Here is a 288,358-nt window from a genome sequence, read left to right as displayed (position 1 = left end):
TTTTTTTAGTTTTTTACCTTTTTTCTTTTTTCAGTTTTCTTTTTCTTCTTTATTTTTCAGCGTCACTATGAAGTACATATCGACGAACCTTTTTTTTTTTAACTTAAATCTGGTAGGCATTGATGACCTTATCCAAGTCAAAATCCCAAACCCAATCATCATCGCTATCATTTTCAGTTTTGATATGTTTTGACTCTCGCTGTCCAGGTGGATTTTCATCTAACTGCGCGGTTTTGCGTTCTTTAGTCGCAAGCCTGTTTTCTTGTTGTTCTTGTGATTCCCCGGCACGCTTTCTTTTCTTACTTTCTCTATCAGCTGCAAGCCTGTTTTCTTGCTGTTCTTGTGATTCCTCGGAACGCTTTCTTTTCTTACTTTCTCTATCAGCAGCAAGTTTTTTGGCATAAATTCTTTGAGCAGCTTCCTCGGCTGTTGCCATTGTAGGTTCTTCAGTCATTTTACAATTAAACATTTTTCCGTGAACAAATGTCTTAAATACCGTTAATGACGTCACCGTCAAAGCAAAAATGAAGACAACTAATTTCATGACGTCAGTCAACACAGAAACATGACGTCACCTGATCCACAGACAGACAGACAACTTATTTATATATATATACTAGCTGTTGGGGTGGCGCTTCGCGCCCCCCCCCAAGCCCCCCCGCGCGCGTAAGTCGTTACGCGCCATAATAGCTACGCGCCATTGTAGTTGTGTCCCTATGTCCCACCTGTGAATATAGATAGATATATATATATATATATATATATATATATATATATATATATATATATATATATATATATATGGTTTTAACTACGTAAAACTTGCGAATATACAACATTCTTTGCTGTCCCATTGTCTTTGCATATAAATAGATTGTCAGGTTTACCGACTCTTGAACATGCAACATATAATGGTCCATGGGAAAACAATCTGTATTCAGATCTATACCTCATGATTCTAATGATTGCCCTTGAGCTTTGTTGATGGTGATTGCTAATCGACCATTCCCTGTCCCGGTGTCCCGGTCGTCATTTATATCCCCCTGTTTCCCCCGGTGTCCCCGTTGTAGTTGTGTCCCTGTGTCCCGGTCGTCATTTATATTCCCTGTGTCCCGGTCGTCATTTGTATCCCGGTGTCCCGGTCTGTATATACATTCGTTTTTTAGTTTTGTTTTTCTCCTTTATTTTTTTCCTTTTTTTTCTTTTTTAGCTTATTTAGATTTTTGGATTTTTTAGTTTTTTTATTAGTTTTTAGTTTTTTTTTCTTTTTAGTTTTTTTGTCCCGGTCGTCATTTATATCCCCCTGTTTCCCCCGGTGTCCCCGTTGTAGTTGTGTCCCTGTGTCCCGGTCGTCATTTATATTCCCTGTGTCCCGGTCGTCATTTGTATCCCGGTGTACCGGTCTGTATATACATTCGTTTTTTAGTTTTGTTTTTCTCCTTTATTTTTTTCCTTTTTTTTTCTTTTTTAGTTTATTTAGATTTTTAGATTTTTTAGTTTTTTTATAAGTTTTTAGTTTTTTTTTCTTTTTAGTTTTTTTGTAGTTTTTACCTTCTTTTTAGTTTTGTTAATTTTTTTTTTTACTTATGTCCTGGTCGTCATTTATACTCCCTGTGTCCCGGTGCTTTGTTGATTGCTAATCGAACATTCCTTTTGTCCTGGTCGCTTTCTCTTTGAGTGTCGTCATTTATTTTTTTCTTTTTTAGTTCTTTTAGTTTTTACCTTTTTTAGTTTTTTTTAGTTTTTTAGATGAAAATTTTTTTTAGTTTTTTCCTTTTTTTCTTTTTAGTTTTTTATTGGTTTTTACCTTTATTTTAGCTTATTTTTCAGTTTTTTCCTTTTTTTTAGTTTTTTTTTATTTTTTAGTTTTTTTAGTTTTTTACCTTTTTTTAGTTTTTTTAGTCTTTTTAGTTTTTTAGCTTTTTTACTTTTTTTATTAGTTTTTAGGTTTTTTTTGTAGTTTTTGCCTTTTTTTAGTTTTTTCAGTTTTTTTTTTAGTTTTTTATTGGTTTTTACCTTTATTTTAGCTTATTTTTCAGTTTTTTCCTTTTTTTAGGTTTTTTTTTAGTTTTTAGTTTTTTTAGTTTTTTACCTTTTTTTAGTTTTTTTAGTTTTTTTTAGTTTTTTAGCTTTTTTATTTTTTTATTAGTTTTTAGTTTTTTTTGTAGTTTTTGCCTTTTTTTAGTTTTTTTAGTTTTTTAGCTTTTTTATTAGTTTTTAGTTTTTTTTGTAGTTTTTGCCTTTTTTTAGTTTTTTTAGTTTTTTAGCTTTTTTATTTTTTTTATTAGTTTTTAGTTTTTTTTGTAGTTTTTGCCTTTTTTTAGTTTTTTCAGTTTTGACGTCACCTGATCCAGTTTTTTCAGGTGACGTCACCTGATCCATCCACAGACAGACAGACAACTTAATTTTATATATATAGATAGATATATATATATATATATATATATATATATATATATATATATATAAGCTATGTCAAAATACATAAAGTAAGTACTTGAAGTAGTACTTGAAGTACTACTTAAGTATAATTTTGGCATGTTCTTGATACTTGATACTTAAGTAAGATTAGGGAGAGTACTTATTACTTGATACTTAAGTAAAAAAAAAAACAATGAGTACTTTATACTTGATACTTAAGTAAAAATTTGGAGTACTTGTTGCAGCACTGACTATAACTAAGTCTATACATGGGAAATATTAAAAAAAAATTATCTTTGGATTACCAAAGGAATTTTAATTTCAATTAAGAATAAGAATATAAATTTAAGAGGTATTTAAAAATTCCAAGTTATACCTCTTTTGAAGAATATAAAACATGTAGGAATAAGTTAAATTCGATTGTTAGATATGTAAAGAGAACATATTATAAAGATAAGTTTATTCCGTATATGTCAGAAATGAAAAAAAAATTGGCAGTTGATTAATAAAAGTATTCGACCTAGCCATAAATATAAATCTAGTGTTGATTGCCTAGAAGTTAATGGAAGGAAGGTAGCTGACCGTAAAGAAATCTTGAATATATTGGGAGACTATTCTAGTTCAGTAGGAAAAAAGCTTACATCGTATTTTTTTTTCTCCATTGTTAAATGACCTTACCATTTCTTTTGATAACGATCCTCAAACTAAAAACCCTTTTGATTTTTCTGAAATGACGCCCCAACATGTGAAAAAACTTATCATGAAGCTTAAAAATAGTTCTTCGTCTGATGAATTTGGTTTTTCTACTCGAACAGTAAAGCAGGTAGCTACTGATGTTGCCCCATTACTTGCATACATATATAATTTGTCATTTGTACAGGGAGTTTTTCCTGATTTGTTGAAGAAAGCTAATGTTATTGCACTACATAAAGGCGGAATTACTAGTGATCCTTCAAATTATAGAGGTATATCACTTTTATCAGTGTTTACTAAACTTTTCGAAAAATAGCGAACCATCCGCTCCATAATTATTTAATTGGTAAAAACAGGTTTCATCCTTCTCAGTTTGGTTTCATTAAAGGAAAATCAACGGAGTTGGTGATTCATCAACTTTTGCTAGAGATAAATGATGCAATTGACAGTGATCAGTATGCGTTGGCGGTATTTCTTGATGTCGCCACGACCTTTGACACAGTCGACCATCGTCTGTTATTAATGAAACTCCAAAAGTATGGTTTTGCTTCTACAGCTTTTGAATTTTTTTAAAACTTATATCACGGATAGAAAACTTGAATGTCATGATAGAATTAATGGTATCCGTTCGGAAAGTTTTTTGACAAGTTGTGGGGTCCCTCAGGGGTTTGTCCTTTGACCGACCTTATTCCTTCTATTTATAAATGATTTGCCCGAGGTATTACCACTTTGTAAAATTGTAATATTTGCAGAGTGTGTTGTTGCTTTTGCATCCTATGCTGATATATCCATACTTTTTTATAATCTTAATAACACACTTTTATCTGCAGGCGATTGGCACGCCAGAAATTTACTTTCGTTAAATGAAAAGAAATGTTAATATATGCTGTTTTCTCGATCTAGGTCTCAGAAAACAGAACAGTTTTATCTTTATCTAAATGATAGGGTACTAAAACGTGTTGATCAAATTAAACATCTTCGAATTATTTTGGGTGAAAATCTGTCTTTCCATGAACACGTGAAAACAGTGTCTCTAAAAATCCCGCGAAATATCAGCATTCTTTCTCGTTTACGCCATTCTTCCCAAGGGATATTTTAAATACAATATATTTTTCTTTTGTTAATCCATATTTTCTTTATTGTGTTTCTGTTTGGGCATCAGCTTTTCCTTCAACGTCTAAACCTCTTCAAACTTTACAAAATAAAGCCATCAGATTACTTTTTAACGCTAATAATAGATCCTCAGTTAGCCATCTTTATGGATCTTCTGGGTTCTTCTCTGTTCATCAACATCATTTTATAGCTATTTCTAATATTTGCCACAATTATGTTTTTGGACAACTTTTCCTAAATTTCCAAAGATTATTCCCAACAAATTCACAATTCCCCAACATCTCACAGTTCTTATTTCTCTTTTGAGAAATATTTGGCCAATGGTGCGAGCGGGATTTAGTTTGCGTCATATTGATCCAAAAGTTTGGAATTTAATCCCAATAGCTGTGAGAAATTGTAATCATAGAAACAAATTTCTGAAGTTATTAAGAAATCATGTTGCTAGTCTCACATAATATTTTCTGTTGTGAGCGTTGAATTTTGATTTCCGTAAGAAGCAAATTAGTTTAAGCTAAAGTAATGACGGTTATTTCTTTTGTTTGCGCTTTTTTTTTGGGGGGGGGGGGATATACCACGCGCTAAAGTATGTCATTAGGCATTCGCGCTGTTTGTTTATATGGTTTAATCTTGTTGTAAATAAACATGTATCTATCAACCTATATATCGATCAGGCTGGGAGATACATAAGCATTAATAAAGTTGTGTGGCGAATTCTTTCTTTTCCTATACATGAACGAAATCCAGCTATTGTTCACTTAGCGGTATATTTACAGAATGGTCAACGTGTTTATTTTTCTGAATCCAACGTGCAACAAAGAGCCCTGAATCTACCAGATACAACGTTAACTACTTTCTTCGCGTTATGTCAAAATGATTTTTTTTCAAAAAAATGCTGTATTCTGAAGTGTCTACGTATTACACGTGGAATGCTAAAAATAAAGTATTTGAACGTCAAAACAGGGTAAGTCAGTCGAAAATCAAAAATAATTTGAACGTCAAAAACGGAGTGAGTCAGTCGAAGGCCAATTTAACATCTTCAAAGAAACCACGATAGGAAGAATCTACACCATTCACCCCAATCAAGATGAATGCTTGTTTCTCCGCCTGCTTTTGTTAATTTACCCGGCCCGACGTTCTTTAAGCATTAGAGAACTGTAAACAGGACTATACATGACACTTATTGTAGTGCATGCCAAGCTCTGAATTTATTGGAGAACGACCAACACTGGGATAATTGCATCAATGACGCATGCGAAATGTCAACTCCAAGTCAACTTAGTGCATTGTTTGGAATCATATTGACAACTTGCTCTCCTTCATCTCCTACAGAGTTATGGGAGGAATACAAATCGCAAATGGCTTAGGATATACTCCACTGAGTACGGCTAGAGAGGTCAGATATGACCTTGGACATTAGAACAGAAATTCATAACTGCACTTTTGTTATGATTGAAGATTTGTGCTTATCTATTGCAAACAAACTTTTCAAGCATTTGGGAACGCCTTCAACTAACCGTACTGCTACTATTTCTACATGTGTAGAATTGGATCGTGAACAAAGTTACAACACGATTGATCTGTTGTCGTATGTACAGACAAATATTTCTAAGTTAATGTCCGAACAAAAAGACATTTATGATCAGATAATGCATTGTGTTGATAACCAAGTTGGAGAAATCTTCTTCTTGGATACGCCAGGAGGTAGTGGTAAAACGTTTCTAAATAGATTGTTTCTGGCATCAATTCGATCCAAAAATAACATAGAGTTGGCCCGTGCGTCGTCCGGAATAGCCGCAACGTTGCTGCCTGGTGGGAGAACTGTTCATTCCGCTTTGAAATTGCCTATGAATATGCAATCTACAGAAACTCCCACGTGCAACATTTCCAAATCGTCTGGGATGGGTAAAGTATTGAAGCAATTCAAACTTATTGTTTGGGACGAGTGCACAATGGCGCACAGAAAATCGTTTGAGGCTCTCAAGCGATCATTGCAAGATTTGCGAGGAAATTCTAAACCCTTTGGCAGCACATTAATATTGCTTGTGGGAAATTTCAGGCAAACATTATCAATTATTCCTAAATCGACATCTGCAGATGAAATAAATGCTTGCCTGAAAAACTTTTATTTATGGGCACACGTATATACATTAAAATTAACTCTAAATATGTGTGTCCGATTGTGAAATGATCACTCTGGTGAAACATTTTCAAATCAATTGCTGATAATCGGACAAAGAATGTTCCCGGTTGACTCAATTTCAGGACGTATACAACTGCCTCCTGAATTCTGTAAATTAGTGACGTCAAAAAAAGATTTGGTTGAAAAGGTATTTCTGAATATTCTAACCAATTATAAAAATCATAAATGGCTAAGTGAACGAGCGATTCTGGCAGCCAAGAACAAAGACGTCCATGAAATCAACAATATTATTCTGACCAAGATTCGAAACCAGGCAGTCATTTACAAGTCAGTTGACACAGTTCTGGAATCAAATGAAGTGGTCAACTATCCATCAGAATTTTTAATTTCCCTGGATCTCCCAGGGTTTCCACCACACGTGCTACAAAAAAAAGCGTACCAATAATACTGTTGCGAAATATTAACCCACCAAAGCTTTGCAATGGCACTTAACTTACAATAAAAAAAAATTAAAAACATAATAAAGGCAACAATCTTGACAGGGGCTTCTGAGGGCGAGGCTGTTCTTATTCCTTGCATTCCCATGATTCCAACGGATCTGCCTTTTCAATTTAAAAGATTGCAATTCCCAATTCAATTAGCATTTGCAATCAATATCACATTCTTCCAAATTTGTATAGGGAATTGGCAAAGATGACCTCAAGACTTGGATTTGGACTTAAATTTGGCAATTGCATCCTCTTGGATGCTGACTTTGCCAATAACCTGGAGCTCATGGTGGAATCCATGGACCAACTAGTGGAAGCACTTCAAATCCTACAAGAAGAAGCTGCAAAAGTAGGACTAAAGGTCCACTGGGACAAAACCAGGATTATGGTCATTCATCCATCCTCTAGCATTGCCAACCCTCTTGTGACCCTGGACCAAACAACTACTGTTGACAAGGTTCAGCAGTTCATGTACCTGGGCTGTGTCATTGCTGCTGATGGCTTGCTTCTGCCTGAATTATAAGCCCAAATCTGTTTTTAAAATATTGTATTTTCATCATGTTTTGGAATTTTTCATTGGAATTATTTTAACTTTACTTCTTGAGTTTTGGTTGTATAATACATAATTGGCAATTAAAGGAATTGATCTGTTTGCCTAGAATCTTCACCATTTGAAAATTTTGCTTAATTTGACATGTAAAATTAAGAGCTGTTCTTTTTTTCCTTGAGAATTTTATTTATCATATAACCTTTTATCTATAAACATATTTCCCTCCTTCCCCTCCCCTCACCATTGCTTTTCTGGCGCCCATCCCCCTGAAATATTTTTGGTGGGAGTACATGCTTGACTGAGTGGTTCAACAGCAGTCTGAAATCTTTTTACAGTCTAGAAAAGTTGTTAACTAAGTAAATGAAATTTTACAGAAAAAACATTTTGCTCAAATTATGGCATTTAATTTTTTTTTTTCAATGCCTAGGCCTACCTCCACTACTTCTAATGCTTGAGAAATTATTAACCCTCTGTGAAGGCTAATTCTGAGATAAAAACATTAGAATTAGAAAAAAAAGTGGTAGAATTAGGTTTGCCATTCAAAACTTTTCCAAAATATAATCTTCTTACCATAAAAATTGCAGTCCTTTCCCTTTGTTGCTCATAATGAGACAAATTTAAGCTATATTATGTTCAAATTTGGGGAAAAGTTGATTAAGACAGAAGCAATCCCAGAACACAACTCAGTTCCTCTAAAATAGGAATTAAACCAAAAAGTGACAGCAGGAGAATCAGGTTGGAAAACTAGAGAAGGAAAGGGTGGTCTAGAACTTGTAAAGATAAACTCTTTTCGAGGTTAAAACAGCATGCAAATCCCTAGGGAAGCAGTTATGGAACAATAATTTACTTGTGCTCTACACCAATACAGATACTTTATCAAATAAAATTGAAGAATTACAGTCATTCATGTCAGTGCATAAGCCTCATGTTGTTGTTGTTACTGAATCTTTGCCTAAGAATTGTGCACATCCAGAAGCATATTTTCAACAGGTTGAAGGTTATACTTTATTAGTGAATACTAACTATAAACAGGAAATTTTTGTTTATGTTCATCTGTTGCTTTAGTGGTTGATGTAAAATTTTCCTAGGTCTAAAAATAGTATTAGAATTGTTGCAGTGTATAGAAATCCTAGTGTTAATGAGTTATCTCCAAATAATAATGCAAATTTATTACAGTATCTTCACAATGTTTGAACAGTTAGCGCAAGGGTATTAGTGGTGGGTGATTCTAACCTACCTTCCATTGATTGGAAAAATCAAATAACCTCGCTTTCTGATCAATCATTTGAGCATCATTTCCTTCAAAAATTGCAGGAAACGTACCTATGCCAACACATTCAGGAGCCTACACAATTCCAGGAATGATTCGACTCCTTCTGTCCTTGACTTGGTAATAACAAATCTCCTGACGATGTTAGAAATATTGAAATCCTACCTCCATTAAGAAAAAGTGATCACACCATTCTTAAACTGTTGTTAAAATCTTCAGCTGATGATTCTACTCCTCAAAAACAGATCCTTAAGTATTTTTTAAACCATATGATCCGAGAAATTGCAATAGTACTCACTGAACCAAGAACGTATTTGTATAATCTGTGTCTGGCGTCTGGTACTTGCCCTTTGGCATGGAAAAAGCAATAGTTAAACCCCTGTACAAAAGCGGTACAAAAACACAATTTAAAAACTATAGATCAATATAAAACACTTCAATTTTTCCAGAATTATGGAAAAACTAATTGTCAAGAGAATACAAAATTATTTTGAACCAAATCTTCTTTGGCATCCATCTCAACGCGGTTTCCATAAAAAAAGTTCATGTAATACACAGATTTTGGAGGCAATTACTGACTTCCATAGTATGGCAGATGAAGGTCTCATGTTTGATTGCATTTATATAGATTTTTCTAAGGCGTTTGATAAAATTTCCATTCCACTTTTACTTTGAAAGTGTGAAGTATATCACCTTGGTGCCAGAACGTAGAATTGGATTGGTGATTATCTAACAGGCAGGATGCAGCAAGTGATTGTATATGATGCTTTGTCCTCTGCTGAGAAGGTTTCAAGTTGCATTCCACAAGGTAGTTGCCTTGGTCTGGTACTTTTCTGCCTTTTCATCAATGACTTGCCTCTTGCTGTCCACCATTCCACAGTTAAAATGTTCGCAGATGATGTAAAGCTTTACTGATCCTTGACAAATTCAGATGAAGCTTCATTGCTTCCAAAAGACTTGGATGCAGTGCACAATTGGTGTAATTTTAACTCTATGTTTGTCAACAAAAATAAATGCAGGGTCATCCAGGCATGTCTCTGAAGTAACTTGTAAGGCAAACTATCAGTTATTATGTTTCAGACGCAATTTCTGTAAGTTTAATCTCTGTTCATTAATTGTCATTTATAAATCAACGGTTTGACCTATACTTGAATATATCCATTGAGTAAAAAAGACAGAGCAAGGGTTGAAAAAATACAGCAAAGAGCAACTGAACTTGTACCTTATTTGAAATATATGCCATATGAAAATAGAGTGCACAGGCTAGGATTGTCCAGTTTTCAATTCTGAAGGGATAGGGCAGACATTATTAACACATTCCATATAATCAAAGGCATTGATAATATAAGTACATCACGGTTCTTAACATTTAATGACACTAACAGGACCCATTATCACCCACATAAATTGTACCCCTCACTTTCAAAAAGGAGAATAGGTCAACATTCATTTTTACAGCAGAGTGTGGAAGCCATGGAATGACCTTCCACTTGAAATATTTCTAACAGATTCAAAACAAAACTAGCAGAAACACATTTTCCCAGTAAATCATTTATAGTATTATTTGCCAGTGTTTGTTGTAGTTGTTATTTTCACAGATTTGTAAATGTGTATTATGTTGTCAGCATTGTCATAAATTCTTTTCATTATGTTTAGTGCAACAAGATTGAAAGCTTACTGTATTTAGTATTAATAAATAAATAAATAAATAATTAAAAATAGCCAAAGTAAAAATTTTGTTATTATTTCCAAATTGTTTTCTTGTAAAGTTTTATATTATTTTCAGATTCTAAACTCTAAAAAAGAGCAACTACAATACAAAAAGAGATTTTTCTTTGTTTTGGTATTCTTTGTTTTACTTTGTTTCAGTGCATCTCTTCTGAAATATCTCTTCTCACAAGATGTATGTATCTCTCCTTTTCTACAAGAAAAGATGTATCTCTTCTGATGCTTCTTTTTTATAAACTTTTTCAAACTAAAAGCTCATTGAGTTGTCCAAATCTTGTAAAAATAGTCAAAATTTTACAAAACTATTTATTTGTCAGCTGATAGACTTTTTAAAGATCTGGTAGCTATCAGGTTCTACATACAGTTAAAGCAGGCAATGGGAAAGCTAAAACATGGAAGATTAGTAGCCTAAAACGACCACAATACATGTAGCAGCAATTCATTGTTTATTTTGGATATTAGACTAGGGCAATACAAATATCAGAACTTCATAATGCATATGACTGCCAGACTGCCATTTAGACTTTGAATACTGTGGTCTACTAGCAATATTAGAGTAAATATGATACAGTACTTTTGATGAAATGGCACATATAAAATAATAGAGTATGGAATTTATGACTAGTAAATGACTTGCCACTGAATTATATTAAATTGTTAATTGTGACTCAAAAACTGTTGATATTTCTAGCTACAAGGTATTAAGCTACATTTGTTACTTTTCTGCTGATTTTATGTATAAAATAATTTTTGCTCAAATCAATGGTGTAAAAACACAAGTTGTGCTGCTAAAATGTTGGCAGCTTTTGAAATTCTGCAACTGGCCTCTTTGAAACTTTGTGCACACTGAAGTGCTACCTTTTGAAAAGCAACTCTTATTCATTGGTATCATCAAAAAAATAATACTAATCAATTCCCTAGTCAATGCTCTTTGTAGAAATAGGTTAATGGTTACAACCATGACAAAAGTATAACCTTGTACAGTTTTAGATTGGGGGCTCCCCAGAAGGACAAATTTTGAGACTGAAAGTAGGCTAGTACCACCAGATTCCTTATTTCCTAAATCTATGCTCTTTTGCCTGAAATATGCCCTGAAATTCGCCTGCATGACAGGTCTATAGGCCTACCTATTGAAATTTTGACAAAACAACATTTTACCTTAATTTTCAGTTACTAGCTGCTTTTTCTCTGCCTTTAGTTCTGAAAATTCAATTCCTGTCATTTGAGTAGAATTTTGAGCCACATCAATGTTTTTTTTTCAAAATTTAGGAAATATGTTTGTATATCTTTAAAACCTTATATATTGGGATTGAGCAAAGTTGTGAAGCTGAAAACAATTTTGTTGTACTTCACTCAAGTAGAAGATCTATTTTGCAAGGTTTCACTTTTATAACACACATATTTTAAAGGTCATCAAAGGTCAGTACCCTCTAGAGGGAGAGGAAGTAAAGCTAGGTGCTTCAAAGTACCTTTCCATGACATACTTTAGCCTTTAGACACATCCCGGAAAGTTTCTTTCCCAGTAAAATTCTAGTTAATTGACTTCTTGCTATCTTGAAAAGAGTTAAGGTTAGAAAGATGAAACTTTCAGGGATGGGTCTACAGGCTAAAGTATGTCCCAGGAAGGTATTTTGAAGCACCTACCTCCACTCCTTCTCCCTCTAGAGGGCCCTGGCCTTTGATGACCTTTAAAATGTGTGTGTTATAAAAGTGAAACCTTGCAAAATAGATCTTCTGCTTAATTGAAGTATAACAAAATTGATCTCAGCTTCATAAGTTTGCTCAATCACATTTTATAAGGTTTTAAAGAAATACAAATACATTTCCTAAATTTTGAAAAAAAAAAAACCATTGATATGGCTCAAAATTCTACTCAAATAACAGGAATTGCATTTTCAGAACTAAAGGCAGAGAAAAAGCACCTAGTAACCGAAAATTAAGGTAAAACTAGACCTATGTTGCCTGAGCAACATGAAGTGTTGCAGCAACCTTTGTCCAGCTTCACCAAATAAAGTGTTGCAAGAGCAACACTTTGGTTTTGTTTCTTTGCTGTTGGTTAAATGGTGAAGTTGTCAGCTTATTGAAGCTTTTAAAATGTTATGTTCAAAGAAGAACGCAATCAGTAATCACATGATCAAAGGCTATTTGTCAGCATTGAAAAAACAACAATAACAAAAGAATATCAAAGGGACTAAATTGACTTTGCAGCCAGTTGAACTTTATCCTTTTCAATCATAGACATCATGATGGATCAAGACTTGGAGCAATATCTTACATAATCTAGTTGGAATTATAAAGCTATCTGTAACTTTTCAGGATCAAAATACCATAGATGACACTCTATTAATTATTACAAAACTCCCTTGTTGTTTTGTTATTGTTTGTACCCATTGTGTAAACAGTTAATTCTATGTTATACTGAGTATGGGTAGGCTACACCAACTAGCAAAAATTACAAACCCCTCTTCACTAGTTTGTAGCCTAACAGACGATTATTACTTACGGGTCCCCTACATGTCTTACCACTGGAACCAACTTGGTTTTATCATCAAATACACTGAAAACAAATAATAGGTACACCAAATAGCAAAATTTGCAAACCCCTCACTGTTAAAGATGATTATGAGCTAACAGCTGACCTTTCCTTACAAGTCCCCTGCATGTCTCACAATTGGTATTGGCTTATTTTTGGTTTCAGGGTGTACCCTACTACTGAAGTTGTCAACCCCTTGAAACTTTCAAACTAGTATATCTCATGAAGGAATTTTTCCATCAAAAAATGGATGAAATATACTTTGATCAGCTCATCAAGAGCTATTGATTTCTATAAAAAAAAAAATTCTATCTGTCTTAGTTCAAAAGTTGAAAATTTTTTTGCCATAGGCCAACTTTATAATGTCACCACTTAGAAAGGAGCAAAGCATAAGCTCCAATTTATTTAGCAATGACAGAACTTTTAAAGTTTAGGAGGTACATCTGATAACTTTTCTCTACCTCAATCCGAAGTCCAAAAAAACAAATGATAAACCCAGCAAAAATCACGGCAGCACTTTCAGACCCATGATAAATTGCTGCTTTTTTGCTTCTGTAAATTTTTCTATTTATCACTCAAAGAAGATATATTGGCTGTGGGGCTAGGTAACTGCCACATATATTTAATACATATAGATTTTAGTCCAACTTCAATTTGAAAGTGGTGCCTGCCTGCTTGCCTACTAGAACAGAGCTTTCCACTTGAAAGCAGAAACATGGTTTGATGAAACAAAAGCTTGGCTGTACAACTTCAGATACTCCTCTCTGACATAGGCTACATAACTCCACTTCACTTTACACACCATAGGCTCTGGCTTGTGGACAGGCAAAAACCATCCTTTTTAGCCCCAGGCAAGAGTTCTGCAGAGCTTTCCAAAATGTAATGCCATATTCATCAATCCAGCCTGAGGTCCACACTTTCCATAAAAACTGCACAGGTTAGACCCTTACCAGTTTCCAGGAGTAAGCCAACATTGGCAGCATAGGGAAAAAAAGAAAATGGGACAAAACCAAAGTGTTGCTCTTGCAACACAATGATGTTTTGTCAAAATTTCAATAGGTATAGACCTGTCATGTAGGCAAATTCCAAGGCCCTCTAGAGAGAGAAGGAGTGGAAGTAGGTACTTTAAATTCCTTTCTGAGACATATGTTAGCCTGTAGACCCATCCCTGTAAGTTTCATGTTCTATACCTAAACCTTTTCCAAGATAGCCAGAAGTCAATTAACTATAATTTTAACCATTTTCCTAACCTAGCCCCTTTCCAAGACACCCAAAAGTCACTAAAGTAGAATTTTACCCCTAAAGTTTATCAATATTCACAAGAGGCTAGTGCCTTTTAATGGGGGTGGAACTGTACTTTAGAGCCTTGCCCAGGACATAATTTAGCTTTGGATCCATTTTTTGTATGTTAATTATCCCTTAATTGAAATATTCTGAGATAAAAAAAAAAGCCAATCATCCAGAATTTTACCTAGATGTCAGAGTAGGTGTAATGGCTAAGAAATTGGTAAGAACACTATATGAAGAACCAATTGATATTCAAAAAATAGTAGACTATCTATAATTTTATCAATCAAGGTGAAATACCTTGCTAACGAATGCAGCAAGTCTTTGGGGAAACTCTTCTTGAAAACTTAAAAGTTGCTCCATATTTGAGATTTTTGAAGTTTTCGCTCTTTTGACAGATTAGAGTTGTCTGTGAATTAACGGCGCTATTTAGGATCCGTTAAATATGCTTTCCCGACATAAAAAGTACCACTCCTAAGAAAATCTGCTGTGTTCACGGGCAATACACGGAACATATTTTAAGAAGCACATCTTATTTGAGCAAAATAATTTTTCTTTGTCTTATCATTTAAGCAAGAACTAATTTTTATTTCTCAATAGCTATTTCTCCTCAACTGACTTCTGATATGACCGAGCAGGGCTACTTGTGAGGGACGTAACTACAAGCAAAATCTGATTATATTTTGATGTTCATGTTCTACGGTCTATGATTGCTCACTGTGGTAGCAATACGTTTAGACTATCAATTTTCAACGAAAATGGGATAGAAAATTTAAAGCAGCAAAAGCAGCCTGGATTTGCAACTTTTTAAATACAAATTTACGAAGTTATCGATAAACCTTGTCAAAGGTGTTTCATTTTTAGAACAAAACCTTCGGAAAGACTTTTTAAGCTTATATCGTTTAAGCAGTTTACCATTTTGTAGTGAACTGATTAATCAAGCCAGAAATCGCTATACAATAATAAGATGCGAAAAAAAAATACGAAGTTTTGAAATTACCCCCTTTTACTGAGATAAGAGTTTGGAGAAAAATTGTAAAAGAACCACATATCGTGTATTACAGTATAAGTGTGGGTTTTGGGTGCAAATTTATAAATACCTAAATTTTCGTAAAGCTCTAATGTAGTTTGATAAATGTAAGGCTTAACTATATAAATATATTTTGACATCACATCTGATGCTTTTTGTCTCCTCGAAACACGTTTCGCCGCTGGTTTTTTACCAAACTGTAGGATTATTTGATCATTTTAATTGTCCACAATATCTTATAGTTTTAAGTTATAATTTGTGTTCTTTTAAATCTTTGGAACAAGAATTTCAGCATATGTATGTACATAGTGTGTATTGATTTAGTACAGCTTTTCCCTCAATATTCACTGAAATTTTCACCTTTGTACCCTTAGCCTTTGTTATAGTAATAACAATCTAGCCAGAGTAGTAGTAGCAGAAGCAGTTTAGTACCAATTGTAGTATCTGTAGTAGTTGGACTAGTAGTAGTGGTGACGGTAACATAAGCAGTAATAGCAACAGTAGAAGAATGTACATATTGCCTTTTGGTCAGTCAAATATCTCCCCTCCTCCTACTCTGGAACTTTCAACTTAATGCTATAACTAGTTCCTTAAACATTGCTGGTACGTTCCTTAGGTAATTTGTATGGAAATTATGTGTTTTCATTTATTGCAACATCTCCATCAATATTTCCTGAAAAATTCATCAGAATACTCCCAGCCTAAGTAATAGTCACAATAGAAGTATTAGCTATAGCAGGAACAGCACATTTGGTCGTATGATGACCCTCTAGTCAACCTGTGTTTCTTAGATGATAACCCTGTGTTAAGAACGTTGAAAAAAATTTCAAGTTTCCCCTCCCCCAAAATTCAAACTGACAATTATAATGCAATTGTTATATTATAATGCAAGTATATTATAATGCAAAATTCGCCTTTTAAACTAAATTTACGCATATATTTTTCTTTAATCTGGAATTATCAGAGAAACTTTATTTAAATGTTTTTATATTTGGTTTTTGACTAATTGAATCTCAACCCCTTTCCCTAATATGGCTGAAAATTATCCCTGGCTAAATACCAAGATTGCATTCCTTTTTTGGCAATAATTGAATGTATTTTCGGATCTAAATATCGGATCTAATAGGATCTAAATAGGCTTACTCCCCTTCTGAACAAAATACACATACTGCATTACGAAGCAATTGCCGATAAAAGATAATCACAAGAAACTAAGCAATCATAATAAAATGAAGATTAACGCAAAAAATAATGGCTATATACTTCATTTGTTTCTTACTAAAAACAAAATATATTAAAAATATTTTCTTTTATGCATATGACATTTAAAATCAGACTAAAATAACACTGAAATTATTTTTGGGATGTTGAACTTTAAGCAATTAATATTAATAAATCAAATATTCATTATATTTTTATTAATTCTTTCCAAGGACTATTCAAGATAAAAATAGTTTTTGATAATACACAAATGACGCCTCAGGCCTTAAACTTTTAAGGTTAAGGAACGGGAAAAGGGACAGCAGTCAAATTCCTGTTTGCAGCACTTTTTGTTTGTTCTATTTTGATTCGAATATTACATTTAAATCTTGGCTATTTTAAGGTTCATTTATTCTTTAATATTAGTACTTTCTACATATATTTTAGTTTTAATTGTTTATTTAATTTCTATTAGCTTTAAGTTTCATTTGTTCTGTAGTATTTTTTGATTCTTTTGAGTTCGAATTGGTTTTTGAACTTATTTTTCTTGGTCTTAAGTTTAATATGGCTCATTTCTTTTCTTTGAAAAACTTCTTTGACAAGAATTTTTTTTATTAATTATAGCACTACATTGGAGTCTTGTGGAACATAAATACATAGATGTATAGATGAGCTTCTTTCATTTAAAGTATTGTTGTATTAAAATAAAATTTTGATTTAGAGTGTTAGGCTTCAAGGAGTGGCTGCTCTCACCGCATTTATGACCACGCTCTGTACGGTATTTAAAACTAACAAAAATTAAGTAAAAATAGTATATTTTCTAATGAAATTAAATAACGATCTTAACTCTTAAAACAAATAGATATTGCTCTGTTTTTTAAGAAAGAAAGGCTGGCCTCTCCTTAACTCCCATTTTTCTATTTTGTTTCCCCCCAATCCTTCATAAAATACAACTCTAGTAAAAGCACTCAGTTAAAATGGAAGAAAAAGTAATTTATATCCCCCCCCCCCCTCTGAAATTCCAAAACCACGTCAAAACTATAATAAGCCTGCGTAATTCAAGCATCCACAGATATAGGTTAATTTTCTGAAGTATATCTTCGCCTTTATGGTACTATATGGCTCATTTTTCAGTTCTCACTGCAATTTCCGCTTGATTTGAGAAAATTGGCTCCATTTTTACTCCCTCACCCACCCCATGATTTTGACGAAATTCCGTCGCTGCTAGTACATGAACCCTTTTATCTTACATTACACAACTTTTCTTTTTTGACTATTCCTGCCGAGTCACAACTCTGGTGTGACACCACTGGTCTTCATTTCAAAAATAGTATAATTTTATACAGACTAAAATAGCCTATAAATTTTGTTCAAAATTATATTTTGAACGATTTTTGAAATTTTCACTAGTGGAAAATGAGTCTCAAATCAATAAAATTTGGATTTATTGGTGCTGGAAATATGGCTCAAGCCCTAGGGAAAGGGCTTCTTGCAAAAGGTTTTCAGCTAGGTCTAGGCCTATCCTGTTTTTGTTTATTTAGAATTTCAGAGATATCACAGACCTACCCTTTGATACAGTAGACTAAGCAGTAAAATTTTATTTTATCGACTTTTGGCTATCTAAAAAAGGGTTTAGGTTGGTAAAATGAAACTTTTGGTGATGGGTCTATGCTAAATAATAGGCTATCCCAGGAAGGTATTTTAAGTACCCACCTCCATTCCTTCTCCCTCTAAAAGGCCCTAGAGTTTGCCTACATGGCATGTCTATACCTATTGAAATTTTGACAAAACAACATTTTACCTTAATTCTCAGTTACCAGTTGCTTTTTGTCTGCCTTTAGTTCTCAATTCCACTTCTACTTCTCCCTCTAGAGGGCCTTGAAATTTGCATACATGACAGGTCTATACCCATTGAAATTCTGACAGAACAATATTTTATCTTAATTTTCAGTTACCAGTTGCTTTTTCTCTGCCTTTAGTTCTGAAAATGTAATTGATGTTATTTGAGTAGAATTCTGAGCCATATCAATGTTTATTTTAGAATTTAGGAAATGTATTTGCATATCTTTAAAACCTTATAAATTGGGATTCAGCAAAGTTGTGAAGCTGAAAACAATTTTGTTGTACTTCATTCAAGCAGAAGATCTATTTTGCAATGTTTCACTTTTATAACACACATATTTTTAAAGGTCATCAAAGGTTTGGACCCTCTAGAGGGAGAGGGAGTAGAGGTAGGTATTTCAAAATAACTTCCTGGGACATACTTAAGCCTTTAGACCCATCCCTGAATGTTTCATTTTCCTAACTAAACTCCTTTCTGAGATAGCAAGAAGTCACTAAGCTAGGATTTTACTGGCTAAGATATATCAATTTACTTCAATTGCTACCCTTGCATTTATATCCCATCTGCCTGTTAATGCTGCAATATAGGCCAGCCTTAGGCTATAACAGAAATTGCTTTTGAATTTATGCAACATGGCATGGTTTGAACTACACATCTTAAAATCTTGATAGGATTTGTTTAGGGAAATGATGGGTATGGGGGGATGAGTGCCCTCCAATCTATTTTGGCTCTTAAGAAGGACACTAGAACTTTCAATTTGCAATCAAACAAGCCCCTTTTGTAGTTTCTATGACAACTCCTTTGATACAAAGTATCTTGGTCAGAAAAAAAATACTCTGTATCAGCTTCACTCTTTATTTAAGCAGCACAATTGCACTGCTTTTGCCAAGATTTTTTTTTACTTACAAATGTTTTCTAACATTGTTATCCACATTCATAATTGATGGTCAATTTCCAACAGATTTTAATTTTTTTTGCAATCAAAATATGTTTGCTATTGCTATTGACTGGTCAGGAATCCTGTTTTCAATGAAATTCAAAGCATCCATTGATACAAAATGAAATACAAACATATATATGAAATGTGAAGATTTGTCCCTTTTTATTCTGACCTACACAATGGCACTATGGTATGTTAAGAATGAATCATATTCACATTGCTTTGGTTATTAAAAGTTGACCTGAGACCAAAAAGCAAGAAATTTAGGTCTTTATTTTATTAACAGGAACATTTCAATGGGAGGTTTGAATACTTCTGGTAAATGTAGAAAACAGCTACAGTGATATACCTGTAATTTATTTTGGCAGCAGAATGAACTCTGGACCATGATATTTTTGGAAGATCAACAGCAATCAAAAACATATAAAATTAGGATAATGTCTTTAAAACAATGTTTGCAGTGTTTCTTCTCTGATAAGAATTAATTCTGTCTTGATTAATTTGCTTTGTGTTTCCTTTGTGTTGTTGCTAATTTTCATGCTTTTTTGAGTAACTAGCCATTGAATATGTTTCATGGGTTATTTCTTTAGGCAATTACAGTCCTATTATGTAAGCCTTACAAGTTTACAGGGGGGGGGGGAACAATCTTCAAAACTTTTTCCTGAATCTGATTTAGTCTGTAGATCCCCTTCTGAAAGTTGTAATTTCACTGTACAGTAGCTTTATGGATTATTGACAAGCTTGACCAATCCAGATTCTAGTTTAGGTTAAAAACTTGCATTAGCAAACTTTTGTGATAAACTAAATTTTTCTGAAAACATTTTAGAACTTCCAGTTTTTATCCACAACAAAACTTTTGTGCAGAAATGATTGGTAATGGTAGAGTTCTGATCAGTTTTTGCTTAAAAGTTGCAATAGGAGAATGAAACACTCCTTGTTCAAATCTGTGTTTGTCAGTATAGTGAATTGTTTTTTGTTTTTTTTTTATGTTTGTGGTTGTGTTTGGTTTTGGCAGCTAGATAAGTAATTCATTTTTGCATTTGTTTTACCTTTTTATATACCCTGGGATCTGTCGTCCCAGGGTATGGGACAACAGATAGTGTGTTTATTTTAAAGGCATTAATAGATAAATATGGAAAGGGTAAAACTTGTCTTTATGTGGGATTTCTGGATCTCCATAAGGCTTTTGATAGTGTCAACAGAGAGTTATTGAAGGATGCCATGCTAAATATTGGCCTTCCTCATTCATTTGTTAGATTGATAGTGAGCATGTATACTTGTGTGAGTGGAATCATTCAAGTTGGTAATAGGTTTTCGAAGCTTTTTGATATTAAGCGGGGAGTAAAACAGGGCAGCACCCTTTCACCTAAGTTGTTTAATATTTTTATTAATGATGTTGCTAATTTTCTAGAGAATAGATGGGCTCCGAAAGTTAGCCTAGGGACTCAAAAACTATCTCTCCTATTATTTGCAGATGATATTGCTTTGGTGGCTAATAAACTGCAAGATCTACAGACTCTTTTGAATCTCATAGAAGAATATTTGCATATACAAAAGTTAAGGCTGAATACTGAAAAGAGCGAAGTTGTTATTTTAAAAAAAAGGAAGGTTGGGGATGATGAAAAGTATACATTTAAATTTAATAATAAGGAACTATTTATAAGTAAAAGAATAAAATATTTAGGCTTTATCTTATTGAAAAATTGAAGCCTAAGGAGTCATGTTGATGAAATAATTAAGAGAGGTAGGGTGGCCATGTCAGCTATATTTAGAAACCCGACAATAATGGGGATCAAAAACCTAAAAACGCATAAAAGAATATTTAACACAAAAAGCTCCAGTATTATAAAAGAGTGTTTGGTCTACATCAGATAACTCATTCACAGATTCTGAAAGGTGATATGGGCCTGTTTTCTTTAAAGCTATGTAGGTATATTTTAATGCTTAGATTCTGGTTGAAGTTAACTAAGAGTAATGAATATAGACTAGTAAGAGTGGCATATGAAGAGATGTTGAAATGTGGTTTAAAAACCTCGTGGCCATCCCAAATTAAATCATTACTAGAAAAAGTAGGAATGCCTTATTTGTGGAATAATGGTCTTTGCTCTCGTGATGTACCAACAAATTTAGAAAGCCAGGTATGATTTATATTAGAGAGTCAGGAAATTCAGCATTGGCAAGGGCTGGTTTTTGATTCTACAACCCTGCAACATTATAATCAGGCAAAACCTAGTTTTGGGGGGGAAGTTTATTTTAAATTTAACTTACCGGCTATGATTCTATGTTGTTGGATTCAGCTTAGGGCAAATTGTCTTCCAATCCAGAACAGGCAAAAAACGTTCGACAAAAATAAAATGATAGTTGATCCTGATAGGTGGTATGTTTGTCCCCTTTGTAATGATGATGATGAAGACTTGGATCATTTTCTCTGGAAATGCCCGGTGCTCTTGGATTTACGGGAAATTTATTTGCATGGGGTTAATTTGATGCTTCCAGGTATTCTATAAAATAGTAACCCAACCACAATATTTCGAGTGGGAGTATATATAGATAAATCTTTAATAAGAAGAAAAAGTTTTATATGATTAATTTCTTTTGTAGTTAGATTAGGTACTTTTTGCGTAGAATTCTGTTTTTTGTGTGTGTTCGTACTGTTGTTAATTTCCTTGCTTGTTTGTTATTTATTTATATTTTTGTGTATATGGCCCATGGTTTTTTAAAATACACTTATCTATCTATCTATCTATATGTTTGATCTCTCTTTTGTTCTTTCTCCTTGTGTAAACTCTGCTGGTTTATATGTATGAAAAAACTGGCCCTTTAAGGATTTGCAAACATCTTTATGACTTAATTTGAAACATCTTCTTTTATGGTTCCAGTAAAGCCTTTTGATTTGTTGCTGTTTTGATTTAGTTACTATTTCAAACCATTCATTCATGGCTTTTACTAATAATAATTTATAAAACAGATTATTTTTTTTATAATGAATGAAAATTTAAACCCAAAAATTAACCCTTTTATCTTTTTCAATACCATCCCTCCCATGCAGAAAACATTTTTGTTAGTGTCTTAAAAAAGTTCAACTCATGTTAACTCCTAAGATCCTAAAACCAGCTTTGAAAGCATGAACTTGTGTGGGAGATTTATTTGTCTTTTTTCCTTCCTATTCAGTTTTTATAAATGGAGTTGTGGTAAGACCAACTACGTTACAACTAACTTGGAGATAAAATAAGAACTTTTGGTACAACCTGACTAATCCCACTTTTAATGTTTTGAGTTTTGCATAAAAGTATTTGATTAACTTAATTAGCAATGAAATTCCTTAAAAAACATGTTTTACACAAATAAACTTTTTAACTCTAAATATTCTAACCCTAATCTGACTAAGTAAATACTAAAATGGTTTTTAAGAATATGCATTCCTTTTTAGCACATGATTTTTGGTCTTAAAACCAATTCCAGTGATAAACACTATTTTGAATTATGTAGATTGTTTTTACATTGACTCAATCAGTCTAAAGATACTTCCCATCTAACATAATGTAAGATCTAGGTATTGAGTTGTCCCCTTTCACTTTTACTATATAAATTCTAAATCCTAGCATTATCTCCAATAAATTTTCCAAATTGATAATGTGGATTTGATTTATCAGTAGGTTTGATTTCATGCAAATCTGACAACTCTGTTCAGTCAAGACCTAGTGAAAGCTTACCACCAGGTGAGGAACCCTTAAAGACATTCATTTTTATAATGACATGGTGATTGGATTCTAGAAAACACTGATCATTTCTGGTATGAGTTTCTACAAATCCTTCTGGTTTGGATCTATTAGATAATGCTTTCATGGTTTTGGCCTTTCAAGCAAAAACTGCCATTAATTTAGTTACTTTTTTTAGAATACAGTTCTGTATTTATTAAGCTTGCACTGAGCCAGTACTAATTCTCTCTTTTATGTAGATAAGACATTCCTGTGGGCAAGCACTACATTGGGGTTTTATCACCATTTTTGCTGCCACACTTACATTAAGGGCCTAGGAACTCTCCCAAGACTGGTCCAAATGTCCTTTTAATATTTAGGCCAAAACTGCACTTCTAGAGACCTATTGGTTGAAACATCTTTTGGTTCCATGTAAAGGCTCAATTTGTTTCCACCTATCTTACTGCCAATTGGGCGTTCCCTTTGTACATATTTTTCAGCTGAAATTCCTGCTAATTGTGCTAGTCTTACTAAGTTTTAATTTGCTCAAACAGTTGTTTTTGGGACTACACAAAATAGCTTTGTTGGGACCCTAATGAAAGATTCTTCCATATTTCAACATATGCCTGATTAGGTGCTTCAATAAATTCTCCTGCATAAAAGTTTTCTTATGGACATGAATAGTAAACCTAAGGTGTAAATAAACCATCCTTCTTAATCTTAATTCAATGTCTTCAACATGAAAATTTGCTGATGTTAACAAGTCAGATTGTATGACTCTAAACCATAATGAATTTTATAAAAAGAAGTTAGTTGCTATATCAAACTTTGAATAATTATTATTTTTTTTTTTTACAAGTGGAATATTTAACTGTAACTACATCTATTTGTAAAAACAAGAATAATTTGGGCAGTTGGGTCCCTCTGTTGCTGGGTATTACTTTAGAGTCCTGGTGTTTAAACAACTATAGTACAATCAAGTTTTTTATGTTAATAAAGTGTAATTGAACAGGAATTTAAACTTTAATATCTGTAACAACAGTGTCAGTTGGGTTTTTACTTCATTTTAAAGATTTTACTGGGTTTGCATGCACTTTTTTTTACAAAATTATATTTAATGCAGTTGCCAATAGGAAATAGAAAATGTATTGAAATCTCACTAGTAACCTCAAAAGTGGAAGCAGAATAAACAAGCAGTAATTTGTAATTTCAGAAACTGGAAACACCTTGCTTTTTACAGCCCAAAGTACAACAAGATTTATAAAAAAAGCTTTGAAGCTTGAAATTTATATGTCTTAAGTGCTACAGACATTATCTCAGAAGTCAGACATTACTTAATAACTTCTCTAACTGAGGAAACAAGAAAAGAGTTACGTAGTTTAGCTGTAGTAGCCTGTTAAATCCAAAAATAAAGAAGATCAAACCACCATATATTCTCAAAATTTTAGTTCCTCACACTTTTTTTATTTTCATTATAATTCCTTTAAATTTGTGTTTAATTTTCTTATATAGTTTTAAGAACCTCATATTTTTGTAACATAATATTGAACAAAATGTGTATTTTAGTTAATTGGATTTGTAACATCATACAAAGCTGTTTTTGATAAATAAAGGGAATGGTAAAGGAAGAGAAGATGATCAGGGGATTCAGCGATGGAGACAAAGGTTTCAACTTCACTAATATTAAGAAAATAAAAAACTCAGCAAAATTGCCCCACCCCTAGATTTTAAAAAATATGTTTAGCCCCCCTCCCCATGCATTTTCATGAATTGATGCCCCTGGAGATGACATTTATCTTTTCTTTTTTTATTTTTAATATTTCGCTTAGGTCTTGTTGCACCAGAACAACTATTGGCTGCTGCACCAGAACGTCTTTTGGCTGCTGATCCAGAAAATGGAACTCTTGAAATCTGGAGAAAATGGGGTGCAAATACTACTAATTCTAACAGTAATATAGTTTTTTATTTTATTCTCATGCTTCTGCTCCTTTAAATTTGACCTGAAATTGATTGATATGGCTAACTGTAGTAATTTAAATGTTAATAGGCTCTGTTGATAAATTTAGTTAATATCATAAGAATTATTAATAAGATTTGTACTGTTTGATATTTTTTTTTGTCTTCTAAGACATAATCTCTTTAATATGGTGGGAGTGAAGAGGAGTGTTCGCCAGTATATGAGTTCCAGGTGGTTTAGAGCTTTGAGAAGTCTATATTAGTGTTGATTATCAGGACTTGTTAAATTAAGTGTGTAATTTGGCTGAAGTATTACAGAAATTTCTCTGGGAATTTTGTATAATGAATTTTATAATCAGATAACCAAATTGAAACTGAAAAATCAGTTAATTCTTATGTCTGGCCGATTCAAAATTGTACAACTTAGTTTCATCTTCAGATTTATTTTGGTTCAAATTTACTGTCACTGCAAGTTATTTGTCAATTAGCTTATATGCTTATAATGCTGCTCCATGAAAACATAATTTTGTTTTGTCTAAGAGTAGCTTGCATGTTAGTATTAGGTAAAATTTTGTGTCTCTCTTCTTTTTGGAGTATCTTATCATATTTTTAACTATGTCCTTTAATTTACTTTTTGTTTTGTCTATTTTGCATTTTGTTTCAACATCGGATTCAGTTTTTTATTTTATTATTTAATTGAAAATTTTTAGTTTTTCAATTTCTGGATTACTTTTTTTTTAAATCTCTTCAACTGCTTGATTTTAATTCAGGTTAATTTTTCTAACACCTTTGATTTTCAGACGTTTCAATGACTAGAATTTATATTTGGTGGCCGGTTGTGTAACATTCTGTTCTAACAAGGGCTAATACCGTTTCTTGGAGACCAAATTAATTATATTGATCTCACAAATTTAATTGCAAATAGTCTCCATTTTCATATTATTTATTTTTTTAATTCAGAAACTAGTGTTTCTCCATACCATATGTTCAGTTTTAGCATAGTAAAAACGATTAATATGTATTCTTCTTTACTTTTGTAAGGCCTTATCAAAATGAAAATAAGACGGCTCAATTCAGTACCATCAAAACACCATTGAATTCAATTTGCTAAAAAAGAAGGTATTAGATTCCGTGCATTCATAACAAAGGTTTATTACGGTTTTTCTTCCCTATTTTCAAACATAAGAAACTATCAAGCTATATAAAATATATGCTTTTATGCAATATGGAAAACCCTTGTTTAAAATATAATATTCTTCTGTTAGCAGTAATATTTGTAAAAAAAAAATTTGAGAAAAAGGGGAAATTTAGGAACAGTTTTTAAGATTCTAGAGGGATTTCTGTGCCCTGTGTGTACCAGCGTGTCTGAGAGGGACTTCATCTTCCTAAGCCCTCTCCTCGTTTTGCATGTGCTCCTACTCACAATAATTAACCTTTTTAATACATTTTTTTCTTAGTTGACGTGTTGGAAAGCTGTGACGTTGTCATTTTAGCTGTGAAACCTGGTCTTTTCCCTGCGGCTGTATCTTATGAAGGCATCAAAGTGAAATGCAAGCTAATTATATCTGTCATGAGTGGAGTTACTATTGAAGCCTTAGAGAAGGTAACTTAAAAAATCTATGCTAACATTAAAAGTTGGAAGTTACTGTTCTTTACAATTCAACATAAAAATTGGAATAAACTACTATAGATTTTTATCCATCGTTAATAGCCAACGTGGCTACAGCAGCAAATGCAACCTGATAAAGAACATACTTGGCCCATAATAAGCAAAAATTCAAAAACATGTTTTGAAAAAAAAAACTCAACTGAAGAAGAATAGCTATTTGAAACTGATGTAGGAATGATAACACCACATGAATACACTGTCGGATCGAAATGAATCTAATGGGAGATCCTTTGCTTATGATCCTCGCCTTAGGTATCAATAGCCGAACTGATTCTTTAGGGAAAGATTGATAACACAACAACCAAAGATAATAGGAGGCTATGTTCAAACACAATCACATCAAATGCAACTGAGCAACTGAAGTAACTGATAAAAAATAGTGGTTGTATAAAGGATATTTAAATCCTCTAAATGTGACATTTCTTCTTTTTTATGGGATGCCCAACGGGAGTAAATTTCTTGGATATTTGGAAATTATTCTGAGTAATTTTTGCTTTCTTATTTTTTTTTTTGCTGCTGTATATTGTTTAAAACATCTGAAAACATATGATTTGTAATAATAATTTGATTTAATATTATTGTATTTATACGTATGATTTATAGAGTAGGATTATTGTTGATTGCTGTCCTTTTAGCTATGATTTTTTTTTCCCAATGAACAAATTTAGAAAACAAATTTAGTGAAAAAGATTGTTGGTCCCTAATTATGATAAGCAACTTTATATTGGAAACACTCGGAATTGGAACATGAAAGAACAAAATGATTCCAAGAGTTGGGGTATTTTCCAATTGAGACAAATAGCAGGGGGCGGCAAATTGAAAAAAAACATGGGTAAAAATTAGCAAAAATAATCTTAAAAACCTAAACAGAATAAGAAGATGTAGCTTTCCTTTGAAGGCATAGCAGTCTTTGGTAATCAACAGTTTAATGTTGTAATATTTAGAGACAAAGGGAGCCGCCAATTTAATTCCAGATCAATGTTAAAAAGATAGCCAATAGGGAATTGTTCTGATGACGTCATGAGGTCACGTGACTTTCCAGACACTGACGTCACGTCGCGTTTTCAAGTTGACGTTTCATTTTGATTTTGCGTCGCTTGAGGTTTGTGTGTTTTTCGTGTGCGTGGCTCAGAAATTATTAAGAAGATTCAGGGATCTAAAGCAACTCTTACTTTAAGTCTCATATTCGAATTAATTCATTTATAATATTAAATTACTGTATATTGTGTCTGCATGAAAACAAAAAGAGCTGTGGGTGCTTTTTTTTGTCACCCTGTGAAAGGAATATAAAAATAAGCTTATATATTTATATATTTAAGTGAAGCTAAATTTTTAATACCAATTTAACGACAGGCTAGTCAATATATTGTGTTTCGAGTGTATAAGTAATAGCAGCTCTCAGGGAAAGAACAAAAAGTAGGTAACCATAAAAGATGAAGCAATAAACGAAAATGGAAAAAAAAGGAATTGGAAAAATTGGAAACACTCAGTATTTTCTAACTGAGACAGTGACAGACTAGTTAACGTATTGAGTTTCGAGTGTATAAGTAATAGCAGCTCTCAGGGAAAAATCAAAAAGTAGGTAATCATAAAAGATGAGGCAATAAAACGAAAATGAAATAAAAGGAATTGGAAATATTGGAAACACTCAGAATTGAAGCATGAAAGAACAAAATGATTCCAAGAGTTGGGGTATTTTCCAACTGAGACAATGACAGGCTCGTTAATGTATCGCGTCTCGAGTTTGTAAGTAATAGCAGCTCTCAGGGAAATAACAAAAAAGTAGGTAATCATAAAAGATGAAGCAATTAAACGAAAATGAAAAAAAGGAACTAGGAATATTGGAAACACACAGAATTGAAACACGAAAGAACAAAATGACTCCAAGAGCTGGGGTATTTCCCAACTGGACAGTGACAAGCTAGTTAATGTATTGTGTTTCGAGTGTATAGGTAATAACAGCTCTCAGGGAAAGGAGAAAAAAGTAGGTAACCATGGAAGATGAAGCAATAAAACGAAAAGGAAAAAAAAAAGCGAAATAAAACGGTTCAGTATTAGCTAATCACTTAGAAGTATTAACAATAACCAATTTTTAGCTGCAGTTTCAGCTACTTGTCTTTTTTTATTTATTCTACAGGGACAAGTAGCAAGCATATCGCCTACCCTTGCTGCAGCGGGAATCGACCTCTTTTGCCCCATATTGCCAGGCTGAGAATCAATCCACTGTGCTACTGCATACATTTTTTTTTTACCTGCTTTTGTAATCCCCCTTTTCTGTTTTTATGTGTTTTTTTCATTTTATCCAGGGTTAATTCGTCCTTATGTCCAATTCGTATAAAAAACAAACTTTTTCTGATGAAAGTTAAGAGCGAAGCTGAAACTCTAACCGAACAAAGATTACTGCTCTGCATTAACTGCAACATATTTTTGAAAAAAAAACTGTTTCAAGTAATATTTCTTGTGATATCTCCCTATATTTGTAGAATTCTGAAAAAGTAGCAATGACTTTGCTGAAAACAGAAAACCAAAGCAACAAAACAAGGTTAGGAGCAGTAGATCCTTAAGTAGCCCGTTGAAAGTAAAAGAATAATTTACAAAACTGTCATTAGTGTTCTACCAGCCATGAAATGCATAAAGTTTACCATACAATTTTAGTTCTCGGGAAACGAGCAAGCTTAGTCTTCAGTAAAGCGGAAATTGTTCAGAATTGTGGACATATAGGGAAATATCACGAGGTAGTTTAATTGAAACAGGTTTCCAAAAAATCTGTTATGTAAACTGCGAAGTAGTAATTTTTGTTTGTTTCAAGTGTCAATTTTGCTCTTTACTTTCATCAGGAAAATATTTTTTTTTATAAAATTAGTTTTGTTCATTTTTTTTTTTAGGTTTTAAGAATATCTGTCATAAACCCTATGAGAAGATCTCTTTTGATCTTAGGCGAGTTTTGCTCAAATAGGCCACTTAATGTAGGTTTCACTTCACATCTCTCTTAAACTTAAAAATCTTAAATCTTTAAAATCTTTAAGAATCTTAAAAAAATCCGCTATTTTGTCGCATGAAGAGACCATGGCGTAAATTATCCTTGATATTTAGATGAGATACTGATTAAAATTGGATTACTTATCAAATACTATCTTATGTGAAATTTATTGATATGTTAGAGACCCGAAGGACATTAAAGGAATTTAAGATGTGTGGTCAATATAATTTACGAAGGTCACGTTACTAGTGTTGCAATTTTTCTGCTGCAATGATGAGAGAGAGACAGATAGGTTTATTTAAACAACAATCGTAGCTCAAATCAGTCTCTGACCTGTCTCTCTTCAGTCTCTGACCTGTTAAGACATACTAAGACCTTTCAATTAAGTAAGGCTTAAAACTGTGTTGCAAGACTAAATGACGAAATCAAAATAGTTTTGTCCTGAATGCAGATTACGGGTTACTTCAAACGCAGTCAAATGTGTTAATTGCAGTTCTTGGTTCCATGCAGGGACTGAAAAGTGTGCTAGGATAGAAATCACTAGTTGGAATAACTCCTGGATGTGCCTAGATTGCTCTACTAAGTCTAAGGTAAATTGTACTTCTTCTCCAGTGCTTTCTATCCCTCCATCCGAAACTTCTCGGACACCCCGTACCCATGTTGAAAGAAGAAGGATTCTTAGCATTCTAAGTGATCTCAGCAGCCCTAAACATTTTCCAGACACTCCGCTCAGCCAGTTTCCTCTATTGACTGAAGAACCAACCGTTTCTAACGAGGCTGGCACTAGTTTGTGTGATCCTACAATTTCCCTTGTCCCTCCCCAGCGCCGAGGCTGTTCTGAAGGGAAAACAAATGCATCTTGTCAAACAATTTACTGTAGCATTGATAAATCAGTTCAAACGGACACTGTCCTTACACCCCCCATCTTACAACCAGATATTACCAAAATCTTGGTTTTACAAGAAAAGTTAACGGATGCATTAACTTTCATCTCCAATTTCTTGACAATTCACCAAAGCGATCTAGCAAATCAACCTGCATATAATTCCATTTCGAATGAGGTTAATAACACTTTCATATCTGACCATAAAAAAAGTGCAATGTCCATAAACCAAATGAATATTGATGAAGGACTTAGAGGATTAAATCCAGTGATACCTGTCACAACAAGTGACACAAATCCGGAAATTTTCTTTGACCTCAATCCACCCTTGATACAGACTAATTATAATGGTAACCTTGATTACCACATTACAGATGCTCAAAAACGTGTGGACATTAGCAAGGTGAATAGCCTGCATAATAAGACTGTCTCTTCTGATAATAAACTAAAATGTGCTAATATAATATTGGCAGGTTCTTGCCAATTAGGAGACAATTGTGTATTTAAACACGTTTTTTCTTCAACCAAGCTCCAGCCAAAAAGTGTTTTCGAAAATAGAGTTAAGGCACTAAAAAAATGAGCTCAGTGATTTTCAGCCAAGTGCATCAACAAAGTACCAACAAAAAAAATGTGATATGCAAACATTTTAATCATAATCGTTGTAAATTTAGTAAGCAGTGCAAATTTTTACATATATGTCGTAATTTTATTTCAGGTAGTTGTGGTTTCGTTAAGTGCAGTTTTTTGTCCAGTTTTAGCTTGTAATAACAAATATTGTAGTTTTGCCCATGCACCAAAAGTAAATGATGTTAATTCTCCTCCCTGGGGCCCTGTTCCAGTGTCCCTGTCCAAAGATAAAAATTGTAAGAGCCACTCATCTCCCTTCCGCCGTCCTTTTTTAGTGCACCGCACTCAAGCAAAAATTTCTCATCAAAGTTCATCAGGCACAGCTCAAAAATTGACATACCCTTCCCGATCCCGAACTCTCCTCCCTTATCCTTTGCTACCTCCTCCCCCTCCCCGCATACAGAAGTCCTATTTCCTCCCCCCTCACAGTATGCTGCCCTGTACCCTCCCTACTCTGCCACAAACCAGCAATTTCTTGACGGACATGAATCACTATTCCCAACCAGGCCCCCTTTCCCAGCACTTTGCGAAACCCCACCCCCAGTCCATTCGTTTTATCCCTCGTGCCTACCCTGTCAACGTGACTCAGGTCTGAGACTTTTTAATTATCTTATAATGAATCCTAATTGTTCTCCTCGTGCTTCATCCATATCATTGCCCGTCCCCCCATTCCAAAATCCCCAAGATAAATCCTTTTCTTACTCTAATAATTCATCTTTCGATGTTGACCCTAATAGTCATCCCATAAAAGTCAAATGTGCTCCCTTGGTCCCCTGTTCTGACTACATTAATCTGGCCCCCGCTAAGAATCCCACCACGCCCCCTCTACCCATTTGTAATTTAAATAAAGTTAAGTGTAAAAATGGTACCTTTGCAGGTCGTTTTAAATTTCCCACACTTTTGTTAAGCAACGCTGAAAGTCTTAATTTTGACAAACTTAATGAATTAGACTCCTTTTCTAAAATATATAGATCAGACATAATTGCTATTACTGAAGTACACGCTCAAAATACACACATGTTAAAAATGAATAATTTCACCCAGTTTATTAAACTCAGACCCGAAACCCACCCTCTGGGTAAGAAAGGGGGTGGAATTCTTTTCTTTGTCTTTTAATGATTTTTATCCTTCAGAAATATTAGTTCCTTGTCTTACTCCCTTTGATGAAATTTTGTGGGTTTGTGTTCGACCTAAAGTCTTACCACGTCCTTTCAATTTGATTGTCCTGTGTTGTTTTTACTACTCTCCTGGGCAGAGAGCGGCTGAAAAAATTAATTTTATTGAAAAATTGCATGGCAGTGCCGACTATGTACTATCTAAATACCCAAATGCTGGAATTTTCCTCTTAGGTGATGCAAATGAATTAAAACTTGAGTCTACATGTAATACTTTTAGTCTAAAACAAATTGTAAAAGTACCTACTACCAAAGGCAATTCTACTCTTGATTTAATATGTACCAATATGTCAAATTTCTACAGACCCGTCACCATTCTTCCCCCTCTCGGAGGTAGTTACCACTTCAGCCTACTCCATCTCCACTAGCTACAGTTAAACATTCCTTTACTATTACTGAAACCGTCTTTAGACCTCTAATTGACTCAGGACTCTACAATTTTGGCTCTTGGATCACTAGTGAAAATTGGTCCCCTGTGTACCAAACAAATGATGTCGACTTCAAGGCTTTGTCCCTCCAAAATTTATTGAGGAATAATTATGAAGCCCATTTTCCGGTGAAAAAAATTAAAATATGCTCTACCGATAAACCTTACATTACTGCGACTTTTAAAAAGCTAATAAGGAAAAAAATCAATTTGTTCAAGCAAGGATATATCACACAGGCTAATTATCTAAGAAAGTTCCTGAAGAGAAAATTGAGAAAGGCAGCTTCTGGGTATTACAATAGTAAGGTTAAGGATTTGTATTCTAACAAACCCAAACAATGGTACAGGAAAATTAAAGAGATTTGCGGAAAAAACCCTGTTGAAGTTAATTTTCATCTCCCTGAGCCCCCTTACAAGATAGCCAACGATTTGAACCTGCATCTTACGTCCATAGTACAAAGTCTCCCCCCTTTCACTGGCTCAGGTCAAACTATTCCTCCCTCCACCCCTTTCCCCCAAATTTCTCCCTCTGATATTATAAATAAAATCCAAAAGCTCAAAAAATCAAGTACTTGCCCATTAGACATCCCAATTGACTTGATTAAAGCCTTTTCAGACACAATTGCTGGACCTTTATCTGATATTTTTAACCAAATTACAAAATCTGGTAAATTCCCAAGCTGCTGGAAACTAGGTTTTATAACACCCATCCCAAAGAAATCTTCCAGTCTGACTATAACCAACATGCGTCCTATTACACTCACTCCAGTTTTTTCTAAGCTTTACGAAGGGTTCCTTTGTGACTGGCTTAAAATTAAAATTATACCACGCATTGACATCCGACAGTTTGGTAATTTAAGAAAAACCTCCACCACCCATTACCTTGTACACTTGATTCACACGATCCTAAGTGAACTAGAGAAACCAAATGTTTGGCTAAACCTGGTTCTAGTCGATTTCCAAAAAGCGTTTGACTTAGTTGACCACACTATCCTAATTTGTTTACTACATGATAACTTTGAAATTGACCCACTCTTAGTAAATATTGTTATATCGTTCCTTTCAGACAGATCACAAGTTGTAAAATACAAAAATACCTTCTCTAACCCCCTCCCTAGGTACTGTGGAATACCTCAAGGAACCTTATTGGGACCACTATTATTTCTTGTCATGATTAACAAAAATGGCAAGGAATTCCCCCAAAGATGGAAATATGTTGATGACTTGTCGATCCTTGAAGTATGTCATAGGAATATTAAAAGTGACCCCGTTGAAATCCTAACCCAATGTTCGGATGAATCCAAGAATCTAAATATGACAGTAAATCCCACTAAATCACGGATAATGACAATCAACTTCTTGAAATCTACTCCTGCTTTTTGCGATCCGATCCCAAGCGAAATGCTAGTGAAACATGTTAAGCTTCTTGGTGGCACAATTTCTAATGATCTTAAGTGGGAAACACATGTATCCAACATTGTTAAACAAGCAAATGTTTCACTATCCATTTTTAAGCTACTAAACAAATTTAATTGTCCTAAGATACATTCCCTCCGTGTTTACTTATTCTTTATCAGGCAGTTATTGGAATATGCATGTCCGGTCTGGCATTCGCAACTTTCAAATGAACTTAGTGACAAAATCGAGTCGGTCTAAAAGCGTTCGCTCAGGATCATTTACAAAGAAGGCAAAATTCCATACTCCTTCCTCCTTAAAGCTGCGCGCATTACCACCTTAAAAGAAAGGAGGGAAAAAATTTGCCTGCTTTTCGCTAAATCAGTCATTTCCAATCCCCGTACTGAGGACTTACTCCCTGATTTTTACAATCCCATTAGACTCCGACTCCCCCGGTCAGCCTCCTTAGCAATCCCAACTTACTCTCCGATCCATGCTGTTACAGAAAGGTTTCGCAAAAGTTTTATACCCTTTATTCTGGAACACCTTAATAATAATTCGTGATTATGTAATTGCCAAATTCCCCTTTTCCTCTATTGCCGTTTTTATTCTTTTTTTTTATTTACTGCAATGTTTTTGTAATTTAATTGTTAAATTTACTGATTTGCCCTTTATCTTTGATGATTTTGCATTTTTAATCCCTTTTAATTTTAAGTGTTTGACTTAATGTACTATTTTGATATATTTTTTTTCCTAGCTTTTAGTGACATATAAAGCGAATTCGGCTCTTTAGAGCTTGTGATAGTCTTTTGCAAATAAATATTATCTTATCTCAAATGGCTAATATAGAGTTCTGGTAGTGGTTTGACCGAGCACGCATAGGCACAAGTTTTAGCTTTTCTCTCGTACGGCTGACTGTCGGGGCTTTTGGGGGTAAAACGTCACGGTGAGCAGGGTTAGACAGCAGCATTTTGCCAAATTTCAAAATAAGGTCACCCAAACCGAGTTCCAAACTTTGGAGTTCAAGGGTTGTTAGCGGGTTAGGAAATGTCTCTATCATGGTAGGAAATGTCTTTATTACTCAGATGATCCTGGTTGCCCGTTTTTGGACTGACTCCAGTTCCTGCATTAGATAGGTGGTTCTTAATACTGACGGGCCCTAGACGGGACAGGCGTATTCAAGTATGGGGCGTACGTAGCACAGGTATGCTAAAAAAGACTGTGCGTTGCACCCAAAGCGACGCATTTTTGAAAGGATTTGCAGAGATGCGTTAGCTTTACGCGTCACACTATTAATATGGGTAGTAAAGATGCAATCATTTGAGAAAATGACGCCTAGTATTTTCACCTCACTCACAACAGGGAAAGGAAATTCAGGGGGACAAAGTTTCTCTTTAGCGGGTTCAGTCTAAGTATTTTTGACGTAACAGAGTTAATAGTCAATCTCGTATCAGAGCACTGTGAACTTAGTAGATCGAAAGTGATTTCGGGGAATTGTTAGTTGGGGACATTGCCACGAAGAAGATAGGCGAGTAAGAGCGATAAATCGTTCACAAATTTGATTTGTCGTTATGTTCTACCAGCAAATAGTTGATGATGGCAAGAAACGTTATTCCTGCCAGTTTTGTCCCTTGCGAGGCACCGCAGGTTATTTTACTCCACGAAACAACCGCCGATTATTCTATTTAAGCTTTAAACTGTTGGTAAAACTAACAATAGTGAAATTAAACCAACCTAAGCAGATACCGTCGGAGCGTTCTGTTGTTTTGGGATGAAAATATCTTTAAAAGTTATCGAACATTCTTTCTCTATAGTAGAAAAGACAATTATTAAGAATTACTAAGGTACAAGTTGTATTAATTGCAACCCAGAATAATTCCCCATCCTAATAATTTTGATAGCAGTAAATCAATGACCTAAAATAAAAGACAAAGAAAAAACTTAAATGTGGCGAATCACGAGCTTTTCATAATTCTCAAAAAGGTAAGGTAGATCCACAACCCAGCGTGAGCCTTTTAGAAGGTCTGACCCCAAATTTATTCCAGAAGTGATAACTTTCACCGCAAAGGGGGAATTTGTTCCAATTTCTTCGGAACTTGATTCGTTGTGAACCGAAGCATCCGTTAAGCCTTCTAACAAATATTTTGGTAAACGCGGTCTGCCTCTAGCCCGATAATTTAATTTCAACTTTTCACGATGGGCCTGCACATTTGGCAAATTGAGCCCTCGCATATTTCTTTTTTTTTCCAATGTTACTGTGGTCAATAACAAGAACTATATAAGAATTTTATTAGGGTTGTGACCATTTTTATCGGGGTTTACTTACTAAGGGGTTGAATTGTTTCTTGGAAAGGCCTTGAACATGAGACTGGTCATTGACTGCTTTAGTATGGGTAATTTTTATTGAGGTTTATTTACCAAGGGGTTGGATTGTTTCTTGGAGAGGCCTTGGACTTGAAACTGGTCATTGACTGCTTTTGTAGTTTGCTTTGGTAGTTCTACAGCAAGAATCGGGTCTTGCTCTAACAAATTTAAATATTCTGGGGACATTTTGTTTCGTTCACATTAGTTATTAATTAGCTTGTTTTATGTATCTTTAATTCTTATTTCAGTACGAAGGTTATGCAAAATTGTACTTATACTACAATACATGAATTTGTCCTGAATTTATTTTAATGGTACAATAATAACTAAAACGACAGATCATTCTTTTTAAAATAAAACCTTTGCTTCTTATTCGGCCCTTGTGCTGTGTTCAATTTATCTCTAGGATTAGACACAGCTAATCCTTAATTATTTATACAATACAATTTTCTTATATATTTATTAACCGGCAGTTTGTTGTCTGCACTCTACTTCTTCTCTAGACTCTGTTTACACAGGCTACAACTAATTAATGCTTGACTGAATCGCTCCTGGACAATCCGAGTGGTTAGTCCCTTGGTGTAATTTATGCATTCTTAGATGCTCCGATTAAAGCTAAATCTAACCTTTTGAAGGGAATTTTTGATTTCGGAATACAAATATGTAAAGTATTTGAAGGGACTGCAGCCAGGAGGTATATATTATAGAAATGTTTCTGATTGTTAAATAGAAAATTTTTTGCTCTATTTTTTGATACCCCACAACAACAATGTCAAGCATAACAATCTAGAATGCAAACCCGAAACAGGTTTTATAATTATTTTGGAATTATAAAAAAAAATAATTGTCGGCTTTAAGATTTGATTAGGCCAAAATATTCACCATATTTTTTTACTTCTATTGACATAAAAACCGCCAAAATCACTAATTCAGGAACGTCAGGCAAACTCCAAATGTTTAACATGGGAGGTATAGGAAGATTCTTTGCGAGTCCGTCCTGCCTTAGCATTGTTTTAACATCAATGTATCGTAGTACAACAGATATTTCGAATTCAAATGCCCATTGCTTACATGGGCACCCAATTTCATATAGAGATATAACTTTCTTAGATGCGTATTTTCGTTGCACATAACTATGGTTATGGGATCACGAAATTGGCAGAGCATTAATAGTTTTCATCGAAGGGCCTAGATTCAGATATTATCTGGTACATGGCCACTAAAGTTATTATTCCTTATAGCCCGTATTAGGGTGGTAGCTCTCTAAGGAGAGTTTTCTTATCCTTACCAGGCAAGTATCAATACCCATTACTTACCCGGACATTCTTAAAACCCAGAATATGCATATATTGCTTAAAGGACAGCTTCACAAACACACATCACTTTAAGGAAGTTTCTTTATCAGGTATTCCACTGCAAGGTTTGGATATTTACATCCGTCTAAATACCTGCGGTTTATTTTTGACATAATACCTTAAATTAGGTATTGTTTCCAAGATCATCCTACCTTTCTATAACGAACGAATGAACGTTCAAATGGGGATAAGTCCATTTATTAAACAGCAAAAACAGATACAAATGTCTCGATATTTTGATATTACGTTGTATCTATGGGGATATAGATACAACGAATTTATAGTTAATTCAGTATATAACTATAAATTCAAAAACATTCCTTTTACAATTAGAAAACAAAGAAGATTTTGCCACCTCAGAAATTCAGCTTGCATTCAGGCGAGATTAAAGAAGAGAATTTACAACTCAAGACTGGAGGATGAACACAGCTATTAAACTCTCTCAGACAAATATAGTGAATGTATCGGAAGTTATTATTTTGTTCTGTATAAACATATTAGTGTTAATGTAAATCCTTTGGCATTTCTGCTGATAACGATCACTGTGTATGTGGCCGAAACGTCCAGACTTTTAAATCTGTTTTCGCTGTCTAATAAATGCACTTATCCCCGTTTGAACGTTTATTGGTTAACTACGTTTTGAAGTAATATGTGTTTTAGGCTTTTATATAATATGTTTTATTGATTGGGTATGTATCCCAAAACTATTCTTTCAGGCTAAATATTTGTTTTACAGGAGTTTTGTTTGCATGCTCAAGTTCCAGTAGTTCGTGTTATGCCTAATACTTGTGCAACTGTAGGTGCTGGCTGTGCCGTTTTTTCAAGAGGAAAGAATGTAACAAATGAACAATGTGATATTGTCAAAGCCCTCTTTGAGTCAGTTGGTATTTGTAAAGAAGTACCCGAATCACAAATCAACGCATACTGTGGTTTGACAGGATCGGGTCCTGCTTATGTAAGTTGGTTTATGAATTTTTGATGTATTGAAGTGATGATTTATATATGATTTGATTTATTTTGCTGCTGGGATTGGTTTTGGTCGGATATATTAGAATGACGACCTTGACAGGACAGTTTAGGGATGGTAGAGAGTACAATGAACCGACTTAAGGTCAGGTATGCGCAGTTAGCCATCCACGTGATTGTCTTTCAACCACATTAGAATGACAACCTAGGCAGGATAGCTTAGGAGTGGTAGAGAGTACAACGAACCGACTTAAGGTCAGGTATGCTCAGTAAACCAACCACGTGATTGTCATTCAACCATATTAGAATGATAACCTTGGCTGGACAGTTTGGGGTGGTAGAGAGTACAATGAACCGACTTAAGGTCAGGCATTCTGAGTAAGCCAACCATGGGATTGTCATTCAACCACATTAGAATGACAACCTTGGCAGGACATTTTAGGGGTGGTAGAGAGTACAATGAAGCGACTTAAGGTCATGTATGCTCATTAAGCCAACCACGTGATTGTCATTCAACCACATTAGAATGACAATCTTGGCAGGACAGTTTAGGGGTGGTAGAGAGTACAATGAACCGACTTAAGGTCAGGCATTCTCAGTGAGCCAACCACGTGATTGTCATTCAACCACATTAGACTGACAACTTTGGCAGGACAGTTTAGGAGTGGTAGAGAATACAATGAACCGACTTAAGGTCAGGTATGCTCAGTAAGCCAACCACGTTATTGTCATTCAACCACATTAGAATAACAACCTTGGTAGGACAGTTTAGGGGTGTTAGAGAGTACAATAACCGACTTAAGGTCAGGTAAGCTCAGTAAACCAACCACGTGATTGTCATTCAACCACATTAGAATGACAACTTTGGCAGGACAGTTTAGGAGTGGTAGAGAATACAATGAACCGACTTAAGGTCAGGTATTCTCAGTAAGCCAACCACGTGATTGTCATTCAACCACATTAGAATGACAACTTTGGCAGGACAGTTTAGGAGTGGTAGAGAATACAATGAACCGACTTAAGGTCAGGTATTCTCAGTAAGCCAACCATGTGTTTGAAAAGTAAATGCCCATGTTTAACAAAATGCAAACTTTTCAGACTTAGTGTTGAAAGATTGGTTAAAAGATTGAACAAATATAAACTTTACTATACAAAACTGGTTTGGCACAACATTAAGTCTTAATCTGAGCGTAGCCTATGCCTCTGTCAAACAGTTCGTGGTAACGAACTGTAGTAAGGAGCGACCCGGCTCAATAGTAACCAAAACTCTAAAAAATGGAATTTTGATACCAATACCTACATCAAAAGAATCGCATTTTAATGCTGATTTTAAATATATAAGTTTCATCAAGTTTAGTCTTACTTATCAAAAGTTACGAGCCTGAGAGAATTTGCGTTATTTTAGAAAATAGGGGGAAACGCCCCCTAGAAGTCATAGAATCTTAACGAAAATCACACCATCAAATTCAGCGTATCAGAGAACCCTACTGTAGAAGTTTCAAGCTCCTATCTACAAAAATGTGGAATTTTGTATTTTTTGCCAGAAGGCAGATCACGGATGCGTGTTTATTTGTTTTTTTGTTTTTTTTTCCAGGGGTGATCGTATCGACCCAGTTGTCCTAGAATGTTGCAAGAGGGCTCATTCTAACGGAAATGAAAAGTTCTAGTGCCCTTTTTAAGTGACCAAAAAAATTGGAGGGCACCTAGGCCCCCTCCCACGCTAATTATTTTACCAAAGTCAACGGATCAAAATTCTGAGATGGCCATTTTATTCAGCGTAGTCGAAAAACCTTATAACTATGTCTTTGGGGACGACTTACTCCGCCACAGTCCCCATGGGAGGGGCAACAAGTTACAAACTTTGACCAATGCTTACATATAGTAATGGTTATTGGGAAGTATACTGGCGTTTTCAGGAGGATTTTTTTGGTTGGGGGAGGGGTTGAAAAGAGGGGGATATGCTGGGGGAACTTTCCATCGATAATTTGTCATGGGGGAAGAAAATCTCCATGAAGGGAGCGCAGGATTTACTAGCATTATTTAAAAACACAATGAAAAAATAAATATGAAAAAATCTTTCAGCTGGAAGTAAGGAACAGCATTAAAACTTAAAACAAACAGAAATTATTACCCATTTGAGGGGCTCACCTCCTCCTAATACCTCGCTCTTTACGTTAAAGTATTTTTAGTAATTTCAACTATTTATTCTACGGCTTTTGTGATTCTGGGGTCATTCTTAATGAATTGGGACAACATTTAAGCTTTAGTGTAAAGAGCGAGGATCTGACAAGGGGGCGAACCCCCTCATATATGTAATAAAAATATGAGAACACAAAAGTTCTTTACGTAAGCTAATTTATAAGTTACGTAAATCTTTTACTTATAAAAATATTCGTAAAAAATTAAAAGTTCTAGTTGCCTTTTTAATTAACCAAAAAATCGGAGGGCAACTAGGCTTCCTCCCCCGCTCTTTTTTTCTCAAAATCATTCGATCAAAATTATGAGAAAGCCATTTAGCCAAAAAAAAAATGCAAATTTCGTTTTAATTATTCCTCTGGGGATAGCCAAAATCAAAACATGCATTGATTCAAAAACGTTCAGAAATTAAATAAAAAAAAACAAGTCTTTTTAACTGAAAGTAAGGAGCGACATTAAAACTTAAAACGAACAGAAATTACTTCATATATGAAAGAGGCTGCTTCCTCATCAACGCCCCACTCTTTACGCTAAAGTTTTTTACTGTTTTGAAAAGAAGAATTGAGAGACAGAGTCAAACTTTAGCGTAAAGAGCGGGGCGTTGATGAGGAAGCAGCCTCTTTCATATACGAAGTAATTTCTGTTCGTTTTAAGTTTTAATGTCGCTCCTTACTTTCAGTTAAAAAAACTTGTTTTTTTTTATTTAATATCTTAACCCTTTCAGACCTGAACCAAGAAGGAGTTGCGTAAAAATTCTGAAAATAGCAGAGAGTGATCCTGGAGGTTCAACTAGAACAGGTTTATTTGTTTTAAATTTTTATTTCATTCCATATCCAAAATGTGAATGGTTACCATATGGTCACGTCAGGTATATACAGATACTATTTTAGGTGAAAATTAGTGAAAAAGCTGCGATCTGAGTTCAAACACAGTCGAACTTTGCACTTCGAACAAATGATTCGACTGGTTCCACCCCTAACGCACTTCTCATAGCGACACCTTCCCTTTTCAGTCGTATCCGGAAAATGCGAGGTCTGGTCAAACCTCACTGATTCCGAAGGCATCCCGTCTCGCGAGGTAGTCGTATTGCGCTTGGTCACTGATAAGAATGGTCTTCCAACTCGAGGACTTTGAGATACGCCAGTAAGAACCAACCCACGAGCAATGTCCATTTTGAAGTACAGCAGAGACATGTGCTGAACATTGATCTGCTTACACTGTCGGCGGTGTATCAGCCAGGCGTTGTTCACAGCCATGTCAAAGAAGTAGTAAACAATCCTCATATACCATTTCTTAGAGCGAACGTCAGTCCTGTAAAGCTCCAGGAACATGTCAGCAAGATCTACGCCCCCCATTGATTTGTTGTAGTCACGGACGATTCGGGGGCGATCAACTTCGACGTATTTCCGTGTTGTGCCATCCCATCTCTGACACTTATCAATTGGGGTGACTGCACAGTATGAAGAAGCCAAATGGACTGGTTTGTTGTCATACCATTTTACTACCGATACTTCTGAATGTCTTTCAAAACGGAAGTCCACTCACCCTCGTCCTTTCTTCTTCATGTTGGCGTCGGTATCTAGAACAGCGCCCCTCATTCTGTTGCTGCGTATCGTACCACATGAATCGATGCCATATTCAACCCGGAGCTTGTGAATGAGATCGATGCCAGTATAGAAGTTATCAAAGAACAACTTGAAGTTCATGAACCTTGGCAGATTTTCTACAAGCCGAAGGACAACGTCAGTACCTTGGCCAAGTTCAGAAATTTCAACAGCTCCTTTTCCTGTATATATCTCTATGTCATACACTATTCCGCTGATGCCGGCTCTCGTGAAAACCTTTACACCCCACGAGTGGGGCTTGTCCTTCAAGTACTGTCGAAATCCAATTCTCCCTTTGAATGGGATCATCTGTTCGTCAATACTTTGGATCTCTTCAGGGTATATTTTTTTTCAGATTCTCCCTGAATGCGTCGTATAGTCTTCTGATCTTGAACAGTTTATCATGACCAACCTCCCCTTTCGGTATCATTAAGGTGTCATCGCAAATGTGGAAAAAAGACCTCAAGCTGATGAACCTATCTCTGCTCATGGTATCAGCCACCGGGGAATATCGTATTCCATTCTCCCAGTACATTCTAATAGCCGGAAGTTTGAGAATGCTCATAAGCATTTGAACTCCAAGAAATCTGCGCAGCTCTTCAAGGGAAAGTTTCAGAGCAAGATTCTTCTTTCTCATGGCATTCAGATTCGTTTGGTCCACAATGTTTGTAAGAATGTCTTCTGTGATAAACATTCAGAAGAGATCAAGGGGCGTTTGTACCTCGTCACAGTGTGGCATAGAACCCTTCCATGTAATATTTCGAGGTTCGGGCTCCGTTTTTATCCACTTGTATTGCTTTGCCTCCTTCGCTACCTTCTTTTTTGCTACTGGTTTTGCCGTGACCTGAGGAGCATCAGTTGGAGTTACTAGACCAGCCACTGCTTGGGAAGGAGCATTTTTTTGAGCTCTTGTAAGGACAAAGGGTTCAGCAGGTGCAGTAACTGTTGCTGACTGTATTGCAGAAGAAGCTCACACTGGTGCTGATGATGTGCTTGAAGAACTGTCTGACGCTGTTGTATCATTCAAGCCCGGGAGAGGCAAATCGAATTGATCCGTGTCATCGCCATTGTCTAACTCGAACCCGCCAAACATTGCTAAAGGGATGTCGTCTGTGTGGTCGATATCCTCTTCATCTCTTCCGTCTTCATTGCCATAACAGTTGAGAGAACGTAAAGGCTGAAATTCTTGATCTGGATTGTCTGGTGCCCAGTTTGGGTCGTCGTCGTCGGAAGAGATATCGAGATCTGAATCACAATCAGGTATGAATAAAAGCCTTGCTGCTTCTTATGCAGTCATTTTCTTGGTAACTCTTCTACTTCTTTCCTTGGTCAGTCTCTCTTCCAAGGGCTTGGGACCATGACCTCTCATGGAGTCAGAGCTCGTGCTTGGATCAGCTGAAAAGAAATTCAAGGTAAGTGCATCACTTAATAATAACAATAATAATAGTATATTGCAATAAAATAGGCCATTGGCCTCAACACTTGCCTGAGGCATCCCACAAAATAGCTTTTTTACCCTTGTTTCAGTAAAAAGGAGGAACAGAAAGAAAATGTGCCTATTCCCGATCATAAAAAGGACTTGCTGCCTCGTTTGCTGTACAAATCTGCCTAGGTATGGTTTGGCACTGAATGCCTGACGTGACCATTTGGTAACCGATCGTTAGCAACCTTGTTTGCGGCTAAACTACAGCTCAGAATTAGACTAGTGATATCTCATTCGAAAAAACGCATTCTTAGCTACAAAATAAGATCATAATCAGGCTCTGAACTTACCAGAAACGTCCAGGTCATCGAGGTCGAAATCTGCACCTTTCCTCTTTTTCGACATTTTATGTTTTGTCTAAACTTGGACGCTCGCTCGACCACTCGGGTAAAGCCTTGAGGGACAATAAATTCAAAAGCGACAGAGTCAAGCAAGCGCTATCTAGTGGAAAAGAAATCACGGTTGTGACTTTGTCGAGTCGAGAGAAAAAAAATAGGAGGCGAGCGGTATCCGTATGGTGACCACAGGCATGAAAGGGTTAAAAGGTCAACTGACCAACTCGTCCTTGTCCTATTTTTACTTTAGCCCTCAATTTGCCGCTTTCGCCTGTGCTTTTGCAGCTTAAAAGCCTCAATTGACCCCTTTGCCCTTAATTGCAGAGGAGCGGTTAAATGCGTCGTTACACAGGAGTAGTTATGCAAAGCATTGTACATGGTCTAAAGGCCCTTTTTGTAGCTTAAAGGTTTCATTTCGGGCCTTTGTCTGGAAGCCTCATCTGATCATATCAGATGACCTCATCTGAGAGTAATATTTTGAGAGATTATGCATCACAAAAGGGATTTGTGTAGGAATTCTAAAGTTTTTATTACATTCAGCACCAGTAAATCCAGGTATATTACCCGTGACATAGTTCTGATCTAAATGGAAATTATTATCTACTATTTTCTTTTCATAGATATGACAGCTTTTATTAATTGTATTATTCTATTTTTCCTCTACTTGTTCTTGTGTATAACCATGATATCTCTGTCTTTTTCATAATCATTGTCTATTGGTTTACACACTTCGTTCGTGGTAGTTACAAAATGCCCGCTAGTATATTCACCATAGCATTCATAATATTTACTTGACGTTGTGTCAAAAGAACAACACACTTGGAATCCATAAGCAAATGACTTTTGCTCTCACTTTATTCACTTTAATTTAAGTTCATCACTTTACGATTCAAAATTGGCTTTCATTTATATAAGTTACTTTCTTTTGTTTAACTATATTTTTAAACTCAATTTTAGATCCTCGTTTTGGTATAATGATGTCAGGATCTTCAGAATTTTCTTTTTTATTATGATTTTCAAATTTGATCGACGAATTGTATGCCCATTCTTAAGTATTTGAGATGCAAGTTATCTGCTTAAATCTTTAATTAAAATATAATGATTAGCAAAATAGAGCAAATTAAACCACATTTTTATTAATTTTTCCATGTATCTTAGTTTTACGAATATGAGCTGTAACCACTTTATTTTTACTTATTTTAAATAAACAAATTTTGATATTATGTTTGTTTTCAAATTTTTGAAAACCTTGAATATCTTTAGGAAAATTAGCTATTCCTTTAAAGTTTAATTCATTTTCATATTTTTTATATTTCGATAGTCTATCAACATTTCTGTCACTCACTGGGTGAAGATAAGCGCGTATTGACCACATTTTTGTGGTCCACAATGATTTAATATCATTATTTTTCATATTAATGCAAGCTTTTTTATTTTTTTGAAATTCATGTGGTTTTTTATGAATACCCCCCACATAATTTGGTGATTTTGTCATTCGATAACCAATTCCATCGACTCTTTCAAATTGTAAATCTGATCTGGGTGTATTCTTCATGACTAATTTGTGTATATTCATGTGATTACTATTTAGATGGCTTATATTTTGATAAACATCCTTTTTATTGATTTCTATTTGGCTATTAAAGTAACTTTTTACTTTGTTCTTCACTTCATTATAATTTCTATCAGCTGAAATCTATTATGGTTAAAAAAAAGTTAAGTTCAGTAATCCTTTTATTTTGTACACTATTAAATTGAAGTTTCAAATCTGAAATAATTTATTGTTTCCTTTTATTTTATTCAAAAAATTACTTTTAATTCAGGTTCAATATTGGATTGATACTGCTTTTGTCTTTTTCTCTTTTTAGACAGTTGAATATAATGATTGCACATTGGTATTTTAGATGGTATTGAATATTTTAAGTTTTTGCGCCTATAATCTTTAACTTATTTATTTTAAAGGTGAAATGGTTGATCTGTTTGGACCTAAGGGCTTTAATAATAAAGCAGTCGACTTTGAAAAGAAATATAAAAAATTAGATAAAGCTATGATTTTAAAGGTTATTGAAAGAAAAAATAAAGATAATAAAATTATTCAGCTATTGATATCGAACAATCCACTAAATATTTAATCATATTAAGTTATTACATTTTATCAGTAGTATAGGTAAAATAGGTAAAATGGAATATAATTAAACTGATATTTAAAAAATTCCTCAAATTCTTATTTCACAAGACCTGATTTGATCTTAAAGCTCAGGGTGGGAGATTATAAAAATGTTGAAAAAATGTCTAACTTGGTGTAAACTCAATTAAAACTGGGGTAAGCTGGTGGGTTATCTAGGTGAGACCTAGAACCCGTGTTCACATTGTGAAAAAGTCTAAAAATTAGACCAAATTAGATTTCCAATGACCTGTTTTCATTTTGAATGTGGGGATGTTCAAAATATGCAATATTTGATACTAAAATAATGTAAAATGAACTGAAAATGATGTAAATTGAATGGGGTGATCTAGGTGAGGCAGAATCGGCTACTTTCAACCCCTGTCCAAAACACATAAGCGTTCCCTACCAGTACCACTGTCTTTTAGCCATAATACATATGTCTAAGTATGGCTAATCATTTAAATTCATATGACTAATACATACAGGATAGAATATTTTTAGCTATAGTGGATTCTAATGTATCGCCACGCATGTCTGAAATGCGGTCGCATCTGACATGGGACTTTTTGTCTTAGTGTATACAAAAACCATGATTAGTGTTTGTTGAGATAGAGGTACTGAAACATCTCCTGTCATTGGAGCGTAATTTTTGCCTCTTTTTGGCTTCGTCCTTGAACTAGATAAGTCTTTGTCGAACAAATAACAAATCTAGATCTGCTATAGCAGTGGTTCTCAACCTTTCTTTTTCCCCATGGACCCCTTTTCCCTTCTTTTTATCTTGGTGGACCCCTTCATAGCTATTGGACATAAGAACAATTTTTTATTCTTCACTAATATAAATTTTAAGGTTTTAATTATCAAAAAAATAGCATATGATTAAGCTTTATTTTGAAATGAAAACTAATTTAATACAAATAAAATATTCTAATATAATAATAATAATAATTATTATTATTATTACTATTATTGTGATAATAACTACAAAATTACAAGTTTCTACAAGTTTCTTCGATTGGCAAGCAGCTAAAGCTCATGGAGAGTAGAGCTCCTCAGGCTGTTTAATTCACTCCAACATTATTAATGTAAAATGGATAAAAAAAAGCAGTTGAAATTAAATGTGTGCTTAAGAAAAAAGGAAAAGGCATGTTTATTAAATGAGATCCCTGTGGCTGATGCTTCTCAACAAGTTTCTTTATATTTGGTTCTATCGATGTTAATGATAGTCGAAGATAACCCCTTCACAATGTCAAGTCTATTGCGAGCTTTTGATAAAATTTGAGAAATACGACTAAATCCCAACAAGATAAGATGTAGGAAAAGCAATAACGTAGAACTGCGCTTTATCCCAGAGCAAAGGGTACTTTGTAGCAACATCATTTGTTTTCCATATATTGTACTTTCCATCTTTGAATTTTGCACGCATTATTTCATTACTTTGTAATTCGATGAGGGGCTCTTGCAAAGATAATTCTATTTCGGCAACATTAACTTTGAAAGGAATTGAAACCCAAATTGGTATATCCATTCCGAGTAGGTCACTAAACCGATTCAAAATAATGTAAATTACAGTAGAAATAAAATTCTTAAAAATAAAGAGCGTTCTGAGTTGGTTTTATCATGGACCCCCAAAATATCATTGTGGACCCCCAATTTGTTGTGCTTTGCCTGTGGACCCCCGAAATATTACAAGGACCCTGTAGCAATCTGTCTCAAAAGTGTCAGATACGCTCATTCATTTTGGACCCAACGAAACTGTCAGGTTCCTTTTGTGGCCATTTGAGCCATGTTTTAATTAACAAGTCTGTTGTCCTGTTAATAATTTATATTTTGTTCTACCTTTCAGATATACACTATAATTGAAGCATTGTCTGATGGTGGAGTAAAGATGGGGATAGATAGAGGGTCTGCTACAAGATTCGCAGCACAACTAGTAAGTGGTGCAGCAAAGATGGTTCTTGACACGGGGCGACACCCAGCCTCCTTAAGAGATGACGTTTGTTCCCCAGGGGGTACAACAATAACAGCTGTGCACGAACTCGAAAAGGGAAATTTGAGGTATGGATTTTTCTATTATAGTGGCAAATTATCCTTATTTTGGCGTCATCAGGCTAAGAGATGCTAATTTTTATGTAATAAGAATGGAATAGATTATGTTTAAGGTGCTAATTTTTTGTAAAAAGAATGGAATAAATTATAATAACGGGTAAGAGATTTAGTTAAGACATTGAACATATTTTTAAAATTCTAAAAAACAGAACTCGTGCGAAAAACAGCGTCACGGAATATCTCAAAAGTAGCCAAAATTATAAAAAACAGAATTTTAGTATCAGTAGACAAATCAAAAGAATTGGCTTTTTATGCTGATTCCAAATATACAAGATTAATTCATTTATTAATAATAATAATTTATTGCTACCCTCTATACACAACAAAAAAGCACCAAAGAGGAGTATAAGAAAATGAAAAGAAAAACAAAAAGGGCAGAGAAAAAAAAAACACGCACAATCCTTGACAGCTTTAGCTTTCAAACACTGTTCAGCATCCAGTTCTAGTTCCAAAATTTTGTGTAAGGGTATATGACTACCTAATTAGTCCATTCACCTCATTAACTCCACAAAATATCTTCAGATAAAAAAAAAATATATACTCCGATCAGCTAACAATGGATTCTGCTTATGAAATTATCAATTCTAATGACGTGTTGTGGGAATTGCGGATACTTGAGCTGCCTGTCCCCAGCAACTTAAGAGCTATTGACCGACTGGTACCTATGCGGCTTTTCCCACTCACTCCCGCTCTTTTTTGCACATTTCATAAACATTACTGAATGAATCCTTTTTCCATTGTCTTCTTCATGCTCTAGTACATGGGTCAAACATTATAAGATTCCACAACTAGTGACGCTAGGCTCTTGATAGAAGGCAAGTCAGCGGAAAATAGATAAATCTTTTGCAGCGACCAGCAAATCTGCGTGACACTTCGTCCATTTTTGACAAATTTTGAAAACACCATACCTTCTTGAAATGTAACTATTACGAGTCCAAATGGGGATACTAAGAAAATACTTGCAGAACCTAAAAAACAGCGATCGAATTTGCTTTTTATCAGATGCAGAGAAAAATTTCCAAAAAAATGTCAAAAACTGCATGCGATGCAAAAAACGCATTATATAGCCAGCCAATGGTTCTCTTATCAAACTGGCCCTTTACCCTGGCGAGAAGACCATAAGATTTTCTTAGTTTCTCCTACAAAGAAACTATTATAAACTGCCTAGTGGATCTAAATGAAGTTCCAAATGGAAGGCCTAAATACCTAAGTGAACTGTAAGATGAGATTGTATGGTGGGGCTAACTTGGATTGTATCATTGGAGGCGATCCCCAGTCCAAAGATAAGAAACTCTGTTTTGGAAGTAGCAACTGAAAGACTGATTTCTTTCAGCCCGTAGCAAACAACATCATCAGCGTTCTGGAGTGCAGTGCAATCTTGGCCCAAGATTGTCAGCCAAGAGAAGAATGTGATAAGACAAGTGACTTGCGCCGATATATGGCTTAATTAAATATAGCAGAATCTGTCAAGTGACTTCTCTAATGGGGTTATTAAATATTGCCGAACTAAGAACATAACCTTGTTTAACACCACGGCGCACACGAATATGGTTACTAACAGTACCTTGCCAAGGTATCTGGATTGAGGAGTTCTGATACCACTGCCACAGGCAAGTGCAAACGAATGGGTTAACTCCACTTTACGCCATCAATGGCACAAACGCAAGAGGTTACTTTTTGCCTTTTTCTGCCTTTCAAGAATCACTAGAAGAGTTGCATGGGTGTTCTGCACGCCAAGACCTTCCCGAAAACCAAATTGGTTGTCGTTATGATGACATTTCGTGCTAATTTCATTATAGACAAGCTTCTCAAGAAGCTTGCCAATCGTTGAACATACAATAATGGGTCTATATGCGTCAGAGGATTTCGGGTCTTTATTTTTCTTAAAAATGCACGTTACTAGACGTTCACATAGCGCATCACAATTTTACTGTCCCGTATATCAGATGTTCGGGTTGCAGGGCTGTGAACCCGATGCTTTACATGGTTTAAGACGGCGTATATGTGCCTGAATAGATGCTGGCGTGATAGTGATGTAGTTTTTAGCATGATCTAACTTTGTAAAATGACCCAAAAGTATAAAACTAAATGTTTTGTCAAGAGGAGGTGGATCGTCAGGAAATAATAAGGAAAAATGACTTCCCCAAGAGCCTAAGTCAATCGGATTGTCCTCTGATGAAAAAGTCGAGGCAAGTTTTGACACGTGATGCCACAATGGCTTGGGTTATTTTTAATATTGCGCTAAAGATTGCAGATTTGACGCTGTTTCCATTGCCATACAGGATTTCTATATACATGCTTCGTATGTTTGACGATTTGAGAAAAACTACCTGATCTTGGATAACCGCAGTCGGCCTAAATACGAAACCAGAACTTGTGTCGATGTTTAGCACTCTGAAGTGTAACGTCTTCACTCCACCCTTTTTTACGTTTCCCAACTGGAACTTTGCTTAAAGGAAGAGAGACGTAAGCAGCGACCTTGATTGAATGAACTAATTCCGCCAAGTAAATATCCAAATCGCGAGTGTTCCCGTGTATGGACGTACATAAAAGTTGAAATGGAATCCGGATTGTCGACAACATAGAATTGGGTGTTCTCTGATACAGAAAGAGATCAAGACGATTACAGTAAGGTTTAAAAAGCCACTTAGGCTTTTGCACATGAAGAGGCAGAGAATAGGTAAGTCGCCCCGCTCTTTACACTAAGGTTTTTTACTGTTTTAAAAAGCAGAGTTAAGAGAAAGAGTCAAACTTTAGCGTAAAGAGCGAGGCATTGAGGAGGAAGCAGCCCCTTTCATATACGAAGTAATTTCTGTTCGTTTTAAGTTTTAATATCGCTCCTTACTTTCAGCTAAAAAAACTTGTTTTTTTTGGTTTAATTTCTCTGTGTTGTTCTGATAGCTCGCTGGCCCTGGTGAAAAAAAGAAAACACATCAGCGCTGCAGATGGAAAAGTGATTTTCCTTTTTGGTCAAGGTAGGGGACTGTAATTCCCCACAATTAGGTTCTTGATCGTGCTGATTTCAATGCTGCACTTTTAAATTGTGACTTTGAGAGGCTTCAGGCCTTTTTTTGAAAACACCATAAATTACTTTTTGTTTTAATCTTTTGCTTTTAAGATGAACGGAAAAATGTAGTTACCATTCCTGAATCAGTGTCAGATAGCAATTTTTTTTTCAAAACTCGTTTTTCTGCTTTTGGTTTCTATGAGCTGTGGTTCGCCTTTTAATAGGTTGCAGCTACAGCTGCTACTATCATATCTGCATAAAAAGGGAATACATGTCTCGGTTCTTCTCCAATTCGTCTACCGATCCATATTAATCGCATGCTAAATAAAACTTTTCAGAATAACAGACACTGCAGCCCAGTGGCTGTGAACCTGTCTAGAGAAATTTGAAGGGCGTGACTTCAAGCCACTTTATGGTAACGATTTATTCATTTGTGTTTGAGAAGCCAATCTAATAGAAGCGCTAATAAAAATCTAAAGATAATCATAATAATTTTGGGAATATAAAACATTTTAATGGGGAATATAAACACTTACAAGCGTGCATTACGCGTTCTAAAAATTACTGTTTCACAGCATTTTTTCAAGACTAATTATTCACAGTTTTGAAAGTTTCATCAGAAGCAGTTCCATATCCAAATTTTGTGCTGTCATTCAAAAGGTGTTTCATTTTAAATTTAAATATTTTAAATCTAAAAGCACGTCAGTGCTTAGAAATATCACTTCAATGATTTTTTTTTACCAATGACATAACACAGGCAAGCAAAATGCCACCAGATATCGAAAATCATAGATCTAATCATGTAGATTGGAACTCTGGACCATCATTGGTCGTCTATGGAGTTGAACCCATCGTGAAGACACTCTTTAACATAAAAGTATCTTAATCCACATCTTCATTAAAAGAATTACTCAATTTTGCTTTATTATAACTGTTAGTCCTTTCTCGAAATTGTAAATACTAGATTCATTATTTGTTCGTTACTAGATTTGTTGTTTGATTTTCACTAGATTTCAAAAAAATTATTTATTTTACCAACTTTTTATTTAGGATAATAGAAACATTAATAATCTAAGTCTGGGATATTTGTACCTCTCCGTTTATTTCCATGTTATCCCATCGCCACTTCTATCAAAACTACTACTACTACTACTGCTGCTACTACTACTACTAATAACTCATTGCACTCCAAGCCGCCTGAGGCCAATACTGCTACACACGCTCCTCCTCCAACCTATTCATGGCCTCCCTCTATAAACCCTCCCAGAAAGTTCCCATTTCCTTTAAATCTTTATTTATGACATCCTCCCAACCCAGACAAGGACGACCTGCTTTCCGTGTAGCCCCAGACGGTTGGCCAAAAAGGACAATCTTCGGCAATCTGTCATCCTTCATCCGCAGAACGTGGCCTAGCCATCTCAACCTTTCTTTCATTATAGCTCTAGAAAGCGGGATTGAGCCACATTTTTTGTACAACCTACTGTTTGAAATACACAATGGCATTTACCACTATGACTGATTACACACAGGAAAGAGCCTGTGGCTTTTTCTTAGTTACTACTACTACTACTACTACTACTACTACTACTACTACTACTAACTCACTGCAGCACCAAGCCGCCTGAGGCCAACACAGCTACGCACGCTCCTCCTCCAATCTAATCTATTTAAAGCCTCCCTCTTTACACCCTCCCAGGAAGTTCCCATTTCCTTTAAATCTTTTAAGAAAAAGACGACCCACAGTTAAATATGTTAAATGTTGTTTATATGGAATCATATAAAATTTAAGTTGAATATTTAACCCTACCCCAGAAAAGCAATTTTTCAAAAGATGATCGGGTTCTATAATCTTGTCAAAAAATAAATGGTATTAGTATAAAGATTAAGAGTATTGTAATTAGAAACCTGTGCTAGTTTTTCGAAATAATGCACTACGAGTAATCGGTAAGTATCAGAGCGATGTAAATGATTTATGCCTATGTTATAAGTCTTTAAGTTTGTGATGATGTTTTTCCGATAAGAAAGGTGACACTTTAGTACTTTTTTTTAGATGCTATAAGACAAAAATATGTAAGAAAACGTTTTATCTATAACCTCTCAGGTTTTATTCATTGCTCCACATGACTTTAACAGGTACCTTCAGTAGGTGTTACCAAATGTTATCTGGGGCTGTGTTAGCCCCATTAAGGGATGCATATGGTGCAATTACCAAAGCTAATTTTGACATTATCTGACTCAAGTATTGTAAAAAAGACTGCCTTTATTGAAACCTGTTTATTAATTTATAGGTTTGAACTTAGGGATGGAAATAACTTGACTGTATCTATTCAGTGCAAGATTTGGAATCATGTGTAAGGGACCGCTGTTCTTACTGGATAGCTAAAATTTTTGCGTTTCATATACTTCTTGTGTTCACAGGTTATTTTATTTAGTGTTGGTGAATGCATTCAATGTATAATTTTCATAATAAATATCTTTCCTGCGTAAATCCTTGGAGAATTCGTTCAGAAAATATGGCTGAGTTTAATTTGAAAAGTTGTGGATTTTATTAGCCCATTTTGGATTTATTCTTTCTGGAAAGTTTACAGACAACCTCTCCCTGAAAAAAAAGGCTGTGGTTTTCTCATTTTTATTTAATATTCGAGCAAGTTTCATAGCTCAAAAGTTTTTTCATAACTTTGAAGTATATTGTACTACTTCTAGTATTCCATAAAACATTTGTAAAACTGCTTAGCTTTTTTATGCTAAAAATGTTCTTGGAGATGAATTGTTTGGTTTATTTATCAGTATAAACTTAAAAGAATCTTGTTTTTTATTCTTGCAGAAATACCCAGACTGATTTGGCTTTATTATTATTATAAAAATTCGTTAAAAGTAAAAGACGTATCCCAATGTAGTCTAGTTTTGTTTTTGTTTCAGATCGGCACGGCTATATCGAAATTTTGATGTTAAGTATTTGGATGATGGGCGTTGGGGGGGGGGCATTTGCCCCAGATCACCTTTGACTACAAAAAAAATCACTAGCCCTTTCAATTTTGAATCGAATGAACCCTTTTCGAATAGCGCTTTCTGTAAAAAAAAAATCTTATATGCCCCCAGGGCATAACTTACAACCATTGTCCTGAGGGCTGTCGGAGGGGGTGGTGGTGGTGTCATCCTTAAAAACATAATTTCCGAACCTTTCAACTACATTGAACAAAATGGCTATCTCAAGACATTAATCGGATGTGTTTGGCAAAATAATCGGTGTGGTGGTGGGGGGGGGGCATTTATCCTCCTACCCCTTTCGAGTGTTTAAAAGGGCACTAGTCCTCTCAATTTTGAATCGAAAGAGCCCTTTTTGAAGTTTTTTACGATAACTCCTCATCTCAATGTAGTCTAGTTTTGTTTTTGTTTCAGATCGACATTGATGTCAGCAGTTGAAGCTGCAGCTAACAAAGCCAACCAACAAGGAAAATGAGACGGCTTATGTATTAATATAATTTTTTAATTTTATTTGATTCTTTTTTAAATTTGTTTTTGTTTTTTTTTTCATCTTTTTGTTTATGAATGTGGTGTGGTTAAGTATATACGGAGCTGTTGTTTTTGTTACTTTTTTATTTCATAAATAAAAAGGTTTTTATGGCATAATTTATGCTACTCAATTATAGGCTTCTCATATTTAAGTGATATATTAGACGAATAAAGTATTCAATTGAAAATTTACGGTGCATAAAGCTATGTTTGAGGGGGGGGGGCTTTACAATTATATATATATATATATATATATATATATATATATATATATATATATATATATATATATATATATATATATATCACGAATATTAACATTTAAATCTAAGAAATGATCTTCATGACCAGCGCCATGACTAGGTTCAAGAGTAAGCTCTGATGGATATATATCTTTAGAAATATCAATGAAATCCTTACAATTTAAGACCAAAATATCATCTAAATATCTTTTATTATTTGACAAAACATGTTTTAAACTATTTGGATTATTCTTATCCATCATATATTTATATTCTAGTTGACTTAAAAACAAGTCAGCTATAAATGGGCTGGCATTCCCCCCCATGGGAATTCCCACGATTTGCTTGTACAAATCACCACCAAATCTTATATAAGTATTGTATAAAACAAATTCCAATAACTCAAAAATCATATCCAAGCTGTAACATCTCAAGTTAACTGTGGTATTAAAGCAATTTGTCCATATAGCTTTTTTATTATAAGTGTCTATTTTTAAGAACCTTTTACTAGATAAGAGGAAAGATTTCTTGATAACAGTTTTTAAATTATCTAACACTACATTAAGTGATAAATTAGTATACATTGTCGCAAAATCGAAAGACTCAATTCTTTTAGCTGAAACCATTGTTAAAGACTCTATCACCTGCAGTGAATTATTAACACTCCAATATGGATTAAAATTCGAAAACTTTTTAATACCAGAACAATAGGTTTTAAGTTTATTTACAATTTCCTTTAAAATTAAAGAGAAGTCAGTAGCAGCAATGCGGGTTGGACATTTAGCTGCTCCAGCAATAAACCGTGGTTTAGGGGGATTCTTATGAAATTTTACAGTCCAATATAGGAAAGGGAACTTTTTATCATTGTCATTTATTTTAATATTAAAATTTTTAAAAAGTATTTCTTCAGTCTTTTCAATTAAATTCTCATCCTCTAAATTTACCTTTTCGTAAACATTAGTTGTGCATAACTCCCTTTTTAAGATATCACAATACAGCTTCTGACAAATTATGGCAAAATTATTATTAGCTTTATCCACTGGCACAATTACAAATTCATTCTGTAGATTAGCAATTGCTTGTTTTATCTTCGCATTATAAAATAATGATTTAGTGTTACTATTTTTTAAATTAGAATATATTTTATTTCTTATTCTACTAATAATTAAATTCTTCCAACTTTGAAAACTCTCTTTACTTTTATTCTCTTTCTTACACCACTTATCAATAAATAAATCAAAATCATTTTCCAAGCCATCAAGAACACTCGATGGTTTCAGATGATGAGAAAGACGGAAATTAGCCCCTTTATTTATTATAATTTGAAGATCATCTTGCTTTATTATTGACAAGTCCCCTGTTATAACATGTTTGTAAGTAGGATTTACAAATGGGCCAAGTTGCTTACAATTACAAACCGGTTTTCAATTTATATCACTATCTAATCTTTTAAGTATTAAATTATAATTAAAAATAATTTGCCCAATAGTTTTTGAAAATTTATAAGTTAAAACTGGACTATCATTATAATTCAAATGACTAGGAAGGGCCTGTTTCACATGCCGCTGATTTAAAATTTCTGGTAAATTAATATCTTCAATCTGCTTACAAGTAAAATTAATAGGTAAATATAATCTGTTATCCTTATTTCCAATCTTATCAAACTTTTTCTTTTTTGAAATAAATTTCGTTTTAGTTAGAATGCAAATTGTATCACATATTACTTTAAAATTATATTCAAGAGCTGTATTATTCTTAACAATCCAGAAAAGTTTGATTAAATTCCTCTTGGATAAATTATTTAGACATTTTATTACAGAAATCATACCCCTAGATTCAAGTAGCTGGCGTAGATCTATAGAAAGCATATGTAAATCTAATTCATTTTTTCTATTATTTTTCCTATGTCCTCTCGATCGTTTTTTACGTTTAGTAGGACAAGTAAAAGAAGTATGGTCCATAAAACCATCAATACATTTAACAACAACCTGAGACATGTCACCATATTTTGCTACACGATCATTTAGCCCAAAAGGATAAGCTGTACCAAGAGTATGGATCCAGAAATCCTCCTGTTTACGTAGTCTATTAAAACTCAGCCTCTTCCGCTGCGCTGTCACAGTGTATCATGACCTATGATTTTTCTAGTATTATGTACATATTTAAAAAAAAAAAAAAATAGTACAATGGATCCAATTGAGAGAGAAACTAAGGCGTAGATCGTTGAAAGAAAAACATTACGTGGTCATAGCTAACTAACTGTTAATTAAATAGCTAACTAACTCGAAACTTCGCTCTTTAGGCCAATGCTAAAGTTTGAATTTTGTTCCAATTCTTTAAGAACGACTCCTGAAACACAAGGTTCGTTTAATTAGAACAATAAGAAGCTTTTTTAAAACAATAAAAAAATTTAGCGTAAGGAGTGAGGTGTCGAGGAGGGACAACCCCCCTCATGTACGTTACAATGTCTGTTCTTTTTAAGTTTTAATGTTGCTCCTTTCTTTCAGTTGAAAAAACTTGTTTTTTGATTAATTTTAGTTTCAAAAAGTCTCTCAGGCATTTGACATAAAATTCTGTTTCAATTTTTTCATGTGTCTTTGACAAAAGAATAAAGTATTTATTAAAGAAATGGCAATACATAAAGAAATCAATGCATAGTTCAAATTCTATCTTAGAAGAGACACCAATGATCCTCTTCGCTGTCTGAGTTTCGGCCAAACATAGGTATAGGCAGCATAGGCAAGGAGCTCTACCAAGACTGTGATGAAAATAGTTACTAGAAGATAAGAAAGCATTATAGTGCAGACTCTCTTAACCAGACCCCTTGAGACTAAGTACTTGTTTCAAAAAAGTGATATCCATTTTTTGTGAGCATAACTTAGATAGGAAAGACAGTGAAATCTAGACAGTAAAAAATGTAAGGCTAAAAATTGACAGGAAGACGAACCCACGTGATTCTAAAACAATTTTTTTGGGGGGGAGGGGATGCTAAGACACAATTTAGCACATATGGATGATTTAGGATTCTCGCTATGAGGCCAAAAACTAGTCAAACTCCTTCCTGGAGGAATCAATTCTAATTTGTATTAACTTAATTATCTAACTTTTAGATATGATAATTAAAAGAACATGCTAAACATAGATATCTCAAGCAAGAGAATCTTGTATTCTAAAACCACCAGCAAACAATACAAAACTTCAAAGTGGCGATTGTATTTTCAAAGACAGTGAAATTATATACGAGGAAGTTCTCTACGCTAGAAAGCTGCAGCTGAAAGATTCATATTCAAATATCCCGCTTTCAAATGTTTTTTGTATAAAAAAAAAAATTATTCTGTCAATCCATAAGATTCTAAGTAACATGAAAATCAAATATGATTCGGGACAGAGGATTAGAGCAATTAGTCAAGTGCATAAGTGCCACCAGGAAAGTTACCAGGTGACGGGGGGAGGGGCAAAGCTCAGGAGCTTTTTTCCTTTTACTGAGATCTAAATAGAAATTCGTACACTATTACTATTTTATAACTTTTTTTTCAATATCTGTTTATGTCCAAAGGTTTTTTTTGGTTCCTAGTCTCCTTGACAGTGCCCATGGTCTAGTGTATTGAATTCAAGGACAGCATGTACCATCTTAGCTTCAGAAGGAATACCACATTACGCTTTTCCAATTACGAGAGGTAAAATATGTTATCAGAGTACTCAGTAAAAGATAATTTCATCTCATTTTCTTCGAAAAAAGGTCAAGACACAATAAATAAATCCTGGTATCTAGATCTGATTTACTATTTGATAACTCGTCGAATTTATATAATTTCCTGATCTATCAATTATTAGCATTGCATAATGCTAGTACTAATAAATAGTAGCTATTGTAACACTAAAAATACTAAGTACTAGCGTTGCATAATGCTTCTTTGTGTAATAAATACTTTTCATTCTATCAAAATATTTTGATTTTTTTTTCTTTTTTAAATTTTCCGTACTCTAAATATGATTTTTTTTGCATCTGTTTATTAAATGTTTATAAACTTTTTTACATATCCGTACTCAAAATTTAATCTAAATAGGTAGAATCCAAGAGGTAAATCAGTAAATATTATATACACTTATCTATTTACACATTGACTACATTCATTATGTAATGACATACTTTTCATTCTAATAATGATATTTAGTTTTATTTTAATTTTTTTTATTTTTTGTACAACTAGCCTGAAAGGTTAGATCCATTTAAATCAACAAAATGAAAATAAAGTAATGAATATAAATATTGACAAAACTGCTTACCCTTTAAATATAAGCAATATTCCCGATTATTATAAATAATAATTTGTTATTTTGTCATTATTTTCTTTTCAAGTTTTATTCTGAGGCTTTCTGAGGGCTGTTCCCTCCTCAATGCCCCGCTCTTTACGCTATAGTTTTTTACTGTTTTAAAAAGTAGAGTTGAGAGAAAAAGTCAAACTCTACCGTAAAGAGTGGGACGTTGAGGAGGGAACAGTTTCTTTCATATACGGAGTGATTTCTGTTCATTTTAAGTTTTAATATCGCTCCTTACTTTCAGTTAAAAAACTTGTTTTTTTTTTAATTTAATAACTTAAAGAAACAAAATTACTGAAATCAATAATTTGAATAAAGTTGACTTACAGAAAGCGGTTCCAATATAATCCGGATTTTTAGTTAAAAAAACTTGTTTTTTTTAATTTAATAACTTAAAGAAAAGAAATTACTGAAATCAATAATTTGAATAAAGTTGACTTACAGAAAACAGTTCCAGTATAATCCGGATTTTTCGGTGGCGGCGGCGCCACAAAGAACGAAATTTTTCCTTCTTTTGCAATTGAGACTGAAGAACTTGAATTGAAGAAATGAAAAAGTGCATCTGAAGAAGAGATGTACCACGATGATGTGCTATCTGAAATAAAAATTTACTCTGAATACAAGAAACTATCTGAATGAACAAAACTAAAATGCACCATTTCAAGTAAAATTAAAAACTACCTGTAGTTATAAAAAGAACTATAATAGCTTGAGTAGTAGCATGTTAAGATCACTGTTTCCAAGGAATTTGTCTTCCCTTTTGGTACGATCAATTTTCATCAGTACCTATCTAAGCTAAAATTGACCATACCATTTTCTGTTACTAAGCTTATGGGAAATTATTATATTCCTTTTTTCTCGTATTGTCAAAGTATTCTCCTTCCAAAAAGCAATTTTTTCTAATTTTGTACCAAAAAATCTTGTATTAATAAATATTTATTTGGTACTTGTATGAAATAGCCCCTACCGCTCAAGTGGTTCATTCACCGACCCATAGTAGAAAGGTTTTTTTTTTCGTTATTTTTTTTTTTTCATTTAGCTTGAGACATGACAAAGAGAAGCGATAGAGTAGACGTAAAAAAAATATAATTTGGGCTATATATTTGCAAATTAGGGTGGGGGGGGGGTGTGTGTGTGTAAAGTATTTGGATAGTGTCAAGTTAGAAAAAAATTCTTAGTTCATAATATGCAGAGTAATTTTACCTAACACAATAGACATGCAGACCCACTATACTCCCCCCCCCCTAATGTGTAAATACAGCCCAGTTTGTTTCTAAAGTATTATATTTTTATCATACTTTGGCATATTTCATTAGGACTGATCGTCAGACAAACATATTAGAAAAATATTAGGTAGGGGCTATATCATACAAGCATTAGCTGTTTTTATTTTTCATTGATATTATTGACAAAATTTCACTAAATATTATTGCAGTTTACGATTAATATTTTGACAGTCAATGTCAAAGTACCTAATGTTACTAATTACCAACTGACTTTCTCCCTTGAGGAAGAAGGCCCACACCAGGCCATTCAGCGCGTCCCCAGGTGGCGGATAGGGGAAAGCCTTGCAGATATGCAGGGTACCTCCGGTGGTGATGGAGGCGCGGACCAAGGGGGGACCCAGCCCCTGGGGGTCTTAAAATATAACTGGGATACCCTCGCCTGGGGGACATAAATTCAGGCGGAGGAGGAAGAAGGTCCCTCTGATGTAGACTGAGCTGGGCCCACCGGCGTGTGGATATGTCCCATCAGCTTCAAACCTTCTCCCAACAATGGCTAAAATCGTATGGTATAGCAGATTATCATCGTGGGAGGATCCTCTTCAGGAGGACAACTGCGAAAGGGCGAATGATTCAGCGACGAACAACGGCCTCTGCAAGTTGACGGAGAGGAGTGGCTTACCGCCGTCTCCTAACCAGCCTTGAAACCTTTCCTTTTAACAAATGAATTATCGGCTCTATGAATCAAAGCAGAATTACTACCGCGTCCGGGGAAACCGACGAACCTATCGATTTGATGATGATGATGATGATGGCGAATGGAAGTAATATTGAACATACTACCGCGTACGGAAAAGCCGACGAACATGCTACCGCGTACGGGGAAGCCGACGAACATACTACCGCGTACGGGGAAGCCGACGATCATAATAGGCCTATGACGATCCCCGGACGGGATGAGGATACCCTGCGACTCATCTCCACTAAAACTGTACTCAACATAGGAACACTCAATACCCGGACTTTAGCCAAACCAGGAAAAAAGGATCTACAACTGAGAGAACTAAACCGATATAAGTGGGACTTAGTCGGGCTATCTGAGACACACCTCCCCCGAACCGGTGAAGAAACTATCTCTGGAACCTCCCTCCTACTCTCGGGACGCACCGATGGCACTCACTGACAGGGTGTTGTATTCATCCTCTCACCAACTATAAAAAAGGCTCTGATCTCCTTCACGCCCGTATCTGAAAGGATAGCAACCATTAGACTAAAGGGATCCGTGTCAAACCTTACCATCATCCAGGTATATGCTCCTGACTCTGCTCGAAGCGATAAAGAATGCGAACAGTTCTACTTTCAACTTCAAAGTGTCACCGACCAAACAACAAAGAAAGATATGCTCATCGTCATGGGCGACTTCAACGCTATCACGGGCAACGATCAGATTGATCGGAGAGATGTAATGGGACCACACGGCCATGGCCGATTGAACGGAAGAGGTGAAAGGCTAATTAGTTTCTGTAGAGAAAACGACCTGCATATAACTAACACCTTCTTTAAACACAGACACCGTCGTAAGGTCACCTGGAGATCCCCCGACGGAGTAACTGAAAGCATGATAGACTATTTGCTGATATCTAGACGCTGGAAGTCCTCAATAATGGATACTGTATCCCTTCTTGGTGCAGACTTTGATTCGGATCACTCACTCCTGATGTCCAAACTCAAGCTAAGACTGAAACGACTCCCTAAGACGACAAGAATCCCTAGATTCCGGACAGAGCTGCTTCGCGACCCCATAAAAAAGGCGCCTATACCACCAGCCTATCGTCAAAATTCCGAGCTATCCTAGAGAACTTCACTTCCCTCACTACCGTCGAAGAGATTGATCAACTGGCTGAGCATGCAACTTCTGCAGTTTTGGAGACAGCAAATGATGTCCTCGGGAGGAAAACGAAAGACGAAAAGCCGTGGATTACTGAAGAAATGATCCAACTATGTAACCAAAAGCGTCTCTGCAACAACAAAGCTGACCCATGCAGCCGAGACACCTATAAATATCTCAAAAGGAGAATCAAACTGGAAGTCCGAAAGGCCCTGCGTAAACATGTTACCGAGAAATGCAAGGAATGCGAAACCCAGTTTAGGAACGGAAACAGTCAAAAACTCTTCAAAACAGTTCGTGAACTGTCTAGCAGGAAAGATCCCATCTCCACAGCAATCCTAGACAAACAAAACAATCCCATCAACGACGCAAAAATGAAACTCGAACGATGTAAGGAATATTTTTAAGATAAATTAAATCCGCAGATCATTGCCGATCCCAGCATCCTAAACTCCTTCCCCATTAATGATCGAGAACCTCCACCACCACTCTTGAAATAAGAAACTGAGGCAGTGATAAGATCCCTGAAACGAGGGAAGGCCCCAGGACCGGACGGTATCACTGCTGAACTAATTAACATTGACTCAGAGGACGTCGTCGAATTGTACCACAAAGTTGTGTCAGCCGCATGGTCAACGGGCCACGTCCCACAGCTATGGTGTAAGGCAGCAATGATTCCAATCCACAAAAAAGGCTCAAGAAGAGAGTGTAAGAACTACCGCCCGATCAGCTTGACTAGTCATCAAACTAGAATACCAACCAAAATTCTCCTACGTAGAATCCAAGCAATTACAGCCTCCGTTCTGGGTGAATACCAAGCAGGCTTCCGACCTGGACGATCGACCATTGACCAAATCTTCACCGTTCGTCAGCTCATGGAACGCTTTGTCGAGTTCAACAGAGACCTATATCATCTCTTTATTGACTTTCGGCAAGCCTTCGATTTAATCTGGAGGAAAGGTCTGTGGCACATCCTAAGACATTACGGTATCCCCGACCAAATCGTCACGATTATTGAGAATATATACAGCCAATCCAGAAGCCGGATACTCACCAATGATGGACTCTCTGATGAATTCTCAACATCCTCGGGAGTTTTATAAGGATGTATTCTGTCACCCCACCTGTTCAACCTGTTTCTTCACGCCATACTGTCACTGATACCAGACGAACATGGAGCCAAAATAGGTGGAGTCCTAGTAAACAAGCTCGCCTATGCTGACGACATCGACCAGCTCTCTACAACGGCCGCTGATCTCCAAAGACAAGCAGACTGTCTCAACGAAGCCACAAAACCTTTTGGCATGCAAATTAACGCCAAAAAAACGAAAGTTATGGTCACGTCACGCAAAAAACAAGATGCTACTCCTTCCATAATGATTGACGGCCAGCCAGTTGAAACGGTCGACCAATTCGTCTACCTGGGCAGTCTCCTCACAGCGTACAACTGTCATACCTCCAACATCAAACGCCGCCTAGCTCTTGCTAGCTCCAGTTTTAAAAGGCTCACAAATATCTGGAAATGCCTAAACCTGTCGAACCAACTGAAAGTTCAACTTTTAAACAGCCTGATTGTGCCAATTGCTATATATGGGTGTGAGACCTGGACCCTGAAGATCGAAAATGAGCGCAACCTACTTGCATTCAAGATGAGATGTCTCCGTCGCATCGCAAGAATCACCTACACTGAACATTTGACCAATGAGGAGGTGCGAAGACGGCTGAAGTCCACCGACACAATCCTAAATAAAATCAAACGACAATAACTGCGATGGCTCGGGCATGTCAAGAGAATGGACCACGACCGTCTACCAAAAATCTCCCTCGAAGGAACCGTAGACGGATCTCGACCACGAGGAAGACCTCGCAAGAGGTGGATTGAAAACTTTGACCGAAAGCACATCGTAGAGTTGACTCGAACTGCACACGATAAAACAACGTACCGAGCCCTAGTTCATTCCCTGTCAAAAGAAGTGGCCCTAAAACGTCCCGCAAGGATGGGTGGGACTTAAGTAAGCAAGTAAGTTTCTCCCTTGATAAAATCGGGTAATTTGAGCTGATATTATTCTAGTTTATCATTAAGACTTTGAAATTCTTTATCTAAGAACCTTATAATAATTACAAAATCTCAATTGACCTGTTCCCATGATGATACTGGCCTAATTTGACCAAATATCCTTCCAGCTTATCATTTTTTTGGAGCTACATACCCCAAAACCTTAGGATCACTAAATACCGAAAGACCTTGTATTACCAAATGCTATATATTACTGAAAAATAAACATACATGGTCATTAGCACTTTGGAAGTCTATAACTAAAAACCTTATATCCTTAAATTCCAAAAATACACTGTCTTAAGCATGGACGTATCTCCTGTATTTTCAAGCTGGTCGAGAGGGACAAGAGGTCTCACCCCCATATTGGGGACTGTCCCTCGTATCTATATCAGAAAAAAACATTAAATAAAAAACAGGTTTTTTCAACTGCAAATAAGGAGCAGCATTAAAACTTACGACAAACAGTAATTGTTCCGTATATTAGTGGATCACCCCCTCCTCAATCCCTCGATCGTTACTCTAAAGTTTGTTAGCGCTTAAAAAAGCTTCTTATTCTAAATCATAGGCCCTTGTATTTCAGCGGTCGTTCTTAAGAAATTGGGAATACATACCAAACTGTAGTCTAAAGAGAGAGGGATTGAGGAGGGGGTACACCCTCTTTAAATATACGGATTAGTTTCTGTCCATTTTAACTTTTGATGTTGCTCCTATTTCAGTCGAAAAAACTTGGTTTTCTTAAATTTAGTTCCTGATCGTTTTTCATATCAGGCCTTAAAATTTCCTCTTTCTCAGAGGAGAATCATCCCTGGGAAATCTTATGTAAAAAATTACCCCTTCCACAAAAACCTTCCATATGTTTCCCAGTGCCGAATTCTGTATGCAAACAATTTACATAATTTATAGCCATCTTCCCAGAGGTTCAGATGAGGGTCATGTATACTCCAGAGGACTAGTTATCGGACCTTTCAGCTATGCAGAGCCTAATTCACATCTCAAAATTTAATTGGATGTCTTTGGGGGAATCTGTTTGGTCACTTAAAGAGACCACCAGAACTTTTAATTTCCATTTTAATGAGCCCTCTCACGATATTCTAGGACAATTGTTTTGATACCATTCTCCCTGGGACAAAGAATACAGATTCCACATTTTGTAGATAGAAGCTTGAATCCTCTACAATAGGGTTCTCTGATGTGTTGAATCTGATGGTGTGATTTTTATAAAGATCGTTTTAGTCTATGTGTGTGTTTTCTCCCTTTTCCGAAATAAAATACATATTGAAGTATGAATAAATCTTGTTGAATCAAGTCTTATCAATGCTGCTATTATTGAACGTGCATTTTAACTGTTGTGTCCATTATTCACGCATTCAGTAATTTATTTTAGACGGCTATGGCTTGGGATTGGGGTGGTAATTGAAATATAAGTCAACTAATCAAAGGATAAAAAAAGTAATTAGAGAAAATTGTTGTCAGAATTTCAACCACTATGTTCTCATCCAAACTTCAATATTAAAATTGGCATACTGTAGAAAGAAACCATTCTTCTTATAACTATTAGTACGGTCATTACAGTTCGTAAAACGTAATTTATTCCTAAATTTCAAAAATGTGTTACTCTACAATTTTTCATGAGAATCCCAGCCTCTATTTTTCCACCTCTAATTGTCCTACCTCTAAAATCCCATTAAATACCTCTTAAATAGCTCTAAAATTTTGGTAGCAGTGTTTTAACGCCACTGCGGTTTTCCGCCACCATATGTTTTCCGCCACCTTTTAATTCAAGTAGGTCAGGATAGACATAGATATATGCATAGACATAAGAACAGACATTGAAATAGACATAGAAAAAAACACAGACATAAACTATCCTAGCCTGTCTATTCTGACTCAACTAATCCCCTTGATGACGCAAGATTTCCTGGGTGGTGGAAAACTGCGGTGGCGTTAGAACACCCAATTCAAAATTTCCCACCTCTAACAGCTCACCCTCTAATTGTCACGATCTTTAATCTTAATATTGAAAACATGGCCAAACTTCAAATCATCTTTATAGCTCTTTGTCATCTCAGTTCATCTCTAGCTTGGCCTTCTACGTTCTTAAGCAACTAACGATAGTTTGTAAATCTACCTGCACAAAGAGAGTGAGGTGGGGAATTGTGTCCACCTACGACTTACTTTAGCCTGTATTCGGGGTTAGGGAGTTTGAACCCCCCCCCAAAAAAAAAGGTTTTGTCCGACTGGTAAAAACGTCACAATAATGAATATAAATAAATTTTGGTGTGTTTTAATTTTTTTCTAACTGGAAATTTTTTATTCTCCCCTCCCCCAAAAAAGATCCTAGATACGGCCCTAATTCACCGTTATAAAAATATGAAATTTATTATTGAATATGACTTACTATAAAACTGTAAAAGCTCTCCCTTTCCTTGCAATAAATTTGTATACGGATCTAAGTGGAACATTTCACCATCAACAGCAATAGTTACAACTTCTTCCTCCGTGACAGTAGCATAGTGAAGTTCTCCACCACTTTTAAGTACGCTGATTTCCTTGACTCTTTTCCCATCAGGTTGTGCAAGTTGATAAGTAACTCTGGCTCCATAAAATTGAAGATTGTTCCCTGTTCCGTTATTGTTCAGAGATATTTCAAGAAACTGTTTCAGTTCACTACCTTTCAGCTTAGCTAAACCAACTATTGTGTTTGTAGGGTACATCTTAAGAATTTCCTCTAGATTTACCTTCCCTATAATAAAAGAAATATAGTGTATACGAAACAATAGCAGTTACTACTATAGCCATGACCTTGCAACTTCTGCAGATGATGACTATAACAATTACGATAATTTATCAGTACAAAAGCACTGATAAAACGAACAAGAAACCAACCAACAAAGGATGACACTTTATATTAATCATATAAACATGTAAATCTAATTCATCATAAACCTAGAAAACGAAACCTTTACAGTACATTCCTAGTCTAAGGATTATCCCCGCGTTTTGAATTTTTCCTAAATTATTTTTTCTTTTGATTCCTATCCAATGATTTTAAGCAATATAATACTCCCTAAAAACTTCTTTCCTTAAATTTAACGACTATTTTCACTCCCCTACAGAATAAAAAAGGTTTTTCCAACATCTCTGGACGTTTTATGGTGCTTGATTCGACCCTTTGCTTCCTCCAAAAGGTAACCCGCCCCCTCTTGCACTTACCAGACATTGAACAGGAAAATATTCTTAAGTAAACATAAAATTTCTCTTTTATTATTTTTACAGGATCAAATCTTTGACTTTTGAACAGAAGATATATATATATTTTTTGTAAAACTTATTACGTATAAATTAGTTTTCATTTCTTTTTACAACAAGATTTGTGTATATATTACCTTACTACATAAGGAAAACAACATTGTCACATAAGGTAATTAATTGTCAGTGACCTGAAACCGGTAAATTGTGGCACCTATCACTCTTAAAAGTCCCCTCTAGCCTTTTTATTTATTTGCTACGCTTAATAGACCCCATAGGTTTCTAAATGAACTTCTTTTTGAATAATCACAATTTATCTATAGACTAATTTAAAAAGCCGAAACTACTCCTCTCCAAAAAAAAAATCCAAAAAAAGAAAATGTTTAAAAAATACTCGACTATAAAAGGTTTCCGTAAGAGGAATAAAAAAATACATTTCTAATTTCATGGTGCAAGATATTGGGAGTAAACACTGAATATTTGAAGTCAGTATCTAAATTTGGTGAGCCTAATAGTCAGGTACGGGAAGTCAAGAAAATTGACGTTAGAAATACATACTCACGAATTTATTTGGCTAAAACCGTTCGCATGCTATCAATAAACCTTTCGTAAGATAAATGATTTTAGGACCAATTTGTAATCAGAAGAAATATATTTCTAATTTCATGATGCAAGATATTGGGAGTAAACACTGAATATTTGAAGTCAGTATCTAAATTTGGTGAGCCTAATAGTCAGGTACGGGAAGTCAAGAAAATTGACGTTAGAAATACATACTCGCGAATTTATTTGGCTAAAACCGTTCGCATGCTATCAATAAACCTTTCGTAAGGCAAATAAATGATTTTAGGACCAATTTGTAATCAGAAGAAATATATTTCTAATTTCATGATGTAAGATATTGGGAGTAAACAATGAATATTTGAATTATCTAAATTTGGTGAGCCTAATAGTCAGGTACGGGAAGTCAAGAAAATTGACGTTAGAAATACATACTCACGAATTTATTTGGCTAAAACCGTTCGCATGCTATCAATAAACCTTTCGTAAGGCAAATAAATGATTTTAGGACCAATTTGTAATCAGAAGAAATATATTTCTAATTTCATGATGCAAGATATTGGGAGTAAACACTGAATATTTGAAGTCAGTATCTAAATTTGGTGAGCCTAATAGTCAGGTACGGGAAGTCAAGAAAATTGACGTTAGAAATACATACTCACGAATTTATTTGGCTAAAACCGTTCGCATGCTATCAATAAACCTTTCGTAAGGCAAATAAATGATTTTAGGACCAATTTGTAATCAGAAGAAATATATTTCTAATTTCATGGTGCAAGATATTGGGAGTAAACACTGAATATTTGAAGTCAGTATCTAAATTTGGTGAGCCTAATAGTCAGGTACGGGAAGTCAAGAAAATTGACGTTAGAAATACATACTCGCGAATTTATTTGGCTAAAACCGTTCGCATGCTATCAATAAACCTTTCGTAAGGCAAATAAATGATTTTAGGACCAATTTGTAATCAGAAGAAATATATTTCTAATTTCATGATGTAAGATATTGGGAGTAAACAATGAATATTTGAATTATCTAAATTTGGTGAGCCTAATAGTCAGGTACGGGAAGTCAAGAAAATTGACGTTAGAAATACACGCTCTCGAATTTATTTGGCTAAAACCGTTCGCATGCTATCGATAAATCTTTCGTAAGGCAAATAAATGATTTTAGGACTGATTTGTAATCAAAAGCATGAAATGGTTTTGACTAAAGATAAGAAAATTCAAGGAAGAATAAAGCCAATTGGTTTGGTTGACTCTTGGGATGAAAAAAATACGGTTATTTTAGAACCCTTCAGTGACTGCTGAAATAATTCAGCAATTGCACAACTTAGAGCTTGGCTGTTATTTCACTTCAATGCCAGATCAGTTCTTACCCTGGGGGTGTTTGGATGAAACTGGTCTTAAAAAAAATATATTTATTAGCTTAGGATGCTTCTAAGAATGTTTATATAGGTAATTGCTGCGCATTAGCATTTTTTTCCTAGTGTAGGGATTTATATATGTAATGGTTTATATTTTTGTTAATTACGTTAACTAAAGTCAAAGTCAAGTCACCATACCCCATACATATTTTTTTAACTATTTAAAAATACACATTTGCCGGACCATAAATTCATTCCACCTTTTGTGTGGGAGTAGAAATGCGTTTGAATGGGGTGGGCGGTTGTCATAAAGAAACTTTTAAGAAATATGGAAACTTCTTGGGATGATGGGAGGCTTTGAATAGATTAGGGTGGAAGAGAAGATTTCGTAGCTTTGTTTGTCTCAGATGGCTTTGTGCTACAATGAATTGTTAGTAGTAGTAGTGAGAATGTGTTTGAATTAAGTTGGATTGTACAGGAATGGTGTTTAGGAAAGAAGAGTATATGTTATAAATGCATGGTATTTTGCTTTACTGACTGGAAGTGTGCACAATGATGAGTCTTTAGAGGAAGAGCGAGTCAAGGGGAGCCCCTAGAGATAGGGCTCAAATTTAAAATTTTAATGTTAAATAGGTGGCTTAATTTTATTTTTTTATCTTAAATCCAATTCTTTATTTTTGCTGCTTCGCTACGTTTCTTCTATGGCCCTGTAGTTCCATGTAAATACTAGGTAAAAATTATTAGTACGATACAAATAAATTTTGCATTTTTATAGCTATTGACACATACTAAAGACTGGGTTAGCTGTGGGGTCGTTTATACCATCCAACCTCTTACAGTCTAAAAATATAACACATCAAAAGCCCATAGAACAAAATTAGCTTACCTTCCTCGATTTCTCCAGTCATTAGAGATGATCGCCAAAATACCACCGCTGGCTTTTCCATAACCTTTTCCTCCTGAATCAAATATTCCCAAACGGCCTCTGTAATGCAGTTTCCAGCTGTACACTCACCAATACTGCAGTTCTGAGCGGATATTTTATACTCAAGAACTGCCATTTCTTCCTCAAGCAAGGCTTCAATCTCAGTTAAAGTCTCCTCGACGTATTTCTCAGCTTCGGTATCTGGAAGAAGATTCAATTTTCATGTAGTATAAAATATCATTTTGAAAATTCTTTATTTTCTGATAACTCAGTACGACCACAAATGGGGCAATTGTTAACTTATTTTTAGGAAAAAGGTAGAAAAAATGTAATGGAAGAGAAAAAATTATAAATGTGAGGAATTAGAAAGTTTGAAAGCCATAGAATGCCAAGTAAGAGGTAATACTGATAGATAGTAAAGTAAAGTAAATAATAGTGAAATCGTGATGAAAAGTGTTACAAAAAAGCAGGGAGCCTTGGAGTAAAAAAAAGAAGAAAGAAATGTGATTGTTTTTTTCTTTTCAGGATTACAGGAGAAGAAAATGAAACACTATTACAAGGGATGTCCGATATATATATATATATATATATATATATATATATATATATATATATATATATATATATATATATATATATATATATATATATATATATATATATATATATATATATATATATGTGTATATGTATATATATATATGTATCCCTTGACCTATTGAGAACGTAATGGGGCCGTAATTAAGTACATAATGAGGCCAGTTCTTCCCCTAGTTCTTTGAAGTGAAGGTAACTTTAAATATTTCAAACTTTGTTGATAAGTTAAGTTTATTAATAAAGTTAATACATTCATGTGTAATACATGAAAAAAAAACTGGTTCAACTAAATCTTCTAGCCTACCCATGAACTTGCAAAAAGAAAGCAATAGTGTTCCACATTTGGCTAAAAAAATGAAACATTTTGCATTGAGCTGTGAAATATATTGGACGAATAATAGTTAGTAATGTGAAATTGAAGATTCAGCATAAAATAGGACAAGGCTCTATACATATACATGTATATATATATATATATATATATATATATATATATATATATATATATATATATATATATATATATATATATATATATATATATATATATATATATATATATATATATATATATATATATATATATATATATATATATATATATATATATATATATATATATATATATATATATATATATATATATATATATATATATATATATATATATATATATATATATATATATATATATATATATATATATATATATATATATATATATATTATATATATATATATATATATTCATATATATATATATATATATATATATATATATTATATATATATTATGAATATATATATTCGTAAAAATACATTTTTCGTGATAGATTATTTTTGATTAAGAAAAAAAAATTGCTCCCATAATTTGAGCATGTGCATGATGAGCCATTTTAGTCTTAGTTACTCTTTGAATTAGCTACCTCCCCCCCCCCTCCTTCAGGTTATATTGCAGATCTCTCCAAACACAAACTAGTCCTTGAAGAAGTCTATCTCAGCAATTCTATATTTTTCAATACTTTGTCGATAAAGAAGAATCTCTTTTAATACATTTCGTTTTCCGTAAGGAGAAAAGACACACCGACCTTAGAGAGTAAGGGGGCAGTTTTTCAGCCAAATTTGTGGCAATGTTTGATTGTTTTAGGCTTAAGTTGATCCTTCATTTTATTTTCTGCTCGTTTTAGATTTCATGTATTCCTTCATAAAAGTATTTATTCTTTTTTGTTTAATACAATCATTGATTGTACTTCTATCCGTTTTCGGTTTCATTTATCAATTCATAGTAATTTATGCTTATTTTAAGTTCGACTTACCATATGGCTTTTTTTCTGCTCGTTATAGGTTTTAATTTGACTTTATTTTTTTTATAATAATTTACTGGATGTAGGGAGAGTGGGATTGCATAGTTTTTGGTGTTCATTACGACTAAAGCCACCGAAACATTCATCTTGAAGATACCCTTGAACATATGCATATATCTGTCAAATATTTTAATAAATTTTTTTTTTTATTTCAGCTGTTAAAAAAAAAAAAACAAGTCAAAGCCATTCATAAGAAAAGACTTTTCTCTTGTGGTGACAACTAACCTAACAACTCGAACTTTGCAAAACATTTTTGCAATCATTGAGGTTCCCTTGGTCTTCCCTACTTGCCCTGTAGTTTTCAAGCTGATCAGTCGAAGAAACCTGAATTCTTGTGCTGTGAATCGATGTAACCGTATTCTTATCCTAAAGTTTGTTGTTTTCATTGAGGCTCATTTTGTCCAATCGACTTTCTCCGCAAGTTTCTAGCTTCTTTTGGGAGGGGGAGGGGAATTCGATGTCAAAAATCGAAACAACCCCTTTTTTTTACCAGGGCCTTAGATTTGGAATCGTGGAGTCGGAGTTTTAGTAAATTTCTTCTGAATGGAGTCGGAGTTGGAATATTGAAAACATTTGGAGTCAAAAACATAATCTCTCCTCTGGTTCATTTTGCCAAACATACATGAACGGTAGGCTCTTAGCCAATCGGCCAAAAACAAATTCGGGGCCGTTTTGGGCGTCATGAACCAATACAACCAAATTTTTTGAATACTTTTATCTCCACTGAGGTCTTCTTGTCCCTGTCTATCCGTTCTTTAAGTCTTAACCCCATCAGATAAAAACTAATTATTTTTGGGATATTCTTCGGTTACGAGTCAATGCAACTGTTTTTTTTTTCTTTTCTTTTTTCATTTATTAGACTAAGATTATATCCTTTGATCCACTTTACATGCTTAGCAATTGTAAGTGAATCGGAGAGGTTAAATATGCTGGCTCAGTTTCTGGTGCTGCCTATTAATACAATTAAACTCAGGCGAGGATTTACGCATAGGCCCAGTAGGCCTTAGCCTAGGGGCGCACCATACCAAGGAGTTAAAAAAAAAACACCGAGCGATTTTTTTCTTAACAAAAGCTGGACAGGTGTGATTTATCGTCAAAGTACCGGGTGCACTTTACTGCTGCGTTGCCTATTCACAGAAAAGTGGTTTTAAAACAACACAGAAATTCCGTAAGCTGTCCGTATTTATAAGTTATGTATTATGTAGCTATGTTATAAGCTATGTAGCTGTTGTATTTATAAGCTGCCCGATCTCTCCCATGAATGGCAGCTGAGAGCTCGGTATCACCTATCTTTTGCATTACTTTTCACTCGTCAGTCATCAGTTGGCTTCTCTTCAGGGCTTCCACTATCCCCAAGGGGCATGTTTTTGGGGATTTCCCCGTAAATCACATGGGCACCGGAAATGCTTGGGCCTAGAGGCACCAAATATTTAAATCCGGCCCAAACTAAACTTCAAGATTTGAGAAAAATGTGGGCCATTTTTTGGCTTCACATATTGATACAGCCAACAATAGTTTAATTTATACTTCTGCATAAGGATCCACCCTGACCCAGAAACTTATGAGCCCATTTTCACGCTGACTGTGAGTAATAATTATCTGATCCAGAAAAAAAAAATTAAAGCCTTTTGTCCTTGCCCATCTTTGAAAAAAATGTTTTTACTTTTTTTTAAGTGAAAGAAATCTGTTTTCCAAGTTTCTATCTTGGATAGGGGTTTTTGTTACTGAACCTTTATGGACCTTTACTTCAAGTTTATGAGAAAGAAATTGCTGGCTTTTTTACATGATACAAAATTTCGAAGACAAAATGTTTTAGCTATCACACCCCCCATCCAAAATAACGCTTAAAGCCGCATTACTTCCCTCCTCTACAATACACCCTAAAAATTTCAATTTGATCCCCAAAGGCGTTCCTGAGACATTACAGACAAGCTAATCGGATCATCAGGTCACAAATATCTTTTGATGTAACTCGCTATCTCACCTTTATAAAAATACCCACAGAGACGTATTTTGCAAAAGATTTCGGGTAGATCGGAGACAAAAATTGAGTTCCTTTATTCCACGTAACGGCTGTATTAGCATTCCGTTGTGCTTATGGTTAGCTCGTTGTCTTATTAGGAAAGTAACTAATAAGAAACGTTTTTGAATCGAATGCACTGAGGCCAGTTCTCAAAAAACGTATCTCTCGGTACTGGGCTGGCCAGTGCACTTTCGAATCCCGGACCGAGGAGGCAACTTGTAAGTGTTGACATGAAAGAAATTCTAAGGTGGCTAAAATCGACTACCATAGGAAATAAAAAAAAAAAATTAACAGTGTACATTTAGCGTATACAGTAAAATAGTATTTAGTGTATACAGTGTATATTTAGTGTACATGGTAAAAAATTTGATTCGCCCTATATGAAATTTAAGTATTTAAATCACTAGACCGCTTAAATATCTACAGTAAGAGGTACACAAAGAAATCTAATATATTTAGTCATCAGATGATTTTATCATCTATAGTAAGAGTTGCATCCAGGTAATTAATTATATAAACAAATTAACAGACGGCTCTGACTTCTACGATAAGTGGTACATTCAAAATTTTAGATATTTAAATCAGAAGAACATTCTAGCATCTATTATAAGAAATCCATTCAGATATTTAGTCTTGAAACTGGCCAGAACCTGACCTTGAACCATCTAGTCAAACAGTTCGTGGTAACGAACTGTAGTAATAACTATAAGGGTTCATCCAAAAATCTAGATATTTGAATCACGAGACAATTTGAGCATCTATGATTAGAAATACATCTAGATATCTAGTTATAAGGACTATCCAACAGCTCCAGTATCTATGAAATATGAAATAACTTTAAAGCCATGTTGCTTTTACATGAGTTCTCGCAGTCGTAATCGCCAGTTGTCGTGCTTGCAGTCACAAGTAGTCGTAGTCACAATTAAAAGTAGCCAATATAGCAGTCGAGTTACATCTGTATCCGTGGTCGCAAGCAATTACAGTCGCAGTCATAATTTTCTGGAACCTTTGTATTAGTCGCAAGTATACACAAGCTTAAGCAGTCACAGTGTCATGTAAACAGCAGTAATAGCCGCCAGCTGTCACAGTCGCCAGCTGTCACAGTCACAATAAGTTGCAATTGTAAGCAGCAGTAGTCTAAATATCCTTTAGCATGCCTTTGAAGTTCCAACTTAGTATTCTTAGTCATTCCTTAGATATTTCTGTTGTGCCCTTTTGACATCGTTTCTGAATATAATGTGGTTTTGTTTTGTTTGACAACCCCTTCAACATTTTCTAAAAGTTTTACCTTAATACCCTTATCCTTTTTGGCGACTCGGGATCACGCATGCCCCTTTTTTTCCAATAGCCAACCATATAATTTATAACAATTGCCTCATTGGAGTAGTATCCCCAAGATGGTCTTACACGCACCCATGCCCACTACTCCTTTCTTCCTTTAATGATTTAAGCTGAACAGCAGCTCCCTCAAGACACAGATGCATGTTGCCGTCATAGGAAAAGTTTTTTTTAGAGATGCAGGTGTATGTTACATAATTGGAGTTGAGGGTATGGGGAAAACTTCAGGGAGCCCGCAAATCAAGATTTTCTTGGGTTTTACCCAAGTAGTTTCTTTTAAAGAAAACTTGTAAGGGCCAGGGCTCGTTTACTTCAGGATTTCTAAGATTGCTCTTTAAAAAACCTCCAGGACTTCTTTACTTAAGGATTTCTAAGATTGTTATGATTAAAAACCTTCAGGACTTCTTTACTTCAGGATTTCTTAGATTTTTCTTTAAAAAACCTTCATGGCTTCTTTACTTCAGGATTTCTAAGATTGTTATGATCAAAAACGTTCAGGACTTTTATAAGGGCTGTGGGGACATGGTATCCTTGCAAGCATATCTGTTAAATCCCTTGATTAATTTGGTAAAATTTTTGTTTGAAATTTTTGCTCAGTGCTGAAAAGAGGGAGCACCTAGAAAGATGGGCTGGTTGCCCTTTGATCCCTTCAACATATCCTGAAAGTTGCAGCTCAAAACCTTCATCCATTCCTTATATATTGCTGATAATCCCTTTTGACTACCAGTAAGAATATCGTCCGATTTGATTGTGTTCGGCATCCCTTTCAACATTTTCCAAAAGTTTCATCTTAATACTCTAAGCTTTTTTGGAGACCCAGGATCAAACATGCCCTCTCTTCCCAATAAAAGAATCTTATATGTTAACAATAGGCAACTGGTATTGCATACAACCCTTGCCTCGTAGGCTGTGGAGGTTACGTCAACATTGGAGGCGTATCTATTTGACCTTTGGACTATTTTGAATAAAACAACTCTCAAAATTATAATCGGATCTCAAAGTTATAATCGGATGCATTTGGGAAGAAAAGGGCGTGGAAGAGGGACTGGTTGCCCTTCGATTACTTCTGACTCATAAGAAAGGCACTAGAATTTTCGATTTCCAATAGGATGAGCCCACTCTAAAGCTTATACGACCACCCCCTTCATATGTAGGGCCTATGGGGAAAAAATACATTGAAGCCTTATGGCTCTACCTTATAGGCTTCGCTAGAACTTTGCCTCTGAACAACGCTAGAACGTTGCCTCTGAAACAAGTGCATATTATTGTATCACGTCTTCCGATGCTATAATCGATGATAATTGGAAAAAAAACAAAATATTACCACCCCCTTCATATGTACTTCCTCTGGGAAAAAAAATAATACATTGGAGCCTTAAGACTCTATAGCCTTCGCCAGAACATTGCCTCTGAAACAAGTCAATATTAAAGTATCACCTTCATCGATGCTATTATCCATGATAATTGGATTGCTTGATTTGGTACTGGTAATTGCTCCTATTTCTGGATCGATCTCTAGCTCCAAATTACCAAGGTACTTCCCTTTGTGAGGAACTTGAACAGCAAACTGAGGGTAATTTGTACCATCTTCTAGTTTATATGGATATGTTTCATTTACCGGATCTAAAATAAATCAGAAATAAAAGGTTTATTATGCGTTTCAAGACTCTGTTCTTAAGAATCTGTATGTTTTTTAAAAAACCTCACTTGTGAGAGTTTTAGTCTTAATCGCAAAGGGTAGATATTAAAATTTTAGTTATAAGCTAGTGAAAAGTAGCTATAGCAATGCAAGAAAGACTATAAATGAAGCACCATAAATACACTAAAGACATTCTTCTTCCTAATTACTTTTCTTTTCAACTACTTATATCTCAGCCAATAAGCGGCCTTTCTCCTTACTGAAGAGAGGTTTATCTGCCGGAATATCTCGTATCTTTTCCTTTCATGAAGATGCTAAAAGTGGCTCTGTGTCAAAGTAATCTTGAAAGGGACAAAACAATTCAAATTGTTAGTCAGCGATTCTTTCAAAAAATATATTTAATCTGACCAAACTCCCAAGAATAATCGTTTCTCTGGTTTGTCCGTGACCGTAAAACGTGCAACCCTTAAAAAAGCTCAGTTAGTTTTTTGAAAAGGGAGGGGAGCCAAAAGAAAATGTTATTTTTGCCCACATTTTTACTTGAGAGGGTACTTTGACCCTGGTTTTGGAGGGACATATTATGTTCTCGTAGCTTAATAAATCATTTCAATTTGTGCTCTTTGTTATGGAATCTGTATTTCTGTTTTTAATCGCTATAATAATTTATTTAATCAGGTGATTTCCTTTTCTTGTTTTTCCAAGGAATATTTGTACGCGTTCCATCACACTTATTATGAATTGTTAACGTTTTTAGTATAGCTCTTTTATTAACTTATTTATTATTATAGTTCCTTGGATTGTTTAGTGTATTGTGCATAAAAATAACCAATTAAAAGGGCAAATTGTATTTTTTCCTTTTCTTGAAAAGCTGACTTTTCCCTTTTTTTGAAGAGAGAAAAAGAAAAGAAAAACATCCTTTGAAAAGTTGCCACACAAATTAATAATAATCAATAGGAATGATTCCCTTTAATTTGGCTACATATATTCTAGTTGTCACGGTTGCAGCGGTACCTGCAATCTAGTAAAGGACGTAGCGCGGCCCATAGTAACCAAAAATTAAAATCGCGTTCAAGGAACTGACAAGTGAGAAAAAATTACCATTTCTAGCTGATTCAAGAGTGGTAACTATAATCTAAATTAGTCTTAACAGTAAGTTTGGAAAATAGCCTGACCCCACCCCCCCACACAAAAAAAAACTTGCATCGGATCGAAACATAAAGTACACCATTGGAATTACCAGGGCTGAAAACCCCAATTAGTAAACTTTCAGTTCCCAGGCTTGGACAACAAGGAAAACAGCTTTTTTGCATGGGTCACTCTGATGTGTCCAATTTTTTCTTTCCTTTTTTTCTCCACTCCTAGCAGGATACTGGAAAATCATAGAGAGCTCTTTAATGACTCATAGATTATTCGAAGTACTCACGTTTGGTTGGGTTTCACGGGTCATAAGAATTAGATCGAGCTCAGTTCCACCACAAATCCAGTGTTAGCCGTAAACTACTCAAGACAAGATCAAAGTAATAGACGAACAATCAATAGTCTTAAACCCCCTAAAAGTAGAAGTATCCTAAAGATTTTCTGGGTATGGATCAAGACCGCATTTTTGAAAGTGGCAGACGGATGGTTCATAGTGGGAAGGAGAGTTTTTTTTTATAGTTTTCGCAGCAGTTCACCATATATTTTATATTTAAAGCTTTTTTTCTTATTCAATCAAAACGATTTACTTTATACTTGTAAAAACAAAAAGCAAAAAAAGCAACAGAAAATGAAGTTGCCAGTTACCACATAGAGGAGGTGGCAATAGACTTTCTTTCTCTGTTGGTCTAATACTTTATACTGTCCCTTGTATGACATATTTTGTTTGTAGCATTTGATGAAACCTTACCTGGTGCCGATCCCATGTCGGTGTTATACATAAAGTAAGAATCTCCACCACCACTGACAATGACATCTATTTCTTTGAATCGGTTGAGTAGACTTTTGGCTTCAGAAATTGTAGAACTGCCTATAAGAAAAATTTTAATTTATTATTTGTAAAACTACTTTAATGCGCTATATAATGTACCGTATCTATTAATCGTAAGGGACAAATTTGGAATGGCAATACTAAAAAAAAACTAAAATTGTTTCAACCAGAGGAGATAAAGTTTAATCAAAAAGTATTTTTAGAAAACTTTCATTTAACTTCGCCTAATTGCAGCAGCTTCTTTAGCCGGGTTGAAGATCGAGAAAAAAAGCTATAGCTACCAACGAATCTTATTCACACCCACTGGTGATACACTACAGGACCGAACTCGTCAAGAAGCTTATATCTGTTGTATTAATCGCGGACATTACTGCGGGAAGCAGTGATGAAATTTACACCCTCATAGCAATATCCTCCTCATTCTTTTCTAAATCTTGGAAACCGTGCTGGAAAAAGAGGGACTAAAATCTTGAAAAAAAGCCAAGTCCAAGGATCCCAAGTCTAGACTACCCTTCTTTGCGGCTGGAAAATGTTGCCAATAGGAACATCATAAATCGGACTCTTAGCTGTTTCGACCACAATGTATGAAGCACGTACTCGGACTGAATATCCACGACCAAGTACGAAAATTCTTTTAAAAAAACGAGGCAAATAGAATTATGACCCTGAAACCATTATCCGCAGCCTGTCATCTTTCCTGGCTTGGCCATGTATGTTGCAAACCCGCTTTTTTTCCAAATGAAAGCAAAGATTGACTATAAAGCCTAGGGCGAACAGAAAATGTCCTACACATGACAGTAAATCTGATTCATTTAGTTTCTCTGGTCTTTAAACTAAAGTTTAGCTTATAGTTTATTTTGAATATCAGCAATATTCAGAACGCGTAGAAACTTTAGTGAATAAAACAGAGGAATAAGTGGGTGGCAACCCCACTCACATATTGGATAATGTCAGCTTGAGATCAGAGTTTCAACGACATTTCTTAGTTTTGAAAATATTTGTTTTTTTATAGTTAATTACTAGCCATCCTATTCGGGATGGTTCTGAATAAGAAAAACAGAATACTGAAACAGAATGACAAGTTTTGTTGTCTTTGGCACAGTTTGAGTTGGGTAACAGTATTCAATATCACTGTGCAAATAGCATAAATGAGCGTAACAGAATAATGAATTATATTCTTTCGTGTGTTTTCGTGCTATTTGCACGGGGATAATTGAGTTTCTTAAGATATTTCAAACTCCAATTGTACCATAAAACAATCGAATATATCAGTCTATTGTGCGTATTTGTGCTATTTGCAAGGCGATATTGAAAGTTATTAAGATACAATTTTGTTTATTGTTTTTGTTTTCCTTTTCTTCATAAGCTGCGTTTAGTTAGCTTCATTTTGTTTTATTTTGTTCGTTGTTTTTTTTTTCTTCGTTGATACAGTCTTGAGTCCCGAATATTCGGGTATCTTTATTATCCAAAGCGTGTTGCTTTTTTTTTTTTTATCAACTGCTTTTTTTGAAAATATCATTCCCATTTTCTGAATATTTTCATTTTTTAGACTTGGTAAATGGAAAGAAAGGGCGGTCTAAGAAATTAGTTCCTAATATGAGTTCCTAATATCCTAATATTTATTAAGAAAAAAATGTGTTTTTTTTTCAGCTGAAAGTAAGGAGCGCCATTAAAACTTAAAACATATAAGATTGTTACGCATATGAGAATGGTTGTCCCCTCCTAAATACCTCGCATTTTACGCCAAAGTTTTTTTTAGAACTTTAAAAAAGCTTATTATTGTAATGAAACATTCGTTCTTAAATAATTAGAACGAAGAGTCAGACTTTAGCGTAAAGAGCGAAGTATTGAAGTAGGGGGCAACCCTCATCACATACACAGTAATTTCTGTTCGTTTCAAATTGTGATGTTCCTTCTTACTTTCAGTTGAAAAAACTTGTTTTTTGTTTAATTGCTGGTTATTTTTAAATAGTGCTGGGATATCTGGCTCCCTTTCATATAAAATTCCTTCCCTTACGGATATTCCCTCCATGAGAATTTCCATCAGCGTAAAAAATACCCCCATACCCGCTAGGAAAATACTCCTCAGAAAGTTCCCTTCTAACTGAAAATTCCCGAAGGAAATTTTTTTGCCAACGATTCCGGGTGAAAAATTTTCTAAGCGCACTTTCATTTGAAAAAGACATTAAAATCTTTTTGTTTTCAAAATAATACATTATTCTCCTCCTCTCTGGATAATTTTTTCCGTTAATACCCTCCCACTCCCTTTGCAGAAAGCTGCTCCCGTGGAAAATTTCCTCTGGAGAATTTATCTTGTAGAAAACTCCCCCAATGGAGAGTTTCTTCCATTGAAAATCCCCCCCCCCGACTACAGAAAGACACTCTAGACAATTTAAACCCGGTAGCCCCCCCCCTGACGATTCCCCTTAACATCTCTACATGTAAAGTTGAGCTGAGAAAGAGAAAGTAAGACGAATGAAAAGAATTTTGTAAAGGAATTTCGGAAAATTCCCCACTGTAAAATTTCTCCTGGAAAGTTCACCTCCTAGAAACTTCCCTCCCCACAAAATGTATCCCCTTGCAGATTCTCCCCGGTGGAAAACTCACCCCCCCCCCCCGAAAATATGTGTATAATTCTCAAATGCATATACTATATGTAAGCAATGGAAAAAGTTCAGGACTTATAGACTATCCCCAGGCGCTGTGGGGGATCATGTTTTTCCTAACGGCATGATTACTGTGTTTTTCAAGTAACGTGAACAAAATAGTTATCTCAAAATTTTATCGGACGACTTTGAGGAAAAAGGGGGATGGGAGGGGGGGGGCTAGTTGTCTTCCAATCCTTTTGGTCACTTAAAAACAGGATGAGAACTTTTAAATTTCCCACCAAATGAGTCTTTTCCAGATATTCTAGGACTATTGCTTCAATGCGATCACCCCTAAGAAAAAATAAAAAAATAAAAAAAAAACATGCATCTGTTATCTTTTTTCTGGCAAAAAAGACAAAATTCCAAATTTTTGAAGATACGAGCTCGAAACTGCTACAGAAAGGTTCTTGGATACGCTGGATCTGATGGTGTGATTTCCATTAAGGTTCTTTGGCTTTTACAGTGTGTTTAACCCCTTTTTTGAAAATCAATTAAATTTTTTCAGACTTGTAGATTTTGCTCAGTAGCTCTAAACTTAATGAATTTTATATTTTTGGAATCAGCATAATAATAAAATTCTTTTGATATATCTATTGATATTAACAATTATCGATTTTTGAGTTTCGGTTACAATTGAGGCACGTAGCTCCTTGTTTATAGTTCGTTACCGTGAATTTTATGAAAAATGAAGTTTGAATTTTTTTTCCATTTATATAAAAATGACTCCTGAAACAAAAGGGCACAATTGAGAAATAGGATTTTTTATAGTTCTAGAAAACACTTTACTTAAAGAGTGAGGTGTTGAGGAGGGGAAACCCCCCTTAAATACGTAATAATTTCCGTTCGTTTTAACTTTCAATGTTACTACTTAATTTCAGTCGAAAAAACTTATTTTCTTTTTATTTAATTTCTGACTGTTTTTTAGCAACACCGAGCAATCCACCTCCCCCTTAATGAAAAATTTCTTTCCACCAAAGAACTTCCTCCTTAGAAAGATACTCTCTCGTAACCCCCTCCCTCTCACTAGAAAAGTCCCCCTACCCCGAGAAATACCTGTATACTTCCTAATAGCCAATATTATATGTAAACAATGGGCAAAGTTCATAGCTTTTAGCCCTTTCCCCGGGTGCTGTGGGGTTCAAGTCATCCTCAGAGTCATATTTATTGACCTTTTTACTATGCTAAACAGAATGGCTATTTCAAAATTTTGATCCGACAAATTTGGAAAAAATGAGCGTGGGAGGGAGTCTAGCCACCCTCCAATTTTTTTGGTCATTTCAATAGGGCACTAGAACTTTTGATCTCCAATAAGATGAGATCCCTCCAGATCTTGTAGGATCACAGATTCAATACGATCACCTCTAAGAAAAAACAAAAAATATAAAATAAATAAACACGCAATCCTAATCTTGCTACTGGGAAAAAAAAATGCAAAATTCCTGATTTTTGTATTTAGGAGCTTGAAACGTCTACAGTAGTGTTTTCTGATATGCTGAGTAAGACGATGTGGTTTTCATTGTGATTCATTTATTTTTGGAGCGTGCCCCCCTCCCCATTTAAAAAATCAGGTAAATTTTCCCACGCTCATAGCTATTGATGGGTAACACTAAACAAAACAATTGATGAACCTTGTATATTTGACATCGTCGCAATAATCTCACTCTTTTTATGTATCTATTAATATCAGAATTCCATTTTTTAGAGTTTCAGTTTGTGTTGAGTTGAGTCCTTACAGATTGTTACCATGAATTGTTTGAAAATCCTCACCAAACCTCCTACTATCTAGGTTTCAGCTTCATTCAACAAGTATTGCTCCTTACTTGCCGTTCATCTACCATAAACTGTTTGATTCTGTATATTTAGCAGACTTATCTTTGACAAAAAATGTTATTGTTCATCTTCCAAATGCTGTTTTTTTTCCCGTCTGAAGACTTTGCCTCAGATCTCTTCTAACTACGTTTCAATTTCGTTGTTTTTATTCTAATACTTATACAGAGTTTAATTGCTTTCTGAGTTCCGCAAAGTACTTTCTAAACTTTAGAGGAGAAACTGTGAAACCTTTACAAAATCTTCGTAAAGTTTATCGACATCATGTAAGTAGGCTATGATTCATTTACTGAGCCAGATTCTTTGGAGTTGGTCAGTGTTCGTAACTCTAAGCTGTTTCACATTGCCTCAGCATAACGCATGCTGCTTGACGGTTAAAATGTGAATATTCTATGATTAGTCTGCTGAAAATAACCTACTAGTTGGAATCAAGTTTGCCTTCTTATACAGCTTATGCATTCCAGTGTGACTACCCTAATTACTCAATGAAAAACTAATACAACTTTTGGAGTTAATTTCAGTGTTCAGGGAGTGTCAAGAATTATTCTGAACAACTCAGAATTAATCAAGAACAGACTCTTTGTGGTAATATCAGCGTTTCATTTGCAGGGACTTTTTTACAGGGCCAGGTAATAACCCTGTTGCCCAACTTTTGCCAATCGAACCAGTGTACCCCACATTACCAAGTAGAGCACCGATCTGCTGTCCTAATACAGGTTATGAATGTTGAACGTGGGATAGAGGACATTATGTCTTGACATAAAAACAAAGGATTCATATCTACATTAAGGGGAAAAATCCTTACTTACCAGCAACTATAATTATAAATACACCCTGGCTCTGTAAGGTGGTTATTTCTCGTAAAATAGCCACCGATGGATCTTCCACAATAGAGCTTCCAGGAAGAAAATTCTGGAAAATAAATATTTTTGATCAGGCATATTTTTAATTAAAAACTTAATTGTTCCGATAATACATCAAGTAAAAAGTATAAATTGTGTTCTTATGTATCTTTAAACGATATACTTATTTTACTAAAACAATATGTTCTGTTTATAGCTCAAACGCAAAGAAGAGCTCGTGACTGATAGTCAAATAAAAATGGCATGGTCATGAAAGAAAATTACAGGCCCTGGCAATGAACTTTCCCAAGACCTTTCACCCTATTTATTTTTTGATTACTCTAGATTATTTTACCGAAGGAAAAAGAAAGATTACAAGCCTAAAATTTCATGGTCAAAAATGTGTTTAATTTCTTTGGTTTATATCTGTGTCATATTTTACAATCAAACCAAATTCCTTACTTGAGAGACAAAAAACCCCACCCTTTTGAAACCCAATTGGTTCTAAGACTTTCTGCGTTAAACTATAAGTCAGTGAGAACAGTGGTGTAGTTTCGTCAAAATTCTGGGGGGGGGGGGCCAAATCAGGAGCCGCTTTTTCCGAATTAAGTAAAAATCGAAGTGAAAACTAAAACATTAGCCATATGTTACCATAAAGGTAAAGATATACTAAAGAGAACTGACCCGTTTCTGTGGATGCTTGAGTTATGTTGGATTGTCTTAATTTTACAATATTTTAAAATAAACTAAATTTCAGCTGAAGGGGAGAGGAACTGGGGCTTGAGGGGGGGGGGTGCAAATTCAGATCTGGAATGGGCAGTTGTCAAATTTACTTCATGATAAATGACGCTCCTGAGTTTGGTGCTGCAATGAGTTGTTAGCAAACAACTGATGAGTAACATTACTCATCAGTAGTATATCAGTAGAGTATTACTACTGATGACTGCCCATTAAAAGGATTTATCCCTATTTGGACTTTTATTGATTGTTTTTAGTAGTAGCAGTAGGATTAGTAGTAGTAGTAGAAAAAGAAGGATATTCACTGCATAGTGGTAAAGCTCAATGATTATCTATTCCATTTGCAACTTCCTATTTGTGCGAAGCAGGTTTTCAGCGGTTGCAGCAATAAAAAGTACGAGTCGCTCAAAAATTAATATTGAGCCAGAAATGATGGTCGCCACATTTAATTTTATTCCAGAACTTCAAAATGTGTGTAGTGCAAAACAAACCCATACCTCCTTTCAATAATTGTTATGATTTTAATCATTAACTGATGTTCAATATATTGTTTCCAATTTTAAATTTGTATTTAATTTGTTATAAACTAACCAAACAACATTAAAGTGGATTTAAAATGTGCCTCGAACTGTTATTGCATATATTTGTCATTGGATGCCAGTCACTGCAACCAAGGATTATGGTGGAATGGCAGTCACTACAACCTAGACTGAAGGGGATACTTCGAAAATAGTTGATACAAAATATTTTACATTATTCCAAGAACATAGTGGTTTTTAATTTTTCGTTATTATATGAATAATCGCTTTTAAAACGTAAGTTTTCCGATTCATAAAGAAGATTAACAATTTTGAAAAAAGCTGATGTGTTAAAATATTTGTTCCCCTGAAAGAAGCAATTTTAAGACAAGCTTGCAGCAAAATCATCAGCCACAATATTGCATTATTTAAACGATTTTCTCAGCGATTTTCCATCAATTTTCAGTGTATTTTTTGATCTAAGAAAACTATAGACATCAAATTTCAAGAATTTACATTGATGGGTGGATAGAAATAAATTTCAGGTATAGGATAATAGTAAAACTTTTTCTTCTTTTGATATATTAAAACTGTAAAGGAGCAAAAATATAACATACCGAATGAAAGTTCTTAAGCCGAACTGGCCAGACATGACAATAAACAAAAAAGAGAGATAAAACTCTACAAAAAGAAAACTTCAAACAAGACGACGGCCAGTAGAGAGGAAAGACTAAAACAACGCGGATATTTCGCCTGTATCCAAACAAGGCGTCCTCAGCAGAAGATAAAAAATTAAAAGAAATATAATCTAAAAACAAATAAAAACCACCGCCAATAATAATAAATACAATTCTCGCTACTTATCCACGTAGGGAAAAGCAGCTATTTGAGTTAATTCAATAGAATAAAATTCCTTGTTCCTGTGGAAAGTTTTATATTGGTAGAACTCACCAACAATTTACTGAAAGATTTATTGAGCATCGCAACTCAATAGAAAAAACCCTACAATTAAGAAAGCCTCCGGAAACTTTTGTTTTGGCTCTAGCTGAACATACATTCTTTTATCCCGAACATTTTATTCAATTTGATGAGGCTACAGCTATTTCTAATGATAGAGGTTTTTCTCAGTGGGCGAGGGAGGCTATAGAAATTAAAAAACATATATTTGCCAATATTTCAATAAATAGAGACACAGGGAATTTAAATATTGACCCAACTTATGATATTCTTTTGAAAAATGAACCAATAATCAATAAGGGAATTAAAATTTTACACAATCACCAGGGGACAAGATTACCCACTAGACCAAAAAGAGTTGCTTCAATATTAGCTTACAAGAGGATTATTTCGCAACGGAATAATTAACTAAGCTTCAATTTTCATAATTTTTCCTCAGTTGCTCTTTGATTCTCATTGAAGTAACTCAAATAGCTGCTTTTTCCTACGTGGATAAGTAGCGACAATTGTATTTATTATTATTGGTGGTGGTTTTTATTTGTTTTTAGATTAGTTTTCTTTTAATTTTTTATCTTGTGCTGAGGACGCCTTGTTTGGATACAGGCGAAATATCCGCGTTGTTTTAGTTTTTCCTCTCTACTGGCCTTCGTCTCGTTTGAAGTTTTCTTTTTGTAGAGTTTTATATCTCTTTGTTGTTTATCAAACAGTTCGTGGTCACGAACTGTAAAAGGAGCGACCCGGCTCAATAGTAAACGAAACTCTAAAAATCGGAATTTTGATGCTAAAAGATACATCAAAAGAATCGGATTTTTATGCTGATTTTAAATATATAAGTTTCATCAAATTTAATCTCTGTCATCAAAAGTTACGACCCTCAGAAAATTTACCTTATTTTGGAAAATAGGAAGAAACACCCCCTAAAAGTCAGAGAATCTTAACGAAAATCACACCATCGCATTCAGCATATAGGAGAACCCCATAGCAAAAATTTGAAGCTCCTATCTACAAAAATGGGGAATTTCGTATTTTTTGCCAGAAGACAGATCACGGGTGCGTGTTTTTTTTTTTTTTTTTTTTTTTTTTCCCAGCGGTCATCGTATCGACCAAGTGGTCCTAGAATTTCGCAAGAGGGCTCATTCTAATGGAAATGAAAAGTTCTAGTGCCCTCTTTAAGTGACCAAAAAAATTGGAGGGCACCTAGGCCCCCTCCCACGCTCATTTTTTTCCAAAGTCAACATATCAAAATTTTGATTTATCCCCTCCGCAATCCCTCGCTCTTTACGCTAAAGTTTGACTCTTTGCCACAATTCTAATTTTTAAAACAATTAAAAACTTTAGCATAAAGAGCGAGGGATTGCGGAGGGGAAAACCCATTTCATATACAGAGTAATTTCTGTTCGTTTTAAGTTTTAATGTTGCTCCTTACTTTCAGTTAAAAAAACTAGGTTTTTTTATTTAATTAACATACCAAAACCACCACAAGGAAAATAAACCTTAAGGAAGCCGTAGAAAAACATGATGTATTTAAGGATCCGTAATCTGAAAAATAATGAAAACCTCCACCTCCAACGGGAAGCTTCAAAAAGAAAAGCAAATAAAGAAATAGGAGTTTGGCATAAACAAACTAATATAGACGGGGATCACCTTGACATCTTCACTAACGAAACCGATGACACCCACTTTTACGCTATCAAAGTCATATATGTGTGAAGCTTCAAACGAAATGTTTTCACCCTTGCTGTCAAATACCCTGATATTTGCAGCCAAGACGTCTATTTTGTTCTGCTTGATTCCAGCAAAGAAATTCATTGACTCAACAAATCCTTGTTTAAAATCTTCAACGGATGGTACCTATTAAATAGTACAAATTAGGATAAGCAAATATATATTACAGTTTAAATCAAATAGAATACGAAATAAAATAGAACTGAATCCTTGGTAGGGTTGCCAGCCCTAGTGATTTATCACTGTTTTTAGTGATTATTAACAGAGCCTAAAAAGAATAATCACTAAATCATCACACAAATTACTAGATTATTAAAGAAAATCACTATAATTTAGTGACCTTTTTCACCAGGTGGCAACACTGACCCTTGGCATTTTAACATGGACGTGATATGAGTTAAAACAGTCGAGTGTTATACGGTAGAGTTAGAAATATTATAAACAAGCTGATAGTTGAGTTGTTATAATTCGTAAAGGTTAAACTGTCATTAAGGTCTAAGTTTCGAAGGATCTAACTTACAAATTTCTAAAACAAGGAATAGTCTTCTCTTTTAAACTTTTTTCCAGACTATAAAATAGATGGCACAAGGTACATAACCTTGATGAAAATCTAATATTTAGTTTGGACTTTTTTTTTGGGGGGGGGGGGGTTGGAGTTTTGTAAGCCTTAATTACCGGTTTAGTAGAAATCCAACATCGTTTTTAAATTATGTCTTTATTTCTTTCTGTGATCACAATGATTTTTTCTTCCCTTTATAGTCCCTGAATTTTCACGAATCAATATATCTGTACGCTCAAAAATTACTAAGGGCACATCGGCTAAAGTTTTGGCCCTTAAATCACATATATTTAAATTTATCGCATGCATCTGATTCAAACAAGATAAAACATGCACAATTTTTCCTTGAAATATATAAAAAAACGCCTGTTTGAATTAGCTATTTTGCATAGTTTGGAACCTTGTCACTAGGGATTTACTTACAATGTCACCACTGAAGGTATAATTTGGAATTTTTGACCTTTCAGATTAAAATGGCTACCTTATAATTTTGATCTAACTCCATCTGTGGTTGCAAAGATACTTACGGGCACATTGGTTACTGAAAGCATAATATCCACCCATATTCCAATGGACAAAAAAAAACAAAAAAAACAGAGCTCTTGATTTTCTTTTACATTTTCAGCTACTATGGGCACGAGCTTGTTCATTACTAGGTTGCATCTTAATCTGCAACCATGATCACACAGAGGAAGCTGGAACATCGTAAAAATCGAACCACAGTATCAATGATATATCTGCTAACAAAAAAAAAATAGTATTGATAAATCATGTTACCCCCTTTGGGGCAACCTAGTAACGAACAAACTCTAGTCCGTTTAAAACGTGCTCTGAAAAGAACAGTCAAGTGAGAAACTCGCCATTTGAAGTTGGTTTAGTAACGGTAACTATTATTTCGGTTAACCTTAAGGATGCTCCGCATATGAGCGTGACGTCCCCTCCTCAACCGCTCGTTCTTTACCCTAAACTTATTTTGTACTTTAAAAATACTTCCCATTTAAGTTCAACGCCTCTTTTGTTTGAGCAGTCGTTCCTAAAAACTTGTCATTGAAAAAAAAAAAACTGATCGTTTTTCAAATCGTGCCCAGGCTTAACCAAGACATGATATAGGCTAGAGAACTCACAAACCCCCGTTTGTTCCTATTAAATAGTATTTCTTAATAATTTTAAATTGATTTTTCTCTTTTGTTACATTTTCTCCTAGCGTAGTAATTTTTATTTTTAACTGCTTATATCTTTGCTCATTATGGCAAAAAAAGTAAAAAGTAAAAAGATTCGTATTCGTTCGTATTCGTATTCGTTTATTTAAACAGCTATCCGTAGCACTCAAAAATGAACGCTAAATTATGCTATTTTACAATCGCAAAATTACAATTAACACTTTTTAAATGCTCTTACAAAATATGGTACAAAGGAGTTTGCGAATCTGTTCGTACGGCACTTGACTGGTTCTAGTTTGTTGTAATGCCTAGTATATCTGCTGATTGATGCGGATGGTGGAAATATGGATCGGTGTTTCTCGTTTGTTAATAGTGAGTTCCCAAATTTCATTATCAGCTCATGTCTTCGGTCGAATAAGGTGGGCAAATTCAAGAGCTCAAGGGCACTTTCGTAGCTGATGAACCTGGGTCCTAGTATTATTCTAGTAGCGCGTTTTTGGACATGTTCTAGTTCATCTGTCATGTAAGCTATGTTCTGAGTTTGGGGACCCCAAACAGGACAGCAATACTCGAGGAAAGGCCTGATGTAGGTTGTATACGCCAGAAGGAGTTGACGATCAGAGAAGCCTAACCTGCGCATACTTGTTAAACTCTGGATTGAATAGTGACCCTTGTGCAAAATATTGTCTACATGCAGCTTAAACGAGCAGTCACTTGTAAATGTTACGCCTAGGATTGTTGCAGAGGAAACAATTGGAAACAGAGCACCTGGGATAGTGATATCTCGCTTGAGTGGATTAAAACGTAAAACTTTTGATTTCTGTTCATTCACTTGTAGACTATTCGACTTACACTGGTTGATGAAGTCTGTGAAGAAAGTCGGGTCATACTGCTGCTTTGTCACTGCATTTTCTACTATATATTTGAGAAGTGCAGATAAGTCATCAACATACTTGAAACGCTCTTCAAATTCTGCAAGGATAGGGTTGATAACGGCAAGTAATAAAAGAGCAGCTAATTTCGTTCCTTGGGGGCATCCACAGGTTAATTCTGACCACTCAGAGCAGGTATCTTCTACAAACAAAGGGTAAACTGATTGCCGTCTCCCTTGTAAAAATTCTCTTACTAATAGTAGTATTTGTGTTTTAGCTCCCATTTCTTTCAGATTAGTTAATGCAGTCTTGTGTTTGATAAGGTCGAATGCTTTTCGGTAGTCCGCCAGAAATAAGTCTGCAGTACTATTAGAAGTGTTTAACCACTGGACGATTAGGTGATACATTCGCACGAGATATATTGAAGTGCTACTGCCTCGTATGCAACCATATTGGTACGGATCGATCGAAGGAGGAATTTGTTCTAACAAAGAATGGTAAATAAAACCCTCAGCTAATTTTGCTAAGTTAGGAGTTATCGATATTGGTCTCAGTTGGTCACAGGACTTGGGTGTCTTGACTTTCGGTATAACACGGACATATGCAGCTTTCCACATCTTCGGAAATGATTGTTCTGAGAAACATTGGTTTATCACTGATGCAATAGGCTTGGCTAAGAAGGGTGAGTACTCTTTCAGTAATTTCACGGGGAGTTCACCTGGGTATGTGGCACAGTTGTTACGTAGTCGTCCAATTGCATAGTGAACTGCCATTTCTGACACTTCTACGATTCAACAGAACTATTGCTGTTAATGATGTCACACATTTGTTCATCACTTACGGTTGGGTGGGTAGTGCAAATCTGAGTAAAGAATTCGTTGACTTCCGAGGCTTTTATCAGACAACCGTCTGGGTTATTGATCCGTATTTCGTTTCCTTTCTTTTTCCCACTAAGCTGTTTTACTGCGTCATGCCACTTATGAGAATCTGACTTAAGGAGTGGTGCTATTTTTTCCCGTACATATCTTTTTCTGGAAGCTCGGAGGGCTGAGACGATTTTATTTCTTATTTTGTTTGCATTCAGTGTGTCTCCTACAGCATGAAGTTTATATCGTTCTTTGATCATTTTTTTTTATATTAGTATCAAACCACGGCTTATCCGTCTCACATATCGTGCGTTCTTTAACTGGAAAAAATTCATTGTACATTTGCTGCAGAATCGAGTATAATGTCTCGACCTTTTCATCAATATTTATTATATCACAAATTGGATCAAAGTCAAAGTTAGCGATCCACCTGCCAGATGTTTAGATGGAGCTTTCACTGAGAGGTCTATAAACTATTTTAACCGTTTTTGGTTTCGGTATATTATTTCTGCTCTTTGATTTCCACCAGAGAACGTTGTGGTCTGACTTAGCGAGTGGTCTGAGGGAAACTGATGGTTCATAAAACACCTCAAGACTCGTTAGTATGAGGTCTAGTATGCTTCCACTTTCATGAGTGGGAACATCGACCACTTGTTTTAGATCCAACACATGTGAAATCCACTTTTTGTCGGTTAAGTTAAAGTCTCCAGCTATGATAAAAGCTGGATTACTGAATTGTTTCCGAAAGTTGTCAACTTGATGCTGCAGAAACGTCACTAATTCACGTCTGTTGCGAGCACCTTCGGGATAGTATACTGCTGCTAGAATGATAAACGAATAAGTTCTTGGTAACCTTCTCGGTCTGCACCATAGCCAGATTGTTTCATGACAGGAATCTGAAGGGTTATTAAGTTGTCTGCATGGCAAGTCTTCACGGCAATAGATGCCTACTCCACCTCCACGTCGTGTGTCTTTTCTGTCACGTCTGGTATTGAAAAAGTTCAGATAGCCTCTTATAGCGCCTGTTTCAGTAGTAATATCCCAACATTCGGTAATTATTGCTAATGGTGTCGAGTTGATGCGTAGGACAAGTTCTAATTCGTCCACTTTATTCGTCAGTGACCTGGCATTGCACAGAATTAGGCTTGGGAAATTTGTTTTGGCACATAGAGTGACAGGTTTTAGCACAGGAGGGGGGTTGTCTGAGGTGTTCGCAGCTTCGTCGCGCCTCGCTTTTGGCGCGTCTCGCTTTTAAGTTTTTTAGCTAAAGAATTAAATGTTTAGACCGTAACTAAAATCTTGGGAACAATTTGAATATTTAGTAAAAGTTTTGATGAATAATAGTTTTACTGAATAAGTTCTTAGAAAGATTTTCACCACAGGATTTTAAGTGGACGGAGAGGAGTGTTATAGTCATACTGATTGTTCATACACGCGGCTTCAGCCATCGCAACCTCTACAACTGGGTATTATAATATTACGTTGTGGACATATGTTTAAATACATTGAAAAATTGTACATAAGCAGCGAAAGAGATATATTACTAGAGGCTCATGATAAGTCATAATGCATCGCCTTTTCCATCTCTGTTCCGGTAGACATGTGAATGAAATATCTTATGAAACACAGAAAGAGATTGTTGCAATAGAGGGGGGCCTATTACCCCTCCCCCATAACCAATAATAAGGGCATAGACTCAATAGGGGCCCGTTAATCAAGAAGAATTAAATTCCAATATCCCCCTTCCCCAAAACTCAGTCTGGATTTATCCGAACGCTCAATGAGAGTTATGATATTTGGGTGTTAAAATGTACTCTTTGAGACATTTGCATCACCCCGCCGAAAAAAGGCCCGTCGCCCTGACTTCGTAATAGCTTTTTTTAAACTTTTTTAATGGCTTTAATTTTAGCTTTTTTAATAGCAATATATTACTTTGCAAATTATGAAACAATTCAGTTTAGTTCCATGAAGCTTTGAAACAATCAGAAACATTATTCTACAATAGGAAGGGATATAGCAGCCCAAAGCACCCTTATTCAAGTTCAGTCTAAATAAAGGGAGATGAGAGCTTATTTATTACCCAATCCCTCTATCGAAATATACGCCTTTCTATATCTTTTTCCCTGAACAGTCATGGACACTCTGGTATTGAAAGGCACTCTATTAGGCATCTTTCACCTCCTTCCCTGTCTATAGAAAAAACCCATCGCCCCTGCTTCAAAATAGCTGTTTTTCAATTGTAAATAACTAAAAATCATTTCATTAAAAATCAGTTGAATCAACTAGGATAAAGCAAGCATTTATCTTGTATGGACAATGTGACTTTTCAGGAATGAATACGTCATCGTGCGGCATTACTTCCTTTACAATTTCTGTTCATTTTCAGTTTTATTGTTGCTCCTTACCTTCAGTTGAAAAAACCTGTTTTTTATTTGATTTACAATAGTTTTTTGCTTAATGCCGGGGAATCCGGCATTCCCTTCATGGAAAATTCCCTTCCTCAAGAAAAATCCTCAATCGAAAGATCCTCCCACGTAAGCACCACTACTAGACGCCCCCTCCACACCGAAAATGTCTTTATACTTCCCAATACCCAATACTATATATTAGCAATGGGCAAAGTTCATAACGTTCAGCCCTTCCCCTGGGGGCTGTGGGGATCAAATCATCCTCAAAGACATTGTTGTTGAGTCTTTCGACCATGCTGAAGAAAATGGCTATCTCAAAATTTTGATCGGACAATTTTAGGTAAAAAACGGGGTGGGAGGGGGGTTTGCTGTCCTCCGATATTTTTGGTCACTTAAAAAGGGTACTAAGACATTTGATATACGATCAAAGGAGCCCTTTTCCAATCTTCTAGGATCACTGATTCGATAAGATTACCCCTGGGAAAAGAAAAATATCAACTAATGTGGCAAAAACTTTAAAATTCCACATTTTTTTATTTAGGAACTTGAAACTTTTAAAGTAGGGTTTCCCGATATACTGAATCTTATGGTATGATTTTCGTTAAGATCACTTGATTTTTTAGGGTGCTGGCAAATTTTCTCAGCCTCGTTTGAATAAGCATCAAAACTCAATTCTTTTGATGTATCTATGATAACCAAGACTTGGTTTCCTACAGTTTCGTTTACTATTGTGCCGCATCGCCCCCTACTTACAGTTCGTTACCATCAACTGCTTGATCCACAATTATTTTAGGGTCTTGAGACTCTACTCATACATGTCGAAAAACGTAAAGCTATCATACGAGTTGCCAAAAAGTGCAACAATCTTTGGGGGCGTGGCTGAAAAAAAACTTAAGCAATTAAAGAAGGAACTAAATTAAGAGTATGTAACAAAATGGCATTTAAAACCTGAGGATACTTACTATTACATCAGGTTTTAATATTTTCGTAACATTGACTGCGGTATCCGATTTTGCCAATTGAAAAATCCGATTTGCTCTAATTATACCACCAGCATCTATGTACAAACTTTGGTAAACTGAATCATTACGTAATTCTGAAACTTTTCTAACTATCCTGGGGACTCCTCCATAGCACATTGTATCCTTTCTCCATTGTTCCGTTGCTAAAGTGAAAAGTTACAATCGTTATAATGCTACTTCCTTTGTGACAGTGCTTTAGCTATTCCTGAGTTTTTCATTTTAGTAAAAAACGCTTTAATTTTATTTTGATGAAACTTTTAATTTTGTTATATTGATCTTGAGAAAATAACGAGGAAACTTGGGAAATGAATTTGATGCTTTGCTAAGCATCAAATTTTTATTTTGTGTGTTTTTTGTTTATTTTATTTATTGTATATTACCCTACTAGGTAACAATATGACCTTTAGTGGGATTAATTAAAAAAAAACTTCCAGAAAAAGAAGTTTTCAAAGAAAAGTAAAAAGCCATATTAAGTTTTAGACCAACAGAAACATATTCCTATAATAATTCACACTCAAAAAGGCAAGAAATTATTATTAAAAAATAAAGGAAACCCAAAAAAAAGAAATTAAATTCACAATTACAAGTAATGATGCGTCAGTGTATTCGACAACACCCATAGCCATTACTCCTTTCTTCCTTTAATGATTGAAAATGAACGGCGATTCCCTCAAGACACAAGTGTTATTACGCTTCTTCGAGACGCAGGTGCATGTTACAACATAGGTAGTGCTTTCTAAGAGACGCAGGTGTTTGTTTCTTTAAAAACCTACGAAGGCCAGGGAAAACCTTCAGGGGGCACCGTCAAATCAGGATTTCCTTGGTTTTACCAAATAATTTCTTTAAGAAAAGCCTGTGCGGGTCAGGGTTTGTTTACTTCAGGATCTCCTTTATTAATATGATTAAAAACCTTCAGAGACGTCTTTACTCCAGCGTTTCTAAGATTGTTATGATTAAAAACCTTCAGGGGCTTCTTGACACCAGGATTTATTTGAATGTTACGTAAGAGGGTTTGAGATGTTACATAATAGGACGTGTTAGAGTCCACTAGTCAAACGGGGGAGTTTTATTAAGACATTTATCTTCAAGTGGTTTTTCAAAATGTTTCAAGACATTCCAAGATGTTTTCTAAGACATTTTTCTTCAAGACGTTTCTCAAGACGTTTCAAGACATTCCTCGACGGTTTTAAGATATTTTTCTTCAAGACATTTTTCAAGACGCTTCAAGACATTTCAAGACGTTTTTTAAGACATTTTTCTTCAAGACGTTTTTCTTCATGATTTCTTTAATTCTTACGTAATAGGGAAATGTTTACCAGTGTTAAGGGTGACACAATCTCGCTTGACATGCTAGACTTCAGGGACCCGTGATGAAATCCCTGCTTGTAACGGAGGAGGGCACACGCGTGGGTGTTAGGTAATGATGGTTCACACATGGGTGTTACGAATGACAGCCCACATGTGGATGTTACGTAATGTGAGTGCTTACATGAGATGTCATGTAATGGCGGTGAACAAGTTGATGTTACGTAATCGCAGCACACATTTGAGATTTTACGCAATGGCAGCGCACATGACGGTGCTAAAAAATAATGTTTTACACGTGAGATGTTTCATAATACTTTAAGAGATTTCATTTTCTTCAAGATTTCTTTTTTTTCAAAGCGTGTTTTTCTTCAAGATTTCATTTTCTTTCAAGGCGCTTTTTCCATTCAAGGCGTTTTGTCCGGGAACCTTTATATTCTGAAGATCTTATGTCCGCATTAGGATTCAAAAGAGCCATTTACATCCAATAGAACTTTGTCTTGGACAACTGGACCATGAAATCATTTCTAATATTTTTAGTCGGTTAATAAATTCTGCATGGTAGCCTATTCAGCGCATGGAAAAATCCCTGTCTCGCATTATAGAACGAGTAAATGTATTGTGTGCTCCCATATGATTGCAATAACTGACATGCAGGGTGGAAAATCAATTACTGAAATTTGCATAGTTTTGAAGAGCACGTACCTGTTGGGTAATACTTTAGAGAATATTACCCGATAATATTGCAGGTTGCTCTTAGCGCATTTTTCAGGCATTTCTATGCAAAAATACTCGTTTACACTAGAATCGATCATTAAAATGTAATAAAAAATCTCCATTAGCGTTTCTTCTGATGACTCTTAGCAATTGAGGCCAGCGTGGTACAATTTACAAGCCCCCCCCTGACGATACCCTTCTTGCGCAGATTATCACACCTAAGGAGTTTTTCAAGCTTTTCGCCTCAAAATAAATATGTAAGCTAAAAAATGACTGTTGTTTTTTATTTGAACAACAGAATATTGCCATTTCCTTGCTAGATTGCGATGTTTTCTGGCAATTCCAAGCCCATGACACTCAATGGCTGATCCCAAAATATCCAAAACCCTTCATTTGGACAAGAATTGGTCGTTGAAACTTAATGAAAAAATACTTGTTATCGTTTCTTCTGTTGACACAAATATTGAGGGCAATATTTTGCCCTGAATATAAACTTTTAAACTAAAACATGACCATTGTTTTATTTGAATAGCGGATACTTGCCATTTCATTGCTAGATGGCGATGTTTCATGGCAATTCCAAGCCCTTGACACTCAATGGCTTACAAGCAACACCCTCTAGCATGCATCATCATACATATGACATTTTTTCAGGCATTTTTATGCAAAAAAATCGTTCACTAACAAATCCATCGTTTAAACTCAGTGAAAAAGTCATCACTGTCGTTTCTTCTGATATCTCTTAGCAATTGACAATATCTTGGCACAATTTAACAGCCTCCCTCCAGGATGTGACTCTTCTGGTCCAAATAATCAAACCTAAGGGTTATTTTTAGCTTTTACCCTCAACATAAATTGATAAACTACAAAAATGACCATTGGTTTTATTTGAACAGCAAAAACTTGCCATTTAATTGCCAGATTGCAATGTTCCATGGGAATTCCAAGCCCGTAATACCCAATGACTGACAAACTACACCCTCTAGCATGCATTATCACACATATGACACTTTTTGAGCATTTCCCTGCAAAAACATTCAATTATACTAGAATCAATCTTTTATAATTACAGAAAAAACCCATTAGCGTTTCTTCTGATGACTCCTAGCATTTAAGGCCAGCCAGGTAAAATGTACCAGCCCCCTGTCGATGAAACCTTTCTGGTGCATATTATCACATTAAGGATTTTTAAAGCATTTTCCCTCAAAAATAAGTTTATAAACTAAAAATGACCATTGTTTTTATTTGAACTTGTTTTGTCCTGATTTTTGTTCATGGGACCATTGTGTGCTGATTTTTTGTTCGTGAAACTTGTTACATGAGGATTTTCTCCTCGTGCAACTTGAGATTGATTTTTCTCCACTTGAAACTGACTTTGCTAATGGAACTTGTTGTTTGCTGATTTTTATTCTTCGAACTTGCTGCGTGGTGATTTTTGTTTGTGAAACTCGTTGCATGTTGATTTTTCTTTTCGCAAAACTTGTAAATTGATTTATCTCCTCGTGAAACTGATTTCGTTCAAGGAACTTGCTGCATGAAGATTTTGTTTGTAGATTTTGTTGCCTGCTGATTTTTGTTCGTGAAGCTTGTATATTGGTTTTTGTCTTCGTGAAACTTATAAATTGATCTTTCTCATCGTGAAACTTATTTTATTCATGGATCTTGTTACGTGTTGATTTTTATTCGTGGAACTTATTGCGCGCTGATTTTTGTTCATGAAACTTGTTCGATTTTTCTTTTCGATTTAACTTGTACATTGATTCTTCTCCTCGTGAAACTGGTTTTCAGGAACTTGTTTTGTGCTGATTTTTGCTCGTGAAACTTGTTGTGCGCTGATTTTTGTTCGTGAAACTTTTTACGCGGTGGTTTCTCTCTTCGTGAAACTTTTACATTGATTTTTCTCATCGTGAAACTTACTTTGTTCATGGAATTTGTGACGTGCTGAATTTCATTCAAGGATCTTGGTGCGCGTTGATTTTTTTTCGTTAAATTTGTGGCATGTTGATTTCTTCTTTTTGTGAAGCTTTTACATTAATTTTTCTCCTGGTGAAACTGATTTTGTTCATGGAACTTATTGCGTGATAATTTTTTTTCAAAACTTTGCATATTTTTTTGTTCGTAAAACTTGTTCATTTGTTTTTCTCCACGAGACACTGATTTTGTTCATGGAGCTTGTTGCCTGCTGGTTTTTATTCGTGGAACTTGCTGTGTTTCGATTCTTGTTCGTGAAACATGTTGCGTTTTTATTTTTCTCTTCTCGAAACTTGTATAATGATTTTTCTCCTCGTGAAACTGATTTTGTTCACGGCAATTGTTGCCTGATGATTTATGTTCATGAAACTCGTTGCATTTTGATTTTTCTCTTCCTGAAAAGTGGATATTAACTTCCCTCATCGTGAAATTGATTTTATTCATGGAGTTTGTTGCGAGATGGTTTTCTGTTCGCAGGAATCATTGTATTCTGATTTTTGTTCGTGAAATTTGTTTCATCTTGTTTTTCTCTCCGTGAAACTTGTACATGTATTTTTCTCTTTGTGAAACTGGTTTTTGTTAATGAAACTTGTCGTATATCGATTTTTAGCTTCGTGAAACTTATGCTTTGATTTTCCTCCTCGTGAAACTAATTTTTTTTTCATAGAAATTGTTGCATGCTGATTTTGTTCCTGAAACTTGTTGCATGTTGATTTTTTCTTTGCAAAACTTGTACAGTGATTTTCCTCCAGGTGAAATTGAATTTGTTCATGGAACTTGTGGCGTGCTGATTTCTGTTCGTGAAACTTTCTATATTTCGATTCTTCTCTTCGTGAAGCTTGTATATTTAAATTTCTCTTCGTGGAACTTCACATAGATTTTTCTCATCGTAAAACTTATCTTGTTCATGGAACTTGTCACGTGGTAATTTTATTCGTGTAACTTGTTTCGTACTTATTTCTGCTCATGAAACTTGTTACGTGCTGATTTTTTTCCCCTGAAACTTGTACTTTTATTTTTTCTCCTCGTGAGACTGATTTTGTTCATGGAACTTGCTGTGTATTTATTTTTGTTAGTGGAGCTTGTTGCGTGCTGATTCTTTGTTCTTGGAAAATATTACATCCAAATTTTTTTTCGTGAAATTTTGTTGGATGTTGATTTTCGTCTTCGTGGAACTTGCAAATTGATTTTTCTCCTCTTGAAACTGATTTTGTGCATGGAAATCGTTGCGTGCTGATTTTTGTTAGTAGAACCTGTTGCAAGCTGGTTTTTGTTTGCGTAAAATTTATTTTGTCTATGAATCTTTTTGCGTGCTGAAGTTTTGTTTGCAGAACTTTTTGCATGCTGATTGTTGTTCGTGAAACTTTTTACATATTTATTTTTCTTTTCGTACAACTCTTATAATCTTTTTTTCCTCATGAAACTGATTTTGTTCGTGGAAATTGTTACTTGCTGAATTTTGTTTATGAAACTTGTTACAAGCTAATTTTTCTTCGTGGAACTTGTTACATGTTGATTTTTCTTTTCGTGAAACTTGTACATTGATTTTTTTTCACTTGAAACTGATTCTGTTCATGGAACCTGTTGCGTGCTGGTTTTTATTCGTGGAACTCGCTGCGTTTTGATTTTTGTTCAGAAAACTTTTCGTTGAATTTTAAATTTTATTCTTCGTGAAACTTGTATAATCATTTTTCTCCTCGTGAAACTGATTTTGTTCATGGAACTTGTTGCATGCTGATTTTTGTTCACGAAACTTGTTGCATCTTCTTTTTTCTCTTCATGAAGTTCGTGCTTTGATTTTTCTCCTTGTGCAACTGATTTTGTTCATGGAATTTGTTGTGTGCTGATTTTTGCTCGTGGAACTTGTTGCAAGCTGATTTTTATTCTTCAAACTTGTTGTATTTTAGTCTTTCTTTTCTTGAAACTAGTACATCAATTCTTCTCATCGTGAAACTGATTTTGTTTTTGGAACTTATTCCGTGCTGATTTTTTGTTTGCAGAGCTTTTTGCATGCTGATTTTTGTTGGTAAAACTTGTTGAATCTTGATTTAACTCTTCATAAATCGTTTACATTGATTTTTCTCCTTGTGAAACTGGTTTTCTCCATGAAACTTGTTTCGTGTTTATTTTTATTCATAGAACCTGTTGCGTGCTTATTTTTTCTTCGTGAAACTTGTTACATGTTGTTTTTTCTCTGTATGAAACTTTTACATTGATTTTTCTCCGCGTGAAACTAATTTTGTTCATGAAACTTGCTGTGTTTGGATTTTTGTTTGTGAAACTTGTTGCATATATAATTTTTCTCTTCGTGAAGGTTGTATATTGATTTTTCTCCTCGTGTGATTTGTTCATGGAACTTGTTGCGTGATGATTTTTGTTCGTGAAACTTGTTGCATCTTAATTTTTCTCTTGCTGAAACTAGTTCATTCACTTCACTCATTGTCAAGCTAATTTTGTTCATTGAGTTTGTTGCGTGCTGATTTTTTGTTTGTAAAAATTGTTGTATGCTGATTTGTCTTCGTGAAACTTGTTGCATCTTGATTTTTCTCTTCGTAAAACCTTTACATTGATTTTCTCCTCGTGAAACTGAGTGTGTTCATGGAGCTTGTTTCGTGTTTATTTTTATTCGTGTAACTTGTTGAGTGCTGATTTTCGTTCATGAGACTTGTTGCATGTTGATGTTTTTCTTCTTGAAACTTGTTCATTAGTTTTTTTGCCACGTGAAACCGATTTTGTTCATGAAAATTGTTGCGTGCACATTTTTGTTCGTGCAACACATTGCATACTGATTCTTTGTTCTTGAAACTTATTGCGTCCTGGTTTTTGTTTGTAAAACTTGTTGCATATTGATTTTTCTCTTCAAGAAACTTGTAAATGGATTTTTTTCCTCGTGAAACTGATTTTGTTCATAGAATTTGTTGCGTGCTGTTTTTTTCGTAAGACCTCTGCAACCTTGCAAGCTGATTTTTGTTCACAAAACTTGTTGCATGTTGATTTTTATCTTCACGAAACTTGTTGCATGTTGATTTTCTTCTTCTACAGGAATTGTTGTATGTTGATTTTTCTCTTCGTGAAACTTCCACATTGATATTTCTCCTCTTGAAACTGATTTTGTTCAGTGAACCTGTTGCGTGATAATTTTTTCGTGGAACTTTTTGCGTGCTGATTTTTGTTCGTGAAACTTGTTGCATGTTGATTTTACTCTATATGAAACTTGTACGTTGATTTTTCTCCTCATAAAATTGATTCTGTTCATGGAATTTGCTGCTTGCTGATTTTTGTTTATGGAACTTGCTTTGCGCTGATTTTTTGTTCGTGAAACTTGTTAGGTGTTTATTTTTCTCTTCGTGAGACTTATTTTATTCATGGAACTTGTCATGCGCGAATTTTTATTGGTGGAACTTATTGCGAGCTGATATTTGTTCGGGAAACTTGTCGCATCTTGATTTTTCTCGTCGTGAAACTTGTATATTGATGTTTGTCTTCATGAAACTGATTTTGTTCATGGAACTTGTGGATTTTTCTCTTCTTGAAACTTGCACATTGATTTTTGTCCTCGTAAAATTTATTTTGTTCTTGGAACTCGCTGTGTGCTAATTTTTGTCTGTGAAACTTGATGCGTGCTAATTTTTGTTTGTGACACTTATTACATGTTGATTTTTCTCTTCGTGAAACTTGTGCATTGATTTTTCTCATCGTGAAATTTATTTTGTTTACTGAACTTCTCAAGCGCTTATTTATATTCGTGGAGCTTTTGCGTGTTGATTTTTGTTCGGGAACCTTTTTACATTTTGATTTTTCTCTGCGAGAAACTTGTACATTGATTTTTCTCTTTGTTAAACTTTAACATGGATTTTTGTAATTTTTTTTGTAAAATTTATTTTGTTCTTGGAACTGGTCACGTTCTGATTTTTATTCGTCGAACTTGTTGTTTGCTGATTTTTGTTCATGAAAAGTGTTGTATTCAGATTTTTCTCTTCATAAAAGTTATATATTTTTGAAACTTGTATATTGTGCGGTATTTTGTTCCCACAACTTGTTGCATGCTGATGTTTGTTCATGAAACTTGTTGTATCTTGAACTTTCTTTTCGTTAAACTTGTACTTTAATTTTTCTGCTCATGAAACTGATTTTGTTCTCGGAAGTTGCTCGTGGAATTTGCTGCCTGCTGGTTTTTGTTCGTGACTGTTGTTGCATATTGATTTTTCTCTTCGTGGTTCATGGAACTTGTTCTATGCTTATTTTTTTTCGTGAAACTTATTGTATTTGTATTTTTCTCTTTTTGAAATTTGTGCTTTGATTTTCCTTGTCGTGAAACTGATTTTATTCATAGAGTATGTTGCGTGCTAATTTTTAATTGGTGTAGCTTGTTGCATGCTGATTTGTATTTGAAAACTTGTTGCATCTTAATTTTTTTTTCTCTTCGTGTAATTTGTACATTAATTTTTCTAATTGTGAAACTGGTTTTGCTCAAGGAGCTTGTGTGTGATGATTTTTATTCGTGAAAATTGATTCATTCAGATTTTTGTTTGTGAAACTTGTTATATGTTGATTTTTCTCTTCGTGAAACTTTTATATAGATTTTTCTCCTCGTCAAACTTATTTTGTTCATGGAACTTGTAACGTGCTTATTTTTATTCGTTGAACTTGCTGCGTGCTGATTTTTGTTCAAACACTTGTTGCATATTGATTTTTTCTCTTCGTGAAGCTTGTCCATTAATTTTTCTCCTCATGAAACTGATTTTGTTCATGGAAATTTTTGCGTGCTCAATTTTGTTCATGGAAATCGGTGCGTGCTGTGTTTTGTTCGTGGAACTTGCTGTAGCCTTATTTTTGGGCATGTTGATTTTTCTCTTCGTGAAAATTCTACATTGATTTTTCTCCTATTGAAAATGATTTTTTCATGGACCTTGTTAAGTTTTGATCTTTTTTTGCTTGTGGAACTTAATGCGTTCTGGATTTTGTTCGTGGCACTTGTTGCATGTTGATTTTTCACCTCGGGGCACTTGCACGTTGATTTTTTCTTCTGCAAGTGAAACTGATTTTATTCAAAGAACTTGTCGAGTGCTGATTTTTGTTCGTGGAACCTGTTGCGTGCTAATTTCTGTTACTGAAACTTGTACATTGAGTTTCTCCCCTCGTAAAACTGATTTTGTTCATAGAACTTGTTGCATGTGAGTTTTAGTACATGGCGCTTGTTTCGTGGTGATAAGTGTTCGTGAAACATATTGCATGCTTCTTTTTCTCTTCGTGAAACTTGTATGATTTTTCTCATTATGAATATGTTTTTGTTCATGGAACTTGTTGCACGTTGATTTTGTTCATGGGACTTTGATTTGTTAAACTTGTTGCATGTTGATTTTTCTCTTCGTGAAACCTCTAAATTAATTTTTCTCCTCTTGAAACTGATTTTGTTCATAGAAATTTTTGCGTGTTGATTGTTTTCGCGGACCTTTTCGTGCTGATTTTGTTCATGAAACTTGTTGCATGTTGATTTTTCTCTGCGTGAAACTTGTAGATTGATTTTTCTCCTGATGAAACTGATAAAGTTCAAGAAACTTGTTGCGTCTCAATTCTTGGTTCATGGAACTTGTTATAAGCTGATTTTTGTTTCTTGAAACTTGTTGAATCTTGATTCTGCTCTTCGTGAAACTTCTCTTCGTGCTCTTCCTGAAACTGCAGAATTTTGTTCATGAACCTTGGTACATGTTGATTTTTCTCTTTGTGAAACTTGTGCATTGATTGTTCTCTTCGTGACACTTGTACATTGATTTTTCTAATCGTAAAACTTATTTTGTTCAAGGAACTTGTCATGTGCTAATTTTTGTTCGTAAAACTTACTGCATGTTGATTTTTCTCTTCGTGAAACTTGTACGTTGATTTTTCTCCTCGTGAAACTGCTTTTTTTCATGGAAGTTGTTGCGTGCTGATTTTTGTTCTCTTCGTGAAACTTGTGCTTTGATTTTCCTCCTCGTGAAACTCACAATTATCATGGAGCTTGTTGCTTGCTGATTTTTTTGTTCTTTGAACTTGTTGCGAGCTGATTTTTGGTCCTGAAACTTGTAAACTGATTTTTCTCCTCGTGAAACTGATTATGTTCATGGAACTTGTTGCATGTTAGCTATCGTTCATGGAACCTATTGCATGGTGATTTTCTTTCGCAAAAAATGTTGCATGCTCGTTTTTCACTCCGTAAAACTTGTAACATTTTTCTCCTCATGAAAATGTTTTTGTTCATGTAAATCTTTGTATGTTGATTTTGTTCACCAAACTTTGATTTGTGCAACTTGTTGCATGTTGATTTTTCTCTTCGTAAAATTTAACCAATTTTAACTAATTTTGTTCATGGAAGTTTTTGCGTGCTGCTGTTTGTTTTCTTTGTGAAATTAGTTCTTTGAATTTCCTCCTTGTGAAACTTTTTTTTTTCACGGAGCTTGTTGCGTGGTGATTTTTGGTTCGTTGAACTTGTTGCATCTTGATTTTTTTTTTCTCGTGAAACTTGTTAATTGCTTTTTGTCCTCGTGAAAGTGATTTTGCTCATGGAACTTGTTTAGTGCTGATTTTGTTCGTGGAACTTGATACGTCCTGATTTTTTGTTCTTGGAACCTTGTTGCGTTTATCTCTCTCTCTCTCTCTCTCTCTCTCTCTCTCTCTCTCTCTCTCTCTCTCTCTCTCTCACTCTCTCTCTCTTTCTCTCTCTCCTTGTTTGCCTTTGTGTCTTATCGTCTGTTTGTCTGTCTTTGTGTGTTCGTGTGTGTTTCTGTCTCTCTCTCTAAGTACTTGTGGGTCTATCCATTGGTTTGTCTGTCTCTGTGTGTTTCTAGCTCTTTCTCTCAAATAGAATTTATCTATTTGAATACCAGAAAGATGGGGGAAAGGTTTATCAACAGGTAACGTTTTTCCACCAGCATAAGCAAGAAGTTAGCCTTTGTCATCAATTAATAGTTTTATGTTTGCTTTATATTTAACTACTATCATCTCTGGAAATGTTACTCTTCCATATACACCGTAATAGCACTCGAGTCGTTTCGATATTCTAAAGGAATTTAATCTCTCACTGTCATGACTACGCACGCATATATTTCCAATAGTATTACCAAAGTACTTGTTTCATAGTTCAAATATTTTTTGTTGTCAGCATTTAACGCTGTGATAACTTTATCATGTCTACACACATTAATGAAATATTTCATCTTCACTTTTTAAAGTAAGATATAAGTGTTTATCCTTTCAATGTATAAATAATACTGATTGAAAACAAATAATAAACTAGGACTGTTGATGACCAGCATCAGAATACCAAGGGGCAACCGTATAAAAAAAGCCTGGAACTGGCGTGAGTCGGAGCTGAATTGCCTGAACTGGAACCACAGAATCGGGGCCAGAAGTGGTGGAACTGGAACCAGTGGACCCTGGACCAGAAGTAGCGAAACTGGAACCGGAATTGGATCTGGAACCGAGACTGGAACTGAAACCAAGACTGGAATTGATGGAACGAGGACCAGAATCGACAGAACCAGAACCGGAATAGGGGCTAGTGGAATCGAAACCGGAACTGGAACCGATGGAAATGAAACCAGAAGTGACAGAACAAGAAACGGAATTGGGACTGGTAGAACTGGGACCGGAACTGGAAACAGGATTGGAGCAGGCAGAATCGGAACTTGAACTACTTTAACAGAGGTCAGAAGCGGAGGAACCTGAACAGGGACCGGTATCTGCCTAGTGTAAACAATGTGTCTAAGAGAAGCCCCTAAGGGTTTATCCTATCTGACCAGTGCAATGTGTCTCAGAGAAGGGCCTAAGGGTTTTTCTTATCTGCCCTGTGTAAACAATGTGTCTTTCAGAAGGCCCTTAGGGTTTTTCTCTGTGTCCTATTTGCAAACAATAGCATACGTGTGCCAAAACCTACTTCCATTAATCAATTTGTCGATTTCTCCATTCCAGTAGAAATTATTTTGCCGGAAATCAGAACACTTATTTCGTGCCAAGTTAGTTGCGTGACAAGGCCACTTGAATTTCCGTATGTAAACATTAGACCAACGTCTTGAAGAAACAGAAAAAACGTCTTGAGTTAAAATCAGTTTTTTTACATCCGAGGGTTCCCCATGTTCAATTTTTTTATTTCTATTTATTTTCATAAAATAACAATAATAAAAACAAATAAAAAAAATGTGACTAGCAAAAACAGCTCGATTTCCTATGACTAGGAAAAACACCTCGAAGAAAAGAAAAATCTTGAAGTAAAATCATCTCGAAGAAAAAAAACTTGAAAAAAGAAAATAAATCTTGAAGAAAAAAAAATCTTGAAGAAAAACATCTCGAAGAAGAAACATCTCGAAGAAAAAAACAATAACACTTGCGTCTTGGAGAATGCCCTTGAGGGTCTTTCCAAGCGGGCACATCGGTTTTTAAATATTTTAATTCGCATAAGTAAGCAATTATGTCTCCTAAACTATTACGTTACAAGCACCTGTGTCTTGGCCTAAACAAAACATTTGCTATGCCTTGAGATCGTTACTTTGTTTCAAAAAATTTCTTGGCACTATTCCGACAACTCGCGTAGCGTGATGATTTGACATGGTTGCTAGAGGGCAGTGACTGGATCTGGTTGCTAGGGCATTGCACCAGTAAACAATTAAATATTACACAGCAACCACGTGTGCACAATAGATCAATAATCGATAGCATCTGCTGGCTGCTAGGGCGCAGTGACTGGAACTGGTTGCTAAAGCTTTGTATAAGTAAACAATTAATTATTACATAACAACCACGTGTGCACAATAGATCAATAATCAATAATACTTGCTGGTTGCAAGGCCACATTGACTAGATCTAGTTACTAGGGCATCACATAAGTAAACAATTAACTATTACATAACAACCCACTTGACTAGCGGCCTTGAGGGGAAGACATCTCGAAAAAAAGAAGTCTTGAAGAAAAAATATGTTTTGAGGAAAAAAAATCTTGAAGAAACTCTGTGAAATATCTAGTAGCTGACCAAAGTCCCTTTCGACTGTTAAAAAGAGCACTAGAACTTGCAATTTCCTATCAAATAAACCCCTTTTGAAGTTTCTACGACAACTTCTTCTATACAAAGTGCCCTCGTCTAAAACCAAAAAAAATAATAAATAAATAAAAACATTGTGTCCATATCGCTCTTTCCCTAGATAGCGCTATTGCGCTGTCTATGATATAGTATATATTATTGACAAGTTGACCATGTTTGACCATTAAGTCCGAAAGAGACGAAAGACATATATATATATATACATATATATATATATATATATATATATATATATATATATATATATATATATATATATATATATATATATATATATATATATATATATATATACATTTCTGGTGTTGTGCTGAAGACAGCCCTTGGACATAGGGCCGAAATATCTACTGAATTGAATTCCACTGACTTCGAAAAAATTGCCCTTTTGTTTCTAAGTTCTTTTTGTTTGATATGGAAAGGCAGTGTGTTGTTCGTCACTATTTACGTCTATCCTACGGGGAGCAGTTGACCAATGATATATTTCATTTTATTAGTTTAGGTAAAAAACATGCTAATATTATGATCAACAAAAATTTTTAGAGTCCTGCCGAAATAGTAAACATTCCAAATGAGAAGTTTTAGACAACGAACACTTACTAAAGCCTGAGAAACCTTGTTCAAGAAAGACCAAATTACTAAACTAAATCACGGGTGCCTACACAAGGGGGCAGGGGGAGGCTCCAGTCCCCTTAGCTGAATGACGCTGCCTTATATTTTGATATTTCTATTATACAGCAATGGAGGTGCCGATTATACCAGGCAAGCTCCCCCTAAAACTGAGCTTACGGGCGCCTATGAACTATATATCCAAAATCATAAGTTTTAAACGAGTCAGACAACAAAATGCTAATAAAACCTAGTCCAGAAAGGCCTGAAATAGCAAAGTAAACACCCAAAATCACAAGTTTCAGACAACATACACCTACGAAGGGCTAATAAACCTAGTTCAGAAAAGCCCAAATTAGTATTAGTAGGAGCAGCAACAGTAGTGGCAGCAGTGTTAATAGTAGTAGTAGCATGTACATTTTGCATTTTGTTCAGTTCAACACCCCCTTCATATATATATATATATATATATATATATATATATATATATATATATATATATATATATATATATATATATATATATATATATATATATATATATATATATCTTAGCCTTTTGCAGTTGTATGGTGTCTGAAAATTACGATTTGGGGTGTTTAGTTTTCTTATTTTGGGTTTTCTTAGTGGTTTAACTTGTTTGAAACTTAAAATGTTGGATGTTTAGTTTGCTAGTTTGGGCTTTTCTGAACTAGGTTTCTTAGTCGTTAGTATGTGAGCCTTGTCTGAAAGCAAGATTTGTGATTTTAGTTTGGTATTTCAGGGTTTGATTTATCTGAAACTTATAATTTGGGATCATTAGTTTGGTAATTTAGGCTTTTCTGAGCAGAGTTTTTTAGTCTCTCGTAGGTTGTGTTGCCTGAAACTTATAATTTGGGATATTTAGTTTGCTGTTTCGGGCTTCAATAAGCTAAGTTTCTAAGGTTTTTGTGGTTTGACTTGTCGGAAACTTGTTATTTTGGATGTCTAGTCAGTAATTTGGGCTTTTCTCAACTAGTTTTCCAATTAAAAAGAACATTTTAAGCATCTGGTTAGCGACCCTGGTCTGCCATTACGGAGCTTTCAATGGTACACTGTTTATGTTTCCAACCCTATTCACTCCAACTTTGATAGATGCAAGGACTACCTTTCAAATAAGCTCTTACGCATCTTTCGATGATGTTTTAGTAGCCTGTCACTGCTGAAGAAAAATACACATTAGCGTTTCAAGATCTTTCTAAAAGCTTGTAAAAAATCGTTTTTCTAATTAACTCAAAGTAAAAGTTAATATCAAGGTCAAAAGAATTTATTTTATTAGACGTTTTTCTTTCAAGCTTTTTTTAGTTTTCGTTTACTAAGAGAACTGGATGGTAGAGTATACACAACGGGTAGTTGTTAACTCCTAGTCAAGGGTTTTTGACCTTGGAAATTATAATGGTAGACTTTCGATGCTTCCCGGAATTTCAGCTCCAGAATAAGGACCAAAAATTGTCATTTTTGGTGCCATATAGCACTTCACGGTGCTATTATTAAGACGAATTAGCAAAAATCCCGTATATATTATCAAGAGCTTCAAAACAAGCCATAAAGCATTTCTTTACAATATGCAGTAGCCTGCAAAGTAGCTTGCTAGTTAGTAGACGACTTACAGAACTTACGAAGAGTATTCTGAGGAGGAGTGTACAAAAGGAGGGATTGTATGCCTCAATTTAAGAAATTCAGGCTATGGAGATCATAATGGTACCTTTTTATTCTTATCCTCCTTTCACCTCTAGAAATCACACCAAAAATGGCACATTTTTGTCCCATACGGTACTTAAAGATTAGCGTAATCGAGACGAATTCATAAGAGAAAGCACATATAGAAAGTAGCTTCTAAGCTAGCTATAAAAAATTCATCCTCGATTCTGTGGTAGACCACTAGCCTTGGTAAAAAAAAAAGGAGACCAATCAGCGGTATTTTTCTCCCAAATCTCTTGTTGATTGTATTCATTTTTTTAAATATTGATGTATTTATTTGACTATTCCTTTTTATCTTTTTTTCCTATTTTTTCTCTATTTTTCCAATCGAATTAATTTTTGTTTACATCTCTTCACTTTGACAGTGTCGTCAATTCAAGAAAGTAACAGTATTTTCAAAATCTAGGGGGGGGGGGAAATTTCGTCGTTATTTCTTTTTTCAATTTGAAAATGAAAATGCTAAAAATTACATTTTGAAATAAAAATACCAAAAAATGAATTTGTCAAAATCTAGTGAGGCAAAAATGTCTTGGAGCACACGTGCTTACAGATTCTATTTAACCAAAAAAATACACTTTATAAAAATCAGAATCATGATATCTATTTCGCAAGTTTAGATTGGTATTAAAAAGGCCAAAGTAATGGACAGTAGAATTTTTTCTTCCACTCTCATTGCTTGTAATTAAACAACAATAATAAATAAAACAAATAAAAAAAAAAACTTAATTGGACATGGTTTTTTTTTACAGGAAAAATTTGTAATTTTCTAAAAGATAATCTACGGCTTTCACCTTTTTCCTCTGTGTTTGTCTCAATCGGTTCAGTCGTAGTATCTTCTGTCACAGTCGTGATCGGTTCAGTCGTAGTATCTTCTGTCACAGTCGTGATGCTTTCACTTGTGCTTTCCGATGTTTCATCTGTGGTTGATGAAAATGTGGAGCTGACTGATGAAGTTGTGGTTGTCGATGCTGGAGTCGTTTGAGGAGTTGTTACCGTTGTAGACGTATAAACTGTAGTTGGTTCCGTAATACTTTTACACGTTTCACCATTTTCACTGTATTCGTTCAATTGGAAAGACTGATCGTTGGTGTGAATTATCCTTAACTGAAAGCTTTCAGCAGAAACAAGAGACACAACAATTATACAAACTATTGATCGCATTGTTTAACTGTAACTAAGATCAATTTAACAAACTGTACACGCTTGGGCGATAAGATAAGCAGACAGGATAAGAATTTAAGGAGAAATATGGCAGAAATTTGGATGAAAATTTTTCATTTAAGTGGCATGTTCAAATAATAAGAGTGAAAATTCCCCGTGGACTTGGGATCATCCGAAAATTAAAGCGTTTATTTCCTTTCCCTATCCTCCGTCTTTTATACTTTTCTCTGATTTACCCTTATATATGTTACTGTTCGTCCGTGTGGATTTCCACATTTCCCTCGGTACTTGCTCCTATTCACAATCTTTATGAGAAAGCGGCAAGAATTCTCTAGTCGGCTACACACACTCCTCTTGACCTCCTCAAGATTAAAGATATTTACATTTTATCTCTATCTTCGTTGACATATCAATACTTCCAGGGAGATCTCCCATGTTGTTTTTCGGGACTGCTTAAACTAGTAGGGGAAGTAAATTTATATATGGTTCGTAACCGGGAGGATGTGATGATTCCAGCTAGTCCCTCGGTTCGTTCAGACTTCGGCCTGGCTGTGACTGTGGGGCGTGCTTGGAACTTGGTTCCCGCTGAGATCCGGCAGTCACGAACACTTGGCTCCTTTAAGAGACAGATGAAAAGTTTCTTATTAAAGGCTCCTTATTAAATGTTTCTTATAGTTTATTTATTATTTTTCTTTCTTTTTTGGGTTGTTGTTTTGTTGGTGTTGTATCCTCGACGACACGAGAATTTTAATTTGTATTTTATTGTCAGGTGATATGGGGGTCGCTGTTTCGTGGGGACTGCCGGTGAATTGATTTCTTTTCCTTGTATATTTATATTTAGATGTTGGTTAGTATGTTTATGACAAGTTTTATGTTTCTTTATTTATTGTATGCCGTTTCCCAAATAACGGGCCATTGAGCCCTTTGGGATATTGTTTTTGTTATTGTTATTTTATGAAAATAAATAGAACTTGAACCTGAACTTGAACATACGAGAATTTTAAAACGCGCAAACTTTATTTTAAAACATTCAGCATTAAGATGGTAAATAATTATTTAAATGCTTTCACTTGGAATGTGTTTTTGAAATACGTTCTATTGAAATACATACTTTAAATATCTTCGCCAAGACCTCTAGAATGCACTTTCGATAATTTTTTAGTATTTCTAAAATAAATAGTTCATCATTGATGAATAAGGGCGTACCAAGGGAAAGGCAGGGATGGGCAATGTCCACCCTATAAAACTTTTGCCCACCCTAGAAAGATCCCCCAGTGTTGAAATTTTTTATAGAGATGAAGATTTATTCCCGTTTTTTTTTTAAATTAATTAACCATAACAACCAGTTTAGAAAATATTGTCTTAATCGGAACAGCGGATTCTAAGAACCCTTTATTACATTAACTATCATGGTAATTGTACATGTTGCCTTGATAGGTCCCTTGTTCTGAATTCGAATCTACTCTGCTTCATCACACCTCAAGGCACCCGACATGGGGTGAAGACTTGAAAATCTGGTTTTATTTGATGTTTCAGTTGTTGAATCGGGTGAAATTTTTCGAGAAGCTTTATTCATTACGTTGCCGCAAACTTATTTACTCGAAAATTCAAATAAATAGGACAACAAACTTTACTTGCTGATTAAATTCCTCAAAGATAGCCACAACAGCGAATGCCAAATCATCTTCACTGTTTATTGGTTCCATGTTTTGAAATTCAAAGCTTTTGTGAATGATGATTGTAATGGTTTTCTGTGGTGAAGGTGTATTAAATTATAACAAATTAACGTTGAAGTGCGGAAGAAAGATTTTCGATGTGAAGGAATATAAACGTAAGACCCGTAAAATAAAACGTAACAACCTTAGCATTGAACGTAACGTAAAGTCTTAAGTTTTCAATGTGAAAGATTCTTTTAGCAAACATAACTTGTAACCTCAATTTCCCTCGTCTTATTCGTAGCTGTTAATTAACTTTATAAATCACTTATACTGCTTTAGGAAATACTACGCTACAGTATTTATTGCACAAATCACTTCCTTAGCCATACAATAATAGACATTTAGAATATAAATAGAAAAAAATATTAGAAAATATAAATAGAAATATTGTCTTAATCGGAACAGCAGATTCTAAGAACCCTTTATTACATTAACTATCATGGTAATTGTACATTTTGCCTTGATAGGTCCCTTGTTCTGAATTCGAATCTACTCTGCTTCATCATACCTCAAGGCACCCCGACATGGGGTGAAGACTTGAAAATCTGGTTTTATTTGATGTTTCAGTTGTTGAATCGGGTGAAATTTTTCGAGAAGCTTTATCCATTACGTTGTCGCAAACTTATTTACTCGAAAATTCGAATAAATAGGACAACAAATTTTAATTGCTGATTAAATTCCTCAAAGATAGCCACAACAGCGAATGTCAAATCATCTTCACTGTTTATTGGTTCCATGTTTTAAAATTCAAAGCTTTTGTGAATGATGATTGTAATGGTTTTCTGTGGTGAAGGTGTATTAAATTATAACAAATTAACGTTGTAGTGCGGAGGGAAGATTTTCGATGTGAAGGAATATAAACGTAAGACCCGTAAAATAAAGTGTAACAACCTTAGCATTGAACGTAACGTAAAGTCTTAAGTTTTCAATGTGAAAGATTCTTTTAGCAAACATAACTTGTAACCTCAATTTCCCTCGTCTTATTCGTAGCTGTTAATTAACTTTATAAATCACTTATACTGCTTTAGGAAATACTACGCTACAGTATTTATTGCACAAATCACTTCTTTAGCCTCAGTCGACTATCAGAGTTCAAAGAGTGAAGAGCTAAACCAGTTTTCAATTGAATTGGATATAGTCCTTGCTAAGAATTTGATGAACTTGCGTGAATAACCAAGCACATATTACAAACGTGAGTACTTTTGGGGCGGCAAATTGGAACATTCTGTTGTTGAAGTTTGTTACCTGTAGTGCCCCCCCTATTGTGACTGAAGATTGTAAAATGGCAAAATACAAACCGTTTGATCTTGTCCTAGCTTCATTTCAAGGATATCCCTTATGGCCATCAGTAGTTATTAAAACTACCAAAGACCAGAAAAATCAAGCTAGATATCTAGTCTTTTGCTATGGCACCCACTCTGAGCATAATATAGCTGAAGCACACATCCGCAGCTGGAATGACCATTTTAAAGAAGCTTGTGCGAGGACAGATAAAGATGTAAATAAGGCTTTTGAAGAGCAGCGCTTATCCCCTGATATTTTCAAGACTCTAAGTAAGTCCTACTTATCACTACCCACTAAAACTAAGGGAAAATCCAGCCTAGCACCATTAACTCCAACTTCTGCAGCTGCATCAACTTTAAAAGAAATAATAAATGAAACTCAACAGGAACTAATGAGCACTAAGTCTAACCTAATGAATGATATTTCTCGTGTCGTATCAAATACAATGAAAGATCGCCGAGCTTCGGAAATTATCAGTGAAGATATTGTGAACGAAGTTTATAATTCGATTTCCCTTGAATATAATGCCAAATTTGAAAAAATTGAAACAACCCTTCGAAAACTTTATAATGCAGTGAACTTGCTTGAAAATAAAATTTCTAAATTAGAAGACAAGTTTGACCAACTAGAGCAGGATGCCTTACTTGATAGCCTAATTTTCTACGGTGTGAAACCAGACCCCAATGTGGAACTGAGAGAAAATCTTAATGGAGTGATAACACAAATAATGGGCTTGCAAGATTTTAAAGAAATGGACCTCTTAAAGGCTAATCGATTCCACATGCCTGCTAATCAAACTGAGAATGTGAAAATCGCCCCAGTTCTAGTAAAATTTTCAAGCTTAGATACAGCTCGTAAAGTGTTTGCAGCAAAAAGTAAGTTGGCAAAGTCAGGTGTATTTGTTTTAGAAAACCTAACTAAAAAGCGTCGGGATCTATTAAACGCGGCTCGTAGCACCTTTGGCCCAAGAAGTGTTTGGTCTGATCATGGTCAAATTCTAGCCAAAGTTCCTGGTGAAACTCGTATACGCAAAATAAATTATTTGCATGAATGTATTAGTATGTGACTGGTTAATATTTTCTTGATGCGTATCCTTTCCTAAGTCATTCTTTTTTACAGTTTCTTTTTATTTCGTTTTTTTTTTTTCATGCTCATGGTTCATCCCGATAGTACCTTCTGTGCTATTAATTATTTATGTGTTTATAATCCTTTGACAGGTTTTTCTTTCGTAATAGATTTAGGTAAAGATTTCTTTTTTGTTCATCTGGTGATTTAAATGGACTCCAAGTAAAACCTGCTTTTGTCAATATTTTAAGTCGTGAGAGACGCCTTTGCGAGCTTGAAAATAGTCCTTTTGATCTAATTAGTATTGTGAATAATTATGTGGGTCAGGTTAATCAAAACTTGACTAATATAAACCCTGTTTGTAATAGTAAATATGTTTCGGAATTGGGGGGAGAGGAGGTTACCAAAGGAAATTATTCTCTGACTGCACTTCAGCTTAACATTCAGGGTCTTTCCTCGTCAATAGATAATTTAAGACAAATAGTTTCGGATGGACAGCCTGATGTTGTTGGTTTGTGCGAGACATTTTTGGATTCTGGCAATGAAATGCTATTGGATATCCATGGCTACAAAATGGAACATATAAACCTCTGCAAGATGGCTAAAGGAGGTCTTGCCATGTATATATCTAGTAATTTGCATTATTGCTTACGGGATGACTTATCAAGGAATTTTGAAGGTATCTTTGAGTCACAATTTATAGAAATTAAAGTTAATGGTATTGATCTAAGCATAGGCAATATTTATCGTTCTCCTAGTGGCGCGGTTTCGTTGTTTCTTCGGAATCTTGAGGAAATACTTGACATAATATTGAAATGTCCGTGTCAGTTAATCATAATGGGTGACTTTAATATAAATTTGATGGATTCAAATTCTTCGGCTTCATTTGATTTTCTTTCAACCATGCTTGCCGCAGGAACTCTACCAACTACATCCCTCCCCACAAGAGTAACTAATGTTACAGCTTCTTTGATTGACAATATCTTCTCTACGCTTTGCTTGAAGGAAAGCTCAATTTTAGTTACTGATATCTCCGATCATTTTCCCATATATTCTCGGTTCAGTTTTAATCGGGGAAGGAATAACCGGGCTCAAGTGTTTGATTCCTATTCTATTAGGTTTGGTGAGAATGAGTTATCTCTTCTTGGTTCTACATTAGCGAAAAATTCGTGGAGCTTATTTGATAATGACAAGGATTTTTCTTGTTTATTTGAGTCGTTTTGTGGAACCATAAAAGATGCTATTCTTAGCATTTGTAAAGTACCACCTTCTAATCGCAGGTCTAAAGGATTATTCCTCTAAACCCATGGATGACATCCGGACTTCTCAAAAGCTGGAGAAGGAAAAATAATCTCTGGAGGTATTATAAATGTGCTACACTTTCAACGAGTGCTATTCGTCTTTGTCAATTCAAGATTTACCGGAATATATATAATTCCTTGTGTAGGAAAGCCAAATCTCTCTATTATCTAAATAATTTTGCTGCGTGTAATAAGGATACTCGTAAAACTTGGGAAGGTAATAAATTCTGTGCTTAAACCTGGTTCTCAATATAGCTCTTTACCTACGAGTCTGGTCGTTGGTGATGAGACTGTAGAGGGTGAGCTTAATGTCCAAGAAGCATTTACTTCATTTTTCGCTAGTATTGGTAATAATATCGCTTCCACAGCTACTTTATCTCGGTCTAAGTCGGACTTTAGATCTTACCTCGGGCCGTCTTGTGTTAAGTCTATGTTTCTAGAGCCAGTAACAGAAATTGAAATTACTAAAATTGTTAATGGCTTGAAAGACTCATCTTGACCTGGGCCAGATTCTATTCCTACTAAGGTAGTTAAATCTATTCTTCCTTCAATAGTTGTGCCTCTTACAAAACTTGTTAATCTTTCATTTAAATATGGGGGTTTTCCGGATCCTCTCAAGCGTGCTCGGATTATTGTTCTGTATAAAGGTGGACCAAGAAATGATCCAGCAAATTATCGACCAATTTCAATTTTATCAGTATTTAGTAAAATCTTCGAAAAGGCTATGCTTTCTCGTCTGCTTAAATTTCTAAAATCTAAAGAGTTTCTTCATGATTTTCAATTTGGTTTCCGAATGAAGCACTCAACTGAGCATGCCTGTATGACCCTTTTGAATTTTATACATTCTGAATTGGATTCGGGATTAATTCCGGCTGCTATATTCCTGGATATTCGCAAGGCATTCGATTCCTTAACCCATGAAATTCTTCTATCGAAGATGTCTCATTTTGGCATTAGGGGTAATGTATTTTCTTGGTTTCAATCTTATTTGAATGATAGGTTACTTTCTGTCAATCCACAATTTAATTTCTGTCAATCACAAGTGAATTTTGGCGTCCCTCAGGGATCAGTTTTAGGGCCAGTGCTATTTTTGATTTATATAAATGATCTTTTTTACGCAGTAAAAAAGCAAAAGCCTATTCATTGCTGTAGACTCTGTCATCCTAAACCTTCCCTTGCCCATAGTGCCAGCTATAGTTCGCCATCTTCTGATGTCCTTGTTTGTTTTGCTGATGATAGCACACTCGGCACTTCGGGGAACTGTGAATCCGAGCTTCGATTAAACTTGGAATACTTGTTTGAGAGAGTAATTTCATGGCTTGATGCTAATTTTCTTACCCTAAATTATTCAAAATCCAATTTTTTGGTATTTTCGCATGTTTCTCAGATTTATCCCAAGTTATCAGAAATTTATCAGCCAAATGGGATAATTCACAGATCTAAAGATCGATATGTTCGTTTTTTGGGCATTCTTGTTGATGAAAACGTGTCTTTCAAGCGTCACATTAATTTGATTAAAATGAAGATATGCAGGAGTCTCGGTATTTTAAGGAAACTCAAACATATTTTCCCTGGATCAATTTTGGAAATCGTTTTTCACTCCTTGATCCGATCTTACGTTTCCTACTGTCCAATAGTATGGATGTCAACCTTTCCTTCACTGTTAAAACCACTTTCTAAGGTTTATAATAAAGCTAGAAACCTCATTAAGGAAACTAACCGTTCAAGAGTTATCCCATTACTTGATCTCGAGTCACTGTATATTCTTTCGTGTGCATGTTTTACTTTTTCTCAGCTTCATGGGGACCTCCCCCGTCCCCTAAGTGTTCAGCCATCTTTCACCTCTGATCAGAATAATTATAAGCTTCGCAATACCGAAAATCATATTCAAGTTCCTTTTACTCCTTGTGTAAGGCCAGACTTTAATCCTTTAATTGCGAGTTATATTGTATGGAATAAGTTGCCCGAATCAGCTCGAAGGTGCCACTCATTCGGTTTGTTCAAAAAAATTATTAAAAATTCATTGGCTTCTTAGAATTTATTTTATCTATTTTTATATGTGTATATGCGTGTATGTATGCATATATATTTCCTTATTATTTCATTGGAGTCTATTTTATCTATAGATCTACATAATTAATTTAGTCTATTCAATCTATTAGTCTATTTAGTTTTGTTTTCTATAGTTTTTTATTTTATTTATATTTTCCTTTCTTCTCCTTTTTGCTCTTCTCTCTGCGAGTAAGTGATTTTTTTTTCTCTGAGTCAGTGGCTCGTTCATTTTCCCCTTTTTTACAGGCCAAAGAGCCTTTGGGGAAATAGTAAAATGTAATATTGTATGTGTGTTTCGTGATGAATAAATCTTATCTTATCTAGCCATACGATAATAGACATTTAGAATATAAATAGAAAACAAGAGCTAATTCCTCCACTCCAAGTGTTTTTCCAAGATTTCCCCCTCCAACTCCCCCCCCCCATGTCAAAAGATCTGATCGGGATTTGAAATAAGAGCTCTGAGATATGAATTCCTTCTAAAAATCAAATTTCATTACGATCCGATCATCTATTCGTAAGACAAAAATACCCCAATTTTCATGTTTTCCAAGAATTCCGGTTTCCCCCTCCAATTCCCCTGAATGTCACAGGATCTGGTCGGAATTTGAAATTACAACTTTAAAGCACAAGATCCTTCTAAATATCAAATTTCATTAAGATCTGGTCACCCTTTCGTAAGATACAAATACCTCAATTTTCAAAATTACCCCCCCCCCCCAATTCCACCAAAGAGAGCAGATCCGGTCCAGTTATGTCAGTCACGTATCTTAGACAGGTTTCTATTCTTCCGATCCAGTTTCATCCTGATCTCACCGCTTTAAGTATTTTCTAAGATTTCCGGTCCCCCCAACTGCCCCCCCCCCAATTACGGTTGATCCGGTTGATATTTAAAATAAGATATCTGAGTTACGAGGTCCTTCTAAATATGAAGTTTCATGAAGATCCGATCACTCCTTCGTAAGTTAAAAATCCGTCATTTTTTCTTATTTTTCAGAATTACCCCCCCCCCCCAGTTGAGCGGATCCGTTCCAATTATGTAAATCGCATATGCAAGACTTCTGCTTATTTTTCCAACCAAGTTTCATCCCAATCCCTCCAATCTAAGCGTTTTCCATCATTTTAGGTTTCCCCACCCCAAACTTCCCCCAATGTCACCAGATCCGGTCAGGATTTAAAATAAGAGCTTTGAGACACGATATCCTTCTAAATATCAAACTTCATGGAGATCCAATCACCCGTTCGTAAGTTAAAAATACCTCATTTTTTCTAATTTTTCAGAATTAACCCCCCCCCCACTACCCCAAAGAGAGCAGATCCGTTCTGGTTATGTCAATCATGTATCTAGGACTCGTGTTTTTTTCCCCACCAAGTTTCATCCCGATCCCTCCACTCTAAGTGTTTTCCAGGTTTTAGGTTCCCCCTCCCAACTCCCCCCCCCCCCCCAATGTCACCAGATCCAGTCGGGTTTAAAGTAAGAGCTCTGAGCCACGATATCCTTCTAAATATCAAATTTAATTGAGATTCACCCGTTCGTAAGTTAAAAATAACTCACTTTTTTAATTTTTCAGAAATACCCCCCCCCCCCAACTACCCCAAAGAGAGCGGATCCGTTCCGTTTATGTCAATCATCTATCTAGGACTTGTGTTTATTTTTCCCACCATGTTTCATCCCGATCCCTCCACTCTAAGTGTTTTCCAAGTTTTAGGTTTCCCCCTCCCAACTCCTCGCCCCCGTCACCAGATCCGGTCGGGATTTAAAATAAGAGCTCTAAGACACGATATCCTTCTAAACATCAAATTTCATTGAGATCCGATCACCCGTTCGTAAGTTGAAAATACCTCATTTTTTCTAATTTTTAAGAATTACTTCCCCCCCCTCCAACTACCCCAAAGAGAGCGAATCAGTTCCGATTGTGTCAATCATGTATCTGGGACTTGCGCTTATTTTTCCCATCGATTTTCATCCCGATCCCTCCACTCTAAGTGTTTTCCAAGATTTTAGGTTTCCCCCCTCCAACTCCTCCCCAATGTCATCAGATACGGTCGGGATTTAAAATAAGAGCTCTGAGACACAATATCATTCCAAACATCAAATTTCATTAAGATCCAATCTCCTGCTCATAAGTTAAAAATACTTCATTTTTTCTATTTTTTTTTCGAATTAACCGGCCCCCCACTCCCCCCCCCCAGATGGTCAAATCGGGAAAACGACTATTTCTAATTTAATTTGGTCCGGTCCCTGATACGCTTGCCAAATTTCATCGTCCTAGCTTACCTGGAAGTGCCTAAAGTAGCAAAACCGGGACCGACAGAATTGGCGATTGCTATATGTCACTTGGTTAATACCAAGTGCCATAAAAATTGTAGATTCAATATTAAGGTGAAACGGTGGCTTAAAGGATCATCCTATCTCGTCCCTTATAAACTTTCATTTTCAGTTTGTATGGCCGAACTATTTAGAATTGAAAGGGTGTTCTTGCCACATATAGTAGAGGCTGGATAAGATATTCAAATAAATTAAAGAAACTAAAAACCAACACCCACTTTCCAAGATATCTTAGAAAAACCATTTAGCTTCTCACTTTTTGTGTTGGGATACAGATATTGAGCTTTAATGAATTTAACAACATTAGAAAGAATGAATTTTGTTTTTACGATTGAATAGAGCAGGAAAGTTCAGGAAAGGGTACTCCCTGGAATGTTCTAGTATATCTGGTAGGAAAAAACTAAAAATAAGGTCAAAGGAATTAGCATTTGAGCAATTTAACCGCTTTAAAAATTCCCTGAGGTTTAGCCCCCTTTGATTGAAAATCAAAGGATATAAAATTAAATTGTATTTTCAGTCAAATTTCACAGGTAAATCACAAATTCTCGCCTCTCGATGATGGCTAGACCCCCAAAGGACCTCGTTAAAGGGCGTTTATCTTTGTGACAATCAGCCGGTGCCGAAGCTCGCAAAGTGATTTTTAAGGTATTCTATCACCTGAAAAAAATAATACTGACCGTGATGAAAGATCAATTTATTTTAACATTGCTTATGATATTCATGTCCTTCAAAAATAATTATTTTGTCAAAAGCTCGTTCATTATATATGCTCCTTTGATGGTATTACACATTCATTAACAATGTCCAGTCGTATTTTCTTGAGTCTCAAAACAGAATAACAATCCTTGATATCTGCTTCAGTTATAGTGGCAGGGATGCGCAATTGGGGGTTTACTTGAATCATTCAGCGGTTACATTTGCCATTTCAAGCAAATACAATTCAATTATTTGTAACTGTGATTTTTTTTTTAACAATTAAAATTCGATTATTTTCTATTAAGCAATAAAATATATTTCAACTAAAGATAGCAAAGAAAAAACCCTAATGCACATGTTTTGCTTAGTGTGTTCCCAAGAAAATGTACTCCACAATGTATAAAGATCGTGTTCATGAACATGGGAGTAAATCCTGTAGAAAGCAATATAGCATTAGCATAAAGAGGGTGGGACTGCGATGGTTGGCACCCCAATTCCCGCTCCTAATAATTAAGGTAATTTCTACTCATTTGAGTTTTAACCTAGCTCTTTATTTTATGAAAACACTTGGTTTTACGCTATCTTATACAGTGAAAAAACAACTATTCCCTAAGCTTTCGAAAATAGCTTAACAAAGTTGATGAACACCTGACATCAAAGCATATGTCAGGGGCAGGGACGTACAATGAGGGGGGAGGGTCATAAATTCTCTCAAATTTATTAGATCTTCTCATTCAATTAGTTAACAAAAAAAAAAAAAAAAAAAATCAAGTTGGGCCCCGAGGAAAAAACTAAACAGAAATGTCCCATGTCTGGGATTAATCAATCAAAGCGACTGTCAAGTTACATTCATTTAATAAGTAGATTACTATGAACTGGAAGAGCAATAAAGGGCTGATTTTGGTCTGACTCTTTCTGTTGATCAAGACCCTGAGCGAGTTGATCAGCTTTTAGATCCTAATAGTCTGAATTCTGCAACACCTCAAGGAATTCTTTAAACAATGGAGCAAGTATTCTTTTAAGGTTAAGTGAGGCTGCAAAGAAATCAGTATCATAGCACGGCCTGAGTTATGAGGTTTATTATTTAGATCTGGTGTTGTTGAGAAATTAACTGCAAGAGACTGACAATTATAATTATTTTTTATTCGAGAAAGTCGATTACCATTCGATTTTCAATTAAAATGAAAAAAGAACAGTTGCTTGCCATTATTCAATTCTTTGATTAATTAATCAAATTGATTAATCAAATTAATCTTCTGGGACCATTTAGTTAAGACTTTAGAAGATTGGAGTCATACTCCAAAGTCGGCTCTCATTCTTTTAACTGGAAGTGAAGCACCAAGTCTTTATTGAAATATATGCACGTCTTTTTTGCTAATGGATATTCGAGGTTATTCTGAAGGTTCAAACAAGGATTCTTCCTCGTTTACTTTGTTTTTCCCCCCCCCCCCACCGAATCTTTTTAAACAGCTATTTTGTCAAGTAGTTTGTTTTAGCCTCTATTTGTCAACATAATGGTCCTAGAAATTCCTGAAATATTTAAATTTTAGATTATGTGGCTATTTCAATAAAAAATTCATCTGCTCTGTAAATAATAAATGTAAGCTTATTTACAGCTACTCCAACTTTTCACACCGTCAAGCCATCCAAGCTAAAAAACTGGCAAATACTTTTCTTCCAATCTACCCATTTTAAAAGCTTCAGTTTTGGGCAGTTTTCCACCAAATTACATCTTTTCAAAAACTATCATCTCTCTTGTCATCTCGAGGCTATTTATTATACAGTTTTCAATAAATTTAAATTTTTAGGCTAAGGTAGTGACAGGAAGCAAATATATGGAATGAAGAAAGTAAAAAAAAAACATTCTGCTCCATTAGCTATGTCAGATAGATAAAGTCAGTTATCTATGACACCAGCTCATATTTATGACTTTGTCATATATGCCGTAACTTTATTTATCACATTTCTGAAGATAACGTCCTTATCTATTCAGAGTATGAAAAAAGTGAAAAACAAAACGCCTAAAACAAAACGTATTTCAACCCAAGGCCTGCACATATAAACCAAACTTATGAAAGTCGTCCACTCGAAAGCTCTAGTCGAGTCTTGACAACCCCTACATGATGTCAGGCAAAGTGTAAAAAAGATGAAATACAAAACATAATATTTAATTCCTGACGCATCTAAAAATACAAGAGACAAGAAAAAGCACTTGAAAAATCCCCAGAACTTTTAAATAACAGTCAAACAAGTTTAAAACGCACAGATTAAGGAATAGGCGTGGCTTCCACAGCAATACTTTCAATTCCTACTTCATCCACTCCTCGAGCAATTCGAAAATATCCATCCTCACCCCAGGATGTTCCCCAGCTGTTTTTGACAATCCAATATTTTTCTCCCGTAGATTTTTCCGTCCCATATCCAACCAGCAAAACAGCGTGATTTGTCAACTAAAGCAAAAAGAAGAAAAATATTTGTTTTGTTTATTATTGTTATTATTTTTAACTTTGATTTTAATTTTGACACTACACTTTTAGAAAAAACGAGTTCAAATAAGGACAAAACAAGAGTACATATGATTTAAAGACTGGACCAGCGTAGCACCCTCTTCCAACGTTTTGAGAGCGTACTCATGCGAACAATATGTAAGATTTTACAAGTTAGAACTCTATCTTTCTGGGTAGTATCTTGGATTGACAAAAACACAAGAACTCAATGAATAAAATTCCTCTGGCCAAGCCCTCGGATAGCGCACTGAGCAATACTGAACGAGCTTAAGCCTATATTTTAATTAATCCAGCTTGATACATATTAAGTTTTATTGAGCCAAACAATCAATGTTTCAGTAGAAATTAAGTCATGACTTCATCATGGATTTTTCAGGAGAGGTTGGACGAGTGAAAACAGCTTTACACTCAGCGGGGTTTACTTTCCCTGAAATAAAGCCTTTTCAAATGTGCATTAGTTGCCTTATGAGACTCAAGAAGCAGCAATAGAGACTGATGCTGCCAAATAAGTAACAAAAAGCCAGGGCAACTTCACTCAAAAAAGCCATAATGAAGTCACGGCTTAATGAGCCATAATGAAGACAACTAAAAGCCACAATGAAAAAGCCATAACAAAGTCAGATAAAACAAGACAACTGAAAATACGCCTTAATTCTGTATTTCGAAAGTTGGCGAAAAATGAACATTCAATAAGCATTACCATTTTTATCTCAAAAAAGAGCTACCTCATTTCAATTTTCTTGATATTAAAACTTGATGAAAAACAAAGCAATGCTGAAATGTCTAATAATTGAATTATTTCCCCTGAATAGTTGAAATATGAATAGTTTATCTGAAACATGATGGAATATGTTCTAGTTTTGATGTAACATCTGAAATTTCTTTAAGAAAAATATCTTTTTTTATTCCTGGAATGATTTGCCTTACTGAATTTTTTTCAGGATTGCATAGGGATAAGACAGTGTCTAAAAATCGCTCTCCTTCAGTGTAAACTGGACTGTTCAATAAGTCAGTTGTAGTGCTTTTGACAACTATTAAGACTCATATCTCCAACATTTGGGAGTGGAATGGAAGAAGAGGGAAAATGTTTCCTAGGAGGAACCTGGAGATTCCTGTTCCCTGATTCCAGTTGGAGATGCCTGTTTCCTGTTTTTCTTAATTCCTGATTCCTGTTCGTGGTACCTGGGGATTCCTGGAAGGTTCCTGATTTCTGTTTCCTAATCCCTGTTGGAGATTCCGGGAGATTTCTATTGACAATTTTGGAGATTCCTGGGAGGTTCCCGAAGATTCTTGTTTCCTGGAGATTTTCCCTGGGATGTCCTATAGATTAATCTCTATAGAAATCCAAAAGTCCAGGCAAATATAAGGCGGATATAGTATCCAGTTTTTCATGGCCTCTGCTCAACAGAAAGAGCTGATCATATTGACTGAATTTTGTCCATGCTAAAAAGAGACTTGAGTGTGGAACAAACGAGATTTAAGTCTTTTCAAGATTTCATGATATATGATTTTCTACATCCCAACAGCTTTCGTTCAGAAGGCATAGCTAAGCATATCATTGTTGTACCTATGAATCGAAAGTGTTTCGTGGAAGGTCCAAATGCACCAGTTAGAGTAAAAAATCCAAAATGTAGAGTCTTACTAGGTGACAAATGACCCTCCCCATCAGTTCCTTTGCGTCACAGGAGGTCTCTTCTAATCAATTATTCCATTTGTTGAATTTTAGCATCTCATTATGCCTCTATGCATGTGGTTAGCACGCTAGACTGAAAACCCTTTGTCCGAGAGGACGTAGGTTCGAGTCCTGTTGTCACTATTTATTTGGTCTGGATCGGGCGTTAGGGACGTAACGATAATCTTAGCCATGAGTTGACCCAGCTCTAAATGGGTACTTTGAGCAATCTGAGGAAAGGTAAACAGAAAGAGCGTGCAAAAGCACAGGATAGCTGACCCCCCCCCCCCTGTACTTCCTGACTGAAAGGCTTTTAAACGAAAATCAGCATCACCAGTACAGACCGCAAAGTCCAATTCCATATTCTTTACCTTTTATTACATTTATTATGCCTCTATTGTCACCAACAAATTTTACTTCAGCCGTATCTTACTAGCGAACACTTACAATGCTGTAGCCCTCCCTATATCCTATAAATAGCACCGTTTTGGCAAACTTTTTTACAAAATTAGACCAGTCATAGATCTGTTTACTCTTTTTCCATTTAAAAAAAAATATCTAATATGCTTATCATCCTGGCATGCAAACACACGAACTACCAAATTGCAGTCCTAAACTAGTATTCTCTCTGGTTATTAAAAGACTAATTGAAAAATATTGGAAGAGATACTGGTTATTGAAAGACTAATTGAAAGATCAAATTGAAAGAATAAAAAAAAAGCTGATCACGAATTGGGCCTACTTCTAGTGCAAAAGTTAAGTTTGTTTATTTCGCAGAGGATTTCTTTCTGATTTCTTTATGTTTTCTGTTTCCGTCTTTTCGATAAAAGATTCTTCAGTAAACAAATAAATGTAAGATGCTGCATACAGGGTCCCTGTTTATCGCTCCCAATACTAATTACGTAATTAATTTATTTTTTAATGAAGGTAAGCAGGCACTTTTACAAGGAGCTCTCTTGAGTCAAGACCCTAATAAAGCATTTGGATTCTTCTATTTTTTTTTTTCCATTTTTTTTTATTAGAATTGCCTCGTTACTAGAGTTCTGAACGACCCCCACTTAACATCCACCAAAACAAATGTTGATGGATACCTATGTGCCTGGTTTTATTTACGTTTTATATACCTATTCATACTGTGTCCGTCCAGTGCTATACGTCCTTTATTCAGCAAAAACAGCTAGGCTTCAACCTCAAGAATTGAATCTTGTTCGTAGAAATGAGTTTTCAAAAAAACATTTTTGAAGGAACTGGGGTTAAAAACTTAAGGTACAGGTTCAGTCCCGTCTCATGTGGTCTTTGTTCATCAAAAATTGCTGTTCAAACGAGCATTCAGGGAACAATAATTCGTTAACATTCTTTTCAAACTGCCCGAACTCAATGGGTTTTTAAAGAGTAAAATATTAACTGCACTTCGTTATTGACGGTTAATTATGTTAGTAAGCATACAGTATTTACAGCATAGTCCTCGGAGTTCTATTTATTCTTATAACAATGGGGAGAAATCCCCCTCCCCCCGCGCGTGAGACTAAATTTGACATTCTGAAAATGTCAAAATTCATATAACTTTCCTTTTCCTTTTTCCCTTTTTCTTTCCTTTTCACAAGTTAGCAAACAACTTTGTGGTATTTTTGGTTTTGTATTTCTACCACAATTTTAAGTGTGGTATCTACTCCAATAATTTCGAAATACACAGGCTGGGTGATGGAACCCCAATTAAGTCATCCTAGGATTCTTAGTTTCATATAAGGAAGAATATACTAAAATTATGTGTGTGTGACACTTAACACTTACAGGTCCTTTATTTCAGCTTCATTGACCGTTCTGTTATTAAATAAATAGTTCAACAAACCTCAAAAGGGTATATTTTATCAATCAATTGGGTGTGACGATAAATACCACCAGAATAGTGCATGAAATCAGGATAGACCTCAAACGATATTGACAATGGGCCCTCTTCAACCAAAGCAATTTTCATGGCTTCTTCATTACAGGCACCATAATAACCTAAATAAAGCAAGATTATTAATGTTATAAAGACATTTTAATCCGTTGTTACGAACAAAGTGAAGCACAGTTTAGAAACAAATATTAATATTCGAATACTAAATATGAAATGGTACATATTTTAATAAAAACAAGCTTTTTCTACTCCTTCCCAAAATGAAAAAAAAAAATTGTATTGGCCTTCCTCCGTGTTTTCACATGTTGCTATCGCTTATTTTTCCAATTTACGCTCTCTCTCTCTTTATCTTTTCACTTTTGGACTTTAAGCTTCTTCCCAATTATTTATGCCGCTGAAATTTTTTTCTAAAACTATGTTGTCAATGTGCTGACCAAGCAGCATTTCATTATAAAAACATCATGGAAAAGAAAAGTTTCTTCTGCTTCTTCCCCGAAACAAAATAATTTTTGCTGCCCTTCCACCGTGTTTCCTCGTATTTTTATTACTTATTTTCTTAGTATACGCTCTCTCTCTTTCTTTTCACGTTTAGACTTTAAGCTTCTTCCCACTAAATCTGCAGCTGAAATTGTTATTCTAATAAGATGCTGTCAATATGCCGATCCAGCAGCATATCGATAGAAATATCATGCAAAATAGAAGTTTCTTCCGCTTCTTCCCCAAAAAACAATTTCATTTGCCCTTCCACCGTGCTTCCCTGTGTTGTTATCACTTATTTTTCAAGTTTACGCTCTCCCTCTTTTTCATTTCACGTGTAGGCTATAGGGTCGTTCAAATACATGTTGTCAAACAGCATTTCAATATAAAATGTCGCATGCAATTAAAACGAAATAAAAAGATCGAAAAAGAAGTTTAATTTTCATGTAAGACAATGGAAAAATAAATAAAAAAATCACTATTAATAACCAAAGTCCGAACATTTTGACCTCCCGTCCGGTAGCCTTTATCATAAGAAAGAAAAAGAACAAAATAAACTAACCGAGGCATAAACAAAACCTGAAAAGAAGCGATGAAAAAAGTACAAAAATAAAATAAAAACAATACAACCAGTCACGCATTTGGACTTCACAATACTTAATAAACAACACAATATTCGACCTTTCGTTATTATCAGTGAATAAGTTTTTTTCCTTATTATTTTCCTATTGTCTTATTGGAAAATTATACACTTTCTTCTATATTTCCACTGAGTTTTATCTCTAAAAGCAAAGGAAATGTGGTGTAAGAAATTAAAAATGTCGTGTTATTAGGGAATTTATTTTGACTCGAAAGTGAAACATTTCAGCAGCCAAGACATGAAGTATATAGTTTTAACTTCATAAAAAAAAAAGAGCCAAAAAGGTTCAGAATAGGTTTATTATCCCAGTATTTCAAACTTCAAATTTAGGAGCAGTGAAATTACAATCAGACCAACAAAAACTAGTCCAAATTGTTCGTTATCAAAAAATATATTTTCAAGTTTCCCCTTTAACTATCTTCAATTTGTTATCTATAACATATATGTAATATATGTAACTAACGTTACCGATATTAATTCATGAATATTTACCGACATCTATTCAATGAAGACGACATTTTCTTCATTATAAAAACATCGATTCATTTTGCAAGCCAGTTTTATTCTTCTTAGACCAAAACCAATGCGACTCTAAGAAGCCAGGCTCATCTCGACTGGACATGTTTACGTCCCTGTCCTGGTTCCTGTCCATGTTCATGTCCCTGTTCTGGCAAGCTTAGGATAAGCCAAACTTGTGAAAAGTAGAATTTAAGCCAGCATAGATAAACCCCTTAAACCAGCTGCTCTTTGATTTATATTCTTTCTTTGGTAAAATACTTTCATTTGTCTTTATTATTACAATTTTATTAGCGACTGAAACTTGTGGTATATTAACATTAAGCGGCTTAACACTAAGGAGCGTCCACTTATTGTTTACGCTGTCAACGTGACACCCCTTCAACGCTCCATGCCCCCTTCCCCCTCACACACATATTGTATCATATGAGAATTTCAATACAGTCTTTTAAATCTGGATGGGCAGAAGGTGCAAAAAGAGCATATATGTATTTCGAACAGTATATTTTTTTTGTCATTTAATCAAGAAAATAAATACTTTTCTAGTTTGCAAGAAAAAACAAAAATAATTTCTTAGAATAAATTCATTTGTGACTTTCAATTTCGTTTTATCATTTTAAAATCACACTTTTCTGCCAATAAATTATCTTCTGATTCTATTTCATTCAAAAGTATGGAGAACTGATGTCTAAAACCAATCTTTTAAAATGATTAAATAAAAAACAAGTTTTTTCAACTAAAAGTGAGGAGCGACGTTAAAACTTAAAACGAACAGAAATTATTCCATATATGAAAGGCGCTGTTCCCTCCTAAACGCCCCGCTCTTTACGCTAAAGTGTGACCCTTTCTCACAACTTTACTTTTAAAACAATTAAAAAAAAACTTTAGCGTAAAGAGCAGGGCGTTTTGGCAGTTTAAAATATAATAATGCATTAAAGAAAGAATTCATGGAAGTTTGAGTGATTTTTAATTTTTACAAAAATTTACTAAAATTAGAAAGAAAAATTCACTTGGTTTTTTCGAAAAGTTTATTTTGGTCAATTGGAAAAAAAATCTTTTTAGTTTTTTCTTTGCTTTAGGTCAGTGTTTTTTTTTTTTTTTTTTTTTTTTTTTTTGTCTTGATTATATCCCACCAAAGCATTTTACGAATACCGGCATACGCAAAGTACATACAAATGTGGATTTTTCCCTTAACTTGTAGTAGAAAAGATTTAGGCTACACTTTTAAAAGCCCCCTCCCCCATAGAAATCTTGATAGACCTAGATTTCAGAAGTAAGGAGTAAGAATGCGATATAAATAAAACAGATATAGTACCTCCAACGTATCTAAATTTGGACACATAGTGACGATTGCACTTTTTCTCGTTACATTCACTATCTTTTCCCGAATAAGGGTTGCATTCTTCTGGAACTAAGCCAAAATCCTAAAAAAATATCAGAGATTAACTGAAATGGATGAGCCACCTAAGATTAACCTGAGACAACTAATCCTCCCTTTTGTCAAAAAACATTCGGTCCATGAGCTTCAATTTGTACAATACAAATTGAAGCAGATGGTAATAGTTCAAAATCCATATTTTCCCAATAAGCTTCATTCTTAGAAGAAAACAAAAATAAAGAGTGAATAAAGAGAAGCTTCCAAAGCTTTTTGCATAGTGATTTGTCAAAGATAACGGCTTTGGCTACCCTCTTAATGTATTCCATAATGGGGCAACTTGGCATCTTACGTCTATAGCGTCTTGACACATACGTGAATTTCTATTAAAGATATCTTTTCAAGGAATAAAGCAAAGCAAATATTTAAATAAAGCCAGTAGATTTTTGTGATATGCGAAATGATTTCAGTCCGTTTCAAGTTTTAATGTCGCTCCTTACTTCCCGTTGAAAAACACTTTTTCTTTATATAATTAGATTAAACACGTAAAAAAACTTGCTAAAGATTGGTACAGGATTTTGAATGGAGCTGGTAAATTCGTTCACGAAATCCAAATATGTACGTCCATCATGAGTAAGTCAATAATTCATTTTTGCATATTTTCGCCCATATTGTGTAAACATTCGTTATATAATGTAAGATCTTCATATTACCAAACGTTACTAACAGAGATCAAACAAAAAAATATTTAACTGCATGATACATAACATAATTCTTAAATAACTTGTTTTTAGCGAAATTAGGTTAAAATTTGCTTTTAAATTGCCATAAAATTTAAATATTTTTTTGATGAGTTGTTTCCTATTCTGAAAGCGGTAAAATGTATATGTAGTAATTTTGCAGTAATAATAAGTGATTCTTTAAGAGAGAACGGTAAAAAAAGCTAACGGCTCTTTTATGTTAAATATTTTTAGCATGTCTAGCAACAACTGACGTATAAGGGCATTGGTTTTGGTTTTTATCTATTGCCCCGATCTAGCACCATAATCTGCGTTTGCTACTTTTTTTCTTTTTTTTTACTAGGCTTTCTGAATTAAGCTTTTTCATGCAAATTCTATTTCAACTTGTCTAAGAAAATGGTGCATACACGTTTGACAATTTTAATACCGACTTGTCGAGATTTTCGAAAACAACAACTTGACTTATAAGTTTTTTTCTAGTTAGCTTAAAAAAAAATACATTTTCATTAATTAATATTTTTTCTGCTGCAAATTTGTTACCATCGCTTTTATATTGGAAACTCCTCAACGGTTGAATATTTGAATAGGGGATAATAACCCTTCAGGTAAATAAACGATCAGCGTTTCAACTTGACGAAATTGACGCTGCAAGTGAGTGTTTCAATATATTATGCAAACAGGGGTGGTTTGTCAAATTAGATTACGGTTAAAGATTTTGAAAAACGAGAATAGCATGCAATTAATGAAGAACTTGGCCTAATCAGTTTTTCAAAAGTACTTGGTTTGGTTACCGTGCAGAAGCACGGGAAAAAACTAAAGTAAATATAAAAAAAGCTTGAAAGACCACGACTTCGAAAACTTTTACTCGACGGTATTGAGACAACTCTCCACGAAGAGACTGTAGTGGAACCAACAAGACAGAAAGTATAACTGCTGGTCGCAATTCAGAATCGGATATTTTAAGAAATTCTTGCTGGATGGTCAATGTACCCTTTTTTTAAAGAGCCAAAAGATCTAATAGTAAAAAAATGTATAAATATCAATTAACTAATTTTTTAGTATAAACCTTTCAAAGACCTTAGACTTTGATTTATAGTCAGGGGCGTAGCTCCAGCGTTTGTATTGGTGGGACAAGAGGGGGTCCCCATCCGGATAGTTAATGAGCAAGGGCTATCCTTTAGGGGAAAGCAGTGGCGCTTCTGGCCTATTCAATTTGCTTATACTTACAATAAATATTAAGTATTATTATATAAGTATTATAGTAAGTAAGTAACTTACTGTCAACTGAGATTTCTGCTTTATTTTAGTAACGATAAAATGCCAAAAACTACAAAAACATTTTAAATGTTAGATTATTTAATTCAGATTTGTGCCCCAAAAATTTCTGCGTTCGGGGCAAATGTCCCCTCAACCCTCCTCCTCTAAATCTACCTGTGCGGAAAGAGGGTTTGGAAAGCTCGCGAAAGACACAGGTCTAAATGTGTATTAAAAATGTCTGAAAATTCTCATGATTCTGTTCCAAAATTTCTCCCGCTTTCAAACCTTTATTTTATTTCCAAAATTCCCATATTCGTAATTCGGCAGATTTAGTTAAAAAAACTTAGTTACATAAGTATTTCAGAAAACGCAATAGTTAGTAGTTTCGACATTGTTTCCATGTATACGAATATAGATGTGGCTATTTCTGAGGAATTATTAAAAAACAAAATAGAAGAAAATTACCACTTAATCGAGGTTTCAGCGACAGGAATTGATTGGGAAGTTTTAATGACTCTAGTTAAAATTTGTAATAAGTCTTCTATGTATTTTCAGTTTCGTGATTCTTTTTATCAGCAAAAAATGGGTTACCCATGGGGGCACCTTTATCCGGGCGACTGGCAAATATTTATGTCGAGAATCTCGAAAATTGGGCATTAAATTCTTATTTTTTAAAACACGTCTATTGGGGTCGCTATATGGATGACGTAATTTCACTTTGGAATTACGGAGAAACTGAACTAAGGGGCTTCACTTATGACCGAAATTTGCAGTTCACCCTACAAGTTGAAATTGAAAATAAACTACCGTTTTTAGATGTGTTAATTATTCGTAATACTGATAAACTAGATTTCATTATCTACCGAAAGCCAACGCAAAACAATAGATATCTTCATTTTAATTCAAATCACCCCCACAAGTTAAAAGAGCAGTTGTAACTTCTCTCATTGATAGTGCCCTGAACATTTGCTCCGATTCGTACATAAATGCAGAAATAAACTTTATCAGAGATGTTCTTTTTGGTAATGGATACCTTTTGTTTTCCTTTGTCAATAAGATAATTAGCCTTAGACTAAAAAGACATTCCCGTAATATCAAAGAAGATATTTCACAATGTGAGGCTACCGATAAGCCCTCAAATATTATTTATCTTCCGCATATCCCAGAAATCGCAACAAAATTAAAAAAATATTTGCAAAATAATTTGTATGTAGGTTTTACTAATAATTTTAAAATCATAAATTTCTTGAATTCCGGTTAAGATAAAACCCCAGTTACTCGCCGAAGAGGGGTTTATCAAATACCTTGTGATTGTGGAAATTATTATGTTGGCAGGACCTATCAAAATTTAGAATGGCTACACCAGCATAAAAAAGTCACAGACAAGGTATTAATTTCAAATAGTTCAAACAACTCCTTTGATTCTCTTTAGGTTGGCATATATTTAATAATCCCTCCCACACGATACTTTTTGAAAAATCTTCAATCATAAATAATGATTTAGAGATCAAACAGGTGGTTCGGGAATCAATCAAAATTAGTCTCAAAATAAATAATAATATTTCTTTCAACAGGGACCTGGGGGAGTACTCACTAAATTCTTTATACTCAGAATTAAATAAAAATGATCTAACAAAATATTTTACTAAACCGATTTATAATAGTATTGAACAGGTACGAAAAGACCCCTGAGGCGGGCTGCCAAAAATGCAAGGTTGGCTTTGAGAAATTGCATTTAATCATTTTGTTCTGTTTTGTTCAAGTGAATTTATAATCTCACTTAATTCTATTTGTTAGTCCTGGTTGTGCTTCGTTGAAGCAAGGATGCTAGGGCTGTTTTAAAAAAGTTAAAAAAAAAAACATTATTAGTTTTAATTCTCATATTTTAATGTAAGTTTATTTATACATATATATAAATTTTTTTCTTTCTGATATTGTACTGAAGACGACCCTTGGACATAGGGCCGAAATATCCACAGATTTGATTTCCACTGTCTTGAAAAGATTTTTCCTATTGTTTCTACTTTGTGTTTGTTTGTTATGGAAAGACAGTGTGGTCTTTGTCGCTATTTTAATCTTTATTTTGAGCTGAACATTTCTATTTCTCATAATATCGCGAAAATACATTTATCAGCTATTGCTGATAAATATTTTTAACACTCCACATGCAAATAATATTGTTTTGGTTTTGATCAATAACCCCATCAAAATTACTTGAAAATTGCAACAATTCGGATTCGTAAAAGCCGCAAATAGTTGTACTCAAATTAATAAGTAGTTAATAAGGAGCCGGAGCTGTTGTAGAAGTAGCAGTGGTAGGGGGCCTGAAAGATTCAAGTCAAAACCCTTAGCTATTCCTAAGGTATTGTAGATACAATTTTTTTTTTATAAACAGAATTCACATAGTGTCTTTTGATTTAGCTCAAAACACCCCTCAACATTCACTAAAGTTTCACATTGACATTCTTACTCTTTTGAGACACAACTGGGTAGAAACATTCCCCCCTTTCTCAATGATAATTCTTGTGCGTAAATAAGCGAAAAATTGCATAATTTTGAAATCGCCAAATAATTTGTTTCAAAATAAGCGTGTTGTTTATTAAAAATAATATTATATATTATCCTAACGTTTTTCTTTAATTAATTGTTTTTTATGTTTCCTCCTTCCATATAACCAGGATGCACATGTGGTTTTTGACTAGTTCAAAATACCCCTCACAATTCACAGTTGTTTCACATTTAGACCCAAAACTCTTTTGGGGCACAACCAGGTTGGAACATATTTCCCTTTCCCAATGATAATCCTGTATGTAAACAATCACAAATTGCATAATCTGTAAATTGTCAGACAATTTACCCAAAATAAGCGTGTTCATTCTTGTCAATGTTTTATCAATTATTCTCACGTCTTTTCTTTAATTGATTTTCTTTTTCAAATATACTCCTTCCTCAACTTGACTAAAGGCTAATGCTGAAAACGGAACAAAATTCTTCATATTTGTCCAGCTTTTACCTTTTTTTATAACTTTGTCATTTAAAATCAGGTTACAACTGGAAACAATGCTATTCAAATTTTGCTGCGTCAAGTAAAGGAACGCCTTCTAAACCCGTTTGCATTCACAAAAGGATACTGTCCCCGTTTTTTGCGGTATATTCTCTTCTGCATAGCTAATTTTCGGTAATCGTACTGTTCGGCCTTAAGCGTTTCGGCACATCTGAGGTTACCGAGACAAGAGTGACTTAATATAGCTTAATATGACTTAATATGAGTTTCCTAAAAAGTAGCAATAACACTTTTACCAGATATCGGATCAGAATTATTGCGTTAACCATACCTATTAAGCAAATATATGATTTAACAAACAAAAATATATCACATTAAATTTACAATAACGAAAATATTCTGAGTTTGTTTTCTTTTTCGTAAACTAAAATAGTATTGTTGCCCCCCATTGAGGAAATGCCCCCCTCACCAAAAACCTACAACTGTATTGCTCCAGTTCATATTCTGCTTCTGGCTGGTAAACGATAGGACGATTTAGCGATGACACAGTTACGAATTAGTCCGCATACGATACGAGGCAGCTTTTCAGGTTGGTTAAATTTTACGATGGTAGGGTTATATATATTTGCATTAATGACCTATTTTCACCAAGTTTTTTTTTTTATTTCACAGGTTTGCCGCATGATCATAAGATGTGTGGTGCTAATCTCTGGCCCCTTCCCTCGTTCATGTATGAACTTTGTATTCTGTTCGATATGCAGGACAGGAGTTTGGAATAAATTTTCGTGAGATGTATAAAAATACAGGACATGAAGAAGTTTCGTCAAAATTAAAAACTTCCTATATTCAATATTGAAGTCTCTGGAATTGTTAAATTGCTAAGAAATATGAATGGGTTGATTAGTGCTGTAGCTGTGTGAATGAATGAGAGACGAAATTGTCAAATTCACAGTGCGTGAATTGCCATAGTTGGAGTTGTATTCGGCGTTTTAAGTGTAAATGAAAAATATAAAAACTTGAATGTACTATAGTTGAAGATAAAAGGAAGCACTAGACTTGATAATGTGAAATTTTTGTAACCCAAGTTCTTAATTAACAGAAATAAAATAAACAAATATATAAGGTCAAAAATCATACCCTATTGTCGTGTTTACATATTGTCACGTTTTGCCTCCCTTCTTGCAAGAACAATTAAATTCTCACCTCTCCCCCTCCTCTATTAGCTCCTTAAGGGTCAGAAACATGTATATTAGTCCAAGTACCATCAGAAATAAGCAGGTCCTCCTACCCATCAACGTTTCTTCAACCTCTAGCGGAATGAAGATAAAATCAATCTTCCCAGATTTGATTGTTGAATTTCTCTTTTTTTCTCATCTCGTTTCTTTTTAGTCCTTGATTTGGGTGGGTGGAAAAGAATCTAGATAGTTTTGAATGTTTATGTTTTTTTCATGGAAGCATCATATAAAAGAAGCTTTTTTAGGGGGAGGGGGTACCCATTACGTGGTTATGCATAAGTTATTGCGTTGCATGAATATAAAAAAATGTGTTTGTTTTTTGCTTGTTTCTTTACAAGCCTAGTTGTTAACATACAAAATAGAGATTAATATACTAATATAATATACCGACTAATATACAGACTTCTACTAATTTTACCCATCTACATTTTCGTTTGAAAATTTCCTTTCCTTAGACAAGAAGTCAACTTCCAAACAACGTTTTCAATTGTGGGCATCTTTTACCAACAGTTTTTTGTCACAAACCGATTTTTGGTTGCACAAACACAAATGTTGATCGACAGCATTCTGCCGATACAAACTGTTGATCAACAATATCATGATAAAATCCTTCAAACTATGCCGTCATTGTATCCATGGGTTTGCTAGGGAGCTAAACAGGTTTTGTTAGGGAGCTAAACAAAATTAACTTAGTCGTCATTCTTCCGGACTCTGACAACTGGAAGATCCAAGCCCTCTCCCCCCCAAGATTTTTTTGCCACCCTCATTCCGTGTTTTTTTGGTTTTCACTGTTTTTTAAATAAACTTGTCAATTTGGTAAATTATTGGCGCCCTCGTCACATTGCCACCCCCCCCCCCAAGATTTTGCTCTAGATCCACCCTTAAGTCTGATCCCACAACTTTCCTTTTAAAATATTATAAGCCGTTTCTTTGCCACGCAAAATCACTGAAACAAAGCAAAAGAAAAAAGATCTTACATGGGCATATTTACCAGCTATTAGGTATGGAAAGCCTCCTTCGCATCCTTGACTGTATTGGCTACAACTAACAATATCCTGGGTTGAAAGAGTGGGTTGTAGCAGATTCTTTGTCAAAATTCTCAAACGGGACTCCAGCATCCCCATTGATGAAAATGCATAGCAGCTTCCACATTTTTCTTGATTACTAGAAAGAATATATATATATATATATATATATATATATATATATATATATATATATATATATATATATATATATATATATATATAGCTTAAAAACGACATGAAACACGGAAGATTAGACAAACAACAAGAAATGAAACCTATGCTAATTACACAGAAGAAATTCCATCGCCATCTAACGTCTCCTCTGAAATCAAGATGGTACCAGCCCGCAATATACAGCTGGCGTTGGTGGACCTATAGTATCAAAATGGAACAGAAAAACAAGAGTCTTTAACATTTATTAGCTCGTCAGTTTTTTTCAGGGGGGGGGGACAAAAGGCCTCTGCAAAGTAATTTCAAATTTGTTGCAGCCTCTGGAAATATAGGAAAAAAACGCAAATTGCAAGGATATATTGGTAATTTTAAAACAAGTAGGGATTTATCAATATAAAATCTAATTCCACCTATATAATATTATTTAACTATGTTTGCTCTGTATTCTAAAGCTTAAATTAGACTTTTTAAAATTCTAAGCTTTTTATGGCTTCTAAAAAGGACCTTATTTTGTATTATAATTCCTTCAACATACAGATTTCAAGAATAATGGGTTTAACTTAAATGATATTTTTCCAAAAAAATTACGTTTCGCAATAGACAAAAATATTTTTGTTGACATTTCATAAATTCTTCGCAATACAACTTAAAGAAACATTTCCTTCTATATTCATGTGACTTAATAGGTAGGTTATAGTCTTAATTTTTGTATTTAGCCACTTCTCAGGAAGATACCGCGGACAATATATCAGCAAAATCTTGTGAATAACTCATGGCTGTCTACTTTAGTTCTTCTGCCCTAGGAATGACGCATGGACGGATAATAGATAGACTTATCTATTAACAAATGAACTAACATCATTTTTATACAATCCTAATAAGGGGGTTTATGCCAGATTTGCCTCTCCACTCAATCAGACTATCTGTCTTGGTTTTTTCAACATTTAGCCATGGCTTTATGCCCAAAACTATTCGATTTTGATTAAATCTATTTTAATTAAATCGTGTGAGTTTCTACACTCAACCATAAATAAATAATACTATCTCCAGATACTGGGATAAAAAGATTGCTTTTCAACTCTCAGTATGATAACAAAAAACAAATTACCAATAAATTCAAAATAACCAAACAAGAAATAATTAAAATAAAATGAGGAGCATCCACCCCTGAAATTAAATAAATAGTTACTAATTAAGTTTTTCTCTTGTCGACATACTGATTTCGGTTTTTTAGGTATGACAAAGTAGTTACCTCAAGTTTACCAAGTTTAGTGTGCAATAATTTATGAGAAATCATATAGATGCCTTTTCAATGTCTATAAAAATCATAGTAGGATTACCACCTTTGTCAAGGGCGTCATGAACAAACCAAGTCATTACCATAATAGCATGCTCAGTAGAGTGAGATTTCCGGAACCCAAATTGCATCGGGTTAAAAAAAAATTAGATTTCATTAGAAAGCTGACTATACGGTTATACCGGCACTTTTTTGCAGCTTTCCAAATGCAGACAAGATTTAAATCGGCCGATAGTTTGTTGGATTCTTTGGATCTCCTTCTTTATACTAAGAGACAATTCTTGCGGATTTGAAACAAGAATGAAATTTTCCGGTTTTAAAACAGATGTGGAACACATGGGAAAGCGGGATTACAATATTCGGTGCTATGCACTTAATCAAATAAATGACCTGTCAATTCCTTCCGAAGATCCATACTTTAAAAGCTCCGTTGTAAGTATTCATCTGAGGTTACAAGTGTAAGAAAAATGGAGCAACTGTGAGACGGGGGTAGATATGGTTGGAAGTCCTTTCCAGTTTTATTTTCCAGCTGACGGGCCTGGTCAGTTCTAGCAGCTGACAAGGTATCCTCGCCAATTTTTGAAAAGTGTACATTTAATGCATTGACGACTTCCACTTTCCCTATAGCAAGTTTAGTTCAATTTTCGGCAATTAAATCATCAGGAAGACAATGGGTCCTGTATTTTCCTTAGTATTTATTAATTATTTCCCATGTCTTTTTTGGAGATCTTTCAACGCAACAAATGCTTCGGCGAAGTATTGTTTATTTTCTGATCTTAAAATTTTTGTATCTGCAAAATTCAGCTAAATAAGCTTCAGACAGACGCATTAAGTATGCCTAATATAGCGGATTCTTATTTTTATTGATACCAGCAATCTAGGAAATATCCAAGGCTTAACTGGCTTCATACTATTATGTCTCGATAACTGGCGTAGAGGGAAAAAGTTATTGGAACAACGTTTAAACTTTGTCACAAAAATTTCAGCAGCAAAATCAGGGTCCGAAGACTAAACAAGGGGAAAAATCACTTTAAAAAGCAATACTTAAGTCTACTTAATGGATTTTTACTAGTCACTCTTATTTTTCTTTTAATAGGCCTAATAAACTCTGTAATCAGGTGTGTTTTGGGATTTGTTTTGTGCATACTTTTCTTTTAATAGGCCTAATAAACTCTGTAATCAGGTGAACGTCAGTTACTAGCATCAAGGTCAGAGAAATCTTCAATGACCACACCATTTAAATTCAATTCCAGATTCGTAAACAAATTATCAATAAGGGAAGCATAATCTTTCGTTATTCTTGTTGAGACTCCACAAGCTGGCAAGAGACCACCAGACAGGCAAACTGATAACAAGTCAGCCCCATCAGAAGAAATTCCGTGGGAGTTACCATTGGAATTATTAGAATTACATAAATCAATATTGAAATCACCCGTGATAATAATTTGTAGGTACTTTAGTACGGTAGTACTAAAGTAGGTACATTAGTAGCAATAAGCATAGAATCATCAACAATTTCCATGAATTCCGAAGTAGAAGAACTTGGAGGCCGGTAAAATACATAACACAATATTTTGATACCATTCATATCTATATTAACCGCCAAAAACTTAAAGACCATTTCAATATAGAAATGATCAAATTAACTAACCAGATCAGACTGAACTGTTGATTTAATAAAAAAAAACCTATCCCTCCCTTTTTTTATTAATCCGATTCTAATGAAAAAAGTATAATCCTCTTTATTAACACATGTCTTTGTTGAATCATTTAAAATTTTTCACAAGAGGCGGAGACATCTATATCATGACAAGAACTAAATAGGATATTCGATCAAAAATATTTAGTAACCCGCGACAGTTCAGAAACGCCATTATAAAACTAGCACTTTTATTCAAAGTTTGAGTGGGGAATAGATATTTATTTTTGGAAGAGATTGGATCATCGTATCAAAATGTCTTTGCATAAATTCTCAAATATTTTACTTAAATCTAGGGGGAGCTCCTTCAAATTACGAGGTCTATCATCCATTATCTCTATCCTAAAATTTTATCCTGAAGTTCAACCATAGACTACAGTAGCGTTTGATAGTCATAGCTATTAATTAGTCAGTCATTTTGAAAAATGTTTTATTTATTCCAAGTAAGTACTTTTAGTTTCAATTTCTTAATTTTTACATTTGATCACATTCAAATGATTTTATATTTATCTACAGGGTCAATTGAACAGACAAGGGATATAATGACAGGAATTTTCTGGAAAACAAGCGTCAAAGCACTCTAGCCATACGGGCCCTGTTTAAAGTGAGTCAATGCCAAACTTTTTGCAAAACAGTATTTTTCCGGCAACCAATATATAATTTAACCTGAAACATCTTTTACAATATTTTAAAATCAATCTAATCCCACCGTATTCCATCATTTCAACGTTTTAAAATTGAGGGGTTCATATGCAAGTTTCCTTTAGTGAACGATTGTCAAGTGAAGCCCTCCATAGAAAAAGTAATACCCAGAACGCTGTTTTTAAATTCCATTTTTTTAATTTATTCGAATGGTAAAATTACAGTTTCGGTCATTATAAATGATGCCACAACACCCACTATATAGAGACAATTCTAAACTAATTGCATTCCATACCAATTGCAATGCTAAAGATCTAGTTGATATTTTTTCAAAGGCGCTAGAAAAATGCCATCTAGCGCGTTACTTTCATCGACAAATAAATATTCTAGGGGGAAAAATCGGCAAATTTAAAATAAAAGGATGGAGAACATATTCTGAAGAAATTCCTTTGACATCGAACTAACCCAATACGTAGGCATTGCCTAAACCATACGTAGACAGACACAGATAGAGGGAGGGGTGGATCTTCTTGGATAACTTCTGCCATATAAATTCAGTTTTAATTTGTTGCTACTGTATCCTGCCCCGTCTCTCACAGCAAATCCGTTGATCTTCCTCGACCTAAAGGTCAAACATATATGCCCTTATCGTTGTCAATTTTGCATTTTAAAGGAAATTGAAAAGCAAAACAAATTCTTACCGCACTGGCGACACATAATTCACACCGGATACATTCCTCCAATCAAATTCGTCGGGAAGAAAAGATGCACGTAAATTTAAACTCTTGGTAACAGGTGCAGGTTTGGGTCGATTAATAACAGCCGATCTGTGGGGGGAGAAGGAAATTAGATTTAATCAGAAAACAAATCATATTAACAATAGTTTTCTGGCACTAGAGTTTTCTGGCTCAATAGAGATAGAAGGGACAGAAGAAGAAAGAGAGAAAAAAATAGAGAGAGAGAGGTTTTTTCTTCTTTCAGCTCTGTTTTTTTTTTCATGGATTTAAAGGAGGCAATTTACTTATTAGTCAGCTCGGTAAACAAGATGTATCGTGATAAGTTCTAGTGAACATTCTCATTAAAACACTCAACAGATTTAGTTTCTTGAAACACACATTAAAGGCTCAAGAGGGCAGCCGAGAAATCAATAAGACCTTATCTATTAGGATAAAGTTTGCTTCATCTAGGAATTGCGTCTGAAATAGGGGTCTTTGCTTGAAGGAAAGGGGTCTTGGCTTGAATAATACAATAGCTGTAAGCAACTCTATGTAATAGATTAAATGATTATAGAAATGGAATATTTTTTTAGTAATTTATGAGTCATTATCGATTATCAAAATTACGTGCACAAGAGCATAGAAAGCATTCTAAAAAAGATGTTAAGTTTTTCTTATCCTAAAAACCGCACCCGCAATCAAAGAACAGGCCCATTTTGTCTTCTATTAGGTTTTGTCCTGATGCTTAAATTAAAATCACTTTATTACTGAAGATTTAAAATCCTATAAACTTCGTTCCATTACCCCTTATCCGACTTATCCCGCTAGCCCTAATGTCACCAAATACAATATGGGAGAGTTCAAAAATATTCTCTGCTCACATGCAAGCTAAAACGCTTATGGACAGCTAGATGAATAAAAACCATGATCATGTGTATTCCAATGTGATGATAGCTTACGGATCCTTAAAGGTGTGCTACTTTTCACTATATTTGTCTTTTTTTTGTTTTCAGCAAATAGTTTCATATATTTTTTCCATTTTTGAAATGAATGAATTGTTAGCTTACATTTGACGTCCATCATCCTCAGTAATCCTTATATTTCTGGGAATAGCATGTGTAACTTATCCGATAACTAATCTAGACTGCTTCAAGGGGTAATCCCACCAACCCCTGAAGTCATTCTACGTCTCGCTAAGGATAAGTAACCAGGCTCGTCAGATCTTGGAATGCTCAAATGCAATAATAGTGGCTGAAGATCTTAGGTTTTTTCATGAGCTGGATTGACCTATTTTGCCTGTGGTTGGAAAAACTCAACCCCATTATGGAAAGCTATACTTCACTTGGAAATTAAATCCAAAAAAGGTCATACATAGACACAACACACTGATTTATTAAAATACTAGGTACTAGAAACTGAGCTTATTCCAATTCATCGTTTCTTTCTTGCACGACAGGCTAATACATACCTTCTTCCTCCTTTAATTTTTAGCAGCTCTTCAGCAGTAAGACCATAGAATTCAGAGTAGTCTTTTGCAACCCAAGATTTCTGCATCTCATTGATCTGCTTTACAAAGCCAGAACTACCATAGTACACAAATGAATCGTCAGCCTAAAAGCCAAAGAACAAATTCAAATACAATTTTCTTAAAAAATATTGCAGCCAATATATTAATGAAAAATATTTCAATTAGTTATGATATAAATCAAATACGTATTTTACTTACTTTGAACATGGATTATCAATCATTTCTGGCTCCTTACCCTTTTGAATCTCATAATAAGATTTCAAATATTTTTATAATATGCTATTATTATTATTTTTTTTCTGGTGCTGCTTGAAATATATACCATAGTAAGGTAATGAAGGTAAGGGATCAAATTCGGATACAGTGGTTGATAAGGTATTTGTAAGATTACAAGAGCAATGAATACAACAGTGGTTGGCTTGAAAGGAGGCCTCGGGGTCTCTGAATTTGTATAGTACGGTGAAGGACACGTGGAGGGAAGATTATTTTAAGTTAGGGTTGAAATGGGAAGAAATAAAATGGATCTTGAACTTAATGGGAGGATCGATTAATATTGGCGAAAGAGAGAGGAAATTTAGGGGTTATGGTGTTAACCCAACCCCTTGTCCGATGAGTGGGGAAGATGATGAGGATACTTTTCATTTTTGGGGGAATTGTAAGAAATTGATGGATCACAGAAAAGTGTTTTTCGTTAGTGTTGACAGATAGAAGGTGGGCGGAAGGGATTGTAGGATCACAAGTTAAAAAGACATTAAGGAATCTGGCTAAGTATGTTGATGAAGGGCTGATACACCGTGAAAGGTGCATCTCTTTATAAGTAATTTCGCAAAGATTCATATATTAGTAAGTTTTCTTTTTAATTTATTTTTATTTTCTTATTGGTTTTCGTTATGTTTATGTTCGCTTTTTTTTCCTATGGCCCGACGGCTTTTTTTTGGAAATACAATAATTTATACATACATATACCATAGTAAGTGATTGTACAGGACATGTTAGTAGTGAGAGACGGTGACCTTTAAGCAGCGTTCATATGCAAGTCCAGCAAGACTTCTATGCCTAGATACGGTAGGCATATCTGGTCACACATTTGCTTGAGAATGGAAGTTCAGCCAAAAAGGCATGTGAACGCTGCTCTAAAACTTAGATGATAAATATAGAAAAAAAGAAGCTTGAAATTTGAGTGGTTGAAATAAAAAAAAATAAATCAGCAAAAAGAAGATTGGTTGAAATCCTAGACACAAATTCTAGACACTAGAACCCGGTGCTTAGCTTCAACTTAATGTAGACACGCAGTTTAACTAAAAGCGCATCGGAGCGTCAGTTTAGATAACTGATATAAAAAAAAAGATGTTTTCTTGTTTTTACACTTTATTAAGGTAAGATCGATACTAAATATATATATAAAAAAGTGGCTTTTACGAAATAAAATCAAAAGACACGTTTTGTCACAAGATTCATACAGTAAAAATATGGGTACAGTAAAAGACGGAAAAAAGCGTTAATTATGAAGCAACAACTCCAGGTTCCAGAGGGTGGAGAGGCTCTTCCCCTGCCTGAAAGGTCTAATTTGTAAAATATACCTAACCTCATTAATTTATGTAAGATTGTACCAGATAATTATTCGGAAAATCTTCCAGAAATACGCTAAGGAAATCAACCAGAACTCGGCTCAGGGAAACTACAATCTGGCCAAAGATTGCATCAAAACTTGATTTAGAGAATTTACCAGATTTCGGCTAAGCGAACCTACATAGTTTGTTTTAGATAATTCAACAGAAAACATTTTTTGAAGAACCTACTGCAACATGACTCAAGGAATCAAACAGAAATTGTTTAAGAAAAGCCAATTAGGAATTGGACCAGGGGTACCAGACTTTACCAGAATATACTTAAGGAAAGTTACCAAGTTTTTTTATCATACCGCAAATAAGACTTTCCAAAATGAACCTGACAAATAGCTGACTAGAATGGTTCCTGAACAGAGAACAGAGCATACGGGAACGTTTACTGGATGGTTTTGGTAATCTCTTACATTCCAATAGCTTCAACTCTACGACTATCTTTAGGTTCAATTAATGGCCTTATCTTGGAACCGTACGTCAGCATCTGCACACAAAACTAATATTATCATCATTGCAATCAAAGCAGAAGATTTAAGCAAGGTTTTGAAACCCTAATTGAAGGGCAAAAGCTACAAAGTAAATTGTATTTTAGCAGAAAGCGAGATTCATGTTTACATACAGACTTCATTAAATCTGACAAAGATAGGTACGCAAGACTGAAATGTGATGAAGGAAAATGATGCACAAGAGTGATGATAAAAGCATCATAGACGTTTAATAATGCTAGCCCATTGCACAAATTGTCTAACCGCTCCAACTTCCAGAGTTAGTTTCAGGAATTCTACACCTCCGAAATAAGGAGAATCTTTTTGCTATTGGTCAGTGACTATTGGTGAGTTGTTTTTTTATCCCTGAAATCTGAAATCTGGAGCGGTTGGACAATTTGTGTAATGGGCTAGCATTATCCCACGTCTTTTGATCACCAACTATACACAGGAGAATTACTTTATGATTAACTAACACCCACAAGATGGGCATTTCAAAAGTAAAATTTGACGATATATGTCAAATATATGACGATGTATGTCATGTCAAAATTTCCGTGAGGTTCAAGGAATAGACTGCCACCCGATAGCCCGATTAAACACACCACTAATTACAATTTTCAAGTATCTTCTAGGCTGTTCAGTTGTGTATTCTCTTCTAAAACCGAATGTGTTTGAGAGGATACCAAACTACCAACTAAATGGTAACAAAACCGGAAGTTTATACATTTTCAGAAACTCTAGACATAATTTTGAAGTAACAAAATTGGTCAATGATTTCCAGTATCAGGGGGATACTACCTTTATAAACCTGCTTTTTTCTGCAATCTTCAAACATGATGGAAAAGAGTCTTCATGAATTACAGGATGTATTCACCTTATAGGTAGAGAGTAAAACCCTGTGAAACCCATCTAGTTGGCGAATTTAAATAAGGATGTGTTGTAGATAAATAAAAATCATCAAACACGACAAACTGACAATTCAGTTTGACGCGACAGACTTCCTAAGCCAATTTTTACACCATACGTAATCAAAGTCAGTTACTAAAACTTGATAAACCATCGGAAAATTCCAATAAATTGTTGAGATATTCCATTAAAACATCAAAAATTCTTATAAAATCCTGAAGCTAGACTACCCCTTCCCAAGGTCTCCTTCTCTCTTCAGTGAAGAATTAGACGCCTCCAATTTCAACTGTAATATTAATAGAAGCCCATCTACAACAAGCAAGCACACATTTAACACAAGAAGATTTGTTTTCACAGTCAACAAAACAATAAAAATTTGTTTTAAGCAAAAAGACAATGATAACAATACTTTTTGCTTTCCTCCATTTTTATAATTATTTTTATAGTAATTTAAACCTAATGCTTTATTTATGGTCAGTGTTAGATATCCCTATTCAGCACCATAGGTTAAATAAAGCAGATACTGGCATCCAAGGAAACCCATGAGCTCCTATATTTTTTGCTTTACACGTATTTGGTAAATAGTGTGTATCTCTCAAGGCCATATCCAGGGAGGTGGGGCATTTGCCCCCCCCCCGAAATGTTCGTCCGACCCGTAAAAAAGGAACAAAATGAATAATAACTAATTTTCGATCCGTTTTTTCAGTTTTTGTATCCTCCCCCCTCCGAAAAAATCCTGGATACATTCTTGGTATTTCTATATTGAAATATATTATTTATATTTACTCCGTGGTTGCAGCGATGGCTGCAACCACGGAGACGATCATAATTACGAACATAATCGTAAAAGACGATCATAATTACGAACATAAGACGATAAAAGACGAACAATTATATAAACAATGTTAAGTGAAATCTTTGATTGCAGAGACACATTATGCAAAACTAATCTTATCGAAAATTAAAAGTAGAGCTCTTTTTGTTACATAAAAGAACAAGTTTTTTCAACTGAAAGTAAGGAGCAACATTAAAACTTAATACAAACAGAAATTATTACGTGTACGAGGGGGGTCGCCCCCCAAGTCGATACCTCGCTCTTTACACGAAAGTTTGAACTTTGTCCCAGTTCTCTAAGAACGACTCCTGAATCACAAAGCTTTTTTAAAAGTACTAAAAAAACTTTAGTTTAAAGAGCCATGTATTGACGAGGGGGCGAACCCCCTCACACATAAATAATATCTGTTTGTTTTAAGTTTTAGTGTTGCTCCTTACTTTCAGCTGAAAAACTTGTTGTTTTTATGGCACTTGGTATTAACCAAGTGACATATAGCAGTCGCCAATTCTGTCGGTCTGTCGGTCTGTCTGTCGGTCCCGGTTTTGCTACTTTAGGCACTTCCAGGTAAGCTAGGACGATGAAATTTGGCAAGCGTATCAGGGACCGGACCAGATTAAATTAGAAATAGTCATTTTTCCGATTTGACCATCTGGGGGGGAGTGGGGGCCCGGTTAATTCGCAAAAAATAGAAAAAATTAAGTATTTTTAACTTATCAGCGGGTGATTGGATCTTAATGAAATTTGATGTTTGGAATTATATTGTGTCTCAGAGCTCTTATTTTAAATCCCGACCGGATCTGATGACATTGGGGGGAGTTGGAGGGGGAAAACCTAAAGTCCCGGTTTTGCTACTTTAGGCACTTCCAGGTAAGCTAGGACGATGAAATTTGGCAAGCGTATCAGGGTCCGGACCAGATTAAATTAGAAATAGTCGTTTTCCCAATTTGATCATCTGGGGGGGGGGGGAGTAGGGGCCGGTTAATTTGGAAAAAATAGAAAAAATGAAGTATTTTTAACTTATGAGCGGGTGATTGGATCTTAATGAAATTCGATGTTTGGAATGATATTGTGTCTCAGAGCTCTTATTTTAAATCCTGACTGGGTCTGATGACATTGGGGGGAGTTGGAGGGGGGAAACCTAAAATCTTGGAAAACACTTAAGAGTAGAGGGATCGAGATGAAACTTGATGGGAAAAATAAGCGCAAGTCCCAGATACATGATTGACATAATCGGAACTGATTTGCTCTCTTTGGGGTAGTTGGGGGGGGGGAGTAATTCTTAAAAATTAGAAAAATGAGGTATATTCAACTTACGAACGGGTGATCGGATCTCAATGAAATTTGATATTTAGAAGGATATCGTGGCTCAGAGTTCTTATTTTATACCCGACCAGATCTGGTGACATTGGGGGGGGGAGTTGGGAGGGAGAAACCTAAAAATTGGAAAACACTTAGAGTGGAGGGATCGGGATGAAACTTGGTGGAAAAAAAACACGAGTCCTAGATACATGATTGACATAACCACAACGGATCCGCTCTCTTTGGGGTAGTTGGGGGGGGGGTTAATTCTGAAAAATTAGAAAAAATGAGGTATTTTTAACTTACGAACGGGTGATTGGATCTCCATGAAATTTGATTTTTAGAAGGATATCGTGTCTCAAAGCTCTTATTTTAAATCCTGACTGGATCTGGTGACATTGGGGGAAGTTTGGGGTGAGGAGACCTAAAATGATGGGAAACGCTTAGATTGGAGGGATTGGGATGAAACTTGGTTGGAAAAATAAGCAGAAGTCTTGCATACGTGATATACATAATTAGAACGGATCCACTCAATTGCGGGGGGGGGGGGGTAATTCTGAAAAATAAGAAAAATGACGTATTTTTAACTTACGAAGGAGTGATCGGATCTTCATGAAACTTCATATTTAGAAGGACCTCATAACTCCGATATCTTATTTTAAATCTCAACCGGATCAAACGTAATTGGGGGGGGGGGCAGTTGGGGGGACCGGAAATCTTAGAAAATACTTAAAGCAGTGAGATCAGGATGAAACTGGATGGGAAGAATAGAAACCTGTCTAAGATACGTGACTGACATAACTGGACCGGATCAGCTCTCTTTGGTGGAATTGGGGGGGGGGTAATTTTGAAAATTGAGGTATTTGTAACTTACGAAAGGGTGGCCAGATCTTAATGAAATTTGATATTTGGAAGGATCTTGTGCTTTAAAGTTCTAATTTCAAATTCCGACCAGATCCTGTGACATTCGGGGGAGTTGGAGGGGGGTACCGGAATTCTTGGAAAATATGAAAATTGGAGTATTTATATCTTACGAATAGGTGATCGGATCGTAATGAAATTTGATTTTTAGAAGGAATTCATGTCTCAGAGCTCTTATTTCAAATCCCGACCAGATCTTTTGACATTGTGGGGATTTGGAGGGGGAAATCTTGGAAAAACACTTGGAGTGTAGGAATCGGGATGAAGCTTGGTGGATAGAATAAACATATGTCCTTGATACGTGATTGACAGAATCGTACTGGATTCGCTCTCTTTGGGGGAGTTGGGGGGAGGGGTTCAGTGATTTGGCGAGTTCGGTGCTTCTGGACGTGCTAGGGCGATGAAAATTGGTAGGCGTGTCAGGGAGCTGCACAATTTGACTTGATAAAGTCGTTTTCCCAGATTCGACCATCTGGGGGGCAAAAGGGAGAGGAAAAATTAGAAAAAATTAGGTATTTATAACTTACGAGTGGGTGATAGGATCTTAATGAATTTTGATATTTAGAAGGACTTTGTGACTCAGAGCTTTTATTTTAAATCTTGACCGGTATTAAGCCTCTTATTTTCCTTTTTAAATCAATCTATTGATTCATAGAATTTTGTTAGAGCTCATACCATATGATCTCTTGGCTCTTAGCTCTTCTCGCCTCGTCACAAGTGCCATATGAGCTCTTAGCTCTTGTTTTTAATTTCTGATCGTTTTTTAAATAATGCCAGGAAATCTGGCTACATCTCCACGGTAGTATCCCTGTATATCCTTCCCATGGATTATTCTCTAGACAATTCAATCCTGGTGAAAATTAAGCCCGGATAATTATCCTTAACATCTCCACGCGTAAAATTGAGTCACCAAAGAGAAAGCAAGACACAAGACGAATTTTGTCTTTCGAGGAATTCTGGCAAATTTCCCCAGCGTTAAGTTTTCCCAAAAAAATCACTCCCTGGAAAGTTCCCTTCCCATGGAAAATTCCCACTATCAAAATATTCGTCCCTCCCCCATTCACCCGAAAAATGTAAGCGTACTTCCCAATAACAAATACTATACGTAAACAAAGGTAAAATTTCGTAAATTAAAGACGTTTCCCCAGGGGCTGTTTGGGGTCATGATATCTCCAAAGGCATAGTTATTTGGCCCAACTATACTACTACTACTATTACTATTAACTCACCGCAGCACTAAGCCGCCCGAGGCCAGCACAGCTACGCACACTCCTCCTCCTCCAGCCTAATCTATTCAAGGCCTCCCTCTTTGCCAGGAAGTTCCCATTTCCTTTAAATTTTTATTTATGACATCCTCCCAAACCAGACGAGAACGACCTGCTTTCCGTGTAGCCCCAGACGGTTGGCCAGAAAGGACAATCTTCGGCAATCTTTAATCCTTCATCCGAAGAACGTGGCCTAGCCATCTCCACCTTTTTTCATTATAGCCATAGAAAGCGGAATTGAACTATATCTTTCGTACAACCTACTGTTTGAAATACGGTCAGTCAGCCGGGTACCCAGAACAATCCGTAGGCAATTTCTCTGGAAATCATCTAGTAAATTTTCGTCTGCTTTTCGGAGCACCCATGCTTCAGAGCCATATTTGACCCCTGTCATCACTGTAGCTTCCAATATTCTAATCTTGGTTTGCAGACTTATCTTCCTATTCTTCCAAACTTTTTTTAACTGTGAAAAAGCACCCTGAGCCTTAGCTATTCTACTTTTAACATCATCACTGCTCCCGCCGTCTTTACTAATAATACTACCAAGGTAAGTGTAGCTGCCCACTTGATCAATCTTTTCCGTTACCCAACGTCACCTATTCATCCTCACTTATTCCTAGCCTTAGTGACTTAGTCTTCTTAAAATTAATTTTCAATCCTATCCTAGTACTCTGAACTCGCAAAATCTCTAAAAATTCATTCATTTCGCTCACACTTTCATCTAATATGCTTAAACCATCAGCATAATTTAAGTCCAGGAGCGTTTTTCCTCCCAATTTTAATCCGTGGTCTCCAATTGCCTTTCCTGTGCTCTTTAAGACGATGTCCATCAAAATGTTCCATATAAAGGGGGATAGAACACAACCCTGCTTAACTCCTGATTTAATACAGAACCAGTTGCTAGCCTCATTTCCTACCTTAAACACAGCAGTATTATTCTCGTACATAGGACAAATCACTTTAATGTATTTTTCTGATATACCATATAAGGACAAGACCTTCGCTAACGCTCTTCTATCAAGAGAATCGAAAGCTTGCTCATAATCGATAAAACTGAGGATCAAAGATGTTTGACGACGAAGGGACTTCTCAATTATTAACCTAAGAGTGAAAACTCGGTCGACACATCCTCTACCTTTTCTAAAACCGCACTGTTCTTCCCTTAAAACTTTGTCTACAGCATCTATCAGTCTAAGAAGTATCATATTACTAAGTAATTTGTTACCTACAGAGACCAGACTAATTCCTCGATAGTTTCGACACTCACTCTTGTCACCTTTCTTATACAGTGGTTTAATTAAAGCTTTCCTAAAATCATTAGGTACTTCCCCTTTTTCAGAAATCATATTCATAATCTTCAGTAGCTTATTTCTAACCTCAGAGCCACTTTATTTAAGAAACTCATTTATTACACTATCAGCACCTGGACCCTTATTATTTTTTAATCCTTTTAGTACTCTCGCTAATTCTTCCTCACAAAATAAGTCTTCCTTCACATCCAAGGTATCACAAACTTTTTCATTTTCATCTATATCTTTTCCTGCAACTATGATAAACAAAATGGCTATCCCAAAATTTTGATGGGACAATTCTGAGAGTAAGAAGCGTGGGAGGTGGCCTAGTTGCCCTCCAGTTTTTTTTATTACTTAAGACGGGTACTAGAACATTTAATTTCTGTTTGAATGAGCCCTCTCTCGATATTGTATGACCACTAAGTCGATACGGTCAAGCAAAAAAAAAAAATAAATAAATAAAATAAACACGCATCCAGTTCTTCTGGCAAAAAAATACAAAAGTCCATATTCTTGTAGATAGGAGCTTAAAACCGTCCTGTGGTGGCGCAGTGGATTTGACCTTAGCTTGGTAATACGGGACCCAGAGATCGAATCACGCTGCAGTAATGCACTGCAGGGCCGACGCAGGGACCTTAGTAGTCAAGAAGCGTCGTTAATTCTTAAATAAATAATAAGGAGCTTAAAACCTCTACAGAAGGGTTCTCTGATAAGTTTAATCTGATGGCGTGATTTTCCATAAGATTATATAACGTTTAGGGGTGTTTCCCCCTTTTTTCGAAAAATAAGGCGAGTTTTCTCTGGCTCGTAACCTTTAATGGGTAAAACTAAACTTAATAAAACTTACATATTTAAAATCAGAATGAACATGCGGTTTTGTTATATATTTACTGTTATCAAAATTCCCCTTTTTAAAGTAGCCTATCGGTTACTATTGAGCCGGGTCGCTACTTATTTACAGTTCTTTACCACGAACTGTTTGAAAAGTAACTACAACCAGCTGACCATAAGCCACATTCACAGATTACCCGACATAAAAGGCTGATATTCAAGTCAACCAATAAAAAACTGAACAAATCTTATTACACGAATATTTTAATAGCCTATCAGTTAAGGAAACATTAATACGAAAAGTAATTTGGTAGCAGATATTGAAATAAAACAGGAAATACGTAAGAAGGAGAATACTAGAGGGATCAGGAGCCGACCTTTCCCCCTTCAAAAACTATAATGAACAGATATACAGGGAGAGGAAAACATACAATTGCAAAGGAAATGAGGGTTTTTCTGTATCTTTCAATGAGGATGTGAATCAATGAACAGAGAGTCCTTTGAAGAGGATAAGCGACAAAGGTAAGATTCAACTGGGTCGTGAAGATCAGGGAAAACGGATTGAATATAAAACTTAATCACGGCAAACTTGACAAAGGGCAGTTCTATTAATATTAAATTTAGAGAGGTGTTCAAAGAAGCCTTTCCCTCCCGAAACTTCCTAGTAAGTTTGTGGAAAATTTCTGCATATTTGGAAAAAAGAAACCTTAAAGCAAGGTTTTCACAGGAGTCTAGTTTCGCCACTATAGCGGAATTTCATGTCGTCAGTGAAAAAAACGTCTTTCTGTTGGCAATTATTCGATTCACTTGTGTTTCGGACAAGAGTTTAAAGAAATCGGTTTTCATCTGTAACAATCTCGTTTGAAGTAGGCAATATATATAAACATCCTGTTTAAACAAATATTACTTAATGCACAATACCAATGGAATTTACTACTGGTATTCTTTTTAGATATGTATTTCAATGAAGTCCAAACTTTCTAGGAAGATTTTTTTAGAAAACTTCACTTTCAATCTCCATTAGAATTCACACAACGTGACGTCGCTCGACTCTAAAGAAAATTGTCACTTCCCAAATTTGCTACTTTCTGTCTGAACGTATCCTAATGCCAACTTTCAAGTCAAGAGAAAAGAAAATAAAACACAATAAATTAAATGTCTGTCGTTATATCTTATCGGAAATTATTGCTTGACAATTGAAATACCAGCTAATATGAAAAACATTAAAACAATAAATATCTTTAGCATGCGTGAGTTTATGCACACCTATACAACAATCTAATTTATCAGCATTCTCGGGTCTAATGAGCTAAATAAAAATTATAAGGATCCCCATTTACATTTGTAGAAGAACATTTTCTAATTCTCCCAGTGGTATACTTAATATTTCGTCTTTTTTAAAATTTTATCCTCCATTTTGAATTAAAATCAAGTCGTTGTGGGCATCAAGCCATGGTTAATTGTAGAAAAAACCAAGACAGATAGTCCGAGTGAGTGGGAGGCAAATCTGGTATAAGCCCTTTTTAGGATTGTATAAAAATGATGTCAGTTCATCTGTTGATAGATAAGTCTATCTATCATCCGTCCGAGCGTCATTCCTAGGGCAGAACTAGAACAAGAGCAATAACAAGGATAGGTCTCAGAGTCTATCTAAGTAAAATTTGAACTCTACAAAAATGTTGCAGAATGGGCGGAACTCAAAACGTGTCGCATACAGGGAGATTGTTATCACCATTGTATTGTACAACTTTATCCATTGGTTTGTTGCAGGAAAGCAATTTGCCAGTTGGTTCAAAGACTAATAATCTAGCTATAGTAAACAATTGTAAATTTCTTCGATATCTGTGTTTGCATTTCAACAAATACGAGATCAATAACCTAACAAAAAAATTGCAAAGCCTCAAACTGAAAATCTACTTTACCAGCATTGTAGAGCTTTTACTTTTTGAGTAGAACTATAACTACTCTACTAAGTTCTTAACTTATGTTTAAATCTCTTACTGCGTGTTCTTTAACAGACACTTTAAATGGTATTTCTTCAGCCTTCTTTCCATAGTAGCAACCCCAATTACGGACAGTCACATCATGAGACCAACCATTCATTGTCTCAGCACAATAGCTAATGATTTCTTCTCGACTCTAAAAACAAAACAAAAAATGAACCAATTGACTGCAGAGTTATCAATATTCTCATCCATTTTTAAAGCCTAAACTTTTCAAAGCCAATTTTTTGGATAAAAAGAAAAATTGCAAATTAAAAGCTTAAAACGAGCAGAAGGTCTGGAATTAGCTTATATAAGATGTCAAACCTGTAACGTGCAGATGTAAATCATAAATGAAGAAATAAATACTAAAACGAGTCTCAATTAAAATGAACAATGAAGCTAAAATTATAAAAAAACATAAATTAACACAAATAATGTTAGTGTCGTCATACGCCAAGTTCCCAAAAAAAGGCTAGCATGTCATTTGTGATTTACTCAAAACTATATAGAGTTGTTTGATTGTTTTTTGTTTTGTTTTTTCTTACAGGCTCCGCGGCTCCATCACAGGTGATAATATGCAGCTAGTCCTGATAATTACCTCATTTTCCAACTTGAGGTATTTGTTATACCTTCTCTTGAACGCGTCAAGGAAAGGATTTTCCTGGATTACCTCTGCCAGTAAGCTATTCCATGTAGTGACCAATCATTGGACGAATACATTCCTGAACCCACCACAAAAATTTACCAATCCATCAGAAAACTGTTCATTCATGATTACATGAATGAACAGTCAGGATAACATTCCTTACGCATAAAATTACAGGCAAGCTATATTCCATTGCAAGAGTAATTCAACACTTCAGCAGTTGAAACAGCAAAAAAGTTATTTGTTGATCATACACAGAAGTGAAATTGATGTTAAATGGCATTTATAGGAAAAACCATTTAATCTTTTTTGAAAAAAAATTAATTCCTAGAAGATTTCTGAAGAAGAGAGTGCCCACCCCCACCCCCCCCCTCTTCTGTGAACAAACACAATAATAAGACCCATAAAGGCTGAGTGTCAAAATGACTTGAATCAGAGAATGTTTAAAATCAAGATTAGAGCCATATTTTCTACTAAATTCAAATTTAAAAAAAAAATAGTGTTTGTCAAGGACGGTAATATAAATTCTTAGAACATAAATTGATAAATAGACTTTTAATGGTGTTCCTTTGTTTTTTTTTCTTCTTCATTATTTTTTTTTTTTTTTTTAATTTCTCAAACTCTAAATATTGAACTCTCATACAAGAAACTGGTTTGTAAAATTTAAATTTTTTCATTTAATAAAAGTTGGGAACTAAGATTTATGCTTGTTTATATTGAATGCCTTCCAAGGAATACAATCAAACATATATAGATCCAGTCTAGATATTTATGAAGGGTAGAAAATATGAAAGATAAGAGGGACTTTACACAGAAAAAAGAGTGTTGGCTAAAATACCCGAACCTTTATGCATTTTCATGTATGCACTACAAGTGTTTCAAGGTGATAGGGTGTTAACAGGATCCTCCTATCCCTCCCTGTTTATGGGGAAGCAAAATTACACTCACCTCCTTGTACTTCGAAAAAGCAAAATAAACTCTTCCATTGACAGTGACTTCAAACCCCTGATTGTAAATCAAAGTCCAATGCCCTTTGTTTCCAAATTGATCAACAGCAATATTAGGTTCCATCAGTTCAATCTTGGCTTTGTGAATAACTGGCATTCCTAAAAAAAACGACAAGGTAAAGGTTTAAGTTATTGATATACAATTATTGCTAAAACTTATGTCAAAAATTTATCAGACGTGTGGTAGAAAACAGTGACTGGGTGTATGAAATAGAAAGTGTTCTAAGGCCAGGAAGTTTTCTTCAGAGAAAAAAATGTTCTTGGAAGCTTAAAGATATATTCAAGGACTTTGTTTGTTTACTTTATTCAATTTATAAGATGTATTTTGCTATCTATTCATTTAAAATATTTACCGACTTTAAACAATAGCAATATAGTTGGTATTAAATGTGGTTCATGACTCAGTTGTTAATCTTTGGATAGTGGCAGAAAATCTGTAAATGTATATCAAGAAACTGTATCATCTAATTTCAATAAATCTGAGAAGTTTATTGCTTCTGGTGCTTTAATTTAAATCTATTTAATTCAAGTTCCACTCCCAAATCATAACTGCAGATCAAATTGACCCATCCCAGGTCATTAGTTAGATTCTTTAGGTTATTTTGCAAAAAGTGATGCAATGAAGAATGGTGTGAAAATTTAGTTATGAGATTATTCAATATTTATGACTCTAGAAGCATGCTGCAAGGCTGCAGGCTGCAGCCTACAAGGCTGCAGGTCTCATAACCCTTTTCTCATTTATTTTTTATTTAGAACTTACAAGTGTATATTTTCCTAGTTATTATAAATCAGTTTAGTCACAGGATAGTTTGCCATGATTTATAATCTTGAAAGGAAAACTAGTAAAATCTGTGTTATCTCTTTGTTATCAATTTGTTGTCACTGGGAGATTTTTATGCTGATCACCTGAATACATGCCTTTGGTTTGATATGGTTTTTGGTACTCGTCATTTATTGGAAACAAATTTAAGAATTACACTTAGGTTAAAACTCACAAAACCAGTTTCATAGCAACAAAAACAAGTGATGAATAATTAATGCATTGGACTTGTATAATTTGTGCTATGGCCTATCTTTGCTCACTAGGATGGGTTAGCTTTCCAAGATTTTGTTTCCAAAATATTATATTATCATTATATTTTGTAATTTCACTTTTTGGGTGTGTTTTCAATAACTAATAAGTACCTGGTTTTTGAGTCTTTGTCAGTATTTTGTCTAATGGATAAAAATTGTGGGCTTACAAATCCACCATTCGGGGAGCCGCACTAATACAAATAGCATATATTGTTCTCTTAATATATCTGCCTTGAATTTTTATTTCATGAATCTGGGAGAGATATAGACCATCCCCCTATTTCGTTTGGTACTTCTTGCCAAATACATTACATGTGAATTCTAGATGATTTACCAAACAAAATTGGAACAAGCAGGCACTATACCTTGTCACATATCACTGAACAAACTAAAGCAATCTTTAACAGCTTTACAAACAATGGGGTGATAAGCATATAGACCAAAAGATGCGTTGGGGACATTAAGCTCAGAAAAATACTGGTTAAATAGCAGGGGGTGAGTATTGCCCCTTGAGCTAAACCGCTTGTTAATGGCTGGTCAGTATCTTTGCAATCATTTATTTGGACCTGGAACAAACGACCTGCTAAGTAATTGTTGAAGAAATTAATAAAACTATCAGGAAAACTAAGATTGTGTTGAAAAAGTCTTAAGTGGAAACATTTCAAAAAGCATATGACCAGTATAATACCACAACTAATATGATTCCTTTGTTAGCTTAATCAAAAAACTTTTTCTATAAAGAAGTTTTTTTAAAGAAAACTAAACAAGCTACATGAAACCAAAGACAATACGAAATAAAGTAAACAAAATAATTCAAGCTTAAAAACAAACAAAAATCAACATCAATGAAAAAATAAGGCCTAAAACGAACAGAAAATACCACAAACAAATATAGGATGAATACCCCTGAGCCTTCCAGAGGCAAAAGAATCATCTCCAGTCTACTGAAAACAATTTTATTTCAAAGAGCATGTTTATTTGTCAACACATCAAAAATATTAAGAAAAAAATTGCCATGATTACAGAGAGTACTAAAATGATCTTTTTGGGGGTTGACTGACTGTTTATTATATAATGATATTCATTCGTAGAAGATTTGGCAGTTTTGGATTTGTTAACATTACAAAAGAGACAATATAATTTATGTTTTCAGTAAAGCATAAATGAAGCAAATTTTTTTAAGGGCTTATGGGTGATAGCCTTATTCTTGCTTGTTTTACGTCTGATTCAGGCACTGATAAGGACTAAATAAAAAAAAAAAACAAGCTTTTCAACTGACAGTAAGGAGCAACATTAAAACTTAAAAACGAACAGAAATTACTCCATATATGAAAAGGGTTGTTCCTTCCTCAACGCCCCACTCTTTATGCTAAACTTTAAACTTTAACTCTTTCTTGAAACTCTCCTTTTTAAAACAAATATAAAAACTTTAGCGTAAAGAGCGGGGCGTTGAGGAAGGAACAACCCTTTTCATATACAGAGTAATTTCTGTTTGTTTTTAGTTTTAATGTTGCTCCTTACTTTCAGTAAAAAAAAACTTCTTTTTTTATTTAGTTTCTGAACGTTTTTGAATTAATATATTGTTTTTATCTTGGCTTTCCACAGATGAATAATTAAAACAAAATTGGCGCATTATTTTTTTTTAAAAAAGGGTGGGCAAGGAGGCCTAGTTGCCCTCTAATTTTTTGGCTACTTAAAAAGGCAACTAGAATTTTTTGTTTTTTACAAACGTTTTATTAGTAATATCAATACATAACTTATGAATTAACTTGCATAACGAACTTCTATATTCGTATATTTTTATTACGTATATGAGGGGGTTCACCCCCTCGTCAACACCTTGCTCTTTACACTAAAACTTAAATTTTGTCACAATGCTTTAAGAATGACCAATGAATCACAAAGGCCATAGAATAAATAGTTGAAATTACCAAAAACACTTTGGCATAAAGAGCGAGATATTTAGGAGGAGATGAACCTCCTCATATGCGTAATAATTTCTGTTCATTTTAAGTTTTAATGCTGCTCCTTACTTTCAGTTGAAAAAACTTCATATTTATTTTTTCATTGTTTTTTCTAATAGAGATAAAAATCTTACACCTCCTTCAAGGAAATTCTCTTCCCCAATGATAAATTCTCCATGGAAAGATCCTCTCACATAACCCCCTTCCCTCATCCCCATCCCAAACCAAAAATTCCCCAGAAAATGACTATACACTTTCCATTAGCCATTACTATATGTAAACAATGCCAAAGTTTGTAACTTGCAGCCCCTTCCCTGGGGACTGTGGGGAGTAAGCTGTCTTGAAAAACATAGTTATTAGGTTTTTTGAATATACTGAACCAAATACCTATCTTAAAATTTTGATCAAGTGACTTTGGGGAAAAAATAACCATGGGAGAGGGCCTAGGTGCCCTCCAATTTTTTTGGTCACTTAAAAAGAGCACTAGAACTTTTCATTTCAGTTAGAATGAGCCCTCTCACAACATTCTAGGACCACTGGGTCAATAAGATCACCCCTGAGAAAAAACAACAACAAAAAATCAACAAATAAAAATGCACCCATAATCAGTTTTCTGGCAAAAAATACAGAAGTCCACATTTTTGTAAATAGAAGCTTGAAACTCCTACAGTAGGGTTCTCTGATATGCAGAATGTGATTTTGTGATTTTCGTTGGGATTCTATGACTGTTAGGGAGTGTTTCCCCGTACTTTCCAAAATAGGGCCAATTTTCACAGGCTCGTAAATTTTGATGGGTACAACTAAATTTGATGAAACTTATATACTTGAAATCAGCACAAAAATCTGATTCTTTTGATGTATCTGTTAGTATCAAATCCAGTTTTTGATAGTTTTGGTTCTTATTGAGCCGGGTTGCTCCTTACTACAGTTCATTACCACAAACTGTTTGATTTCTGGCTGTAATAACTTTTAATCAAGGATGTCAAGGAGAAAAAAAAGTTTGAAGAGAAATGTGGTTACATTGATTTTATATATTTTTTCAAGTTATCTACATAAATGTCAGATAATGAAGACATCTCAAGTGAGCTTTGAGGTTTTAGAACCAAGGGAACTGGAGCCAGAAACAAATCTGGTTGCATTGATTTTTCTTTGAACAGTTTTTCGAAGTTTTTGGATTAATTTTGATTCATATTTAATTGAAAATATTTTTTTCTTGGTTTATAAGACGAATATTTGTGAGGTATTATTTAGTTCTTCTGTTTAGATTTTAAGAAGCAACAAAGTTCCATCAGAGTTTTACGATAGAACTTTAGACAGATGGACAGAGGGGGGGGGGAATTATTCAACTAAAGCGATTGAAAATTTACATAATGTGTAGCCTACTCTAGGGCTAAAGCCACCCTGACCCTAATCCTATTACAACCTTAAAAATAGACAAATACTGAGTGGTCATTTTGTTATAGGAATTTTTTTGTATTATATTTTGTTCAACTGCTTTTAGTTTACATAAATGCACAAATGAGTTAAAATGGGTTCTGATTTGTTGTTTAAAAAATAAAACAGGAGTCTTCATTGTCTGGCATTTCAGCAGATCAAATAATAAAAAAAGAAATTCTAAAATAAATGCAATTACATTCCTCTTCAAACATTTTTTCTCCTTGACAAGCTCCTTGATTAAAAGTTAAAACAGCCAGAAAACACTATCAATGATTAAATTAGACAAAAACCAAACAAGAATTATCACAAGCAAGAAGAAGACTAACACCCATACGCCCTAAAAAAAACAATGCTTCATTTATGCTTTACTGAAAACATAATATGTTTTCTCTTTTGTAATGTTAACAAATCCAAAACTGTCAAATCTTCTAGGAACGAATATCACTCTGTAATAAACAGTCAGTCAACTTCTATTACACTTTTTCAGTGGTCTTGATAACCCTGACAATTTTCTCTTTTTTTTCAGATGTTTTAACACATAAACATGCTCTTTGAAATAAAAATTGTTTTCAGTAGAGTATAAATGATGCTTTGGCCTCTGGAAGTGTTCTACACTTGTTTATGGTAGTTTCTGTTTATTTCATGTTTCATGATTATGGTGGTTTCTGTTTGTTCTCATTTGTTTATTGATAGTGATTTTTGTTTTTGTTTTTATGTCTGAATCATTATTTGACTTTATTTTGTCCTTCCTTTGGTTTCATGTAGCTTGTTTAGTTTTCTATTAAAAACTTCTTTTAAATTATCTTTCAATTAACCAAACAAAGAAGTCATATCAGTTGTGCTATTTACTGGTTATATACTTGTGGTGATATTTCCACTTCAAGAGACTTACCAACATAGTCTTGATTTTCCCAATACTTTTAGCAATTTCTTTGTCAATTATTGTGTAGATATATTGTTCCAGGTCCAGATAAATTATTAGAAAGATGCTGGCCAGTCTGTAACAAGATGTTTACCTCAAGGGGAAATACTTAGACCCCTGCTATTTAACCTGTATGTTTTTGAGCTTAGACTTCTCAATACATCTTTTGGTCTATATGCTTATGACCTCATTATCTTTAAGGCTGGTAAAGATCATAGTAGTGTGCTCAGTGATGTCTGACAAGATAAAGTGCCTACTTATCCCAATTTTGTCTGGTTACCACAAGCAAGAACAAGACTAGGTTAGGTCTTGTGAGGCCAACACAGTACATATATGAGGTATCTGGCAACAGAGAAGTACCCAAACAAAAAAGGAAAATGGTCTATGACTCTCAGTTTCATAAAATAAACATTCAATAAAGATAAATTAAGAGAGCAAAGAATGTGAACCATATTAGTGGTGCTACAGGATTACTGTAGGCCATGCTTTCTTGAATAATTTTCAACAATAATATTTTGGTGAATTATACACTCAATAACCTACAAAGATAAATTTGCAAACTGAGAAGATAACAGTTTAATATAGAGCTATAAAGTATCACTGCATTATCATAATAAAAAAAAACCCATCTTATTAGGGCTATATATGGGACCATAAATAGGGACACAGCTTGGGTTTTGAGTTTGGCTGGAGGGGGTTATAAAAAATGTGTCAACAAAATCATACAGCATGCTGATAAAAGCTGACATATAAACTAAATTAAAACAAAATATAAGTTAAAATCTAAGATGTCAGTACTGCATACTGACACCTTGAAACTTTAAGGGTGAAAACCCATTGAAATAGCATGCAAAGAGGAGGCATGTAGTATGGTTTAAAACTTCTGGTCAGAAAAGATTTGGCCCATTGAGCCCTCAGAACGTAATTTTCCCAGAAGCAATTATTGAATTGTGAAAACCAAAAAAAGGCATCAAAGGAGCTTGAAATTACTCACAAAATGACATCAGTTTTGTTGTGATGTCATTTGCAAGGGGTTTCTGACTCTTCTTAAAAATTCCTAGTAGGCCTAATTTGTTTTCAAATAAAAGTTTTACCATAAAGAATAATGAAAATAATAATTACCATTTTATAATCAGCTATAACTAACAAGTTTTTCTCACATTTGTAACATCCTCCTGCTTGCTATGTTGTGCATATGCTTTAGCTTATGTTTTGCTATGCTATGCTTGTGCTTATATTATGCTTTACTCGGCAGATTGTTATAACCCCCAATCCAGTCAAATGGATTGGCAGAGAAAGCCATTGGGATAGCAAAAAACATGATAAAGAAGACCTGATTTTGCAGAAGCAAAATGAGCAATGCCCTTCTTGAGTACAGAAATACCCCAGTAGATGGAATGGCATCTCCTGGCCAGCTATTAATGAGTAGGAACTTGCAATCAACAATACCCTGTACCCTTGAGCATCTCACTCCCAAAATAGTTCCCAAATGTGAATTTGTTGAAAGTCGCCTGGAGTGCCAACTAAGGCAGCAAAAGTACTACAATCATCACTCAAAGGACCTTCAATAACTGAAACAAGGGCAATCTGTGGAAGCACAGATCCAAGGAAAATCTTGGGAACCAGCTGTTGTGTTGCACAAACACAAACTGCCAAGATTGTACATCATGCAAACTCAAGATATGAAAACATATCATTGAAACCAAAAATACCTGAGAATATCCCCAGATCTAGAACAATATCAGCATACCAACTGAAATGGGGTACTGCAGTTGAGTTCCACATCATCTCCAAATGCATTCTCAACCCCGTCAAAAAGCCCACCCCCAACTGTCCTTATTCAAGCCCCAGGGTCAAGCCCAAAAGTCAGTAGCCACATTCAGGATGAAGTACCACCACCTGCCATGACACATCTTGAGAGAATAATCAAACCTCCAAAAAAACTTAATTAATAAGTTGTCATTGTTGTTGTTTTTATTTCCTTTCTTTTCCCTTTTTGGGGAAGAAAGGGTGGATACACGTAAATGGAAGATTTTGGTTAAGTTTTGTTGTCATGTTAGAGTGTCCAGAAGAAAGGAGATGTAACATCCTCCTGCTTGCTATGTTGTGCATATGCTTTAGCTTATGTTTTGCTATGCTATGCTTGTGCTTATATTATGCTTTACTTGGCAGATTGTTGTAACCTGGGTTTCTAATATACTGCTTAACAATGGACAAGACGGAAATTTCTACACATTAGACAGTTTTTTAGAAACACTTCTTAACTTCTTGTCACCATGGGCTGTTTTGAGCCCTTATAGTTCCTTTAAGGTTTCAAAAAGAAATTGGCCTAGAAGCAATTGAATTTGGAAACAGTTTAAAAAGGCATCAAATGGTGTAATCAATATCTTACTAAGTTCTATAAATAGGCTAGGCCTAGGCTTTAAGTCTACTAACTTATTAAGGCTATTTTACAAGGTTTCACTTTTACAATATAAGAAGGATAAAAGTTCATCAAAAGTCAATGCCATTGAGGGTGATAAGTAGTGAAGGTAAATGTTTGGTTTTGTCACAAGCTGTCTAAAGTGCATATTACTGCATATAGCAAGATTCTGATGATTGCTAATTATTTCTTGACCATTATTAGAGAAGTGTAGCCCATCCTTTTTTAGCTTTTTAAAACCCTCTCCAATGAGACTAAAATTGTTTAAAGTGGGCTTGCTTACACAAAACATTATCTATAATGTTAGCAGAGCATGGTCTGTATTCTATATTTATTCAACAAAGAGTAATATAAAAAAGAGAAAAACACATCAAACAAGGTTTATTAAATAGGCCTAAATATAGAAAACAGACCTTGCCCCACTGCCTGCAGGGCTCATGGACTAATATGCTTTGCTTTATAGATAATTTTACCTGTAAGCAAGCCCACTTTATGCATTTTTAGTTTGCCCATGGAGGAGGAGAATCAACCAGAAATAGATGTGCTCCAAGAATTAACATTTCTAAGTACTAGGCCTATAGCATATAAACTATGCTACTGTGCAGCATAGTTTCCATTGTATACAGCTTGTGACAAAACTAAACATTTACTGCAGGCTGGTGAATATGGGTGCTTAAATTAGCCTATAAGCTTACTTTGCCCAAACTCTTTGCAATCAATAGTTCCATCATGAATCCTTGCACTTTCGTAGAAAATCCAGCTGCCTTTTATTTCTTCGTAGGTACAATTAACAGGAGTGTCTGACAAAGTTCTGCAAATACAAGTAACGAAATAAATAATAACAGCCAAATAGCGTTCTTCCATTTTAAATATTTTGCCGGATTTATTTTTCTTCTGATTCTTCCTACTTCCCCCCTGAAGTGTATGTTTCTTTTTTTTCATAATTTAGTTGAGCGAATATGAGCGTGTCCGAAAGCTCAAGTATGCAGAATTAATTTCGCATCCGTCTGGAATTCTTCAAAGAATTCTCAGTTCGGACTAGAATTTTATCTGTAATTATCGCAGGGTTATGACGTCAAAAACCCCACGAAAAAATTCTCGAAATTGCAGCATTTATCTGAGGTTTTTCAGAAGAAACCAAAGAAAGATAGTGGCGATCCATATCTAAAGCATAAGGAAGACCAGAGCATAAGGAAGAAAGGTCTGTTTCCAGAGAGATTTCAAATTCCAGAAATGTGTGATAAAAAAAAACTTCCAATGTAAGTGGCTAAGAATATCTAAGTTTAAAAAAAAATCATTTTTGATCAGCAGCTTTTAGATGATTATCATTAAGGATGTAGATCTTCACCTTGCTCAGTGATCATAGAGCTTTAATTGTATGATAACTGTTAAATACAATGACCATTGACTTCTTGTTCTGTTATTCTTGAAGCAAAAAAATTAAGCTGTTTTAAACAAAGAGAAAACACAAAATTTGTCATGCTCTACTAAAAGATTATCTCTAAGCAGAGTGATAGCTGATCAGTAGTTTTTTGATAGTTGTTTAATAGAGTGATTGTTAATATTCTAGTTGAGTGACTTCTTGTTATCTCAGAAAGGGGTAAGGTTACAAAAATGAAATTTTCAGGGGTGGATCTACAGTTTAAAGTATATCCTGGGAAGGAATTCTAGAGTACCCACCTCAACTCCTTCTCCCTCTAGAGAGCCCCAAAATTTGCCTACATGACACCTTTGACAAGTTTAATAGGTTTGTCAAAATTGAAAATTTGACAAAACAACATTTTATCTTAAGTTTTAGTTATCAGCTGCTTTTTCTCTGCCTTTAGTTCTGAAAATGCAATTCCTGTTATGAGTAGAATTCTGATCCATATCAATGTTTTTTTTTCAAAATTTAGGAAATGTATTGGCATATCTTTAAAACCCTATAAATTTTGATTGAGCAAAGTTGTGAAGCTGAAAACAATTTTGTTGTTCTTCATTCAACAGAAGATCTATTTTGCAAAATTTCACTTTTATAACACATATTTTGAAAGTCATCAAAGGTCAGGGCCCTCTAGAGGGAGAAGGAGTAGAGGTAGGTACCTCAAAGTACCTTCCCAGGACATACTTTAGCCTGTAGATGCATCCCTGAAAGTTTCATTTTCCTAACATAACCCCTTTCTGAGTTAGCAAGAAGTCAATCAACTAGAATTTTACCAAATGATTTTCTTTCAAATAAAATTGATCTACCCAAAATAGGGTGATAATCCTGTCTTCAAGCAATCATCACATTAAAGTTGCAAACCCATTGTTAACATCACAATGCAAATAAGCTGAAATAGCAGTATAATTGACTAAGTATCAGTGCAGGATTAGCATTTTAACCATGGTCTGGCTCCTTTAGAATTATGTTTGAGTAACTTGATGTGAGCTACCTCTTCTAATCAGTATAGGGCTTTAAAATAATTTCCCAGGGATCAAAAATATGGTAGCTTTTCCTTTAACTACATATCTTTAACTATATTGTGTATCAGACACACATTTATTTTTAAGCTTTTTGATCTAAAGGATTGTTTTTTTTAAACTTGGTCAACTATCAGAGACAGCACCTTACTTATTCTTGAAATTATACTAAACAAATCTGATAAATTCTAGTAGGATCCAATTTGGTGATATTTTGCTATGTACATTTATTCTATCTTTCATTTAAATTTGATACTCCTTTCACTAACTTCAGCAAATCAACAAAAAATTCTACTTTTTGTGTATAGAACCTCCTCTTCTTCCCTGTTTGACCCAAGGTCAATGAAAAAAAAACTTTAAAAGCCTTAGCCTTTTTGACATAGGGTCATAGTCTCAGAATCTCAATCAAACAGATGGATGGACAAATAGATATTGCAATGTCTGTGTTATCTATAGTTAACACATTTGATCCCAGAAAAGATTCAACAAATTTTATCATTGTCACATCAAATTTAGCATGCTGATGAACCTGATATTTGCTTTGTAGTGTACTTTTTCAAACACTGTTTATCAAAAATAAAAAGCCTTTTATTTTTGCTGTTTATGATTTTACAGAATGTTATATTTGAGTGTGGGAGTGTGCTAGGATTAACAATGCTTATGACAGCAAAGGTCCTTCCATTTGTGGCTCCACAGAGTATTGAATCTCCGAACCTGAACTCCTGAGTCAACTGTCATATTTGAGATATGTGAAAAAATGTATTTAATTTTTTTTTGGCTCCTAAAGGTGTGGTTGAAAATAGTCAGAGCTTTGGGGTGTGAATCCCCTTATTTATCCTGTTGGAAGGAGGCTAGTACTGTACTTGTAATTTTCATAGTTTCTTGTTAATCTTATAATCTGAATTTTCTGGTTTCTTTACCACTTCAATGGTATTCTATGAACCTGTTCTTGTTCTTTGTAATATGCCTTTACCATATTTGGGATATACCTGTAGGCTTCTCTTTTATACTCTACAACAGCATCCTTATTTGGATCAGGTTGCATGTAGCTTTTTCTAAATGTTGTCAAGTCTCTTAAGTCACTTATACCTGATGCTTTCCCTACTTTTTTTAGTTGGTCAAAAAAGTCCAAAGAAAGTTCCCATTGATAAGAGCCCAAAAGTGAGATTGAATTTGGCAAAGCTTGGAGGTTTGCCCCTTCAGTCTGTTGAAAGAAAACAGATTCTTAATTGAAGCTTTGTTCATTTCAATCTTAAGAGTGACCTACATTTGTGACAATTCATTAAAGGGTTGTAAAGTGATACTTTTATTTATTCATTTGTCTTGTTTGAATTCTAAATGATTGTTTTTTAATCTTCAAATTGATATACATTCCTTACAAATTAATTAGTTGCACCACAGTTCCATTTGCAAGTTTTGAACTACTTTGTAACCCTTGGTCTCAAAATTGCATATAAATTTATTGAAGCTAGGGAACATAGAACTTCTGTCTGTTTGAAGAAAATGGATGGATGTAAGTTGGTTTAATTACACTTAAGTCCTAGGGCCATTGCAATTAAAACAAAACAACAAAGGTTAACTATAACAACAAAGGTTTAGGATCTACCACCTTATCTCGCTGGCAAATGTGATTTAAGGTAATTTTAAGGTAAAAAAATACTTGACATTACATAAGTATAGCAGTCACAAAGAAAAACCATTCACAAAATTTTACTTTTGTGCTCAGTTGCCAACCTGAACAATTGCCCTAAATTTTTCATGACCCACATCTCTCATGACCCACACTCTTGTCTATAAATCAACAATTCATTGAAAAGGAACAACTACCCTACTGGTATTTCTTCATTTGTACTTATGTTTGATATGTTTAAAAGAAAGCTTGTATGGCTAAGTCAGTAGGCCAGTAAAGGACCAGGTGGTCCTTTAGCCTGGAAGTACAATAGGAAGCTAGGGGCCAGCCATCCTATGCTTTTGGATGCCCTTTCTGCTCTGCATTTCTTTAGGTAACCTTTTAAAGTTGGGCCAATTCTAGCTGAGCTAACAGAGTCACATCACTGATCCATGTCACAAAACCAAATAAACTGGTAATGCCAATAATTAAACCTGTGCCCTTTGGACAAAGGATTCTCAAGCTAGAGAGCAAGCCACATAGGAAGGAACACAAATGTGACCACAGAAAATTGTTTGAAAAAAGAAAATATTGAAAAAAAAACTCAAGTCATAGTTGCTGCCCATAAACAATATGCATTTTATTTAGACAAATTAAATTTAAGACAGGTATCAACAAAACTCCATCAGGAATTGTATTTACTTAAGATACAATAAGCAATATGAAAGCTTAGTTTTGTGATAATCTAGTCTTGAAATAATACAATATAAGAAAAATTATATTTTCTATTTTTTTTTTCACAAGCTCATTTGAGACTGCAATATGCCCATGGTGCACTTATAATCTCTAAAATGCTTTAAACAGAAGGAATTGTAAAGATGATTGTTCTGATCAGTAAGAAAAATATTAACATAGCTCTCTAAACTTGGCACATTTTAAGCATTCTATTTGTTTTCCACAAGCTCATTTGAGACTGCAATATGCCCATGGTGCACTTATAATCTTTCTAAAATGCTTTAAACAGAAGGAATTGTAAAGACAATTGTTCTGATCTGCAAGAAAAATATTAACATAACTCTAAACTTGGCACTTTTTAGCAAAGCAAATGTAAAACAAAAGAATTCAGCTAAAAGGTGGTAAAATATATGACAAAGCTAATTGGTCTAAATAATCAAGGCTTATGAACACAACTGCCTTCTAATCTCAATTCTTTGTGTTTCTGATTCTTAGCAGGAGCTTGGTAATGGAAAATATCAGTTCTATTAGCCTACTAGATATGGTCTAGATGGTTCTGGAGAAATTTACATTTTATTTTCTCTAGAGATATATTTAATGCATAAGTGGATATGCACTATGTTACAAATCTAATGATCACCCAATTTGTATGACCACTAGATTTCAAGGGCCAGAGAAAATTCAATCCTTGAATCTAGTGATGACCTTTGATCTTGATTGCCATCATAAGAAAGTCATGGGCCTTACTTATTATTAGGCATAGGCCTACCAAAGACTATGGTGAATGCTAGATATACCCAGTGTCTGACCTAAGCTATCCAAAATCAAAGTCTTGACAATTGTGCATGCATTATCTGTAAGAGAAAAAATTGCTCCTCCATCAGACAGAGCAAAAGAATGTACAGTACTTTAATTTGCAGTAGTAGCAAAGTGATCAGGAGCTACATGGAAACTGTTTTCAATCTGATGGTTGATTTCTGTTTCTTCCCCTACTACTGAAGTTGCTGTTGAGTAGGGATTTGAGCTTCAAAGAACAAATGACGAAAACAGCTTTCGGACTGAGTATTTAAAATTAACCCTGCATCTGGATGCAGCATTCTTTGTGAAATAAGCTTTCGAACACGGTCTATGACTGGACTCCATTTCCTATTTTTATGCTTGTTTTTAGTTTTGAAGACTTATTTGAATCTTTTTATTCGGCTTATATTTCGGCAAATATCATGAGATATACGGAAGACAATAAAGATCCTTTCACTTCATCAGGAGATACTTAAGAGTGGCTATTATGAGCAAGAATGGACAATACAGGAATCAATACATTATTTTCCTCTTTAATTCGGGCCCCATATTATACATGTATCGTAAATTATTGTAATACGAAAGTCATGCTTCGAGATCGCAACTCAATGTGAAAAGTGGTACAGTGGTCATAACAGCATGTTATTCACATCCGATTCTGAGTGTAAGAAGTCTCAAAAAGTAAAATGGTTTATCTAAGTACTAGAAGCTGGAAACTTACAGCATTATGCCTTTTTCCTGAAAAAGCCAAAAGTTACAGTACCAAAACTGTGCGGTGTAACAAAAGTTTAAACAAAAACTTCATTCTGTCTTTGATAGTAGTCAAGTTAGATATTTTAGATTCTAGCTCCTTCATCTTCCAAAAGACCGAAACATGTGACAAGTCTGGCCAAATTATGGACTATATAAATGATGCTTCTGCACATAAATCTACAACAAAACTAATTTTTGAATTCTTAGTTGTAATGATTAAATTTCTACTTTAACGATTAACGGACCTATAAGTGTGCCTTTTACTGTTTATTCCCAATATCTTATCTGCTAAACTAGCCACCCTCCTAAAAGAGAAAATTACGGCCCTGACTATATGCGAAACTTTCCTGGATAGCATTATTTTTTTTTTGCTTATTTCCCATTAGAAGTTGGCTCATAATGCCTAAAATATCTCACCTTAAAAAAAATCAATCAAATAAGCAAGTTTTGGTAAATAGTCTATGAACATCTTTACTTTTTATTTATGCATTTTCTTTCCAAAGGCAATTAATCTAATTTCATTCTAAAGTTTTAAGCAAAATTTGGTATCCTAAGTTTCATTTCCAGAATTGAGCTGCTTTCCGATTATACTACTGGGAACAATACACGAGAAATAAGGAATGTTAAAAGTAAAAACAATTGATTATTATCTGAAATAAAAACAATGAAACGTATCAACAGAATAAAACTGTTCAAAGACGATAGGTAATATAAACGCAAGATCGAAAGGCAAGATATGATCGAAAGGCCAGTGGACCCTAGGCGCTTTGTTTACTTAATGCCCTTTTAATCTTAAAATTTGATAGATTCGTTCTGTGAAAAATAGTTCAAAGATTACATGAAGGAGCTCCACTATTGACCCCCTCCCCCCAATTCAGGGGCAAGAGTTATAAATTATTTCCCCGGGGAATATAGGGTTTTTAAGGAAAGGCTGGTCGTGTAGGTTGGGAGTGGTGTATTTGATCTGAAAATAAATAGTGGTCAAAAGCGGCCAGAAAGCATCATGACCTCCTACGCCTTCTTTCCCCCAAATATATTCAATAAATATCTTAAGAAAAATATTTTTTTCAAAATAGTCCAAAGATCATATAACCAAATTTACGGCATTGAAAGTTCTATTTCCCTTTTAAATGGTCAAAAGTGATTGGAGAGCAAATAGCTAATCCACGTCCAACTTTCCCCCATTGCAACCGATCTAATTTATAGAGATAGCAATTTTCTTAAAAGCAGTCCGAAGATCATATAAAAATGTCCTCTGGGTTGACACAATCACCAGAGCTCGGGGCAACGGTTGTAACTTATACAAGTTACCCATTGCTAATATTTAATGTTTCTGTGGAAGGGATTGTCGTATTAAATTTGAAGAATTGTCGTATTAATATTGGCTCATTTGATTATTAATTGAAACTTTTATTTTTAATTTTAACAGTCAAATGTCACCACAAGCAACCAGCTTTTCCCCTTATCCTCACAGGCATCCTATTAAAATTTCGGAAAAATAATTTTTGTTTGAAATAATCTAAGGCCTATATAACTATAATTCTGGGGTTGGATTCTCCCTATTATCACAAGAAACAGCTGTGACTTATGGAAATTGCTTATTACAACTTTGATACTTCTGTTTACTGATTTATGGGGCAACTTGGATTTACGGAACACGAGATGTAAATTATATTATTGGCTTATTGTTACCTTGATACTTTGTTAACTTTGATACTTTCTATACTTTGATACTTTGTTGTATCAAAGATGCTTTGATAGTTTGTTATATCAAAATGAAACTAAAAACGAACACAAATGAAATAAACCTTCATCATAAACAAAAATACAATAGGTACAATGTAATAATCTTAAAATAAGTAAAACTTTAATTGAATATGCAAATCAAGCTTAAAACGAAAAACATTTTTTTATATTAAAGAATAAATACACTCCCAAACGAAACGAACTGAAATTATATTGTTTTGGATTACCTATGAAGTATTCTTAAATCTTAAGAAGATGGCATCGTTCGTTGCTTAAATACAAATTTAAATCAGCAAGACCTCATAAGAAGTAAATATTTAGCTCAGATTCAACCAAAAGGTTGATTATAAAGTTAGAAGAGTTAGTCATATTTTGTACTATAAACTCCACAGAAAAAAATGGCAAAATTCTAGTTTAACCGCTTTTTACTCTCTTGGAAAGGGGTTAGGCTAGTAAAATGAAACCTTCAGGGCTAGATCTACAGACTAGGACCTAAAGTCTTTCCTGAGACTGTATTTTAAATTACCCATCTTTGCCCCTTCTCCCTGTAGAGGGCTTTGACCATTGGTCACCTTTAATAAAATTTGTGTTGTAAAAGTGAAACCTTGAGAAATAGATCTTCTCCTGAAATGAAGTAAGCCTACAGGAAAACTGTTTTCAGCTTCACAACTTTGCTCAGTTCCAATTGATGAGGTTTCAAAGATCTGTAATATATTTCCTAAATTAAAAAAAAAAACCATTGATATGGCTTAAAATTCTACTCAAATAACAGGAATTATATTTTAAAAGCTAAAATTAGAGAAAAAGAAATTGATAACTAAAATTAAAGTAAAATCCTGTTTTGTCAAAATTTTAATAGCCTAGGTATAGACCTGTCAAGTATTCAAATTTCTAAGATTTAAAAATAAGAAGAGGTTTAACATGGAAGCTTGACAATACCTTCCCAGAAAATGTTTATTGGCCCTGGATTCATTAGGCTACTGAAAGTTTCATTTTCCTAAATATACCCATTTCCAAGATAGCAAAAAGTAGTTAAACTAGAAGTTTACCCAGTAAAATTATTTGTTGTTAAGCTTTTATCTCCAAATCTGGTTCAGATATCTTGTTTTGACATTTAGTGTAATAGGCCTATGTCTTGTCTTGTATTTGAAAAATTTTTGCCTTGGAGAAGAGTTTTGTTCTATTTCAATTATTTGGTATTCTTGCTTTAGGGCTTCTTGCTATCCTAGCCTAGAAAGTATTTGATTAAGGCAAATGAAACTATAAGGATTAGGCTATATCCAGGGTCTCAATGACTTCCTAGAAATTTTTGGTTATTAGTTTAACAGGTTTGCTGCACATAAAGAATCATGGTATAAAAATTACTTCATGATATGCCTATAACTGTAGTCAATAGATTGTCTTTATGCACAACAGCTTTACCACTGGCACTATGCCAAGGTTACTTTATTGCCCTTTGCAGGATTTTTTAACCATAAGAAAATCTCCTTTGTAATGTGTAAACTTATTAATTCAAAGGCACTTCCTGATCTTCTTCCTCTGGTGTCTCAGGACTCTCATACAAGGGGACATAACTTGCAGTTATCCAGGCATTTCTCCTCAAAGTGGCAACATGCTCATTTTCCTGATACCATTGCTGCCCAAACCACAGACAGCTTTAAGAACCATCTTGACAATGAATAGTCAACAAAAGAATAGAAATATAACTGGGAAGCACTCAAATCAGCAACATCAAACCTCTAGTCAAGTGTATATGTTCAACTGTGTGTCATGTATTATCAACTCTGGAGTTTCTACAAGGAAAAATCCTTAGATTTCTCCAAGCTGTAATTTAAGGTAATATGGTTCCAGACAATGATTATATTTTCAATAGTAAACTAGAATACAGCTCACTATTGACTTAAAGGGAACTTGCTTTGGAAACAGTGTTTAACAAATCAACAAAAAATCTAGGCTGGTAGTAATAAGTACCCCAATCTCTTTATCACAGTATTTTTAGTGACTAACACTATACAACACTATTTTATGTAGGTCCAGGCTACTAATAGCCACTAGTAGAGCATAATTGTGAAAGCAGTCTATAAGCTTAAGCCCAAATTTGATAATGCTGCTGAACCTTTTACATATGATCTTAAAGCTAAAACAATATATCTAAAAAGACAAGCTATCCTGTATACATTTTGATCTAAGGCAATTGTTGTGAAGCAGAATTATTGCCTCTAGAATATGACATAAAAGCCTAACTTTAAGAAAAAACCTCTCCTAAGTTGTAGTTAGCATATCCTAACTATCTAAAACGGTTTATAATGATTTATATTTGGAGTGTACTGTGCCTCTCAATGAAAGATACATTTAAATCCAACCATTTTTCTAAAAGCAGCCACTGTCTGAGGTAGTTTCACTAGCCTTTTTGTTTGAGATAACTTTATTTCTCTATTTAATTCTGTCCATTTTGATATGAAATCAATTAAAGAAACACACAACTACTCAAATATAAAGGGGGCTATCACTACCTGAAGCCTCACTCTTTATGTCAAATTTTTAGTCTTGTAGTACTATGGTGTAAGAAAAGGAGCTCATTTAGTTTGTATTATTTGCTTTTCAAAATAAAATGTAGGCTAATTCTCTTGAATAAGGTATCATCTCTGCAAGAGGAGGGAGCTTCCCCTTTAGCTGAACCAATACTGCATTCTTTGTCCTTTATTCAAATATATATTAGTCCTTTGTAGTTAGGTAAGGTCAGAAGGTAAATCTATAAACAGTGAATATTAATTCAATTCATCTGAAGCACTCCTAGAATTTCCGTTTAATACAGTTTCATCTCTGCACAAGCCAAAATGGCTAATTTACAAGCCTATGTTCTTGAATATGGCACTTTTGTGGTATTGCCTATATTGTTCCATAATAGGGACAATATATCTTTGATTATGTGTGCAAATCAACCCTGTTTCAATAATAAATTACTGCTTGTTGGGTATAATCACCCCTAGGGAAGAAAGCAAGCATGAATGATCATTCAAGTTCTAAAAAAATGTGCAGTAGATAGTTGCATTGGGGTTCTATTACTGGTTAAATTGCATTGTATGATTTTCAAAATGATTACACCCTTTTTTAGAGTAAATTAACTTTATGTCTTCTATGTGAAGAACCATGTCAAACATATTGATGATGCTTTCTAAGTTTAAAGACCAGTTAAAAAAATTCTAGTTGACCAAAAAATTGTATTTGTTGTTGTTCTTTGGGGTTTGATGTTTTCAACCGATAAATCATATGTGTTTTTATCACTCAGATGTTCTGTGCCTTCTATAATCACTAGCTTGCTTGGGTGTCACTTCAGTCAGTATTTACTGAACCAGAACAGTATCATTTGACTTGCTATAGCAGGGGGGCTATTTGCCTGCAGCAACTGCCTGCATTGAAAAACAGAATCAAAATACTGCAACTATGCATTGTCAAACAGCAATTAAAATTCATGTACAACAAAATAATAAAAAGTAATACAATTTTTACACATTATTGCCAACATCATACAACCAAATGCTGATAAAATATATCTAAAATGATAAATAGGGCAATTCTAAAAATCCTATTAAATAGGTGATACAAAAAAAAGATTATAGGGCATGAACCAAACCAGTAGTCTTAACAAATCTACCTAATAGGCTTGTGCTTAATTTTCTAGTCCAAGGAGGAGAGGTGCAATGTCCCAGAACAGAATGCATTGTGAATGCATTAAATGCCTTCTCACAGCAATTTCTTAGTATTTCTCTCTCTTTTTCATATTTTCTACAGTTAAAGATGATGTGACGTATATCTTCATACACTCCACATGTGTCACAGTTGGGGGATAGAGCCATTTTCCACTGGAATAGTGTTGCTTTTGTCTTTGCATGGCCACATCTAAGACGAAATAGACAGGTAGAAAGGATGCAAGAAGTGAGGTACATTTCTTTTGAAGGCTGCTTATAATTATTGAGATCAAGGAGCTGAGTATGGGAAGAATGGAGCCAGGCCTGTTCTTCTTCAAAAATTTTTGAGCTGATTGAAGAAAGAAGCTCAGGACCAGTAATAGGAGTTTGAGTGATCAGGCCTAGTTGGGAGGCTTGTTTTGCAGCCTGATCTGCTAATTCGTTTCCTGTTATACCACAGTGTGCTGGAACCCATATGAATAGAACAGATATACCCTTTTTTGCAAGTTGAGTAACCAAATTTTCAATGTCAATGGCAACATTTCTTGCTTGGTGTTGCTGGTGTGAGAGGTAATCCCGAACTGAAAGTGAATCAGTGCAGGCAATATACTTCTGATGTTTGCTCTCTGTTTGGCTTGATATGGCTTGAAGTGAAAATTTAATTGCCATAAGTTCTGCAGAGAAAAATGTCAGATAAGGGGGTAAACAATATGAAAGAGACAGGCTCTGGGAGGGTATAACTACTGCACAACTGCATTTTGTTTCTGTCTTTGAGCCATCTGTGTAAACTTGAATGTATTCCTCATATTCTGCCAACTTTACCTGGAATATGATTTTCATCAGTGCTTGGGGGAGGCCCTCCTTTTTTTTCATGGTGATCTTAGGAATAATCAATTCCTTAATTCCTTTGGAGGCACTGGGCAAATCATCATCCAAATTGACAGTCAGCTTGCCATTCTCCATGAACTCTTCCATGCCTGGAAGGCAAAGAAATCTCTGGAAAGAAGACATCTCTGTTGGTTTAAAGCAGATGTCAGGGTTGTGGTGGCTAATAATTTCTTTGTAGATAATATGGTTCCTGAGTCTTATTTTCTTTGCAAAATATCTTGCAAGGAGATATTTTCTTCTGGATTGAAGGGACTGGATCCCTGCTTCACAATATATAGCTGCAATAGGAGTAGATTTTAGGCCACCTAGGGCCCTTCTTACATGAAGCATAGTGTCAAGTTTCTTCAGGAGACATTTCTTAGCTGATCCATATATAAATGATCCATAGTCTATCTTGGATATCACCACTGACTCAATAATAATTGAAGCAAAGGCTGTGGGGGCACCTCTTCTTCCAAGGCAGAGAGCACCAATGAAATTTTGTCTTTGTTTGAGACTGCCAATCAGCTCATCCAGATGGGGTTTCCATGTCATTTTATGGTCAAGTACTCCCAGAAGGTGTGCATGTTTTGCAACTACAATTCCTTGTCCATTCAGTTTCACCAGTGGTTTGAAAGCAGCCAGGCTATGGATTTTGTGGAGCAACACACTAACTGACTTATGGGTTGAGAAAACCATATTATTACTATTTGCCCAAATTGATAGCGTATCTACAGCTTTTTGGGAGGCTGATTGTGAGCATAAAGGGTCTCTCCCCACAACCACAACATCAATATCATCTGCATACAGAAATAGCTCTGCTTCAAGGACATTTTTCAGGCTTATATCATGACAATACACCAAGAAGAGAAGTGGACTTAGAACAGATCCTTGAGGGAGTCCAATGTTGTAAGCTTTTCTCTTAAACTCTGAGTAGGAGCCACCCAAGGAATCCTGAACCTCCCTGCCCATCAAGAATTGGTGGATCCAATTCACCAGTAGGTCTGGTAAACCCATTACAGATAGCTTTCTGATTAATTGCCCCACATCAACTCTATCAAATGCTGAATCCATGTCTAGAAATATTACATGGATAGCTTTTCCTTTTTTGAAACTAAGTTTTATTAGATGCTCTAGTCTAACTAGGGCATCTGTGGTGCTTCTTCCAGGTAAAAAGCCAAGCTGTTCAGTTTGGATGTGATCTGATAAAAGGGTTAAAATTCTTTGTTTTATTACCCTCTCAATTAGTTTTGCAACACAAGAAGTGAGAGATATGGGGCAGTAGGAATCAACCAGTTTAGGGTCTTTGCCTGCCTTGAGAAGTGGGATCACTATTGCCTTATTCCATTCAGATGGTATTGCTGACTCTATGATAGATCTGTTGAATAGCTCTGTCAGTAGCTCAACAAATGAATCTGGCAAATTTTTCAGCATCAAATTGTGAATTCCATCAGGGTCAGTTGCACCAGGCTGGAGCTTTGAAATGGTGTCTTTAACTTCCTGGGAGCTAAAAAGGGGAAAGGGGGCAGTATTATTTTTCGGACTAGGTTGGTGGGGTGTGTACTGTAATGGAGTAACTACATTCAGAAAATTTTCTAAGAAGAGATTAAGTTTACCATTGGTTGAAGATTCTGTGGACCTACCCATCTGTATTTCTGCAGGGATGGGGTTCCTTCTTTTTTTGCCTGAAAAAATCTGGGAGTTTCTCCATAGCTCCTGAACAGGAGTGTTGTGGCCAAATTTGTCTTCAATGAACCTTCTCCATTCATCTTGTGTCTCAGCTTACTGGGTTAATCTCCAGTTTCAATGATATAATCTCATGGTCTGAGTCAAAGTCAGAGGGTTTCTGGATTTCTACACTTTTTGCCTTATCTGTTGATGTGAAAGTGAGGTCAATGGTTGAGTAGTGGCCTGTCTGTGGGTTCAGCCGTGTATTTAGGTCTTTGGGGGGTGACAAGGGACAACTTATTTTCGGGTTCCAGGATGTAATTGGTTAAAGAGGTGGCAATTGAATTTTCAGGTGATACACTGTCCCACATTCTGTGATGTAGGTTAATGTCCCCGCTAATTATTTTTACAGGGCCACATGCATTCACAATCAGTTTGAATTGTTTCAGGGAGAACTTATTATTCTTTGGCGCATAACAGTTAGCAATACTAATCCACTTATCACTTCCAATTAGCTTTATGTCAAGTATACCAACCTCCATCTCCCCTTGTGGACTGGGGAAATTGTATTTAACTTTTTTCAAACAATCAAAGAGAAATGTTTAGAAACACCCACATTGTTGGGTCTCACAGAGGTAACATCTGAGAGAGATGATAGTGAACTGCATGCTTCTTGTAATATATATTTAATCATCACAAAATCCAGAAAGCCGCATAGTTTTGGCAAGAACCTATTTAATCAGGTGTAAATGAGCTAATATGCACCATGTTGCATACAATTTTTTTGATTTATTTTGAATTATTATGATTGATTAGGATTATATATTGATTTATTTTTTGAATTATTTTGACCAAAATAATTCCACTATGCAATACAATAATATAAAGAATAATCGAGAAAATAGGTCAGAATGTAAAAACTCCTTCACAAGTCAACATTAACAGGATTCAAAGCTTTACTTTTCGCTTAGGTGAGATTTGTAAAAGAAGTAATGTTTCCTCAAAAATTCTTAGTTGCTAAATGATTGGAAACTGGTGCGAAAAATGAAATGTTATTTTCTGATTTAAAAAGATTATTTTTGATGTAAAAGCTATGCTGTCAATCAATCTCAGCTCTGTCCATTTTTGATGGTGCCAGGCAATGGAAGGATGACACCAAGGCTTCCCAGCATACTTAAAAAGAGCTGTATTGAATGTATTGTTGGTACATTTGTCCTCATTGGTTGCAAAAGACCTTACTGAACCTTTGCACAAATCACTACGTTATGCCATTAGAAATCTTAACAACATCAAAAGTATGCTTTGATCCAGATTTTTCTTGCTCAACTTTGGTTGGAAAATGATGACGACTATATTTATTTACTACTTAACATAAAACCACATTGGTTATCTAATAGTTTATGTTTGATTGGCTTCTATATAATCAGTGTTGGAATTTCTGAAGAGTAAGGACAATGATTTGCCACCAACTTAGTCATCCCGAAAATAGGACATTGCTCATATGACTTTATTACAAATATTTACCATATTTAACAGGACTAATTTGAAACTATTAGGTGAGACATTAAATTTACTCAAAATTCAAAGTATGACATCTGCCTTTTTTTTTTTGCAGAACATTTATAGTACAAACAAAACTTTGAAAGAGGAGTGTTCTCAGTTTTAAAATCTTTGAAAGTTACAAAGTAGAGGTGAAGATTTTGCCCAAATCTGAAGGGGGAGGGAGGCGTAGGGGTATATGTACACTGATCAGAATCAATTAGCCTTAGGAGCAAAATAAATGAAAACGAAATTGTTAGATTGAAGTCTTTTAACTAGTCTAGTATGGTGGTATACAAGTTTATGGAAATCTGAACAAAATAAGTAGATGAGCAAAAGGCTATAACAAGAATTGGTTTAAAATCAATCAAATAGAGTATTTTTGGCAGTAGGCTATGGTTTTGAACGAGTGTATGCAATTGTGAAAAGCCAGGTTTAGGTGTGAAACATGAAAAAAAAGTGTTTTGGAATTAATAAAATAAAGCTGTTTGAATAGCATAAGGGCAAGAAGTTGTTGTATGGGTGTTTATAAAGGAGAAAAAACTATGGATAGGAGTGAAATGTGGAATAGTAACCTGTCCAAAAACTGAAAGGAAGGCTTTTGATGAGTGTGGCATTAAAAGAGTGTACACAAATGTGAAAAAGGTGTGTTTAGGAACAATATAAAGGAAAAGAAATTGTTTAAATCTATTAAAATAAAGCCTTTTGGGTAGTAAGCTAGTATAGGAGTTTATGCAAATGTAAAAACAAAGTTTAGGAGTAGTATAGGAAAAAAAAAACTCATTTTAAATCAATAAAGTGAAGCCTTTTGGTTGTAATGCCTTGGTTTAGGAGTTTATATAAATTTTATTGCTTAATAGACTAAGGTTAGGAGTGAAGTATAAAATAAAAACATGTTTAAGTAATAAAAAGGAAGGGTTTTCACTAGCATGGAGGCATAAGAGTTTACACAAAACTGAATAAACTAGGTTTAGGAGTGAAATTTACTAGGGTAACTGACTGCACTAGGTTTAGGAGTGAAATATGGAACTAATGCTTTGAAACTAATAGAATAATTTTTTTGAACAGTGAGTTTCAGAAATTGTTTTACAGGTGCACATAAAGCTATATAAGCTAAGAAAAGGAGTGAAATATTTAATAATAACCTGTCTAAAAATTAAAAGGAAGGCTTTTGACCTATGGAGGATTATAGACATGTATGCAAGGGTGAATAAATTAAATTTAGGGGCGATATAAAAAAAAATTGTTAGAAAATGATAAAATGAAAACTTTTGACTATTATGGTTTGGTTTAGATTTGTGTGCAAACGAAAAAGTCTTTGCAGGAATATATAGAAAAAAAAAATGAAATTTAGCCTTTTAATTTTTATGTTTTGATGAAGGAGCTTTTGCGAATTTGAATGAATTAAAATTAGGAGCAATATAAAGAAATAATCATTAGAAAGGAATGAAAGGAAGACCTTTGACTATTATGGTATGGTATAGGAGTATATGCAAATGGGAACAACCAAGATTTTGGGACAAATTAAAGAAAAGACCATGTGAAATTAATGAAATGAAAACTTTTGACTCTTATAAGTTGGTATAAGAGTGTTAGCAAATGTGAATAAACAGCTTTAAGAGCAATATAAAAAAATCATTAGAAATTAATTACAGTTTGTTATAGGAGGGTTTATAAATGGGAATATATAAGCTTTAAAAGTGATATATAGAAAAAAACAGTTCTCAATATTAAAATAAAAAATCCTCAAAGAAATGTGAATTTCAAGTGTTTACCCATGATATTTTTATTTTGTAATGTTTGTAAGATTCAAAAGAAGAAAATACTAGAACTTCATAAATTACACTAGGTAAAAATTGATGTTTTATTCTGTAACAGTCTGAAAAAAAATGTAATATAGATGAAAATATAAAAGCCTTTAAACTGCTACTGCTACTGCTAATAACTCACTGCAGCACCAAGCCGCCTGAGGCCGACACAGCTACTTATGCTCCTCCTCCAACCTAATCTATTCAAGGCCTCCTTCTTTACACCCTCCCAGGAAGTTCCCATTTCCTTTACATCTTCATTTATGGCATCCTCCCACCCCAGATGAGGACAACCTGCTTTCCTTGTTGCCCCAGACGGTTGGCCAAAAAGGACAATCTGTCCTCCTTCATCCATAGAACGTCGCCTATCCATCTCAGCCTTTCTTTCATTATAACCCTAGAAAGCAGGATTGAACTATATTTGTTGTACGACCTACTGTTTGAAATATGGTCAGTCAGCCGGGTACCAGGAGAGTTTTTCCTCCCCATTTGGTTCCGTGGTCTCCAATAGCCTTTGCTGTGCTCCTTAAGATGAAGTCCATCAAAATGATCCATTTAAAGGGGGATAGAACACAACCCTGCTTAACTCCTGATTTAATACAAAACCAGTTGCTAACCTCATTTCCTACCTCAACTACAGCAGTATTATTCTCCTATATAGCACAAATCACTTTAATGTGTTTTGTCTGGTATACCATAGAAGGATAAGACCTTTGCTAAAGCTCTTCTGTCAACAGAATCGAACGCTTGCTCATAATCGATAAAACTGAGGACCAAAGGTGTTTGAGAACAAATAGACTGCTCAATTATTAACCTAAGAATGAAAACTTGGCTGACACATCCTCTACCTTTTCTAAAACCCCACTGTTCTTCTCTTAAAACTTTGTCTACAGCATCTCTCAGTCTAAAAAGTATCATATTACTAAGTAATTTGCTACATACAGAGACCAGACTAATGCCTCGATAATTACAACACTCACTCTTGTCACTGTTTAATTAAGGTTTTCCTAAAATCATTAGGTACTTCCCCTTTTTCAAAAATCATATTCATAAGCTTCAGTAGCTTATTTCTAACGTCAGAGCCACCATATTTAAGAAACTCATTTATCACAATATCAGCGCCTGTAGCCTTATAATTTTTAATCCTCTTACTATTGTTGCTAATTCTTCCTCACAAAACAAATCTTCCTTCACATCCAAGGTATCGCAAACTTCTTCAGTTCCATCTATATCTTTTCCTGCAACTGTATCTTGGTTTAGAACAAGTAGTGTATCTTGGTTCTCAAAATGCTCTGCCCATCTCTCTTTAACTTTTTCCTTATCACTAATTGTGGCCCCATTCCTATCTTAAACTGGGACTAGTCTGGCTTTACTGCTCCCTCTCAATTTATCAACATGCCAATATAATATTTTACTATTATGCCGTCTAGCTACATCTTCCAGATCCTCAGCAATTTTATCCATGGCCTCCACTTCACATCTCCTTAGTTCATATTTTAATGCTTTCTCCACTTTCTTTACGTTCCTCTTGTTTTCATATGATCTATCACTCAGATAATTCTTGTACAAACCCCTTCTACTCTCTATTAAACATAAAGCTTTTTCATTGATATTCCTAGTTGTAGTCTTAACAGTCTTCCCTAAGACACCATCAGCAACTTCACCAATTGTCTTTCTAAAGTTATTCCATCCATCTTCCACATTTTCAAATTTTGAACTCTCAAGTTTAGTATTCAACTGTTCCTGGAAGGTTTCTCTCAAATTTTCATCCTGGAGTCTACTAACATCATAGCTTTCCGGGAAGTAGTTACCCTTCCGAAATTTCAGCTTTAAATTAACCTTAGACACTACTAAATGGTGATTTTTCCTTTAAACATCAATAACAGGACTCCTATTTACCCTAATATTTTTTTTGATCCTGCTAGTCTTCGGTTTACAATAACATAAACAGTAAGGTTTGCTGTTTTACCATCACGTGAATACCATGTCAACTTATGCAAAATTGCAAAAGTGTGCAACCATTACTGTTTTCTTTTCTTTCACCAAATTTACCTAGGCTAGGATACCATTTATCCCTATTTCTACCAACCTGGGCGTTAAAATATCCCAGTAAAAACATATTTGTACCTGGTGCCCTGTCTAATTGCTCCTGTAACTGTAAGTAAAATTCATCTGAGTCACTAGCCTTTAAAGTCTTTTAGGCTCTGAGTCAAGAGCCTTTAAAGTGTGAAAAACTTCTTTCTCTGATTCAAGATTGGAGTGGAACAAAGAGTCCGTGCACGGGATGTATTGTGCAAATATTCCAATATTTGATAATAATACGATAAATTCTATCTGATAATAAAATAGTGCGCTCAATTTGAGTTAAGATCCGTGAGTTTTAGGTATTCTAAGTTTCTAAAATTTTTTACTGAGAGAAAAAGCATGGTCTTATATCAGTGGACTGTGATCTATCAGTGGACTGTGAAAAAATCTTCTGAATTTATAGATTGACAAGAAACGTATTATCATAAATCATTTGAGCTTGTAAATGTAACACATATCTCTTTCAGAGTGGGGGGGGGGAGGACATATACCGGAAATGCTGTCTATGAGCACTTTGGAAGTTAACTCTAAAGACATAAAGGGAAGTGAAAATGCAATTCCTCAAAAGCACAGTGCCAAGAAAGGCTTATATTATAAATAAAACGGAATTTATTACATCAAAAAGAGTATAATTGACAAGTTAAAAAGACTTAAAGCATAGGGTGGGTGACCTCCAACCCCCTTTGCACTTCCTTATAGTGCTTCTTCTAGGGACCTTATATGGGAAGGGATACCCTATGGCAAGGGATAACCCAAATACGGGTCATTTTCGATAGTTGTGTCAAAGAGGAAAATGAACGAGTGCCACACTGCGGGATTTCTAGAGCATTTTTTCTCATATTTACTAAGCTCTAAGAGAGGCTAATTTATTGTTTCTATGAGAGTCTGTTATGATCCATCAAAGCTAGAATATTATAAATGTACCTATGTAGAGAGATCAGATACATCTTAAAGCTTTTCTTAGGGACAGGCATCATATTTCGGATTTGTACATCAAAAGTTACAGACACACACTCTAGTGTTTATGTTATAACAATATCACAGGACGCAACACTGCAATTTCTTCTAGTTTATGCACCTGTGACTTCACACTGGCAAATTTATTACATCCCCTTTCAAAGACAAGATAGGTTTGTGGGAGGACTGAGCCCAGATTTTATTTTTACTCTGTGGCCCAAAGAGGGGGGGGGATACACAGGAAAGACAAGGATTTCTTTAAAAAATTTTTGTAAACATGTGAAGCACATCTTGTACTAGGTAAGGAAAAGCGTAAGTGTAAATACTGCAGCTTCACTAAGAAGTAATTAATTTTTTCTATCATTTAATTTTATGACTATTAGAGAATTAGAGGAGGACCTTTCTTTTTTTTGAGTCTGTCAGGTAGATTTCCTGCATGTTTCAAAGGGAGGTTCTTGCCAGATGCAAAGTTGCAGTAACATGTTTTATGGTATACAACATCTGCTGCATGTAGATCCAAATTCGCTGCTAGAATTCGGCCTTGAACCTTCTAAGACAAGTGGTCATTTCACTTTTCACAAAGTCCCACCAATGTCCCACCGAACTCTGTTGTGTGGACGCGAAAGCTGTTTTTCTTCTTGTGAGTCTTCTCAAAAACCACACTGCTCGAACAAAATAAACAATCGGCTTTGAAATCGAATCGTTCTATCAGGCGATTTGAACTCCTCTTCTGGGACTCATTGTCCTTGACTAAGAATCGCAAGTGGTGGTGAATGGTCTTTGCATTTGTTTAAGAACTTCAGCATGACTTGTGAAAACAATCCTGCGCAACAGCCTTCATATCAGTTCGTTTTTGCTTTTTACTTGATTCGTTTATGCTCGCTTTTACTTCAGTCACAATAACTTTCTCGTCCGCTTCGAGTATTTCTTTTTTACAGATTAAACAAATCATGATTCTAGACTAGAATTGTTCATCTGAAAATTGAAAAACTTGAGCTAAAATTGGTTGGAAGAATCCTCAAAGAAAAGGGGAAAATATTAATCAATCAAAGAAAATATTACGTATTTGACGCGTGAAATCTTATTCTGCCCCGGGGCAATTGCAGTTTTAGGTAAAATTGAATTGTTGTGCCTCCAATCTACCTCTGTATCTGATGCAAACCTTTACCATCATCAGTTAGAAAGTAGAATTTCAAGACAAAGAATCGGGGACGTGAAAATCCTTCGAAACTCGTGTGCAATGACGATTTTCGAAAAAGTCAGACTTATATGTACCTCAAATTTGCTTCAGAGACTACCTCACCCTCTCCATCCTCAATCCAAGTTGCTCTAATGTTCTGATGTATATAGGGATGTTAAATGAAACCCCCAAACCACTTCCTAAATAGGGAATTGTCTTTTCAGGACGGCATTCTTTACATTAAAAAAATTCACCCTCAAACTCAACCTATAAAAACTCAAATTTGTGAAAGAGCTAGAGTGGCAAACTTTTTGGATGTGGAATCAGCCCATAGTCGGATAGCGACAAAACCATTTGTATAGAAATTTTTGTGGTCAAATCACGTTTTTGCTGGACTGCAGGTTCAATGTTACCCATCAAAAGCTACAAGTCTGAGATTTCAAGTTCATTTATACAAAAATGTAGAATTTTGCATTTTTGCCTGAAATTGATCACATACTAATTTCTTGCTTGTGAGCAGCTTCACTTAGCTTGGTAGCATTATTAGTAAAGATGGCGAGGGCTGTGGAAATGTTAAAAGTAGTATATTCCAAGGCTCAGGGTGTTCTTTCACAGTTAAAACAAGTTTGAAAGAATAGGAAGATAAGTCTGCAAACCCAGAATAGAAAATTGCAAGGTATAGTGATGACAGTGGTCAAGTATGGCTTTGAAATATGGGCACTTCAAAAAGCGTATGATGATTTACTAGATGTTTCCCAAAGAAATTGTGTTCTGGGTACTCGGCTGACTGACTGTATTTCAAACAGTCGGCTGTACGAAGAATGTGGTTCAATCTTGCTTTCTAGGGCTATAATGGAAGGAAGGCTGAGATGGTTAGGGCACATTCTGCAGATGAAGGATGAGGGATTGCCGAAGATTGTCCTTTTTGGTCAACCGTCTAGGGCTAAACAGAAAGCAGGTCGTCCTCGTCTGGGGTGGGAGGATGTCATAAAAAGATTTAAAGGAAATGGGAGCTTCCTGGGAGGGTGTAAAAAGGGAGGCTTTGAATAGATTGGGATGGAGGAGGAGCGTGTGTAGTTGTGTTGGCCTCAGGTGGCTTTGTGCAGCGGTGGGTTGTTAGTGCTAGCAGTAGTAGATCACAGATGAATGTTAATTTGTTTTAGTTTACTTGTTTTTTTTTCTGCTTTCCCTAAGCATGATTTTACCACCAATGATCAAACAGTGCGTGGTAACGAACTGTAGTAAGGAGTGACCCGGCTCAATAGTAACCGAAACTCTAAAAAATGGAATTTTGATACCAATAGTTACATCAAAAGAATCGCATTTTAATGCTGATTTTAAATATATAAGTTTCATCAAAATCAGTTATACCCATCAAAAGTTACGAGCCTGAGAAAATTTGCCTCGTTTCAGAGAATAGGGGGAAACATCCCCTAAAGGTCATACAATCTTAACGAAAATCACACAATCAGATCAGCGTATCAGAGAACCGTATTGTAGAAGTTTCAAGCTCCTATCTACAAAAATGTGGAATTTCGCATTTTTTGCCAGAAGACAGATCACGGATGCGTGTTTATTTGTTTTTTTTTTTTTTTTTTTTGTTTTTTTTTTTTCCCCAGGGGTGATCGTATCGGCTGAGTGGTCCTAGGATGTCCCGAGAGGGCTCATTTTAACGGAAATTAAAGTTATAGTGCCCTTTTTAAGTGACCAAAAAATTGGAGGGCACCTAGGCCCCCTCCCACGCTCATTTTTCCCAAAAGTTACCGGATCAAAATTCTGAGATAGCCATTTTATTCACCATAGTCAAAAAACTTAATAACTATGTCTTTAGGGACGACTTACTCCCCCGCAGTCCTCATGGGAGGGGCTGCAAGTTACAAACTTTGACCTGTGTTTACATATAGTAATGGTTACTGGGAAGTGTACAGACGTTTTCAGGGGGATTTTTTTTGTTCAGGGGGGAAATTTGAAGGGGAGGGGGTTACGTGGGAGGATATTTCCATGGAGAAACTTGTCATGGGGAAAGAGAATTTCAATGAAGGGGGTGCAGGGTTTTCTAGCATTATTTGAAAAAAAAAACAATGAAAAAAGAAATATGAAAAGTTTTTTCTACTGAAAGTAAGTAGCACCATTAAAACTTAAAACAGACCAAAATTATTACGCATATGAGGGGTTTACCTCCTCGTTATACCTCACTCTTTACGCTAAAGTATTTTTAGTTACTTCAACTATTTATTCTACGACCTTTGTGATTCAGAGGTCATTCTTAAGGAATTGGGACAAAATTTAAGCTTTAGGGTAAAGAGCGAGGTATCGAGGAGGGTTGAACCCCCTCATACACGCAATAAAAACATACGAATATAGAAGTTCGTTACGTAAATTAATTCGTAAGTTACGTATTTTTTTTACCAATGAAAACGTTTGTAAAAAATTAAAAGTTCTAGTTGCTTTTTTAAGTAATCAAAAAATTGGAGGGAAATTAGGCCTCCTCCCTCGCTCCTTTTTTCTCAAAATTTTTCGATTAATTGCAATTAATTAATATGCAAATTTCGTTTTAATTATTTATGTGCGGAGAGCCAAAATCAAAACATGCATTAATTCAAAAACGTCCAGATATTAAATAAAAAAAAGTTTTTTTTAAAATAAAAGTAAGGAGCAACATTAAAACTTAAAACGAACAGAAATTACTCCGTATATGAAAGGGGCTTTTCCTCCTCAACGGCCCTCTCTTTACGCTAAAGTTTCTTACTGTTTTAAAAATAGAGTTAAGAGAAAGAGTCAAACTTTAGCGTAAAGAGCGGGTCGTTGAGGAGGAAAAGACCCTTTCATATGCGGAGTAATTTCTGTTCGTTTTAAGTTTTAATGTTGCTCCTTACTTTCATTTAAAAAGAAATGTTTTTTTTTATTTAATCTTACAAGATAGGAAGAGGGCATGTTTGATCCAAAAATAAAGATCTAGTGTCCTTTTTAAGTGACCAAAAGATTGAAGGACAACTAGCCTCCTTGGACGTCAATTTTTTTTGCCAGGAACGTCTGGTCAAAATTTTGAGATTGTCTTTGATCCACCATATGTGCGAGCTCCAATAACTGTACCTTTGGGGATGACATGGCCCTCCATAGTCCCTGTTGGAAGGGTTGTAAGTTACGGAATGGGTGCATTGTCAATATATAGTGTTTGTTATTGGGAAGTACACCGAAATTTTTGGGGGTATATTCAGCAGAGAGGAGAGTTCGCAGAAGGGAAATTTTCCCGGGGAATGTCACACAGTGGAGGGGAAGGGATATCAAGGCATGATTTGAGAAACGGTTAGAAATAAATAACAACAGTTTTTTGTTCTGACTTCCACCTGGCTGCTTACGCCAAAGTTTGATTTTTTGTCACACATCTTTGAGAAATTTAAGAACGACTGACACAGAGACCTCAAACACAAAGGCTGTTGAATCTTAATAAGATGTATTCTTCAAAAGATCTCTAAGGCTTCGGCGTAAAGAGTAAAGGTTGAAGAAAGAGCGGCCCCCCTCATACAAGGAATAATTTCTGTTCGTGTAACTTTTGATGTTGTTTAGTACTTTCAGTTAATATAAATTTTTTTTTATGTAATTCATATGATCTTACGCTTTCAAAATGAATAACTGTGTGCGCACACAGAGGAAATATTAAGCGTGTTTCCTCAAGATTGGCCCAGGGCACTCTGCTCTTGGAAAGGTTAGAACTGTGGGCTATGGATATTGGTTTTCATTAGTTCGACCTTTTTTAACGGAGTTTTGGGGGCTTGACAAAAATAGTATTTCGTTTTTTATTGGCTTGACAAAAATAGAATTTTTCTGAATGCCATCGGAAATTGGACTTGGAATAGTATGTGAATAATAAAATAGTGGCAAAAGAATGAGTTTTTTTGTATATCATTCCTAAGAATAAAATCAAGACCTTAAGAGTTGGACTAGTAAGTGGTTTTGCTACTTTTTATGTTAATATGAATTTAATACAGTTTTTCTTTTACAGACTCCCACATTTTGAGCATTTAATGAACACTAGCCCACATGTTGTGTATCAAGCACAAATGGTAACTACCATTAAATACCTTGAAATTGTTCTGCTTGATAGGACGCGATGGCTTAGAATTCCAGATGATGAAAAAATTGCTACTGTGGAATGTATTATCAAAGAGTGCTGCAAGCATGTTGGAATACTGCCCTCTAAACGATACCTGTTTGGAATCTTTAATAGGGACATTAATTATTGGTTACCTGAAAATATGCTTAGAACATCTTTAAGTACAACTGAACTCCTTGAATTACGAGTCCGTTTTCACCCATCAAATTTGGCGGAAATATTTAAAGATGATATTATATTTTTGACCTATTATTTTTGTCAGATTCGTAAAGACTTTATAGCTGGAAGGATAAAGGAACTTTGTGGTTGCGTTGATGGCAAAGTTGACAAATCAAAAAAAGAAATTGCGCATGGATTAGGAATAGCAGATATGTACCGAGAGATGCTACAATGTAACAAGACCATCTCAGACGTAGAAAAAGAACATAAAAGGTTTTTCCCTAAAGAGTTATTGAAATCTATGCATTATAATCTTTATAAGAACGTAATTAGACAACCACTGAAAGATCTTGAATCCAATCCACCAGGGGATTCAGAATTCATTATGCTTAAGTACGTTGAGAAAGTAAGGGCTGAGGCTATGACAGAATTTTACGAACCTTATGAATGTCAGTATAGTCACGAAGGGAAGCTAATTACTGCAACAATTTGTGTCGAAAACTCTGCAACGCAAAGTTGGAGACTTGTTCTTAGATGCCCAGCTCTTAATGAAGTAGTAAGTATTTTTTCTTATATATTTTCTACAGGATTAAGGATGAATACCATTGTATGCATACCTGCGCACACGGGCGGGTGTTGTCTGCTCTAGCACTGATACAAAAATTCGCTTCTAATTTTGAAAGATTGTTGCCAAAGTATGCTATACTAAACAGATTTTAGCCTAATTTTGAATTTTGATCAATCAACTGAACTAATAGAGGGTATGTTGGGTCTAGTAGAAATATCAGAACTTGCAGCCTGTTTGAGAACACAAGATACAATTACTGATATACCAAATGCTCCGAAATATCGTGCAATATAACGCTACTAGATCGGAGGGCAACATTTAAAATACATCATCAGTTAATATTACCGAAACTGTGCTCACAACATTCAAATATTAATAACAAAATACTTACCATATTCTAACATCAGATTCAAAAACTGTCGACCCTTAGGATTCAAAGCTATTACATTCAGGTCAATGTTAAAATCATCGTTTTCAAAAAATGATCTACTTTTATATTTTAACAGTTCCGGTTATTGCTCTAATAGATCTGAAACATGTTTGACATTTCCTGGTGGTGGGCGGTAAACAACAATAACCATAAACGAAATTCCCTTTTTTGAAAATTGTCCCAGCAAACATTTATAACCATATATTGATTTATACGAAGATCGATTTTTTTTTCATAATATCTAAATCAACTCTTACAACTAGTCTAAGTCCACCATATGATTGAAAATATGATATTCAGGATTAAAATTCTCAATATATAACAGACTTGTAGTATGATCCATTAACCAAGTTTCCGTAAGGGGTAAGACATGAAATTCGGGGAATATACATAGTTCCTGTAAATGCGTCAATAAAGTATATAAAAAACGAAAATTTATCTGCAAAAGGTGAAATTCATCTAAACGGCAATTTCTCTCATAATTTACTTAAAGGTGCGGATCATCATTGACTCGAGGACACCATCGAATTGCATATGCTACTACTACTGCCAACAGCTCTCAGTTGCTCCAAGCCGTCTGAGGCCAGCACAGCCACGCACGCTCCTCTTCTCTCCCAACCTATGCAACGCCTCCTTCTTTACACCCTCCAGAGAAGTTCCCATCTTTTAAGTATTTCCTTACGGCATCCTCCTATCCCATTCGGGGACTGCCTTTTTTTCTTTGGCCCTAGGTGGTTGGACTTAATGCTTTGGAGCATGAGTGTTCCTAAATCATCTAATTTTAATGCGTTGTTCTCAAGCCAAACTGACTTTTCAATACTCTCTTCTTTATTAGTGAGTCGTGATTGCCTCCGTGTGCTCAAATGTAAACATAGCAGCTTATGAGATCTAAATCCAAGAATCCAATGTCCACGTCATTTCAAGCTCCCAAAAAGTAGAAACATAAAAAAAAAACAACAATTGATCAATAAATATCTAGTTTGAAAAGCTGGTTTACTGTACAAGCAGTTAAATTTACTTTTGAAATGCTGTTTATGTTATCTCTTGAATGCCAGGTAGTTACTCAAATATAATACCCCTTATTTCTTGAATTTTAGCAGATAGTAAGTCACAATAGCTTTGCTTAAAGCCATAACCAAGCTTTACGTTTTGTTAACAAAACGTAATTTTCTATCGTGCAGGGGCGCAATTGCCCCTCCAAGACCTCAGTTTCCCCCCTCCCCCCACTGCAACCCTAGTTTGACCCTCCCACCCCACAGCTAAAATTTAGTATCTCCAAAATTCTTCTCGAAACTAAGATAAGCCTAGATAATTCAAGTATCCACAGAAATAGCTCAGTTTTCTTTAGTATATCTTTACTTTTATGGTACTATATGGCTGATTTTTCAGTTTTCACTGTTATTTTCACTTGATTTGGGAAAATTAGCTCCAACCTCCCCCCCCCACCTCCCCGAGGATTCTGAAAAAGTTACGCCACTGTTAACAAGTATATTACCTTAAATACCCTTTTTATTTCAGGAAATATGTGATGTACGTGATATCTGCTTCATTTGTGTTGGACAAAGCACGGTTGAGATATCCCGTAAAAACGGTGTTCCAGTGACCTTTATCATTCCTGATCCTGATTATATAAAATGTTTTGTGAGCGTTGTTTCTGGCTATTATAGACTGTCAGAAAAATTCATGTTTAATCTTTCCACTGCTTTCTACCTGCCTTCCATAGTCGATCTGCTAAAAAACCGTGTCCATCCACCTATCGGGTAAGCTTAAACTATTTATTGTATCATAGTTGGAGTTTCAGAAGAGTTAGCGGCCACTCGAGTGGGCGTGAGAAGTAGTATCCTGAGCGCGAGGAATGACGCTTTGGGTGATTGTGTTCCATAATCTAACATTGTATGCATATTGAAAATCATTTTCAGATTCTTAGGAAGTTTTAAAGGAGGTGTGAGATTGATATAAGATTCTTTGAGCGTCGCCAAGGAAAATGCATAGGAAGCCCTGACCTCATGTGTAGGGTATTTAAACTACAGTTGGACTGCGGCAATTGAAAAGGTGTTATTCAAGGTTTTGTCAATTTGAGATACTTGAACGACCCCTTTCCCTATCTTTTTTGTTCCTCAAGACCCTAGAATTATGGAAACAGTTGGAAATTGAAGCATTTAGTAAAAAAATTATCCCTGTCCTTCTGCTTATGACAACTACTCATTACTAACTGATTCCAGTTTTCTGCTTTCTTGTAGAATTTTTCACAAAAATTATTCCTGTCCTTCTGCTTATGACAACTACTCATTACTAACTGATTCCAGTTTTCTGCTTTCTTGTAGATTTTTTCACAAAAATTATTCCTCTCCTTCTGCTTATGACAGCTACTCATTACTAACTGGTTCCAGTTTTCTGCTTTCTTGTAGAATTTTTCAGCCGAACCGAGCTTGTTTGCCATTAAATAAAAGTAAAACAAAGTTTTTCAACTGAAAGTAAAGTGTAACATTAAAACTTAAAACGAACAGAAAGTTTTCCGTATATGACTTTGGTTCCTTGACTTTTGCTCTTTAAGCTACAGTCTTAAAGTTGTTTAATAATACTTTTCATTCAACTTGACAGTTTTTCTTTCCAAATTGACGGGTGAACAGTTTTTCTTAAAGAACTGCAATAAATAGCCAAACTTGAGCGTAAAGAACTAGGTTTGAGGAAGGGGCAGCCTCCCTCATATACGGAATAATTTCTATTTGTTTTAAGTTTTAACATTGCCGCTTACTCTCAGTTGAAAACTTTTCTTTATATTAAATTCCTGACCATTTTCCAAACCATTCCAGTAAATACCTTTCCGTACCCCCCCCCCCCCCAAGTAATACTTCCTCTGGAAAATTCATCGTAAAACTTGCCTGGCCACTAAACATTCTCCTCGAGAAAGATCTTCCCTCCCGCAGAAATACCCATCGCACAAAAAATAGAATTCCATATATTACCCAATAACAAACACTATATGTGAATAATTGGCTAATTCCATAGATTTCAGCTTTTCCCCTAGGGACTATGGGACCATCTCATCCCGAAGCCACAGTTATTGGACCTTTCAACTTTGCTGGATCAAAATTTATCTCAAAAATTTCATCAGCAATCTTTGGGAAAAAAGAAGTATGAGAGAAGGACTAGTAGCCATCCAATCTTGTTGGTCCTTTAAATAGGGCACTAGAACTTTTGATTTTCCGATTGAATGAACCCTCTCCCGATCTTTTAAGACCGTTGGTTTGATATGATCACAGCTGGGAAAAAAGCTACCTAAACAGATATACACGCATCCATGATCTTTCTTCTGACAAAAAACTATGAGATTCCACATTTTGCAGATAGGAACTTGAAATTCTAGTTTAGAGTTCTCTGATATGCTGAATCTGATCCAGGGTTTCGATAAAGACTGCTTAAATTTTTAGGGCTGATCCCCCATTTTTTTTTAATTCAAATAAGTTTTATCAGGCTCGTAGCTTTTATTTGGTAACATTAAATTTCAAGAATTTTATATAAACCCAAACTTTAAAGGCCTCTAGGCTTCGTGAGGTTGCTCCTGATTTTTGTTGCTAAACTGAGTGCTCTTTTTCAAAATCATTTGAACTGGAAGCAAGTTCTACCTTGACACCCCACAGTCTTTGGGTTGTATAGGGTAACCAGCGCTTACTTGGTAGCTCCAGGTTCATTTATTAAGATCAAACAGTTCGTGGTAACGGACTGTAGTAAGGAGCGACCCGGCTCAATAGTAACCAAAACTCTAAAAAATAGAGTTTTGATGCCAATACATACATCAAAAGAATCGCATTTTAATGCTGATTTTAAATATATAAGTTTCATCAAGTTTAGTCTTACCCATCAAAAGTTACGAGCCTGAGAAAATTTGCGTTATTTTAGAAAATAGGGGGAAATGCCCCCTAGAAGTCATAGAATCTTTAAGAAAATCACACCATCAGATTCACCGTATCAGAGAACCCTACTGTAGAAGTTTCAAGCTCCTATCTACAAAAATGTGGAATTTTGTATTTTTTGCCAGAAGGCAGATCACGGATGCGTGTTTATTTGTTTTTTTTTTTTTTTTTTTTTTTTTTTCCAGGGGTGATCGTATCGACCCAGTTGTCCTAGAATGTTGCAAGAGGGCTCATTTTAACGGAAATGAAAAGTTCTAGTGCCCTTTTTAAGTGACCAAAAAAATTGGAGGGCACCTAGGCCCCCTCCCAAGCTAATTATTTTACCAAAGTCAACAAATCAAAATTCTGAGATAGCCATTTTATTCAGCGTAGTCGAAAAACCTTATAACTATGTCTTTGGGGACGACTTACTCCCCCACAGTCCCCGTGGGAGGGGCAACAAGTTACAAAGTTTGACCAGTGCTTACATATAGTAATGGTTATTGGGAAGTGTACAGGCGTTTTCAGGAGGATTTTTCTGGTTGGGGGAGGGGTTGAGAAGAGGGGGATATGGTGGGGGAACTTTCCATCGATAGTTTGTCATGGCGGAAGAAAATCTCCATGAAGGGAGCGCAGGATTTACTAGCATTATTTTAAAAAAAATGAAAAAATAAATATGAAAAAGTTCTTTCAGCTGGAAGTAAGGAGCAGCATTAAAACTTAAAACAAACAGAAATTATTACCCATTTGAGGGGCTCACCTCCTCCTAATACCTCGCTCTTTACGCTAAAGTATTTTTAGTAATTTCAACTATTTATTCTACAGCTTTTGTGATTCTGGGGTCATTCTTAATGAATTGGGACAAAATTTAAGCTTTAATGTAAAGAGCGAGGATCTGACAAGGGGGAACCCCCTCATATATGTAATAAAAATATGAGAATACAAAAGTTCTTTACTTAAGCTAATTTATAAGTTACGTAAATCTTTTACTAATAAAAATATTCGTAAAAAATCAAAAATTCTAGTTGCCTTTTTAATTAACCAAAAAACCGGAGGGCAACTAGGCTTCCTCCCCTGCTCTTTTTTTCTCAAAATCATTCGATCAAAATTATGAGAAAGCCATTTAGCCAAAAAAAAAAAAAAATGCAAATTTTGTTTTAATTATTCCTCTGCGGAGAGCCAAAATCAAAACATGCATTGATTCAAAAACGTCCAGAAATTAAAAAAAAAAAAAGTTTTTTTAACTGAAAGTAAGGAGCGACATTAAAACTTAAAACGACCAGAAATTACTTCGTATATGAAAGAGGCTGCTTCCTCATCAATGCCCCGCTCTTTACGCTAAAGTTTTTTACTGTTTTAAAAAGAAGAATTGAGAGAAAGAGTCAAACTTTAGCGTAAAGAGCGAGGCGTTGATGAGGAAGCAGCCTCTTTCATATACGAAGTAATTTCTGGTCGTTTTAAGTTTTAATGTCGCTCCTTACTTTCAGTTAAAAAAACTTGTTTTTTTTATTTAATACGCAAAAGGGTGATAAAAATAAATCAATTCTCCATGCTTCTCTGAAGATAAAATTTAAGAAGTGTGTTTCTTATTAGTAACCCAGTCTATAAAGGCTCGTTCACAATGAAATTTAGCCATCACAGAGATTTAACTAACGTCAATATTTTATCTAAGATCGAGCGTCTTCCATAGTAATATTTTTTCTTCATTTTGGATCTAACAAGATCCAGTACCGTTCAGTTTGTTTTAACTCTTTTTGGATTCAGCTAATACCAGCTATTCATTGATACGTGACCTGGGTCAAGTCCCAGCTGTTGAGGGTCTAGAATTGCATATAGATTATGGATTAGTTTCTCCGAATAACAAAACAAAACAAAAAAAGATTAAGGAACCTTGTAGTGAACATTACTAATTTAAACATCTTAAAATAGCCAATCGGATAAACATTATTAGAAACAGATCTGACATTTGCTAAAATTTCGACGGTAGCTACATTTTGTTGTGAATGAGCCTTAATACTGTTTTTAGAATAGGTCTTGATATAAAGAAAAGAGACAAATCTTGCCTAACATACTATATTTATCTATAATCCAAATACATCAACAAGATTAATAGCGGAGAAAAACATGAAGAAAAGGAGAAAGGTATATGAAATAAAAAAAAAAAAAAACAATACTAAAACAAACCCAACAACCAGCGACGAGGTGACACTCCGTTTCTTACAGCTTACATTGCCGATTAGTCAGTTTCTCAGTAATACGTGGTAGACGAAATGTTTTGATTATTTATTGATTTTGATGTGAACGCGGAAATTTAGATAAATGGAAATAGGAAGATTGAATACCAGTGATATCTTTTTCCATAAACTAGGGTAAAAGCCGGGAAGTTGAGAAGAGAATAATCAAAAAAGTATAATAAGCCTCCCAAAAGCAATATCATTGTGTCTACTCCCTATTAGCTATAATATCTGGGTAGCCAATCAGAATTTTCTACCTAGTGTCATGGACAGTACGCTCCCAAAATTTGTTGAAACTTTTGTAAATTTAACATCCAAATACCGAATCGATATTGTATTTGCTATTTTTCTAGGATACGACTTTGTCTATCATTTATATTGTATACGTAGCCCAGAGTTGTGCTGTATATCAGGTTTACAATTGTAATGCGACTCCTTGATGTGTTTGGCAAAAGAGAAAACAATTTAGCGCTTAAAATTGTAAATGTTTGTTTTATTACTGAAACTTTACCTATTTAACCGTTCTCTAAACTGACTAACTCTTTGTCATTACTAACAAACATACTAACAACACACAACAAATACTATCGTTTGTCAACATTTTCCTCGGCAATTTCCCGAAACAATTTATGAAAGCAAGAACTCTTTTTCGGGAAACTAAGCGTTCTTCATTTAGATCCCTCTTTGATTTGAAATATCTTTCCCTTCACTTTTTTTTTCAGCAATTGAGTATCTGCAAAGATATTACACTGTTATCACTCTCTAATTCCAGCAGCTTTATCAAGCCATTTTTTATTTATTTTTTATTAGTTTTTTAGACAGAGGCATCTGTTTTATTCATCTTTTAAGTTACGTCGACTGTGCTCCATAGTAATTGTGCTCAGCTCTTGAGGGAGTATAATATTTGTTAACTATGCAGTGTGTTTTTCCAAGTACAAGAGGACTAAAATATTTTCTTGGGAGGAGGGGGTGGCAGGTTTGGAAAGAAAACACAAAACTGGCAAGCTCTGTGCAAAACATATAAAAAATAATATACGCTATAAATACTAGAAATCTGGAGGTAGATTTGTAATACTTAAAAAAGGATGAAACTAGAATACTGAAATTAAAACATTAAAACACTAAATTTTGGCACTAAATGGAATAAAATTCTTGCCAAAAACTGAGCCAACACCTGATTTTATGGCTTTCCCGAATTTCGTGTGTTCTCTCGCATGGTGTGCAATCATTACGAGTGATAATCGTTTTACCCCTTGCTTGGTGGTAAACCCCTGCTCGAGAAACTATTGAGTGATTTCACACTGAAGACGTGTTTTACCTACAAAAAAAAGGCGCAGAATTGTCCCTTAATGTTATGTTTTCTAGTCTCTATAATATCTTAAGGTCCCGTATTAATAAACAGTCTTTTAATCAACTATGGACATCTGCAAGTGCTAATAAAAAAGATGTGGACGTAATTCTTTATGATCGACTGTATTAACATGGTAATCAATTTAATTGCTGTCTTATTTTAAATGCTTTTTTTTATGTTTCTTTTCTTCATTTTTGTAGGGGGAAGTTCGCATATTCAAAACTTGATGACAAGCGAGATAATGCACCTGGCTCTTATTTAATCAGAGAAAGTCATAAAACCTATGATCAGTATTTTATTGACTATGTTGATCAAGGAGGGTAAGTGCCAGTGTATTATTTTTTCTACGCTTCTTATTTTTTATTTTTATTTTCTATCCTGTTTTCTTATTTTTTCTATCCTGTTGAATGTCTCGAAGGGCATGGAAGCCGTTTTTGCTTATATATGAAGCAAAGACACGACTAAAAAAATGACAATCCAATTCAAAAAGTGGCTACTGTCCTATACTTTTGTTCCAAAAAGCAGGCCTTATTTTCATTTCATTGATTTTTATGACGTATTTTCATCAGTCACATCATTCTTCAAGCTCAGATCAAAATGTTAGCCAAATTCATCTGCCCCTCTTTACCCATTGTTGCATTTACACTTCGCTGTTATGTCAAGTTTTGACTCAGTATTAAGAATGCAAAATTTGACGGGTTCTTTTGTATGAAATTTTAAACAAGTAAAAAGAATGAAAAGTGGTTGAGGCACACCACTTTTCTAATTAGACTCTCTGTTTATCTATGTTTCAGGGTTTCAATTTTGTACTACAAAAAGCAAGTGTTTTTTGATCCGTTTTGAGAACTTTCCAGCTTTTTTGTAGAGGATTAGAATTGACCGATCTTCTAAACTGTGTTTTGAGGTTTTTTTTACCTCCTAGCTTCCTTGTGTTGGTATTATTATGAAATCTAGGCAAGTTTTTTTTTTTTTTTTTTTTTTTTTTTTTTTTTTTTTTTTTAAGCCATGTAAGACATAGGATATTGCAGTGTTGCTGAAGCTGTATGAAAATAAACGACTTATTCAGGGTAGCTATCAACTAAGTTAATTTGGTTTGCTGTGGTTTAATGCTACAAGACCTTACGAAGAAGGCGGATATAGTCCTCAGTAGAAGTGGTTCACCATTGAAATTCTGGTCTTATAAGTTTCTAACAAAAATCAGTTGAAAAATTCAGCTGTTTAATGTCTAGAACTGGTTTTTTGCTAGCTACTTTTCTTTAATTCATGGAATTTCATTTTCGTACTGTGTTTGTTTCAATATCTGATTTCTAAATTTCTGTAGGGGAATGATCCTGAAAATTAGATTCTTTTAAGGAAAAGCCAGGTTTTTAAGAACACGAAGAAGCGTTTTTGATTTTCAAATTCAGCTTAACTTAATATGATATCGCTTATTTTAGTTCTGAGCCAAAAAATTGTAGTTGGTTTAATTTAATTTGATATTTTGTTTCATACTTCTACTCTAATTGGATCTACATTTTAGCTTCCAACCGAAAACCATAATGGTTTCAAAATGTGGTGACTTTTACAAAAAAGATGATGACTCAAAAGAATATCAAAGTCTCCAAGAAGTTGCCTTGGCACTCGGGCTTTTGATTCGAAATCTCCTGCCTCCATCAGAAAACGGTGAGCCAATTTTTAAGCTGTTTTCTAGAGATGGTTCTAAAATAACGCTATTTCAGATTCATTAAATTAGAAATTAACTTTATATAAACCCCCCTGTGAAGGAAAAAATTTTTGTAACTGACAACCCTTGTCAAAATTGAGATAAGAACCCTATCAACGTTATTTTTGCGATCTTTCTAGTGGTGTAATTTTTTGTTGTTGTAAGACACATTCCAGCTTAGCATATAAACAATTTAATTTTATCATAAGTGCACGTCCTCCCCTTTTGTGAAAGTAAGAATTGTCTAAATTGACCAGAAATTTAACCTGCTATGTTTTGTCGTAACTGCATTGCTTTTGTCACAGACATCCGAGAAGAAGAAAAAGAAAAACTATTAAAATATGAATAATAGTAAGTAAGTAAGTAAGACGGCACTAGACCCTTAAGGTCCAAACCGGTGGTGCTGATCTCCATTTCATTGCCGTTCAGCCAGGAAGTGCAATGGGGGGTTGGGGGCCAACCATCCTGTGCTTTCATACACCCTTTCTGCTTACCTTCCCCAGATTTCTCCAGGTACCCATTTAGAGCTGGGTCGACTCTGGCCGAGTTTACAGAGTCACACCGCTGACCCCTGTCCCAGACTAAATAACTTGTCACAACTGGGATTGAGCCCGTGCCCCTAGGAAACAGAATTCCCACGCCAGCGCGCCAACCACTCAGCCAGGACGGCTGATATAATAGCAAGAATAGCTGAATAATAGCAAGAATATGTCAAGAAAAGGCTGTTATTTGTTCAAACACTCAGCTGTTTTGTCTCTCAGCTGGCATTTTGTAAACTTGTACTTTGAAATTTCAGCAATTTTTCAGTATTTTTATCTACAGAAAGATTTAAGACGATATTCTTACAGTATTCAGAGTTCGCCAGTAAAGAGAGAAAGGTTCAGTTATATACTGTTGCATAGTGTTTTAGCATAGTTCAATAAGTTTGAAACTTAATACACAACAGAAGAAAATGTACCTCTTGAAAAGTGTCAAGTTCGATCGAAAGAAACGAAACACAAAGGTTGAAACTCGAAGAGAGGTTTTCAGGAGATACTATTTAGCAGGAAAGGGCATTACGAGAAGATTGTAAAATGTTTGTTCATTAACTCTTGATGTTTTTGATCAACGAATATACTATTCTCAGAGGGCTACTAAGATAATTGGTACAGACACGCTTAAACAAAATGTAGTTGAGATACCGTGTAATAAAACAAAGGCAGAAGCCACTGTAAAGGCATATTGAGTCCTTTCCAAAAATGGAGTCTCATTATCTTAGGTCCGACTCGAAGAAAGAAAATTGAAATGCAACTCTGTTTCCAAAATGCATGAACTTTGTCTAAAACTCTGTAGTGATGGATGGACTCCAGAATCTTCGAGAATTTATAGAAATATGTTCAACCGAAATTATATTCTGGGCTTCCATAAGCCCAAGAAGGACTTGAGTGACACGGGCGAGGAAAAATGTGTTGCTGAAAAACATGGTATTGAGCTGCCAGAGCCGAAAGAGAAGGAACGACATGGCTTTAGTAAGGCTGTGACTAGAGAGGAGAGAAAAAAAAGGATAGTTTTGCACTGGCTCTATGTTTGATCTTGAAAATGTATTTACACTTCCTCGTGGTATTGCTTCATCATTTTTCTACAAAAGGAAAATTACACATTATAACTTGAAGGATGTATTCTCATGTCGTTGGACTTCTGACCAACGCATAGAAGAAGTGTATTGCGTAGTTTGGAGAAAAACAGTTGCAGGTCGTTGAGCAAAAATAACAAGTGGTGTCCTCCTGATGGTTGAAAGATATCTTTCTACCTATTTTGGCTTTTCTAAAATTATCACATGGTCGAATTCATGTGTGCCATATAACCGATATTCAATTATGAGGTTCGCCATTAATCGCTATTCAAGGTGCATTTCCTAGGTACCATAGACTGTTATAAGTAACAATTAAATACTTTTAGTAAATTTACTCGAGCATAGATGCAGTCCATAGTTGCATAGAAAAAAGTCTGTGGCATTGGGCTTGGTGGAGCAAATCGAAAAGTTAGTAAAAAGCACCCGTACATCATTTAAATGAACAAAGTGCTGGATTTTCAACAGGCCTAGATCTTAAGTACGATAATACTCCATTTCCTAAGTTAAACAACTTCTATTTACACCAGATAAGAGCCGGTTGCAAAATGTCGGTTTCTAATGCATCAGTCTCTGAAATAAACATTGACGTTGGGGTAAACTGAAGGAAAAGAAGGACAGTTCTAAAAAGTGGTCGAGTTTCTTGTGGTCCCAAAACTGTTGAACTTCAAACCTGTTATTCCTACTAAAGAAAAAAGAAAAAATCAAAGATGTGCAGTAACTCTACGGGTCTATATTTGCTCTATATTTGGAGTCCTACAAGGACGTTTTTGTAAGTATGAGTCAAGGCAGCAACCGCCTATCCACTGCAATACAGGCAGCATGCCGAGAAGAAAAAGCTAAAGCCCCTCTCCCCTCATCGAAAAAAGCTGAGGCCAAGGACAAGGCAATCAGTAAAAACCTAATCAGTTACCTTGTGTAAGTGTTTTTTTTTTTTTTTTTTTTTTTTTTTTTTTTTTTTTTTTTCAAGTAATTGGAATTTTGGAAGTTGTGTCATAATCATTGTGGATTGAATTCTATTAATACGATAAAATTAGTGCGAAAAGGTAGAATCGCCCTGTTCGGGCTCTAAGAAAAGCCTTGTCTGTTCCTGATGAAACCTTGGCGAAAAGTTGCTGTAACAAAGCGGAAAAGGAACTCAAGCGCTGTCCTGCGCTTTTATCGTAACTACTACCTTAGCAGCTGAAAGGACGGGCAAAAATATTGTATCCGTTTTCAGTTTGACCCTTTAACCTTGTAAACTTCATCCATCCGGACCTAAATTTTACCAAAAGGTGCCTCCCACTAGCATCTTTAAACTGGCATTTCATTCGTTTTTCTATCTACTATACATTCATCTCCACAAAAACCGATTTTTTCAATTGTTTTTTTTTCTCGAAATTTTGAAAAGTACGGATACGACATTCTTGCTTTCACAAGGCGAGTAATGTATAACTGCTTACCTGCCATTTGGGGCGCATGGAAGGTCAGTGCCTCACCTTTTGAGGGGGGAAGGTGCCCAGAAACTTAAGAGTTATTGTTAAGGCTAGATTTTCCTGCTTTTTGTCCTATATCCTTCCAATCAATGTGGAGAAAAAATTTAACAGGACAAACCATGCTTTTTTTGATGTAATTAAAGAGTGAAATTGAAACTTAAAACGAAAAGAAATTACTTCTTTGATGGTAATGCCATGAAAAAACTTTTTCAAACGATTTGACTAGTGATATTTTCCTAAACATAGAATTCTGGAAAAATTAAAAGACTAGTTTATTGAGCTCTCGATGGTTTATGCGGTCATGAAGTCAATAAATTTTAGCACAATTTTAATTTTCAAAGAACTTCCAGCAAGCCTAGTCTTTATGAACTGGATTTTCCGGGAGAGTTTCCTGGGGTGGGGGTTGGGGGTGTAAACGTGAGGGGGAATATGCCTCTACTTTCCTTTTAAAAAAACACATACCTTAAAAGTTGCAATATATATATATATATATATATATATATATATATATATATATATATATATATATATAAATAAGTTGTCTGTGTGTGTGTGTCGAGTGACGTCATGTTTGTGTGTCGACTGACGTCATGTTTCTCGACTGACGTCATTATAAGGATTGAGCTGTATGCGTCATGAAGTTGTTTGTCGACTGACGTCATGTTTGTCAACTGATGAAATTACATACCGGGACACCGGGACACAAATGACGACCGGGACAAAGGGAATATAAATGACGTCCGGGAACCTCAAAGAGAAATTACAGACTGGGACACCCGGACACAAATCACGACCAGGACACAGGGAATATAAATGACGACCGGGACAAAGGGACACAACTACAACGGGGACGCCGGGGGCACATGCGGGATATATAAAGGATCTATATATATATATAAAAATAAGTTGTCTGTGTGTGTGTCGAGTGACGTCATATTTGTGTGTCGACTGACGTCATGTTTGTGTGTCGACTGACGTCATGCTTGTCGACTGACGTCATTATAAGGATTGAGCTGTATGCGTCGTGAAGTTGTTTGTTGACTGACGTCATGTTTGTCAACTGATGAAATTACATACCGGGACAGGGAATATAAATGACGTCCGGGAACCTCAAAGAGAAATTACAGACTGGGACACCCAGACACAAATCACGACCGGGACACAGGCAATATAAATGACGACCGGGACACAGGGACACAACTACAACGGGGACGCCGGGGGCACAGGCGGGATATATAAATGACGACCGGGACACAGGGATCGTTCGAATAGAAATTACAGACTGGGACACCGGGACACAAATGACGACCGGGACACCGGGACACAGGGAATATAAATGACGACCGGGACACAGGGACACTCATTAGAATAACGATGTATATATCTGAATACGGATTGTTTTTCCCATGAACAATTATATATTGCATGTTCAAGAGTCAGTAAACCTGACAATCTATTTATATGCACAGACAATGGGACAGCGAAGAATGTTGTATATTCGCATGTTTTACGTAGTAATATATATATATATATATATATATATATATATATATATATATATATATATATATATATATATATATATATATATATATATATATATATATATATATATATATATATATATATATATATATATATATATATCTATTCACAGGTGGGACACAGGGCCACAACTACAATGGCGCGTAACTAATATAGCGCGTAATGACTTATGTCATTACGAAAACAAAAGGGCTGACTTGTTGCACTCGTTATAGTCTAATGAGCCTTTCAGAAGTTTCAGAAGAATGATAATAATAAATAACACAGAGAAGGTTTATTGCTCTTTATAACAGGCAACGTTAGAGCGTCGCCTCTAAAAGCAGTTTCTGTTTGTTTAAGTTTGAATCATTATTCAAATTTATTTTTGCTCGTCATAAGTTTTAAAATGGCTCTACTTTTCTTGGGTAAACTTTGGTTTTGGACTTCACTTAAGTTTATTTGTTTTAACGCTTAATATTTTTTATTGGCTTTAAAACTTAATGTTCTAATAAAATGCAAAGCATCTGTCACAAACATTTAAGACTTGGAAGAGTAAATATAAAAATGGGATATTGGAGAGTATCCAACCCTACACCTCTCGCCCACGAAGCAAGAGTGTTTGCTCCAGAGCTGCAGTCCCTTGAAAAATGAGTATTTATCATAGACCTAAAAGGTCCACAGGGGCTTATAACTCAATCTGATTTAACCCACCACAGGTCCGGAATTTGACTCTAATTTCGTAAAAGCGTCTCCATACTAATCCAAACAAGAAGAGACCCATAATTCTCTACGAAAAGCCCTAGAGTGGCAGTTCTGGCCTCTCTGCGCCCGGGGCAAAATTTGGATTAGCGCCTTCCCCCTAGCTTCCAAAAATTTTCAGGCCAAATTTAAGAAAATTTTCACTCAGTAACAAAGTTTTCATTTAGTAACAAAATTTGAATGCAAAACATCACAAAAAATCAAAATTGATTTAATTCAGTCTAATTACTTTTGTTTTCAAGGAATGGTGATGAAGATATGGGAAAAATGAAAATTTTGGATTCAATTTGCTTATGCTTATTGCCAACTGTGCCCTCTACTATTTTTTAATAAAAACTAATTCCAAAAATTATAAATTATCATAACCGTTAGATTTTTTTGTGCTCCTAAATTTTCTGCGCCCGAGGTAAGTACCTCCTCTGCCTTCCTGCGTAAAACTGCTGCTGAAGCCATACTAGTCTAACGTTTTACAGAATAATTATCAAATACAGTGATAAACTGTTGCGGAAATATTAGCCATCAGGCTCTGAGACGTACTTTGGGAAGGGCATCCTCGGGCATGTGCATCATCCTTCCGTGGAATATTTAAAATTTTATGACGTACCCCATAATTTCTTGCATCTTCCATATAATTTTTCTTTTTTGAAAGATAAGATAACAGATGTCCCCCCCCCAAAGAAAGACAACTCATGGGTACTAGCCTTTCCAAGCTTAATTTATGGCTCTTCTAAGGGCTTATGATCATATCTAAAATCTTGAAATGGCAGTTTTGACCGTTGCTTAGAGCCGACAACAGTACACATATCTAGATGTATGTATTGTGGAGCCGACTATCTCACAGATTCGTTTACATAATTAGGTACTACCACGTATCATAGTCGAAATAGAATTAACCACAACTCACTATATTTTCTTGTGCGATTATATCTGGCGTAAAGTAAAGTCTAATCACGTAACAATAGAAGGCACAAGCCAGGATGTCTGACGTATACTTTTGTAAATGTATATGCCTGAATTTATTTTGTAAATGGCCTAAAATTCCAATCAGATATTGTAACATGCTAAATTATAACGTTTAAAATATTATACCTGTTTTCTATATTTTCATTTGTTTAGTTTTGTTAATGGAAAGGTAGTATGGCCTAGGAAATTATTTACTTCTATCTGCCGATCTGATATATCCACCTATCTAATCCCCCTCCCCTGATAGTAAATCCTGCTTATATGTTTAAAGTGTTGTAATAGTTTTAGCTATATTATATATAGTTTTATATAATAGTTTTGGATATAATTAGCACCTATTTTTGATGTATAGTCTAATATCTTGTCTGCCCTTTTTAAACGATTATTTAGTCATTTGAGCCTCAGAAATTGGTTTGAAGCCCTTATTTTAGGATTTATTTTATTTTAGAAGTCTAAAGAGGATGTTCTAAAATCTGAACCGACTCTCAGTGGATTTTATGTGAGAGTATGGCACAAATTGTACGTGACAACGGCCAAGAAAAGACGGCTAAATAAAGTTAAAATTAAAAATTTTTTCCCTTTCCACTGTCGAGGAAACATAAAAAAAAATGTTCTTTCTCTGCTTTAGTATGTGATGATGAAGGAATTAATTTAAAAGTGACGATGAATGAGTAAAATTCTTAATTTAAAACTCCTTCAAAGATCTGGGCGTATACTAATGTCATTTTTGAACAAAGAAGGGAGGTAGCTCATTTAATCATTTAATCCAAAATCTTGGAAGAAAAAGAAGTATCGGGGTTCACGTTTACCGAAGATTCTGTTATTCAACAACTTTTTTAGGCGAATTGGCTGTCTAAATTGAGAGACCTTCTCAACATCTTCGATAAACTTAATCGATTCTCCACATCTCTTCAATGGAAAGGAATAGTATTTACCCAAGTCATGCATCTCCAACTGTTTTCGGTCGCCAAGATGTTTCAAAACCTTCAATCTTTTAAAACCTGTAAAAAAAAGAAGTTTTCAAAGACCTTTAGGATAATATTCAAACATGCTTCGTTGGAAAGTCACTGCTTACTTGATAGGTTTGAAAAGAAGCATTTTAATTTTTTAATTCTTAATGTTTTTTATTAATATTTTTCTCAAAATGAATAATTATTAATATTTTTTATCTTAATATTTCATAATTTTTTTTACGCTGACTTTGTTGACACTTACAGCTGGGCGATGAAACTTCCTTCTAGTGAGAGGAAATGTAAACCTAATCGAAATATGCTGGAGATTTTCAATATGTGCCTGAGATTAGTATAGACAATAGTGTAAAATATAAATATCGCGAAGGAAGTTATGAACAGTTTTAAATATAGATGTATTCAAAGAAACATTGCTATTTGCAAAACTACAATAAAAAATACTTATGGGCTTTACTTCATTTTATCTCTTTGAGTCTGCATTCTCAACATATCCTTAAAAGGATATACGCTCTGAGACCGCACTGCCTATACAAGACATGCTGCAAAACAACCGAGAACCGAGAAAATGACTGAATAAAACGAAGGGATTCTCAGCCTGTGAACACAATGTAAATATAAAACAAGTGTTTCGGTAGAGATCTCCACCAAGATGTCAAACGCAAAAGCAAAAAAAAACTTTGGAAGATACCCAAATCAGAAAGAGCAGAATGTCTCAAAGTCTGAGTTGTCTTGTTCGTATTTCTATCGTTTATTCATTTTATTTACTGGTTTGCCATTTTCGTTGATATACTTTCTTTCAGATCGGCCTCCGTTGCTGCTTTTGTGCTGCTCTGATAAGACACTTCTTGAACCAAAGAAAAAGAGAGATAATAAGCCAGTTTGTATACCTGAATCTGAACTTCATGTTTTTCGAGGTAATAACATTTTCAGCTTTTTAAGATTGATTATAGTGTTAATCCTTCTGAGATAATTTGCCACCAATGAAACTTAAATTAAAGCCTCTTGTCTAGACCGCCTGTTTAGTATGCAGTATGACAGAGCGGCAGTTACTTTTGGTAGATTTCCTGCTTAGTTTATAGCATTGCACGGTGCATATTTAATGGTGAAATATCTTTTTTAAGTCAACTGTTAAATAATAGTTCAGGAAACTGGTAATGGAAACTGGAAAACTGGTAATGGTAATGTTTTTTTTTTTTTTCAATTATTTAGTATAGGTCATTCAATCAGTCATTCTATTTTTCTCTAAGAAAGGAAATAAAAGTACATGCACAAATTTCCGCCGGATAAGTCTAATAGATATTGTGGGTCAGAATGTTCGGGATCTTACTTCTGAGCCACTTCAAAGGAGCAAAGAAGGAAAGAACCTGAGGAGATCAAGCTGGTCTTTGCAAAGTAGAGGTGGTGGTGATAACCTCTTTGCTCTTTGCCTCATTATCCAGAGGTTTGAAAGGTGCAATCTTCCCCCTGATTTTGATTCCCCTCTAATTAATTATCGCCTTCGGTTCTGTTGCTCTCTAGCAACTTTGGAAAATCCTAGAAAATGACGAAATGCCGCTGAAGTTTATTTAACTGTTGAAGGCATTCTACGTCTAACTAGTGAGCCGAGTTCGAGATTATGGCAAAGAAACTGACGAATTCTTTGTTCGGTTACGAGTAAAACAAGGCTGCGTTTTCTCTCCGAATCTGTTAATGCGTCGATTGGGTCCCCCAAAATTTGTTGTCTTATTCAGGAGTTCAGATTGGACAGAATCTTTCACAGACTGACCTAAATGATGAGGTTGGTGTTGACCTCCTCTCAAGTCTGACGAAGCCCAAAACATGCTTGTTGACGCTGTGGCCTGGATAGAGACAAGACCATTCTCACTAACTGTCAATCCAATTCAGTTGAAAAAAATTAACTGTGTCACTTACCTGGGTTTATACTAACGAATCTTCCGACCCTGATATCAAAGAGAGAATAGAGAAAGCGCAAACAGTTTTTCCTTCCTCCGGAGACCCCTGTGGAATCGCCACAAAGCGTGTCTCCGAAAGAAAGTTCGAATTTACATGGTACTAGTCCATGCTGTTCTCTTCTACGGATGCGAAATATGGTCGGTAAAGCTACAGCATGAAAATACATTGAAGGAGTTTGACCATACCTGTCTTCGAAGAATTTTCAGAATGTGTAATACTCAGAGGGATATTGGGCTCAGTATTAAAGAACGCCGATTGAAATGGCTGAACCATGTACTACTAAAAGTGTCAGAGGGCATTTATTGTCAATACTTCTAGTCGCACCTTGGAAGAGACGCCAAGGAGAACAGACAGACAAAGAACTGGTGGAACTTGGCCGAGTCAGATCTTGAGCTTCTTGGTTGCTTCAGCAAGTTTGGTCATAGATGGTTGACTCGGTGGCTCGCTTTTACAATGAAGATTGCAAACGATCGTTCAACATGGTCCAAAGGGGTCTCCAAGATCGCAGATGTTGGACGAAGTGAGAATGCCTGATTCCAACTGTAAGTACAAAAATACCAGGGTTGAATCCAAGATTTTTTTCGGGGGGGGGCGGGGGGGGGGGGCATAAAAAAACTTAAAAAACGCATCAAAAATTCGTTTATATCCATTTTTGTTACGTTTTTTATGAGCGGACAAGCATTTTTTTGGGGGGAGGGGCATAAAATTGAGCTACATAAATTATACCATTTGTAGTAAGTACCAGGTTTGAATCCAAAATTTTTATCGTGGGGGGGCATAAAAGACTTAAAAAACGTATCAAACATTCGTTTATATCCATTTTTATTACGTTTATATGAGCCGGGCGAACATTTTTTTTTTTTTGGGGGGGGGCATTAATTTGAGCCATAGAAAATTATTCACTCTTGTTTCCTGGTGAAGAAAATAACATTTTTTTTTCAAATTACTGGCCGCATATGAACCAAACAATCAAAGGTATGGTTGCACAATAAAGAGGCTTTTTAAGAAAGGTAACAAGATGGGTGAAAAAGCAGAAGATTAAATGCTGCGGATGCTACATATATGGTTTCTCCATCCAAAATATCCAACATATATAAAATATCTCCATCTAATAACAGAAAATTTGGATGGAGACACGAAAAATGGCTAAAGAATACTCTAAAACTAAGATAGCTTATTTGTCAAAAGCCAATTAAAAGAAGTGTTATAAGATTCTGAAACAATATGGCAATAGAAGTAGATAGGCTGGATTTCAAATTTGAAGAGCCAACAGCTGTTACTTTTAGTTAGTATCTTGTATAAATTGTAAAAACCTTACCAACTGTATCAATGGATAAAGCCCCGAAAATTTCAGGCAGCTTCCATAAATTCAAAGAAATTCACAAAGAGGAGAAGAAAAAAGTATCAACTTTGCGGTAAACAGGCTTATCTGTTTAGATATAGGCCTATCTTCTTTTAGATAGGCTTATTTGTTTAAACAGGCTTATCTTCTTTGCCTGTCTTCTATCTTCTTTGATATATGAGATGCTAGTGTTTGGACTGGTGAATACTCAGCCCTATGGAAAGCCGAGTACGTATTCTACTGCCAAAAATGAGCTATGAATGAATCGTCATGTAAAAGTGACCCCGAGATCCTAATTTTTTAGCAAATTGTTTCAACGATTACTCACCAAATGGCTAAAAGCTAAAGTTCTCCCTGTTATTGTTTCACAAAAATGAAGAAACATAAAAATAATTGAAAAACCAAGAACACAAATTTTGATGCATGTTTGAAAATGAAAAAAAATAGCGAAAATAATTTCGATAAATTAATGAAAACTATGCTCAGTGTTGCTTATTTTCTGTTTTGAAAAAGAGCTTTATCCATCAAAATCAAGCTTAACGCTACTAACTTAACATCTCCTAGAGAAATTGCTTATATTATTTTGTTACGTTTTTTACAAGTCGGACAAACAGTTTTTTTTCGGGGGGGGAGGCTCAAACCCCTACCCCCTGGATATGGCCTTGTAAGTAACCCTCGTGCTTATCTATGTTGATTTGAGGTTGCGTAATATCTTGCATAATTATGGAGCCTTAAGTGCCTGCTTCCTGGCTCTGGGATGTAGTCAGTCGGAAACGTTTTCATAGGAATTTTTTTCTCGTCATGTTCAATCACTGTGTATAGTCAAATAAATTCATGTCAAATATATTTGGTCAAATATTTAGTTAATTATGCTCATGTCAAATTATAGGAAAAGAATGGGAGATGCGAGGTCGATTCACCGTAGTCCGACGTGGTTTTTGGAAAAGTGGCAAAGAAGAAACGAGCATTGCTATCAAAAACTTGCAGTCTGATATAACGGATTCAAAGGTGGAATCTAATTCAGCTTATTTACTCATCTCTTAGAAAGCAGACAACTCCGTCAATTAGTGTTTTAGGACGAAGTTTGATTCAATTAAGAAAGCCGATAAGGTTGCTCTCTCACTTTGTCTTTCTATCTAACTGTCAGCCTCTGTCTCTCTCCTTCTCCCTTTCTACTTCTTTTTCTCTTGCAAAAATTTATCATTTCAGCCATTTTGACGAACAAATTTGAAACACTTGATCGTAGTCACTTGATTGTATAAGTTGGTTTATTATTTCTTATAATAATCTCTATCAGTGTTCAGTATACTTGATATGTTTATAGTAAATTTATGATTTGGTCTGCATAATATAATTAACCTGATTAATATTGTATATATGTGATAAAAATCGATCTTATAGTTTGTTAACTCTGTAGGAAGTAATAAGCTAGTTAATTGACCTTTGTTTGCTGTTTTTTCTTTAGTATCACGGTTTGATCTTTTAACCTTAAGAAGAAATATTTAGCGAAAGGATCTAGGCTTGACATAGTAGACTTAGGCTTGACATAGCAGACTCAGGTTTGATATGGAAGACTTTGGTTTTACATAGTAGACTCAGGCTTGACGTAGTAGACCTAGGTTTGGCATAGCAGACTTCGGTTATATATAGTAAATTCAGGCTTGATATAGTAGACTTAGGCTTGATATAGTAGATCTAGGTTTGACATAGTAGATTCAGGCTTGATATGGTAGACTTAGGCTTGACATAGTAGACTTAGGCTTGACATAGTAGACCTAGGTTTGACATAGCAGCCTTAGGTTTGACATAGTAGATTCATGCTTGACATAGTAGACCTAGGTTTGACATAGTAGATTTAGGCTTGATATAGCAGACTTAGGCTTGACATAGTAGACCTAGGTTTGACATAGCAGTCTTACGTTTGATATAGTAAATTCAGGCTTGATATAGTAGACTTAGACTTGACATAGTAGACCTTGGTTTGACATAGCAGTCTTAGATTTGATATAGTAGATTGAGGCTTGATATAGTAGACTTAGGCTTGACATAGTAGACTTAGGCTTGACATAGGAAACATAGGTTCGACATTGGAGTCTTAGGTTTGACACAGTAGATTCAGGCTTTATATAGTAGACTTAGGCTTGACATAGTAGACTTAGGCTTGATATAGTAGACCTAGGTTTGACATAGCAGTCTTTGGATTGACATAGTAGATTCAGGATTGATATAGTAGACTTAGGCTTGACATAGTAGACCTAGGTTTGACATAGTAGATTCAGGCTTAATATAGAAGACTTAGGCTTGACATAGCTGATCTAGGTTTGACACAGCAGATTTAGGTTTGACATAGTAGATTCAGGCTTTATATAGTAAATCCAGTCTTCATATTTATAAATTTAGGCTTAACGTAGTAGATTCCGCCAGGTCACTTATCGCGTCCTCAGGTGGTGATAGGGGAACGTCCTACATATATGTAGGGCACCTTCATAGGAGGGACGGACCAAGAAGGGACCTTGTCCCTGGGGGTCCATAACTGAAAACTGGGGGACCCTCTCCCGGTGTTCCAAGTAATGCGCTAAATTGCATGGTGACGGAGAAAACCATTGGGGAGGATCCTCTGTTGGAGTACAACTACGGTAGGGCGCAAGATCCAGATCTATGGACAACAGCCTCTGCTTCGACCCTTCCAGGGTACCTGAAAGACTGAGGACCTTGCGGTCAGCTGTATACCCACTTGAGGCGTGGTGTCTTTCGAAGAAATTATAACCTAGTAAACAAAACAGCATTCGAACAGGATTCTCATTTATGGATAATTTTCCTGGGCTTGGTCTGTTTTGGCGGGCGTTCTTGGTCTGGAAACACCTTTTCCTAGCTAATTTATCAACTATGCATTGCCTCCTTGTAGTAGCATAATATTTGTAGGCCTGAATATAAAATGAATTGGAGGTAATAGGCTTCGTATCGTCTCTGCAGGATTTCAACTCCTGTTGATGGAAGAACATCGCCAAGTTCTGAAAACCATGTTGTGACCAAGATGGGTTCAGGATTGCACAAAGCCTCCGTTTATACTGGAGGTCCCAGGGACTTTTTGCTGTTTGGTTCTAAGGCAGTGTAGACTTGAGAAGAAGTGTTAGTTACCGTCCTGAACTGGTATCCAGGGACCATTCTTATTCCTGAGGCTAAAATATTTTCAATGATTTAAAGAATATGAAAATTGAAACTTGGAATGTTACGACGTTCAAAAATAACAATCGTATCGACATTTTGACTCACGAATGAAGGCGATTTGAACTGGACTTCACAGGAATTTCAGAAACTCATTCCCAGGGATAGGAAACATAAAATTAGGTGATGTAGAATTTATTTACTTAGGCATGAAGGATGGGTTACATAGAAAGGAAGTAGGGTTCGTGATGAATAAGGAAGCTGCTAAGTCTTATCTACGCTGGGAATGTATTAATAATAGAATACTAATCGCTCATTTTATGACTTAAAGGTGCAGGGTTTCGGTCATAGTAGTATGTGCCCCTGTAGAACATGATGGAGAGCTGATGGGTCATTACAAAATACTGCGGTACGTTGGAGTGCTGTTATTGATGTTAAAAATAGAGATCAGTATCTAGTAGTGTCTTGGGTTAACTTAAAGCTGAAATTTAGGAAACATAACTGCCTCCCGAGAGTTATGATGCGGGTTGACTTCAGGATGAGAATTTGAGAGAAAATTTCCAGAAACAGTTCAATACTAAACTGGAGAGTTTAAAATTTGACAATGTAGAAGATGGATGGAATAATCTTAGGAAAATAAATTTTTTAGTTGCTGATTATGACATAGGGAAGAGAGGAATGGGAAAAAGGGAGGGAATAGGGAACAAGAGGAATGTAAAGATAGTGGAGAAAGCATTAGAATATAAACTAAGGAGGTGTGAAGTGTAATTGCCGAGGATATGAAAGATGTAGCTAGACGGCATAATAGTAAAATATTATACTGGTAAGTCAATAAATTGAGAGGGAGTCGGCAATCTGGACTTGTACCAAGTGAATATAGGATTGGGGCCACAATTATTCAGGAGGAAAGAGATAAAGAGAGATGAGCAGAACATCCTGAGAATGTCATAAACCGAGATAGAGTTGAATGAAAAGATATAGAGGAAAATGGAAAATTTTTTGCTACTTTGGATGCGAAGGAAGATTTGTTATGTGAGGAAGAATTAGGGACAGTACTTAAAAGGATTTAAAATGATAAGGCTCCAGGTACTGATAGTGTGGTAAATGAGTTTCTTAAATATGGCGATTCTGAGGTTAGAAATAAGTTACCGAAGATTATGGATATGATTTTTGAAAAAAAGGAAGTGCCTTGCGATGTTAGGAAAGCTCTAATTAAATCTTTGTGTAAGAGAGTTGACAAGAGTGAGTATGGTAATATTTATACCGAAGATTATGAATATGATTTTTGAAAAAGGGGAAGTACCTAGCGATTTTAGATAAACTTTTACCAAGCCATTGTATAAGATAGGTGATAAGGGTGAGTATGGTAATTATTGAGGCACTAGCCTGATCTCTGTAGGTAGCAAATTACTTCGTAATATGATACGTTTTGACTGAAAAATGCTGCCGATAAAGTTATAAAAGAAGATCAGTGTGGTTCTAGGAAGGGTAGAGGAAGGGTTGACCTAATTTCACACTAAGATTAATAATATAGAAGTGCTTAAGTTATTATACACCTTTAGTCCTCAGTTTTATAGACTATGAACAAGTGCTCGATTCTTTTAATGGAAGAGCTTTAGTGAAGGTCTTATCCTCGTATGGTATACCAGACAAATACGTGAAAGTGATTAGTGCTATATACGAGAATAACGCAGTTGCGGTTAAGGTTGGAAATGAGGTTAGCAGCTGGTTTCGTATTGAATCAGGAGTTAAACAAGGTTGTGTTCTATCTCCTTTTATATGGATCATTTTCATGGACATTGTCCTAAGGAGCATAGGAAAGGCAACGGGAGAATACAGAATCAAACGGGAAGGCACAATTTTCCTGAGCCTAGATTATACGGATGATTTAAGCATCCTAAATGAAAGTGAGGGCAAAATGAATGAACTTTTAGAGGTTTTGCGAGTTCAAAGGGCTAAGAGTTCAGAGACTAATCGCTAAGGCTAGGAATAAGTAAAGATGAAAAGGTGCCGACAGGTAATGATTAGACAGCTTAATGAAGATTGATGAAGTAAACAGCTTCACTTACCTTGGTAGTATTATTAGTAAAGAAGGTGGGAGCAGTGAAGATCTTAAAAGTCAAATAGCCATGGCTCAGGGTGTTTTTCACAGTTGAAAAAAGGTTGGAAAATAGGTAGATAAGTCTGCAAACCAAGATTAGAATATTGGTAGCTACGGTTATGACACTGGTCAAATATGATTCTAAACCATCAGTAGTCTGAAAAACAGATATAGATAAACTAAACGTTTTCCAGAGAAATTGCATACGAATTTTTTTTTGTACCCGGCTGACTGACCGTATTTCAAACAGTAGGCTGCACGAAAAGTGTTTGTAAAATTCTGCTTTCTTGGGCTATATTGAGTGAAAAGCTGATATGGCTAGGATAGCTGAAAAAAGCTGAGACGTTATTCTTCTAAAAAAAGATCTTCAAAAAAAACAAGACCCAGGATATAAGGAGGCATTGAAAGGGATTTGAAATTTCATTGGATGGGTGTTTTCAATGGATTGGCATGGACAAAGAGTGCGCGTAGCTGTGTTAGCCTCAGGCGGCCTTGTGTTGTAATGAGCTGTAGGTAATGATAGTAGTAGTAATGTAAGTAATGGCAGTAGTAGCAATTATGTTTATTATTGATATTTATATGTATTTCTAACTCAGTATTTGGCTGAAATGCGACAGCTGCTTTTGGTAGGAATGCTGATCACTGGAATTTATCATAAAGGGGACAAATTTGTTGAAAAATAAAACCTTTGGACAAGCTAACCAGCTTGCATTATATTGCAATATCCATTTTATTTATTCTTAATGAGCTTTTCCGTTATTTTTTTTCTTTTTGTGGGCTCTTCAAGACAAATATTTAACTAATAATTTTGTAAATTACAATTATTTATACACTCCCTCCCTTCGTCTCTACACTGGAATGAATAAAAGGAAAACATGCCGATTTTTGCATGCTCACGCTTTTATTATAGAGTTTTCTTTGCTATCAAATATTTATTCAAAGAATCTGATTTGTGCAGGTAATCAAGATGCTGGGGGGTGGGATTGGATTGATTAATTTCTGTGAACTTAAACCCTACAAGTCTGATTGTAAGTGGCTTGTAAAGGTGGAAAATATAGAAAAAATGGTGGTTTTAGACCCAAAATTCTATTTTTTGCATGCTTGAATTGTTCACTGTAGAATTTTTATACTTTCAAATATTACTGCTCAGAAGTTCATTACTGTTCAAAGACAAGTTTTTAGAGATGGGCTCTTATGAATTTATTCTTTTGGGTTTAACACTTGAAGGGGCAACCTGAAATTCTTCGGGGAAGTATAAAATCTAAGAAAATAGGACCAGCTGTATTTTTATATGTACGAAATCCGCAAACTGGTGGTATTACATATCGTCTATAGCCGTAGGATGTTATATTAGGCTAGGTAATAAAATCAGGAGCCATTTTGAGATACATAGATACGTAATAAGTATCCTCATCTGTGATTATTATTTTTTTTTCTTCTCGTAGGTTTTCCAAGACGAAGATTTAACTAATCATTTTATGAATTACAGCCATTTATGCAATCCCTCCGGTTGTCTCTACATTGGAGAAGTGATTCTATAGCCACTTTTTATGGTATTGTACTGCCTGCCTCCCTAGTGCCATCTCTAGTTATGGAATATTTTCCTCTAGGAACCTTAGATGTGTTTTTACAGAAAGAGAAGGATTCCATTGCCCCCGTTGACCTCGTTGAGGCTTCATCTTATTTAGCAAATGCTGTTTATTATTTGGTAAGAGTTTTTTGCCATTCGGGTTTCCGTTTAAAATGTCAAAAGAAAACTGCCACAGAATAGAAATTGTCATAGAAATAATTTTGGACAGAAACTCTCATATAGTAACAGTTAGTAAATTCAAGCTTGTATAATTTTTACTGTGAGTAACGTGACCATCTGGCGCGTATGTAGGGGGGGCCTTCGGGCCCGCCCCACCCCCGAAATTTTATTAAATGTTTAATTTCCCCATGGTTTCTTGGGATTTCTGGCAAAAGTAGGACATTTAGTAAGAATCTAGATACATGTATGAAGCCTTTTTTGTGGGATTTTACAGCATGTAATTATCTGGTCAAGTCACAGGCCAATTATTAACTTATTTTCTGTCTAACTTTTTACCCTCTTTGAAGTAATTAGCAATTGTACTGTTTTTTTGTAGAGAGAGTTTGCTTTCCACAGCAAAATAGAATTATCCTCGGTATTGGGGCTATTATTCCTCCTTTGCAGGATAAAGTACAGCTTTTAATGGATCAATTTTGGAAACTATCATTCTTAATTAAAATCCTCGTTTTTGCAATAGAAGAACTACCCCCCACAGCACCCATATTGCACTGTTAACCCTAAAATTTCCCTTTCAGTGGGGTTTAATAGATTAATCACTGGTTCTAAATCGCTATGAACATAACTCCGCTACAATACTACAGATTAAATTTAATCTGTGTTTTCCGATATGCTTGTTTTTTTGCATTACTAAATAAAAAAGGTGCTACTCTATATCCGCTGTTTCAAAGGTTTTGGCCCCCCCCTCGAAAAAATTCCTGCGTACGTTCCTGGTGACCATCTATATTTTCAACTGGTATGTTCTATTAGAAATTGCTAGATTAAATATATATAAATGTTGCTTTGGGATGTGAGTTTGGGAGTTGGAATACATTATTGATATCCGTGTTTTCGGGTCATACATTTATAGGTTCGCTTTTCAAAAAAGAAGTTTTTGAAAAAAGTAAAGAATCATGTTAAAACCAGAGACGGTCAGAAATACAGTCATGTACTAATCCAATCTTAAAATACAAATAAACTATCAATCAAGGTCACATCCATGGGGGGGGGTGAGGTGTAGGGGGTTTAACCCCCTCCCTCCCCCAAATGTTTTTACGACTCTTAAAACGTTACAAAAATGCATAGAAACAAATTTTTGATGCGTTTTTAAGTCTTTTTGTGTACCCCCGCCCTCCTTCTCCCCGAGCAAAAACCTGGATATGGCCCTGCTATGAATGAATAAATATAACCCAAAACAAATAGAAATTAAAGTGAATAAATAGAATAGAAGACATAGCGATAATAGATACTGACGCTTTGGCCTTTGGAGGCTTTGGGGGGTGTTATTCCCACTCTTATTTATGGAAATTTCTGTTATGCTCGTTATTGGTTTCTTCCCTAAGAGTGTCTTGGATTTCATTTATTCACTGGTAGTTCTTGTTGTTCAATTTATATCTTATTTATCATATAACTTTGTTTCTGCTCATCTTGGGTTTTAATATGGGTCTTGACTTTTCTTTTAAAAACTTGTTTTTATGGGAAATGTATTCTACTAACACTTATTTGTTAACAATGACTGACTTACATTATTTAGGGCTATTGCCCCATGGGGCTGCGAGGATGATATTGATCTTGGAAGCGTGCTTATGAAAACTTTCGGTGCTTCTATATTTCGGGGGGCCTATATTTTTCAGGACATAACCTTTGAGCCCATCGAAAAAAGTTTTTGGTCCCCGCCTTTATTTTTTTTTTTTTGGGGGGGGAGTGTGTGTGCCCTGAAGCAAATGTTTGTATTATTATATTCGTCCTGGCTGAAGACTTATGGCTGTAAGTTTCAAACTGGTCAGGGAAAATTTTTAGACCCATTCTGCCCCTCTTCCTCGCGCAGCAAACAGTGTCATCCTTCTAATCCGGAGAATGATATCTAAAAATTTCACATCAATAACACACCTCAAGACCCTCCTTTTTCAATTATGAAAAGTGTGTTTAAACAATATTCAGTTTGTATCATTTATGGACTGGCCCAGGGGGCTCAAGAGGTCGTGTCATCCCGTGGAATATCTATTAAACCTTTTGACTCTTCTGAATAAATGTTTATCTAAAGTTTTGATCGGACGTCATGGGGGACCAGAGGGCCAGGTAGAATTGAATTATTCCAATTGATTGAGCCTTTTCTACGCCCCTACCTTCCCGAAGTTTCTACAGCTATCCCTTCTGTACGAAGTCTTAACTTACTTTACTAAGTATTCTGTTGCATGATATGTGGTGTAAACAGCGCAGTGATTTTACTTCTCCAGGTGGACCGATCTGCTGCTACGAGGGCACCTCATCACCAATCAACCAATCAGCGTCTCATCAATAATTGGTAAACACTTCTCAGTAGCAAAAATAATTCCTCTTCTTCCTCTACTGGATTTTCTCCAATTTTCGTTTCTTATAAAGTTCTGTCCAATTTTTATGGAATGAGTAGTTTTCGTGGTATATTCCTTGAAAGTGGATTGCTGCTTGTTTGGCAAATGTAGGGCTTGGCTATGACTACAGAATTTATCAGAGTCTGAAAGTAGACTTTGAAATGTTCTTTTTTGGTCGTTGCTTCACCATCATCTTACTGCATACTCACTTTTCTATTTCCAAAAAGAATGGTTGAGCTAAACAGCTTTTGACTTCTTTTATTAATATATAGATACAGTTTCTTCTTTAGTTTTTTTTCTTTTTTAGTTTTTTCTTTTTTTTAGTTTCTTCTCTTTATTGATTTGTTTTCTTCAATTTGTCAATGTTCATTCTAACATTGACACTTGGAAAAATCTTTACGTGCCAAGCAAGCTAAAGGTCCAACAATTTATAATAAACCTCAAATTTTGGGTATTTGTTTTAAGGTTTTTTAATTACCTTAATCTATTGTCAAAATATATTGAAATATTTGTGCAATTCCCAGTTTTTTTTTGGTTTTTTCTTTTTGTAGTTTTTTAGCTTTTTTTAGTTTTTTTTTCTTTTTAGTTTTTTGCCTTTTTATTTTTTTTATTTTTTTTACATTTTTTCTTTTTAGGTTTTTTCTTTTTTAATTTTTTTTTATTTTCTAGTTTTTTTTTTAGTTTTTTCTTTTTAGTTTTTTTTTTAGTTTTTTACCATTTTTCTTTTTTCAGTTTTCTTTTTCTTCTTTATTTTTCAGACGTCATATGCAAACCCTCAACACAAAAATACATACAACTTATTTTTATATATGTAGAAGAAGAAGATATAATCTGGCGTAACAGACATAGTGTAACAGACATAACCCACAGACAACTTATTGTTGTCTTGACAATTTATTGTATGTACGTTATTATGACGTCATTATAAGACGTCATATACAAAACTTTATATACTCATAATGACGTCAAATGCAAACCCACAAACAAACAAACCTACATATATACAACTTATTTATATATATATATACTCATATGACTCATATACTCATAATGACGTCAAATGCAAACCCACAAACAAACAAACCTACATATATACAACTTATTTATATATATATATATGTATATATATATATATATATATATATATATATATATATATATATATATATATATATATATATACAGTTTCTTTTTCAGTTTTTTCTTTTCTTAGTTTTTTTCTTTTTAATTTTTTCTTTTTTAAGTTTCTTCTTTTTATTGATTTGTTTTCTTCAATTTGTCAATGTTCATTTTAACATTGACACTTGGAAAAATCTTTACGTGCCAAGCAAGCTAAAGCTCCAACAATTTATAATAAACCTCAAAATTTTGGGTATCTGTTTTAAGGTTTTCGAATTACCTTAATCTTTTGTCAAAATATATTGAAATATTTGTGAAATTCCCATTTTTTTAGTTTTTTCTTTTTTTTTAGTTTTTTAGCTTTTTTAGTTTTTTTTTCTTTTTAGTTTTTTACCTTTTTTTTATTTTTTTATTTTTTTTACATTTTTTCTTTTTAGGTTTTTTTTTATTTTTTAGTTTTTTTTTAGTTTTTTCTTTTTATTTTTTTTTTGTTTAGTTTTTTACCATTTTTCTTTTTTCAGTTTTCTTTTTCTTCTTTATTTTTCAGACGTCATATGCAAACCCTCAACACAAAAATACATACAACTTATTTTTATATATGTAGAAGATATAATCTGGTGTAACAGACATAGTGTAACAGACATAACAGACAGACAACTTATTTATATATATATACTAGCTGTTGGGGTGGCGCTTCGCGCCACCCCAACACCTAGTTGGTGGGGCGCTTCGCGCCCCCCAAGCCCCCCCGCGCGCGTAAGTTGTTACGCGCCATATTAGTTACGCGCCATTGTAGTTGTGTCCCTGTGTCCCACCTGTGAATATAGATAGATTTATATATGTGTCAAACTACGTAAAAATTGCGAATGTACAACATTCTTGGCTTTCCCACTACTGGGAGCTTTCCGTTTCCAACTGCCAGCATATATAAATATATATATATATTTTCATTTTAGTTTTTTTGTAGTTTTTACCTTTTTTAGTTTTTTTCTTCTTTTGTATTAATGCTAAAGCCAAGGTTCAAACCTGGAGCCTCTCGGACCTAGAACCTGAAACATAACGCTTTACCAACACAGCTACTTCGGCTTGAATACATTCGTTTTGAGCAGCTTCCTCGGGTGTTGCCATTGTAGGTTCTTCAGTCATTTTACAATTAGAAATTTCTCTTTCAACGGTCTTCTTACAATTAAAAATTTGTCTTTGAACGATATTCTTAAATACCTGTGTCCTGGTCGTCATTTATATTCCCTGTGTCCCGGTCGTCATTTGTGTCCCGGTATCCCAGTCTGTAATTTCTCTTTGAGTGTCCCAGTCGTTATTTATATTCCCTGTGTCCCGGTCGTCATTTGTGTCCCGGTATCCCAGTCTGTAATTTCTCTTTGAGTGTCCCGGTCGTTATTTATATTCCCTCTGTCCCGGTCTGTAATTTCTCTTTGAGTGTTTTTTTCTTTTTAGTATTTTTTAGTTTTTTACATTTTTTCTTTTTTCAGTTTTCTTTTTCTTCTTTATTTTTCAGCTTCACTATGAAATATATATCGCCGAACCTTTGTTTTTTTAACTAAAATCTGGTAGGCATTGATGACCTTATCCAAGTCAAAATCCCAAACCCAATCATCATCGCTATCATTTTCAGTTTTGATATGTTTTGACTCTCGCTGTCCAGGTGGATCTTCATCTAACTGCGCGGTTTTGCGTTCTTTAGCCTCAAGCCTGTTTCCTTGCTGTTCTTTTGATTCCTCGGCACGCTTTCTTTTCTGACTTTCTCTATCAGCAGCAAGTTTTTTGGCATAGACTCTTTGAGCATCTTCATCGGCTTTTGCCATTGTAAGTTCATCAGTCATTTTAAACTTAAACATTAATAGATTTCTACGTGAACATATATGTCTTAAATATCTTTAATGACGTCACCGTCATAGCAAAAATGACGACAACTAACTTCATGACGTCAGTCGACACAGAAACATGACGTCACCTGACAGACAGACACACAGACAGACAACTTATTTTTATATATATAGATATATAGATATATATATATATATATATATATATATATATATATATATATATATATATATATATATATATATATATAATATATATATAGGTGGGACACAGGGACACAACTACAATGGCGCGTAAATAATATGGCGGGTAACGACTTACTCGCGCTTGGGGGCTTTGGGGGGGGGGTGAAGCGCCCCCTCCAACTAGTTGTACCAACAGCTAGTTTTGAATATATAAAAAGGGCTTAATTGACAAAGTCGATAGGATCGTCATGATTGTTTCTCAATTTTTTCAAGACTTGCTTCCAGTGTTTGTAATGTGTTTTTCCACTATTTTTGCAAGTTCAGTTAGTCCCTCTCCTTTAAACACCTTTAATACATCATAAACTTTACTTAAGACAGTTTTGTCCTCTCTTTTCGTCAAGATCGCCAGTCCCTCTTTGACGTATTCTATATTTTCATCAATCATGGTCTGTTCTAATATTATGATAACTCTTTCGAGAAGACTGGTGGACAGCCTTTTCATTTCCTCGTTTTCGATTAAAAAAAATTTGAGGATTTCTTCTTCTTGGATGAAAAGTGAGTCGAGGATTTTCTTTTCCATCTCGTGACATGTTGCAATCTCTTCCACGTACAGTCCAGGTTCAGTCCAAGGAAAACTTTTAATCTTTTTTACGAAATTTTCATAGTATATCTTTGTTTTAGCTACATAGTTGTCTCTGAAATCGGAGTAAAGCCCGCAGAGCTTTGGAGAAGTCCCGTTCCTCTCATTCTCCAGCTGACTGTAACATTCATTCTCTGACGTGGCAGTAATATGTTTTCGCTTAGGCTTAGTTTTAGCGCCAAGGAATGAATTGATTGTTTGTTGCAATATCTTCAACTCTTTGTCATAATTGATATGACACTCATCCCGGAAATTATTTATGGATTTCTCAGTTTCCGCAGTCAGAGACTGAAGCAACTGCGGCTTTCGGCTTTCTATCACAATCTTCACCCATGCCTGTATCCCAATATCTCTCAACTCTAGTTTATCCTCTTTTGTAGGAAATAGAGCCTCCTCGTAGGCTCTATTTAGTATACCACAACCCAGGTTAACCCAATACATACCTTTGTAAAAACTAGTACTGCATATTGCATATTGATACAGTAAATTATCAGCTGGTATCTTTGTGTTCAATAGTTCAACATGTTTTTCAATTCTATGTTTGAATTTTCCCATAAATTTCTCCATCATATCATTGGTATTAATGAATTTATAAGTTTCTGTAATTAGTTGCCTATACCGGGAATAATCCTCTGTTAAAATCTCAATTATAATCCTCCAGACTTCGTCAAACTCCTTGTCAAAATCATATTCTTTTGGTGACATTTTATAAAGTGACATTTTATCCATGTACTGAATCTTAACCCTCAAAAATGGCATAACAAATCAATTGTTACAAAAGAAAAACCTAACTAATTTAAACATTTTCAGGTATTATTCTAGTTTGAGGTTTGAATTAAAAAATTACAATTATTGCTCAGATACCATAAATATTTTTGCAGTTATGTAAAAATATTATATTTGAAATTTTCTAAAATTTTTCTACGAAATTTATCTTTCTGAGCCACATATGATGTCATGCGTTCGATATTCGATATTCTAAACCATAGGAAACATCATAATAAGAAACGCGCTTTGTATACGCGATATGTAAATTAAAAAGAGATAATAAAAAGTACAGAAAAAGCGGGAAATAGGTTTTATATGGTACTTCGTATTTACCAAGTGACATATAGCGATCGCAATTTCTGTCAGTCTGTCTGTCTGTCCTGGTTTTGCTAGTTTGGGCACTTCCAGATAAGCTAAGACGATGAAACTTGGCAGGCGTATCTGGGACCAGACCGCAGATTAAATTAGAAATAGTCGTTTCCCCGATTCGGTAATCTGGGGGGGAAGGGGTGGTGGGACGGTTCTTTTGAAAAAAATAGAAAAATGAGGTATTTTTAACTTACGAACGGGTGATCAAATTTTGATAAGATTTGATATTTAGAAGGATATTGTCTCCCAGAGCTCTTATTTTAAATCCCCACCGGATCATTGGGGGAGTTGGAGGAGGAAACCGGAAATCTTGGAAAACGCTTAGAGTGGAGGGATCGGGATGAAACTTGGTGGGAAAAATAAGTTCAAGTTCTAGATACGTGATTGACATAACCAGAACAAACCTGCTCTCTTTGGGGGAGTTGGGGGGGGGGTTAATTCGAAAAATAGAAAAATGAAGTATTCTTAACTTGCGAACGAGTGATTGGAACTTAATGAAATTTGAGAGAGCTCTGCTCTCTGTTGGGGCATAATATTGTTTGTGTATTTTTTGAGTTGAATAAAGAAAAAGTTGAAGTTGAAAGTTGATATTTAGAAGGACGTCATAACTGAGGCCTCTTAAATCCTGACCGGATTTAGTGTCATTGTTTGGAATTGGGGGGGGGGACTGGAAATCTTGGAAAATGATTAGAGTGGGTGAAACGCTTAGAGTTGAATGAACTAGATAGGGATGAAACTTGGTGGGAAGAATAATCACAAGTCCTCGATACGTGATTGACATAACTGGATTGGATCCGATCTCTTTAGGGAAATTGGGGGGGGGGGACCTAATTTGGTAATTCGAAAAAATTAGAAAAAATGACGTATTTTTAACTTACGAACGGGTGATTGAATCCTAAATAAATTTGATTTTTGGAACGACCTCATATCTCAGAGCTCTTATTTTAAATCTTGACCGGATCCGGCGACATTGGAGGAGTTGGAGGAAGAAACCGCAAATCTTTAAAAACGCTTAGAGTGGAGAGATCGTGATGATGCTTGGTGGGAAGAATAAGCACAAGTCCTAAATACATGTTTGCTCTCTTTTGGGGAGTTGGAGGGGGGGGGGGTAATTTGAAAAATAGAAAAAATGAGGTATTTTTAACTTAGGAACAGGTGATCAGATCTTAATGAAAATTGATATCTTGAAGAGTTTTGTGCTTCAAAGCTCTTATTTAAAATCTCGAACAAATCTGACGACATTGGGGGGGGGGGGGGGGTGAGTAGGAGGAGGAAACCGGAAATCTTGGAAAACCTGAAAATTGAGGTATCTTTATCTTAAGAATGAGTAATCGGATCTTAATGAACCTTGATATACAGAAAGATTTTGTGTCTCAGGTGCTCCATTTTCAATTCGAATCGAATATGCGGACATAGGGGGTGGAGATACACTCAGATTCGAATCAAATCTGGGGACATACATGCGGAGATACAATCCTGGAAAACACTTAGAGTGGAGTTGATGGGAAGAATATTCACAAGTTCTAGATACGCTATTGACATAATTGGACCGGATCCGTTCTCTTTGGGGGAGTTGAGAGGGGGGAGTTCTAGGGCTTTGGTGAGTTTGGTGCTTCTTGACGTGATGGACGATGAAAATTGGTCAGAAACCTGCACAAATTGACTTGATAACAGTCGTTTCCCCGATTCGACCGTCTGGGGGGCTGGAGGGAGAGGAAAAATTGAAAAAAAATGTGGTATTTTTAGCTTACGAATGGGTGGTCGGATCTTAATGAAATTTGATATTTAGAAGGACTTCATGTCTTAGAGCTTTTTTTAAAGCTCGACTGTATCTGGTGATATAAAGGGGAATTGGAGGGGGAAACAGGAAATCTTGGAAAACGCTTAGAGTGGAGAGATCGAGATGAAACTCCGTGGGAAAAATTTAGCACATTTAGCAGCAGTTCACGTCTCAGAGCTCTTATTTTAAATATCGACCAGATCTTGTTACATTGGGGGGGGGGGGAGTTGGAGGGAAAAGCCGGAAATTTTGGAATACGCTTAGAGTGGAGATATCGGGATGAAACTTGGTGGGTAGAATAAGTAAATTTTGTGGATACGAGATTGACGTAACCAGACTGGTTCCGCTCTCTTTGGGGGATTTAGGGGGGTCCAGTGCTTTGGCGAGCTTGGTGCTTCTGGGCGTGCTAGGACGATAAATATTGGTAGGCGTTTCAGGGACCTGCACAAATTGACTTGATAAAGTCGTTTTCCCCGATTTGACCATCTGGGAGGCTAAAGGGAGTGGAAAAATTATAAAAAGTGATGCATTTTTAACGTACGAATGGGTGATCGGATCTTAATGAATTTTGATATTTAGAAGGACCTCGTGTCTCAGAGCTCTTATTTTATATCCTGACCGTTATCAAACCTCTGATTTTCCTTTTAAATCAATCTATTGATTCTTAGAATTTTCCTAGACCTCATGTCATATGAGCTCTTGGCTCTTCTGACCTCGTCACAAGTGCCATATGAGCTCTTAGCTCTTGTTTTTGGTTGTATTTTTTTTTTTTTTTTGGTTTAATTTAATATTGTATAAGTACCACTGGATCTTGCTGCATACTCATTCTTCTATTTCCAAGAAGATCGGTTGCGCTAAACAGCTTATGACATTTTTTTTATATTAAATTTGAATTCTTAGTTCTATTCTAATTCTCTCTAATTCTCTATTTGTTAATTTAGTCTACTTAAAGATAAGAAGATAATATTTATTTTCAAAAGACTATAACAAGCTCTATAGAGCCGAATTCGCTTTATATGTCAGTAAAAGCTAAGAAAAAACAAATTCAAATCAGTACATTCATTCAAACACTTTAAATTAAAAAAGCAAAATCATCAAAGATAAAGGGCAAATCAGTAAACTTAACAATTAAATTACAAAAAAAATTGCGGTAAATAAAAAATAAAAAAGGGTAATAGAGGAAAAGGGGAATTTGGCAAGTACATAATCACGGACTATTATTAAGGTGTTCCAGAATAAAGGGGATAAAACTTTTACGAAACCTCTCTTTAACAGCACTTCTTTTTAAATGGTTTGAAATGCTGGAAAGACGACTGGAGAAATGAGGAAACGTAGAGGCAGAAATAGAAGAGATCATACCGGCTAGCAGTTGTTTCTTTTGTTGTCAAATACTTCTATTTGATGTTTTGTATTTTTATAGAACCTTTTCTATCATCATTTCGTAAAAGAATAAAAAAAAATGGTTTCAGAATGTCTATATGCAGTTTGGGCTTGATTACAAATGTTTCCAGAATCCTATAAATCAAGACAGTGTTTTCCATTCCCTCCCCCCCCCCATATCCAGTGTAGGCTAAAAAATAAATACGACAAGCATATTTTCATATACGAAAAGAAGTGACTAAAATAAAGTAAAAAATTATATAATAATGCATTTCCTAAAACTTTCTTGCTACAGCTGGGATCGAGCCTCAGACTAAACATTCCCAGACGCGGCTTTATCTACTACGCTTTTACCAGGTGTCTGATCTGGATTTTAATAATACACCTGAAATGGATGTAGCTTGCCTCTGACAGAAATGACATCATATCCAAGAATAATAAGTGTCAGTGCAACCATTATGTCCCTCTTTACTTTCGGATTTAAAACAACCGATTCCTTTATAAACCTAGAAATGGTGCTATTTTGAAGAATACATGCCAAGAAAAGAATTTTTACTTTATAATATGCAGACAAATTGGCAAAAAGAGTGCAATTCCTGTCTGTCAATGGAACGGTTACAAGGAGACGAAAAAGAAAGCAAAAACTATGAAAGTGTGCAAATCGACAACCCTGACTAGGCAAGATTAATTGTTCAAAGATTTACTTCTAATAGCTAAAGGGTAAAATTATTCAAAAGTTAGAAATATGATGAATTTATAATATCTTTTTCAATTTATACTATTATAATGTGTAGCATAAGAATAGAATTAATACAAATTAAATATACGTTACAGAAATTTAAGAGCTGAAAAGATGAGTTGTAGTATCACAGTATTTAAGCCAAGATATTCACCCAGAATAGTTCATTCTTCTTTTTTTTCCCTCAGGGCAGACCAGGAAAACCCCTTATATGCGGGTAAATAATGACAAAGGAACGGTTTCTGCAATTATAACTCAAACAAAATATCGTAATACCATAATGTTGCATAGTCTTATAGAATTCAATGAGGTAATTTGATATAGATTGTTTACTCAGCGCTGCTTTCTGATTCAAGCGAACGACGAGGTTTACGAAACATTGTATTCTAGAAGATTTTAACAGATAGTTTTTCTTAAACATCACTTATTAGTGAGAAATAAAGTGAAAGAATTTACTGTCTAGAAGCAAATGTCTTCATCGGGTGTAAGTAAAGTAACAATAATAATGTGGGTCTTTTATTCAGCTTCAACCTATTCGTTGTTATTCAGCTTCAGCCTGTTCGTAGCCTGCTTCAGAGAAGCAGGCAGCTAACTGGGGCAAGTCCAATGTGTGCTGTTCGTTCTTTACTAAATTTCAGTCTTTTGTACAGGCATGATACAGATGAAACTTATATAATTCCTATTTTAAAGAAGCAATATTCAAAATACGTTTGTTTCAAGTTATGTTGTAAATAGTTTCTGTCAACATGGGCTAGAGGGTCGTTCTTTACTATAATTGTCCCACATGCATCCTATCAAAATTTTGAAATAGCCATTTTGTTCAAAATAGTCTAAAATTCAAATTATTATAACTTAGGGGTTGAGAAATTCTCAATAGTCCCCGGGGCAAGGTATTTGACTTATGTAAATTACGTCTCGCTAGAATGCAGCTTACCTGTAAGGACAATATTCCCCAATCTGTCATCCTTCATCAGGCAGCGAAGTACTATAGGCCAGGGTTCGTTTTTTTTACTATAATAAAGTCTGAACAAAACTTCTATTAATAGCTACTACATGATATCCACCATCTTGAAAAATAATACCGCTGCAATCCTGATTAATATAGAAATCACAAACAGGAAAAAATCTAAGGATTTTTCTTATTTAGAATAGTAAGAAATGAAGTTCAGAGAATCAAGCAGCTAACTAAGTTAACTCCTTAGAAATCTAAGTAACTAAGCTAACTCCTTAGTATAATTAGCGATTCTGTATTGATGTAATTATGACCAACATTATAATATCGCATTTACTTTCACACCATATAAGGGTTATAACCTAAGATTATGACGTCGTTCATAAATTTTGTACATGAAAGTACAGTTTTTCGTTAAAAAAATTTATTCTATTTTAAAAACTATCTTAGCAAATTGGACAAGGCTATTATATACATCAATTTCCTTTAAAATGAGCCATTAAATAGCTCTCTATGATGTTCCATTGCCCCGCTAGTTGCGGAGGGAACAAAATAAAGATTCCCTATATGCACAATATCTTAGTTCAAGCAATCTTTCATATTTTTCAAGCCAATGGACTTTCTTAGTTATTCAAGCCAAGGAGCTGTATGTTTCCTGTATAAGGGTTTCTAGCTAGGCAATTTTAATAGTATACGTTGTGGTTAGATCTGACTCCTTTTCTAGGAGTTATGGGCTACTGTATCATTGAAAAGACTTTAATAAAAAAAGACAGCAAACAGTCTGAGGTTAGAACACAAGCGACAACGAGAATCCATATGTAGAACCCTGCCGCCTGCAACTCTAGCGCGTAAAAAGTTAGCTTCAACTATTTCTTTGTTTTTATACTATATTTTGTTTTAAATTATTTTCAATGGTGTTTAGAAGTAAGAGGACCTCTATAAATAGTTTTAATATATTTAGCTTTGAAGTAGGTGTACAAATTTATCACAAAATCAATTTAGCTGCACATCCATCACAAACTATTGAGGATGAAATTGAGCTATGGCCAAATTTACTTTTTATACCCCAATGAAGCTGTTTAGGAATGCGCCCTTTTATGGCTAAGACCTTTTTTATCATCTAAAACTTTCGTCTTAAAATTTTTTAGTTAACCAGTCTCCAGTTTTAGGTGTGTCCAGCGTTCAATAGGAGGATATTCCGAAAACGTTGATTTTTTCTTTAAACGAGCTCCTTTTACCATATAATTCGTAACATTATATTGGGTTGCTATGGGAAATTTTGAAACTACCCCTAGCACCCCCTGAGAGGCGTTATATTTATTATTAAAGTATTGCTCTTAGGTTGATCCGTACAGTGATATCTCCTTTAAATTCTTATTTATTCATAAGATGTATTATTAAGTACGCTGATAAATGGAACATCATTATTAAAATTGAGTGCTTTGTAATTTACCTGAAATCCTTGGATTTGAACATTTTATTTTCACTAACCGTAGGGGAGGGGGGAAGTCACCATTTCTTCAAAGGGCAATTTGTTTTTACTTTTCGAATGAGATGGTGTGAAATTCTCAATTATTAGGTAATGCACTGTCCATCTATTCGTTTAATCTAACAAATGGCTGTTCTTGATTTTTTTTTGTATTTTTGTTCTATGTTCACTGATCTTTTCCTCTTTTTAAGGGTGAAATCGGTGCAGTACATGGCAAAATCAGGTCGTGGAATTTGTTTGTTTATAAGTATTCACAGGATTCATTAAAGGTCAAGTTGTCTGATCCAATCGTTCCCATGGAAGTGGAAAATGAGTATGATTTTCTTTCTTTCATTAAAGCATAAAATATGTATAGAATATACAGTACTTATGTCTTCCCACGTCTAGAGGAGCATAAGGCAGCAACGGTAGATGCCCAATTAAGCCTGTCTCTTCACAGGGACTAGAGCCTACTCGGGTAGTTTTAAGACTTTTCACCTTTTTCTTGTGAGGCTGACCTAGTGCATTGCGCTCTCTTCCCCTCTTATAAAGACCGGGGTGATCATAAGGCAGCAACAGTAGATACCCAATTAAGCCTCTCTTTCCACAGGGACTAGAGCCTACTCGGGTAGTTTTAAGACTTTTTGCCTCTTTCTCGTGATTCCGATCTAGTGTGTTACGCTCTTTTCCCCTCCTTTAAAGACCATGTTGTGATTCACCACAATAGCTTTGAGCTGACGTTAGTTTGTCAGTTTAAAAAAAGCTTAATTAAATAAAGCAAAGAGGTACAAAATACTAGCAACAGCGAAAATCCAAGGTAGCAAGTGTTAATTCAGGGTCAGCACATTTAGCTGTAAAGAAATGTCAAGCTACAAAATTGTTCATTAAGGGACAAATAAAGTAATGCACAAAGACACCCCTCCCATGCCCAAATTGAAGGAATAAGTTATGGGATATCTCCCTTTTTTATAAGGTTTCAACCTGTGTGTACATTTGGTTGTACCGATTATTGGAAGAAGGAAAGAAGGAATTATTGAAAGGAAGATATCCTTCTTTCTTTCCAATACAGAAAATATTCCAAAAGACCCTTTTCCTGAAACTCTAGGAAAGGAAAATTTTGGAAACTCTTCAGAAAGGAAAATTCTTCGAAAAGGAAAAATTCTTTGATTAGTAGCTACCTGATACAGAGATAGGGAGCTCTAGCAACATTTGGTAGAAATATCATAATAACGCGCACAGGGCTTCTAGGGAGCCAATTTTTATTAGAAAGCCAATTATTATCGCAAGTGTTGTTTTCTTTCAATCTAGTGTGTAAATCTTTTTATACCCTTGGTAATCCTTTTCATGATTCATATGTCTTGTAAATCCTTAAGGTATCGTTTCACAGCCTTTTTAGCGTCGTATTTTATTGAACTTTATAATCAATATTCATGTCTGAACGTTTTGTGGCTAATATTCCTTCTAAAATTTGAGTTAAAATTGTAATGAATAATTTAATTTCAACCATTTCAAACCTCTGAAAAACAAAATTTTGATGCCTTTTTTTATTTTCTTTTATACTGTATTAGAAAAAGAGAGTAAAAACATAATTTATTTTTTATTAAAATAAATAAATGAAATAGTTAAGAAATTATTTATTAATTAATAAAACCAAAAAGTATAAAAAAGTTGAATAATAATAATTAAATAATGATAATTAAAATAATTAACAACAGTTAAACAGTTAAAATAATAAGTTATTAATTAACTAATGAATTGAAAAAATAATGTGTTAATGAAGGAAAATTTTGTCCGGTAATTTTTCGGGAGACAGGAAGGGGGGGGGAGATATGATCAAGAGTTTGTCTCGGGCTCATAAGATGCCAGTTTTAATCTCTTTTTTCTTTTCTTTTTTTCTGTGTGTGTATGTATGTGTCTTTATATGTGTATTTGCGTCTATTAAATACTTGACCAAACGAAGTGTCATCTGTTGCAACTGCTATAATAATGCTTTAATTAGCAACTCGTTGCAACACGAAGCACCCTGAGTCCAACACATCAGCGTCTGCTCCTCCTCAATTCATTCTGTTCAGAGCTTTGCTCTCCACTTCTTCCTATGAAGTTTCTACTTCCTCTGAATGTTTGATCAAAATCTCTTCATATCCATTTGTGGATGTCCTCCTTTCTATTTGGCCTTAGCTGGATTTTCAAAAAGTACGAGTTTTGGCTGCCTATAATCCTTCATTCGCGAAAAGAGGCCTAAACATGTTAACAAACAATTTGAGAGGAGGAAACTGTGGTTCATAGAGAAAGAAAACTGTAACTGCCTTTTCCTATTTTTTAGTTTTCTTATGAAGAATATCTAAGCTTAATCTTACCACGTATACTAAGTCATTTTTAATCGATACCTTTAAGATGTACAAAGCAACCTGAGTGTATTTAAACATGTTTATAGTTTTGTTTTCCTGCAAAAAAATAAATATCATCAAATAAGATCTACTAACTGTTGACACTTTACGATGAAATTGACAGAGCTTACTGATTAAATGTTGACATTACTGATTAAATGTCCGCTTGTTATCAAGCTATCCTTGTCATAAATTTGACCAACAAAGCCATATTTTGATTAATAGAGACTATCATCTGTAATGCTACGGTTTACGTAAATTGTCCGTTTTGCTCTCAAGTGTATAATCAAAATCGTTTAAAATTTTATCAGTGTCATAACTTATCCTGTATGACTTATCCTTGTCATAAATTTGACCAACAAAGACATATTTCTATTAATAGAGACTATCATCTGCTATGCTGCGATTGACGTAAATTGTCTTGTTTTCCTCTAAAGTGTATAATCAAAATCGATTATTTTTTTTTGTTTGCGTTTTGACATTGAGGAAACTCATAATTGAAAAAAAGGAGCTCGATTTGGTAAACTCCCATTCTAAATTTTTGGAGTGTCATCTTTAGGAATTGTTAATTATTAAACCGTGATCCAACAATCAGGTGAAACAAATAATCACCCGTGTAGGGTTTTGACTTTCTACCGGGGTGAGGAGGTACGCATATGGAACTATGCGAAACACAACTTCAGTTAAAACCTTGGTTGAGCATCCGTTCTATTTTGGGTGTATGTATTTTTTGTTCTAATTTTTATTCCAGGATAGCTTGGATACCTATCGAGTATCATACGCACCCTTTATCGTCATTGAATTCTCTCACTACGGACATTTGGGCGTTTGGAACAACTTTATGGGAAATTTTTTCATTCGGCTGTCGCCCATTTAAAGATGTCGCTCTTAAAGAAATAACAAAGGTAGATTCAAAAGTATATCCTTGCTTCTATTTGGTACTAATACTTAACAGAATATAGTTTAATATAGTCATAAAAATGATTGACCCTATAAAATAGGTAATGGAGAAAAGTGAGAAAGTACGGAGTCGTTGGTGTTGATTATGATGTACCAAACATCTTTTTGGAAAATCATCGCTATATATTTTCATTATTTTCTATTTTTCTTTTTTTTTATATATATTTCTATTTCTTGTTTTCTACTAAATATATGTATTTATATGTTTATATTTATTAATACAGGACGTATTCATTCAAGTACTGATCTATATTAATTACTAATGTAGGAAAACACTCTTCCTTTTCTCTTTTTTTTATGTGTTTGTGCTGTTGCTTTGGTGATTTCTTTTTTCATAATATATATATATATATATATATATATATATATATATATATATATATATATATATATATATATATATATATATATATATATATATATATATATATATATATCTATACTAGCTGTTGGGGTGGCGCTTCGCGCCACCCCAACACCTAGTTGGTGGGGGCGCTTCGCGCCCCCCCAAGCCCCCTCGCGCGCGTAAGTCGTTACGCGCCATATTAGTTACGCGCCATTGTAGTTGTGTCCCTATGTCCCACCTGTGAATATAGATATATATATATATATATATATATATATATATATATATATATATATATATATATATATATATATATATATATATATATATATATGTTTTTAACTACGTAAAACTTGCGAATATACAACATTCTTTGCTGTCCCATTGTCTGTGCATATAAATAGATTGTCAGGTTTACCGACTCTTGAACATGCAACATATAATGGTCAATGGGAAAACAATCCGTATTCAGATCTATACCTCATGATTCTAATGATTGCCCTTGAGCTTTGTTGATGGTGATTGCTAATCGACCATTCGTCATTTATATTCCTTGTGTCCCGGTGTCCCGGTCGTCATTTATATCCCCCTGTGCCCCCCGGCGTCCCCGTTGTAGTTGTGTCATTTATATTCCCTGTGTCCCGGTCGTCATCCCGGTATACATTCGTTTTTGAATTGGTATATGATGAAATAAATTTTTAATTTTTTCCCTTTTTTTCCTTTTAGTTTTTTTTTATTGGTTTTGACATTTTTTTAGGTTTTTTAGTTTTTTTCTTTTTTCTTTTTAGTTTTTTTTTGAAGTTTTTATCTTTTTAGTTTTTTTATTTTTATTTATATTTTTTTAGTTTTCTTTTTCTCCTTTATTTTTCAGTTTTTTCCTTTTTTTAGTTTTTTTTTCTTTTTAGTTCTTTTAGTTTTTACCTTTTTTAGTTTTTTTTAGTTTTTTAGATGAAAATTTTTTTAGTTTTATTCCTTTTTTTCTTTTCAGTTTTTTATTGGTTTTTACCTTTTTTTTAGCTTTTTTAGTTTTTTTTCGTTTTTTCTTTTTACTTTTTTTTTTAGTTTTTATCTTTTTTATTTTTTTTTATTTTTATTCTTAATTTTTTTTTTATTAGTTTTTAGTTTTTTGTTGTAGTTTTTGCCTTTTTTAGTTTTTTCAGTTTTTTTTTAGTTTTTAGATTTTTACCTTTTTTAGCCTAAACCAGGATTTGAACCTGGGACCTTCATTCTCCGTTCTGACACCCTCTCTCACCGAGTGACTACTCCAGCATGTTCATTTTGGTGTTTTAAATGGTATATTATTAACCAAATTAATGTGTTTTACAATATACTAAGCATCGTCATAACAAAAATGACGACAACTAATTTCATGACGTCAGTCAACACAGAAATTAAGTTCTGAAATTAAGTCATGAAATTAGTTGCCGTCATTTTTGCTTTGACGGTGACGTCATTCAAGTTATATAAGACATATGTTCACGTAGAAATCTATTAATGTTTAAGTTTACAATGACTGATGAAGATGCTCAAAGAGTCTATGCCAAAAAACTTGCTGCTGATAGAGAAAGTCAGAAAAGAAAGCGTGCCGAGGAACTATCAGCAGCAAGTTTTTTGGCATAGACTCTTTCAGCGAGAGTCAAAACATATCAAAACTGAAAATGATAGCGATGATGATTGGGTTTGGGATTTTGACTTGGATAAGGTCATCAATGCCTACCAGATTTAAGTTAAAAAAACAAAGGTTCGTCGATATGTACTTCATAGTGACGCTGAAAAATAAAGAAGAAAAAGAAAACTGAAAAAAGAAAAAAGGTAAAAAACTAAAAAAAAGCTAAAAAGAAAAAACACTCAAAGAGAAATTACAGACCGGGACACAAATGACGACCGAGACAGAGGGAATATAAGTGACGACCGGGAACCTCAAAGAGAAATTACAGACTGGGACACCCGGACACAAATCACGACCGGGACACAGGGAATATAAATGACGACCGGGACACAGGGACACAACTACAACGGGGACGCCGGGGGCACAGGCGGGATATATAAATGACGACCGGGACACAGGGATTGTTCGAATAGAAATTACAGACCGGGACACCGGGACGACCGGGACACAGGGAATATAAATGACGACCGGGACACAGGGACACATCATTAGAATAATGAGGTATAGATCTGAATACGGATTGTTTTTCCCATAGACAATTATATGTTGCATGTTCAAGAGTCAGTAAACCTGACAATCTATTTATATGCACAGACAATGGGACAGCGAAGAATGTTGTATATTCGCATGTTTTACGTAGTTAAAAACATATATTTATATCTATCTCTATTCACAGGTGGGACACAGGGACACAACTACAATGGCGCGTAACTAATATGGCGCGTAAGGACTTACGCGCGGGGGGGGGCTTGGGGGGCGCGAAGCGCCCCACCAACTAGGTGTTGGGGTGGCGCGTATAGTATATATATATATATATATATATATATATATAATATATATATATATATATATATATATATATATATATATATATATATATATATATATATATATATATATATATATATATATATATATATATATATATATATATATATATATATATATATATATATATATATATATATATATATATATATATATATATATATATATATATATTATATATATATATATATATATATATATATATATATATATATATATATATATATATATATATATATATATATATATATATATATATATATATATATATATATATATATATATATATATATATATATATATATATATAATATATATATATATATATATATATATATATATATATATATATATATATATATATATATATATATATATATATATATATATATATATATATATATATATATATATATATATATATATATATATATATATATATATATATATATATATATAATATATATATATATATATATATATATATATATATATATATATATATATATATATATATATATATATATATATATATATATATATATATATATATATATTATATATATATATATATATATATATATATATATATATATATATATATATATATATATATATATATATATATAATATATATATATATATATATATATATATATATATATATATAATATATATATATATATATATATATATATATATATATATATATATATATATATATATATATATATATATATATATATATATATATATATATATATATATATATATATATAATATATATATATATATATATATATATATATATATATATATATATATATATATATATATATATATATATATATATATATATATATATATATATATATATATATATATATATATATATATATATATATATATATATATATATATATATATATATATATATATATATATATATATATATATATATATATATATATATATATATATATATATATATATATATATATATATATATATATATATATATATATATATATGATTTGAGTCTAAAATATTGTAAACTAGAGTTTATTGAATTGACCTATGAATTGTTCAATTGGTGTTTAATCTGTATCTATATGATGGCCCAGTCTGTAGAAACTTTTGAAAATTAATGTGTAAGCGCATATAATTCTTGATTCTTATTACATTAATAATTTCCAGGTGTAATTAAAAGAGGGCTTGTGTGAAGAATCATACTAGACTTGTTTCAAACTTATCATTTGAATTCTAAGAATAACACAGTTTTTTATTTACTTTGTTGAAAATTTGAAACCTGGAAAAGCTAGGTGAGAACTGCGAAATACTAAAAACAAAATTTGCCTACTTTTTTTTCCCCTATCTGCCCCCAAAAGAAAAATCCTAAATGTTACATTATTTCTACGTATACAATACAATATCGTTTCAAAATCCTTATTGAGTAAAGACACTGAATCTGACCAAAGAATGTTTATTATTATGTGACATATAATATATGTGTCATATGCTATATAATGTTGCATTTCGGCCCAAAAGTCTCCCACTTACCTCATTTCTTTATATATTTCCCGGCCAATTGTCTTTTTATATATCAGATCTGTTTTTATTTAAATAATGGTATATGAATAATTCAATTCAATTCAATTTATTTATAACCCATCTACAAAAAGAGGGCGGAACGCCCTTAAGATGGAGTAATAAGAGAATAAAAAAGGTACAAATAAATACAAATCAACACAATCAAATAATTAAATAAGTAATGCTGACCATGGGTGAGACACTATCGACATAGAAGAACGAAAATCATGAAGCCTTTTATCAATAATAGATGTAGGAGAAACTAGGCGGAATTTGTTCACTAAGTAACTATTTCTAGTCCAAGGAGGGTAACTGAGAAGGAATTTAGCATAACGAAAATATACTCTATGAACAGATAGTTTCTGAGGTTCACTAAAAAACTGCCAAACCGGACAAAGAGAAAGGAGATGAGGTACAACTAGGCTATTATAAATTTTCGCAAGATTTAATTTATCAATATGTTTAATATTAGATGCAATTGAAGCATAAGCAATTCTCAGTTTTTTCTTCAAAATTTCAAGGGATAAATTCACAGTTTCTTTCATATTTTTTCCAATAGGCATTCCAAGGTAAACTAATTTTTGAGAAAGGGGGACATGAACATTAGCTAAAGATAAAAAAATAGGGCCATTTGTCTCTTTAAAATTGAAAGCTACAACAGCAGTTTTATCAACATTGAAAGAAAGCCCAATATTTTTATATTCATTATAAAGCTGATTAAACGCGTTTTCACATCCACTAAAAGTACGGCTTAGATTCAAAACGTCATCTGCAAAAGTTATTAAAGACAAGTTAAATCCACGGTGAATACAACTAAAATTAACAGAATTTTGGGCATTTAAAACAGAGTTATTAAATAAAGAAGGTGAGGTAAGGCCACCTTGACGGACTCCTTTCAAAATATTAAAAAGGGAAGATCCCCCCTTTAACTTCGCCTTAAGGTGATGGTACATATACAGAAGGCACTTCACTATACATAAATTTACCCCTCTTTTATACGCTTCAAATAAAACTTGGGAAAAAATACAAGAGTCAAAAGCACGAGCAACATCTAAAGCACAAAGGATAATATGGGATCTACTTCTTTCTGCATCAGCAAGAACATTCATTAAAGCAAAAAGGGCATGCTCCCGGCTAATACCTTTTTGGTAACCAAACTGGTGGGCTGGGACATAACATTTAGAAACAATTTCATCCAAAATAACTGACTCAAACAATTTAAAAATAGTACAAGAAACTGTTATAGGTCGGAACGAATCACACGAAGTAAAATCCTTTTTGCCTTTTTTCTAGATAGGGGTTATTTGACCAACTGTAAATTGATAAGGAACAACTCCGTTTTCAATAGACATTTGAAAAAGTAGAGATAAATGATTAAAAAGAAGAGCACTTGCATAATCAAAATGTCTGGCAGTAATTCCATCAACTCCCGCAGAATTTCTTTTCTTTAGTTTTTGACAATAAAACGATACATCACTTGGCTTAATAATAAATGTCGAGGGTTCGTGTTTCTTCAGACAAGCACTTAATTCTTTTTCAAATTTTGACTCAAGAGCAGGATCGGGAGAAGAAAACTCATGCTTATAACAATTTATCCACCCAGGCTCAGGAATATTATTTGCACTAATGTGTTCACAAGGGCGTTCAAATTTTTTCCAGAGCTTCGAAGGGTTCTCTGCAATTTTATGAGCGTTTTTCTCAATAAGATCAACCTTATGTTTTCTTAACACTTTAGCAAAAAAACGTTTAGAACGTAGCCGCAGACCATTTATAGTCCCAGACTTAGGCCTGCCGCAATCCCTCCAAATATTCAGCCAAATTTTAGAAGACTCGCGTGCAGAAATAAGGGAAGGGTTTTTTGACCAACCCTGAACTTGAGAGCCTTTCCTAATACGCTTGCACGGGACAGCTGAAGCTTCAGCACACTTTAATGCATGGTTAATTTCAGCTAGATAGGTGGTAAGTCCGATGGCTATTTCTTTTTCACTAAGGCCAGAGCGCGTGCACAACAAATGAAAGGGCACCTTTATTTTATTTAATATTCTGTCACATTCAAAACGAAACATCTCGCGGTTAACTTCTTTCCAATCTTTTATATAAAACCACTTTTTATCTGGCTGTTTAGGGGCATGAAATGAAGCATTTATTTTCAACTTTATTGGAAGGTGATCCGAATAAAAGCCATCACAAATTACCTCGACAGTTTCACAGGGGAAAGATGCAATAAAATGATCAAGGTTAGAAGTCGCTGACAGGACACCAATAAACGTGAAAGTTTCTGTTTTGTCAGCAACTGAGTAGGAAGGGGGGAGGGAATTCAGAAGGAGTTGGGTTCTTGGCGATGAACTGTCTGTTAAGTCACAATTAAAGTCTCCTGCAATCAAAACTCGAGCATTTGGATGCTTTGAAACTCCCTTCACAAAACTCGCTAGCTTTTTGCAAGCATTTATGAATTTATTCTCTGATTGTAAAGAGCAGTAATTAGTTGGCAGGTAAACGTTTATACAGATTAGGTCCGAAAATTCGGCAGCAATGAAATGGTCATTCGACTCAAGGAGATTGACGGGAAATTGTGAAATAATAGCTAATCCGCCTGAAGGTCGGCCACGGCTCTTATTCATTTTCGCTGGGTGAAATAAGAGATAAGAATTCTGAGAAATGCTGAGTAAGTTTTTCCTTTCATGAGACAAAAAATGTTCTTGCAGAAAAATTATTTCATTTGTACTTAAAAGTTCAGAGAGGACTAGGCCTTTGTCAACCACTTTGCCATTGATATTCCACGATAAGAGACTTAAGGCTCGAGCCATTATGCTGACTTAACTTTACTTAAAAGTCCTTGGGTGACTGGACATTTGAAGCTGTAACAGGGATGATCCTGTGATTTCCACAATGCACACTTCTTGGGCCTTTGACAAGGAGATGTTTTGGAGCTTGAATGACCATGGTCACCGCAGACTGCGCAAATAGCTTCATTTTTGCAGCTACTGGATATATGTCCGTAAGCTTGACACTTGAAACATCTTACCGGGAGGGAGAGATACTCAGCCACTTTGATCCTCTCATAATCTATGACTGGGGGATTTTTTATGGCATTCATAAGATCAACTTTGGTTTTAAATTTCAATCGAAACGAGTGGGTGTTGCCAATCTGTCTTGAACTGACACATTTAGGAATCAGTGCGCGAAGTTCATCGTCATTTATATTGCTGGGGACAAATCGAGCAATGCCGAGGTGAGAGGGGTTCCTGATTGTTGCAGAAAGAGATTTATCACCGTTCTGAAAGACCCCGGCAAGAGTTTCTGCATCAGCCTTGCTAGCTGTAACAACTCGCCAATTATCTTTTCTGGGCTGAACTTCGACAATTTTAGAGCACTCTCTGCCACACATTTTTTGCAAAAAGTCTTTCCTCAAATCGGAATTCGTGAGGTCAGAGGGCAAATTCTTGAGTACCACTGCATATGAGGGCTTTGTTTCAGTAACTGTAGGAACAATCGAGGGGGCGGGAGGGTCCTTATTCATGAAATTGTCTAGCTTATTACAAACTTCTGTAACTTTTCTGGTGATTACCGCAGCTATCTCACCAGGACAGATAGGGACTTCGTCAGGTTCAACTATCACAAAGACTGGCAGCTCAACGTTACGTTGCTCACAAAGTTCAAGTACCTTTAACATTTCGTTAATATTGTCTTCGGCACTTTTTTTAATTGACACTCTATTGGTGTAGTGAGCAGAAGACCACAGTATCTCCTTAGCCTTGATTATATCGTCCTTTGTAAAAAACTCGCATGCTTTACGACTTATCTCTTCACTCTTATTTCCAGCTTTTCGAGCACGATTTAAAAAGTTCAAAATCGCATTCCAAACTAATTTCTCCGACATGACTATTGCAGATAATATGTCATTGAAATATATTCAAGTTCTTAAGTCCTTGTACGAAAATCTCTTTGCTTAATAAATCACTAAGTCCCAAGGGAACTGCTACATAGGTTAGAATATATAGATAATGGCTTTCCTTGTTTTCTATGATGCTATTTTCTTCTGGTTTGTCTAGTTTTTCAGTTCTAACCTATGTATCACTTTAGTTTTAATAATATTTAAACTATTCTCAATGCTAACAATAACAATTGTATTACAAAGCTATTAAGCCATATACAAAAATGTGACGATAACACAACACTGATTTTAAATAAAGTAACACTGAAAACCGAAGAACAATGTTTTCCTATTGATTTTTTTAAAATTTTTAATTAAGTCTTACCCGTTTATTATTGAAAAGGATACTCAAATTTTCCGTTTTTTCTTTTATTATTATTATTTTTTGGTACAAAACGCAACAAATATTTGTTTACAACGACAAAGACAAGACTGCCTTTCTATCATGCAAACAACATAGGCAAAATCTAATATATAAAGGGATGAAATATTTTGGGGGTTTCAACAACGAACAACAACCGGTAAAAAAATAAGGAATTACTCTAAGACAGAAAAATTTTTAACAGAGAGCACTACCTGGAGCTTTGTTTCTACTAGCATCTTACAGGGGCAGTATTTTAGTATGTTTTATCAGATATTTTAGTATATTTTTCCAAGGGGTTTGCACCACCCCCATCGCTATTCCCTATGGTGAAAATAGAATTGTTTTGTTTTAAACATTTTTGTAAAATTTTGTGAAATTTTTATTTAAATCTTACTTGTCTATTGTTGAAAAGATCACTTGAAAGTAACTTAAGGACAATCAAAGAGTGAGAAAAGAAAAAAAACAATCTCATGATGAACTAGTAGAACCCTCTTTCCATCTCCCCATAAAAACAAACTCATTCCTCTATAAAAAATACGCTCTCCCAACCCTCTGTCAAAGACAGATTCATGTTTCCATCCTTCCTTAAAAAACTCACCCCTCCATCAAAGCAAAACTCATCCTTCCATCTTTTCTTCACAATAACTCACCCCTAGACCAAATTAACTCATTCCTCCATCAGAACGTACTCATCCCTTTATTTTTTTACCAAAAGAAACTCATTCCTTCCTCAAAACAGACCCATCTCTCTATCAAAGCAAACTGAAAATTATCCCTTCTATCAAAATAATCCCTTCATCAAAACATACTCCTCTCTCCATAGAAACAAACTCATCCAAACCCATTCATGTCGTGTATTTTTGTAGGCTTTTGATGGTACAGTAATATAGATTATTGTTAATTCGCTATGAACCTAAGTTCTGACAGAAGACAATAGATTGTGTCAAGCAAAACCGCCGAGTGACCTCACTATGTGAATTCCACCCCCATCTTTGAAACGAGTTTCTCTGAGTTCTTTCTCAGAAGTTTTCTCAATGGAAAAACTATTCTTTTAGTAAAATAGTTTTACCCATGTAAAAGTACCCATGTAAAATAAAATACTTACGTAAAGGTTTTATTAATTTAAAACATAATTTTGTCGGCTGAAGAACCAAATGTATCAGTTACGATTCATAACAGAAACAAGCCAAATGTTTGTCAAATTAAGACATTTTTGAGAAACAGATATGAAATACGACTTTGAAAGTGAAATTTAAGTTGTTTTTGAACCTAGCCTTACTCTTCCTGAGGCAAAACGTTTCTTTTCTTTTGTTACGCATCTCATTGGAGGTATGCACATTTTTTTCCATCTTCCTTTATATCTATTTTCTTTTTTCCTCACAAAACAAATCTTCCTTCACATCCAAGGTTTGACAAATTTTCATTTTCTACTATATCTTTTCCTGCAACTCTATTTCGGTTATCACATTCTCAAAAGGTTCTTTCTATCTCTTTAACTATTTCCTTATCACTAAGTGTGGCCCCAGTCCTATCTTTAACTGGGACAGGTCGGGATTGACTACTCCCTCTCAGTTTATTAATATGCCAGTACAATATTTTACTGATTTATTCTAGATAAAATGATAAAATAGTACAATATTTATTCTAGATGGATCGTCTAGATCCATCTTCCAGTTTCTCGACAGTTTTATCAATGGTCTCCGCTTCACACCTCCTTAATTCATGTTTTAATGCTTTCTCCACTTCTTTTTACATTCCTCTTATTTTCATGTGATTTATCACTTAGATAGTTCTAAAATAAAAGATCTAAAGCCGAACTGGCCAGCCATTATAAAATAAAGAGATGAATTTGAAAATGAAAATGAGTCTATGGCCTGTAAAAGCAAACAATATCGTCGGGAACACTTTATAATCAGACACTTCTAATACAAGCTTCTCCTTATTTTGGTCATTATTTTTTATTTAAGACTTAGATTCACTGGTTTAAAGCTTGTAATTTGTGATTCATTAATATTTGAGATGTGCTATTTTGCAACAAACTTTTACATTATGGAACGTTTGCAGCTTTAGCCCCCTCTACCAGTGAACATCCATGGATTAAGATGGACGTTTAGGCGTTTTGGTTTTCATTTGACCCTCTCTCAAGGCTCTTCAAGAGTTTTATTTATGATAAAATGAAACTAGTTTCATTTATGATGAAATTTCGATAATTGTTTTTTTGTTGTTGTTAAAGTTTCAGCTTCAGTAATGAGACCTTCTGTTTCAAGAGTTTCAGTTTCAATCCTACAAAGTTTAAATGATGGAAAGACCCTTAACAGAACATTGATCAGTGTTTTTTATGTTCTCTTTTTCCTTGTGGCCCTATCTCAAAATTCTGATTTTTCCGTTTTTTATATCTTAAAATCAGTTCAAAACCTCATCGGTCAATGTTTTGCTGATCAAATAAGTGTTGTTGGGACATACGATTAGTTTTCTAACACTCAGTTTTTTTTGTGGCTCAAGGCTCACGTATGAATTATATTGTTCTTTTTAGAGTTTCATGTATGGGAAAAAACCTCAGAAGCCAGCCCTATGCCCTGTAGAAATCTACCGTATCATTCTCTCTTGTTGGGACTTGGATCCTTCAAAAAGACTCGCTCCACAAACCCTAATGAGGGATATGAATCAGATTTTCTATGGCATTTTTAATGCAAGAAAAAGACATGATTACGCTTACTTAGATGAGGAGCTCTCTAAATATGGTAGAGAAGGTAATATACACACAGTATTTGTATATATTATTCAAATTAATGGTAGCTTTTATCGCTTCGCCATGAGCTGGGAAAAGATTATACCGTCTTTGGCGTTATTCAGATTATGAGGGGTTTTAAAGCAGGGAGTTGAACGTCTGGTTGAAAATAATGTCCTATGATTCCTCTTGGGTTTATTTACAAAACAGCGTTTGGATTATGATGTGTTTATGATGCTTAACATTTAGCAAAATTCCAGAGACCAAAAGTGAACGACATTAGTTCCGATTATATGATGATTTGTGGTCATATAATCAGATGTTCATATAATCATATAGTCAGATGTCATAAAAACCTATTGAAGCTTTGAAATAGCATCAAACTAGTGCTATTTTCTTGCAAAATAAAAAAAGGAACTCGTAAAGGAAACGAGTGTGAATACAGGAAAAGATTTTATTGCTCAATGTAAATAATGTACAAAGAAGGCTTCTCCTCGAAGGTTGAGGCATCTCCATATCTGCGAAAGAAGCCTTGTAGACTGATTCTCTCTTCACAGAATGTCACAACCAATTATTTAAAGGGGGTCAATAATTTTTCAAACTGTTTTAAGACTAAAAAGCTTTATTGGAATTTATTCAGCCAGGAACAACAATTACCAAAGATTCTTATTGTGAAATTTTGCGGCTTGTTCCTGTCAGAGCCTGACTTCAGCCGTCGTTTTGATCTATGATTATGCCTGTCTATATGTCTAATGGACCTCTAATAGTGTTTGCAGAGAAACAAATAGGCATTCGAATTTCCGGTGAAAGCTTAGCCAATGGTAAAATTCTTTTTATTGATGGGAACAAACAACAAAGAAATGTGTGTTGGTGATTAAGAACTACTTGTTAACAAAACAGTCATCAACAGAAATTATCTGAACTCACCTACGTAAGGAATTATTAAATGAAGGAAAGTTAAGAAATTACCTTGTGTATGGTGCTCGTTTAACCCAACTGATCCTTTAATACATTGAATGAGACATTTCTGAACAATTACCATACCATCTAATTACCAATTACCATTACCATACCAACAATTACCATCCGGACTAAGCACCAAGTGACTTAACGCTATATAATTTTGTGAGGAGGCTATTACAAAGCTTGTTCACATATATGGGAAATACTTCGATCGTCAAGATAGTTTTCTAGGGAAGTAAACTTGATTCTACGCTGCTATTGGCTTTTTAAAGTCTATTGCTATTGGCTTTTGCTATTGGCTATTGACTATTGGCTATTGCTATTGGTACTTCCTATTGGTGCTATAGCTGCTATTGGTACTATAGCTGCTTCCAATTTACATATTTAATTGGGAACTTTCAAATCAGGCTACTTTTGTCAACATAGTATATTAGCAACACAGATCACAATTAATATATTTGTTTGAAAAAATGACATTCCTAAGAATTTCTCTTTTTTTGAAGATTATCAAACCTTTGGGCCATTTTCTCTTCTTAAGTATAAATAGTAAAGTAATTGGTTGAAAAATTTTCCAGGAAAGAGTTTCGAGAATTTTGTACGGAAAATAAGTTACAAGGATATATTTCTTGCAACTTTTAAATAAATAGCAGTTATGTTGACAAAAGGGGACTGATAGAAGATTATCTCCAGATAGGTTCGTTGACGATTTTTCTGACTGATGTCTGAATTTTTTTTTTCTTTTTTTTTATTTTTTTTTTTATTTAAGTGAATGTAAATTCTTGTTTGGATTGTAAGGCTAGAAAATTCTGGATTTTTTTTCCTTTTATTTTTTATCTTCTTTTATTTTTTTTAGGTTTCCTTGAGAGTGAACTCTGTAGTATCTCCTCTTTGACAAAGGAAGAGGACAACTCTCTGCAGCTTGGGATTAAGGAAACAAAGCTACCCATCAGTCAAATAGGAGTTAGTTGGTTTTCCCATGTTCTATTTACCCCCCCCCCCCTCTCTCTCTCTTTCTCCTCTCTCTCTCTCTCTCTTTTTTTTCTCTCCCTCTCTCTTGGCATCCTCCTATTTCTCTCATTCTCTCTGTTAATAAGTTACTTACTTATTTTAGCTATTACACTCTTCAATTTAGTTCATTATAGAAATAGTTATAGTTATGTGCTTTCAAGCTAGCTATCTTGTTTTGTCTTAAAATGAAACTAAAATGAGCATTGAATGACATTGACAAGGCTAATGCTTTATAATCATTCTCAGTTAATGATAGAGCGAAATGTCCATCTTAAGATAGATTAATAGCTACATGTTTATAAGTTTATTTTCTAGTTAGTTTTCTGTCTTTTTTTTTAAGAAAATTAAACTAAGAATTTGTTCAATATCGAATAAGTCAATTCTTTGACCTTCTAAAGTCATTACCAGTAAGTTAATTCTTTGACCAGTCAATAAGTCAATTAACTGTTTTTAAGATTTTGAAAAATTAAAAAAAAAATTGAAAATTTTAATTTCCATTAATTGGGTTACATCACTTAATAGGCTAAGATAGCGATGATTGGGGAGCAAAAAAAGTAGCGTGAGAAAAGATAATTAATCATACCGGGTATGTAAAATATATATAAACAGAATCAGTTCGTATTTATGCTATTAGTTATTTTGGGATAAAGGGGGGGGGGGGTCTGTCCTGGAGAGAATATCTACCAAAACTCTTCTGAAAAGTGGCATGTTTTTTTAGTTTTTAAGGTAAATTGTTGATTATAAATAGTTCATGATTGGTTAGAATGCTGAATGCCGGCTAGTTCAAACAACATGAATACGAATATATCTAATTTGTGCTTTTGGCAAAAGTAATTTTTTTTCTTGCAATCAATAGAAGCTAAATACAACTAATATTTTCATTGATGGTTCTAGAAATATCTTTATTATCTAGCTGATAAACACTAGATGTCGCTTAATCTTTATTATTATTGAATTTTTGCATTCTTTCTAGTCTGTTTTTTATACTCTTTGAGATTATTCCTAAGGTGACAAAGAGCAATGGCAGCAATGACTTAAACTAAAAAAAAGAAACAACTCTCCATGCTAGGAATGTATTGGGGGGGGGGGGTCTTAGTGTCATCTGTGCTACTCCCCAAAAATCAAAATTCTCCCTAATTTTTGGGTAATTTTTATTCAAATAGTCAAATAAAGTTTTATTTTATTTTATAATTGGGATATTCTGTATCCTAGTGCATTCGTTCTCTGTAATAGTCTTTCAGTTTTTACCACTTCTATTTTTACCATGTCACAGGTGATATTCAAAAACTTAAATATCCAAAAACTAAAACTGGAGGGACTGGAAAATCCCTGTTCACGCGTGAAGAAATTAAAATGAGGGAAAGGGTCACACTGGGATATTGTTATGAGTATAAACCCAGAACTTGAAGCTGAGTATTAATAGCCGTTTTGAAAATAATTTTCCTGCATCATTACTATTTTATTTTCAGTTCTGGAATACGGTGACCTCGGGTTTCATTTTGGATTCCGGAACCATTGGCAGCATAAGTGAATATTCAATTTCATCTGATGTTAATGACATCTACGTTCTCGGAAAAGATCAGCTGCAAATTGGGACGAGAATTGGACGGGTATATTTCCATTTTCTCTGTGTTCTCCTCTATATTTTCAACTCTTTCTTCTTTTACCTTTTCATTTGTCTATGCTTCACAGTGGTGCTACATCACAGAAATTAGGGAAGGGGACAATTTTTCAATAAAATATTATAAAATTTACTATTCAGTAAAATTTCCGAAAAAATATGTTTCAATATCCAGCCGGGTGGGAGGAAGAAAAAACTGGGAGGGGGGATGTTTCCCTTGCAATTGACCTTTCCGGCTCAGTATTAATACATTAATGTAGATGACTTGCTTCCATTGCCATCAAGGGGCTTAACCTGTCACCTATAGAAATAAACTACTGATAGTATTTATATTTGAAGCAGGAAGTATGAAATAGAAAAATAATTAAATTTTAACCTCGACGTTAAATAATACAAACCAATGTGAATAACGATTTTTATTTGATTATGTTCCTTATTGACATGGATCAACAACATTTTTCACATATTTGCAATTAGACTTTTTTTATATTTGCCAAAAAATCACGCAGTAATTAATACTTAGTTGATAAGTTTACACTAAATTAAATAAATTAATTAATAATTGACTAATATTTAAGATCAATCAATATTTGTTACAGCATTCCTGAAAAGAAAAGAACTTTGTACAGAAAGGGTTCTGACTCCCCCTTTCAAAAGGAAGTGGTTTTTTTTTTGTATGTCTTCTCTATCTTTCGTCGAGCTTTAGTCCAATAAATTTGTAAATTTTTCTTCAAGAATTCAAAACTCGAAAAGCATAGGGAAAAAATAGAAAAGTAATGACAATCAAAAGATAGGATTATTTAAAAATTCATTGGAAAATAAGTTTATCAGGGTGTGCGTCGATTGATTGGGGAAATTTAATATATATATATATATATATATATATATATATATATATATATATATATATATATATATATATATATATATATATATATATATATATATATATATATATATATATATATATATATATATATATATATATATATATATATATGTGTGTATCTTAAAAATGCTAGAGTGTAAAAAAAATTGTCTGCAACCCCCTCCCCCGGTACATTGAGCTCATTTATCAGTTGATAAGCATATTTTAATCAAACTCGATCGTGTAAAGCATTAAAAACTGTTTTAACTTTGTTGCGTCGTGCGGACTGTGAAACGAAAAAAAAAGATTTCTAATGAAGTTTTAAAACTTTGTATTAATTGTCCAGAAAAAACAACAAAATTTTCTTCATGCCAGCTGAACAAGAAATAAATCAAAACTGCTCTTGCTTTGAAAATAAGCTCTGTATAGGGCATGGAATGTCGCACCTTGTTTAGAGCATACCTTGTATGTCCCACCTTGTTATCTTTTCGAGAACCCGACGTTGAAATTCGACAACTGGAGTTCATTATCCCCTACGGTATCCTTTTCGTCCTTCTCACCTAGGGCGTGCTTGTCATCTACCAGAAACGATTTCCGATATCAGCTAAACTCGATGGGAAATTAAAAGCTAGTGTCGTATTATACCTTTGGGTATCGTGAACTGATGTGACCTAAGTTGAAGAGAAAAGGGGTGGTACTAAAAGTTCTTTTCATCAGGGCATTTACCAGAGGGGCTGTTATATCTCGACCAAATTTGATCACGGTTTCAACGTTAGACGTGCGACGTGCTCTAGCCCATAGCAAACGAAAATTAAAAGTGTTTTAAGAAAAACTATCAAGTGAGGAATAGTTGCCATTTGATGCCCATTGAATGGTAACCATGGGAATGGTTACTATTGTTTTGATTAATCTTAATGGTAAAAGTTTTATGCAAAGACAAACTTGTGGTAATTTTGAAAAATAGTCGAAAACTCCACAAAAATGTTGTCGGATCGAAATGAGAACTGCATCGTTGGAATTACCAGAGCCAAAAACCCCACAAAGGGGAATTACAGGTCCCCATTTTGGGCAACAAAGAAATTCACGTTTTTGCATGGAAACCAGTAATCTCTTCTTTTCTTTTCGCCGCCGCTAGTCGGGCAATGAAACATCACAAAGAACTGTTTAAGGGCTCATTTGAAAGAAAATTCAACAGTTCAACAAATGGATTTCAACAAAAATTGGTGAGAGGTTCCTCTATTGGAGGCTTCTGTTTGTGTATTTGGTGATCTAGACTCAATTCTGGACTTGGATAAATCATACGTTACGAAAATAAGATTTTGTGGCTCTATTTGGCTTTTGGGTGTTTGGATTCGATCAAACCTTTTTGAAGGTGGGGGGGGTGGGGGTCAACGTTTTTGTAATCCTTTATTTACCATAACACATTATGGAATTTCAACAAAAATTGGTGAAAGGTCCCCTATTGCAGTCTCCCGTTTATGTATTTGGTGATCTAGACCCGATTCTAGACTCGGATCAATCATATTTTACGGAAAATAAAACTTTCTGCCTCTATTTGGCTCTTGGGTGTTTGGATTCGATCAAATCTGTTTGAAGGATGGTAAGGGTCGGGGTCAACTTTTTTTTACTCCTGTATGTGCCATAACACGTTATGAGATTTCAACAAAACTGGCGAGAGGTCCCCCTATTGGATGCTCCTATTTGTGTATTTGGTAATCTAGACTTGATTCAACCTCTGTAGGGGGGGAGATGAGTCTCGAAATTCTTGCCTTTAACGAACCTCCAACCTTTTTTGCTTAGGGATCCGGGGAGGAGGTGGGAAAGAGGACTTTAAATTATTATCATGGTTACGTTTTCTAAAAAATTTCGTTGTATCTCAGCTAAACTAAGTGGAAGGTAAGGGCTATTATCCTTATTGGGTCTTTTTGGAGCCTCGACCCTCTCTAGCTTCTAATGGGGGGGGCTGGATTGGAAATTTTCTGTTATCAGGATCTGACCTCCGAAGGCGAGAAGGGAGGGGGGAGATAGGCTCTTTTTATTTGGACCCAAGAGGTTCCTGGATCTTCGCAAAGCTTGAAATTAAATGAGAAGTTGTGTCATTTCAGTGTACTGTACAATCTAACCGCTGAGGGGGAAAAAGGAAGCTCTCCAAATCATTATTTTCAGAAAATGTACCACAAGGAGTAGTGAGATCTAAGCCAAAATGAATGATGAGTAAGGATTGATATACCAACTTTATGTTTGTTCTTTTGATCCGATTTGCAATATCCTTGGGAATCTGGGGTAGGGAGGGGGAATAAATTAGTTTTTCATGGTATCTATCTAAAAACGCTGTTATATGCCAACCAAACTTGGTGGAAAATAAGAGCAAGAGTCGTAATCGTTTCTTTGTGGGTGACTGGATGTGATTCAACCTCATTTTGAATTCAACTCATCTTGAATTCAATTCTGGATTCGATTTACTCATCATAAATTTCCTATAGAATAATTCCTTTTGGGCAATCAACTTTTTTAATTATTTCTTTTTTAATTAGTTTGTTTTAAAATACTTTTAATGTTTTGTCTTATCACCTGAAACCATATATAGCTTGAAATCATGCATATTTTGCTATTTTCCTATTATCATACCATATCAGTGAATGTAGTAATTTTTAAAATGACGCAGCCTACGCGGAACGATTTTCTCCTTTAGACTTAATAGCTTCGTTATTTTTGACTAGCTGAAGTTTTAAGAGATATATTCATAAAGAGCGGAATGGAATAGCATTTTATTTGTGATACCCTGAAGGGGTCTATATTCATCTTTATAACTTTAGTTTTCAAATTGTAATGCTCCAGCTCTCCAACTCCAGCTTGAATTAAAAAAAAAAAAAAAAATCGAAGCTTCATTTGAATAAAACTGACATTACTAATATCTGGAAATGGCTTTTGATAGAAGCAACTTCCATTTGGCAACCTGAGATGTAGGAAGTACATACATGGCTTTCTCTCCTGACATTCACGGCTAAATCTCCTGACATTTTAACATTTGTCATTTTCCAAGAACGTCGTTCGACAATATTCGGATATGCCCCTGGTTTCTAAGTAAAACTTTGGTTAAGCTTTAACGTTAAACATATAAAAGAAAAGAAGGATACCAAGCGATGCTGTTATTTCTCAATTGCTTATTTTAGGGTTGTGCCATATTTTGCTCTGACTTAGTATTCTTTTGCTTTACGTTACTAGTGGCAAGTATTGAAATTACCAAACTGATTTGTCAAAGGAACTTTATCGTGCATTCAATGCCTTTTTCAGGGGATGGGTAATGGGTTAGGGGGGTTTGAGTCCCCCTCCCTCCCGAAGTGTTTGTCCGACTCGTAAAAACGTAATAAAAATGCATTGAAGCAAACTTTTATTTGTTTTTATGTACCCCACTTCCCCCGAAAAAATACCCCTTCCCCTGAACTAAAATTGGGGATACGGCCTTGCGTATAATGCTTGTAAAATTGACGATTCTCCATTTTGACGCTGCCACGGGAATCAATTTTTTTGGTCCCCATTTTCATCACTATTATTGCTGTCTTCTTATCTTCTATGATTTGTTCAAAAAATCAAAGATAAATTGTCTGCGTGAACGTTCAAAAGTAAATTTTACTCAATGAAAAGAAGATAAATTTTCTCGATACTATTTGCGGCTAAACCCAAAATAATATTTTAAAATGTTGTAATTGCTGATGATTGCGATGAATCAGTGGGACTAATCCAAATAAACTGGCCAGTTGCTCCAGTGTGGTCTAGAATTACTGTACTCTTTGTTGTTTTGGATTTTAGGGTCATTTTGGAGAAGTATGTCTTGGTGCTCTTCGACGAAGGAATGGCGAGGCACTAACTGTGGCGGTGAAGCGGCTAATTCCTATGCAAAACATGACCGATTCAAACGCCTTTGACGATATGATGCGAGAGTTTGAAATAATGAAGGTGAGCCCAAGTGTAGTGTGCTTTGGCTGTAGCAAAAAGCCCTGCTTTTTCTGCAATCTCCACTATTGCTTTTTAATGGAAAAATTAAATAAAAAAAACTAGTTTTTTAAACTGAAAGTAAGGAGCGATATTAAAACTTAAAACGGACAGAAATTACTCCGTATATGAAATGGGTTGTCCCCTCCGCAATCCCTTGCTCTTTACGCTAAAGTTTGATTCTTTGCCACAATTCTACTTTTTAAAACAATTAAAAACTTTAGCGTAATATATCTAACTTATATATCTAGAATCAGCATGAAAATTCGATTCTTTTGATGTATCTTTTAGCATCATAATTCCGTTTTTTAGAGTTTCGTTTACTATTGAGCCGGGTCGCTCCTTACTACTGTTCGTTACCACGAACTGTTTGAAAAGAAAATAATTCGGTATTTCGGGGCTTCTGACATTATTACTCCTTTGCGAAAGTTAGGCTCAAAATTGGAAAAGGATTATATTTTTTCTCTGGGCCCCTTCCACCTCTTAGTTTACACCTGTTTTCGCTTTATAGTTGTGTTATCTCTTAGCAGTTCTTTCGTTAGTTGAGTTATGGTTGTGGTATATATGTGTTATCGCTCGTATAGTTATGTTATTTTCAAATTATACTCCATAATAGAGAGGCTCCGAACACCCAGCATTGTATATTAAGCTCTGAATTTGACGTTTTTTTCTAACGTGACCAGATTCGTCCTGCGCCCTGCGCCCTTTTCATTGAATTTTTCTTCCCCCATGACATATTTCTCCAAGGAAAGATCCTCCCACATAGCCCCCTCCCCTCAACCCTACCCCCAAAACCAAAAAAATCCCCCTGAAAACGTCTGTACGCTTCCCAATAACCATTATTATATGTAAACACTGGTCGAAGTTTGTAACTTGCAGCCCCTCCCCCAGGGACTGTGGGGGAGTAAGTCATCCCCAAAGACATAGTTATTATGGTTTTCGACTATGATGAACAAAATGGCCATCTCAAAATTTTTATCCGTTGACTTTGGGAAAAAATGAGCGTGGGAGGGGGCCTAGATGCCCTCCAATTTTTTTGTTCACTTAAAAAGGGCACTAGAACTTTTCATTTCCGTTAGAATGAGCCCTCTTGCGATATTCTAGGACCACTTGGTCGATACGATGACCCCTTGGGAAAAGAAAAAAAAAACAAATAAACACGCACCCGTGATTTGTCTTCTGGCAAAAAATACAAAATTCCACATTTTTATAGATAGGAGCTTGAAACTTCTACAGTAGGGTTCTCTGATACGCTGAATCTGATGATGTCATTTTCGTTAAGATCCTACGACTTTTAGGGGGTGTTTCCCCCTATTTTCCTAAATAAGGCAAATTTTCTCAGGCTCGTAACTTTTGATGGGTAAGACTAAACTTGATGAAACTTATATATTTAAAATCAGCATTAAAATGCGATTCTTTTGATGTAGCTATTGATGTCAAAATTCAATTTTTTAGAGTTTTGGTTACTATTGAGCCGGATCGCTCCTTACTACACTTCGTTACCACGAACTGTTTGATAAATTGTGATATTTCACTAGACTGCTCAACGATTTTTATTCTTCTCTTCTATAACTTGAAGTCAGTTAAACAATAGATAATAAAGAGCAGTACTACCTTTTGTATTGATCTTTATAAGCAGAAATTAGTAACAATATTAGCGAACAAATTTAATGATATAAGCAGAAATTAGCTTGTATAAGAGTTACCATGAATGAAGAAATCCAACCTAAAACGGATATTTATAGAGATAAGAGAGAGGCAGTCTTCCTCTTCCTTCCTCGGTCTAGAATGTCTTTTGTGCTTTACTGAAAACGAGATACACGTTGAGCGATATTGCTTTTTTTTACATACGGTGGAATTAACTAAATGTCAGAAAGTTTTAGCGACAAATGAAGAAGTGTTTATTAAAATATTCAAATTTATACTGAAACTCTTTGCTGCGCATCCAGTTAAAGCTGTAATTTATTACAAAATGTATTTAATAAAAATGGCTTACATAATTTTTGCCTAAACTGCAACTAAATTATGCTATTTTTTACATTTCAACAAATTACAAGAGGAGCGGATTACAAATGATTAAATGCACTGACAAAAATTGAACAAAAGAGTTCGTAAAACGATTGGTACGGCATCTCAATGGTTCGATTTTATTCCTGCTTCGGGTAGGCCGACGCTTTGTGCAAGGAGGTGGCAGCAGTAAACTATGCTTTTGACTTGCAAGTAGCAAGTGTCCAAACTTGAGGAAAAATTCTCCTGTGTGCTTATGGGGAGAGGGTATTTTTAGCGATTTGAGAGTGGATTCATAAAACACATAATTTGCACCGTGTATGATTTTTGCAGCACGTTTCGGCACAGTTTCAATTTCACAACTGAGATATTCTGTATTGTGCACTTGAGGGTCCTAGAACAGAAATATGTACTCTAGTTAATGGCCCAATATAATATAGATACACGAGTTTGGTTTGTATAGTAAAAAAAAAAAAAAAACTAAAGTAACCAAAAACTTACGATGAATTTTTGGGCAGACTAAGGTAGCTAAGTGGTTGAAGATGCCTGCTTATTTTGTGGGAGGTACTGGGTTCGACTGCCGCCGACAGGAACAGTAAGCAACTTTTATTTGGTATCCGAATTTTGTCTTTTTCTATCTATAGACAAAGTCGAGGCAGTTTGTTAATTTAGATTCCCAAGAAATTTAAAGATATCTCAAAACGGGGGTGCCGATTGCCAGCTTCGATGCTCATGAATATCACCGAAAAAATATATTAATAAAAATAATGTATTCATGAAGGCATCGCTCGCCAAAACTGTTACGCTCGGAAGCAGAAGTTATAATTATATATGTAAGACGATAAGAACAGATCTCCGCTGATTCATTAATTCCATCCCCTCCCCCACATAAAATTCTAGAAGTTAAACATTTACTTTTTCTACAAAGAATTGGTGACTCCTCTACAGGGAGGTACCATCATATTCTTTGCTTATTTATTGGATTTTTAGGTGACCAAATTTAGCTATCTGCTACTCCAATTTTATATCCAAAAGATTGGTGACCCGGGTACCCCGGTACCCGGGGTGACCCAGTTTTTATTGAGAATCCGATCGACAAATTTCTATTATTTGCCTTTTTTTAAATAACGAATGTATAAACAAGCAAGGTGCAAGTGTCATTTGCGTGATACAATCATAATTTCTGGTTTGTCAACTTTAGTTATGAAATAAATCGATAATTTTTGTTACATAATTTAATCACTGGTCATAAATGATATTGATTATTCTTAGTTATGTTGACAAAGTTAAATATTAATTAACACTAACATTCCTGAAGCAGTTCCTGATTACTAAGAGGCCTAACATGTTAATATATACAAGACTTGGGGATGAGAGGACTTGGATCCAAGAACTCCGTCTGAGGCCCTGAAGTTATAGAAGTAATCAATTCATGCATTTTTTTTTTTTTTTAATTCAAAAAGGTATCAAATATCTATCGTGCCTGCAAGGTGTATCTGTGAAGATTTTGCTTATAAATGGTTTATTTGTCTTATTAAATGTTGCCACCTCCAGGGTGGCACGCTCTGTGTTAGATTAGAGGCATAATTCTCCGAATTTCGCCCACACTGATCAAAGTGTCTATGAATTTTGTTTGGATGCCAAATGGAGCCTGAGGGCTCCATTTGAAAAGTTTTTCTTAACAAACTTTTTGACTGAAAAGTTTCTTTTGACAAAAGTAAAGAGCGCAAAGATGTCTTTAGCGGAGTAAAAAAAAAAAAAACATTATAATGGATAATCAACTAAGAGTTAAAAGAAACAACTAAATAAAAATGACACGAATAAAAAAAAAATACATTATAATGGATAATCAACGAAGAGTTAAAAGAAACAACTTAATAAAAATGACACGAATAATGACACGAATAAAAAAAAATTACTTTATGATGGATAATCAACTAAGAGTTAAAAGAAACAACTTAATGAAAATGACACGAATAATGACACGAATAAAAAAAAATTACATTATAATGGATAATCAACGAAGAGTTAAAAGAAACAACTTAATAAAAATGACATGAATAATGAGCTTATAAATTAAAGAAATGAAACTAATATTCGACTCAAACTCAAAACGAACAGAAATTACTAAATAAATGAACGAGGCAGTTGTCTGTCTTGTAAGCCAATTATATTTTTTTAAATAGTAATTATAAGAGTTAAAACAGTGTAGGAGATGAAGCAGTTAAAAGAAACGGATATTAGACATAATAAAAAAATAAAACCTATAATGAAGATAGAATGTATCCAAAATAAAATTGATATTCTAATCAAATTCAAAACTAACATAAATTACTAGATATAACATGAAGTGGGAAGTTTTCCCCCTTACACTTAAATCTACGCGATTGTTATTCGTACTTAACTGAAAGCAATATATATTTTAAGCGATTTCAAAGCGAGAGATAAATAAAAAACGGACTTTTTGTCAAATAAAAACTGAAAGTCGTATCAAGAGTAAAGTGGTTACCTGGCTCCAGCTCATTCTCCCCCCCCCTCCTTTTTATCACCCGAAGGTTAAATTCTACTTGCAAAAAGTTACAAAAATGCAAATAAGCTAATATTGATGCATTTTGTTAATGTTTTTTTTGTAAGCCCCCTCGAACAAAACACCCAAAACAATGCAACGGGACTGACGGGTGCTATTGTGTTTAAGCCCCCCCCCTCCCCCATCCCTTCACTCAAAGATTTACTTTTACTTATAAAATAAAATGGATACAAAAATGCATATAAATAAATTTTGACACTCTTTAACACCTATATTTTCTTTAACACCCCCCCTCAAATAACATAACCTCTCCCCGAAAAATAATCCTAGATATAGCCATACAAAAACTAAACTGTTCACAATACATATCGTTGTCAAAGTTGTTATCGTGCTCTGAATAATAGATATCAAAACCATGTAAGTTATCGGCTTTCTCACTTTAGGGACCCCCTAGGTTATAGAAGTAAAACACCTTAGAGCCATATACTCTTTTGTGAGGAATCGAGAAAAACTCCTCGACCATCAAAATCATAATAGGTTTCTACTAATACGGAGTCACACGATTCCCACAGACATGCACTCGAACACCACAGTAGAAAACTACTCTTCAAAACCTATACCCGAAAGGGAGCACACAAAGGAGCCTATTCGAGGAGCCACCGACATGAGTAAACTAGGTCAGCATTCCCGTTACCAGAAAGGACAAAGAAATTATGGAAAAAGTCAAATAGTTCTTTGTTTTAAATGGATTATCTTTTGTAAATTGAAATTAGACGCTTAACTACCAATTTTTCACAGTATTAAAGTTGTATTCATCTTTCAGTAATATAGCACATCAAAAAATGTAAATTTCTTAATATAGTAGCTTAATAGCTATAATAGCTGCTATAATATATAATTTATCAGTTATTAATCTTATTTAAGAACAAATTTATCTTGCCTTGTGTTTTTAAACAAAAGTACCAGTTTTGCGTTCACTTTCCCGTTGAAAACCCAAAAGCCATTCTAATCCTTGTATCTTACGACATTAAACGACATAATACGTTTAAAATATTTCTAATTCTTTAACTTTAATGAATAAAAATTATTAAAAATCTAAGGAGTATATATCAGTATATGTATTGTATACTAAACTGACAATCCACATCCATTTGTTTCTGTAAAGTGCAAATTATATTCTGGTCTTGAGAAGGTATGGGGGTTTTCAAAGACATAATTTCTAGACCTTTCAACTACGCTAAACAAAATGGCTATCTCAAAATTTTGATTAGATGTGCTTTGGGAATTGTTGGGTGTCGGGGGGTGCGCCCTCCAATCACTTTTGTCTAATAAAAAAGGCACTAGCCCTTTCAATTTTCAGTCGAATGAGCCTTTTTTGAAGTTTTTACGACAACTAATGGCCATCTCAAAATTTCTATCAGATGCATTTTGGGAAAATACGAAGTGTGAGCGTAATTCACCCTTTGATGACTCTCAATCTGAAAAACGACACTACATATTCTGATCTCCAATTCAATGAGCACCCCTCCGAAGTTTATACGATCACTCTGTCTATATAAAACCTTACGATTAAAGTTCATACGATTACCCTTTCTGTATATACCTTATGTGCCTCCAAGGCATATCTTATAGCCCTTGCCCTGAGGGCTGTGGAGTGTGTCATCTCAAAGACATAATTGCTGGACCTTTTAATTACGTTGAACAAAACAGCTATCTTAAAATTTTGATTGTATGTGTTTGAGGAAATGGTGAGCGTGGGAGGGGGGTAGTTACCCTCCAATCACTTTCGACTGTTAAAAAGGCACTAGCCCTTTCAATTTCTAATCGAATGAACCCTGTTCGAAGTTTCTACGACAACAAATGGCCATCTCAAAATTTCTATCAGATGCATTTTGGGAAAACGCGAGGTAAGGGGTTATCCATCCTTCCATCACTCTGAATCTCAAAAATGGCGCTAAAATTCCTGATTAGCAATTCAATGAGCCCTCTCCGAGGTTTGTACGATCGCCCTTTCGATATAAACCTTATATGCCCCCAGGGCATAACTTATAACCCTTACTCTGAGGACTGTGGGGAGGTTGTCATCCTTAAATACTTAATTTCTCGACCTTTCAACTACGTAGAACAAAATGGCTATCTCAAACTTTTTATTTGATGCATTTGAGAAACGGTGGGCGTGGAAGGCGAGCTAGTTTCCCTCCAATCACTTTCGACTAATAAAAAGGATAGTATCCCTTTCAATTCTCAATTGAATGAGCTCTTTTCGAAGTTTCTACTACAACAAATGGCCACCTCAAAATTTCTATCAGACACATTTCAGGAAAATACGAGGTTTCTTTTTTTTGGGGGGGGGGTATCCACCCTCTGATCGCTCTGAATCTTAAAAAGGGCACGTCATGCGTTAACCCAAAATCAATACAATCTTTCATCTCTTAGTTTTATGACTATCCACCTTAGTCTTGAACTTCTGATTACCAATTCAACGAGCCCGCTCCGAAATTTATGTTATAACCCTTTGAAGTTTCTGCGACAACAAATAGCCCTCTCAAAATTTCTATCAGATGCATTTCGGGAAAATGTGTGGTCTGGAGGGTATCCACCCTCTCATGACTATGAATCTCGAAAAGAGCACTAAAGCTTCCTATTAGCAATCCAATGAGCCCCCTCCAAAGTTTATACGATCACCCTTTCTAAACAAATGGTGAAAAAATTCGAACAAAATGGCTATTCCGAAATTTTGATTGGATGTGTTTGGGGAAATGATGGGCGCGGGAGGGATTTTAAGCACTAGCCCTTCCAATTTCCAATCGTATGAGCCCTATCAGAAGTTTGTCCGACAACTTCTTGGATACAAAATGCCCTGGTCTAACACCAAAAAAAAAATAAATAAATAATACATTGTGCCCCCATCGGTCTTTACTTAGGCTGCGCTATTGTATTGCCTATGATTATAAACCCTTATACCCTTTATTCTGGTTTCAACAGATACCTTATTCTAATGTCCTACTTTCTACTCTACCAAGTCTGTTTTTCTAAATCTGCTGGTGGGACAATTTGGTACCCTTGTTCCAAGGGTGTTGGTGCCACTTAGCATAGGTTGAGGGGGTTAGTGGAAGTCTCCGGTCCGTTTTATCCCTCAAAATGACTCTAGATCTCAGCTCTTTCTCTCTTTCTCCCTCTCTCTCTCGCTCTTGCTTCTCTCTTTGTCTCTCCCTCCATCCCTCCCTCTCTTTCTCTACCTCTTTTTCTCTCTCCTTCCCTTTCTCTCTCTCTCTCTCTCTTCACATACATATATTCTGTTTTAGAGTTTGTTTTTTTGAACATGGGTTGCACGCCATGACTATTTATCTTAACTCCCTTATTCTTTTTCTAGACTTTAAAGCATCCAAAGATCGTGGAAATAATTGGAATAATCGAATCACCAGAATTTTTACTAGTAATGGAATATGTTCCTTTTGATTCCTTGCTGAAATATTTGAGGCTAGAAGGAGAGAAAATTACCAGCGATCAGCTTTTGAGATATGCAGCAGATATTGCTGAGGTAAAGTATCAATTCACAGTATTGTAATTAACTAGGCTGCGAACAACGCTGTTTCTGAGGGTGTCCAGTGTTTTACACTCAGTCTCTAAATACTTGGAAGACACATGCTCCGTCAAGTGAAGTTTACTTCAAATTAACACAATGAACAACAACTATGTAAATCTTGTGTTTTTATTGTAAAATCTTTGTATATGGGTTTTAAAGTTGTTTTTTAAGGGGGGGGAGGGAGTTCTTTCATGAAATGTATCGACTCTAAATGACTACAATACCTTGGATTAAGGTTTTTTCGAAGACCACAATGCCTTTCTTTAGCGAACAAATAAACATTCAAATGGGGATAAGTCAATTATTGATCAGTGAAAACAGATACAAAATCCTGGATATTTTGGCTATATACATAGCGATCGTTATCGGCAGATTTACTAAAGCATTAAAATTAAAACCAATATATATATATATATATATATATATATATATATATATATATATATATATATATATATATATATATATATATATATATATCTGTGGATCGTGGATCAGGTGACGTCACCTGAAAAAACTGGATCAGGTGACGTCAAAACTGAAAAAACTAAAAAAAGGCAAAAACTACAAAAAAAAACTAAAAACTAATAAAAAAAATAAAAAAAGCTAAAAAACTAAAAAAACTAAAAAAAGGCAAAAACTACAAAAAAAAACTAAAAACTAATAAAAAAGCTAAAAAAAACTAAAAAAAAGGCAAAAACTACAAAAAAAAACTAAAAACTAATAAAAAAAATAAAAAAGCTAAAAAACTAAAAAAACTAAAAAAACTAAAAAAAGGTAAAAAACTAAAAAAACTAAAAACTAAAAAAAACTAAAAAAAAAGGAAAAAACTGAAAAATAAGCTAAAATAAAGGTAAAAACCAATAAAAAACTAAAAAAAAAACTGAAAAAACTAAAAAAAGGCAAAAACTACAAAAAAACTAAAAACTAATAAAAAAAGTAAAAAAGCTAAAAAACTAAAAAAACTAAAAAAACTAAAAAAACTAAAAAAAGGTAAAAAACTAAAAAAAATAAAAAATAAAAAAAAACTAAAAAAAAGGAAAAAACTGAAAAATAAGCTAACATAAAGGTAAAAACCAATAAAAAACTAAAAAGAAAAAAAGGAAAAAACTAAAAAAAATTTTCATCTAAAAAACTAAAAAAAACTAAAAAAGGTAAAAACTAAAAGAACTAAAAAAGAAAAAAATAAATGACGACACTCAAAGAGAAAGCGACCAGGACAAAAGGAATGTTCGATTAGCAATCAACAAAGCACCGGGACACAGGGAGTATAAATGACGACCAGGACATAAGTAAAAAAAAAAATTAACAAAACTAAAAAGAAGGTAAAAACTACAAAAAAACTAAAAAGAAAAAAAAACTAAAAACTAATAAAAAACTAAAAAATCTAAAAATCTAAATAAACTAAAAAAGAAAAAAAAAGGAAAAAAATAAAGGAGAAAAACAAAACTAAAAAACGAATGTATATACAGACCGGTACACCGGGATACAAATGACGACCGGGACACAGGGAATATAAATGACGACCGGGACACAGGGACACAACTACAACGGGGACACCGGGGGAAACAGGGGGATATAAATGACGACCGGGACAAAAAAACTAAAAAGAAAAAAAAAACTAAAAACTAATAAAAAAACTAAAAAATCTAAAAATCTAAATAAGCTAAAAAAGAAAAAAAAAGGAAAAAAATAAAGGAGAAAAACAAAACTAAAAAACGAATGTATATACAGACCGGGACACCGGGATACAAATGACGACCGGGACACAGGGAATATAAATGACGACCGGGACACAGGGACACAACTACAACGGGGACACCGGGGGAAACAGGGGGATGTAAATGACGACCGGGACACCGGGACAGGGAATGGTCGATTAGCAATCACCATCAACAAAGCTCAAGGGCAATCATTAGAATCATGAGGTATAGATCTGAATACAGATTGTTTTCCCATGGACCATTATATGTTGCATGTTCAAGAGTCGGTAAACCTGACCATCTATTTATATGCAAAGACAATGGGACAGCAAAGAATGTTGTATATTCGCAAGTTTTACGTAGTTAAAACCATATATATATATATATATATATATATATATATATATATATATATATATATATATATATATATATATATATACTAGCTGTTGGGGTGGCGCTTCGCGCCACCCCAACACCTAGTTGGTGGGGGCGCTTCGCGCCCCCCCCCAAGCCCCCCCGCGCGCGTAAGTCGTTACGCGCCATAATAGTTACGCGCCATTGTAGTTGTGTCCCTATGTTATATAAACTTGCGAATATACAACATTCTTTGCTGTCCCATTGTCTTTGCATATAAATAGATTGTCAGGTTATCCCCCTGTTTCCCCCGGTGTCCCCGTTGTAGTTGTGTCCCTGTGTCCCGGTCGTCATTTATATTCCCTGTGTCCCGGGTCCCGGTCATCATTTGTATCCCGGTGTCCCGGTCTGTATATACATTCGTTTTTTAGTTTTGTTTTTCTCCTTTATTTTTTTCCTTTTTTTTCTTTTTTAGCTTATTTAGATTTTTAGATTTTTTAGTTTTTTTTATTAGTTTTTAGTTTTTATTTCTTTTTAGTTTTTTTGTCCCGGTCGTCATTTATATCCCCCTGTTTCCCCCGGTGTCCCCGTTGTAGTTGTGTCCCTGTGTCCCGGTCGTTATTTATTTTTTAGTTTTTTACCTTTTTTTAGTTTTTTTAGTTTTTTAGCTTTTTTATTTTTTTTATTAGTTTTTAGTTTTTTTGTAGTTTTTGCCTTTTTTTTAGTTTTTTTAGTTTTTTAGCTTTTTTATTAGTTTTTAGTTTTTTTTGTAGTTTTTGCCTTTTTTTAGTTTTTTTAGTTTTTTAGCTTTTTTATTTTTTTTATTAGTTTTTAGTTTTTTTTGTAGTTTTTGCCTTTTTTTAGTTTTTTCAGTTTTGACGTCACCTGATCCAGTTTTTTCAGGTGACGTCACCTGATCCACGATCCACAGATCCACAGACAACTTATTTTTATATATATAGATAGTTTTTTTTTTTTACTTATGTCCTGGTCGTCATTTATACTCCCTGTGTCCCGGTGCTTTGTTGATTGCTAATCGAACATTCCTTTTGTCCTGGTCGCTTTCTCTTTGAGTGTCGTCATTTATTAGTTTTTTCCTTTTTTTTTTTTAGTTTTTTATTGGTTTTTACCTTTATTTTAGCTTATTTTTCAGTTTTTTCCTTTTTTTTAGTTTTTTTTTATTTTTTATTTTTTTTATTTTTTTACCTTTTTTTAGTTTTTTTAGTTTTTTTAGTTTTTTAGCTTTTTTACTTTTTTTATTAGTTTTTAGTTTTTTTTTGTAGTTTTTGCCTTTTTTTAGTTTTTTCAGTTTTTTTTTTAGTTTTTTATTGGTTTTTACCTTTATAGTTTTTTTAGTTTTTTAGCTTTTTTATTTTTTTTATTAGTTTTTAGTTTTTTTTTGTAGTTTTTGCCTTTTTTTAGTTTTTTCAGTTTTGACGTCACCTAATCCAGTTTTTTCAGGTGACGTCACCTGACACATCCATCCACACATCCACAGACAGACAACTTATTTTTATATATATAGATATATATATATATATATATATATATATATATATATATATATATATATATATATATATATATATATATATATATATATATATATATATATATATATATATATATATATATATATATATATATATATATACTAGCTGTTGGGGTGGCGCTTCGCGCCACCCCAACACCTAGTTGGTGGGGGCGCTTCGCGCCCCCCCCAAGCCCCCCCGCGCGCGTAAGTCGTTACGCGCCATAATAGTTACGCGCCATTGTAGTTGTGTCCCTATGTCCCACCTGTGAATATAGATATATATATATATATATATGGTTTTAACTACGTAAAACTTGCGAATATACAACATTCTTTGCTGTCCCATTGTCTTTGCATATAAATAGATTGTCAGGTTATCCCCCTGTTTCCCCCGGTGTCCCCGTTGTAGTTGTGTCCCTGTGTCCCGGTCGTCATTTATATTCCCTGTGTCCCGGGTCCCGGTCATCATTTGTATCCCGGTGTCCCGGTCTGTATATACATTCGTTTTTTAGTTTTGTTTTTCTCCTTTATTTTTTTCCTTTTTTTTTCTTTTTTAGCTTATTTAGATTTTTAGATTTTTTAGTTTTTTTTATTAGTTTTTAGTTTTTATTTCTTTTTAGTTTTTTTGTCCCGGTCGTCATTTATATCCCCCTGTTTCCCCCGGTGTCCCCGTTGTAGTTGTGTCCCTGTGTCCCGGTCGTTATTTATATTCCCTGTGTCCCGGTCGTCATTTGTATCCCGGTGTACCGGTCTGTATATACATTCGTTTTTTAGTTTTGTTTTTCTCCTTTATTTTTTTCCTTTTTTTTTCTTTTTTAGTTTATTTAGATTTTTAGATTTTTTAGTTTTTTTATTAGTTTTTAGTTTTTTTTTTTTTTAGTTTTTTTGTAGTTTTTACCTTCTTTTTAGTTTTGTTAATTTTTTTTTTTACTTGTGTCCTGGTCGTCATTTATACTCCCTGTGTCCCGGTGCTTTGTTGATTGCTAATCGAACATTCCTTTTGTCCTGGTCGCTTTCTCTTTGAGTGTCGTCATTTATTTTTTTCTTTTTTAGTTCTTTTAGTTTTTACCTTTTTTAGTTTTTTTTTAGTTTTTAGTTTTTTTAGTTTTTTACCTTTTTTTAGTTTTTTTAGTTTTTTAGCTTTTTTATTTTTTTTATTAGTTTTTAGTTTTTTTGTAGTTTTTGCCTTTTTTTTTAGTTTTTTGTCCTGGTCGCTTTCTCTTTGAGTGTCGTCATTTATTAGTTTTTTCCTTTTTTTTTTTAGTTTTTTATTGGTTTTTACCTTTATTTTAGCTTATTTTTCAGTTTTTTCCTTTTTTTTAGTTTTTTTTTATTTTTTATTTTTTTTAGTTTTTTACCTTTTTTTAGTTTTTTTAGTTTTTTTAGTTTTTTAGCTTTTTTACTTTTTTTATTAGTTTTTAGTTTTTTTTTGTAGTTTTTGCCTTTTTTTAGTTTTTTCAGTTTTTTTTTTAGTTTTTTATTGGTTTTTACCTTTATAGTTTTTTTAGTTTTTTAGCTTTTTTATTTTTTTTATTAGTTTTTAGTTTTTTTTGTAGTTTTTGCCTTTTTTTAGTTTTTTCAGTTTTGACGTCACCTAATCCAGTTTTTTCAGGTGACGTCACCTGACACATCCATCCACACATCCATCCACACATCCACAGACAGACAACTTATTTTTATATATATAGATATATCTATCTATCTATATTCACAGGTGGGACATAGGGACACAACTACAATGGCGCGTAACTATTATGGCGCGTAACGACTTACGCGCGCGGGGGGGCTTGGGGGGGGCGCGAAGCGCCCCCACCAACTAGGTGTTGGGGTGGCGCGAAGCGCCACCCCAACAGCTAGTATATATATATATATATATATATATATATATATATATATATATATATATATATATATATTGAAAATTTTCTTCTTAATATTGCCTAAATCTCAGTTGAATATCTAATGAAGTTGGAAAAATCTTCTTCGTTTTCTAATTGCAAAATAAATATTGTTGAATTTATAGTTATACACTTGATTGGTCACATCTCCTCATATATACGACGTAATTCAACAACATATAGGCCTGAGTAATTATTTGAAATATTATATTTTTCCTTTCTTTTCTTTTTTTTTCTTTTCTTTTTTGTGTATTTAATGAGTTAGTATTATTGATGATTAAAGTAACATGAATGTAGTCGCTATTACAGGCCAGAACAGCCTTTTTGCTACTAATTGATACGTATGTGATATAACGGTGTTAAATAAAAATCTACCTATCCACCTACCTTAAATTAAGTATATTTTCGAAGACCACACTATTTTCAACGACTACAATTTTGAGTTCGTTTGATAAAAACCTTATTTTATGACATCATTTGAATTCACCCTTCATTTTACTAGACTTTTTTTATTTTATGTTTTTAACCGTAATTTATTGTTTTTGACCGCTTTATGTTTTATTTTTGCTATCAGTATATTTTTTGTAAAAAAACTTGAAGCAGACGTCTTTGATTATTTCTTATTAAATCATATAAAAATAATAATGGAAATGAACTGTCGAATGATGTGAGAAGCACCAGAAAAAATGAGGTAATTTGTAAGATTTTTTCTATCTATTTTGCTTTGTATGCTCTTAAAGACCGGCCTACTAAAATTAAATATTTGTTGACTTATGTATGAAATGAAAATGAATAATAGAAATGTTTGAAGTTAATAGACGACTGTGTTCGTCAATTATGTTTGTGTTCTGTTTCTTCAGAATACAGCTCTTATTTGTACATGGTGAATTATATATCTTATAATTTATAAATGTTGGTTTTAGTCACGTAAGTTCTATGGATTTCACTTATTTCGATTTGGGGACTGGCAACGGAATGTGAATTCACGCCACACATTTCTTCCACTTCCTTCGTTTTCTAAACAAAAAGTGTCAAAAAAGCCGCAAAAGAAGGGCCTGATTTCATCTCCTAAGTGAGCATTCGAGCATATTGATTCCTGCTCTGAGGATAGACTAGATGTAACAGAGTGTAAAAAAGAGTATGCCGTGCATTGTATTTATAAAGTCTTTTTGCAAAACCAGATAAAAAATAAATAAATAAAGGAGAATAAAAAAGAGCGTTTTTTGTTTGTTACGCATGAAGAGTGAAGTAAGACTAAAGAAAAAGGGAGGAATCACCCTTCATTTGGCCTAAGGCCTCCTCCTGTAACTTTTCAGAAAATGTAAACATTTTGGACTCAAAAGTACCCCCCCTCCAAGGTTGGAGTTTTGTTCACTTATGACCATTTGACCATATGCTAGACACAAAACCATAAATAAAAAGAGAAAACAATACGGAGAAATGAGAGCCTAATACTTGGCATAAGGGACCCTTCCCCCAAGCACCCTTGCAAATGGACAAAAAAAGCACGCCTCTCAAGGTTTGGCTCGTTATCATCTATGGCCATTTGCCTTGAAACAAGGCAAACAGACGAACTGTAGTAAAGACAAGCTACAAAAAAAAACTTTAAGCAATCAAAGCCTGACATTAAAAATGGATTTGGCGGGGTAAAAGCTCAAATATGTTAAAAACACATAATCTTACATACACCTCTGTAACTCATTCTCGTTCTAGCAGGTTGAAGCAGTACACAAATCAAGAGCCAAAGAGATAACTAAAGAGAGGACCCTAAGTAAGGCAGGCTGTTGCACAGCCAAAGACCAACTGCTATTTCTAAGGAGACTATTCGTCGTGAGATCAATTACTGTCTTCTGCACACAAATCCCCTCACCTGCTTCCTGCGTCTTGTTTTGTAACTGTTTGTCCAGGCTACATAAAAAACATTTTGAGATAAGCATGACGTGCCCCATGGAATACTGCTTTGAGCAGATTATACAATACAACATAATAAAGTAAAGGAAAATCTGAAGCAGTGTCATGATGATTTAGAGGAAATTTTAGATCGATGTTTAACTCTTTTGAAAACACTAAAGGTTTTATACAAGTCTTTCTGTGGGTTATCTCTGCTCTGTTAGTTCCAGCAGTTAAAAAAAACGAAAAAGAAAAAAAAGGGTCCAAGGAGAAACAAGGAATCCAGCCATGTAATTCTCCAACTTCTGTGAAACACTTTTTAGTCTTTATTTATATCCCTGGCATCCCTTTGGGTCTTTCGGGAGCTATCTTCATAGAATGTTTATGAATCACCTTCCTACATTTTTTCTGTCAACTGCTTGTTTCAGAAGGCATAAGAGACTGCTTCTGAATTTATCACGCCATGTTTTCTTAGTTCTTCCAGGACTGAGTCTGCCGTGGACTCTTCCTTTGATAACAACTTTTAGCGGATGCTACTTCGGCGGGCACCACCTTAGTTGCTGTGGACGTAATTTCTAAGTAATCGTTGTTTCCCACTTCAGTCGCTTTCGAAGTTCTTCATTTGACACTCTTTCTTGATGTGTTATTCCGGCTATGCATATCGGTTTGACAGCTGAAATTCTGTGTTCGTCCTCGAACTTTAAGGTCCACTTTTCATAGGTTTATTTTGCAGCAGGTATGATTAACGAATGGTAAAGTTGTATTTTCAGTCGGGTTGCGAGATGCTTGTTTTTAAAGAAGGAAAACGACCTCTTGAAGCTGCAGCCTTAGATCCTCGTTTCATGTTATTGGAGCAGCTGTTTTCTGATGTTAGTAGTCTCCCTAAATGTACGAAGTAGACCACCTATTCGACTTCTTCGTTATTTACGACGAAATGAACAGAGGGTGGACCTGGATCTTTTGTAGTGTTTATAACTTTTGTCTTCTTTCGGTTTACAAGTGTACCTTCGTAATTTAAAAGAAAATTCTTGTTTAATATCGCAAGTATTGGCAGCTCTAAGCTAACACCTTCTTTTTGCCCTTCCTCTCTCGATGTTGTGTATTTTTTCATAAATTATACGGATATGTCGAGTATCAAGAGATTTATGTTAAATATAGGATGTTATTTTTGAGAGAAGATGATGATGGGTTAAATATGCTGCTGTTGCTCGTTTGATAGGGAGGTGACTGACCACAGGTAAATGTCTCCATATGTTGAGTACGTCTTGAGAGATTAAAGGCTGAAACTCTGAAATGAAAAGACGTGCCTAACTAGAATGTACTTATAGTAATGAAGAAATCGTGAAATAGTTTGCAGTAGGATCATTCCAAGAACCTATATCCAATACATGAATGAAAGAGCAAATCAGCATGGCAAAGGACACCTCCCACGTTTTTTAATTTTAAATATAGCCATTACGTGATAGAGTACAGTTTTAATATCTTGCTTGAAATCATTGCTTGGTTGGACAACGCCAGAATGCCTTGTAGGATTTGGAATTGTTTCAAAATATAAGTTTATCAGGCAAAAACTCATATATATAGTACGGCTTTACACATTTCTATGCAAATCAATTTTGTAATCTGTAATAATCATTTTCTCAAAATGTGTTCTGGGGTCTTTGTCACTGCTCCTTTGGGGCAAGTTCACATAGATAGTATCTGAAAAACCGAACAACATATACAATATCGATGTATGTGTCTGTTCTTGTACGTGCCTTATTTCGATTCTTATGAATTCAGACACCCATTACTTATTTTTTCTAAACTTCTGGAGGAAGATATATGCATTTCTTATGTGAGGTTTTTACTTCCAAGTCATTTGATGAATTAAAAAAAAAAAAAAAATTGATTTCAAGCACGCGCTCTTTCAGTTGTTAATGATGAAATAATAATTTTTTTTTCTTTTTTTTTGTAATCTTTTATTTTTTATTAATTTTTTCCAGGGGATGGAATACCTGGCTGAGAAAAAAATAGTTCATCGTGATCTCGCTGCTCGTAATATACTAGTCGTCAATGAGACATCTGTAAAGATTTCTGATTTTGGTTTGGCCCAGAAGGTTGGTGAAACTGGGTTTTATGCTTTCAAAACTCTACGAGATCTACCCTTAGCCTGGTAAGATTGACTTCTTAAATGGATTTCCGTTTTTTCCTTTTTTTTATCATTGTTCCACATTGTCCGTTTTTCATAAGAAACGGTGTGATTCTGGATAATATCTCTGTAACGAACTTGATTAAAATTGTATATCACGAAGAAGCGAGATTTAACAGGGACAGCGGTGTTAACTCGCCAGAATTTAGAGGGAGTGGGGCACAATAGGTTTTTCAACATCTAGTCGAGAAGGGGGTAAATCTTCGTTTTTTTCGGTTTTTCCAATGAAAATATAAAAGAAGGGATTTTCGGTGAAAATATACCGAAAAAGTGTTTTGCAAAACTTAGAAGAGGGGCAATTGATGCCACTTCCTCAATTGATGCCATTGAAAAGGAAATCTTAGCCGTCTTAGTATAATATCCTAGCATGCCAATCTCAGTGTAATAATAAAATGATAATAGCTGTAATAATAAACTATAATAATAATAAAAAAAAAATGTTTATTTCAGTTGGACTAATTCACGATAAAATGGCTCCTATCTTTCATGCGACTAGACATGTTCTTTTTTCGGTTAATGATAAAGATATGTCATGATTATAATATTTTATAGATTGTTTTGACCATTTACGGTTCTCAAATCGTAAATATTTAAGGCTTAAAATTTCAGGTATGCTCCGGAATCCATTGGACATTATAAATTTTCAAGTCAATCTGATGTTTGGTCATATGGAGTGACAATGTTTGAAATGTTTAGTAGAGGCGATGAGCCTCAGTTGGCGGAGAATGACCAGCTGCTCAAAGTCCTCGAAAGCGGGAGGAGGCTGCCATGTCCATCTTCTTGCCCTCAGGTACCTTTTTTTCTTATACATTAAGTAGCCCAGTTGTTCTTCAGCTGTAATTAAATTTAGCTGGACTTACTAAGATGGAGCAAATATGAAGACTATAAAGGTAAGTTCTATTTGATCTGAAAAAAAATATTTCACATGTGTACCCAGGGGAAAATTAGGGTAGGTGCTTATAGCTGAATCCCGTCAAAAGTTTAATGTTTTTCTCGCAACGGCCCTGAAACGTGTATAGACAGAAAGGGGTAAGGTATCGGCCCCAAAGGAATTCTGGAGTGATACGCACACATTATTAGTTTTAAAGAATGTGGGTTTTGAGCAATTACTAGTTCCGTTTTAATGTTGCTAAACAACAATGGAATAGTATTAGTATGTCTTTCCACCATTTAAGGTGGAAATAGTCTGTCGAGTGTTAAAACGCCTGAAGGACGAATGACTCATTGATGAGAGGAAAAAAAATTTGTTTCAAGAGAGGCAATACTATAAACCTAGTCTTCCTGTTTTTTAATTTGTTTTGTGTTTTTCCAGTAAAAATAGAGGATAAACTAGACTTTAGTCATTAATAGTTGTTGTTGCGACGAGGTTAATAACAGCCAACGAGACTTGTGCTGTATCTGAAACGGAAGAAGAAGTAATTTTCTAAAAAAAAATGTTAGTAGCGAACCCAGACACTGCTGGAGGTAGCTTCTAATTATTAGTTTTATCTATTACTTTCAGTTATCACATTTTCTGAAACTGGTGGAGAAAAAACTTGGTGGATGTTCAATTTTGACCAATTAAACCGAATAGACTGAATAAAAATTGAATACAAGCTGAGTATAAACTGAAAACAAACCCTCTAAGTGTTGACATCCCCTCCCTAAAGCCTTCAGGGCATGGTTTGTAAGTTATGCCCCGGGGGCATATAAGGTTCGTGTAGAAAGGGTGATCGTATTAACGATCACGATACTCCAGTGATCGGAGTAGTGTCGTAGCAGTAGTGGTGGTAGTTGTAATAGTCTTAGTAGCATGCAAATAATGCCTTTTTCATCACCGTCCTTACTATTTCCTACATTTTCCAAATCAATATACTCTGTTATTCTTATGTTGTACCCTGTTGAAAATCCATATTCACATAATGTGTTTAGATTTTATTTTTGGAAAGTAAAGTTCAAATCTGAATACTTTTCTCAATAACATGTACTATGTGTAAACAATGGACGAATTGCCTAACTTACATCCCTTGTCCTGAAGATTTTGGGGAGGTTGACATCCCCAAAGACATAATCACTGGACCTTTCAGTAATGCTGAACAAAATAGCTCTCTTAAAATTTAGAATGGATATGTTTAGAAGAATGATAGCTTTGGGGAGGGGTCTGATCGCCCTCCATTCTCTTTTGACTCTTAAAAAGGGTACTAAAACTTTTGACTTCAAATCAAATCTCCATCCATCCAAAGCTTATACGACTATTCGTTCCGTAACAACAATTTATGCCCTGACCGAAACTCACAACCCTTGCCCATAGTCGGTGGGGGGTTTTGTCCACCCTAAATACACTGTTATATGATTTTTGGACTATTGGTAACAGAATGGCTTTCTCACTATTTCAATCGAGTGCGTTTTGGGAAAAGAGGATGTCAAGAAGGGGGGCTAGTTGCTCTTTGTAATGTTTTATTCTTAAAAGGGAACTAAAACAATACCTTTCAAATCAAATGAGCGTGGTCATGTGAGCTCCTCTAAAGCTCATACGACCACCCTTTCTATAAAACCTTATATGCCCCTGGGGCATACCTTACAACCCTTACCCTAAGACCCCAAAGGCCTTATTATTTGATCTTTGGGCTATTTTTGAACAAATGGTTATCTCAAAATTTTATCAGATCTATTTATGCAAGATATGACATAGGAGAGGGGGTGGTTGCTCCCGATCACTATGACTTATAAAGGGAACTAGGACATCTGATATCCGATCCAAGGAGGACATTGTACGACCCACCTTTCCATTGAAACTTCATATGCCCCTCGGGGCAGAACTTTCAATCCTTGTGCTGAGGGCTGTAGGGGGGATGTCATCCTCAAAGACGTAATTTCGAGACCTTTCAACAACGCTGAACAAATTGGCTATCTCAGAGTTTTGATTAGACGTGTTTTAGGAATTGATGGGCGTGGCGATGGGTGTTGCGCTCCGGTCACTTTTGACTATTAAAAAGGCCCTATTAATTTCCAATCGAATGAGCCTTTGTTGAAGTTTCTACGACAACAAATGGCCATCTCATAATTTCTGTCACATGCTTTTCGAGAAAATACAAAGTGTGGGTGGGGGGGGTATCTGTTCTCCGGTCAGTTTGAGTCCTAAAAAAGGTACTAGAACTTCAGATTACCAATCCAATGAGCCCCTCCGAAATTTATTCGACCAATCTTTCTATGAAAACCTTTTATGCCCCGAGGGCGAAACTTACAACCCTTACCATGAGGGCTTTGGGGTGCCACTTTCGACTATTAAAAGGAACACTAGCCCCTTCATTTTCCAGTCAAATGAGCGTTTTGAAGTTTCTATGACAAAAATGGTAATCTCAAAATTTCTTCGATCTGATAACCCCCTGATAACCCACATGCCTTCTCAAAACCAGAACATGATTTGCGCTTTCCTGAAAATAAAGTACGTTTTGAATGGGTTCACTTTTCTTACTTTCATAAACAAAAATTATCAAAATTTCAAGGAATAAATAAAAGTATATGTCAATCAAACTGTCAATTTGGTCTTTGTTTTTTTGTTTTGTTTTCAGTAAAGCGCACATTCTGTTCTTGTCTCGAGAAGCCATCGGGGCTATCAGCCCTGCTCATGTTAATTTTTGTTCTTTTTTAGTTTGACTTGGCTATTTATTGTAATTCCTGTTCGTTTTTTGTTTCACCTGTTTATTGATATTGATTTGTTGTAGTTTTACGCTCCAAAGATTATTTGACTTTATTTCTGCTCACTCTTGGCTTAATGGATCTCTTTACTTTTCTTTGAGTAAATTGTTTTGTGGAAAAAGTGTTTTAAATTAATCATTAGTAGAGGCGAATTCCGTAACGTAAAGGATAAATGTTATTATATCTGTAATTAATTTATCAACGATGAGAAATGAAACAGATGCTAGTGAATTCTGCCGATTGGCATCTGATCTTAATAAAAAAAACTAAATTCAAAGTCATCTCTTCTGTGATTGTAATTTTTATTTAACAGGCAGCATTACCGAGCTGCAGGACATACTTATGGGGTATAAAGGTAGTTCCAGTTATTTTTTAGTTCGACTTGACTATGTATTTTATTTTCTGTTCGTTTTGGGTCTAATTTATTCAGTGATAGTTATTCCTATTCGCTTGAATTATCAAATGACTTTTTTTCTCTAAGTTTTTGGTTTTAATATATGTTCTTGCGTTCCTTTGAAAACCTTTTTTGTTAAACAAAATGTTTTAATTAAGTCTCGAATATATCGGCTCGAATATAGTTCAAGGCAGTTTTTCGTGGAGTTCATATACCAAGTTTCCTGAAGAACAGGAACTGCATAAAACTATCGTCCAGTCTCGCCATAAACATTCATGTTATATAGAAACCACTTAATATGTAACGTTTTTTACAAAAGAAGAAATTTTTTTTGCCTAAATCCACCTTGACTTAAGTCCCATCCGGTCTTGGTGATCGTCTGGGGGCCTCTCTCCTCACGAGCGAATTTAGTTGCCGCCTATACTACTCTCTGTTTTGTGCCATTCTGAGAAGACCATGGAAAGTTGCAGTCGGAGATGTTCTCCGTCCAGCACTTCGGATGGTGACCGCGAGGGCGAGAACCGGGGATGCAACCTTCGAAGGCAATTTTCGGTAGTTGGTCGTTGCAAATGCGCTGGATGTGGCCAAGCCACCTGAATTTTTGGACACGGACCCTGTTCAAGATGGCAGTGTTATACTGCAGTTTTTTGAGTTGGTCAGCATTTGAGACTCGATCTACGTATTTTATGCCAGTGATTCGAAGCAACAGCTTTGTCTGAAACGCAGCGAGTCGCCGTGAGTCATCTACTCTGACTGTCCACGTTTCACAGGCGTACATAGCTATAGGAATGATGATGGAATAGAATAGTTTATATGGAATAGAATAGTTATCCTGACACGGTAATGGAACCTGACATCAGAGCTTTGAAGCCGGAGCTTTGAATTCCGCTCCATTAAGCTTTATTTTTGGTGGGATGGGCTATTAAACCTTGACACGCGCATGGCTTTCGTTTTATCCTCTTTGATTTTCATTCCGAAGATTTCTGTAACTACTTCCAGGTTATCTGCTTTGGTTTGGAGTTCAGCAACGAATCCAGTGAGCATTTCGATGTCGTCTGCGCATGCCAGCTTGTCAATTACGATCCTTCCTATCATTGCCCCGTTGGTTGCTTCAACCTCCGACATTACACAGTTGAGGAAGAGATTAAACATGTGAGGTGAGAGAATGCATCCTTGCAAAACACCAACAGAAGTTTGGAACTCTTCGGTCGTTCTCTCAACTGTTTGTACTTGGCGTCTGAACCGGTCATACATGTTACGAATGAGTGACGCGATAATTGACGGGACGCCGTAATGCAGTAACATATGCTAAAGGCCTTTTCTACAAATTAAGTTGAAAGCTTGTTTGAAGTCAATGAAGAGTTGATAGAGGTCCTGACCGTATTCAAGGTATTTTTCCATTACTTGACGGATGACAAAAATCTGTTCTATCGTTGAGTAGTTCGCTCGGAAACCCGCCTGATACTCACGGATGATGTGACTGGCTAATGCTTTTATTCTGTGCAGTAGTATCTTGGTCAATACTTTTGTAGGTTGGCTTGTCAGGCTGATTGGACGGTAATTGTCACATTTGGCTTTGGACCCTTTCTTATTCAGAGGAATTATGGTGGCAAAACACCACGTTTTCAGAAAATATTCCTTGTGCCAGGCAGCTGTGGCAATTCTGTGGTAGAGGTCTGTTACGACATCTGAGTAGACTTTCATGAGTTCTGCTTGTAATCAATCTGGTCGAGGAGGTCTATTTTGTTTGAGGGACTTCAAGGTAGCTTCAACCTTGCTTCTGAGTGGGGGTGGGCTTTGTTCTAGTGGGGAGATGTTTAAATTCTTAAGAACAGTAGGATTAGGATTGATTGGGGATTTAACTTTTCATGAAAATGTTGTTTACACCTCTCTCCTATTCATGTTGCGTCGTTGATGGGATTCGCGTCTATATCCAGGAGTACATTTGTTAGTGTAGTTTTGCGCCTCGATAGGTCTCGTCTTCTTTTATACACGGTATGGGTATTGCCTTTTCAAAAGTAGGACTCGTATTGGTCACAATTGTTATGAATGTACGCGGTTAGAGCGCGTTTCATCTTCTTTTCCGTTAGTCGCTTAAGATGCTTACAAATGTCTCTGCTTTCTGGGTCTTGCCTATTAGTGACAGCACGCTTGTCTTTACACAGTTGAATGATCTCATCGGAGATCCATCGCTTTTCGGAGCCGTTAGCTCTTCCAAGGGCTGTCTCGGCTGCCTGTATGAAGATCTCCGTGCTCTTGTCGACTAGGGCGTCTATTTCTATTTCCTCTGGATTCATTGGAGAATTCTCTTAAGAGGGTTTTGAGAGCCAAATCGAGATCCGTGCGGTAACGGGTGCGAGTTGTCTCGTCTTTCAGAAGCTCAACACGGAATCTCGGGACTTGTTTATGGAGTTTTGTTGCCAACTTCAGACGGAGGCAGAAAGATGCCATTACCAGTGTGTGATCGCTGTCAAAGTCTCCCCCCTGCGACTTTGTCTAGCGTGCTACTTTTCCAGCTTTTCTGGACGAGTACATAATTGATGCACTTTTTGGTGGTTCCATCTGGTGATTTCCACGTGATTTTTCATCGCTCTCTGTGTTTGAAAAGAGTGCTGGCCACTATCAACTTGTTGTCCCATCATTATTCCAGAACCTCTGTTTCTGATACCATGTCCAAATTCGTCCACGACGTCTTCATTACCATTGGAATTCGCGCCCACTGCTGCATTAAAATCTCCAATAACAAGAATTATGTTTTTTTTTGGAATGGAGTCTGTAAGGCTTTGGAGTTGGCTGTAAAATTCCTCTGAGTCTTCATCGCTACGAGAAGAATCCGGTGCATAAACCTGGATGATGCTCAGGTTCGCAGTCGAAACTTTGAGCCGGATAGCAGTGATACGTCAGAAGACTGAAGTTTTGGAGATCAGTGATTTCTTTGCTTTCTTCGAAAGAATAAATCCTACTTCTTTGCGATGAATTCCATCGTTACGACCTTCCAAAAGTAGTGTTGTGTCCCCAATGTTTTCAACGCCAGTTACTAGAAGATGGGTTTCTGACAAACCAATGATTTCTCATTTATACCTGTTGATTTCACGTACAAGTAGATCCTTTTGTCTTTCTTTTGATTTATCCTAGGTCCTTACATTTATAGTTCATATTGCCAATGTTGTTTTAGGAGTAAAAAGGGGCGGGGGGGGGGGGCTCTGATTCAGGATTCGTTACAAGGGAAATTGTACTTGTTGCGGAGCTGGTCGTCAGATCATCAGTAATCTTTCCAGCGGAGCCGGTCGTCACATCGTCAGCTACCTCAGACGCGGAATCTGGTTCGTCGGTTGCCCTGGACGTGGTAGATGGTATCGTATGGTCGTCGAATAAAACCCCGGACGCGGTAGCATTGGCTCTTGGCTTTTCTTGTCTTCATTGTTATATAATTTAAGAGCAATATCTGAGAAGGTAGGATGATCAGCTAGATTTCGAGTCAGCGGGTGGCAAGCTACTCCTCTCTGTCTCTAGCAGGGGCGTTTGATTCATGTACGAGCTCATCCACGCTTTACAGTCGTTTTCCTATAGAGAATCCTTCCATTTGACGTCCCGAATGGCCAATACAGTTTACTCATTGACGAGAGGAGATTTGGCGTCTGCCGGAACATGTCCATATGCCGGTGGGCCCTGCGCATCACCATCTCAAGGGTCTCCTTCCTCCTGTTCACAAATATATGTCCCCTGTGCATCGGTGCCTGAGTTTTATTTTATGAACCCCTTGAGGGCTGGGTCCCCCTGATCCACGCCTCCTTATTTAATTTTTGGAGGTACTCTTTATATCTAAAGGACTTTTCCCTATCCGCCACCTGGGGACGCGCCTGGTGCCTAGGGGAAGGGTAGCCACCGATTGACCTGATTTGTTGTTTTTTTTAGGTAGTATCTAAAAATATATATATTTTGTAGCGGGCTAATCAAGAGTCTATTTTATTGCTAGTTTTGAAATTGGAACTTCGCTTTCTTTGCGGTTCAGATTTGGATTCTATCTATCTGGTAGATCTTTGGTAGATCTATCTATTTCTCATACAGTATTTCACGCCTTTTTTCTGCTACTGTACAGAATTTTGGAATTATAATTGAACAGTTTTTCTAAATATTCTTTCAGGTTGTCTACCGAGAGATAATGTGGCCTTGTTGGAACTTCGACCCTATTCAGAGACCAACGTTCACTAATATTTTAGAAAGAGTTTACCAGGTTTCACATCAAGTATAGCTGTTATGTGCAGTATTTGACATTATTTCTCTCCCAAAATAATATATTTTTTCTTTAACGAATAAACGATATTTTGCTGGTGTCACAATTGGTGTGAACCAATTGGTTCTATTTTTTATTTAATTTGAAATTTAGCTTGAAGTACCAAGGACATAAAAGAAAAAATACTTTTTGTAGGCTATTCTTATTTAATTTGAAATTTAGCTTGAAGTACAAAGGATTTAAAAATAGAAATAACTTTTTCAGGTGTTTCCTTTTATAAAGTCAAAATGTCCTTTTATAAAGGATATTTTGCAGCTGTTTAATTTCCAATCGATTCTATGCTTATTTGATTCTTATTAGGTAAAGCACCAAGGATTTGAAAGTAGAAACCTTTTATAAAGTCAAGATATCCTTCTATAAAGGATATCTTGCAGCTGTTTAATTTCCAATGTGTTCTTTTCATGTTCAGTTCGAAATTTAACTTATAGTACCAAGGACACCAAAGGAAATAATTTGCCCCCCCCCCCTGGAGCCATCTTTGACCGTCTTATATATAAAAAAAAGCGATCTTCAATATTTTTCCTTTTGGTTGCTCCAAAATTGTGTAGTTTTCAGAGAAATACCACACTCATCAGAGTTACCACATTGAATTGTGAAAAAAGTAACTGATTTGCTAAATATGACAGCGCTTTTAGTTCATATAAGCTCAAATATTAAGTATCCACTGTTTCATAATTGCAACCAAATGTTTAAAGCTATGATAAACGTTCTCATACTGTTTGGTGCAATATTTTTATTTTTATTTTTTGCTGATTTCTCATCGACGATAGGTCTTGTTTTTAAGCTGGCACCCATTACGACCAAAAACTACATAACTACATATAGAGGTCTTTTTTGTTAAAATTTGTATTCCCGATTTCTCCTAATTTTAAATATCCACTTAACCAATTGAATCAGATTTAGTTTCAACTGTCTTTGATACTTTAATATTTGTAACTACAGGACGTCCAAATAGACTTTCTTGGATGGATTAAAAAATAGTAAGGCTCCAGGTGCTGATGGTGTGATAAATGAGTATCTTAAATATGGTGGCTCTGAGGTTAGAAATATGCTACTGAAGATTATGAATATGATTTTGGAAAAAGGGGGAAGTACCTAATGATTTTAGGAAAATCTTAATTAAACCACTGTATAAAAAAGGTGACAAGAGTGAGTGTCGTAATTATCGAGGCATTAGTCTGGTCTATTTAGGTAGCAAATTACTTAGTGATATGATAATCTTTAGACTGAGATATGTTGTAGATAAAGTTTTGAGAGAAACAGTTGGGTTTTAGAAAAGGTAGAGGATGTGTCGACCAAATTTTCACTCTTAGGTTAATAATTGCGAAGTTCCTTCGTAGTCGAACACTTTGGTCCTCAGTTTTATAGATTATGAGCAAGCGTTCGATTCTATTGATAGAAGAGCTTTAGCAAAGGTCATATCCTTATATGGTATACCAGATAATTACATTAAAGTGATTTGTGCTATATACGAGAATAATACTGCTGCGGTTAAGGTAGGAAATAAGGTTAGCAGCTGGTTTCGTATTGAATCAGGAGTTACGCAGGATTTTATTCGATCCCCCTTTATATGGATCATTTTGATGGACTTCGTCTTAAGTAGCACAGGAAAGGCAATTGGAAAACACGGAATCAAATAGGGAGGAAAAATCCTGCTGGACTTAGATTTTGCTGATGATTTAAGCATATTAGATGAAAGTGTGAACAAACTGAATGAATATTTAGAGGTTTTGCGAGTTCAGGATGCCAGAATAGGTTTGAAAATTAATGTTAAGAAGACTAAGTCACTAAGGCTAGGAATAAGTGAAGATGAAAAGGTGACGTTGGGTAATGAAAAGATTGATCAGGTTGGCAGCTTCACTTACCTTGGTAGTGTTATTAGTAAAGACAGTGTAAGCACCAAATATGTTAAAAGTAGAATAGCTAAAGTTCAGGGTGTTTTTCCACAGTTAAAAAAAAGTTTGGAAGAATAGGAAGATAAGTATGTAAACCAAGATCAGAATATTGGAAGCTACAGTGACGACAGTGATCAAATATGGCTCTGAAGCATGGGCGCTCGGAAAAGCGGATAAAAATTTACTGGATGTTTCCCAGAGAAATTGCCTACGGATTGTTCAGGGTACCCGGCTGACTGACCGTATTTCAATGGGTAGTTTGTAGGGAAAATGTGGTTCAATCCCGCTTTCTAGGGCTATAATGAAAGAAAGGTTGAGATAACTAGGCCACGTTCTGCGGATGAAGGATGACAGATTTTTCAGGTTGTCCTTTTTTGCCAACCGTCTTTGGCTACGCGGAAAGTAGATCGTCCTTGTCTGGGGTGGGAGGATGTCATAAATAAAGATTTAAAGAAAATAAGAACTTCCTGGGAGGGTGTAAAGAGGGAGGACTTGAATAGATAGTCCTCCAGAATACATAAATAGAAGGATACAGAATGCATAAATAAATAATGCAAACACATCAGAAAAACATAAATTAGGTAGCGGACTCAGCTTTCACTAAGGCTGTGAGCAATGAGTTGGTGTAGCCGACAGTAGTTTACTGTAAATACTTTCTTGGGGGGGGGGGAGTTTTATAAGCTAAGATTATTTGCCAGCTTTACTGTTAATATTAGAGTGTATATTCCCCTTCCGTTTTCTTCAACCCCCGCACCCTTCATAGGAGACAAAATCTCGCGGTTGAACTACGCGCTACTCCTACAGCCCCGTATTTTGAGTCAGTTAGTTCCATTTGATTTGAAAATGATGTCTCAGTCAATCAGAAAGTACACCCTTGAAATTACCATTGTTGAACCCATAAAACGTCACATTTTTTTTTTACATGGGCGGCAGATACATATCCTCTTATTTTTTCTTTGTCGCTGTTGAGGCACTGGATCATCATAGAGAGCTGTTTAAGGACTCATAAAAGATATATCTTACATCTTATTATTTTTCTTGTATGCCTAAACTTGATAAGGCCTTCATAAAGTGTCGCATGGTACACTAAAAGTTCAATTTGGGTGACATCTTTGGAATGGCAAGGCTGGGCCGGGCACATGGACATCATAGAGAGCTAATTGAGGGCTTATCTATAAACTAACGTTTATATTTAACTGTTGTTTATAAATTTGACATAAGGCAATCACAAAGTGGCACATGACACCCAAAAAGTGTGTTTTGGGTATAAAAGGGTGTTTTCTAACGAAAAAACTTGACGGAACAATTTCCCCTCACCCCTGCGAAAATTATCCTCTATGGAGGATCCCCCTGAAAATTTTCATTACATTTGAAATATTGGCAGTATTTTTAACGTGAAGTATTAAAAAATGTGTGAATTATTAACTTACTCGTTCAAGTTCAAGTTCATTTATTTATTAATCACACATACACGTATGTATATGACATAGGCCCATGGGGAGACAAGCTCGAAAAACTAGGCCTAGACAAAGATACAATAACAACATACACTACAATACAAAGATAAACATGACGGCAAAGATACAATAACACAACAATAATATGAAAGTAGCAGCTAGCCCAGGATCTTTCAATACTATTGAAGAAATTAAAAATTTCAATATTATTAAATATAAATTAATACTGGAAGATAGCTGAGAGGCCCATAATCACCCAGAGCAACGAACCATATAAATAACTTTGCCTTACTAAAAAGATACTTAATTAAAAATAATCCTGAACTAAATGAAATTTAAGTTTCCTTTTTATTAAATGGATAGAGGAAAATCTATCAATAAGAGCCTTGTGAGCATCCCAACACCGAGCTATTGACACAAACGGAGCGAATTTAGATCTCTCAGTATTATACTTGTCAATGTAGATACTCTTTTTTTGTCGAGTGTCATAATTATGTGAATCTTGTGATTGGGAGAACAAACTTTGATGGAAGTAATATGGCGGTAATTTCTTAATGTCATAATTGATTTTGAAAAGAATTGCTCCAAAAGCAAATTGTTGAGAAACTGGAAGTATATCTAGATAAGTATATAAAGATGCTGTAGAAGACTTATTTGGAAGTTCAATAGGTGATGGAATAAAAAGTTTAAGGATACTTAGGGCTTTATTTTGTAAAATCTGTATTGGTTTAATATGGCTTTTAAATGTAGATAAATATACAAGAGAACAATAATTAATATTCGTCTGAATCAGAGCAAAATAAATACTTCGTAAATCAGAGTAGGGCAAACAAAGCTTCAACCTTTGTATTAAACCAACATACCTTGAAATCTTTAAGCGTAGATTTTGAATGTGTATTTTAAAAGATAAGCTTTCGTCAATCACAAGTCCAAGGTACTTTATCATTTTCACCCGAGATATTGATAATAGATACTTTGAAGAAGTAACTCGGGTAATACGAGGGCAGATATTGGACTTTCTGCTGTAAATTATGAAATTAGTTTTTGATACATTCAAAGCAATAAAATTTGAAGAACACCAATCAAAAATGCAGTATTCAGTTTTGCCTCCAACTCATCGTCATTTTTCCAGAAATTGAAACTGCCGTATCATCGGCAAAATGTGTGTTGAGACACGGGAATGTAAAAGCGCGGTGAAAATCATTTATATAAATTAAAAAAAGCAGAGGACCTAGGACAGAGCCCTGAGGTACCCCAACCTTCGAAGACTGAGGTACAGGTGAAAAGAGGAAATTGCCTCCATCTAATCGTTGCTTTCTCTTATCAAAATAAGATTTAACTAGATTCAACGCCGGTCCACGAACACCACAATTATCCAATTTACGAAAAAGAATACAATGGGATATTGTATCGAATGCTTTTTTAAAATCTAAATATATTGTTGCTGGAATTTCACCTCTATCTAAGCATTCACGAATATATTGGATGAGAGCAACGATAGCATGTTCAGTGTTGTGTCCAGACCGGAAACCAAACTGGGAATTTGCGAAGAAATTAGACGATTTAAAAAAGCCATAAAACCTCTTATAAATTGCCTTCTCAAGTATTTTAGAAAATGCTGACAAAATAGAAATAGGGCGGTAATTTGATGGATTTTCAGGAGAGTCACCTTTGTGAAGCGGAATTATCCGCGCTTCTTTAAAAGCAGATGGGAAAACTCCAGTTTTAAATGAAAGATTAATTATATGCTGTAATGGT

At 34.9% G+C, this 288,358-nt stretch overlaps 5 protein-coding genes across 9 annotated transcripts in view; 2 read left to right on the top strand and 3 right to left on the bottom strand.

Annotated features, from left to right (window-relative positions):
* LOC136038629 (synembryn-A-like) overlaps positions 1 to 14,631 on the bottom strand; it is a 148,265-nt gene extending 133,634 nt beyond the window's left edge. The window contains exon 1 of the mRNA XM_065721865.1: positions 14,524 to 14,631. Coding sequence (XP_065577937.1) covers positions 14,524 to 14,586 — 63 coding nt within the window. The 5' untranslated portion in view covers positions 14,587 to 14,631. The remainder of the gene's footprint in view (positions 1 to 14,523) is intronic.
* Positions 14,632 to 17,742: 3,111 nt separating this feature from the next.
* Positions 17,743 to 55,259, top strand: LOC136038627 (pyrroline-5-carboxylate reductase 3-like). Of its 2 annotated transcripts, XM_065721863.1 has the most exons (7): positions 17,749 to 17,951; positions 22,890 to 22,955; positions 24,764 to 24,883; positions 26,348 to 26,493; positions 38,502 to 38,720; positions 48,360 to 48,571; positions 55,029 to 55,259. In XM_065721863.1, exons 1-7 carry the CDS (start codon positions 17,870 to 17,872, stop codon positions 55,087 to 55,089), a joined length of 906 nt encoding a protein of 301 aa, XP_065577935.1. In that variant the 5' UTR covers positions 17,749 to 17,869; the 3' UTR covers positions 55,090 to 55,259. The 2 variants fall into 2 exon arrangements, with proteins under 2 accessions (XP_065577936.1, XP_065577935.1); XM_065721864.1 differs by lacking the exon at positions 22,890 to 22,955 and having other exon boundaries at positions 17,743 to 17,951.
* Positions 55,260 to 57,980: 2,721 nt separating this feature from the next.
* On the bottom strand, positions 57,981 to 112,617 carry LOC136038625 (snake venom 5'-nucleotidase-like). The gene is made up of 10 exons (XM_065721861.1): positions 112,225 to 112,617; positions 95,985 to 96,187; positions 89,077 to 89,283; positions 85,187 to 85,289; positions 79,822 to 79,941; positions 77,735 to 77,920; positions 70,937 to 71,176; positions 67,273 to 67,617; positions 60,147 to 60,299; positions 57,981 to 58,160 (listed from the first exon to the last, which is right to left on the bottom strand). Exons 1-10 carry the CDS (start codon positions 112,592 to 112,594, stop codon positions 58,051 to 58,053), a joined length of 2,037 nt encoding a protein of 678 aa, XP_065577933.1. The 5' UTR covers positions 112,595 to 112,617; the 3' UTR covers positions 57,981 to 58,050.
* A 12,574-nt stretch (positions 112,618 to 125,191) lies between these two features.
* On the bottom strand, positions 125,192 to 167,268 carry LOC136038626 (dipeptidyl peptidase 1-like). The gene is made up of 9 exons (XM_065721862.1): positions 167,055 to 167,268; positions 158,482 to 158,639; positions 156,904 to 157,041; positions 145,384 to 145,526; positions 143,901 to 144,026; positions 139,340 to 139,526; positions 132,067 to 132,175; positions 129,068 to 129,222; positions 125,192 to 125,489 (listed from the first exon to the last, which is right to left on the bottom strand). Exons 1-9 carry the CDS (start codon positions 167,221 to 167,223, stop codon positions 125,307 to 125,309), a joined length of 1,368 nt encoding a protein of 455 aa, XP_065577934.1. The 5' UTR covers positions 167,224 to 167,268; the 3' UTR covers positions 125,192 to 125,306.
* Positions 167,269 to 174,634: 7,366 nt separating this feature from the next.
* LOC136038624 (tyrosine-protein kinase hopscotch-like) lies at positions 174,635 to 283,288 on the top strand. 4 transcript variants are annotated; one of them, XM_065721860.1, is made up of 19 exons: positions 174,718 to 174,751; positions 175,961 to 176,278; positions 192,239 to 193,064; positions 195,025 to 195,266; positions 201,185 to 201,304; positions 202,504 to 202,646; positions 210,788 to 210,901; positions 214,172 to 214,290; positions 220,038 to 220,256; positions 234,143 to 234,264; positions 237,069 to 237,222; positions 248,542 to 248,758; positions 250,553 to 250,659; positions 252,177 to 252,317; positions 257,007 to 257,153; positions 265,097 to 265,264; positions 274,677 to 274,846; positions 275,492 to 275,672; positions 283,099 to 283,288. In XM_065721860.1, the coding sequence occupies exons 3-19, from the start codon at positions 192,261 to 192,263 to the stop codon at positions 283,204 to 283,206; spliced, it is 3,276 nt and encodes a 1,091-aa protein (XP_065577932.1). In that variant the 5' UTR covers positions 174,718 to 174,751; positions 175,961 to 176,278; positions 192,239 to 192,260; the 3' UTR covers positions 283,207 to 283,288. The 4 variants fall into 4 exon arrangements, with proteins under 4 accessions (XP_065577930.1, XP_065577929.1, XP_065577932.1 ...); XM_065721858.1 differs by lacking the exon at positions 175,961 to 176,278 and having other exon boundaries at positions 174,635 to 174,751; XM_065721857.1 differs by lacking the exon at positions 175,961 to 176,278 and having other exon boundaries at positions 174,706 to 174,802.
* Positions 283,289 to 288,358: the final 5,070 nt, after the last annotated feature.

This window comes from Artemia franciscana, chromosome 18 (assembly GCF_032884065.1).
Source record: "Artemia franciscana chromosome 18, ASM3288406v1, whole genome shotgun sequence".
In the NCBI taxonomy this organism is placed as follows: domain Eukaryota; kingdom Metazoa; phylum Arthropoda; class Branchiopoda; order Anostraca; family Artemiidae; genus Artemia; species Artemia franciscana.
Note: the sequence above shows the minus strand (reverse complement) of the source record. Positions and strands in the feature narration are given on the sequence as shown.

Coding starts and splice junctions, on each gene's coding strand:
- LOC136038627 (XM_065721863.1), top strand. CDS start 17,870: ATGAGTCTCAAATCAATAAAATTTGGATTTATTGGTGCTGGAAATATG. Junction 26,494..38,501: donor CTATTGAAGCCTTAGAGAAG/GTAACTTAAAAA, acceptor TTTGTTTTACAG/GAGTTTTGTTTGCATGCTCA. Junction 38,721..48,359: donor CAGGATCGGGTCCTGCTTAT/GTAAGTTGGTTT, acceptor TCTACCTTTCAG/ATATACACTATAATTGAAGC.
- LOC136038625 (XM_065721861.1), bottom strand. CDS start 112,594: ATGCGATCAATAGTTTGTATAATTGTTGTGTCTCTTGTTTCTGCTGAA. Junction 79,942..85,186: donor ATTTATAATTATAGTTGCTG/GTAAGTAAGGAT, acceptor TTTTTCTTATAG/GCAGTTCTACAATTTCTGAA. Junction 71,177..77,734: donor GGATAATAGCATCGATGAAG/GTGATACTTTAA, acceptor ATCTTCTTCCAG/ATACCGAAGCTGAGAAATAC.
- LOC136038626 (XM_065721862.1), bottom strand. CDS start 167,223: ATGGAAGAACGCTATTTGGCTGTTATTATTTATTTCGTTACTTGTATT. Junction 157,042..158,481: donor CTTTTTCGAAGTACAAGGAG/GTGAGTGTAATT, acceptor TTTTGTTTTTAG/AGTCGAGAAGAAATCATTAG. Junction 145,527..156,903: donor TGTCTGTTAAAGAACACGCA/GTAAGAGATTTA, acceptor TTTGGCTTTTAG/GCTGACGATTCATTTGTGTA.
- LOC136038624 (XM_065721858.1), top strand. CDS start 192,261: ATGAACACTAGCCCACATGTTGTGTATCAAGCACAAATGGTAACTACC. Junction 210,902..214,171: donor TGAACTTCATGTTTTTCGAG/GTAATAACATTT, acceptor GTCAAATTATAG/GAAAAGAATGGGAGATGCGA. Junction 252,318..257,006: donor TTGGGACGAGAATTGGACGG/GTATATTTCCAT, acceptor TTTGGATTTTAG/GGTCATTTTGGAGAAGTATG.